Source organism: Drosophila santomea, chromosome 2R (assembly GCF_016746245.2).
Source record: "Drosophila santomea strain STO CAGO 1482 chromosome 2R, Prin_Dsan_1.1, whole genome shotgun sequence".
NCBI classification, from domain to species: Eukaryota; Metazoa; Arthropoda; class Insecta; order Diptera; family Drosophilidae; genus Drosophila; species Drosophila santomea.
This window is the reverse complement of record NC_053017.2, coordinates 8,993,447-9,225,900: the sequence shown is the minus strand read 5'-3', so window position 1 is coordinate 9,225,900 and position 232,454 is coordinate 8,993,447. Positions and strand designations below refer to the sequence as shown.

Here is a 232,454-nt window from a genome sequence, read left to right as displayed (position 1 = left end):
GCTAAGATAAAAATCAGTTGATGAGTTGAAAATCCGAAATGAAATATGCTCGAATCAATTTACAATCCAGCCGTTGATGACGACTGTTCTCCTGTTTGTGCGTACACCCATGTGGACAAGAAGGACATGGCCATGGACATGGACACGGATTCGGATTCGCATACGGATTCAGATTCAGATTCGGACATAGACATGCCCTGTTGACATCTCACACACGGCTTTCCTTTACGGATATTTTCAGGCGGACAGTTGATGGTGTGTGCTGTGCTGTGTGGTGTTTGGTGTGTGGGTATGCAAATGCGTTCGCATTTCAAATGAATTTCGCATGCAAATACCGAGCCGTGCACAAAATCGTTCCAAATGGTTCGAAATGTGGAAATCAAAACAATCAAGTGAAGCGTTTAGCCCCGGCCGCAGCACTACATACAATGGATGAAAGAGATGGCAGCGCTCGCCGGGAAAGAGACGGCGCGATGCGAGACAAATGTCATAAATATAAAATCAAATGCAAATTGGAAATGCAGACATAGAGGCATAGAGAGACTCTATGCAGCAGCGGCAGGAGCAGCATACGGATACATTTACAGATACATATCGAGATTTAGATACATTTTAGCTCTACTGAATTGGAAAGGATTTACGAAACATTCAAATTGCGGCCGAGCGAGAGCGAGAGCGAGAGCGAGAGGGCAGCTGTGCAAGAACGAGACAGCGCGACATGGCCAGAATATTTGCATTTAATTAGCAAAAAGCCCGGCACATCCAATTGAATGGTGTATGGTGGATGGGCCTGAAATTTGTTTATGGACAACTATTAACATTTTCCAATTACACAACATAACGCTCATAAATTATGCCATGCATGTGTAATTGTTTCGATCCCCCCTCTCACTCACCCCCTTTGCCAAACCATTCTTTGCATTTGCTTGTTTAATTAAGTATAACTTTGCCGTGAACAAATATTCAATAAGCAGGCCACAAAACCAAATCAACGGAAGTTGTTGTTGCCGCGGCAGTTGCAACATTCGAGTAATTAACATTAAATCATAAATGCCACAAAATGCCACAAAATGCTACGGAAACGAGCAATAGCCGATCCAGTATGATTATGATTGTCATACGGATAGAGATACCCACCCCCCTGAACTCGAATTGCAATCCAAACTGAAACCGATTGGTGGAGCCCGGCACTTCGGATCGTATTTATTCTGGCAACTTTGTGTCGCCCTTTCCAGTTTATTATTTCCCGCAGTCAGCACAAAGTGCTGAGCTCTGAGCTCTGGAATGCGGTGACCGGGCATCGGATGTCTGCCATTTTGGGTTCCTTGAATTGAGATTAAGCGCCAATTCCCAAGATCTTAAGTCACAGCCTGGGGATAGTTCTGTGGGCAGGCGATAAGAACGCCGGATAGGGACTCAATATACACAGGCATATGCAAATATGGGTGACTTGAGTTGAGCTGGCATTTCGAGGGCAGGCGATAAAAGTCGAGCTGCAATGGCTGCAAAGATAACCATGTGGCTCGGTGACATCAATTGAAGGCCATTGTTTGCCGGCTGGCAACCGAACTGATCCAAAGCAAACCGAAACGAAGCAAACCGACTGCATAATTGATGCCGCTTAGCCAGCTCATTTGCCTACCAAATGCCTTCGAGAAAATGCCAATCAATTGGAAATGTTTTGTATGTAGTTATATTTATACACACCCCTATGCTCTTCTTCTGGATCAAGACGCTAATTAATCATTGCGATGTTTGAGGGTTGGGGCAGCAAAGTCAATTTAATTGATGGCAGGACGAAACCGGAGCCACCACCGAACATCCGACAGGACGAACCGCAGACCCAGTTACATTGGATATCCCTCGAGCTCGGGTTGCGCAAGGATGCAGGCTCGTGTGATTTGCATGGCTAATTTGACAGATTACATGGAAGACATTGTGTCCCGTCTATATATCCAACCACACACGCATGACCAAACCGAATGTGATTAATTGCATTTAATGATGCGACAAGCAAATGAAGAAATAAGTATCGGAATCGTTGTTTAATTCAAATGCGTTCAATCTAAGCTCTGTCTTAAAAATCCTGTGAATGTAGCTCTAAGACCTTTTCCTTCTGAACTTTCAAATTTTTGCAAATTTTGCAAATCGAAATAGGAAATGTGATTAAATTCTTGCCCATGAAAAATCGCCTCAACTTTGATCATTTGTTTAATGAAAATGTTTCATGAAATCATGTTAGTTATATTGCTTATAGATTTCAGTCTCTTGTTTACTACATAATTTCGTCTTTAAACAATCTTTAATCAAGCGTGTAGTTTATGCTTTTGGTTTTCTTTCTCATATATGTAAGTTTATGTTGTAAAAGTGATGGATGGTGCAGTGGCTCGGCTTTTGGCACTGTCAATAAAACTCTTTCCCCTTCTAAAACCCCGGTAACGCCCCCTAGCCCCATACCCATACTCATACCCATTCCCATACCCATATAACATATACCATATACCATATACCATATTTGAGTTGAGTTGAGTTTAGTTGAGTTGAGCTGCTGCTTAACTGTCCACTTCCTGGCGAAGCCCGCATAGCGGAAGCACAAGCTCATGGGCATTGCAAGCGGGGGAATTGCGAAGGGGGCTCCAGAGGCGGAGGATGAGAAGGGACAGCTGTGTGCAGAGGGCGGCCATGTGGGCATGTGGGGCACATGGGGCACGCGGCAGCTGGCTGAGAATGGGGTATTCGAAATGTATGTGGAACGACGGCGACGCCGACACTTAAGCGATAAGCGACGGCAACAACGTCGCGCATTTGAATTTCAATTAGAATTTTAATAATCGAAGCAATGAGTGTGTGCGTATGTGTGTGTGCGTATGTGTGTGTGCGTAAGTGAGTGTGGGTAGTGGGGCCAATGGGCGTTCAATGTGCGCATAAATTTCGCTTCCGTTTAGCCTGGCCCCACCGCCCGAAAACAAAGCCCCCCAATCGGGCAACTCTTTGAGCTATTTGGAAATTGTTTTGGCTCCGGCGAGGGAATTTATAAAAATGCTTGCGCGCAGAGGATGTGGGAAATAAATGAAAACATAAACAAAATTAGCTGGGGGCGGCTCACGAAATTAGCACAAGGACAAAGCCGACAGCAAATCCCGCAAGGATACGTGGTGGGAAAAAAAACGTGCGACATGTTGCTAATTTTTTTCCACTCTGGCTCCTGCGTAATGTAATGAAAAAATGTGCTGCAACAGAAGATGGGACAACTAACTAACAACAAACAGAGAGCGAATGCCCCGCGGGAACACAAACCATTCGTGGAAAAAAGCTAGAAAACCTGGCTTGGATAAATGGCACAAAAAATGGGCAAAAATAACACCAAAAGAGGTGAGACATAGGGAACGTTGGTTCAACAATTTTATTTGATAGGGAGGAGGATTTCTCTACAGAGTCGCATATTCAACAGGAAAATCCCTTAATTGGAATAAATTAACTGTTATTGCTGCTGTGGCATGCACACACACACGCACACGCACACCAATACAGACGCACGCAGCTCAGATAGAGATACAAATACATTCGCTGCTATCATTTTGCGCTGCTCCCAATGGGGCATGTAGTTGTATCTGTAGCTCTGCATCCACGAGTGTGTGCACTCGTATCTGCTGTGTGCTTGTTGTGTGTATCTCAGAGTTCGCTTTTTTCGCTCAGCAAAGAGGCAGCCCAAAGCAGACATAACAAAATTAAATAATATGATAAAAGCGAAATTTATGACACGAGAGCGGTACAGCGACAGCCAAAAAGAGGAAAAAAGGAAACGCTGCCAAAAAATACAGCTTGGCAGCAAACTGCTCTGGTTATTCTCAATGTTTGCGGTCGAGAACTTAGCACGGTTCAAAGTTTACACACCGCTCTGGAGCGAAGGAAACCCGAATATCCTGTTTCTAGGGATCTTTGGCTGTTAATGAACAGAAATGTAGAAGGATGTGACATAGTGAGTTCTTTGAATTTGAATAATTTGAAGGGGAATGCATTAGTAGTTGTCCACTTCTCGCTCCATTTCTCAGAATTTCAAACTGAACCTGATTTTCAGTATAACTGATGTCTCAAAGAAAATGCTAAAACTAATATCAAAAAGTTCCATATACTATTTCTGGTTCGTAGTAAAATGGATTCATTTCAAGATATTGCTCATGGTTCTTTGTTCCAAATTCCTAACTAGAAGCCCTCCCGTTATAAGAAAGCCAGTTGAAAAGGATTCTCCAATAGATCTGCTTCGAGATAAGATCCCGAAACGTCATGGACAGAGACATGAGAACAACAGTACAATGACATATCCCCCATCTCCTCTTTCTTCTTCCCCTCCTCTCCCTCCTCTCCGTGCCCTCTTGGTGTCGCCTTGCTGTTCGCCTCGTTTTGGTTCTGTTATGTGGCTTTCTTATCAGTTCGGTGAGCAATTTGTTGGGCGATAAGCGTATGTATTTTCGGCATTACCCGCGCTGTTTGCTCTGCCCATGTGTGCGTACATGTACGTGGCCATGTGGCAGGCGAAGTACTTAAATTACTGTGATGAGTAAACCCTGGATCTAAATGGGACCGCGATATCTGCGTATAAAACTCACCCGAATGAAATTCCAATCCCCAGTTCCAGTGTGTCGATCTGTTTGCCTTCCAGGCACTTCAATTAACAGACGCGGATCGCTTAATTTGCTGGATAGTTCGCTTTATCGAGGGGCGACAGAAGGCTGAAGTAGTTGGTTGGGTTGACTCGACATTTCACGCGATTGAAGCAGTTGTATGGCCTAATTGATAGGTCTTTCTCGCAGCCAAACTATCCGCATACGGCTTCCAATTTGCTTTACTTTCACATTCGGGCTCAGTGATGGGTGGACGCTGATGATTCAGTGAGGGGGGGGGGGGGGGGGGTGTGGTCACATCCTTTGGCCTTCACCCAAATACCCCGTTTCATTCCGAACCGCTCCGCTCCGCTCCGTTCACCACCGCTGACGACGAACAACTGTGTGTGCCGCGCAACTGTAAAAGGCAAAAGAAACGGTCGAAAATTGTATAATTGAAATGGAACAAGGGAAACGGAGGAACGGAACAGAGAGCGCAAGAGAGCGAGTGGGTATTTCGCTTCCATTACGGTTCTATGCTTATCAGTGATCGCTTGTTGCGCCTGCGAGAGCGAGATGGCTTGGGCACCACGCTCTCGCTTGCACATTATTCATAAATTGTGATTTTCTTTTTTTTTTTATCGGCTATTAGAACTACATACATACATACGTATATGTACGATTTTATGCTCAAGACGCGACAATGAAATCTGCAAAACGTGGAAAAAGCAGACAGAGAGAGAGAGATAGACAGGGAAAACAACATTTGCGAAACACATGTCAATGGCATGTCTTTTTTTATTTTTTTTTTGGTTGGACCCCGGGATTTGGGCACGGAAATCCTTCTGCTTGCGTCACAGCGGGCGAAATGCCTCAAAAAGGTAGGGTGCATAAAAATTAGGCGAGCAAAAAACGGATTTGCTGAGCGCGCAGCTAAACATTTAAAAATTTCAAAGGGAAAACAAAAGCATGGAGCGCAGATGAGCAGGCAGAGATTCAGATTCACCATTCAGCAGCAGCAGCAGCATTCAGCATATGCAAATTTTGTCCGTTCTCTATTCCTCACGCTTTCATCTTTCGTTTCGGTTTCTGACGTATGAATGCTGATGTCAAGCTGCCCGCCTGCTGCCCCTCCACCCCACCGCCCCTCACCCACCACACCACTCATCCGTACATCTTTAAATATAATTTATATCCAAGGGGCACCATGCGGGGAAGATGCCACTGATGCCATATGCAAGCGCTCGCCGCTTCTCCACCACCTCTCCCTCCTCCGCCTCCTCCTCCTACGCCTCCTCCTCCTCCTGGCCCCAAAATGGGGCAGCGTCATCGAGTTTTATGAGCAATTACAACATCTGTTGAATATCGCGATGCTCGCACAAAGAATATAGGCACTCGCACAAGGACAACCACCAGCATGGAACGCTCTGGCGTTTTTATTCGCCATTCCTACACTGAGAAAAACATATTCCCCTATAATAAGAAGTGATTCAGTCCACAGAAGTTTGAGGAACTTAGAATAAGCCATAAGAAGAAATTCTAAGAGTATGTTTTAGAAAGCGCGAAAGATCCATCGCTCGTTGTTTCCAGTGTACCACAAATGGCAAACAGATCAAGTGGGAATAAGAGACCAACAATGAGACCACTGAAAGAGACAGCGAATCGGGGAGAAAGAGCGCGCGAAGGTACCGAACAACCCCAACCACTTGGCATTGAACTTGTCTGCTCCCCCCCGCCACTACCGCATTTGAAGAAAGGGAGCATCGCGTCCTGGCAGTGATTGAGCCATTGAATTAACATTTGGCAATGATTTACAAACAAATTCGGATAATGGCCTCGAAATCGAGCTGCGTGGGCGTGGCCCTTGTGCGTTTGGAATTTCAAGTAACCATTATACCGAAACTACACCAGCGGCGAATCATTCCCAGAAGGAAACCCACTCAAGGCGGAAACCCTGGGGGAAACCCTGGGATTAAATATGATATTTTCGAGGCCACGTCTATGGTTTCCTCAATGATGTGGATACGTCTAAGCCTCGATAGATATGTACATTGTACAATTTTAAGGGAGTGTTGGGAAAAGGGCAATGATTTTCAGTATCCGTGAGTTAATTTAAGTAATAAGCAGCAGATTTTGTACTTAGATCAAAACTTCTATGAACAGATATTCCTGCCTGTTGAAAAGATAATAAGAGATCAGTTTCTGAAGTTCGATGAAGTGAAACTTTTAGGGCAAAGATCCAACTCGAATCGCATTCGCCACACCAGATCCAGACCATTTGGCCACTCAAAAGCTCTAACCGCACTCCTTGCGCTAAAAACCCTTTCTGAGGACCCTCAATCCGGTCACCCCTGAAATGCACCAATCAATCAGGACTCAGGAGGAGGCAGGGGCAGGGGCAGGGGCACAGGACGAGTGCGGGGAAGGGCGACAAAGGATGCAGTGCCAAAGGCGGAGCCAGCGAAATCTGTCAAAAAGTGGTAAATGAAACTCTTCAGATGTCAGTGAGCCATAAAATTATGCGATAATTAATTTCTCATACACAAATCCCGTGTCGTTTTCAATGGATTTCAGGCCAAAACCGAGGGGTGCGACGATGGTCCCGCATTCCGAGTGCATTGTTTGTCCGCCGTTTGCTTTTTAGCGATTTTTCAAATACATTTTAAAGCTTCCAACCAAACCCAACCCAACCCTCCAGTTGGCTGTTGGCTTCCGCAATTATGATTGTCCTTCGTCACTCGTCGCCGGGCGATTCCTTTGCTGCACTCGATGCTGTCTCCTTGCGGCCTTAATTAAAATCTGTACAAATTTCTGTTTTCGCCAGCAAATTGCCGGACTGCTGGCCACTGTGCTGGCCAAGGGGCTGCCGAGGGGGGTACAGAGGGGTATCGAGGGGGTACCGCGGGGGTTTCGGGGGGTCAGAGACAACCCCGACTGGCGAGGACAAACCTTTTCAGTGGGCAAAAAGGTTGCCGAGCGTGGATGCGGTGGCCTAAAACAAAGCGCACAGATTTCAATTGTTTGTCGCCATTGTTTGGCTTAGCCCATTGAAAGGGGCGTGGTCGATGGGGGGTGGGGGTGGTAGTGGTGTTCGGTAGTATCTGAAGCACGCTATAAGTTCCCATTGTCTTGAGTGCGCATTGAATATGCGAGTATGTGCGGATGCTGGGGCCCAAATGGCAAAAGCCAAGTCCCGATCCCTGAACCATGGCCACCATTTCGTGAAGAAGTGTCCGTGTGTGAGTGAGTGTGTGTGTGTGTGTGAGTACCGGAACATTCAGCTGTTCGTTGCACCACCGAAAACACCCAACCGAATGCCACTTTCAACTAATTTGTCAACCTCAAGGCAAATGAGCATAGCACCATTACGAATTCTACCGCCGCCAGGTGGCGCTTTGCTGGCAAACTTCCGTTAATTAACGTTAATTTACTTGAAACTCGCCCCAACATCCGCCAGCGGAAATGTTGGAAAAACCTGGTGGGGCGGGGGCTGGGGATTTGTGCTGTGTATGTGGCAAGCTCAAGTACTTGAGGCGATTTGTTCGCCTAATGGAAAGAAGAACAAACATCCAGGAGCTGGCAAATCACCGGGAATTAAACAATGCTGCTGCACAGATACACTTTGCTATGTGTGGAAGTGGTTCATATAAGATACAAATTAAAAATTATTTTCCACTTATATTATGCATGCATTAAGCTAGAAAACTCGATGGAACTCAAATAAAGTACATTGTATTATTTGAAGTATATTTAAGAATCTTTTTCAACTGCATAATTTAATTTCAGTGCACAATGAGCAGGCCAATAATGTTAAATTGTGGGCGTGTGGGTGTGGCCTGCGAAGCTGGCAAGTCATCATCGAGTACGTGCCACACTCGCCATTCGCCAGCAGCCATTCGAATGCATCGAGGACATTTTGATGGCTGCAACGAGGCAGCAGCATCCTTTTCTCTTTGCGGAGATTAAAAAATTATCCCGCACAAAAAGATGACAAAAAAAAAAGTTGTCGGTGGGGCAGCGGAACTATTTGAGGCAACTTCGGCGACGCCTGGCGACTGGCGACGGGCTGTTCAGTATGCGCAGTGTGTGCACGATGGAAATATGATTGAAGCCAAGGCGAAAAGAAGCAACAAAGGCATCCTGGCACAGGACGTGCTCCAACTGCCGCTGACCGTGGCAGGATTATGCAAAGGCACGTCAGGAGTTGTTTGATCTCCGCCGGGGGAATCGACGGATGGCATAAGAAAAGGTACAAGTACAAGTAGCCGACGGGGGAAATGGAAAATCTGGCGAGCTGGAGAGCTGGCAAACAAATACAAGGTCCTGCGGCCATTTATTGATGCGGTGCACTCTGCACAACGTATCCTGATCCTGCGCCCCCTTCTACAGCTTTTCTCATCTCTCCCACGTGAGTTGAGCAAAATATTTTAGTTACAACTTTTCCATCCACCCAGCATCAAGCAGCCAGCAGCCACCCGCAGGGCCATAAAAATTCTATAAAATATCGAAAGTTTTCGCCCAATGTTTTTACTCCGTGAGTGTAACTGGTCGTGCAGCTTACATTTTTGCAGGAAAAGTTATGAAAATTCATAATATGCCAATATACACACACACACACACACACACCGTGCATATGGCGTCCAACTTTGTGGTCTTTTAAAAGATTGTCTGCATTTGCGGCTGTTATTGTTGTTGTTGGTCCGGCTCCCACCCATATTGCCCAAACCCCTTGGAAATAGAAGCCCATGGCGAACCGAGGCAAACATTCTCTGAGCTGTTAACAAAGTGAAACCGCACAGTTTTGTTTTGAAAAGTTTTTCATTTCCCCCCCTCCCACTTTTCCCATCTGCATCATAATTTTTTAAGCGATAACGGTATTTAGTTTTGGCCAAGCATCGGCTTTTAGGGGTTTTTCTGGTTTCCAAGGCTTTTGTGGCTCTTGTTTTTTGCTTCGGATTTGTAACAAATAGGGGGGATAATGCAAACTATGATTATTCATGGCCTGTGGCGTAAGCCCCGAGATTATGTGGCAAAATAAGAAACTACAGCAACGTTCCATTAAAACCATTTATTGATATGGCCTTCCGGCTAATTGGGTTAAAGTTTTGTAGTTAAAATATGGCTAACTGCATTAGGAACATGTTCTTTCACCGTTGCTGTTTAAGTAAAGAACAAGTCTTTTCAATTTCCGATTTTTAGGCAAAACAATGTAGTGTTAATGTGTATTAAATATCTGAAAGCTTTGTGTTTAGTATCTTGTTCTACAGATTAGATAATGGTGGTAATTTCAGCTATTACAGTCAAAGTGTTTCCCTCTTTAAGTTCCTCTTCCTCGATGTTTCAAGCACTTCAAGTTTACTTGTGCCTCCAAATACCTCCACCTATACAGTAACTATATTCCCCGAAAAGCCAGAAGTTAATTTAGTTGATGCGTGAACATATTTGGCTGCTTTGCTGGTTTTGTGCCTTCGTGTTTTTGGCGGTCTGGCGTAACGAGCTGCTAAATCGATTGTGACTAATTCGCGGCAGGCGAGGACGAGGCAAGGACTCGTCCAAGGACCTGCTAATAAACCAACGCACAAGTCACAAGTCGGGGGCTGGCATTATTATTAATATATTAAAGACAATTCAATTGGAAAATTGGCAGACGAAACGCAGCATTGCTCGTATGAAGTAATTGAAATAAACGAGCTGCGCGAGATGGAAATGCCATACATTCAGATACAGATACAAATACAGATACTGATACAAGTACAGATACAGATACAGATACGGAACGGTACTCTCTGTTCTAGAGTTGAATGTTTAATAAACGATTTCCGTCCGCCAGAACAGAAGCATTTCAAATGCAGGCAGCCCCGAATACGAATGTATCCGCATATCTATCTATCTGAGTCTCGGCCTGAATATAAGTATGAGTATGGTGTGCATACTCGTATATTTCTCTATCTGCATCTGCATCTGTATCTGCGTTTGCCGAGATTAGAGCAGTGTTCGTGCCTGCCAACAATTGGCAGAGCAAACTAAAATCAGTGCGTGGAGTATCTGTATCCGAATCTGTTCCATCTGTGTATCTCTATCTGCCACAATGAGCTCACTTTGTGTGTGTTCTGTGTTCTGAGTTCTGCGTTCTGTGTTCTGCGTTCTGTGTTCTCAGTGCTCCATTCTCGTTTCTGTGTGTTTTGCGCTCGAGTGTGCGGGTGCATGTCAGACATTTCATTATCGAAATGTGTGCGAGCCCCTCGACGAAAATGATAATGAGGGCTTATCGGGCAGCTCCGGAACGGAAGTGACCCGCTCTTCCATTGAAATCAGTGCCAGAGTCAACCAGGGGGCGGCAATAAAATGAGTGGCATTTAAATGAATCTCTTTAAATAAATAAAAATCCATCAACAAGTGGCGGCTAGCTCATTTTGCGCTTTACCAAGATAATTATAATTAAACCCCCTGCCTGCATACTAAACTGGATTCACTCATCCCACCCACGGCTGTGCAATCAAATAGTCATAAATAAGTAATGATGTGCCTGGATTCCTCTCGTATCCTTGTATCTTTGACTATCCGAGTATCTATGTATGTATGTACATTGCATGCGAGCAGGCACACAAACACACACTCACTCAAAGGCTGTGTAAGTGCAAAAGGCATTTATTTCTGGACCCAAATGATGGCACGACCAGGCGTGGCTTCAAATTGTAATGATGCCACGCCCCCACGTCCCCACGCCCGACTCGCACCGAGAAGTTCCTTTCGCCAGCGGAGAGCAAATAAATTGCTATAAAATTTTACCCAAAAGTCGCATGCGAAACCCCACAGCAGTCGTGTGTGTGTGTGTTGGAAGGGGGTGTGTTTAGGGTGGTGGGTAGCTGGTGGGCGGTGGGTGGGGGCGTTGCCTTGCAGCCTAGTGCCAGTTTCAATGGCATAACCAGACCGAAAAGCAGAGTCTCAGCACTGAGAAATGAGCCTGGGAGTTGGGCCACTGTCGTCATGTCAAGCAACTCAATTCAATTTGGTTTCTCACGCGTTTGTTTGCCCGCCTCGAGCTTCGCTCCTTCGGTATGTATGTGTGTGTGTGTGCATGTGTGTGCGTGTGTGTGAGATTGTGTGTGTTTATTTTTATTTAATTCATTTCATTTCACTTCTTTTCTTTCCCATTCGGTTTTGCTTTTCATCTGCCAAGCGACCGACATTGTTGTTTGTGCCGAATGCCATATGCCGTCTTATTTTTTGGCCTGATTATGCTAATATTGATGGCAAATAAATAACAATCTGCGAGAGTGGAAAACTTTTGCAGCGTATAATTTATTGAAACTTGACTGCCTTTTGTCGTGGGAGCTCATAAATTTCACGTTTTCAAAAATATGAAAAGGCAGGCGCATAAAAAAGCGAAAGTGAAACAGATTATGGCTGTCATAGATGGTAATTTATGGGGCCATGGCTTCAACTGCCACACAGCCACACAGCCATGCAGCCATTTAGCCATTTAATTGATTTAGCACAGGTCCAGGAGAAGCGTAGCTCCCCCGAGATCGGCTGAGATGGCATTACCAGCAATTTCCTCGGGGAACTCATTTATCTGGCTCACTCACGCAACATATTTTCCACTGCCAGCTTAAAATTATGCTACACACACGCACACTCCACACTCCACTCACTCGACTCTCGACACTCGCAACTCGCAACTCGCAACTTGCAACTCGACGCCCGGATGATTTAAACACGCTTACTTACATGCCAGACGGAACATTTGCAGCTCGATGAGGGGGTTTTTCCAATTTCCGCTTAGCTGCTTCCGGTGTTTTTGGCCTCCGGCGACTTTAAGTGGTCGCCACCGCAGCTGTCATCATCGCTCAACTTAAAGCCTGGCCGCCGGCTGTTGCTCACTGGGATATTGATTGGGAGCTTGGCAGCTTGGCAGCTTGGCAGCTTGGGAGCTTGGACTTGGCGACTGAGATGGGCCAACCTCTGGCCAACTGGCCCTTTTCCTTTTCCTAATCCACCGTTTCTGCCGCCCAGGCAACCTGACACGAGCGAGTTCTGCAGCGAAATGAATCCGTGGGATGCTGCTGCTGCTGCGTATCCACCAGATGCACGATTCCGACGAGGTCTCCGCTTCGTGAGCCGAATGTACTCCGTATCTTTTTGGGACAAAAGCTGGGAGAGCGCAGTGCGCAGGGCGAGAGTGGAAAGTTCGGCGGGGAAATGTAAACAAAAAACGCTCGGCAAGCGCTCGGCTTTTTGGGATGCTGCATTTAATTAGCCACCGCTTGCATATCGGAGCTTTGCAAGAGAGCGAAATCCGGGTAAGAGAGCACCGGAAGAGAGGCCTGCTGATGAGGCTACTGACCTTTGTCTTGGCCAGAGGCGTGGAATCGGGGGCCTCCAGGGTTACATATACTCAAAAATATATATATATGTACATAGTAGATATAGTGTGGGCTTAGCACCTCGAGCACTAAACGCTCTCGAGTGTTTTCTAAATACGTTGAATTTACACAATTTTCAAATTTCGCCGCCGCCGCGCCGTCGAGCGCTTTTAATTAAATTAATGCATTGCCTACATTGCGGCGCTCTTGGCCACTTAATTGTTGGCATTTTTCTTGCCCTGTTTTTCGGGGCAGCGGTGGCAGCGGGTGGACAAACAGCTGTGCCATGGAGCGCATAGATTACACAACAAACAAAAGCGGCTCAGAGACAAAAGCCACTGGCAGCTGGGGCGCACGTTGGAGTGGAGCAAGTGGAGCAAGTGGGCAAGTGGGCAAGTGGACAAGTGGGCAGGAGCCACTTGCTGCGAAATCTGAGCAGCTTTAATTCGAGATCCCCGGCATACGTCAAATGTTGAAATGCTGAATGAAAGCAAATTTGTTTTCCCTTCGTGGCAGCGAAATGAAGGAAAAGCCAGGAAAAACCCAGGAGCAGCGAAGGCATGACGAAAGAAAAGTCGACCCAAGTCAGCGGGGGCGCGTATTAATCAAAACGAGTCCGACTTGGACACCGGACTAATTGCAGGGCTCATATGTACGTCCACTGGCTGGGCAGCATATCTGGATGCCATTTAATTAAAGTGATTCATTCGCTGGCCATTTTTCTATATCTCAAGTCTGTCCTTTCCGTGGGCTTCTTTCATCCCCTACGCTCTTTGCCTTTTTTGTGACTCGCACTTTTATATATTTTTCATATATAAAATATTGGTTACCACTAATAGCAAAAACTTTTGTGGTATCAAATTAGTTCATAAAACCTAAGATATTTAATTTATTTTTTACCAAATGTGTCTAAATTGTGAAACGTGTCCAAAAGTATGCTATTGGACACGTGTTTTGATTTTCCGTTTCTCTGTAAATATTTTATAATTTCACTAGAGTGAGAATTAACCATGGCTGCAAACACTGGTACTTTTATTTGTGGCATTGCTTTCTAATCAGTCAATTACCTGACTAATTGCCGAGCTTGTTTTTCCAGCGCCCCCTTTTCCGACAGCCCGCTTTTCCGAGGGATTTGCTTGCATTGCCCACTGAACCAATTTGGATTTAAATACCGCCTGCAGCTTGTTTGCTTGCTCTTTCGCACTGCGACATGGCGTCTCGCTTGCTCTCGCTTGCTCTGCAACAACAATCAACACATGCCGTGTTAAATTATCTAGTTTTCAATCACGGTGTGGCAACGCTTGTTCATTTTCTTTTTCCTTGCCCTGCTCACTCGAATCCGTAACCCCCATCCATCCCCGCTGCCTTGTTTTTCCGCTTTCCCCATTTTCCGTTGGCCCAAAGCGAAGCCGAATGATTAATGACCGCTCTGCATTGTCGCTGTTTTCGTCCTTGCAGCGAAAACTGTCGATGGAATGTGTCACGAACAAAGTAAAACTAAAAGACCGCTCCAAGGAAACTCTGATGGAAATGAAATTTGATTTTGTGCCGGCGAAAAGGGCTAAGCTAAAAGCTGCAAGTTGATTGAGTAACCTGGGTAAGGGTAAGGATGAGGTAAGGGTTTGGATGGAAGGTGGAAAAGCCGAGGAAAAGTCCTCGACAACTTGCGAGAAAAAAGTGTCGATTGATAGCGATAGCGCTGATATGCAAGCCAATTTTTTGCTTCTCCTCTTTCCTGCGAAAAGCGCCGCAAAAGCCGTGGTGGAAAAACAAACGGAACAGCTGGCGATGCGGGTCGGAAAAGCGAGTGCTGATAATGACGATAACGCCAGATTCGTTGACAGCCCCTACGCCCCCAAGCCCCAAAGCCCCAAAACTTTGCCTGCCCCTCCACCAAACCGAAGAAAATACAAATAACAGGTTTGTATTTTGGCCAATTCGAAGGACTGGAGTGTGTGATGTGGCTTTCGGGTGGCTTTGCTGCTCTCCATGACAAATGAAAAATGTGTCGGGCATATTAAAAAGGATTTGGAGGGAAAACCAATCCCTAAATGGCGCTGGCCAACGCATTACTTAAATTAATTTCGCTTTAAGGACAAGCCCGACGAAAAACACCCAAACAAAAGGACTACAGCTCCGAAAACTCCGGCTAAAGTAAATATTTAAATGAGCACAAAAGGACAAAAGGCAGTGCTGGTACTGCAAAAGTAAAACAAATAAAACGCAAACACGTCGAACGCATTAAGCACGTGTAAATATTTGTGAAGAGCAGCAACTGCAGCAGCTACCCTGGAATTATGGAATTATGTGTGTCAAAAGCTGTGCAAACTCGAAATGAAAGGGGTGTCACTTTTATTTTAATTAGCCTATCATGGCGCAAAACTACCCAAAAAGGGGGTTTTATTCTATAGCTGCGCACGACAAGGATTAGTTTGTCTAGAAAACCTTTAACTGGTTGAGCAGTGTTAGAAACTCAAATGCTTAGTTGACTAAGCAATTTTAATTACAAGTTCACCGTGGGCCAGTAGTTATGAACAAGAATTCGACTGCATTAAATTCTCCATTACTTGGTCCTTTCCTTACCTGCAGCGCTTTGGTGGCACTACAAGTATGCTGCTTTTTTTTTTACTAGTATTTAAGGGCGTGTCTGCTGCTCTTTGACAATGACTAAAAAAATCTTAGCAGCTGCGGGAAAACATGGAGGAAAACCCTTTTGTGGCTGCCTCTAATTAAAAAAGTGCCAGCGGTGGAAAACGCTATCCGCGGCAGTCTTTGTCGCCGCCAATGAAGCAGCTGCAAAAAACACGAACTGCAAGCCGCAAGATGGCACAAAATTCGTGGCATACTTTCGAGCGCAGCGCATATTTTTCCCTGGCATAATTAATTAAAATTATTCGCCGGGCAATAATAAATTTCTGCCCCACCGACATGTGCTTGTGCTTGTGTGTGTGTTCGTGTATGCGTGTATGTGTCCAGAAGTGCAAAAGTTGGCTATAACTGAATTTCGTGTAGAGCATAACAGGCAGAACATAACTGACATCATTAGCAAACTTTAATAGACTTTTTTGCCAGCAAATCGGGGTGCAAAACCAGTGAAATGAAGCAAAACTAAATGTGACTTTGTGTTGCAGCGCATTTTCTTCGGTGTCTGCAAAAAATTTATTTAGTAAACAATTTAAACTTTGCACATTTGTTTCGAAATATGCAGTGGACTTGGCTTATGCAAAACTCTGCTCTGATCTGGCCAAGTGGCTTAGATTTTTTGGCCCAAACACACACACACACACACACACACACGCACAGGGAAGGGAGCTGCGCAAACATAATGACAAAGTTTTGCCACTGCCAGTTGCAAGGTGGCAAGAACTATGTGGGATTAGACAATTTGTATGCCGGGCTCCCTCCTGTTCTTCAGCCACCCACCGCTGGCAGAGCCCAAGCTTGTGGTTGCACAGAGCTCCCAACTCATGCCCACACCATCGCATTCCCATTCACCCACATCCACATCCACATCCACATCCAGTCCCAGAACCAGACCCAAGCCCAAACCCAGACCAGGACCAAAGCAACCGCCGTCCGCATTAAGCCACAACTGATGTTTACATTTTTAACTACGGCCAAAGAAAAGTTTGCCTTGCCAGCAGAAAACTCAACGTTGCCAGCAAAATCCCACCACCACCACCACCCACTTGCCACCCCCTTTCTGGGCCATTTGGGCATAAAATTTAATGCATATAATATTGGCTAATGATGTTTGCAGTTGCGGGGCTTAGGCGAGCATTAACTTGGCCAAGTCCAGAACACCTGCTGTCCCCTATCTTGCGTTTTTCACTGTTCGCCTTTGCCCATTTTCCCACTTCCCATTTCAGCGTTACTTTGTGGGCCTGTTTCTTATTTAAGTCAGTGAGGCAATTAAGTCTGCGGAGGAGTCGAAGTCTTGGCCATGTTAATTGAATCACAGTTTAAAGTTGGACTAGATAAATAAGGACAAAAGTAAACTGATAGATATTCATGGGGAAAGCAAAATAATAAGGAATTTAAAGCTTTAATAACAAACATCGCAAAATTTATGTAATTTATATCGGTTTAAGGAAAACGTAAAGGTATATTCAAGGTATGCTTATGAGACAAAATTATACATTTAGTACCTCAAATAAAAAATGAATATCTATTAGTTTCTAGAAACAGAAAATGAGTAAAGAAGTCAAGTGCAACTTTAAATATTATGATATAAAAATGTATTAATCATAACAAGAGTGTTTGCACCCTTGAGAGAAACTAATGAAATAGTATTTTTCATATATTTCGACTAAACTTTAATATCATCATAACAATAGATCCTTAAACTCACTTATATGATCTCGAGCAAAACTCCAGCATACCATAAAACTTTGTTGGCCAACATTAGCCATTGTTCCATGGCCAAACAATTTCAAACTCATTAAAAATTGATTGGCAACCCACACTCATACACTTACCCAAACACACACACACACACACACACAGCTACACACGTACACACCTACGTAAATCTAATTGGAGAGTTTATGGCCGGCAGTTTTGATGTCCTGCCCAGAGGGACAGAGAAAGGAAATCAGGGGAAGCGAGAAGGGGAGAGAAGGTGGGGCAGTTGACCAGGGAGCAATTCCGCTGCATGTTTGATGAATCCACGCTGACAACTCGCACACACATGTCAACATGCACAGGATGTGACCGGGGTGTGACATAATTAAACGCCAGAATCCTGGCTGCCAGCTAATGAGCAGGAGAAAGGGACGCCACATCCCGGGCGGGAGCGAGACAGATGCTGCTCATTTTTTGGAAGTAGGTTAATGTGAAATTATGACAGCGGGCTTGGGCTGCTCTGGGCATGCATTTCAAATGCTTTCATTAATACACAATGGGCTTCGTTCCCAGCAGCTCCACGAGGAGCATGGGGAGCAGGACTCACGGAGGAGCCTAATGACAGGAAATTGTGCGGTCAGTCGGGCAGATGGACAAACAAGAACCACAGCAACAAATCATTATGGCCACAAAATCATCATCGCTTCGACCATTGGCCACTGGTTTTGCAAATTCAATTGCCTGACAGCAAGCACATCGCTTTGCAGCTGCATCTGCATCTGCATCTGTAACTGCATTTGCATAATTGGCAGCCAAAAAACTTCGAACCTCGAGTGGCAAGGAGCAGAAGCAATTAAGAGTCAAGCCAGACAATTGCATCATTCGTCTTCCGCAGCCATTTGTCCGTTTCACGCGCAGGATATGGGAACCTGGTAGCAGGACACAGGTCACAGGTCACAGGACTAGGGACACTGGACATCGAGCATGGTCGGGCCCTGGACAGTCGCAAACACATTTAGTAAATTAAAAGGGAATTTATTGCACACTAAATGCAGCCATTGCCGTGTGCATCCTGCCATCCATAGCATCCCTGCCGGTCCCAACCAGCCTGGCAGGACCTGCCAAATGCCCTCGAGTGCGAGTGTTTGCTTGTCCGCTTAGCTCGGTTTGCTTAATCTTTGACAACCAGCCAGAGGTCGTTGCCTCGGTTTCAGTTTCTGCCACGCCGGCAATCAGAGCAAACAATGCACGGCTCGGCACCAGGGATTCCGGATTCCGGGATTCTGCAAGTTGCATGGTGCATGGTGCATGGGGCATGGGGCATGGTGTACGTTGAACAGAGAACGGAGAACGGTGTATGGTGAATGGTGAATGTTGAACGGTGGACACCGAACGGAGCCAGCCAGGACATGCGGATATGCTGAGGTAGCAACAACAATCAGGAGCGTGTGCATGCAGCTGGCAAAAACAAATGCAGCAGCTGGGTTCAAAGGACGTCCCGCTCACAGGTCGACTAATTAATTATATCATTAGGGTCGCCGGCGGCAGTAAAAGGGCAGAAATCATTATACACAAGTGCGCAGCAAAGTTAGCGTAATGAAGATTAAGAATCTTAGTTTAGGATCCATAACATTAGCAAAGTCACTGCCATCCATGTGCTCTTTACTCCGATTGCAATTACTCGGGATGGGAAATCAACATAATGGTAAGCACATATCATTGGGTTTTTATATTGGATTTACATTTTATGGCTCTTTTTCTATAGTGTTCTATAGTAAACAGTCTTGTAAATTACATACAATTAAATGGCATACGAAGCTTTGTAATACGAGTTGTTTTACATTCAGAATTATACCAGTTTTCCAGAAAATGTGTAGGGAAAATGTGAATGAGCAATAGCCCAGCAAAAACATAAACCCACAACTCACACCGCTAACCAAAGGAAATCCAGTGCGACAACTGAGCTCCTAGGATTTATACGATACCCAATTTGACTGAACAAAAGCGGGCGAGCCAAAAAACAATAATAAAAACCGAGCTAATTTGGCACAATTTAAGCATGTGTGCAGTCGCTAAACTTGGGGGTTATTCCTTATCCAACGGAGTGCCATAAAAAGCCGAGGCAGCCCAGAAGTGCACTCGCCGGCAAAATAAATTGGTAATTGCATGCGGCAAGGCAAGGCGAGCATTTAATGAAACGAAACAGGACATGCAAATGGCAATCCCAGATCCCCATTCCATTCCACTCCACCCTCGGCGACATAATGAATAGGATTTTGGGTTTCTGCGGCGAGAGGAACTGCCGGGAAAACATCGGGACATGAGCTCCTTTTGCCGGGCCAACACTGCAATTTGCACCACAGCCAAAAAGGATATGCAAAGCGATACGAGGATGCAGCACGGAGCCTGCAGCTTGGAGCAGGAGCAGTTGCCTTATGGCAACAGATGTTGCATCTTTGTTGAAAAGCAGCCAATTTGGAGCGCACCGAAGCCGCAGATAGACATGGCAGAGTGACAAAAATTTAATATGAAAACCCGGGTCCGGGAAACAGACTCAGCGAAAGACTCAAACAAAAAAAAGAATAAATAACACGAGTGAAAAAGGAAAATACAACGAAAATCGCCGGGCGAGAGCGAAATAAACGGCAAAATAATCGGCGCACAATGCATTGGCAATGAGCCAGCGACTGGGCTGGGCTGGGCTGGGCTGGGAAAGTGGGCGGAAAAGCGGTTGGAAAAGCGGTTGGGAAAGCGGTTGGAAAAGCCCCCGCTGTCTGTGTTTGCTATCGATGAAATTGTGGTCGCGACACGGACGGGCGATGGCGATAAAGCCGCTTGCCAGGAGGACGACCAGCCATGAAATGGGCGTTACAAATGTGGACAGGACAGGTGGTATTTTGCAGCGGGGACTGTAGGTCACGGCAGGACATGTAAAAATTAATTAAGCCCGCCCGCGTCCACGATACTAATTGAGAATATAAAGCGAAATTGCCCGCCCATTCGGCACGAGTTGAAATTCAATTTTGCATTGGCTCCGCTGAACCAGTTTCTGGATGCCAAACCCTATCGATTGGCTTTGTCTCCTCAAATGTCCACACAAAACTTTCAATTACAGCCTAGTGTCAAAGATCAACAAACAAACAGCCGATGCGATGCGATGCGATGCGATGCGATGGCTATGGAACGGAGGTCCTTTGGTGGAAAACCGATGCCTGGGGCAAACATTTCAATTTGCCTGCCAGCTGACAAAAGCCAAACAACGCCGTGGAAAAAAGAGGCAAAAAATCGAGTGTGGATTGGCCCACAAATCGGACAAAAAGCGCAAAAAAAAAACACTGCCAGCAAAACTGAAGAGCTGCATCAGCCTTTTCATATCCTGTGCGAACGGATGTGACAGTGATCACCAAATGCCGAATGGAACTCGATGCCCAAAGCCCAACAGACCAACTTCGACGGCGGGGATTAGGCCAGTTTCCAGTTGCATCTCTCCAAGCGAGACTATCCATGCCCGCGGCGGAATATTAGTTTACAGCGCTTTATTTAGACATGGCCGAAATTCCGGAGCGTTTTTCACGGCAGCAGCAGCTGCTGGCTGGCAATCAAATGGGCTAAAAACCTTATCGAACGGCGCTCGCCGTATTTGTTTACCCCTGCATGGTGGCATGTGTGAGCTATTATGGCCAAGTGAACAAACTGTGGCCCAAACATGGCCAAAATCCAAAACAGTGAATGCCAAAATCCCAGCGGTTGCAGGATAAACCCCATTTTACCCTAGATTTAGGCATTCAATGGAAAAGAATGGCCAGTGACAAGCATTTTATTTATTGCCGGGACCAATCAAAATATGATTCTAATTATTTAATAATATAAGTGAATAAACAGATAAAACACAATAAACAGATTAAAGCATGGTAGACATTTTAAAATTATTTCAGAAACTTATAAACTTGAATTTTAATCAGAAACCCTACTTCAAAATACCTAAAATGCCATGTCACACAAGGATATTTCAACTCAAATAATTCCATTTGAGTACAGATCAAATGCAGATCCAAGTGACAACTGCAGACCACATGGGGTATAAACTGATCCATGTGTTGGCCAATCAACATTTAATATTCACATTTTCCAATATTTACTTGTTGGTCATTTTAAAGTGCAACAATATTTGTATAATATACAACTTTTTTACGTGCTGCATTTTGATTTACAGCTTCAAAATAAACACAAATAAGGGCCCACAAAATATTGGTATTCGTGGATATTGGGATACATTGGTATTGGTAATTGGTATATGGCAAAGGGCTGATTCAGCATAGATTTATTTTCCTTTCGATGCAATATGCATGCGTGGCAGTAGTTTTTGTGCGAGCAGCCAAATCAGTTTATTGGCGCATAAAATTGAATTAAAACGTGGTTAAAATAGGGGCAAGGCGACCACAGGGCGTATGAGCAATCCTGATACCAGCAACTTAGCCTGCCATTGAAGCAGCTTGGCTAAGAAGACGCTTATCTATCTTGCTGGCTAAAAACTCATTAAGGTGGTCAAAGGACAAAGGACAAAGGACGAGCCAGAACAAAGCACATTCCACTGGCATTTTGTGGCATTTGCGTTTAATTAAAATCCACGGACAAGTTTGCATACATCTCTGTTAGTACAATTACAAATATACATTGGCTTACGTAAACCAGTTTAGCAGTTGAGCAGTTCACCAGTAGAGCAACAGCAAATAAAAAGGGCCCAAACTGAGCAGCATCAGCGGTAGCATCATAAAACCAAAAAGACGCCAGTCCTGGAGGAGATCATGGGATTAGGATTGGATTGGTACTTTCATGGCATTAGGCAGCCTTCTTAGTGCCACTGCAGATATGTTTTACGTATTTTTCAATAATATTTCAATGTTTCCCATTAGTTCCTAGCTAGTGTTTAAACGTTGCTCCTGGAGCACTTACGTCGTGCAACCGCCTGGGCACCTGGTCGTCCATGTCCAGGCGGCGCCGGCAGATGGGGCAGCGCTTGGCCACCCAGTTGCGGGCTTCCCTGTACAGTGATAAGCAGCTTTTGCAGAACGCGTGGTTGCAGTGCAGCTTCTCCGGAATCTGTATGCGATCCAGGCAAAAGGCACACAAATCCGGCTCCCCATCCTGACCCGCACTGAACGACGGTGGAGCATCGCCGCCCTCACTCTGCGCTCTGCAGCAGTTCGTCGAATCGAGGCCCTGCTGTACCATATGCCCGTTCGATTCTGTATGTCAAGTGCCGTGTATGTGAAGTCTTTGTATGTATACGTTGCGGTCGTGTAATAGTGTCGTCGTGTCAATTTATCTATGTGACTTCAGTTGGCTGGATATTTTGTGGAACTAAAAATTTAGATAACGCCCCCACCCCCCTCCCCCGTATCGGAAAAGGGATTGACAGGTGGGGAAAAGCGGACGCCGCCACGATTAAAGTTTAATTAAAATGAACGACGATAAATCTGACCGGAAAACACCTTGAGCTTCTTCACCGGCCAATAAAATTTAATTATATCAACGCCGAGCGGCAGGCATCGAATGCAATTAGTAGTCGACTTGTACAACTCAATTAGAAGCGAGTCTGGGCGGGATGAGATGGAATGGGATGCGATGGTATGGGAACTGAGCTGAAGTGGAAGCCATGTGTCGCGTGGCTCGGCTCATCCTTTTGGCTGATTTTTCCGGAGGACAACGCTTTGCACTTTGGGGCAAACGACCGCAGACGCAGACGACAAAAATCGAACTTTGCAACTACTTGCAAGGAGCGAGGAGCGAAATGACAAGACGCCGTCGATTACTCCAACAGGGTTTTTAATTAAGCCCGGCACTAAAAGTCACATCAGTCGAGGACAAGAAACCCATCTCTCGCCGGGCGAAGGACCAAGCAGCCAGGACGAAGGATGAGGGGACAAAGGACGAAGGACGAAGGAGGACGTCCAACAAGCAGCTGACAAATTGAATCACTTGCGTCAGTTGCTCTGCAATTTAACAGTCGGTAACAAGCACATATTATTAACGCCGGCCAATTAGGTGGCCATATAAACCAACTAGCCGGCATTTGCATCCTCAACTTGATTAAAAAGTTGCCAGTTCCAGTTGGCAGTCGCCATTGAAGCCAACTTGATTGTTTATTGTTCGGTGGGGAAAAGTTTTGCTTTGCAAATTGTTAAATTCTCAACTCGAATTAATTTGCCAGAGTTTCTTTAATTATGTTTATAGATGCCCGAGCAATTGTTAAGACACATCTACACACCAGCCATACCCCCAACTTGCCAACTTTCCCCATTTCCTGCTGCTCCTGCTGCTCCACTTCTGCGAGCAGGTACTCAAATCCATACAGGCGCTCGGAAAATTCGGAAAAGGCGGAAAAAGGCGGTGAAGGCGGAAAAGTCGGAAAAGACGCCCAAAGACAAACGGCATCAATCTGGAAAACTTAGCAATGGGGCGGGCTCTGAACTTTATCTTTGGATTCGTTTTGTTATTATTTGCCTAAAGAATTAAAAGGAAATCAAGGCAAATGTTGATGGAAGAAGCGTACAAGATTTCAAAGGAGGAGAACTTTTAAAATAAATACTACACGAAGAATGCGAAGAAAATTTGTCAACTACTTTGTCAATGAGAATTCGGCAATAAGAGATCCAAAAGTATTGATAAGACGAAATTTGTGGTGTTTTGAATAGATTTTGGGTTTCTAATATAGCCAACACATGAAAATTAATGGCAACTGAGATTAAAACAGAAACTTAAATGGGGAAAAGCCAAAGCCACTTAAACAAGAAGCCCAACAAGTCTAAAGGGTAGTGATAAAGTAAAATAACCATTAAAACCACCTAAACTCTGAGCAATTCTCGCACAGTCATTCCTAAAACGCCAACTTAATTAGAGCTGAGTAGAAATCTGACAAGTCTCTGTACTGATTTAATACTTGCAAAACTACTAGCTTTTTTGTTTCCCCCATTTCGGGGTAACTCCTTTGGGCAATAGTATCCCCGAGTTTCCGCTAGATGACGCTGCAGTCGCTACAGTCGCTGCCTTTGCTACTTTCGCTAATGAGCTTTGTTACCGGAAACGCGGACCGACAGCAAAACACAGCAGAGCTGAGCTCATTTATGGTAAGCTTTTTGTGCATTTAGACCGCAAAACAAGGACACCGACCGACAAACAACTGTATCTGTGTCTTAATGGGTTAACGTGACACCGAATGAATCATGGAGTCGAGCTGGGGCCCAACTGGCATTAGTGGGTTAATGTTTTAGCAGCGGAACGAGATGGGGAACGGGAACGGGAAGGGAAACGGAACGGAAACAGAAACGGAAACGGAAACGGATGTTGCCTGTCCAGATTTCCGCCTCGAGGCGATTTCCCTGGCAATAGTCTCTAATTTAATGAGGGCCTGCTTATTTTGCAATTAGCCAAAGTTGTGCACCTTGTGCACCTCGCCTGCGATTGCATGGAACGAAATGTAGCTGCGACTAATTAGCTGAAAAGTCTAGTAAATTGAAGTGAATTATGAAAATTGCATTTGCAGGTGTTGCAAATGAAACGGCGTCTCAGTGCGAAGGATGCGGAGATCTTATGCCGGCATTGAGTGGCCTTATTTTGGCATATAATGGCTGCCGAGCAGGAGCTGCAGCAGTAGCAGTTGTGAAAGCCCCAGACAATGGGCACAAAAGGCCATTTACTCGCTTTTGGGCGTGTACCGAGGCCTTCACCCACTTCATGTTACACGGCACCACACCGCCACACCACCACCGTTGCATTGCAGCTCACTTCACCTGGCCACCACCACCACCATTATCCGTACATACAGGTGAATGCAGTGCATCCGCCCGAACGCCGCCCACCTGTCTTTTTGTGCGCCCCTCAAGAAGGAGCGGTAATTCAGCTAAAATGCACTCAGGCCGGCTTTGTTAACCCGGCTCACAGTTGCTGTTGTGGCGGCTGGGAAGGTCCTTGCTGCTGCTGCTACTGCTGCCGCTGCTGCTGCTGCTGCGGCATAATTGGAAAGTAGGTTGCGCATTTAGTTGCATTGTCTGCGGCATCACATGGCTCTGCCCATATCCACATCCACCATGTCCTCCATATCCATAGCCGTATCTTTATCACACGCCCGTACCCATTTCCAAATTCCCATGCAAGGCGACCCAGTTACCATAAATCAAGTGGCCGATGGCGAGCAATTTGTCGGTCGATTTGCAACATTAACAGCCCAGGCCTGCTCATAAATTAAGTTAATATTTTTGCATCTTGGCCCTGAGAGCGGGTAGCCAAGTGGAAAGCCTGTGATATCAACGACTCGTTCGACAATTCAATTGAAAAACTGGCAAATACATTGCCGATGGCCCGAACTAAAAGATTGTTGACAGCTCGTTACAGCAACTGCAGCAGCAACAACAACAGACTTTTGGGCAATGAAAACTATGCAAATGACATGCAATGGCTGGGAAAACTTTGAAAAGCTAGCACAGACCGGGAAAACTGCAGGGAATGGCGGGGAGGAGTTGAAAAGTCGGAGGAAAGGCCTTAGGATAACTGAGGACCGAGAGATGGAAGTATACGCTATATACGAGTACACATCTATATGTATGTATGTATATGTTTATCTAGTTTTTGGGCGAATTGCATTATGCAAAGTTGAGCGATTTGGGATTGCTTTAATAGATAAGCAATATGCCGGGCCTGGTTGGCTTGTTTTTGGTGAGCATATATGTAAATGGGGATTTATGTATCCATACGTACATACATATATCTGTGCGATAAACGGCACAAATTAGAGTGCCGGAGGGAAAAGCGGAGACAGCAAATCATCGGTGGCAGATTGCTCAGAGGGAAACCGGAAAATTGCTCGAAAATGCCTTTAATGCCTTTATACAGGATATATTTCTCGGCTCTATCCTGTGATAGTGGGACTTAATTGTGAAGCAAAATAAAACAACTTAAGCTTGCTGAGATGAGCAATTTGATGCCGCGAAATCTTGCAAGCCAGACACGATTTTGTACAAATTCATCATATTCTTTATATTATTCATATTTAAGTTCCTCTACCGCCGTCCGTTTGAGGGTTCTTCCACGCCCACTACAAACTTTAATCATAAAACAAGAAGAAACCACGAAACAGTTCCCAACACTTTCAGCAACTTGAGGACGGGGACAGAACAGGACAGGACTTCTCTGGACATTCTGAGCTGAGCTCCACCAACGCCACCAGCACCGACACCACTCAGCGCTGCATTAATTCCTACCTTTTATAATGCAAAAATGGAAGAAATAAGGTGCACTTACGCCGCCCAAAAACCCATCTCAGCCCCACCTAGTCCTGTTCCTTGGAAAGCGGAGCAAAGGAAGCATAAAGCAAAGCGAATTCCAAGCATGCCATGGAGATGGCGACTACGTCGAGGACTTGCACTCAACAAGGACGACCATGACGACAACGACAACGACGACGACGAGGACGTCAAGAGCAGTCCAAAATATTAAAAAAAAGGACCCGCTCACACAGTGAAAATGGTTCGCAGCTAGCGCTTTTTGTTCGGGGGAAAAACAAAGGCCCATCGCCGGACTTTGGTTGTTGAAAATCCGTTGCTTAAACTAAAGTTGCTCCCCCTAATTGTGAAAATGAGCCGGCGTCACCAGATCACTCCGCCTCGCCTACAGTTGCCTACGAAATTGAGTGCCTGGTAACGTACTTATTGCAGCTACTGTACACGCTCCCAGTAAAATCAACAAGCAACAACAATTGCCATTGCCAGTGCACTTCAGTAGCGAGCACTAAGTTCACTTTATTATTGCAAACTCGGCGAAGTCACTTCCTTTGGCTTTTTCACTTTACCACACATTTTTATTTTGACTTTTAGTTTGCCCGTCTTCTGTTTGCTGCTCCAGCATTTTCCCCAATCATTTTCCCCAAGCATTTTCCAAAGCATTTTCCCAAGCACATATTTTTTCCAACAGCACAGGTGTGCGAAATGGAAAATGGCTTAAAACGCATAGTAAATTATCTGCTAATGAGATCGGAATTCGCATCTGTGAATGCAAAAGCAATTTTCCCAGCATAAATACGGCACTGGAAAAGCTTCTAAGCTGAAGTACTTGGCCAAGGATAAGACGAGATGCTGTCAAAAATTCAATATGTCAGTCGAGTGTATTTGCAATCATAACACACGCAGTCGAGAAATGCAATTTCCCCAGGACCCTTGAAGCCAAAGGACTTGCATGCACACACTTGCATGCTAAAATTAGTTCAATCTCCAGTGAAGAGTTTTGATATTTATGCCTTTGCACATGGATATCGATATGTCATGGCTCTTGATTGGGAGAATTAGAGATATAACTGACACAGAATAAGCCTGGATGCATTTTCGCATTCGAGCATTGCAATTTAATAGATAAATACTGTGAAATCTCTGGAGAAGAGTTTTTCATTACTAGTAGAAGTGTGATTGCCTAATTAAGATGAAATCTAAGGAAAATCATCCAAATTTAATAGCTAAATCTCAATGGAATAATGTGCTGCATCAGCAAACTCGTTGCTTCGTTCGCTGCGAAAGCGTGTGCATATGCACATTACGTATACGCCAGGGCGGCCACAGAAACTCCCGCTGTGTGTGCGGTTTTGTTTGACTGCCACCAGGTGGCACCTGCCCCACTACCCCACAACCCACTATCCAGAATCCAGTATCCACCAGCCACTCCCTCTTGCAGCACCCCCAAGTTAATATGTCCTGCACTTGGCTGCATAACTCACGGCAGCCGTGTGTAATTGCTGGCCAGGAGTGCGTGCTCGACGTGCCAGGACTTCTCGTGCTCGAACCACACAGGGATGGCCAGCCCGTTTGGAAAATCCTAGCAAAGCCACTGCAAATATGCCAAGTTTACCTTGGTCAGCAAGTGTCGCCGGCGTTAGCATATGCATACATCCTACTGCAAATAGAACAAAACCAAGTGCCAAGTGTACATAGCGTCTAATTACAGAAGACGACCGATTTTTTATCATTAAAAGCGGCGTAAAAATAGAGGGAAAAAACTAGTAGCGAGGAGACCTAGCTAAAATTGTGGCAATTACGTGGGGAGAGCAGGAAAAAAAAAAAAGTTTTCCCCATTGGGCGGGCGATGGAAAAACATTTGAAAGCAGAGGGCGAAGCGCACGAACGCACGAATAATTAACAAAATTTGCACTTTATCGCCGGATGCAGGACGCAGGGCGCAAACTTTAACGAGCAAACGCGAGGGTCCTTGGTCCTTAGTCCTGCCGTAGTATTTTTTCCCTGCCTTTTCTTCTGGTTTTCCCTCCGCTTGTATGCGCGTGTGTGTGTGTGTTTATTTTCCTCGCTTGGCATATGACGGAAGCTGATTTGAGGCAAACACAGTAACACATTTAGCTGGCAAACATGTTGGTAGCTGGTATGGCGTGGTAGTTGCTGCCTTGCTGCTGGCTCTGCGACGGAAGCCAGGCTGGGAAATCGGAAAATAACTGAAAATGTGAAAATGTCAACGGAGTCGGAGTCGGAGTCGCAGTCGGATCTCGGTTTTAGGATTCTGTATGGGAATGGGAATGGGAAATGCTGAGGCGCAAAATCAACAGCGCGCGTTCGAGCTTATGCTGCCATAAGTGTGCAAGTGGCCCTGTGTGTGCGGGTGTGCGGGTGTATGGGTGTGTGCTTAAGTGTGTGGAAGTTGTTGTTGTTGTTGTTGCTGTAAGCGTTGTTACGGGCGCGTTGCAGTAGAAGGAAAAGCGATAGCAGCGGCAGCAGCAGCAGCAGCAGCAGCAGCAGCTTGGCAACTAAAATGCAATTAAGCCAAGCCGAAACAAGGCTTTTTGCTGCCTTAAACCTCAGGCTGAGCCATCCCATATCCGCCCATTTCCCGCCCAAAATTTTCCTCACTTTCCAACTTACCCACACTTGCACACATGCAGCGCATTACTAAGCACTTTTTGCAATTATTCACATTTTCCTTTTAATTGGAATTTAAAGTGCAGCTCAGCAGCAGTTGCTCTGCTGCAACTAAAAGTATGAGTTTTCCACAGTCTTCTGCTGATTCTAATGGACAGTAACAAGCAGCGGAAATCCCGCTTAAGGACTTAACCATTTGATTACTATTGAAATTATTCTGTTTATTCATTGCCCATTCCTTTTTTGCCTTTGCAAACGAAATAAAAACATAGCCATTAATAACTCTCACATTTCATCGAACAAACTTAATTTAAATTGCATGCCCATTTGATTAACATTTTATTTGCACTTACTGCTCCGTAATTGCGCATTATTGTGTTGGTGTTTCATAAAATTACATTGCAATTATTTATCGACAAGCTTGAATGGGCATTTAATTGATTGTGACCGTTGCAGTTAATGCAAAATATTTCTGCTCGCGAAAGGATTAAAAGAATGAAGCTAGCATCAAACATCTGTCAGATGTTTCAATTTAAAATGAATCTACAGTCCTTTCTCTATAGGCGTTTATTTTCTAAGCCACAACAAAATAAAATAATAATAATAAAATCAAAATAATTATTTCGAAACCTAATTATTTGCACAACGATGTTTGATTTATCCTAAAATCCCTAAAATGAATCAGTTAGGTAAACTCACTAGCTTAACTATCACTATAAGTAAGAAAAAGGTCAAAACATCTAAGCTGTAAAACTATTTACCCATCTACTTGTTATTCTTTTTATAAACCCAGCTAAAAATCCTCTTATGAAATTTTCGAATTTTGAAAAAAGAGAAATAAAGCTTTAACAAAAAGTGCAACAAAGCATTTAAAATAAATTGCTTTCTGCCGAAAAAAGGCAATTTGTTAGCCACTTCGGTGGAAGCAAGTGGCTGGTTTTAATAATGTAAAGTGTTGGCTTTGCATATAAATATTTGCACAAACTACATTTTTTGTGGCTGGCCTAAAAGTAATAAATGCTGCTGAAAGTAATCAATGAACAAAAGTATATAAATAACGGCGGACCGTTGTAGGCAGGTTTTAACGGATGAGCCGCCTGCATTTTAATTAATGCGCCAGTTAGGCGTTGTAATTTGGCCATTAAAATGCTCAATTAATGCCATGCAGGCCGAGTCGGAGGCATTAATGAATTTAAACGCAAATTTATGTACTTACAGCAAAGGGGCGGCGGGGCGGCGGGGCGTGTCGGAGTCGGCAGGAATTTGCATTTTAATGATTGAATGCATTTCAATTGAATTCAATGTGTTTTGGTTCGCTTTTTCAATGTGTTTTCTATACAAGCAGTGTGTTGTCCTTTTGTAATTAACCAAACTCGATCGACAACAGTCAAATGTCACTTTAATTATTTTCAGCAAGTACATTTGCTAATGTTTGTGTTGTTGGCAAATGAATTATACATATAACGATGTGCCATTGTATCCATGTCCTTGTTCGTTAAATGCATGCGGTCCAGCAAGGTCAGTCGTTGTTCGTACTTTTTTTTTCATAATTGCCAGTGTAATTGCTTGTGTTGAAGGTGTCGAGCGGACAGTCGAATAAATAATGCATTGTGCAATTGCAGGAGAAAGGCGAAAAAGGCTAGAAAAAGCCGGAAAAAAACCCGTCGACACGGTTCACAAATTATGCAAATTACTTTGACAGAGCATCTCATTAAATTGCGGCCAGCACCGCGAAAATAATAACTACTCAACTTTGAGCGAAACTATGAAAAGTAGTTGCGGCTAGCGGTCGCTAGGTGGCGCTGGCAGTACTGTGGATAGTGTAGATAGTGAGGGGTCTTAGTGCTCTACAGTGCACTAACACAGTCGCGTCTTCTTTCGCAGTTCGTATTTTCCATGCGTTTTTCACACTTTTCTGGGCACTTAGTTTAGGGGAAATCCACGCTGGCTGACTGTTCCTGCCGAAGTTGAGGCTGCTGCTGCTCGTTGAGTTTCCTTGAGCGATTTTTCTTATAAGCTGCCACTGCAACGGACTGCTGCTGCTTGAAAACAGGACACACACAGGACGCAACGAATTCAACTTGTGAGCAACGAAATGCGTTGCGGGCGTTTTTATACCGCCTGCCAGCCCGATGAATTTTCCGGGTGGGGATATGCAAAAAGAAAAGAAGCGCAAGACGCACGGTCGCAGGACGAAGGACGAAGCCACCGAGAGCGGCGCGGAGCGACAGCGCTGCCCCCATCCCGCTCGCACTCGCGTCGCAGCATCCGCAGTCGGCGTCACCGCCTGCGCACGCACTGCCCGACAGGACACGTCCCAAAAAGCTCGGCCAAAGCTCGCCGCCGCACTCGTTTCGCCTTCGTGTGGCGCGTTCGTGTGCTCCGCGTGCTTCGTGCGAGTCGCTCGTGTCGGCCGAAGTTCACGCGTACTTCGGGTGGTGTTCATTTTCGGGACTGCTTAGCGTTCATTTGCAGCACTTCCCCTTCGGCTTTTTATTTTGCTTCAGCCCGTTTGCGCCGCTTTGGTGCAGTTATTATTATGCGCTGGCTTTGTCTCCTGGCTCTAATTTACAGTTTCATTTAGTCGGGGTCAGACTATAAATAGTCGCGCTCATTTGCCGCCAGACATGGGCTGCCATTTCGGGGCTTTCCATTTCGCAGACACGAAAACCCAGCCACAACCCCATCCACCCACACCCACACCCACACCCACACACGCACACCCACAGACCCGTTCGAACGCCAAACGGCAAACGCCATCAAATCAAACACGAAAATCAAATTTGTAAACAGCGCTCAAGTGGCACAAAACATACGAGCGGAAGGTGGCGGAAAGTGGGCGGGCGGCAAAATCACTTCCCCACCTGGCATAAATTGTTGCCTTTGCTGCCAGCCATTAAAATAAACCGCTAAACGGGCAATATTTTGGCACGCTCCAAGCCAAGTCAAGTGCTCGCGGCTTCTTTGCATATGAAAGACCAAGCGGAAAAGGTGAAAACCCGCTAAGGAATTACCTCTTAGGGAACGGGGAAGGGGAACGGCATTTTCTTTTCTGATTTTTCAACTTTCCAGCAGCCAGCAGCCAGCAGCCAGTCGATAGGCGATAAGCGATAAGCGACCGGAAATGGCTGTTTGCTGGCAAATTGGTTGCACGGCTGGCTCGCAACAAAGCGCGATACAATTTTTGCACTTAGCCGCATTTCGTGTTTTGTAAACTTGCCACATTCAATTAGCCGCAAGTGCACAGTTTGCTGCCGTCGCAGCTATAAAGCGGCGATTTCTAATTTCGATCTGTCAAACGCAAGGACCCAAGATCGATGGCAGCCGATAAAAAAGTATTTCTCCCCCCCCCCCAACACCGACCACCGTTACAATCGCTCGGAAAATCTCAATTGGTGCTCGTGTGCCAGAGAGTGGTCGAAATCATTTACAATTCATGTGGAAAATGTTCGTCTAGTGCATTGTGCAGCAATTTATGCTTAAATAAAGAGGCAGACAGGCCTGAACAGTTACTGACTGAAATTTCAGTGGGAGAACCTAATTCGCCGTTCGCACTAACTTGCATCACGTGCAGATCCGAAAGAAGGCGGAAAACCCATTTGGTGAAGTTCACCTGGCCTTCATTTGGCCGCTGATGAGTTGGAAAGTCCCAGCCAAGTATCGTGTGTCGTCCAGCTCACACACATCCTGAAAAGGGAAAAAGGGGAGTGGCACTAAGGGGCAAATTGGAGCCACAGCGCTGCGACCATTAGACTTAAGCTGCCGTAACCAACTCAGATGAGATGAGATGAAAGCCGGGCCAATGTGATGGTAGCAAACAAAGCCAACAGCACAGATATAATAATAACCAGGGCTGCGAGTAAGATATATAAGATGATGGTTATTGTGTCCACACCATCAAATCGGCCACAGAAGGGTTAATGGTGAAATGGTGGAGGAGGCTAGGAGTGTATCCCTTCCTAAACAGAAAACTAACCACACAAAGATTGGCTAACATTAAAGTAATATACTACTGGGTTGTTCCAAGCAAAACTATATAATCCTAAACGAAAGATTGCGAAATTTCAAAGTTTCCATTGATTACGAGTATAATTGAAAACCACAACTTAACTATTTGGTGCATTTATAAAATTTAAAAAACTAAAAGAGAGCACAAGCAGTATATGAGAAAACATCAGGCGATGCATATCCTGTAAACACTGTTTTTTCGAAGCTTTCATGTGTGAGTTGTGAGCCACAGTAGGCTGAGGGCATCGAATAACTCGTTTCCCTTATCTCATTACCCAAACCCATTGATCCCTTCATGACTACGATAATCGTCTGCCCAGGTCACAGCACTAATTATTCCTGGCCCCGAGCTCCATTGAGCTAAGCCCTGGGGCTATCGTTTGGATTCATCATAAAATCGCAAATTCAATTTGTTTGACACAATCTAAACCAATATTTTAGGAGCGCCGCAAGCTGCGGAATGGTTATGGCCATTGGGTTGGTTGTGGTGGAATGCCAGTGAACGTTGGCCGCATCGGCAAATTATGACCACGAAAATAAACGAGTTACGCGAAAAGCCAGCAACCGTGCGCAGTTTGCAGTTTGCAGTTTGCATTGTGCAATGTGCACTATGGGCTCCTTGATTCGGGAGTTTGGAGTTTCGAGTTTGGAGCATGGCGCTTCGAGTTTGCACTTTGGTTGTAGGATGTCGGCCATTGCAGATGCCCATGGAGCTATGCCATCGCCTGACAGCAGAAAACCAAAAATTTTGATTTATGGCCGGGGCATAAACTGCATTTGACGCGGCTGTCTCGCTCTCGTCCCTGCTCTCTCTTTCTCTAGCTCCCTCTCTTTCGTTCTATGTAGGTCTATCTCGCTCTAGAAGGAGTGGGCTGTGCATGATATGGCTACACATATAATCAAATAGTGGCAACAAATGCGAGGATACTCCCGGATCGCCCAGCCATATGAACGGTGACATGGCAGGCACGAAATTGCAGTGAGAATGCCATTTTTCCAGCGGATTTTCATAGTTCCCGTAAGTGTTCGAGTGTGTGTGTGTGCACCGGAAGTGCGAACGCAATATCGTGAATCTGCTACACTCACACACTCGCACACACACACTCTCCCGCTCGCTCCGTCTCGCTCACATATGGAGTTTTCCCTACGTAATGATGATTAAGCATTGTAATGAAATTGCAAATTGGCGCCACGAAACCATCAATACAGGGGCGGCGAAAGGGGGTGCCTTTAGATTACACACAAGAAAATAAACTGACATAACTGATGTCGAACTTAACTGAACCTACCATCGTGTTAACATTTTTCATGTTGCTTAAATTGGTTAGTTATAGCTACATATATGTGTAATCCCCACGGAAAACATTCAGACTACGTCCCTGCCATGTAACGTATCATCAAAGGGCGCACTCGAATGGCGAGGGGCGTTGATTTCAACAATTTCATCGCCGAAAGGCGGTGGTAATTGTATTGTAGTTGAGTGCCGAGAGCTAAATAAAACCACTAATAAGCCAAATGACTAGCATTTGTCAAGGAGTTCGCTCAGATGTGGCCCACATTCTTCGCAAAGTCACTATTCGTTTGGCTCGTTGCTTAAATTATAAGTTAATCAAAAGTTATTTACCTGAACATTTGAAATTCGGTGCTTAACTACGCACGAAATTGTCATTTTAAATTATGAATTTCTGGTATATTGCAGTTACAATTATGCATTATTAAAATCGCATTAATTATCCACGTATGTAGTTGCCTTTTTATTCAAATATAAATTTGCTGTATTAATTTTATGAGTGTATTTTACCAATACATTAACATTTCGTATTTAGGCTTAAGCTTTATGTGAATAAATACATAAATTCTCTTAAAATTTTTAAATTAACAATTGCAAATCATCTTTATGCAGAGTTTTTAAAGACCACAATAACTCCAAATGGCCAAAAAGCTATGCTAACAATGAGAGTCATTTAATTTACCAAAGAATATTACAGTCAGTGTGTTTGGTTGACATTCCCCATTTAATATTTTAGAAACAGATTTTTCAAAAATAATGCTAGGAAAGATACACCAGGACAATGGGAAAGCACCGGCAGCATAATAATAATTCGGTGTGGCTGAGGAGGAGGAGGGAAAAAAGTCGGGTCAGGTAGATGAAATACAAACAAAACTGTCAAAAAAGCCAGCAAAAATTTTACATAATCAAAATAATGACTCTGATGCCGGATGAATGTGGGTTCGGACGGGGTCTGCGGATGGATTCCGCTCCAGAGCCAAGAAATACACGACAACAATAACAAAAATAAATAAAGGCAATGACAAAAGTAAATTTCGAAATGCAAACAAAGGTAACACAAGGTGGGCGGAAGGTTTCAGGCTAATCTCTCAAGTGGCAAATGCATTCAAATGAATGTCAGGGATATTGAGGCGCATGGGATGGGAGGAGCGGAGGGGCAGGGGGCATGATCCTGCGGGCAGGACGAAGTGCTGATGCAGCAAGGACAGGGTCTCAATGGCAACGCGGCCTCTGCGAGCAGCTTAACACATGCACTTGAAATTTAATATCACTGGCGGCTGCATTTTATTATAGCATACTTTCCAGCTGCCCCATCCTTCCACCTCTGCAACGCTTTGGCGGCAGCAGCTCAACCTCATCTACTCCTGGAGCCGGCACAATAATCCCTCATATTTATTTTTGCAAAATTATTTGCTTTGTCTGATTGCGGATTTGCAGCTGCAGCGTTTGCACAGTTACTTTGCAGCAGAAAAAGCAGCAGCAGCAGCAGCAGCAGCAGTATCAGCATCAGCATCAGAATCGGAATCAGAATCAGAATGAGCAGCAGAGGCATCCTCCATAGGGGCTCCACAGTTGCCAGATTCGGTTCCGGGCAATGAATGAAAGTTCTTTATGGGCATTCAGTCCCGAGCCGGGCACTCATTTAATATGAAAGCAAATTGCATAAAATCACACCTGCAAGCCAACTTAGCACCCGTCTTGCCCGAGGTCCTCCCGTTACCTGGCAGCCAATCCCTGGCGCTTAGCGAGAAGGACGAAAGTCCTGGTCCAGGACTCGGCTCCTAGTCCAATTGTAGCCTGCAAGCGGCAGGACATTACACAGAACACAAGACTGAGCAATGAGTATTTATAAAAATTATTTTAGACTTTTTTAGGCTTATGTAAAATGATTGCATTATATGCTTTATATTATTGATAGAAGATGGGTTTAATTTATTTGGGTTGTAATTTGAAACAAATATCCAAACATAGATCTAAAAATGCTTGATGGGTATTATTCTCCGTGCATGACAGCCGTAGCCGTGCAAATATCGACTGCAAGGCCCGAGCGCAAACAACATGCTGCCCATCCAGCGAAGTGATGTCCTGGTCCTGTCCACCACCACCACCACCACCGCATCCTCATCCTCATCCCCATCTCCATCCGCCGCCTCCTCCTTTGGCAGTTGTAAAAACACGTTTATGGCCGCTCCCCCTTGCAGAGTGTCTCTGTCTCTGTCGGTGTCTGTGTCCACATCCCACATCTTGACTGCATGCCAAAAATACTGCCACCGGAACGGAACTGAGCTGAACTGAACTGAGCTCAACTCAACCGAACTGAACTGAACCGAAGTGCACTGCACTTCACTGTCACCTAGCGATTACACGGGCAAGGATAAAGGATGCAAGGATCCTCGGTGGCGGGGATGCAACTTTACGATGTCTTGAAAAGAATGCAGGGGATGGGGGTTCAGTTCAACTCACACAAATAAAGTCGCGTAATGGGCCTGTTACTAATTTTGTGGACATGTAAAAGTTGCATTCGTCCCAAGCAAATGCAGTAAAATGTCCAACAAACTCAAATTGGAATACACAAACTGGCCGAATGTGTTTGTTAATAGAAAACTCCGTTGTTAAGGGGCATCATGAGAGCAGCGGTGATAAAATCTGCTCAGGGCCAAAAGCAGCATTGAAATAGGGTCTACATTTACTGAGTAAACTTTTTGTTCCAAAATGAATTGTCAGCTTGGAATTGTTTCGAATGTACTTACTGTGGATAAACTATTTTGTAAAAAGGGTGAATATTTAGTTTTGTCTTTAATTTTGGAGGAAGTAAGTATATATTGTTGTAGTTCCGCAACAACCAAACATTAGAAACTGCCAGCTCCTGCTCCCTTCAAGCAGCTATCCCCCTCTCTTTCGTTGCCCTGCCACCCGTCTCTTTCTCGCCGGCGATTCCAGTGAAATTGCATACGCTTAGGCGTTGGTCTTTTGGTAGCCCTGTGTTTATGTAGCTGTCACGGCCACGCCTTGTCGCAGTCGGCACTTTGCAAAACGCCCACGTTGCAGTTGCACTTGCAGTGGCTGTGGCCCTTGTTGTTGTTTTGCTTGTTGTTGTCAACGCTTCGATTTTGCAGCTGTAGACAATAAATTTGTGCCCGCTCATTGTCAACTAAAATCAAAAACATAATTCAGAGCTGCCAGCACACGAGCGCCAGAGGCCGCAATGTTATGCAATAAGTGTCTGTGTGCGCGTGCGAGTGCGAGTCCTGGCCATGAAATTAACACAAATGCCAAAACAGCAGCGGCAGCAGCAGCAGCAGCAGCAAGTGGGCGTGGCCGGGGGCTAAGGACTCCGGACAAAGGACATCGGACATCGGACATTGGACACTGGACTTTGGAGCCGTAGTCCGTCTGCGCTTGCATTTAATGCATTCGCAGCTGCAGGATGACCACAAATCGGCAAATCCATCTCAGCAGGCGGATACATTTGGTCACTCAAATGCACTGAGAGAACAATGCACAAGAAAGACTCACAATATTTTACCACTTAACAGGAGTGAACGCTTTAGTTGAGTTGCCCGACTATCAGATGCCCTTTACTCAACTAGTGGAATTGCGAACGAGATATATTAATATTAATAATTATAATAAAGTGTAAAAATATAAAAAAAAGGTTTAGAAGTGTGGGCGTGGTATCAGCAAACATGCGCTGCATCAATGTCACTGAAATCTGTATACTAATCTTAACTTTAGTTCCTCTACGAGTAATGGGTATAACTATAAAAAAAGTACTAAAATATTACCTTTTTTGGAGGAAGAGCAACAAAATTAATTCAACAGAAGTTGAAAATTTCTATTAAACTTTATATTCAAAAGAATTTGAAAACAATTACAAACGTACTACTGTACTATTACTAAGTTTTTTTTTTATTTAATGCATATAATACCTAGTAATAACTTGTTATAATATATTACTTTATTTGAGTTACCCACAAAACAACGCACTAATTGGTCACTATACCATATACGTTATTAGAACAAGATTAACTTATTTAGTTCTTTGTACTTAAACATTGCCCAATGAATAATTGGTTCTTACTCTAACTAAAAACTAAAAAATGGAAGAGTTCATCACAGTTTTATAGCTTCAATTTAAATAGCAAAACGGAAACGTTTTCTTCTCTGTGAATAAACAATGCTGGGTCGATTGGAATGCTGGAATGACTTCCGGTAGTCGTCGGTGTTGTGTGTTTAAGGCAAATATCAAATACCGATCGAAGAGCAGGCTTCGAATATTTAGGCGTTCCACTGCCACGCCCCCTTCCATAAACCACCCACCACCCACATACTAACGACCCACATGACAACCACTAATCTGCACTTGTAGTGACATTATATGGACATTTGTAATTTCCGGTCGATGCCATTTTTATAACCCTGTTCAGAACGCATAAAAGAAAATTTGCAACAATGGGGCTTACAACAATAAGCTGCTGACCAGAAAAGAAGAAGAAAAACTGGAGAAAAGGGTTTCGGCTATTTGGGTGCCAACTTTTGGGTCACAAAAGGCGACAACCTCAGCTCGTTTACTATTAAAAAAGGCACCCACACACACAAACAGAGCTGGCAATTCGATTCTGTTTACGGGCTCTCATAAAAACTTGAATTTTATTCCAAGCGCCCAGGAGTCAATGGCAGAATGTGTGAGCGTCTAATGAGGCCAACTTGCCATAGGAAACAGGGTGGATAAACACACACACACACACACACGCACACACCGAGGATATTGGAGGTCCTAACCAAATATGCTGGAAAATAAAGGCATGCCACATTTGCTTAGTCTGTGAAAATGTTTGGCTTATTGCCTTATTAAGTTCATAAAACGTTCGAGTATTTAAAGGCAGCTGAAAGTGCTTATGAAATTATTGGCAGTACACAGATTCCCAGGCAATGGCACACCTGTGCTAGGCCGTAAACCAATTAGCCAAATAGGAGCTCGAATTGCAGCCATCCAGCTTTTCAGCTTTTCTCGCACAAGGCATTTTCCCCGGCAATCTTCTGGATTTCCATTAAAAAGGAAATTGAAGTTTACAAGTTTCGTGCGCAGGCAGAACAATGAACTATCCTTTAAAGTTCGCAGCTGAAGGATAAGCAGCGGTAAGTATAGATGAGCCAATTAGGGTTAAAGCTAAAATATTTATAAAGCCGTTTTCTTTTCATACGATTTTCTTAATAAAACTGAATGTGGATTTTTCTTATATTTAAAATTAGGGTATACTCGTAGTACCTTTGAAATATTCCTAGATTATCTTAACTCAAATGAAATGATAAAATACTCGTAGTTGTACAAAATTGCAAAGGAAACAATATATCAACTGGCAATTTGAGTAATCTAGTTCAAGTTATGAGCGTACAAAAGGGAAAAATAGTTTTCTAAACGGGAGCACAAATATCTAATAAGTAATCGGTTTACAAATATCAAAATTCTCAGCTTAAGCATTTACCATAATGATAATAAATCGGTGTAAGCCGATTAAACGAAGCAATTAAAGCCCTAACACGTTTGTTATCCCAGAATTGCATTTGAATCCATTACAAAAAACCCAAACAAAAATCAATTTGTTATGGAAATCAACATTTGATGGGCACACAACCCGTATGTCAGAGTTCAGCCGAAGGACAAAGGACTTCTTTCTATATTTCGGCAATGCCCGGAGGTCGAAGGTGTGACGGAAAATAAGGTTTAAACGCTTGCTTCATTTGGCCCAGGTGGAAAAGTCAATATTGCGGCTTTAGTTGGGAAATATTAACTGTCTCCGGTTGCGAGCACCTTGGCTGCTGGGCAGCTTCGTCCTGGCACCTGCGTCCTGTGTCCAGCGTCCTGTGCCTTGCGTCCTGTGTCCTGTGTCCCGATTCCTGTGCCCTGGGATAAAGGTAAACCTCAACTATTTGCATGCAATTTGTAGAAAATAGAAAATAATCAAAGCAATGTGCAGCTAGCCATGAAGTGGCGAGGAAAGCGGTAAATGGGGAAAGTGTGGACCAAGGGGCAGCAGCTACTTAGCAAACATCAACACCTGTTAAGGGTTACACTCGAGAACAAAGCTGCAAATTGGCTGGTGGTAAGTGCAGCTATGGCTAAGGGCAACACAGCCCCAAACCGCCGAAAACACAACCACCCACAGCACTGACCGCCCACCTACAACAACAACAACAACAACAATAACAGCAACAACATCTAATCAATTTAGCACAGTGCAGGAGCGTGAGAGAGCGAGAGCGAGAGAGACGGGCATACGCACAGTGAGCGAGACGGAGCGAAGGAAATTCTGCTGACCGCAGGCAATGGAATTGTTCCGGGTTCCGGGTTCCGGGTTCCTGCGCCTTCCTGGGTCATGGAAAGCATTGGGCTGCTAACTTCATTATGAGATTTGTGTAATTGTTAACCAATTTACCGTTACGCTTTCCATGCCACAAGCCACTAGCAAAATCGACCAATAGGCAAATTGGGGAATGGGGGAATGGGGGAACCCCCCATTTTGACCGGTAATCTCGATAACACCAGTGATATATGATTCAAATTATAATGCCGGAAATGTTATTAATTCAAAGCGTGCCTCAATTTCTGGGCACTAATTACGATGTTCTTGCGATGGTGATAATGACGACGAGCAATTGTACATTCAGCTGGATTCCAGAGACTCAAAAACACTCAACTAGCCAAGCTGTGTGGTAAATTTGTGCATATTATATATAGTATGTAGTATTTGCATACTTTGGTAATCTGCAGTTATGCCAATTGCCCATGCAACCAAAGAAAACGAGCTGCTGCATACGTTGAAAACAGCGAAGGTATTGCTATTTGATATTTGCGTGTAATATTTGTTTACAAATTATGCCCATTAATGCCATCCAATTAAAACATTAAATTAAATTGAAACGCCTTTGATTGCTCCTAATTGGAATCAACGGTTGCCTAAAGATATATAAAATATATACCTTATGTTAAGCTGACAATTTTTAGCAGCATTTTACTCGCGCCCTAAATAAATGCTCATGAATATTGGTGGATAGCTATAAATCCCCTTTGAAAAGTCATATATATTTTGCTGTGCCACACCTACAGCTACTCCATTAACCTGGGTTTTATGGCCTACTGGCGCCGCACCATTTTATAATACAACCGGTGTTAGCCTAATTAAAAATGCCAAATGGTGTTGCAGCTGCCGCTGGCAAAATGGAAATTATTTGCATGTGCACTGTGTTGCACGAATGGCGATGACAACCAGCTAATGTGGCAGCATTGTCGGGGATTTGGCCCAGTTTGGATTATGGCAAACATGCTTCTCGTCCTCCTCCTCCTCCTCCCTCCCCCCTTTCGTACAACCAGAATGACCTTTAATTGTTTGACGCCACACACACACACACACATACACAAACACACGTACGGTGGCGGCTCAAAAACCACTTTCGCTTATTGAAAAGGATGCAGGATGCACGATGGCTGGTTTATTGATCGGCGGAATGCTTTTAAGACGCGGGCATAAAAATAATAATGATGCCACCGCGTGGTGTCAAAGGGGCAGGCAGCAGGCAGGTGGAGGAAGAAGTTGCCAGCTGGCAGCTGCACATAGAAATAAATATTTATATGGGCGGCGTCTATAAATTGAATGGCGAAAGGGTTGCACGCTCCACCCATCACCCACCATACAGCTCCCGCTGAAACTCAGGTGAGACAGGCGGGACTTATGGGCTTTGGGCCAAAAACACACTCCCACACACAGCTATACACACACACACACACACACACACCCACACACTCACTCACACATAGGAGAAGCATTTGGACCTGGACATTTTTACGATGTGATTTCACATAACCACAACAGACGTGCAGACAAACAGGAGCAGAACGCGAAGGACGCAGGACGAAGGACGCAGGACGAGGGAGCGGAAAAAGACGACATAAGTTGCAGACGCGCGTTGGTGATAAACTTTGAAATTGCCAGGACGAAGGGGCTGCCAGGACGAACGGGAATTTATTACCCTCCAGCGGCATCAAGGAGCTCACATCCTCGCCGAGAGCAGCACAAGCGGATTCTAATAAGCAAAATGCGCTGTCCTGCAGCGGAATCGGAATCGGAATTATGGGGCATTACCCAAGGAGCAGCCTTAACCCTTGTTCACCCCAACAGCCCCCCTCTCCCCCTGCTTGCCACCAACTGACAATCAGTCGGTGTAACCCATAGTTGCGGCTTGATTTCGATGGCACGCCAAGCATAACGAAGGCATTAATTTTCGAGAATCACAGGCTAGAAAATACAGATGTCCTTCGCTGATTTTGCAAGTGTCAGCGCGACGATGAAGGGCCTCCCACTCGAACCGAGTTGAATCGAGTCGAGCTGAGTTGAGTTGAGTTGATTTAATTCAATTCATGGACAGACAATGATTGCGTCAATTGCCGCATGTTTATCATTGTGACAGCCCAAACTTGGCATTGTCCCGGCCAAAATCTTGGCACACAATCCCGACCGCAATCCCAATAGGAATAGGAATAGGAATAGGAATAGGTTGGCGGCCAAGAAGCGAAGCCGCAGCCGCGGCGGAAATTGTGGAAATTGTGGAAATCGTATGTAAGCGTATTAGTTTGGCGATTGTGCTAGTGTCACGCCGAAAAAACCCTTTCTCTGCCTTTCAAATGCTCTGAAATGTGGTGGGTTTGGCCAAGAATATAATATGGGGTTCATTATGATGCTACATATGCCTGCAAATTGGGTCTCATTTACATGGCAGATCAGAAAAGAGTAGACAAGGATATAAAGGGGATCAAGGGGTTAAAGTTTAAGATAACAAAGTCAAACATGTGCATTCAACTTTTACTTCAAATGCCTAAGTAAGTACATACTCCTTAGTTTATTCATTTTTTTTGCTTGTCTACAATCAAAATATTTACTCCTTTCGTTAAATAGCCATAATTGTTATCTTAATAAAATAATGGTTTCCTAAATGGTTTGTTTACTTGAGATTATCTATTCTAAAACCCAGTTGGTAAAGCTTTTACCATACGATTTGATCACATAACAGCAATATTCTCGAGCAGCTCACACATTTCTGTGTTGGTTGACCATTTGGCCAATTAGGGGTTTCTTTTCAGTTGGTAAGGACTACGAGTATATGGCACACCACCCAGGGGTATGATTCAGGGCAGGTTTTCAATTACACATTATGACTGCTGCACGGTCTGGCTGAGAAGTGCAGTAAAATTTCAACTACCCCGAAAACTCGCACACATTCCAAAGAAATTGGATTTGCGACTGGTGGCTTTTCTTCGTTCTTCTTGGGCATTTTCCGCCTGCATTTGGCTTGGTTTTTTATGGGATGCCCTACCTCCTCCAATCGTCTCCCATTCGAACTTCCCGGCCCGTTGACTTTTATGAACTTATAAACAAGGGAAACGGGGCACAACCCTTTCGGCCTGTTGCTCTGTTGCTGCCACAGCTACTTCCAGTGCTTATTATGTGGATTATTAGAGGGATTTACCCGATGCCATGTACAAATTCATGTGCTCCAACTTGGATTCCGTATTCCGGCTGCCGGCTGCTGGCTGTCGGATGCTGGCTGCTTCACTCCCCCTCTCTCTCTCTCTCTCTCTCTCTCCCTCTCACTTGGTCCTGGCATCAATGACATAAATAAAAAGATTTCCAAAGGATTTGCCTGCGGGACACCGCACCCAAACACACAAACACCCGAAAAAAAAGCGGGGGGAAAACACCCCGACATTCCAGCCAAGTTTTCCCAGTCCCGTGAAAATCCTGGAGGTGTGTGGGTGTGATTTACTCGCATGCCAAGAGCTAAGAGCTCTGCCAAGTCGGTGTTGATCTGGCCATTGCCATAAATTGATAATAGAATATATATATACCTATAAATATATATGTAGACATACTTGTTGTCTCTGTTGACTCAACCGGCCACTGATAAGCCACTTTGTTGGCCAGCGTAAACAATGACGTGTGCTGGACTTTCACTTCCAGTGGCCTGTTTGGCTAGCAGTTGTGTATTAAATCACAGATCAGCCTGCATACCCTGTAATTTAGGGTAGATACCACTACTGCTGCTCTAAGGCAAAATACAAATAATTAAATATTTTCCAAATATTTAAGAACATAATAGAAGTTGAGTATTCGAACTTGAACTAATTTTATAACTATTGCATATTATGAAGGGACTTTACTTAATCCTTTAGCTAGCTTTAATTATTATATGATGTATTTCTTAAAAAGTAACCAATTACGAATGAATAAGACTTCAATAGTTATTTTGTAACTCAGCGCTTAGTCTAATATTCCAATGGCAGTTTCTAGCAGGGTATCGAAAGTAATAGAATTTCTTATCAGCCAGATGTTCACGTTTTACAGATTAGCAAACTTCTCGAGTGACTTCTTCTTCCTCTTTGAAAGGCCTTAAATCACAAGTTTAACCTAATTAAATAATGTCAATTAGCATTGAGGTGTGTCAAAGGCTTTAAAACCATTAAAATAGTATTTATTCGAAATGTCAATAAATGATTTAATTTCATGTGCACAATAAATGCGAAGGTAACTTAATGATTCTACTCCGTCTGCTGCTACATTGCGATGTCAATCAAAGCGTTTTGGCATTGATAAATGGCTAATTAATGTGGCAATGAGCACATGAGGATGCTGCTGCTGCTATCTAAGGGGCATCAGGTGAACTGGAGGTGGCACTGGCACTCCGCAGGACCCTCAGGCGCGAGTACACGATGTCCCAGTCGACGAAGGCGCCCAGGATGTGGCGCACATTGCGGTCCGTGTCGTCGTAACCGGTCCGTCCGTGGACCAGGCGCAAATTGTCGAACGTGAGCACGTCGCCGGGCGTGGTCTTGAATCTGCACGAGTGCTCGTGGGCCAGGCCCACGAAGGTGGCCATCGCCTCGTACCAGGGACGCACCTGCTCCACCGGCACGCTGAAGTGGCTGTCGCGCTGCGGAATGCTGTGGTTGATGCGCACACACCTGCCCTCCGCGTCCAAGCTGCAAGAGATCGGGTCGAAATGTTAGCCTGCTTCTGCTGGGGCAACTATGCATGTTTCCCCCCAAAAAACTGGTTCCCTCCATCTGAAAACATTTGAAATATTTGCCTAGATAACGGAAGCATTGCAAGTTGCGTGAAAACTAGATTTTAGCAGTTCGAGAAAATGCTGGGAATATTTTAAAACAAAATATTTAAAGTTATTTTAAAGCATGCAAAGAATTTTCAATTACTATTTCCTTAAAATTAATTTAGTTTTCAGTAATTATTTTTCGTAAATTTAATAAATTCAAGGTATACACTTAGAGGTCTTAAACTGAATTCTGCCAGCAGTTTTTGTAAACGCGGCTACAAATATATTCATAAATCGGAACCGATTAAAAGAAACTCATTTACCGATCCCTCATTCAAAGTCTACTCACTTGATGACCGGTGCCCTCCAGATGTTGTGGAAGTGCAGGTCGCCGTCGCTACCGATGTCCGCCCAATCCACGGGCGTCTGGCAGAGAATGCGGAACTGCTCCGGATAGCGTTCCCGCATCACCTCGGCCACATAGAAGGCATCGGCCAGCAGATTGACCCCACCGGGCGAGGCGGACTGTTCCAGGGTGTGCAGCATGGTCACTCCGGGCAGGTACTCGAAGTAGGGCATGTCCGTGTGGAGCGGGAGGGGTGCGGCCAAGTAGGCGTAGTTACTGGCGCCAGGCTGAGCCCGAACACTGAACTCCTCTCCATAGGTGGTGCGCCGCATGAAGCCCACCCGGTTGGACAACCTGCGAAGGACGTCCATGTCCAGGGGCGCTTCCTTGACCAAGGCTACTCCGAAAACCGCCAGGTGGTGGAGCCATTGCTGCAGCGCCGAGTCACAAGTGATCAGTTCCCGGTAGTAGAACATCTGGCGTATGTGTTCAAAGTCCAGACCGCTCCACAACTTCTGCTCCGGGCGGTAAAAGTCGCGCAGGTATCGCTGGCGGTTCGCCGATGAGAAGTCCCGCTCCCTCAGCCAACTGAACGGATACTGGGAGGCATGTCCATCGGACCACTCCACACACAGGACCTCCTGGTCCAGGTCCACGCTCTGCCGCAGGACGCGCACACTGGTGTCCAGGTGGTTCCACAGCTGGGGCAACCTACTCAGCGTCTGTGGCAGATAGCACTCCTTGCAGCGGCAATTGTCACGCAGCCAAATGTCCGGGAACTGCATGTCCTGGCGGTCAGGATCCGGAACCTGGACCAGTCTCGGCTGATCCTGCTCCTGCGGCGAAGCCAACTTGGACGACCGGCAGGACAGATCTCGGCGGTCCGCTTGGAACATCTTGAGCAACCTACCACTATGTCTTCCGATTGCGGAATGATTTGCCTACTGGGCGGTGAACAAAAAGCCACATGCTCAGGGGTACGTGGTTAAAATTAGGGAGCTTATTAATTATCGCGTGATGTTTACATCTTGAGCTACACTTTAAAAATTTAAACGAAGACCCAAGTGATTCCAGTCTTATCAGAAAAAAAAGTCTTTTCTCAGCTTACTAAAAATATAATAATAATATTATTATTTAAACTGCCTAACAATTTGCTGAGAAAAAGTATTCTAATGGCAAAGAATGCGAGTTGTGGGGCTTTTCTTACTTCAAAAATATATTTTAAACCTCTCATTAATTTTATCATCAAATATTGTTTCTTTTAACGTATTTTTTTATAAATAACAAATATTACTCTACAGAAACAAATTTCTTCGAAAAAAAAACAAAACTATATTTCCAAATATATTAACAAATATAATAGCATTTCAAGTCAATAGTTTGATATTTTGTACTGATTGCATAAATATAAAGACATCTTGGAGATCTATTTTTGTTTAAGTGTAGGGCCATCTAAAATATCCCTTATCAATCCTTTGTGAGCAGTGCAGATTGCTGGCGCAGCGATTTTTTCTTGTTTTTAGCTGGGCAATGGATTCTCCCCTTGCTTAAAGCCCCCGCCACTGGAGCTGTAAAATTAAAAATGCAAAATTAATTTCTGCATAAAACTGCTAACGCCAGCGATTTTGCATAATTGTTTGCCAACTGCAGTCGGGTGGGGTGAGGTGGTGCAGGACGGGATGGGGTGGTGGAAAAGCGCCATCTTCGACAGCCCTTTCATGGCGAAGCATAAGCCCACCCCTCGCACCACGACGCCCCTGGCCGCGGGAAGTGACGTCAATCATTGTTAGGCGCATTGATCACTTCATTCACGCCCACATGCCACACCCACGTCGATTGTCTCACCCGCACCAGTGGTGATTGCAATGCGAACATCCTGCTCGACAGCGTTGGAAAATCATAAACAATAACCGGCATTTCATGGCGGGGAAAACAACGGGCAGAGAATCGGCAACAAGCATATCTGGTAACCAGTATATATGGCGCGATTTTTAATTATCACTTTCGCATTCGCATTTTGCATTCGAGTATTGTCTGCCGCGAATACGACTCGTATCTATCCATCCACAACAACTCTATCACCGCCGTTTCCACTCCCATTTCCATTTCCATTTCCATTTGCATTTCCATGCGAAGCCTTTTACGTTCCGAACAAAGAATGCGAGCCGAACAATCCGTCGAATGCTCAGCTTTTAGTTGCGATTCTCCTCAGCGAGTTAGGGTATTTTAAATGTAAAGTGATACCTAAGGTATCGCCGAAGCATTGCTTTCAAGTTATGGAAGGATATAGCTTGAGTATAGGGAGAGCGTCTCAATGGATTGACATCATTGTATATATAAGGATGCATATCTACTTCTTGTAGTGGAAACTCTAATATAAACTGATACCTAAAGTATTACAGAAACACTACAATATCTTGAATAAACGGAGAGCGTCTCAAAGGATTCATATTAATGTATCTATAGGAATGCATATCTACGTCTTGTAGTAAAAACTTTAATTGGTAGTAGCCCCAAGGCCGATTCTTAGAACCTCGAAGAGCATTAGAAATTCGGTATGCTGTAGCATGCAGCTTATACATCTCATGCATTGTTTGGAAGGAGTCCCAGTTCCCCGGCAGAACTTTATTGTTTTCAATTAAAAACACTCACAGCCCATTCAGCTAACGAATCCATTCGCTCGGCAGTTTTCATTCCGAGTATTCGCGTATTCATAGGCTCGAAGCCAGTGGCAGTGGCAGTGGCAGCGGCAGCGAAAGCCGGCGACATGACACAATTGCAGATGCAAGTGAAATGTAATGAGGTGTAATGAAAATGCATTCAAGTGACAGTTTTTCCCCATTCCCCCCTTTCGCCAGCCCACCTGCACTTAACAATAATCAAGCACAACAATAGTGACAAATACGAGTATCGATGAAATGAGCGATGCGACAGACAGAGTAATGAATTTCACGGAAAGAAAGCGTCAGTCAAAGTGTTTTCTATTTATTTTGTAATAACATTTCAAAACAGGCAAATCCGTGTTATCGGTCTACTACGCAACCGATCAAAACATACCGCAAATTATGCAAAAACAGCGAGCACAACACTTACGAAAATTAAACAAAACCCGCAGCGACCGCAACATATCCAGCGAAACATAGCCCAAAACCGAAATTGGTTTATTTATTTCGCCGGCCATCAAATGGCAAATAAATCAGTTCCAAGGCTTACGACAACAGACCCCGTTTAAAATGCATGAAATATTCATAAAGCCAGAAAAAGCGGATGTGAACAGGTGAGTGAACCCCGCTGGATGATGATGAGTAGAGTGGCCTGGAGTGGATTGGCCTGGAGTGGAGTGAAGTGGATTCCAGTTAACAATGCCCGTCTAACGGTGTGGCACAATGGCCAACGCTTTGGGCCTAATTAGCCTCGTGGGCGGCTAGGATTTTGGATTTCGGATTTCGGATTTTCGGCTATCCGTGACAATGCCAGCAGAACGCATAATTAGGCAGAAAGCCCAGGCCGACGACTACTCTTGAGAATGGGCACCAAATTGGTCTTGGCCGTATTGTATTTCCATCCGGCTGAAGAAATCCTCGGGCTCGGCAGTGAAAAAATCCCGCGCTGGATGTTGGATGTTGGATGTTGGCAAAGTGCAGTAAGTAGCTGCGGCCACTGTGGGACACATAAATAAATGTGCCCGCGAAATCCGTAAATATGATTAAGTGCCAAATTTATTTACAGCTCCCTGGTCGCCTTTAAAAAAGGCAGCCCCCAAACAACATAGCAGCAAAATAAGCCCAGCCCCGTGGGTTGGCAGGCGGAAGGTAGAGCCGTAAGCCGGAGTCACCGCCCACCGGAAGTGAATGGCTGTGGCAGGTGGTGCTGGTCCTGGCCAACCCGATTACAATTACGTGCGCTAATTGCACTTTAAACGCGTCCGAGCTTGTCAAGCAAGCCATCCATCCGTCCGTCTGTCCGTCTGTCCGTCCGCTTGTCCGTTTGTCCGCCTGTCCGTTTGTCTGTCCGTCCGTTTGCCCGTCCGGCTTGTTCGCTGCCCGCACAATTCTGTTTCCCATTTTTATGGCATTTCCTTTGGCACAACTTACAACTACATAAATTTGCAAACATGATGTCCTTGTGCCAGGACTCTTTTCGTCCCAGCCCATGACTATTCCGGCTCTTGCATTGTAATAGCCCGGCTGCCAAGGCTACCGAGTCATCGTCACCGCCACTGCCGTAACTCAAAGTGACGCTAAATTTAGTTTAATACACACACGGCACAGTGGATGGGTGTAGAATGGATTTGTATTCACTCAAGATATATTATTACCTAAAATTAACCAAAACAACTATTAAAAAGTAATGCACCATTTATAAGTGTTTAATTCACAGAAAATTACCATTGACAGCACAAAGTAAACAAAGCAACTTAACAATTTAAATTAAATAATTAATTCATTAATAATTTTATTTTAGTTTGGTTTACTACTAGAAGTAAATCGCAAAAGGGACAAGCTGATTGATGATTTTCTTGTCATTCCGCTATCTAATATTTTGAATTTCTAAAATCTTAATTTACCTCATATTAATTACGAAAATTGCCAAGTAACGAGCTGAGCTAACCAATGTGCAGGTGAAATAGGCACTGAGCTGTCTTCTTAGGCGGCAGCAAGTGGCCCTTATAATGGGCCAAGGCGTAAGTCCATGTCTGGCTGCCTGTTCACCTGGCTGACTTTCAGCCCACTGACTCCCCGCCCACTGGCATGCCACCCACTTTCTCACCCGCCGCATGGCAGCCGGTTCTTTTGCTCATTTACACCTTTTATTACGTATGCGTGCGTCGGTGCAAAAGCAAAGTTTGCAGTTTAGTTTGCCATTAACGTGGCCATAAGCGTTGGCCGCCCCGATATGTATGCCATTCCACCTGCTTGCTATTCATATGCAAATAGCCCCTGCGAGGTGTGCTACCACACTTCTAGCCAGCTGCAGTTTGCTTTATGCTGGAAGAATGTCACCCATCCTGGCTAAATCAGAGTCTGAGGCACGTTCATGCCTCAATGCATCATAATTGTTAGGTTGTGTGTGGCAGTGTGTTGTCAAAACTGAACTTCGGAACGTTGTCCTTTTCCTGAGAGCGTATATGCACTGGGGGAAATATGTTTTGTGGCTCTGTCACTCTTATTTTAAAAGACTTGTATATTAACTTTTGATGAAGCAGCAGCGTAAAATGTTAGGACACCCATTTAAATAGGTGAAATTTCTCTCATATAAGCACTTGCAAGTGAATATACCCTGGCCATGGCTTAACTTTACTGAATACCTGATTAGATGCTATAGATCTCATGATCTGATTTTTTGCAGTGCCTTTAAAAAGTAAGGCTTATGTGTGTGTGTGTGTGGGGGGGCTAGCTTGCGGGTAAAAGTTTTTAATGTGAAAAGTGCAAAGGAGAGTGCAACCCTCATGCGAGCGGAGAAGCATGTCATTCCCTGCCGCCCCCCTTTCCAGCAAGCACCCCCCCGAAACCCCCCAGAAAACCCCCTTTTTGGGGCATGGCCCGCCACTGTCACTGCATTTTAATTTACTGCATACCTTGAGGCGCCATTCGCCTGCGCTCGCATGCCAAGTGGCAAAGTCCAACGTACGCTCTGTGCGCCGCCAGAAGAAGCTGACTTGTTGCCTTCCTTGGTGGCACACACAGATGCACACCCCTCTCGCACACACAGATACGACAGCCCGCACCCACACACACACACGCACCAGCACGTACCCATACCAGCGCAGATGTTCCACCCCTTGTGACAAAGTGGCGCTGCGTTTTGCATTTTACTGCAAATTAAAGGATTTCTTTTGCCTTTTCGAGTTGACAACTTAAGATACTTAGGCATAAAAAGCCTGTCATACAAGTCTGCCCTCATGTGAGTGTGTGCTCGTGTGTGTGTGTGTGCGTAAAGAGAATTAAGTGCAGTGCGCTTTGTTGAGAATCACTCGAAACAAAGCCACAGGATGCTGCGGGCCCCTCTCCCCCCCCTCGTTACATCACCCCCATATCCAAGCCCACTTTGCTGACATGCGGGGTCGTCCTGTCAATCCTCAAACCCATTTTCCGATTTCCTGCACCTTTCTCGCCTGCGTCCATTTTATTATTTTGCCTTGATTATTATTTTCCATTTGCGCAAAATTAAAATACCCCCAACAACACAATGACAACACAATTTTTTGGGTGAAAAAATAAGGGGCGCATAGAAAAAAATTGCAGGCTCCATTCAACCGCAAAAAGTGTAGAAAAAGCAATGGGTGCGGGGGGGTTGGGGGGCAAGGCGGTGGATGCATGAATAATGTGAAACTGAAAACTTTTCATCAAAAATCAGCCAAGGGCTAAAACTGGACGTAAAACAGGCACAACGGAGCCCCCCACTCTCCCAGCCGACTATCTTCCCTTCCTCTCTCTCCCTCTCTCTATCTCTCTTTCTCGCTCCGTTCCCCTCCCGCCATCAGCCTATGTACTGAATGTCCTGGCAGATAGGGAAAAAAAGAACTGTGACAGGACGCCATGAAAAGCTCGCTTTGGTGTGACAAATCAAAGACTAACACTGGGCGCTTTGGTTAGAGCACAAAACGCACGCTCGGATGACTGGCAGTTTGGCGGCGGCGCTGGGAGGGAAAGAGGGAAAGAGAGGGTCCGAGGCGGCCAGAGAGAGAGGGCAGATCGCACTGGACTGGGCGGTCAGATTTGAAAGCCGTTGACAGCTGCAGTTGGCTATGGCCAGCCAGTTGGTAGACCACAAGAAACGTTAAACTTTAAGATGTCTAAGCAAGTAAACTGTGATAGGAAAAAAGTTTAATTATTTATAAAAGTCAAAGAAATCGTACCAAATATTGTGTTTCTTATTTCAAAATCTTCTCAGATCTCACTCTTACTTAACACACATTTCTCTATGTGAACAGCTCTAAATGTTCATTCAGCTAACTCACTTTATGCAAAATAGATACATTTCAATACAAACCCAATGGAAGAATTAAAAAAAATAACTTTGTAAGGATATGCGCTTTGTATTCTTTTTTTAATTGATTGATTCTCGCGAGAAAACCCCCACTCGATGAGTAGATTTCGCCACCCTTTCGCCTTTCGCCTTCCACCATCCGCCATTCGCCATCGAGTGAACCAAAAGAGTTATTTCAATTTGCAGTGTTTAAAGATACTCGCTTCTTTTGATAGCGCATTTGCGAATGCAATACAGCCATACAGCCATACAGCCATACAGCAATAGAGCAAAACAAAACGTGGGGAACTGCAGCATGCCGCCTGTTATTTTTTGCTCTCTAATCAGAGCGCGCGCCTGCAAACAATGGCGGGAGTGTATCTGCATCCTGGCACTCATGCCCCACCATGCCGAACCATAGCAAACCATTCCATGCCATTCCGGGCCATTCCTTTCCAGCTCTGCGCTGGCTCTGGCTCTGGCTCTGGCTCTGGCCAACCAGAAACTGAACCCATTCGCAGCCCGGCAACCTGGCAGCATCCCGGCAGTATCCTGGCAGCAGGAGCAGCACCAGGACTGCTGTAATGAAACAAAAAAAGGGCGAGCTGGTCGCTGTTGCTTTTGGCATTGTTCCTGCTGCTACGGCGGCATGGCTTTACTTTTATGCACATGCAATTCTTTATATTTTTGCCATATATTTTGCCGGGCACAAATTTATTTGCGGCTGCAATTCCAATTCACCGCTGCCAGGACGAAGGACGAAGGACGAAGGATGCAGGCGGCAGGACGATGGTACTCCTACCGGTTATTGTTGCGGCTGCAACTTTGGTTAATGCTCCGGTTACGGAGGGGGTTGGCATTCGGCTTAAAGTGAAATACAGGATTTCAATTTGTCATTCGGCTTAAAGAGCCTGACAGGAAGCAAAAGCCTCTTATCCTGCGATGGTGTACATCCCTCACCACCCCCTCCACCACACAGCCGACTGTGTTAATTGTTTCTGTAAAGTTTTTAATAACTCCAGGCAGCAGGCATCAGCCAGCAGGCAGCGGCTTCCATCAGTCTCATTATTTATTTGTAATTTAATAAACAACAAGTTGATGGCTGGAACCCTTAACCCACACCCACACCAACCCCAACCCCCCTTAAATCCTTAGCACTTAACCCCTTGGCGGCCGAGCTCCTATATCAATTGCCGTTGGGCCAAAAATGGCAGGCAGCCATCGTCATCGCCAGTCATCGACGTTAACGGGTTTCCTGACTATTATTTGCCAGCAATTTATTTTATGCGAAAAGTTTGTCAAGCTGCCTATGTCGATTTTTATGGAGTCCTCGAGATCGCAGATCGCTTTGCCACTTTGCCACTTTGCCCGCGGCGTCAGCTTGAATTTTATTGCCACCGTGCATATTTTAATGAGGCATTAAAGCCTCCGAATCGCTTCTGATTTCCATGCCATTCCTGCTCGCAGCCTGAAAACATATACCCGTAATTTATGAGCAACTAAATATTTACTGGGTGTGGGTGGGTTGCTTGGTTGGTTTGGTTGGTTTGGTTGGTTGGTTGGTGCCTGCTTTTGTTTGAGTTTGTTTGGCTGCGTTTGCCGTTTTTAACACTCGATTACTTTAAATGCCATCAAGCACCCCTCTACCTCCTTCTCCGCCTCGACGCCCCTGCATTTGACTTTGCCTGTCAATATTTGCTTTTGGCTTAACTAGCACATACTCGTACATACTGTGCACGCCCCAAAGGAATACCCCACATCAGCATATTTCTGTGGAGTTTTCATCAGTCCTGTGTTTGCCCAGCTCCCTCCTACCACCTCGCTCCTCGTCTCGCTCCTTCAAGCTTATGTAATGAGTATTTGGTTACACAAATCTTGAAGCTGACCCTTCCACGATTTTGGCCATTCCGCTCTTATTGAATGAACGCTTAAATTACTAAGCAAATGACTCATTTATCAACTGCAGCGAACGTACTCAGGATTAGCATGGCCTGTCAGCAGTCCTGCGAGGGGAAGATTTCATTAAAAACATTTAAAGGATGAGCTAGTGAACTGACCGGGGGAAAAGGAATAAATTAAAACGTCGGCTATCCGGCATCGATTGCCCGTTTGCTGCACTGCATCGATGGACACTTGAGTGGTGGCTCAATCAACTCATCAACAGATGCGTAATGAAGTAAGCGAATTGAGCTTAATACGATTTCCAAAAATGACAAACCAGACCAAAACGTACTGGCATCTGTTCCATGTGCCTTATGAAACTATGTATGTTTTCAATTACTCCATTTCAAGATACATTTCACTATAGTCCAGAGTTTGTGTTAAATACATTCGCAAAACTATTTTAAAATATTCAATTTTTAAGTACAAATGAAAGTAGTATAAAATTGAACTTAAAGCAAACTTATAAGTTTTACTAATTAAGCATTGCAAGTGAACTGTGATAGCTGACAGCTGATAAGAATAAGGTAAACTCAGCATTCTATCTCAAACAGGAAACAAGAGAGAACGCTATTGGTGAGTTCCCCGACTATCTGATACCCCTTTCTCAGCTGGTGAAAGTGCGAAAGTATGTGATATGCCCATGTCCAAAACCAATCCAGTGGATCCTGAGAAACTCGGCTGTATCCAGAGCACATTCCAGTCAGATTTATGATTGTTTGCATTGCTCGCTTAATGTGCCTTGATTTACATTAGTTTGCGTCGTGAAGGGAATTGAATTTGCCGCGCTTTGTTCTGAAAATTATAGAAAATGGGGAAGAAAAAACCGAAAACGTGCCCCTGAAGCAGACGCAATATGCAAATAATCTGCAAATTTATAGGCTTTCCTTGGACTCCCTGCCACAGCCGTACAGCTGCGACCCGGCATTAAGTTCCTGAGTGGCATGCGGCTAAGCCGGGTTATTATCTTTTATGAACTGAACTTCCTTTTGATTGCTATAATGCTGTTGCGGGGTTCGAATGATTGATGCATGTGCAGAGATGTCACTGCTAACAACATGAGCCCCAAAACTTGACATTTCTCGCATGAAGCAGGCGGCGGATAAAAGGAATATTTGCAAAATCAGAGGGTATGAGGGAAACTCAACTCTACGGCGGAAAGGGAAGGTTTGCAGCATGCATGTTCCTCGGGAAAATCCATTAAAACACTTGAGCTCGGCAGACGCGACACAATGCTCTCCAAACAAGGAAAACCAGAATGCATTTCCGTTGATAGTGAAGGCGGCTTTGAAGGCTGGCAGCCACACTTAGACGCAGCACTTGTGGTTACCCTTAAACCTGCAGGACTCCCCCTAGGACAAGCCAACTCACCCCCCAAGGACATAAAATGTTATTGATATTGCAATTTTTAGCATTTTGTAATTGAGGCAAAAGTTGGTGCCTATCGCAGGCACATCAATTGTCTGCCAGATAACAGCACGAGCGGCGGATAACTGTCTAAATGCCACTTGAGCATGTGTTTAAACATGCCAAGCCCTTGCCCCACTCGAACTATGCAACAAGCGGCAGTAGCGCAGCAACAGCAGCAGCAGCAGCAGCAGCAGGAACAGCAGCAGCAGCTGGAACACAAGGAGCCCGCAGCAACAGCACCACCACACGGGTTGACACTCGCCGGCATCAAAGTTCATGGGTGTTCTGGCTGGCGGCTGATGGCTGATGGCTGGGGTGCCATCCTGTCGATGCGCTGATAAGTCCTTGTCCCCCAAATCCTGCCGCCCAAGCCCACAACGCATCTTGTCTCGTCTCGAGAAGGAAGGCGAGTGCCAATGTTGCCAATGTTGTTGGGTAAACTCATAATTGGAATTAATTATGCATTCGCACTTTGCGGCCAACTTTCAAGTGGCTGGAGTGGTTAGCTGGAGTCAGTTAGGTGGGCTCGAGTGGGTTGAGTGTGTGGGCTGCTCCTTTAATTGTCCAAGTGAACAAGCCTCGTATGTATGTAGTCACCAATACGGGCACAGGGACAGATCCGCATCCAAGGAACTTGCGACTGAGGGCAAGGGTTAAGTGCAAATTGCAGTTATCGTAAGTATTTCTTATACACAGTTTCGACTTGGCATTGTCCTTTGAAGGTGGCGTTTTACAAGTACAAATAGGTCTGAAATTTAAACCACTCTTCGACTTAAAGATTTTACATTCTAGGATGTTAATTAAAATTTGTTGGTAAATACAATACTTTAATATTACAGATTGAATGGCAGATATTAATGGCTCATTTATGTATTTCAAAGGAGTTTCTATATTCAGCTGTACCTTGGATTATGCTATCACCCTGCAGTGTTATGATTTTTAATAGGCGCGTTATTCTTTTTGAACGAACTTTCCCGTTTATCCCGTAATATATGTTCCAAATTATGCCCAGAATGACACTCCCTGGTCCGGAATGGACCTCACCTGGACCTGGTTGGCGTTTGCATTTGAAAGGCAAGCGACTCGAGGCAGAACATCCCCATTTAGCAATTCTCGGCTGGCAGGCAGTCTAATTTAAGTTAGCCCATTTATCTTATGGCTTTCCTCTTTGTGGGCACTTTTTTCCAGCACTGTTTGCCAGCCGCTCCAATCTTTCTCCCTTAAGCAGTCCAATTTGCTGCTCCTTTATGGCTACTTATATTCCTTGTATTCCATGTCCTGCCCACACCTGAGTCCAATAATTACTGTGTGCCCACTTTGGCATTGTCCCCAGTCGTTTGCATTACGGATTTGGCCTTTTCTTCTGTGGGCATTTGTGGGCAAAATGAATGCATAAAGATGTTGCGAATTAATTAAAATTTGACAGCTAATAAAACGCAATCACAGCCATGCGGAAGCGTTCACACAATGGCCGTTTAAGTTGCGAATTGCGGACAATTGCACGCTTCATTTCGTCTGTTAGCCTGTTCGCCTGATTTGACAAGCCATCGGAATGGAATCAAGTCGCAAAGGACAGCGGCAGGACCCGCAGAAAAATGACAAAAGGATGTCGCAAATCACAAGTCCTGCAACGCAACTCGCGGCTGAAAGGCACTTCAAGAAAACCGGAGTCAGTCCTAGATATTCATGTAAATGTTAAATCACACAAAACTTTACAAACCATAAGAGCGTAGATAAATGAATGTAATAAATATATATTCTCAAATAGAAGTAGTATAAGTATTTGTTCTGGGACAAAAGCTTTTTTGAACATTTACAATTTGTTAATAAATTTCAAAACCGTTTCACCTTCTTAAGCCTATTTCTGCATATCCAAGCATTTAGCCAGGCAATTTTCTTCTGTGTACCCAAGTCGACAATAGCGGACAGCCAACGGCCGGAAACGATTCGACATGAAGGGACTTTCTGGGGCCGCGTCGCGTGTCATGAGCAAACAAGATAATGTTACAGCACTCATCGCCAATCGGAGGCGGATGGAGGTCCTGGGCAGGACCACGGCCACTCGAATGGAATTCGGTTTTGGCAGTTTGTTTTGGGCCCCAACCCTCGCGGCGATTTGTGCGAAAAATGCAAATGAAAACGTCTCAGCTTACGCCAACTTCCCACTCCTGCAATCTGCGTGGGAGGATGGGAATGGGAATGGGAACGAGGATGAGGATGTGGATGTGGACTGGAAGTCGAAACTGAGACGGAGAGCTGGACTAGGACCAAAATCATACTGCCAAGTGGCTGGTATCCGTAGGCTGGGAAATGATTGATCGCCGGGCATCAATTTCGCAGAAATGTTATTGCCTTGCGTTCGACAGTCGTTCGATTGCCGGTCACCAAGTGCTTTAATTGTGTCTTAAAGCGATGGCTGCACACGGGTTAAGTTACTTGATGGAGTTTATTCGGTCACCAGTATTGTATAAAATAAATCAAAGAAAATGTGACAAAACTAGGTAAGACTAGGCATATTAGTTAAATTTTGGAATACCGGGATTTCCAAATGCATATAAGCAATGTAACTAGATACAATTGTAAGAACCACTGATTTTTGTTTATGGCTCTGCACATCTGCATTTTGAATTTATTTTATTTGAAATATAGGATCTGTTTCCTGACGGATTCCTTGAGAGCCGGTCTGATCTTCGGCTGTGTGCTTAAGCGTTTTCATTTATGAAAATGTCTGAAACATGTTCCGCTTGCGCAAACAGAATGCGAGTGCGAGTATGCAATAAAATTCCATTACAGCAATGGCTCGACTTAAAAACTTGGCCGAAAAAAAGCAGGCAAGATGAAATTTTTGTTGCACGAGCGAGGAGCGGTGGGGGGATAAGGGCAGAGGAAGAGGATAAGGAACCAGGACCAGGAGAAACAGCATCCTGCAAGTGTATTAAAAGCCCGCAGACATTTTCCCTCTACGTGAGTGCATCACATGAGCCTGGCCGTGTTTGTTGGCGTGTGTGTGTGTGTGTGTGCAAAAGTCCTTGCATATTTTATGAAACTTGGCAAAGCATTTAACAGCACAGGCACACCCACAGACAGAGGCAAACTCATTACTTGAATTTATTTAGCACTTAAACCAAATGTTTCATTCGCCTCAGCCGGCTGATTTGGTGCTCATATCCTTACATATCCTTACATATCCGGAGTTTTGTTGCCACTTTGGTGGCTTCAAAGTGCTCAGCCCGCTGTCCGCTCCTTGCACTCCTCGTCCTCCTGCCATGGATCAAAACTTCTGGGCTTCCTAAGGATCCCGCGTGGGCAGCAGTACGTCGGACACTCGGCGGCAGTACGTTCGGTGTTCTTAATCCGCTTTAGGAGCTGGGTTTTCCGCATATTCAAGGGTAACTGCGAGCAGAGATGTCCCTTTTCATGGACATAACCACAGCGTGTGCACAGGTCCTCGAGGGTGTTGATTAGCAGACTGTTTTTGGCACAGGCCTCTATGGATCCGCTGGACAGGATCTCGCAGCTGGATGAGGACGACTTGGAGAACGGAGCAGTGGGTGCGGGCACAGGCACCTTCACTCCACACCGGGGACACTTGTCCAGGACCATCGAATCACCGATCTCCTCGCCTTGGCATTCGCATGACAAACAGTCTGAGGAACTGGAGATCTTCTGCAGGCGACAAGTCTTCCGGGGTGAGTAGTAGAGCTGCTCGATGGGCCTAAGATTTCTACGCTTCTTCCTCACCGTAAAGGTGGTGTTTTCCGGTTTAGGACGGCGAAACTGTGTGGAGGAATACAGCTCGTCCATCTTTCCCTCCATCTTCTTGTAGATCATCTGCTCCGTTCGCGTTTTGCGCCCCAGAGCCTGAAAGAAAGATGTACTTAGTTTAACACAGTACTGATGTTGCCTACTGTTTACCCACCTGGAACATCTGATGGTGCTGGTTCATCATGCTCTTGATGTTGTGCACGGAGTAGCGCCACTCGATGTCCCGCAAATCCTGCTCATCGCTGGGCGGCACATCCAGGCTGGTGATAATGCTAAAAGTCGATCCCCGGGAGCTGGTTGTAGTCCTCCTCCTGCGCTCCTCGCGCTGCAATCGCTCCGCCCTGAGCTCCTGCTCGATGAGCTTCTTGCACAGGGCGCTGTCCATCCTCATGTCCTGCGACTGCCGCCGGCTGCCAGGTGTCTCACTTCTGCTCCCTTTGATTCCCCGCATGCCGAAGGGTATGAGCCGTGTGCTGTTCCGTTTCCTATTCCACCAGTTGCGCTCCATCAACCTTTCCACCTGGCTCCTCTGTTTCTCTTTCAGAAATTCGGCTTCCACAACATTAAGCAAATTGTCCCGTGGCGGCTCCAGCCGTGTATAGCTCTTCTGGGTCACTATATCGTTGAGGTACTCCAAGTACTTCAAGGTGAGCATTTGCTTCACTTCCTCCAGCGAAATGCCCGATGATGTGAGGTCGTCGTAGATGCTCTGAAGATTGGACCACATGTCATGGCGGTTGGCTACTTCCTGCATGAGTCCATTGACATCGGCGATATACTCAATAATTTGGTTTTTCTCTATAACGTCCTTGAGAAGGGACTGCAATTGTCTGTATTTTGCATCCGAGTGCAGATCCTTCAAATGATACCTTTCAATATCGGGCTCCTTGGCGTAGTGAAACTCCTGGTGCTCCGGTGCTTTTTCTATTCTCTCGTCGCCAACTCGCACAGGCTCAAGGATCTTGTCAAGATCATTTTGCAGGACATCATAATTAAACTTGCTTTTGGAGGGCGATTTGGGAGTTCGGAAATGAGAAGTGTGGCTGTGCAGTACTGTGTCGCTGACTGTTAAGCGATTGGAGTGCCTAGTGGACATCCTCTTCGGCCATTGATCCTCGTCGCTGGTATGGATGTACATGATATCCTTCTTCAAGGACTGGTAGTGACTTTCGTCCTGTCCCTTTGGAGGAGCAACACGCTTTATTTTGGGTATCAGGAGTGGCCCGCGAATAGATTTACGGGTAGATTTGCGGCTTCGATTGGCCATTGCGAACCTATTCAGTGAGTCATCGAGGGACACAAGGCTTTCCCTTTTGGAAAACAATTGAGAAACGCTGTACGCGGGAGGTAATTCATGTCGATTCTTGACTTCTGAACCACTGCTTGAAGTAGGAGGCTTAGTTTCCTTCTTGGGCTTCGTCGTTTTAGTGCCAACTTTTTCGGATACAATGAAGACCTCTTTGGACGCTACCGAGCTACTCGAACTAGCTGGCAATGCCTTGGCACGCAGTTTGTTCCTATTTTTCCTCTCAATTTGTTGCCTCATAAACGGTGGAATATCGTCGTACAATAGTGAGACTATATTTTCCTGCCTTTCTAATTCCTTGCTTTCCATTTGCCTAAGGAAAGCTTTAGATACACTAGCTTTTCCAGGATGTGCGCCCTTTCTCTTTGACTTTGCCACCAAGAGTGCATTCAACTCGTCTTTAATAATCCTATCCACGTAGTGCGTTTTACCTCGTCTACGCTTTCCAGATTTTCGTTTACGGATTTTCGAATCGGGAACTGTGAGCTGCTCCAGAGGCATGTCTACATTTCTGGGAACTATTTTGCGGCCCCTCTTCGAAAGTGTTTTTATTCGTATTTGTGGCTTTAGGGTTGGAAGATCGGAAAAGCTTGGCATTTTGCCAAACCCAACATTCCGTTCATTTTTAATGGCTTTTCTGTTCATTTTCGGGCTTTTCATAATCTTATTTTTCCAGTCGAATCCTATTAGTTCTTTTACCAACATTTTCAGTTTATCGAAAGATGGCCTTAATGGATCTGCCTTCCTTGACTTACGAATAGCCTTTCTAATTTTCCTAACTTTCTTTCGAACTACAAGATCGTCTAGGCTATAATATATTTTCTTAGGCTTGATTTTCCCCCTTTTCTTCTTCGGTTTCCTAGTTTTTTCGAGTGTTGTGTGTATATCCAAGTATGCTTTTCTTCCTACCATGGCCATTTGTTTCTTGATCATAGCGTTCTTCTGCACCACTTCTGTGTTCCAGAAGTTAGCAAAGTCCTCGATTTCGCTATTCTCTTTAGCCCTACGACGGTTCAGCTTTCTGGGTCGCCTGCCCCGAACATCCGATAAGTAGTTGCGTACCTCCTCAGCCTCCGCCTCCCAGACTTTGTCCTGATCCTTGATGAGCTCGTAGTAGTCCGACCGCTTTTGCCACTTCCTGACCGCCTTGAACAGTCGATTGAAGCACTTGTCCACCACGTTCTGTGGATGTCGCACCTTCTTCAGCTGCTTCTGCAAGTGTCGAAGTCGGCGTCGTAGTCCCACCTTCACCTGCTCCTGCTGTCGAATCAGCCGACTTTGTAGCCTCAAAGCTGTGGACCAGTTGCGCAGCCAGTGCTTGTACATGGAAAGCATACCGCCCACTGCCCTCCGTGCCTGCTCCCTCCTCTTCTGCTCCGCATCCCGTTGCCGGTCGTCTATGGAGTTCCGCATCCTGCGGAGCAGGTGGTCACGGATCCTCCGCATCAGCTGCAGGCGGCGGTGGGCGTGACGCTTTCGCATTCGCAACTCCTTGGCCTTCCGCCGTATCTGCCTCTTCAGCAGCACCATCTGGGTGCTCCTGTGGAGCAGGGGCACATACATCGCGACCCGATCGAATTTGAATTCAATGCTATACCAGGGATTTCAGTGTACAAAATGAACAGCCAGTGACTAGATTTTCAAACAGTTGTAACTGTCATGAATGTACAAAGTTTAATTTATATTTATTCTATTTATTTTTGAAAAGCTTTTTGTTATTAGCCATATGTATGTACGCTAGAAACCCCCCAAATAGCCTGAAAATCGTCGCCAAGTAATTTCAAGGGGATGCACAAGCTCTTATCAGGCGGTGTGAACCACCTGCTCGTTCGGGGATCCCAGTGCGAATCGCAGCTCATCTTACAGATAAGGCAGATAAGTTCACTGGCGACTGCGACGGGAAGCCCCCTTCACAGGTCGATTGCTATATAATGCGAGGTAACTGCATCCCAGCATCGACACTCAATCGTCAGCCGCCAAGTCAAGAAGATTAAATCAACAAAGGAACAAAAATACAGCAAGATGAGCAAAATTGTTCTCCTAATCGTGGTCATCATCGGCGTCCTTGGCTGCCTTGCGGTGGCCCTGCCCCAGCGTGTGTATACCCAGCCACTGATCTACTATCCTCCACCGCCGACGCCACCCAGAATCTACAGAGCACGCCGCCAGGTGCTGGGTGGCTCACTCACTTCCAATCCGGCTGGTGGCGCCGATGCCCGGCTGGATCTCAGCAAGGCCATAGGAACTCCCGATCACCACGTGATTGGTCAAGTGATCGCAGCGAGCAACACCCAGACCAAACCGGTGTCCACTCCCGTAACCAGCGGCGCCACCTTGGGCTACAACAAGTGAGTAGTCTCTACAGGATTACGGTCCGATGAGTATAGAAACTAATCTTACTTCTCATGAGCAGTCATGGACACGGCCTGGAACTGACCAAGACCCACACGCCCGGTGTGCGGGACAGCTTCCAGCAGACGGCCACCGCCAACTTGTTCAACAACGGAGTCCACAATCTGGACGCCAAGGCATTCGCCTCGCAGAACCAGCTGGCCAACGGCTTCAAGTTCGATAGGAATGGAGCTGGCCTGGATTACTCCCACATCAAGGGGCATGGAGCGACGCTGACGCACGCCAACATTCCCGGACTGGGCAAGCAACTGGAGCTGGGTGGACGGGCCAATCTCTGGCAGTCGCAGGATCGCAACACCAGGCTCGATCTTGGCAGCACGGCCTCCAAGTGGACCAGTGGACCCTTCAAGGGCCAGACCGATTTGGGCGCCAATCTGGGTCTCTCCCACTACTTCGGCTAAACAGCTTAAACTATACAGAGAAAATATTTTAAAATGTTATAGCAAATATTTATTCATCTATTATTATTCTTCTAAAATGTAGTTTGATTTTTATTCAATTAATTATTGAATTAATTAACTAACAAAGCAAATTTTTAATTGAAAGAAACAACAAGGAATGAATGCAACCAAAATTAAAGTGAGAGTTCAGTCAGTAGACTAAAGACCCACAAATGCCTTCGCCTGCTGCTCGCCCGCCTCCTTGTAAAGCTCCGCCGTCTTCAGGAGTTTAATGAAGCGCGGAGAGTACTCGGTGGAGATGCTCTTCTCCAGGACCTCGTCCAGGCTGGTCTGCTTGAGAACCTCCTGCAGTCGGGCGTTGCGCTGCGAGCGCTCCGCGGTCTCTGCCATCTTGCGGAGGTAAACCAGATCCAGGAGCAGCTCATCGCGCACTCCAGACGCCGCCTGCTGATCCTCCATTGGGAGATCCTCGTACTGCCGCAGCAACTTCTTGACGATCCTGGACTTTTGGCTGATCTTGCTCGGATCAAGCAATCGCACATCCTGGCTGAAATCCTCGGCCAGGAGTTGAAGTGAGCTCTGTCGCTTCTCGCGACACTTTCGCTCCTCGTTGGACGTCCTGAGGATTAGGTCGTAGAAGTCCTGGAGATCCGGACGCAAGGGAATGCAAGCTCGACGCCGCACCTGCTGATCGATAATGTTGCTAATGGCCTCCATCGTTTCCCGCACCATGGTCTCCGTGTGATGCAGATAGCTCTCCGTCTTGTCGTTGCGGATTTGGTAGAAGTTCTTGGTCTGCTTATTCGCACACTTGCGATTCCTCTCCAGAACCGCCAGCAAGCGATCCATGCTCGGATCATTTCCTACTGCCTCGAAGACAGCGGACACTATGTCCTCGGAGATTTTGCCCGTGATTAGCTTATCGTAACTTTCCGACTGCGACTCCGGCATTTCTATTCGTGGTCGTTGGCTATAGAATCAAACAAATACAAGTAAAAAGATGTATACCTTTTATTAAGCATATTATTACTTACCACTTTCCGGACGCTTTGTGTCCTTCATTTGCAGCCACACGTGGCGTTTCTTTTGCAGCTGCTTTTGTTGCTTCTTTGGAAGCTTCATTATGATCTGGTGAGGAACCCCCTTTCACCTTTGCCTTCGCCCCTTGATGGCGATTCTTGTGCTTTTTGTTCCACTTAATACTGGGTCTTTTGATCTGACCCTCTTGCTTTCTTGGCTTCTCCTTTGCAGTTTTTGGCTCCCACTCATCTCGGGACTCCTCGCCCACATCGCGTATACGTCGTTCGTCCTTGATCCTCACATCTTCCTGCTCGTCCTCCAGTTCTGCAGTGTTTCCATGGAGTTGATCATTCCGATAGCCCAGGCTCAATTCAGAATGCAAGGAATTGTAAGCGGGCAGCATGCTTATGGAGCCATTGCCACAGAACTGTTTGGTCTTAGGATCCCCGAACACATTGGCATTAATCGAAACGTTGAACTTCATGGCATCCGGCGAATTGCACCCAATCTCCGTATGACTCGATTGATTGGCACTTGGATTAGCTGAAGTGGCTGGAGTGCCTGGGGTGGCTGGAGTGGCTAGGGTGGATGGCACTGGACTGGAGGGAACCGAGGCAGTTGTGCAATTGGCAGGCAAAGTGAACGGCATAGTAACATTGCCAGCTGGAGTGGGACTGGTTGCCGGAATGGACACGCACCTGGGATCCATAGTAGTCGAAGTTTCCATCGCCGCCATGTAGGGATCGTGCTTCAGTTGCTTGTTGAAGAAGGGTCCAAAGTAGCGATGGACTCCGAAGGACTTAATAGGTGGCGAAATGGGCTTGTTGGGCATTTGCTGGATGTTTCTTTGCACGGGGGGCATTTGCTGTTGCGGCAACTGGAATTGTTGTTGCACTGGTTGCTGTTGTGGCATAAACTGCTGTTGCACTTGCTGCTGCTGTTGTTGCTGTTGTTGCTGTTGTTGCTGCTGCTGCTGTGGCGTCTTCATATTTTGCAACTTTTGCAACTCATTGAACAAATGGGTTAGATTAAAACTGGCCTGGAAATTACTGGACTGATGACGCTGGCGATTTAGATCGTGTTGTTGCGGCTGCTGCACTTGTTGCTGCTGCTGCTGCTGTGGCTGCTGCTGCATATGCTGTTGCTGCTGCTGCTGCGGCTGCTGCTGTGGAAATTGCATCTGCAGAGGCTGCTGGCCCTGAAAACCGCCATTGGGTCGCTTATTCAGCATGGGAACCACTTCCTTAGTGGGATCGTATATCGCTACCAGGGAATCGTCATCGTGAGCACTTTCCAGTTCATCGAAGTGAGCCAGCAAATCATGGCTGGGATATGACCTTTCTCCGGAGTCCTCTGCATCCGGTGTGAGCATGCCATTACCCAGGTTCCCGAAACCCGCATGATTGCCATTGTGGTCTTCGAGGTCATCCAGCAGCGGAGCCAACCGTTTGGTCACTACATGTTGCTTATCTTCCGGTTCCGGTTCCGGTTCCTGCTGCTGTTGCTCCTGCTCGTTGTCCTCCAAGGCTCTCTTGGATCTCCTGTTCTGTCTACGAAACCTTCGACGCCTTGTCTGCCGCTTTCCACGGTCCTTGTCCAGGGACAATTCATTGGCCAGCAGTTTCACCACCGCATCGGGATTCACTTTCGGAGCAGATGCAGCAGCACCTTTGGCCTCCACTTTGCAGATGTCCTCGCATTCAGACTTCTCGTCTGCCGCTTCCTGGAGCTTTAGCTTGATGTTGACTTTCACAATGCTGTCATCCTTCTCGGCATCCGTTGCCGACTTGCACTCCGTGTCACAATCAGTATTACTGTCATGATTATCGGGACAATCAGGCGTCTCGGGATTTTTACGTTTCTTTAAACTGTCTTGCTTTCCAGAGTCGGATGACAAATCTGCATTAGTACTTACATTGAGTTCGCTCTTTCTGGCCAAGCTAAGTGGTACATCTCCTTTTAAGGGCGACTCTGCATTTGATTTGGCATCCAACGCGGATTCATCGTACTTCAGTTTAGGGCCTATTTGGTTAGTTAGCTCTTTCTTTGCCTCACGTTTTACTGGTCCCAATAGTTTGCTCTCCCCTTCGACCTCTGATCTATCCTCAAATTTCCCCTCGATGGACGTTATCTCAGAGTCCAGTTTACTTTCGGGTTTAATTAAGGATTCCTCATCCAATTTAACCTCTTCATGTGTGTCCTTTTCTTTGGCTTCGCCGTCGCCGGTTGAATGTAAGGCTTTGCCTTCATTAATGTCCAATACTCCAATTTTCATGGCCAACTCGTGGTCGGATATGTTTTGATCCTCAGACTTAAGTCCCTGTTCCTCTACAGATATGGGTTCTAAAACTGAATCAATCGGTGCTGCCAGAGACGACGACTCCAAGTGCGGTTCCCTCTTGAAGCGATCCAAGTCGAGGGGCATGCGGTTGCTCCTCTCGTAATCCCGCACATTCGACATCTGTCTTTGATTCAGAGGATGAAAGCGATCGTACTGGGGCACTCGGTAGTCGTAGCTCTGGGGCAGCTCCATCATTCGATTCGCATCCATGCCGGTATTGATGGGCTGCAGGTACTCCAAGTTCTCATTGTGTGCCAATAAGCTATTGATTCCAATTCGCTGATCCAATTCGTCGCTATCCTCACTAGACTCCAGTTGCTGCTGCTGCTGTTGCTGATGGTGCTGCTGCTGCTGTTCCTCCAGCTCCCTGCGCCGGATCATGTTGTCCACCACTTGGTTGCGATGGATGTCCAGCAGGGCGTTACTGGGAAGCGATGGACCCAGACCTTTGAGCATCAGTCGACTGCTGGTCTTCAGCTTGATCTCATTCATGGGATTGAAGCCACCACACGAGCTCCTCTTCAGCTGCTTGAGAGGACCTTCACTGAGGCTGCCGGGTCGCGAGTGCTTGCTGGAGGCCTTCTCGGAGGCCTCCTGCTCGATCTTGGAGAGCTTGTAGTTGGCCTCGTGGGCCAGCTTGTGGGACATGGCATGGGGAAAGGCCAGGCGATTGAGGGTGCTCTCGTAGATGCCATCCGGAATGGGGTTATCTCCGAACTGGGGCAACTTGTCCACCCAACTCGATTCGTCCACCTTCTTGCGCCCCTCCTTCGCCTTCTCCAGCTTCTTGGCCTCCAAGGTCTCGTGGTCGGTCAGCATCTGCTGCACCTGCTTCAGCTTGATGTCCAATTGGGTCATCCCAGTGTCCTGCGGGAGCAGCGGGTTCTTAGTCACCTGGTACTTGCGCACAATGGTGTCATCGCCTATTTGCTTGTACTTCAGCTTAACCTTGCCCATCTCGGTGCGCTCCATGGCCTTGGCATGCTGGTCGATGAATTGCTTGCCTATGGATCGTTCCTTCTTGCCACCGGAACGCTTCTGGTAGGGATTGATCTTCGACATGCTGGCCTGGATGTCGCGGAACCAAGCGTCCGCCGCCTCCTGCAGCACTCGCTCTTCATCCGCGGATGCCGCCTTCGATTTGTCCGCATCCACTTGGGCAAAACTGGCCAGCATAGTGTCGATTGAGTTGCGGCGATCCAGCTGCTTGCTAGCATCCTGCTCCTGGCGGCCGCTGTAGGAAGCCTTGAGCTCCTGCAACTCGGGACGAGCCAGCTCCACTGCCCGGCTGAAGCTGAGCAACTTGTCGCTGCCCTCCACCGGCTGCTTCTGCTCCTCGCCGGTGGAGATCTGCTGGGCATGGCCAGGACTGCTGAACACCATCAGCGCCCACCAGAGTTGTAGGAAAATCATCCTGTCGGGGAGCTATGGCTTTGTAAAGACTAAGTCAAATATGGAGCAGTCTAGATTGAAAGCTAAATGCTTTTGCCTACTTAGTCCCAACAAGAATTATATTATTATATAAAGAAAAGTAATAGGTATGTCCTTCAAGCTTATATGAACCCATCTTTCAACTAACTTATTCAGTTTGCAGATGCCCGTTCAAACTTAAGTGATATTTGAACTTGAACGTCTGGATAAAACACTTTAGACCTATTTCCTCTTAATATTCATTTGGAGAAACATTATTTGGAGTTCATTTTTCTGACCACAACAGACTGGACTTCAGTGGGGTTTCGACTTTTCCACGCCTTGGCTGGCAACAGGTGTCTGCCGCACAACTTTGACAACGTGGACCGATAAGAGTCGCAATGTCACCAGTCCGACCACGCCCACACCCCGCCACACCGCCGGCAACACGCCCCCCCTTTCCGCCCAGCGGCAACTGCTTCATTGTGTCAAGTTTTCGCACACGTACGACGACTGCGCCGGCGGCTTCCGACAGCTGTTTAACATGAGATGTCCTTTGTTGGGGCACCCACACACTACACACACATGTGTGTGTGTGCAGCCAGGCACATGGGTAAGTGATAGCGCCAACCGCCCAACCACCGCCCACTGCGATTTCCCAACGGGCGTATTGTTTTCTCGCCCATGTAAATCAGATTTTTGTTTTATACCAAAACTTTTGCCAATGGAAGTGGAAATGGAAATGAAATGGGAATGGGGATGCACAGCGACAATAACATTTCCTATTTCCTTCTCTCGCTGCGAGTGTGTGTGCGTCTGCTTCTGTGTGTGTGAGTGGGTGTGTGTGTGTGTTATCCTGTATGCTGTCAATGCCAAAGTCAGCACAATGCGCCGCTCGAAATAATTGAAAATATTCAAACATTCAGCGGGAGCAACTGCAGCATCTACGTGTATCCATACTACACTCGTATGTACTCAAACCTATATAAGCCAACCAGCAGCAGCAGCAGCAGAACTAATGTAATTAGCGGGCACAGAGCGCATTCGCTTTTGATTAAAAGTTTTACCATCACTTTATAGTCCTCCCTCCCAAACAATGCCAATGAAGCAGGCAGTGCGAATAAACGCATTGTTTGCTGTTTAGTTTGCCACATTATCGGAGGATTGGCGGGTATATATCCTCTTGTAGTCATCCCAAGTGGCTGGAAAACCAAGTAAACCGCCTTTTTTAATTGCATCATAAGATGGAGTTATACTTGGGCTTTTGATTCAGGTCTTTGTCTGCACAATGGCTTGCTAACTTCATTAATGTTTGAATTCGAGGTTCTCGCTTTGAATAAATTCATTGTGGAAGAATATAAAGTATAGGCATACATAACTTGTAGACAGTAGCTGTAGTTATACTTATACTTCTATATACTTAGCTAGTAAACAAGTGCTTCGATGCGTCCGGCAAACTCGCAGTGCCCACGTTGCGTATACGCAATGTGGCCTTCCGTGATTTTGCATTATATTCCGGAATATTGACAAATTGCGGCGAACTGCCGCCACAGATTAGCGGATAGTTCACGGGCAAAGAATGTCGGATTAATCTCACGCAAAATGCGTCAAGCGCCGCTGGCCAATAAACAATATTGCGATAATTTTGCGGCATGTAATTAAATTACTTAGCCAGAGTCGCAGTGACAGGACGCAGGATGCAGGATGCAGGACACGGGACGCGGGGAGTGAGGAGTGGTAGTGGTGCGATATGCGCCCGGACAAATCCTTTCAACAGGGCCGCGAAGTACCGATGCGGCTGAGCCTGGGGACATATTTCCATAAAGCCACCGCAGGCACCGCTGTCAATATGCGGATTAACGCATCAATTACACGGACAAGGACGAAGGACGAGGCCTGCACACGGATACATTTCATATACCGGGCAGTGTTCGCTGTGTCAGGCTAGCTGTTGCTTTCGGCGACAAAAATTTCATTTCGCCGGATAATTTAATTAATTGCTGGATTTCACAATCATGCCCGGTCCGCCCTGTCCGCCCAACTGGCTGACTGGCTGACTGACAGGCAAAAACAATTTGAATTCCGCTCCAGCTATCCGGCCGTAATCGCCATAATCCCCAATTCTAGTCATCGCCGTTCGCATTTATGATGTGCATGAAGTGCAAACGCAACCATTGCCCATTGCCCACTGCCCATTGCCCATTGCCCACTTCCCGGACACTGGGCAACTAAATTAATTCGATAATTGACTTCCATTGCCTTGCCCGGAACCATTGTCATCCCTTCCGGATCTCCAGCTCCAGCTCCAGCAACAGTAACAGCAACAGCACCAGCAGTTCAGCAGTTTTCAGAGACGGAGATGAAGACCGTGACCATGAACCGCCGCCTCCTCGGATGCCGCTCGTTTACTTTTTTATGGGCGGCGCACACAGAAAACATAAAAACGTCTGTTGCGTGTTGCATATGGAAAATTGCCAAAAGTCGGACGGTGGCAGGGAAAAAAATGCGGGAATGGCACGGAAAGGAGAAAGGAGAATGCGAGCCCAAGGAAAGAAGTCGCAAAAGGAAATGTTGCAGAGCAGTAAAGGCCAGGCTAATGGCAATAGCATGACAGCCGGAAGAGACGGACAAGCCAGAATCAAGGACGACGGACAGAGGACGAAGGACGAAGGACTAAGGACTCGGGACAGGACACGGAAGTTTTTATAGTTGTGCAAGTGCATGTGATTGCTTTATGAGCTCCAGATGAAGTTGGCGTCACGTCCGCGGCCCGGCTGTCATTTAGTTAATTATAAGCAATTAGCAGCGGATGTTGCCAACGGGAATTAAATATTTAGCGCCTAAATGCATCGAGTGCATACTATCGGTCTCGAGCGGAGTACTCTGCGAATAACTACGAATAACCTTTGCAGATGATTTTCAGTAGGGAAATAAGACCTTGCCAAGGGCTGAATACAGATTCTAAATAAGCGATAAGCCAGGTGGGTTAGTTCAAAGGAAGCCGAGTAGCAAGTGTGCACATAAACACTGCCAACTGAACCAGTAATTAAAGATCAACAACTTCGAGCTGCGCGAAAGTTGAAGGCAGGAACACAATCTCCTAGAAGGTAGCTCCTTTTGGCCGATCTCTCGGCGAAGGCGGCGGCTGTCTGGTGATAAAATAAAGCATTTTACTATTGTTGACTCATTTGAGAATTGTCTGGCTGCCAGCCTGCGTATGGGAATCGGGCAAAAAATAAAGGAACGTGCAACTCGAAGCTAAAGACAGACGCAGCGGTGGAAACACAGCAAGAGTCACTGGCGGTGGCATTAATTTGTGCTACTTCCTCGAGCGAGAGGGCGGCATTCGGTGGGCGTGGCCGTGGGTGTGGGCGTGCGGGCCTCAAGGCAACGCGTAAGCAGATGAAGCCAGTGTTGATGATGATGCCAGGATGCGCCGGAGTGCGCCAGGATGCCTCCGCAACCAGAAACCCACCAGCAACAGCAGCAGTAGTAGCAGCAGTAGCTGTAGCATTTGTGGCCATGATAAAAGTTGCATGAGCTTGCACTGGGTATTTTATGCTGCTTTCCGCCGCCTGTTGCCTAGCTACTTGTGCACTGTAACAAATTGCGTAGTTCTAAGTTCTAAGTAAAGTGAATTTCAAATAGCAACAAGAAAACGTATACCTATTACACCTTTCTAGATGAAATATTAATGTCTTCATAAATGTATCTGATTGATATGCAGCTAAGCTGATAAAATGCTAAAAAGGCTGGACTGAAAGTTAAGATAACAATTATCAAATAATCATATATCCCAATAAGAACAACTATTTATATGCGAACGAATATAGTAAATTCAATCCCATTTCGTTGACTGCACCGCATTTCGCAGGGAGAAGAAAGGTGAGAAAGCTTCGGTCTTCGGCCAGTCAGACGCGTTCCCAAGTTGCAGTCAAATTTTCATTTTTCCACTCACGTATTTCGATTAAATTCTCATTTTGGTCATAATTTTCCAGTTTTTACGTTGGCCTCGCCATTAAATTGCAGCTCGCCTCTCTGGGACGGATGTGCTCCCGCCCCCTGGCCGCATTTGGGCCAACTCCTTTCCAGTTGCCAGTTGCCAGTTGGTTTTGCTTCTTTATGTGCGTTGAGTATCGAAGGCATCAAGTTCTCTGTCGGCGAATACATTTAGAAAATTAAAAGTTTCCCAGCCAGCCGAGGAGCTAGATATCCTACGAGCTAGATATAGTCGAATAGTATCTGCAATTGTTTGCGCGCTCGCCCATCCATAAATCAATTTGCAGCGCCCAAGTTTTATTGTGGCTGCATAAATCCGTTAACAAAGTCCCAGCCACCTGATGCCCAGATTTCCGTATATATCTATATAGAGACGTTTGTATGTCGTACGAGTGCCTGCCTGGCTAATTTTGCGGCACGCACACTCCGCTTATTCCCAATGAGCATTGAACGATGTCAGGATGCGGATACAACAGGTTTATGCCACATATCGCTGCCAGCGACAGTTGGCTTATAGCAGCAATAGTAGCACAGCAAACTTTTTGCGCGTAATAAATTGATAAATAGTCCAGCACGCTTATATATCGCCCCAAAGCGGGGCTATATAGCTACATATATCTACTATATATGTGTATATTCGCAACGGGGAGCAGTGAATTTCTGTGCAGCTGCCAAGTATGCAACAGTTTTCGATTGCCAGCGCCATGAATGCTGACTGCCAAGTGTTGCATACTTCTGGGCTGGGTAAGCCGAAATAACTGGGGATACGGAATACGGATTATAATCGATTTGGTTTAGACTTTGCTGACTCCAGGATTACGAGTCCCTAGGAAGCGTATAAACAATTGGAAGTCGTATTTTAGTAGTGCTGTTACTGCAGCTATTTTGTTGTATGGTTAAACATTACTTTACAATGTGCTAAAGCAACGTTTTACTTGGTCATTCAAGTCCTAATTGTCACAAATACACAACATTTTAAATAAAGTACCCATAACTATATAAGCATATAAATCATAATATCTAAGATGTATATAAGCTACTTAATTATAAAAGGATATTTTATCCAGCCAACACTTATGCAGTGCAGCATGGATCTGTGGTAATCCCGGCCAGAAACGGTTTTATCAAGCAGCGTAGTCAATCAAAAGTAAACATTTCAGCCCCAAACCGCCAGATGAGAGTGCTCCACAATTTCAGCATAATTCACGCGAATTCATCCGTCTGTTGTCTTTCGATTATGTCGCATTGTCTTGGCTTAAAGTTTTTTGTCGGTGGCCCAACGGCCACCAAACGACAAGAGCTGAACTAAGAACTGAACTCAGAACTCGGAACTCAAAACTCAGAACAGAACTGAGAAGTAGTGATCCGAACTGGCCAGCAACTCGGAAATATTACAGCGATTCCTACTTATGCCTCAATTCGTTTGCCTTGTCACGGCGAGTGCTCAAAGGAGGAGATGGGTTCGCGGATACTCGGATGCTGGGATGCTGGGATGCCTGGATGGTTGGATGGTTGGATGTTTGGATGGTTGGGTGTGCGCCACCATTCGAGCGACATGACAAAGGGGCGAAATAGAGGAGTAAAAGGACACCCGGCGCATCCTTGGACCCGTGCATCACAAAACATGACATGGCACGAGCCATTCCGTTTGTTTTTTCTATTCCCATTTTACAGCTGTCCATCCGTTGGCCAAACAAATTTTTCCACTGTTTTTCACTGCGATCCCTGAGTAAAATATTATGTTACACGGCGACACAAAGAAAGCGCTGGCAGCAAAGTCGCCTCGCCTCAACTGAATATGGAAATTCAGTATGGAACGAAGGGAATGAAAGGTCCGCCAAAGGCGCATTTAAATGCAATATAGAAATAGAGGGGTCTATGTTTTTTTTTCCCCCACTTATGCATATGCAACAAGCCGCACACAAGCAATTCATTAAGCGCATTGCAACTGTGGCAAATAGAAAATTACCGACAAAACACTGGCCGACAGTTTACGAGCCGCAGACACTGAACGTCGAATGGCAGCAGCATATTTACAACTTTCAAATGCCTCATTTTATTGGTCTCGAAATGAACAAATGGCGCACAGGCCACAGAGACACAGAGACATGCCCCCCACCCATCTGCTCCAACTCCTTGCTGGCTGGGAAAAAATTGTGCATAATTTATGTGAGTGCCGCGCACACGGAGGTCTCGACGGATTCGAAGGATACGAAGGATCCAAAGGATTCGCAAGGAAAACAACGCACGAGCACCACGGCCAACTGATTTAAATGCAATTGCACTGAAGTATTTTGTTGGCGAACGGAGCGTGATGACTCGGGGGGTGGGGGGATCTATTGAGACATCTGCACGTGCAACCGGAAACAGCCGGAAACAGCCGGAGAGCCCAGGCCTTCTACGCCGGGCAATTCCTTTTCATTTGCCAAGGTGTTGAGTTGCACCAACATCCGACATCGACGTGGCCAGCAGCCAACAGAGGCCAAAAGCCAAACCCCTTTTTGCGGCAATGGCTTGGTCACAAGTGTCGTCTATTTGTCGCCGCACGGGCATCGTGGGCATCGTGGGCATCGTGGGCATCCTCGCCATCCGTGACATCCTTGGGCATCCTGGTCTGGCCAAGACAAACAACCAGCAAATTTAGTGTATTTTGTGCATTTTTAAAATTGTCCAAATTTATGTGACACGCTGCGCCAATTGATCAGATTAAATAAACATGAGGGCAAGCGAATCGAATTTGGCTCCATCCGAAGACAATGCATGTGGCATTCTGTATTCAAATGGGTGGGCGCAGCCACTGAGCGGGGGAATACAGTGAACGCAAGCTAAGGTGGATTGCGGATTACCTTTTTTATTTAAAACTGATTTCGACCTAGTATTAAATTCTACTTTTTCAAGGTATTTCCTAGAAATGTTAACTATTAGATTTACCTAAGTGTTTTCGTCATTTTTACATGCAACTATATTCATGTTCTCAGATTACTCATTTAATAAGCAATATATTTTTAAAAATTTAATTGCATATGCATTACATTTACATTCTCAGACAGAGGCTATAGCTTTAATAGATGCACTTGCATGAAACTTTGAAAAAAAGAAAACTCTTATCAGCAGAAAGTGGTAGACAATAAGCCTCAAGTTAATCTCAAATCAACAAATAAATGGCTGGCCTCAAAAGTCTGTATTTTGTTTATACCGAGTGAAAGCAGCAGAATAGACTGAGTCTCACTTAGCCAATCTTTACTGCAGCTGTAAGCCACAACAAACTAGTAACATGAGACTTCCAGGAATATGTAGGTACTCGTGTCAAATGCAATCTACTTCAGATGCAACTATCTGCTGGCTGGGCCAAGAAAACCCGACAGTTTGATTCGAGTTGACGAAACAATACAAGCACGTGCTAAAGAGTTGATACTCTTATCATATTATAATATAATTTAGTAGCAGAAGTGCATGGTGTAAACTAGTTATGGCAGCGTTTCCAAACAACCGATCGCATATTCAGCGGGATAGGTGTTTAATGTGGTCTAATGGCTACCTGCGGGTCAGGGCGGCGATCTTGTCTGAAATTCCCGATCGCACAGCCATTTGAGATTGGATTGTGACGTTGGGGAAATTCAGAACGATCGCTGTAAACAAGCTCACCCAGGTGCTAATGCGATGGCTACTTGCTGGCTATAAATACTGGATGCTGTTCAACTGCGCTCAGTTGAAGCCGCGCTTTGAAACTGATCGGAATGAAGTCGTTTGGATTGATTGCACTGGCTATTTGTGGCGCTGTCTGCGTCGGTAGGAATCTCTGACTATATCTACCATTTTATGAAAAGTGTTAAATGACAGTTATCAACAATTGCCATCCTTGCAGCTGCGCAACCACAGCACACCTACGACGGTCGCAATGGGCCGCATGTCTTCGGTACTCCGGGCAATCAGGTCTACATAAGGGGTCAGAATGAAGGAACCTACAGCGTGCCGGGAGTGGGTGGCCAGTTTGAAAACGCTCCTCAACGGGGTGAGCATGTGTACACCGATGACTTGGGCAACACGTTTGTAAACCGAAAGAACGCTGGTGGACCAGGTACGCTTAAGGTTTCATACAGATTCTCCGGGGTCCTAATGCTACTTGCATCATTTTAGCTTCTCACACCGTCAGTGGTCCCAGTTTTTCCGCCCAGAACTTAGGTCCCAATGGAGGTAAGGGAGTGGGAGTGGGAGTCCCACAACGCCCTCCTCGCAGTCCGCAGATTCACGTACAGCGTCCCGATCACCCTGTTGACGTTGGAAACGAAGAATTCTACATCCAGCGCAGCCGGCGCAGTCCGCAGCTCCATGTGGCACGTCCAGATCGCACCGTAACTGTTGGTAATGGCGGCGTCTATGTACAACGCAGCCGTCGCAGTCCGCAGTTCCATGTGGAGCGACCAGACCGCACGGTCGATTTTGGAAATGGTGGCTTCTCCGTTCAACGTTTCCGTCGTGGGATCAACGATGCCCGCGTCCAGGGAGAGAACTTTGTGGCCCGCGACGATCAGGCAGGCGTTTGGGACAATAATGTCTCCGTTTGGAAGCGCCCCGATGGACGTACTGTTGTAATCGATAGCAGTGGTCGTACCATCGTGTCTGGAAGGGGACGTCCTGCCCAGCAAGTAAGCCATCTCACTCACATACCTAGTGTTCTTATCTAACGTATTTATGTTTTCAGTACTGAAATAGTTCCAAGGAAACACAACTTTAGGCGTTAAATATGATCAATTTGAGACTATGTATAAAGCAACTTAAATCACATGATAACTGAATACAAAAATAACCCAAAAACTACTAGAATTTGGTTTGTGTGACTATTTGGTTAGGTTGGGCGTAGTATATAGTTATCTATAGTTTAGCTATAGAAAACACGAGTGGCCAGAACACTGAGTGAGATTCTTTAGGCGCAACGAATACAGAGCTCGTTCAATGGGCAGCAGATCGTAGGCAATGTTGGTCATTTGGAAGGGATCCAATTGCAGGTCGTACGCTTCCAAAAAGTTCTGAAAGGTAAAAGGAATATAAATAAGAGAAAATGTTTAATACTAATGTATAATAATTACCTCGCCATCCCGAAACTCGCAGTAAATGCGATCCTCCCGGTGGCGAATATTTCTCAAGCAGGCGTAGGTGTTGTTCCATGAGTCCTGGCAATGGCAATCCGCTGCAGGGGTGCACTGCGCCAAGCGATCCTTTGCTGGCCAAGGGCATTCGGAATTGTACGTGGCCACAGTTCCCTCGCCCCAGTACTCGATCAACAGGGAACGCTCGAAAAATGGAACCCTTCGTCGGTTGTTGAGCAAAAGCTCATGAAATGATTGCCCATCCATGTAGGATGGTGTGTCGATGTCGGCCCAGGCCAATATGGTGGGTGCCAAGTCCACCAGACTGACGGCAGTGTCAATGTGGCTCTCAGGTGCTATTCCAGGTCCTCGGATTAGCAGCGGTATGTTAATATCCGTTTCGTAGGGCTGTCTTTTATCGAAGGGCTGTGCAAACTGGCCAACATGGTAGCCGTTATCCGAGGTGTAGATGATGTAGGTGTTCCCCAACGATTGCGTATCGTTTAGCACGCGCACCAAGGTGACGACCAGCTCGTCCACAGCCAGCAGCGTTTCCCAGCGCTTCTGGAAATACTTGTCTATGGTGTTAATGGTTTCGTTCGGCAGACGGCGTGCTGCTCTCACCAACCAGTGCTTATCTGAAACGGTTTTCGATTAACTCGTATAGACTAGCGCATTTGGTAACAATCTTACCCTGTTTAACTTGATTGAAGCTGGGCGTGCGCAGGGCTTCTATATGGGAGAACACGCCCTCATGTCTTGGGGCGGGCGTGAAGGGTTCATGGGCTGCCGGAGGAGCCACCATCGCGAAGAAGGGTTCCGAGGATTGTGTAGCATTTCTTAGGAAGTCAGCGGCACGATCTCTCAGCAGATCGGTTAGGTAGGTGGACTCGTAGTGCACGTTCCCCGAATTTTCGCGCAGTGTGTAGTTGTAGTATCTCGAGTTGCCGTGGAGGCCATAGAAGTGGTTCCATCCCTTCGGCACATCCCCAGCGCCCCAGTACTGGTTCAAGTACTTTCCGCCAAAGAAGGTGTTGTATCCGTGCTGCTGCAAGATGAGCGGCAGAGCCCGCGGCTCCAAGGACCGCCGCCAGTGCGGTCCGTAGCATCCACCAGCCACGGAGTTGTTCCGGGTGCCATGGTTGTGCGCATACATGCCCGTCAGCAGAGTCGTCCTCGCCGGACAGCAGATGGGCGTGGGCGTGTAGGCGTTGTGGAACAGGGCGCCCCCGAAGCCCAGCAGCTGGATCGTCTGCTCCATGGGAAACATGCCGCGTAGCTCCACATCCTGATCGTCGGACAGGATGAGCAGAATGTTGGGCGCCTTCTCACTGGTCGCCCTCCCCAGGCAGGCGAGGATTAGGGCGATCAGGGGGGCTGAGCTGATCTGCAGAGATCACAGGATGAAGAAACATATGGGACACGAGGAGAAACTACTCACCATCGAGCAGATCAAAGTTTTCTTTTGTTTACATAAAATTTGTGCGATAACAAAGCCCGGCTTGCAAAAGTAGTGCTGTAAAGGGCAGCGATGATCTTCTAGTGTTGGCCAATGGCAAAACAATAAGGAAAAAAGCTCAATTCGTAATCCAATTATTTTAAACGTTTTTAGATACTACATTAAATAAAATGCTTTGTTATTTAATTAGTCGCACTTACACCTTCAGTGAAAATAAGAACATCAGCTTTTTGGAGCGCAGATTATTTAAATTTCTATTCTCAAAGTGCTGCCATATGTATAGAATTACTTGGCAGTCGCGCTGCCAGACAACCCTTGAACAGTGGTGTGTACACACTGTACTGTTAGTCAACTGTTAAGTTCACAGTGGGCGCGAAACTTTAAATTCAAAAGTCAAAAGTCCATAGTAATTCCCAGACCCCCTAGTAAAATCCAAGAGCCACGTTAGAGAAATATGATTTATTTCCATTAAATATCAGCGGTTCGGCGACCGAAAAATACAGAATCTTTGCTGACATCAATATGTTTGTTGAATTTCACAATAATGTAATGCATATGTAGGTACAAATGTTTAGTTTACTTAGAGATAGACTTTTAAAAAAGAATGCAAGTCTGTATCCGTATCACAAAGCTGCGCCGCGGACAAGGACAGATACAAAGGACCGAACTCTAGCCTCTTCAATATGTTTTTCCTCGCGATCTTAAAAAATAAATAACAGCAAAGACAGATAAACTTATAAGCGCCATATTCACTGCTTAGTGGCTTCTACGAAATGTTTTCCAATTACTGCTGGTGTAAGACATGTAGAGAATAAATGTGATGTGTATGTGGGTATGTGGGTTTTTTAGTTTGGCCTACCAGAAGTGTGCTCTAAGTATGTGTGTATCAATCTGAATCGAAGTATAAAGTATGTATAGCTGCTCCTGGCTCCTGGCGTTCTCCTATATACATGTGCACCGTGAGATCCATGGTCCCAGCGCTTCCGGCTTAGTTTCCCTCGGGCTTTGGCAGATTCGTGTCATAAGCACGTATGATGATAGACTGCGGCACAGCTCCGCCCTCCTCCTGGGAAAACGCATAGCCATCTGTGAAGGTAGACAAGGCCAGTTAGTAAGAATCTTATATGGTATATCGCAGCCCTGCAGAAGTGGTCATGTGTGGTATCTGTAATGTGTGAGTGTGGTCTAGATCTACCTCCAATGAAGCCCCCCAGATGGAGGCAATACAAGCCCCCAGCCCCCAAGATGCGGACCTACTGCTCGAGGAGTCCTACCACTAGTGGCTAATGGTGCTCCTGCAACGGAGTGGTACTCACGCGATAGCTCGAGATCCGTTTCGACTCTCGTGTTGGCACGACGGGTAAAGACATTACGTAGCAGGCGGGCCGTTTCCGTGAATCTGTTGGGTTAATTTTTGAGCGGGTCGGATATGGTTTAGTAAAGGATTTCAATTTCGTGGGGTTGTTGCAAGGGGGCACTTAATAAGTTAGTTTCCATTTTGAATTGTTAGCACTTTACACAGTTCTTGCAATTACACTAGCGACTCCGAATTCACTCGGAATATCGAGATTTGGGCAGGGGAGCATACATATGTATAATCAAATCAGGATATCAGGATATCGGGATGAGCAACAAGGTGTGTACGGGTGTGTACCAAATTGATAGGGGCATGCAGAATACGTAATAAATGGAGAAGAGCCTACGTACTTTAAAGTTGGCAAATAAAAGGAATACGATGCGGTACTGGAGATCAAATTTACAACGGATCTTTGACGCTACATAAATCATAAGGTTCGTACCATAAAGTGTTGTAGGTTTACAAGTTTGAGGTCCTATCTACCCGTATATGTAGTATATGCAAATCATCTCCCTTCTGAGAAGGGGAACCCACTAGAAGATACCCTGTGACTGGGTGACGTGACAAAAGTGGGTGTTGTGTGTGGATGGAGCGTGTTGTGAGAGTGTAGATATGATTTTTGAGCATTATCTACGATTTACTTACACCGAATTATCGATCCCAAGGCATACATGGTACTGCGCACACAGACATTACGGCGCAAAGGACGTTCAGAGAAATTTCAAATAAACATTTTTCAGAATTTTGCTGTTGACTCTTTGACTTTTATTAAATTATATATTGATTAGTTATTGTTGGGTGTGTTTGGGTTCTGCGTGTAGGTGTTGGGTGTGATTGGTTAAGGTTAAGTCGCTTTGTTGGGTGTCCAGTAATACAAAATAAAACACAAGTACATACAACATAAGTGCAGAGCGTATCAGATCGTATTCAGATCGGATTCAGATCGGATCAGCAGCCAATGCGTTAGTATGCAGATCATTGGCCGAATTAAATTGCATGCGAGCTGGGGAGGATGGTGCGGGATACATATATTCAAAACTGATACATACATATCATCTGGGTACCATCACATTCCGAAAACGTTGGGATGAGTATATATATATATCGGTTGGTTAATCATAATTAAGTTAAGTAGGATCGAACGGAACATTCGTGACTGGGTTTGTTAACTAACTTGGGTTAGGTAAATGTAATTTTACAACCTGGTAAGTGTCTTAGAAGAATATATACCGATTAATAAAACGATACGATTAGATGTAAATAAAGTAACTCAGCTTGTTGGGAATGATGATAAGACGTCTCACAAAATAGCATTCCCTGATTATTGGCCTATCCTACGTGCCTAAACACCTCTGGCTACGCCTTAGACACTATCACAGTTGGCAAATAGTTGGTTAGCACATACAGTATGCGATGTAAAAATATCCGCTTCTTGGGACTAGCGTATAGCATATACACATGAAAATATGATATGACAGTTCATCTCTGAATGAGGAATCGGGAAATAGTCCCATCCGGAATGCTAATTACAATACTATACAATGCTCACTTATAAGATACGTATACACATTTTACAACTACAAAAATAATTCGATTAGCTTTGCCTTCGATGAGCGGAGTCCGTCCCCTGCTGCCTCACATGTGCAGAGTGGCCGTGGTGGGTGATGTGGTGTTGTTCCTCGCACTCCGGGCAACTGCATCCGGCGACTTCTGACCACCGCGCCACTTCTGGCGCTGCCTGTGCTGCTGCTGCTGCTCCGTGTCGGTCTCCAGCTCCAGGTCCAGCTCCAGGTTCTCCACCCGCAGATTCGACACTCTACTGGACTCCGAATGGACTGCGAAGCGATGATCGTGCGAAATCAGGACCTGGCTGGACCGTATCAACTTGCCGAGGGCGTATCCAAAGCCGGAGTCACTAATGCGTCGCATGGGTGCAGGGATTTCGAATGGGTTTATGGATCGATTGAATGCATGGATTTGGGATTGAGGGGACAATCGTCGCCGCCAGGGATTGATGGGGGATAGAGGAAGACAGAGAGATTACATTTTAGGGATTTCAATTCATTAGATACTTGCTCATGGTGATGCAGTCGAAGATTGGGCAAATCTGAATCTGATTGATGCTGGCAGTTTTGTTCTTAACTCAGTAAAATTGTGTTTGTTTCTTTTATTGAATGACACAGCTAGGCGAGAATACCTCAACGCAGCCAATATATATATAAACATATATACTAATATGTATATCCAATTATATGTTTTAATTGCATTCAAAATTGCTCTAAAAGGTCTACAAAAGGCGTATCAAACTGGGGTAAATATAAATACATAACATTAGGATCTAAACATGAGTTTGAACTCGTAAATAACATTATCTAGGTGTGCTATGTTTATTATATGCATTGAATAGGTTACATATGAAATAACACTTGTGAGTGGTTAACAAATGACAAGAAAAAATTGTGTTTAGAACTTATCTTACTCTAGTCTCTATACTATGTACACATTTATCAGCTAATACAATTCCATTTCTCATTGTTTCTGGTCTGTAATCTTATTCATAAGGGGGGACCTTGGTCAACACTTTGTGTTTCCTTACTATTTGTGTATTCGATTCTAGGTATACATAAGTATATTTGAAGCAATTTTCGGTGGCCAATATTCAAGAAGATACTTTGGTTTTGATATAACAGCAACTGACATACATCGAAAGTTGAACAAACACAATTCGAGTAGGTGAAAGTGCGATAGCGGTATGATTTGGATTTAGTAATGCCTTTATGACCCAAACAAACTCTAAGTAATAACTAAGGTTGGTTTCGATACAGGTGCAAATACTACAAGAAGCAGGGTATAAAGTGCAGGCACATATGTTCAATCAGCCTTGTTTCGGGTTTGTAGGATAGGTTCATAGAAATATCAACGACTTAGGGGTCAAGTTAATATTTAGCAAATGCGCAACAATTCAAATTGAAAGTGGGTATAGTTTGATTTCGTTTTTGGACAAACAAAAACTAAATACGTATGGAGGAATGTAGGGAGCCCTCCGGCCCGGAGGTAAAGCGTGACTACGGGGGTCTGGTAGGCGATTGCTTCGATACTTACGAAGATCGCGGCTCGTTCATCACTTCGGAGATGTCGCTGCGTCGGATCTCCGTCTCGCGAACAGCCTCCGTAAGTGTCTTGAACACGGTATTGTGTATGCTGCAATAGGAAACAATGAGTTCAATAAGTTATATTCCATGGTAAACCACTCGTTTACTCACAGTTTGCAGATCACATCGATCAGCAGCGTGGTAATGGGCACCAACAACAAGCAGAAATAGAACACTGGCGTCGACAGCAGCTGAATGTCCATGCCGCGGAAGTTGCTGGCAAACTTGAACGTTGGCCACACATGGCTATAAATCAGCACGAAACTGAACCACAGGACAATGGAGCCCCAAATGGCCAGATGTGTGAGCCAGGTCCACGAATTGGTGATGAGTCCAGCCTTTAGGCAAACGGTTACAATCACGTACTAAAATAACAATTAGGTTAATGGAAATCTATTGAATCAACTGAGCATGCGAAAAGTCCTTACAGTGTAAACTAAGTTGCCCATCAAAAGGTAATCACTGGTCTTGCCATCGCTCCAGATCACCTCCTTGGTGTACGCTGCCAGTGGTAACCAGAAGAGGAACACCGAGTGCAGTAGCGCATTGAATATCCAGATCCAAAACACCTTCACATTGAAGAGCTTCGCATTCTGCGATGTTTTGTAAAGCATCGGATACCGCAACATCGTTTCCGCCGTGCAGAATTTCTCGAAGAGTCCCATCGCAAACGGCGGCATGGCCGTGAAGACCACGTTGTACAGGCCAATTGTCCAGCGTTCAAACAGGATCTGGCCCGACCAGCCGGAGTAGACGGCGAACCACAGCTCAATTACATACAGACACACGTTCTTGTAGAAGCTGTACAGGATCAGCTTGGAGATCCTAGCGTAGTTCCAAGCACCGTGGACCAAGAGTAGGCGCTGCAAGTAGCGAAACTGGGCGATCGAGTAGTCCGATGCGCACGCCGCCTGGAGTCCCTCAACTCCAGATATTCCGATTCCAACGTTCGCCTTCTGGATCATAGCCACGTCGTTGGCTCCATCGCCAATGGCTAGGGTCACTGCATTCGTGCTCTGGGTAACCATCTCGACCACCTCAGCCTTTTGCATGGGGGACACTCTGCAGCAGATGACCACCCGACACAGAAGACACAAGTCTTGGAAATCATTGCGCAGGTCACAGCTAAGGGCGTACTTCAGCGTGGTGCCATCGATGACAAGTGCCACATTGACGTCCTTCGCCGACGAACTCTTGAACTCATCATAGTGGCGATGGATGACTTCGCGGGTGGCCTAGATTCGAAGATATACATTTTAATAAATGCTTCTAGTAAACTAATAAAAACCAACTCACATCAAGGCTCTCCTCGTTGAGGATGATGATGTCCATGGAGTGGCTAATCAGACGGCAGGAGTAGCCAATGTTGATGGCCGTCTCCTGCTTGTCGCCGGTAAGAACCCAGATATAGATGCCGGCGTCCAGCAAAGCGGCAATGGTTTCCGGTACACCATCCTGAAGTCTATCTTCGATTGCTGTGGCGCCCAGGAGACGAAGATTGTTCTCAATCAGATTGGCCGCGTCCTCTAGCTTGCTCTCACGATTCTGAAGAGCCACCGACGCCTTGTCGAATGTCTGGCTCCACTCTTGGTAGACATCCGGCCTTATATCACTAACTGCCAAGCAGAGGGTCCTCAATCCGTCCGAAGCAAACTCCTCAAGATGACGCAGCGTCTGTTCCCGGAAGGCTTGACCCTGCGGAGCCAGTCGCTCGTATATAACCGTGTCCGCTCCCTTGCAGAATAGCTTGATCTTGTTTTCCGGCGTGCGAACTATCAACGACATACGCTTACGCGTCGAGGTGAACTCCAGGACATTGAGCACCTCGTATCGCTTTCGCACGCCGAGTGCATTGATCTCCACATACTTCGGCGTACGTGTGTCGAAGATGTAGCCAAATTTCTGGGCACCTTCCACCAGCGCCCGCTCATCCGGACTGGCAGCGTGGTAGATCATTTCGCCGTTTTCCCTGCGCTCGGGGATTACCGTATGGCAGACCGACAGCAGCTCCAGGAACTCCTCGATCACGGCGGACGTCTCATGGCGACCGAGGATATTCTGCACCAGCTGAGATTCCTCCGGCGTTCGCTCGGCTGTGTATACGTAACCGGCGATGGAGCATTTCTTAAACTCCATCACGTTCTGCGTGAGGGTGCCCGTCTTGTCCGAGAATATATACTTGACCATGCCCAGCTCCTCGTTCAGATTCGAGGTGCGGGCCATGGCCGGCGTGTTGGACTCCTCGTGGTACATCTCAATGTCGTAGTTGATGAAAATGGCCTGCAGGAAACGCACCAGCTCAAGCGTCACCTGCAGCGAGATGGGGATCAGGTTGTTGTACAGGATGAAGAAGGTCAGCAGGTTGTAGCCGAGGCTCTTGGTCTTGAAGTCGGTTAGGCCCAGATACCAGTCCGTTTCCGAGTGCTCCCTAGTCCAGAAGAGATTGCACAGGCCGCTGACAATGCACAATGAGATGAGGATCATGAAGAGCATGAGGATCTGGGTGTTGGTCAGCTTGTCTACGGTGGAGCGCTTCAGTGGCGCCGAGGTAGAGTTCATCATCAGCTTCGTCTCTTGCCCGGAGTAGACCACGATCCCGAACACCCACGCCGTGTTCCGCAGAATGGCGCCGCGTTGGAGCACCTGATCATTGCCCAAAGCAGCGGGTCTGAAAGAGAAATAGGTGATTAAGTGAGTTCTTATTCATTCGAAATAACTTAAGGGTGACAAAAGTAACTTCTAAGACTCATTCGCCTTCTAATTTTTTATATAACATAAGCAAGTTGACGATGAATATGTTTTTTTTCGCAATAGCCGAACATCTGCAGTTTCGTCATCAAACTAGAGATTGTATCTTGGATAATGTGGCGTTCTTAAAATAAGCGCTCGCACGTTTGTTGAATTAGTATTCCTTCTGTTTATATAACCATTTAATTAGTCATTATTTATAAACGCATTACTCACGGCTTCCCAGTCTCCCTGAGCACCCCGTTAAACTCGTATAAATGCCGATTGGGCAGCTCGCACTCGATCCTGCCCTGCAATCGCTGCAGATCCTTCGTCTCCAGCAGTTCAGCGGTGGCCGGGAGGGCCTGTCGGATCTTCAGGTTCGTCTCGCCATCCAGATTGGCCGTCTCTATGAAGCACATGCCCTGCGGTTCACTGTGGACGCATTGCATTCAAATCAAACATATCGAAGCCAAATTGGGGTTAACTGGGGAGGGTGCGCACCTGGACGACAGAAGAATCAGATCGGCGGGGAAGAAGGTGTTGATTCCCACTTTGATGATATCGCCCACCGTCAGCTCCGACCAGCGAACAGTGTTCCAGGAGCCACTATCCAGGCGCTCTATCAATCGGTGATTGATCTCATTATCCGCCCGATGTCGTTTCTGGAAGTCATGGCAATATATGCAATATATCAATACGTTTACTGGCTGGCTATGTGTTGCTCTCAGCACTTACAATATCCTCGATTATCTCCTTGATGGCGCTCACCGAGAGGATGAACATCAGTGGCACCAGCGTGGTGTAACGACCCGTGGGCGACACCTCCGGGATTTGTTGCAGTATGGCAATTAGCAGGAAAAAGCAGTTGGAATACCGTCGGAACTGCTCGAAGAGGAACGCGGGCAGAAAGCTGATGAAACTGCATGCAAACGGCAAACGGGACAGATTGTTGGTTACTTCGTGTGTAATCCATCCATTTAGGTCATGATTACTATCAGGCGCTAAATGGCGGGCACTCACTCACCTATATTTTGCCGTCGTTATGCGATTATTACAGTATTTAGTGGGCTGTGGCCCATTTAGGTTTATGACACGCCTCTCCCCATCATCTGCATCGTACCCAGCGGACGAGGTGAAGTCCTCGTCATCTGGAAACATTCATGAAAAGGTTGATTAATAGGTGATATTACACGGCATTTATTACTGTGGACAGCGATGTTTCAATTAGGTTCTCGTTTTTGCTGATTAGTAATCGTCTATTATCTTTTGAGTGCTACTACTATATTAATGATGGCAATCATAAATATTTCTCTTATTATGGGATTATTTATAGTATATGCATGTATGGATACCAAAAGCTTATAAGTAACTATGTATTTTTACTTAGTTAATGGTGCAACACAAATTTAATACTCCGCGAGTTAATGTTCCATTTCGTGTTCCGAGGACAGGAAGGTGGGTGTCCATCGCCACATCCATTCCACCAGATAGAAATTGGCGGCCATCGGATTGCCCAAAGCATACTTCCTCGCAAATTTGTGGCAATTGAAGGTGGCACGACCCTTCTCCTCGCCCTCGGGAATGAAAGTCTCGTCGAAGTCGAGCTCCAGATACTGCTTGAAGGCCAGGAGGACGATGCGATGGATGTTTTGACCGTGGATGCTCCGCCGGTTGTCGTAGGCCACAAGCGTCTGACCCATGGCGACATCGCAGCCCGGAATATTGCCCACCATCCAAATGAGCCACTCCGTGTGATTGTCCGGCGGCACGTCCAAGTCGACCATCATCAGCGTGTGAAACTGCTCCGGATTGGCCTTAAACCGAATGATCGGTTGCTTCAGCACTTCGTTGATCACTATCATAATGCCCGGCTTGATGTCGATATCGCAGGGATATAGCACACTGATCACCTTCGTGGGCTTGCAGGCCAGCAGACGGGGAATCACGTGGTGCTTTTTGAGTTCCTTGACCAGTTTCTCAACTGGACAAACCACCGGGCAGCTCACCAGCATGGTGATGTAATTTCAAAATTTAGTTGACACAAACGGGAAAAAAGGAGTTCGAAGCTAGGCTTGCTTTACTACATCATATATTCTAGATGGATCTCGTTCTTTTCAACTCACTAAAAGCCCTTTAGTTAAACAAAGAAAACCTTAGATGTCTGTTGCACTAGATCAATTGAAACTGATCAATAGACAAAAGCGAGAATAACTATCCACTGTTTAGGTTCTCAAGTTTGGTACTATACATTCGATTACAGTGGTATAATTTTATAGACTATTGGAATCTAAAAAATCCAATATCTCGGCACACTTACGACTCCAACGAATGCGCATCGCCTTGTAGACATTACGAAAGTCCATTTTGGCCCGGCGAAAAAGCGCGGGACAACGGAAGCGTCCTGCCCGATCCCCAGATGGCGTCGTTACCACCGACTCCGCCGCCTCCTCCTCCGCTTCCTCTTCCTCGGGCCCGGGTAGCTCGTCGGATCCAGAGTCGCAATCGCCCACGGGCACGAAGGCAATGCTCTCGCCGGCGGTCTCCTCCTGATGGCGCTTGGGAAACCCCAGGATGCAGGGCACTTGGTCACTGGTCACAGCCCCAGCAGGGATAATCAGCCACAAGTGGGCGTGTCGGCTGCCCAATACTTAGAGATATAAGAGTAGTCCTGTGGGATGGCGCCTGCGCCTCCTGTTTTCAATCACTGCGTAGCGTATAAGAAAACACAATTTTCATCCCGTACGGAGGATGATTCTGTGGCATCCACATTGGCCTATACCTACACACGGCCAGTGAAGGGATTCCTACAGAGCACTAGCTGACCACCTAATCAGAGTGGCTTCGCAATGTTCCTTGCCTGGCCACTTGGTCGTATAACCTTTTCACATCCATCACCTGGCAACGGGCCTGCACTTTTCCGTTTCAGGTATCGATTTGTCACCACTAAGTGGAATGCGTTAGGCACGTGAATAGCTGGCCAACAGATCTAAACGTTTTTGATTGCAGTAAGTTAACTTGATTGGTAATTGCTCAGCTGACACTGATTGACGTGCGATTATCGAAAGTTACTTAAAAGTATTTGCAAATATTCTGCGACACACTTTCACCACACACGTTTTACTATGTGCTCTCTCCTGAGCTCCGATACTACGACTGAAACGAAATTTCCACGAGCTCGAAGGACCCAGAAAGGACAACAGGGATGGGTTTCTCGGTGGGTGGTAAGGGGTGAGGGGTGTGGGGTGTGGGTCGCCCAGGTTGGAAACCCCTTGAGTCCAACCCACCCACCATCCCGCAAAGCTGCGTGGTGCATTTTGCAAAAAGGAGCTTATAAAGCTTGCGATTTATCAGTAAACCCAAAACATTGCGTACTCCTCCGGGAGAAGGGGAAGTGGATATACGGGGGGTAGAGTGGTGGTGTTTGGAAGTGCAGGAGCAAAAGCGAAAGCGAAGCGTGATAGCAAAACAAAAGGCGAGGAGCGAGGGAGAGCAGCCTGCGAAAAGAGAGAGCGAAAAGAGAGCGAAAAGAGAGTGCGAAGAGAGCGCGACTGCGCCTCAAGTCAAATGCTTGGAAATGACATAGAACATGGACGCAGGTAAGACTCGACCAATAAGTACCCTAGCTAAACCAAAAATTCCACTCTTTCAGAATACGCATATGTTACAAATGCTCATATAAATACATCGGAGAATAAATCAACCAAATTGCTTACTGCCAAAAACTTCATATCACATTCCTTATACTTCCGATTAAGTTCGTTTGATAAGTTATGGACCATAAGACCTCCTTCTATAAGAAATATTAAGCTTTAATGGCTAGATACATGGTATGTATGTATATTTTGAAAAATAGTGTTCTGCGATTGTAAGAAGTCTTTATACATTTTGAAGTTAAGACGTGTGGCGCGCAACCCTTATCGCTTTTTTAATTTTAAAGCCATTAAATAGTTATTGGTGATACGGAAGCTATACATACGTACATATAAATGTTTGAAAAGTTTAAGGAAAAAACTTAAATATAGTGACTCAGATAATATATAGGCACCTTTTCGTTTTTTCCGGCCTGGGCGTGTTCTTTTAAGGAAATTTTTCAGTGACTGCACACTGCCCACCACCGACGATTCGCCCAGCCTTCGATGCGGATTACTGCCGTCCGTTTCCGTGATCCCGGCTCCGCTCCTGGATGGCGCGGCATGGTCGTTGTCCGAGGGAGGTAAGTCCGCTCCACCGGACGGAGCCATCGCTGGACCCGTGGTGGCTGTCCGCCGGAGCACCTGGCTCCTCAGGCGGCGGACACCGGATTGTATGCTAGGCCATAGGCTGCGCACATTGAAGGCGGCTTCGCGGGCGGGCGGATTGTCCAGGAACTGCAGCTGTCGTCCTTGACTGTGTCCGTGTCCGTGTCCATTGCGCCCATTTTGGGCGTTCCTCGCTACGTTGTGACCACCACTCGCGTGTTTGCCGGAGTCTGCCATCCTAACATGGCTCCGCGAATCGCTTGAAACGCGTTGCAAATATACGGCTACACCTTTCACTCAATTTCCAGATCTTATCTGTTGCGACACGACACGATTTAATTAGTGGGTTCAGTTAAAAGGACCGCCGAGACTTTTCGCATTCGCGAAATTCTATTGCACTTTGGATTTTGCGTTTCACTGTCATTTTAAGTCAACGTTGCCGATTTTTATCATTTATGGCTTGATTTTCAAAAGCTTGCTGTGTATGCCTCAACACTGGAATAACTCGGGGACTAAAAGATTTGGAATGTTGTACTCGTATATAAAAACACGCTTAAGTTGACTGCCAACTCATTTTAATTAAGCGCAATCACGTTTGAGTCACTTATTTTGTTTAAACGAAATATCTTTATTTGCTGAATAATGAATAAAGATTACCCTTTGTTCAAAAACAGTTGAAATAGTAAACAAAAAATATTAAGCGATAATAAATGGTTTACCAATGTATTGTTTCCTAAACTTTCTCGATGAATATTGCTTTTGAGTGGAAGATTTTGTACAATATGGTGGACTAAATAGATAAAGCTTTAATTTAGTCGCGTGGTTTACTTGAATTGCAGTAGAATGTAGTATTTCTGCTACTGTGTTTTTGCATTGGCCTGGTATTGATTTACTGACCACTCAGGAGGGCAATTTAGTTGTCATTACGCGAAGAAAAAAGCCAACCAACCAGCCAGCTAGCCAACCAATCATCAATGCAAAGTGCCTCTAAAAAGGACATTAAGATACACGATATCCCTTAAATGCGTTTACACCGTCACTTCAACTGATGTAACCCCTAAATCTTTTAATAGAGCGGCTTGGATTGGGAGCTATGCTATTCTGTATATCTGTTTGCATGGCCGCTTTGATTCAGTACTCCTGCAATTTACATGGGATTAATTAGCACTAACTACCCACCAGCTCCCCCGGGAAGTCGCCTCGTGCGCCCAGGTAAGCACGAAAGGTAGTTTGGCCATAGACAAATTCAAATATGTATGTTTTTGGGGGCGTAGACGGATAGGAGCGTCCGGCGATCATCGACCTCGGAAATGGGTAGCTAATGGCTTTTCAGCCGTCTGCACTGGCCAAGTGATATGAGTGACGAAAAAGTATCTATGTATCTATCTATTTGCGTGCCCGGTACGTTTACGTGTGTACTCAACGTGTTTTCCGGCCATAACCACATGGTCACCCGGAGCAACAAAAACAAACCGAATTATGGCACCCGCAAAGCCATTAAAACGACCATGGGGCGATTCGGTTCGATTGTGAAAGGATTCTCCGGTGGCGCTGCACGTGTGGGGATTTGAGAATTGCTTTCCTGAATGAGTGGCGAGTGCAGCCAGGGGTCGGTCTATGGGGTCTACTGAATGGGGTTTATCGATTGCTCCAGTTTCTTGGAGCATGCCTTGCAGTCTGCGAGCACATGTAAGTGCCTGTAATCAACTCCTGATGACCTTCGCACAAGCGAACGCAATTACAACTGGGCTGGAAAATCGACCAAATTATATACATATAATACATACATATATACTCAATTGGACTTAGAGGTAAATTAGTCTTTAATATTTATGGGCAAAGGCTTTCCTCTTCCGAATCGTTGGTTCGATTCAGATTCGATTTGGCCTTTTGGAGTCTGACGTAAATCGCCTCAAGTAGATCTATCTGGTAAACATATGTGGCAACCAAAATATACATATCTGCGACGCTATTAAAATTTATTCCGCCAGCCGCGACGGCGTCTAAAAATACAACCGTAAAAATACATGGGAATAAGTAGGTATTTTGGATTCATTCCAAACGAACTTACTTATTTGCGGATTTCATATAAATTCAACCGCAGGAATGCCCAATGGAGTGCATGCTATATAAAAAACAATCTTTGCCGAGCCCAAACAGAACTAATTATATGTTGTATGTATAGCTGTAGTAATCCCAAAAGGCATGGAATCCTAAATTAAACATTCGCTAACAACTGGCAATGAGTCGGGGAATATTTCCCCTAATGAGAGGTGATAATTTTGACCCGACTGTAATGAGTTTGAGAAACAGAGCAATATGTCTGTGCTAGTACTGCTTATCTGGGAAAGGTAAACAGATACGAAATAGAAGAGAACTCGCGACTGTCAACGAAGTGTTTTCGCTTCTTTAAGTCTTGAGGGGGTACAAGTCGCATCCTCAAGACGACAAATGTGTTCACACACAATCGATACCGAATTATTGGCAACCGACCAACATTACTGTGTCATCGTTTGTTCAGTTGGCCAGCGAGCGGAAAGCCCGCATTTCCTGGAACACCTCCACACTTGGGCTCGAAATTAGTAATGCTATGCTTGATTACCATTATATAAGTACAGGGTGAGTCAAAGTTGAGCTGCAAGCCTCATCAATTTCCCAGACAGATGGAAAGCGCAGGCAGCGTGACGATATTGCCAAGTCACTTGCTTTAATTTGGGTTTATTTTTAGCACAACATTCCTTCTTTTCCCTTCGCCAATAATTTAATTAGTTTCAGTTTGGCAAATCAAGGCAAAAGTGACAAAAATTAATAAAAGAGAAAACTTTTCACAGCCATTCGAGCATTTTGGCAACGAAACGATCGCTGATCAGCTGGGAACTAACTAAACTACACGAATAGAATGTAAAATGTGTCACAACGATGACGAACTGGTGTTTACCTTCAAGTCTGTGGATCTGCTGGTTCCCCCAAGCGCACCGATATAACGATGACATCCCACTGAGTGCTAAACGGTTGGATGCCACTAACCGATTCGATCTGCAAACCCCTTCGATTTAAGTGGGACTAATGCATTTACCAGTAAATTGGTTCGCACATGCACTGCAAGTGCGGCTAATGCCCGATAAAAGGGAAAATAGTCGCCAGAAGAGAGCGGCCCACCGACCGATGACGGCAACGAATGTGAAGAAAACTGGTCTGAACAGCATTTGCAGTTAACAACAATTGCAATTGTTAAACAACAGAAAGAGCAGTACATTAACAATGAGACGATCGCGAGAGCAAGTGAGCACCAGAAAACAGCAGTGCGAAAGCGAATCGACTTTCCATAGCGTATCCATTGAGTGAATGATAATAAAACAAGCTTTTAAATTGTTGCTTCCACGCTGAATGGGGTTTTACATGGAAAGAAAATACGACTGACTTCCGTTTTCTGTCAATTATTTCCAGGATTCAGTTGCATATTTGTTGCCAAGTACTTGTGTTTACAAATAGTTTTCTGTGCTGACTAATTTCTAAATAATGATATATGCGTTATGCATTTAAATAAATTCCTATGCTGCTCCCACATAAATGAATTCATATGCTGAACATTTTTTCACTGTGTCCGTACATTTGGTACATTTGATTGGACAGCTGCTACTCTTCATTGGTCGCAAACCATAGCATAGCCACAGCATATGAAAATCAAACGATAAATTGACGTGGTAGCACTTATTTTCCCGCACATATGTGTGTAGATATATGGAACAAATTGTTGGCTTTATGGTGGTGGTTGTTATCCATGCAACAAATGTCGCACCGATAATTACATTTGACCTTTAGCGTTGCGGGATTAGTGGGATTTTTTAAACGCTATCACTAATATTCGAAAGCGTTTTGTGTGACGGATGACTGTGCATCACTGAGATCACCGTAAGCCTCTGTTGTCGTACACTCAGACTAAATATCCGATATCCAATATTTACTTTTGCCAGTTAACAATTCGCGTTGGCTCAACACGTCGACCTCGTTAACCGGTCCAAAAAGCGCCTATCCGCTGGCACGACTTTTTGCTTGGCGGTTCGAAAAGCGACTGAAATACTGAATAGCTGAAAAAATGAGCAGAGAGCGCGTCGCCGAGTGGCGAAGCAACAGAGCAACCCAACATCAAGTGTTTGCCTTGGTGGGGTGAGGCGTATTTTGATTTTTGTATTTGATTTTGCGGGCGGCGGTTCGTTGCCAGACCGCGGGAAGTAAGCGTCCAAGAAATCAATTTAAGCTGGCTTTAGCCCTTTGTTAATGGTTTATCTAGATTTACATGCACGCAACTCTCTTGGTAATTAGTTATCACACATCTGGATGTCAGAATTGGAAGGCCAAGTGTCACGCTGATAAATGATATGAAAGCATCAACTAAACGTTAAACAAAAAAAAACCAACTGGCCCATGAGGGGATCGAACCCGCGACCTTCGCGTTATTAGCACGACGCTCTAACCAGCTGAGCTAATGGGCCATGTGTTAACTGCTGCAACAGGCGTAGCAGACTGGAAGGCGTACCAGACTGAAAATGGCTAAAAAAAAACATGTTTAATACATTTAAATTGCTCATTAATTAATCAATTGAATAATATCACTTGTTAAGTTCTTTTCTTGGAATGTGTGCATATAATATTGCAAAATGTCCTAACTAACTAGCTAGTCAGAAATTAAGACATGGTTATTGTATTGTTTAAATCAGCTTATCATTTATTTAGACATATATAAAAAAGTTTTAAAGAATAAAAAAACAATTGACTACAAAAAACTAATAAAAAAGATTTGTCAGAAGTGGGATTCGAACCCACGCCCTCAGAGAGGACCAGAACGCTCATACACTTTCGTTCAGAAAGTAAGATTTTCAATCTTGAGTCTGGCGCCTTAGACCGCTCGGCCATCCTGACATATGGTGTACTGGTGTCCGATTCGCTTGTTGTCTGCACGAATACAGCGCGTATATCAGTTCTAATCGTAATATAACAGTTGCCAATATCGAAATGTAATTCTTCGAATTTCTGTTAGCTTCGCTTTTTACTGAAAAACGCTTTTACACAAAGTCTAGAACAAGGCCCATTAGCTCAGTTGGTTAGAGCGTCGTGCTAATAACGCGAAGGTCGCGGGTTCGATCCCCTCATGGGCCAACAAAATTTTTTGTTGGTAATAAACCACAAAATACGAAACTGAAGAAAATAGTCATATTGTCTAAATATTAGACTTTCTTACCAATAGGTTATAGTTTAGCAATCATCAAATTCATTATCTTTAATTTTATGGATAGAGATATTGCGACAGACATGGCTTGGCTGACTTTATTTCAGTCACAAAAATTACAATAAGACATTTAAATGTAATTCCTCACTAGTTTTTTACATCGATTACAGGAGTTTTTCATGTAAACGCTTCCACCTTAACATATGTTTTATGCCAAATATGTTCTAAAACGCGTCTTTACATTCAAAATGTATAAACATATATATATTCATGCATATTTACATATGTACATATTTTCAAAATTCCTTGTCGAATATGGTCGAGGCAGTTATTGTTACTGTACTGTCAAAACATAAAGCTTAAATATAAAAAATAGGCTTTCGTTCGTCTGTTGATAATATTTCCTTTCCACTTTTTTTAACAATAACCTAAACTATTTTAATTTTTTGCTTACTTTTAAATAATAACCAATTAATTTGTAAACTTTTAAACAAAAAGCTTAAATATTTTATTCTGTTGGCTTAAATACATATTTAGACAACAACCAACGCAAGGCCCATTAGCTCAGCTGGTTAGAGCGTCGTGCTAATAACGCGAAGGTCGCGGGTTCGATCCCCTCATGGGCCAGATTTATTTTTTTTTTTTGTTATTTAAAAAAATTTATTTATTTTTTTATAAAGAGCTAACAATTAATTAAAATTACATATACGGAAGTTAACCAACGAAAATATAGTTTTCATTTACACTCATTTGGTTGAGTGTAGGAATTGCGAAGCAAGAATTCGAAGAAATCCTTATATGTAGTTTAAAATAGTTTATTTCCAATTAGTTTTAGAAATTATAGCTAAAGAACTCTTAACTTGTATTTATGTAGATAAAGTTATATGTATGTTTGTATGTATGTTTGTTGTGGCGATGAATCCTTACAGTATGCCAATCTCTAATATTCATACAAACTGAACGGTGAAAAATGAATTTAATGCATTTATGTATACACCAGGTTTTAGACTTCTTTCTGGTCACGAATCCGTGAAATAACAGGAATTCTCCGACGTTGAAGTCCTACTTCACCGAATCCTTACTTTAAAGACCATTATCGCATTGTAATAAACAAAATTTGTTATTAAATTTTTATATATTAAACAAATGGTGTTCTAGGACGCTAAAAAGCTTTTTACTCTCAAATAGTCTATGGCAGCCCAGAACGCATGGCCCATTAGCTCAGCTGGTTAGAGCGTCGTGCTAATAACGCGAAGGTCGCGGGTTCGATCCCCTCATGGGCCAGGATTCTTTTTTATTTTGAACATCTTAATTTCTTTGGGACTTGGCATTTTCATTTTTCAGTCGTGTTTCTGAACAAACTAATCTTTAACTGTTGGCAGATTCTTTTTTTCTGCAAGAATGCACCATGTATAACAGTTCTATAACCATTCCGCTAGGTGTTAAATTTGACTTTTAACATAGCATACTGTTAGATACAATTCTTAACAGTCATATTAGAATTGCTATTTAGTAAAAATCGCATTTTGCCGCTCGGTCAAACATGGCCCATTAGCTCAGTTGGTTAGAGCGTCGTGCTAATAACGCGAAGGTCGCGGGTTCGATCCCCTCATGGGCCACGACTATTCCTTTTTTATTACATATTTCTAATGCACTTTGGAAATTAAAAAGATACTATAGATTTGATGAGAACGTGTCCCGCAAGCTTTTTGTACAAAACCTAGATAAGCAAGGCCCAATTATGGGCGGCTGCTAATGTTATCTCATGCCGTGCATGCTTGGACAGCAAGTGTCCTGCGATGATGTCACATAATGCCGGCAAGGATGATCTAACGTGGTCTATTACTCGCAAGGCAGCTAAGTGAAATGTCAATTCAATTTACCATCAAGGATGATTGAATTTCCCGTTCCTTTAGCTAGCACGACTTCTCCGCGTGTGGGGTATCTTAATTTGCTTTGGCAATCAAGCTAAACGTTTTATTGAACGATCTTATCTTCGCAACGAGTTGAAAATGCTTTTAGACAATAGAATGGCCAACAAGGAACATCCTAATTTATTGGGTAGTCGCTCCAATTTGTATTTATTTATATCACACTAGATTTTGGGCGCTTGCGAAACCAAGTGTCAGGATGGCCGAGCGGTCTAAGGCGCCAGACTCAAGATTGAAAATCTTACTTTCTGAACGAAAGTGTATGAGCGTTCTGGTCCTCTCTGAGGGCGTGGGTTCGAATCCCACTTCTGACAAATATTTTTTGCATCCCCAAGAATATAACATTGTTTTGACGAACTACGCAAAATCATTTTAATAGTATTTAGATATTAGAAATAGCAAAACTAGATAATTACTTGTAGTTTAAACTCTTTTACTTTTGCGAAATAAAATTGAAACCAAACTATTTACCAAAGTAATGTTTATATTATAAACATATAGTTAGCATGAGAAGATGATTAAAAGGATTTCTTATTGTTACTTTTATTGGCCATTAAAAGTCGCCGTATATGTCTACATTAGGATAAGCCGAATTTTAAACAATACAGGCTAGTAAACTTATTGCCTGGAATTACGTTTATAGCATAGTAGCCTGCTCACACATATAGTGACAAATTTAGTTCTTACAAATCAATCTCTGAAGCGAGATTTCAGTCACAGATTGAATAAGTTGTATATTTTTTACCAATTTAAGCCATGTCTGAAGAGCAACCATCGAGCTCGTTGCTCAAGCCCATTCTAATCATGAGGAATGAGGAATTGGACGGAGCAGGAGATTGCGTCGGTGAGGAGTGCTTGAAGCCCAAGAAGCATGTCACCTTCAACCGGGTGGTGGAGTACTTTACCTACTCGGAAACTTTGACCAGCTGGAAGAGACGCCTTATGTCCGACAACGACTTGGTAGGTACAGAAACACCACTCACATGAATTACCCATTGATTCTGTCTACGGTCTGCGGGTTTTCCAGCGCCGGAGCATGCCGCCGGAGTCGAAAACTTGCTTCACAAAGCGCTAGGCCAATTTATGACTCCGGCTCACCACGTTGGCCATATTGCAAAACCAATACTGAACAAGAATGAAACGCTGACGGAAGTTGTTAACTGAACGTGACACTTTTAACCTAATTGGAAAATAAACGACAGCTCGAGTCCTGCCGGAGAAGCGGATGTGGACTTGTCCGTTGTTTTTAATGCATTTTCCGTGTTCTACGATGGGCAACGAAGTCGAGCAAATGGTCAATAAGTTATTCATGATTTGTACGTATTTATATTTTTGTGAGTTCCTATATTAAAAGCATAAGCTAGTGCACAGTGGTGACGACTCTTTTGGCCTTCGTGTTCATTCAGAGCACGTAAGTGGGCATGCAATTTACAACGCTTTTTGCGCACTGAACGCAAGGAGTAATCTGTATTTGAAATATTTACAATTGGTAAGGCCCAGTCAATCGATGGTGGGTACAGAGAATGGATTATTGCCCCATTGAGACGTCAAAACAAGCAATCCTACGATAAGTCTAAGCTCTGCAACTGACCTATCTCACCGTAACAGCTAGCTAATCGATAACCAGTTGGCAATTAAAAGCCCCCATTATCCGTCCACCACCTGGAGACAATTGCCGGATGATGGGCCTTTGGGTAATCAGCGATTGATACGATTGAAATATGGCCATGAAATATGTCATTTGACACCCTTATCCGCACGGGCCATGCCCAATCTGTGGCTATAAAAGCCCATCAAGCGCAGTTAGTTAGCCATCCACAGTTGGAGAGTGCTACCGCAAACATGTTCCTTCAAATAGCAACTTTCTTTGCCCTGCTGGCTCTCACGAGTGGCGCAGTCATTCCCGTTGGTCTGGAACCCCAAACGTCGCTGGGTGGCCGAATTGTAGGAGGCACAGCATCTTCCATTGAGGATCGTCCCTGGCAGGTTTCTCTGCAGCGTTCCGGATCTCATTTTTGCGGAGGTTCTATTATCAGCAATCACATCATCGTGACCGCTACCCACTGCCTCGATTTCCCGACCACGGTCTCTAATCTGCGGATAAGGGCTGGCTCCAATAAGCGAACCTATGGTGGCGTTCTCGTCCAGGTGGCTGCCTTCAAGACACACGAGGGATACAACCCCAACACCAAGGTCAACGACATTGGAGTGGTGCGTCTGCAGACGAAGCTGACTTTTGGCTCCACCATCAAGGCCATTACGATGGCCAGTGCGACACCGGCTCACGGATCAGCAGCTAGCATCTCAGGCTGGGGCAAGACCTCCACCGGTGGCTCCTCGTCAGCGACACTGCTCTTTGCGGACACGAAAATTGTGGGGCGCACGCAGTGTGCGAGTTCCACTTACAAATATGGTTCCTTCATCCAAGCAACCATGATCTGTGCAGCGGCGTCGAACAAGGATGCCTGCCAGGGTGACTCTGGCGGACCTCTGGTATCCGGAGGCCAGCTGGTGGGCATCGTCTCCTGGGGACGGGATTGTGCCGACGCCAATTATCCCGGCGTGTATGCCAACGTTGCCGAACTGAGAGATTGGGTCCTTCGGGCCCAGATGACTGTCTAGCTTATGTTAAGCACAATAAAATCGCACTCGTAGTACGTAGTTTAACTGCAGCTGGCAGGGCTTTTATTTCTACTACTGCTTCCGCTCATTTACTGCTCAACAGCAGTGACTTCTGAATCCAGTCCCCAGAGCCGGTCCTCAGAGCCAGCACACATGCGGCAGCAGGACGTGCCCTTCCTGTGGGCCACGCCGCTCGTTTGGCTCATGCAATCTGGGTCAGTCCACAGGGGTTGGCCGCCGGGTGGGGCCTTCAGTTCTGGCGGGGAATAGGGGCGGCACGATGGCAAGACAGTTACAGCGTTTGCATACTCAACGACCAGTAAAGTCGGGTGACATATCTGTGACATGGCTGGGAATGACATGTAAAATCTCTGTCTATTACATTTACACGCTTTTATTTAAAACCAAATTTAAGTTGCCTGATTTGGTTTCAATAATACAATTTTTGGATGTCATTTGCTACATCGTTTTCTGCTGATTGTTTAACTTCCTCACTGCTTATTAAGTTCTAAATTATTTAAACTTCCTTTAAGTTACGTATTTCTGTTCGTGTTCTGTATGCAGTGCATGTGCACTTCAAATTGGTTATCTCAAATTTTCCTGAGGGTTTTAAGCGTTTTACAACGTTCGATAGTCGTCATTTAAATAACTAATTTATAGCTAACAATAAATTCTGAATGCAGAAGTGCCTGATAATGCCGTGCAAACATTCTGTTTGCGTTTTGTAATTGCTCTTTTAAAGCTTTTTTAATTGTATGTCAACGGAAAGGTTTGTGCACAAATACATACAAGGTGTTGTAAATTATTTATTATATTAAACAGTTTCTATTTCCATTGGCATATTAATAATAAATAACAGTCTTAATCGTTATGGAATACTACAGTTCATCTGACAGATTTATATCAACTGACAAAAGTGCGCCATAGTATAAGTAGTTAAGTAGAAGCGAAAACCATCTTGACCTTCCAAAAGCGCCAAATCTAGAAAATCAGCACAGCATATGTTTGCGTATATTGACCGGGCCAATTGAAAGTGTACGGTCTATAAGCAAATGAAGTAGTTAGCAAACAAATCTCCGGGAGCTACTGGCAGTGAAAAGCCGCACCCTCGCTCCACTGGGCCACAGACCACGGGGCGCCAACTTTATTGATCCAAAACGAGAAACGAGAAGGCGACAGGGCTTAAGGAGATGCCCGGCCCGGCCCCGCCCGACGAACAAGCAGCATCTACGGATGGTGACTAGCCTATTGACTATTGACTAGCCAGGAATTCTTGGGAATCCATCATCTACGCCAAGCCCGCACTCACCTTCGTACTCCGTACGCTTCCTTCGCAGAAACGAGGCCGTCATTCGCAGTCCACGTTGTGCCAGAACGGAAACCCGACTCTTGCCGCTCTGACGTGACAGTATGGAGCCCTTGGAATCCTTGCGGTTGGACGACCGACGACGGGAGGAGAGTGTCCCGGCCACGGAGGTGGACACCGAGGCAGGGGGCTGCAGTCCAGAGACCGGGGTCACCGGCGTATTGGGCGTATCCGAGTCGATAAAGCCGAGGTTGCTATTGGCACTGTTCAGGTGGATGCTGGAATGGTCCGGCGGACCGCAAAGCGTAACACTGCCACCGCTGTGCACACTGTGCGAGACGGAGGCGGCTAGCTGCTCATCCAGGCCATCGGAGGCCCTTGGCGTCAGGTGTTCCAGGGACTCAAAGTCTCGGTTTATTGCTGGCGGCATCGAGTGGCGGAACCACGAGTCCTGCCGCTGCTGGGCGACGCGTTGCTGCCGCCTTCGCTGGCTGGCCGAAGATCCCAAATGGTTCCGCAAACATCCATCGGGATCGTCCCCAGATCCATGGTCCGGACTCCGAAGCTCCAGGCTCTGGCGCTGGTAGCTGCCCGACATTCTAAAGGCTATTCCAATCAGGAACTGGCTCCCAAGGCACTACTTGGTCAGTATTCTAAGTCTGCAGGCACACTCAAGGCACTTGTGGCTACCAAATTGCTCTCCAATCTCGTTATGTAAGCTGTTCAACCGCTGGTTTGGTGGGTGGTTCCATGGTCGCCTCCAAACCGACTTCCTTTACCCAATTCCCTTGCCCAATTCGTGGGCCTTGACTCTGACAGGTGTTGAGAACCGGAACAACTGCCGAATCAGACGCTGCCATTAGTCGAGCGACTTTAAAGGCCTGGATTCCGGCCAGTACATCAAAAATTCATTGCAGTTCTGACATTTAGGGGTAATGGTGTTTGCTTGTCACGCATATCAAGTCGAGGCGCGCTTTTGCTTGCGGAGATACAAGTATCTATATACTTTTAAGTGCCTTCCTTTCCTATAATCGAACAGAATGGTATCGCACTCTTCGAGCATAAATCTGTGACAGTCAAAATAATTAAAGCGTCGCTCACGGCGGAAACCTTCAGATTATCGAACTTCACTCACAACTCCAAGTGGCACAGCAACTGCAGTGCTAAATTGTGAATTTACACCTCTCCAATTACGCTACGCCGTAATTGCAAAGAGTACGAAAAGGAGCGGGATTGCGGGGCCGCTTTCAACGATTTCCCATGCCAAGGGAAGGCAATTGGTCCTGGCGGAAGCGCCGCGGAAAAAAGCACGTCCAAACCGAACCGTAGTCAAAAGCCAACTGCGGATCCTTCACGGGCAAAAGGAAAAGGGACATCAACTCGCACACAGCCGCATTCGGTCCACGGATACGAGTGCCCGAGCCCTTTAGCCGAACTTTCCCGATTGTGGACTATGAAAAGTTTTCAAAAATATATATGTGTCGCTCAGGAATACCCGCTTCAATGTGGGCCACGCTACGGCACTAAATAAACTACGAGATAAATTTGGCAACTATGAAAGTGAGGCGACTGTTTATATTTTACATTTTTCAGGCGAGAGCGCACTAGCTTCTGCCTTTGGCGCTCAACTTGATTTCGGCTGCAAACTGTCATCGCGGCCCATTAGCTCAGCTGGTTAGAGCGTCGTGCTAATAACGCGAAGGTCGCGGGTTCGATCCCCTCATGGGCCACTTCGATTTTTTTCTTGATTTTTTTTTTTATTATTTATGAAAGCCATGTGGAAGAATTGGTATCCAGGTGCTCGTTAAGTAATCTTATCGTCGTACTGTCAGAGACCGAGATTCAACAGTTCATTTATAAATATTTGCTGGCATATTCTATTTTTGGGGCGTTTTCAACTTGTAAACTATTTGGACTCGTACACTATTACTTGGCTATGACGAATTTTAAAGAGCTTTGGGAGGTATTAATAGTTATAAGTGACTTCGTTAATAAACATAATATAATGCTGTACCTTATCGTTTACTAACATATTTTTAGTTACGGTGACTAATTTGATAGATCAGGTAAAGTAAACTTTTCGAATTTTATAACCTGATTAGTTCATTTGGTGGTATAACTGTTAGCCTGTATAACTGTATACCACCCTTATAAACTAATAATAATTGACTATGTAAATGCATTGAATGTGCAATGTGTGTAAGTATGACTACATTAGACAAGCCTGCAGTTTGAGAGCCGACAGCTTAAAGATTAAAGAAGCTAGGGTCTGAAGGGCTTGAGGTTTGGGATTACTTACTGGTATTCAGGAGGCCGGGTTCGGGTAACTCGCTGCGGCGAAACGACAGTCGAAAGCGGAAAATGGAGGGCATTGCTTCTTGGCGAGCAGCAACTGGTGACCAAACACAAACATCCGAGACAGAATTGCAGCGGGGAAAAGCCAAGAAAAGCGGCCGTTGTTTGGCTTCCGTTTGTAGTTGCAATTCCACACAATCCGTTCAGTTCAGTTCCGCGAAGAAGGCGAAATCATTTATGGCAGCAAACATAAATGCTAAACACTACACCGCACTAATATTTACGCACTGATAGATTGCATGGCGTTCTATTTGAGCACAGTGAATAATGTATGTGCATAGCCTGCGTTCATATGTACATATGTACATATATTTATTTTGATAAGGTGGTAAACAAAGCCGCAAGCAAGGCGATAAGGTGCTCTTACACCGTTGCAAGCTTTCTTCTCTAACTGAACTTGGAACCCAAATTGCCTTAACGGTTTATGGCTCTATAGTTATGGTAAACACGAGTCTCGATGCTGCTTTTTGTTTTTTGCCATTTTGCGCTTTTTATTAATTTCAGCTGGCACGGTTGCATTCGCACTCTCGACGGTCTGGCAACGCTGCCGCAAAACAGCTGTTCGCAATTTAGCGACTATCGTTGGTTGACTATTCAAAAAGTCCGTTAAAGATTTTTTTTTAGTTTTGTATGTTTATGTTTGGCATGGAACCAAAAAAATGCTCAATGCAGTTAGGAAATTAAACGTTTTTTTATATTTAAGTTGACATTAAGTTCTAGAAACTTATAAAAAACCCATCCTCATCCTATATAGTGCACATTATTTAAAAAATTCGTCGCGCCCACAACTCCAGTTAATACAAAACACGTACAAATAATTCTAACGCAGGTGTTTATTCCATAAAACGACGGGTACAAATGGCTTAAGTTCTAGATCTTGTTCTCCAGGACAACGCACACTACTTTTTACACATTGTACAAGGGATGTTTCGAACGAAAAAAGAGTTATTGGATGGCAACGTAGTTAAACCGTTTTGGCCGGCAAGTCAAACAATTATTTCAATATCCGTTTCGATGGTTAACTGAAATCAAGGATTAGAGCAGTTAAGCAGTAGGAGAATACATTGATCAGGCATTAACTACACGCAAGTGATTGCAAAATGGAGGGTTATGCGAGACAAGAATCAGGTCGAGTATGCTAGAGAATATTCGTAAAAGTTATGATACTAGGGAATAGTTATATATACAGTCTAATATACATGTGTCATTCAATATGAATGAGTGCGCCGGGTTAGATACATATTGTCAGCACTCAGTTTCAAGTTAGCTTTGTTCTGTGCTTAAAACAGGTGTGTGGTATTTCATTCAATGGGTTCGATTCCCTCAACAGTCTTTAGAAAATGCATGGGTATTTCGTACTAATAGCTTCGTTGTTTTCGGTCTTTTTAAGCAAAAAAAAGAACATAAATAATTGACATCAAGTTAGCAACGAGACAACAAAATACAATGCAGATAAATTATATGAATGGCAAGAACAATTTGAAATGGCAATTGAACTTTGGGTGAATGGCCTCTCGGGTTAATGCTGATATACTGGACGTCGGCGCGATCGTTATAACTCATTCTCCATGTTTGAGCGAACGTTTCGCAGCACGTTGTGCGTTTTTAGTATTTGATTTTTGATGTCTTTCTCAACTTGTGCTTTTGCTTTGTTAGCCATACGCAACTTTTCGTAGGTGTCTTCAAATGCGCGCTTGGTGCGAATTAGTTTGCGCCGCAACTCGGCGTTTTCAAGATCTACCTTGGCACAGTCGTGTACTGTGGCTGCACCAGCTGCCAGGTTGCTCTTGCTGTCGGGCGAAGCAGATTCTGTGGTTAAAGGAACAGTTTTTAGTTGGATAATCTCTTTTTTGTAGAAGTTTGATATAAACTCACCCTCTGACTTTGTCTTTGAGCTCGTTGCCCCCTCCGTTTTCAGCTCTACAGTCTTGAGCATTGCTCGTTGGGCGTTGGATAGCTCCACGTTGGATACCCTGCCGGCATCGCTTTCTATGCCAAGATCGGGAGATGATGTGTTTACCCTCTGGCCTACTACTGCCGAACCAGCCTGCTTGGACGTTGTAACCTGACCCGATGGCGGTCCCATGGGCACAGCCACCTCTTCGGATGTGTAACCGGACTGGGAAACATCGCTGCTGTTGGAGCGCTTCTGCAGCAGCTTTTGCTGCTCTTCCTTGAGCGCCTCCAGTTGCAGCCTCAATTCCTCGGAACGCTTCTCCAGTTGCAGCTTGTCGTTGTAGGCCTTTGTGCGCTCCATAACCGCCTTGGAGGCCTGTAGTGTGCTCTCGTCCAGTTGCTTTTTGAGGGCCCGCGTGGCCAGCTCGTTCTCGACCAGCGTCTGCTTCAGCTCCTTCTCGTTTTCTTGGTGATAGTCCAGTGATCGTTGCAGCTCCAACAACTGTTGAGCCTGCTCCTGGTAAGTGGTCAGTGCCACCCAGTCGCGTTCGAGAGCGTCCTGGTGCAGGCGCTCGTGCTCCTCTAACTGCTGCGCGGCATCTAGTTTGAGTTGCGTTAGTTGCGATTGCAGGGTGTCTACTGAATCGGCGTGCTGCTGCTCCATTTCCTGCATTTGCTGCTGCAACGCCTGCAGTTCCATCTCGGTTATCTGTGAATCTGCCGTCAGAGTGCTTTGAGCCAGTTTTAGTTGGTCAATCTGCTGGTTCTTAAGCTCCAGCTGGCGTTGCAACTCCACCATGCGCTGATCCTCGTGTGAACCAATAGTTTGCAGGTCCGCAGTGAGAGCTTCGTTGATAACTCGCAATTGTTCCAATTTTTGACTGATATCCAGGAAGCGCAGTTGCTCCTGCTTGTATCTATTGTCCAGATCCACCATCTGGCACTGTACACTAAGCATCCGTTCATCTTTCTGGGCAATTTGCTCCTCCAGCTGGGCGATACGCTCGCTGTTGCGATTGCGATCCTGACGGGTAGCGCAGGTTCTTCCCTCACTCTCCGACTCGCTGACCGCCTGTTCCGGCGCCGCCAGACTATTGGAAGTTTCGTCCAGGCCAATACGTGCCAAGGAAACCTTGCGATCAGGCTCTGACCAGGCCTCTGATTCGCTCTGGTTATCCAACTGCTGGGAGGGCAGTGGCAGGGAGCGGCGCTCTTTCCTCTGTCCTTCTGAGCTGCGTCGCTTTTCCAACTCCTTTTTAAGAGCCTTGTTTTCGGCCTTTAAGTTCTCTACAGTCGGGGCCATGGAACTAGCGGCGTGCAGCTCCTCGTGGGAATTGAAAGTTTTGTGGCTTGCATCGCCTTCGGTGTACAGGATCTCGGAGAGATTGCACAGCTGGGCAAGGCTTTGATCAGCCAAGGATGTAGCCGTTATATTCAGCGTCATATTAAGGCTCTTGGAGAGATCCAAGCTGCGATCCACCGCCTTGCGCATGGCATTGCGACGATCTGCGGCCAACACGCCAAGAACATCTTTGTGCTTCAGCAGAGAGTTGAGGAACCCAGCCAGCTCTTCCAATCGGTTCGTCAGCACACCGCAGACATCGACGCACTCCAGGCGCCACTTGTCCGCCGTCTCCACCTCCGTGCGAGCTTGCTGAAGCTCTAAGCGCAACTGCCCAATCACAGCGCTGTTCTGTTGATCGTCTGCAAGGCGCTGGAAGAGCACATCCACCTTGCGCTGCAGTAGCTTGTTACGCTCCAGTGCCCTCATGTACTCCGCCTCCGTGAAGGATTGCTGCAGGTCTGCTTCGCCGGCGGATTCCTCGCTTATCTGCGGCAACGTCTTCTGCTGGCTAGCCACCAGCTTCGTGAGGCGCTCCACCTCGCGATTTTTCTCCCATAGCTCCTTGTTGACCAGGTTTTGCAGATTCGCCGTCTTCTTCTTTACTTCCGTCTGCAACTGCTTGATCTTCTCCTCCTGCTCGCCGATCTTTAGCTCGTAGCGCACCCTCAGGTTGGTGGACATTTCCAGGGAGCTGGCCTCGTTGTCACTCATGGAACGGCCGCTGGTGGATGGCGAAATTACCGTCTTAGCGCAGTCGTTCTAAAAGAAATACATCATCATTTGTATAATAAATACTTTGTTTAAAACTAAGATCAAGATTTAAAAAAATGTTTTTAAATAATATTTTTCTGTGTCACGCATTATAAGCAGTTTGTTGGGCGACATATTTATGTCACTCAATTATAGAAGCGAAGCATCTTTAGGTATTCCTAGCAATTCTTACGCCCTAGTAGCCTACAGTGCATGTGGCGCACTCGAGAAATCGAGGGTCATTGTGTTTAAATTTAAATTTGAGCACAGATAACGCTTTTAATAATTTAAGTACTGTGACAAAGCAAGCAACAATGTTCATATGCTGAATGAGTCACTCACTCTTTGCTAATTCAATTAACAAAGCTATGCAAATATTTGGTTGTATAAGAACATATGTGGAAAAGCCATAAACAAATAGAAAATAGCTGGGAATTAATCCTTACCTCCTTGTTTGCCGACTGTTCGTTCTCCTGGTTAAGCTTCTTTATCTCCTTCTCCTGGCTGCTCAGCTTTTGCATTAGCTTCTGAATGGTGCGGCAGGCCTGCTCGTGGATCCGTTCCCGCTCCTTGAGCTTCTCCTGGGCGTCCTGCAGCTCGCAAATCTTATCCGCAAGTTGGGCGCCCAGATCTCGCTTGGCCTGAAAGTGATCAGAGAAAACCGGAAATGGCTACAGCTTTTGGAGAAATAAAAAAACGAAGTCTTAGCTTAGGTTTATTCTAATACGTTTAATGGAGCTCAGCAACATTCATTCAATTGAGACAGAGACAGGTGAGCAAATTTAATACACTTTAACAAAAAATTTGTCGACGTCTGAGGGAGCGACATTGTTCGAATTGAATATGGATATGGACAACTTCGGATTCATTGTATTGGATGGATTTCTTTCAACTATCAACGAAACCGAAACGAAGGATGATCAAATAGAGTACAAGATGCCGTCCAAATTAGACGAGCAGCTCATCCGACATGGAAGATGCGGGAGTCCGATTCCGTGAAAGGAATGGCCGACCTCACAGGACACTTTAAGCGGGATATGGGTATTCTGCAGGCAGGAGTGCACCCGCACCACCAACAGGATGATTTTGAGGGCTACGTGGCCCAGCGCCAAAGGAACTGCCGGAATCCAGTGAAGCTTGGCAGCGAATAGTTGTAGAAGGCCGTACTTGGAGCCGTCATGGCCATCAGCTGGGAATGGGTATGTCTGGTCTGGTGATGCCCCTGATGATAGATATACTGGGGACACGGATACGTTTGTTGCGGCAGCTGTGGACGACGACGTTTTAGGAGCTGAGCACACGGTTCGCTGGATGGTAAGGGCTTCACCTGACTGTCTTTCCAATGGCAAAGGCTCTTGTGCGATGATGGTCCCTGACTGCCACACAAAACGCTGATCGATGAGAAGTTTGAATGCAATGAGGATGTGCTGCCGCTACGTTCAAGAGAAGATGTGATACCAACCCCGGCATCCGCCGCCATGCGCATCGGCTGCACGATGGCCACGCCGCGATCCAGTTGCCGCACCTCCTTCTGCTGCAGGTTTTCGGACAGTTCACGGAAGTAAACATTCTGTTGCCTCATTATCTCCAGTTCGGCATTCAACTTGGCTATCAATGCCTCGTACTTCAGCACGTTTTTCATCATACTTCCGTACGACTTTTCCTTACGCTTGATTGTGGCCTTGAAGAGGGAGGATGGCAAGTTGAGGTGGGTATGGCTGAGGAAGTGGGGTGTTGGGACTCACTTCCAAAAGCAGGATGGACTGACGCTGCACGTCCATCGTATTGGCGGCCTCCTTCATCGAGCCGACTTGCCGCAGCAGCTCATGTTCTAGGGATCGAGTGGAGGTCACCAGTGTCTGGTTCTCCCTCCTACAGACTTCTATCTCAGCCTTAAGAGGGTCTAGGGTCTTCTAAACATAAAGGGCTCTCGTAAACCCAATTACCGAGTACTCTACAAGGGAATTACTACTAAATCGATTTACTTACGCTGGATGACTCGGCGGATTCTGTTTCCTTTTCGAGGCGCTCCACCAGCTCGGCATTCTTGATGGCCTGCTCTTGAATCTTGGCCTCACAGGCTGTCAGGGATTCCAGGCGCTCGGCCAGCGTGAATTCCAGCTCGTTCTTTGCCGCTATGTTACGTGCATCGGATTTCACCAGTTCCTCCTCCAATCTCTGCACCTCCGATTCAAGGCGCAGCAGTTTCTTGGCGTCAGCAACGTTTTCGCCTGGTTGACCAGACTCCGCCACCTAGAATAACAAATAAATGCTGTTAGTTACTGCTTTCCTAAAGGGCATGGATAAAACTCACCTGATAGGCGTGTATCTGCTCTTGCAACTCGTCGATCATTGCCTGGCTGTCAAAGTCCGCTTTGCGTTGCAGTTCCTCGTGGTGAGAGATCGCACGTGCGGCATCCTTGAGCAGCTCCATCTTTTCATCGACGGTTTTTCTCAGCGTCTCGATTTCGATCTTGGCATCGATAAGCTGTTTGCTCAAGGAGTCTGAGGAATTGTTGGCCCGGGCACCCGGCTGACCCTCCTCCATGAAGTAGATGCGCAGCTTTAGATTGAAGTTCTCCTTGCGCAGCGTGGACATCTGCTCCTCCAACTCCCGCACAGAGCGCCCTTGCATCGCCAAGGGCGAGTGGCTGCCGCCCGTAGGTCGCGCCACGTCGAAACTAGCATCTGCAAAGAAGACGGAGGTAGTGATATTAATTTGGAGTGTCGAGGAACGCATGAGGATATCTTCACTGACTAAGAATCTTAAGATTTCTCGGATTATGCGACGTCGATGAGCGATTTTTATTCATGATTTTTTAGCTTTCACCTAGCCGTTTGGGCGCAACCACATATAAAATATAAAATGGCAACGGCGCGGCCGAATAAATGTACGAATGCTCGTGTGTGTAGCCAAAACGGAATCCTAATATGCAATGGTTTCCATGCTAATGAAGTAGAACGTTAACTTCATAGCCTGCTTGAAAAAAGTAGAAAAACAGGCGAATTCCAGAAAGTTTCCTTAAATCTAACACCTCTAGAGATGTCCACTTAGCAATGAGAATATATCTGCCATAGTCATCGTAAAACTTACATGAGTTCTCCATGGTGACATCTTGCAGGGCTCCCGGACTGGTGCTGTAAACAAAAAAGAGAGAAATCAGTTAATTAAGCACACTAAAAGCAACTCGTTGTGGCCTCGCAGCAGAACGTCCAATAAAACAAGTCGACTTTAAACGGTAATTAAGATTTTAATTTCGCATACATAAATTTTCATATTTCGGCAGTGATGACCTAATGGGCAGACAATCTCTAAGAATCTTTGACCTCCGCCAGCTCGTCGCTGGCCTTCAAATCAGTGGCATTCCCTGGCTGGAAGCACTCATCGATGGCATCCAAAGTGCCATTGCAAAACTCCGGGTAGACGGACCAGGCCGTCCAGCCCTGTTGCTTCTGGATGAGCCGAGCGCACTGGACGGCCATGGTGATGTCGTCGCTCAGAAGGCGAGTGCAATTCACGTTGCAATCGTTGAACGCATAGTACTCCGTACGATTCGGCGGCGCACACCAGTAGCGATCGCTGATCTGGAACAGTCCGTAGTCCCGGGAGCCATCCGCATTGGCCTGGCCCACAACGTGCGTGTTGAAGCGGCTCTCGAATTCGGCAATGCAAAGCCACAGGGGTAACTCAGATTTCGGGACATCCAGTATGTAAAGTTGGCCAGCTAGTTCGCAGGGCTGCAGGCGAATGGTCAGCAGCGGGGGAATCCCGTGGAACAGGAACCACAGCAACGGGAGTACTCTCACTTTCGACCAACTTGATCGGACCATTCCAAGCGGGCTCCAGTCACGAAGTGGCTCTCCGACTCCGGCCATCAAGGTATCTCAACACTAGTATCTAGCGATCTTGGCTAGCGCGCTTAATCCGATTCTATAACCGGTTTGCATTATTTGGCCCGGCTTATGACTTTAATCGGCAATAAATAGTGGAAAATGGACGGACAATTGCAACAAGGTTTGATGTTTGCGTTGCACTTTGTTCTGACTGCTTCTTAGCTTCTACTATTAATTAATGACATTTCTCCCCTGTACGAAACTGGAAATGATCGAGATTTCTATATTAGGCATATACTGTCTAATTAAGAGATTTGCCCAGTTTTCACAAGATATTCATTGGTGCGGGAAAGTGGCAGAATCATTTTCAATCAAATGAGCACCTACAGTGGGTTACTATATTGATTTCACAAGCAAACTAAAATGGTTTTAATAATATTAAGTACGGCTAAACTTTCCATACGTGTTTTGAAATATTTACAATTAATCCAGTTTTGAAATAGTAACCCGGTTTGACCTTCATCGTTAGGTTAACAAAACTATTGAATAGCAGCATAAAACTATGAACCGCACAGTACGTTTGTTCTATCAATTGTAGACACACCCAATTGCCCAAATCGGCAATCAACCTCTTTTTTCGATTCTGCCCAATTGCGCTGTGAACTAAATTTCAGCTAAAGTCACACTTGAATGATCGCACTTCCAAAAGCCGCAAGTCGGAATGGATGAGATTACACTTCCGCGCCTTAAATCCGCCGGTGAATCGGGCAAGAGGGAAGTCCAATTAGACAGTGTATATTACGTACAGTGGGCCCAACTAATAAAGAATGTAGAATATAGAATATAGAGTATAGAACTTACCAGAATGGCGAGTTGCTGGAATTCAGAGAGTATCTCTTGAATGGGGAGCCAGGTACATCCGCCGATTGGTTCAGTGAGGTAGATCGAAAGATACCCGCCATATTCTATGTTTCATTTAGCATTTGCGCTCTTACTCGCGTTTATTTATATTTTATGCACACTTTCCTTCACTAGATTCTGTAGATAATTGCAGCGACTCTAATTTTGAGATTTAATTAGTTGCGTTTACACGGGGTGGACACGTCATCCCTGGCTGTTGTTGTTGTTGTTGTTCTTGGCTTTATTCCCCAAATACTTTCGCGGCGCACGCCAGACTTCGTTACGTATCCGCCATGTCGCCCTCCAAGGGGCGAGCTGCCATGAGTCATGGGCTGCTGGGCGATGCGACGTTCGCAGCAGCAATCAGGAGCATTCAGCCGTAGAGCGGAAGAAGCTTCAAAGAGTCTGGCGCTCCTACGGATGGGATGCGTCCCATCCCCGAGAGGATGGGGGATGGACGACGCCACATGTGGGCCACCGCATCTTTCAAGATACTACCACCACCACATACATACACTGCACGCACCTCTGGTCGCTATTTATTTTGGGAATTGAGCAAACTGCAAACGGCAAAGCGGCGACCGCATTAGAAACTGCCAAATGTGAACGGAACGAGAAAACTTTGCCAAACATTTTCACTCATTGTTTTGTTTTGGCTTTCGGCTAGCGCTGGTTACTATGGTGGTAATGAAAATCAATGGCTCAAGTCGAGAAGCGCCAGCTGAGCGACCTGGTCAATAACACCAACAGGTGGGCACTGGAACCGTGCTGGAACATGTGTCTCTTCGGTTAGCACCTGACCTTTTAGAGCGGGTGCATTTTAGAGCCCTCACATCGGCAGGTAAACTGCAGTTAGCAGCCCATTCTCACCTCGCCTGGAACGCAGACTCATCTACCTGGCTGCCTGGCGCGCCTCGAGTGGGTGTCAAACTATGGCCAACGACACACAAAGGCGCCTGCTTTAATCAACAAAGAAATACAATAACAATAAACAGAAGTGGATCGAGCCAGCATCGAGTGATATGCGAAGGAGGCATTTCAGACAAAAACCATATGCTAAAGGACGTACTGCATCTTGAAGGTTTTCGGACAGGTAGGTAATTGACCATAGTTTGTTTTCAGAATATATTTAAATTCATTCGAAAATATGCAGATTTCGATTTCGTTTATTATACATTTAATGCAAGATGTTTATTGTTCAAAATAACAAAGGAAATGTTAATGGAATAAGCGATAAAATAGAGTAGTTCTATATAAACAACGCCTCAGAGGATGCGCTCAAATATCTCAGCCTATTACTCAATTATATTATGACTAATGTATCTTCGTTAAATTAAATATTATTTATTAATTCGAAAAAAATTGAATGATCCATTTGCATGATAAATTCGCCTCAAATTACACATTATATTATATGTACGATACTGTACTTTACCAACCGGGATGCTTTTTTCGAGGGTAGGGAACCGAGCATTGCAGTTTGCAAGGGCAACAAAAGAGGTGCTCTTTTCCGTTTTTACCCCATAGGGGTTAATTCCACGAGGCCATGACCCCTGATGGATGCACGTGTGTGTGCGTAACTAGCCCACACACACGGGGCATACGAAACCGCCGACTGATAAGACGACTTATGGGGAAACTCAGAGTTCCAGGAAGTGCGAAATCGCAGCCAATGATACGATGATACAACTGTCGGTTCAATCGATGGAATGCGCTATTCCACAAACAAATTAATTCGTATACTTTTTCCCCGACTAAAATTAGCCGCAGCATCGTGGCGACAAACCAATGCAAACCAAGCGAACGACAACAACAACATCAGGGGGCACATGCACAGATATCTTTAGTATTTCTAAGTATATATTACATTATTGTACATCCGAGCACACTTTGTACTTTATATGTACATACATATATCTGTGTATTTCGATTTGTTTTTCAACCGAGAAGCACCAGCATCCTCCGAATCGCTTATCCACAGCGCCGTGGGCAGTAAATACAAATCAATCTATCACTTTTTGTATCTCGCAGTGCAATATAAACAATTGCACTTATGTACAGATATGCATGTACAATCAATCACTCACACACCCGCACAACGCTTGACCCGCTGATTGTTTCTATTTACATACGTATATATGTATATATATATATGAGTAGGTGTGTATATATGTATATATGTACATATGGCACGATTGATAGCCGAGAGGCAAGCAAAATAAACCGAAAAACGCTCTCTGCACGTCCAAATAAACCGAAAGCTAGAACATAACTGACTGAAACTGAAACTGAAACTGCGATGCGACCGATTCAGAGCGATTCAGGGCGACCCGAGGCAGAGCGCAGGAAAGGGGCGGAAAACTCACTCGGACTCATCTGCGAGGAGCGGAAAATGCGCTCAGCAGATGTTACGCATTTCCCAATGCCGTACACTGCGAGAAGGCAGTGCGAAAAACTCAGTTCATTGGCCACTCATAAGCGCCAAATATCAGTTGCATACTTAAGGGATTATGTGCCTTTACCAATATAAATAACTAATATTTAAAGTAAACGTTTAAGTAAGTGGTATTGCATACAATGTTATAAAACAAACGTAAAGCTTTTAGGATTACCAAAGATTGCATTTTCAAATTACTAAATGTATTTTATTTCTCAATACAAAATAATGGAAAGATTGCTTTAAATTTGTTTCAGTGCAGATGTGTTATTCCTCCTCTCTTCGAATTTTTTGGGGTGGGTAATACACCCATTGTACGCCTGTGCCTGTGAGCGTGCCTCCCCCTATGGGGCCGAGCACTGCGGATCTGGGAGAGCTCCAGCTGAGAGCGTTAGTTCCCGATCACAGTGGGCACCATCACCATGTCACATGGCGATCATCTGCTGCGCACTCTCAGTAGACGGGAGATTCGATGGGTGTGCAAACGCATCTTATTGGTATGTTATTGTTTATGCTGGCATTTACCCGCACTTACTCGTCTATGCTCTTGGAAAGGGCCTCGGCCAGTTTGCGCAGGACCCTTCTGTCGATTTCGGAGGCTCCATTCTCCTCCAGAAAACTGGTCACGGTCTCGATCAAGGTGATTTCCCTCAAGGACGATGCACAGGTACCATTGCCATCGCCGCAATAGTCCCGCAAAACCTGCTTAGACTGGTCCATGGAAGGTCCTTAAATAATTTACTTTTGCACACAATAATTCTAACACTTGACAGTTTGACAAAGGACGCTAACAATTACGCTTTTTTCTGTTTGGAAAATGAAGCGCGCTGAAACAGCTGTTTCTGGCGTCGCTTATCGAAATGCAGCCGTGTAAGGTACGGCAGCACTGCCATACAACGGAAAAAAGGTGGCACGCCGGCGTGGCAACGCTGTGCGTCGATTTACGTTACTGCAAAGTCGATTCTTATCGATGGTAAACAACATCGACGGTTTACGAAAATTAGCATTCGCCTGATAAGCAAGTGGAACACTACGGCCACCAGATATAACGCCATGCTATAAACGCTTCACGGGCACGTTTTCGTCAGCCCCAGCCACAAACAGGCCAACTTCAGTCGGGGGCAGTACACAGGCAGAAAAAAAAACAGCAGCAACAGTGAAAAAGCTCCACCTCGAAAAACGCAACAATGTTTGCCACACTGAAAAACAAGATCAAGGAGGAAACTGGCGATGATGTGGTCCAATCGGCCAATCAACGTTATCCCGGCAACAACAACAACAATTACCGGCTACGTAGTCGCCGCGTTAGCATTAATTCCAACTCAGCTGATGATGTGGGCGGTGGCGGATTCTATAATGAGGTAAACGAAGCGAAAAAAAACAGTCTATTTGTGTATACTTATACAAAAAACGGATAAACAAACACCTCTACTCTTGTTTCAGTCGGAGCAACTGTGCCAGCTGCGGAGCCAGTGCAACGAGCTCACCACGAAGCTGTCCACCGTCACGCAGGGATTGCAGCAGTTGCAGGAGGAGAAGACCCGCGTGGACAAGACCAACGAGATTCTGCTAGAGAGTGTGCGTGTGGCCCAGACCCAGAAGGACATCTACTGCGAGGAGCAGGAGAAGATCCAGAATCTGCAGCAAATCGAGATTGACAAGCTGAAGAATCTACTAAGCTTTCGGGAGCAGGAGTCTGTGGATCGCATGGGTCTCATGCGCCAGCAGACCCAGCAAATCGAGTCCTTGAGCGAGGAACTAGAACGACTGCGTCCCATTGAATCCGTGGCCGAAGATCTACGCGACGAACTAGAGCAACTGCGACATTCCACACAGCAGGAGAAGAACTTACTGACCACCACCTTAGCGGCGGTACAGGAGGAGAACCGGCACCTCAAGAAGCGCATGAAGATCGTCGAAGAGTCGCGACTCGAGTCCCTGGGCAAACTAAACTCCGAGCAACAAGTGCAAGCCCTCATCCGGGAACATAAACTGCTGGAGCAGCACTTGGAGGAGGCCCATCTGCAGTTGTCGGACATCAAAGGCTCGTGGAGTGGCCAGAATCTGGCGTTGGAAACCCAAGTTAGTCGCCTATCAAAGCAAGTGGCCGAAGAGACCACCGAGAAGCGAAAGGCTCTTAAATCCCGCGACGATGCCATTGAAAGCCGAAAGCAGGTATCATTTGAACTGGAAAAGGCCAAAGATGAAATTAAGCAGCGGGACGATAAGGTAAGTTACATTGTAATACCTACGTGCCAATACTTATGCACTTTAATTGCAGGTCAAGCTGCTGGAGGAGGAAATCGATGAACTCAGTGTGACTCTTAAAGAGTGCCGAGAGGAGAACGAGCAGCAAATCCTCTTTGAGCGCAACAAATCTGTGAGTATGCCTCCCGATTCTGACGATTTCCATTGGGACTTGTAACACTAATTTGCTCTACAATGCAGTACTAACTTTAACAATTAAGTTCCTGGTTTACTTGGAATTTTCCACCCACACCTATTATGTAGTTTTTGATTGTAAATGTTTTCCTTTTCGCATTAAACTGATTTAATCGTTGGCAAACTTTTTGGTAAACTTTTTCCTTCAATAATGCACGCATATATGTTTACCCCCAATATCCCAAATACTTGATGGAGATTTTGTAAACCAATAAACCGAATGTTCTCAGCAAAATCTGGAAACAGATGTAAAAGATCTCAAGACTCGTCTCACGGCAGCGGACGAAAGGTTCAGCGAGTACTCGTCGAATGCCGAGCAGGTGGCCCAAAAGCTACGCGCTCAAGTGACTGAAAAGCAGGAGCAGCTGGACGAAACCATAATGCAACTGGAAATCGAACGAGAGGAGAAATTGACTGCAATACTTCGCAATGCGGAAATCGCCCAGAGCGAAGACATTTTACGACAGCAGTTGCGCTTGGAACGCAGCGAGGCCTCCGACCTCCAGGATAGGAATAATCAACTGGAAAGGGATATCTCTGAGGCACGGCAAACGTTGCAACAGGTCAGCACTACAGCGCAGGATAATGCCCACAAGTTGACCGAATTCGAGGGAGTTCAGTTGGAGATAATCGAAAAGAATAAGGTTAGTTTAGGTATGTACGTTATTTGGTATATATTATAAACAAATTTTTTGTCTAGACAATAAAAACACTGAATCAGCGTTTGATTGACTTGAAAAAAACCGTGCAAAAGGAACTACGCAGTGCGCAGATATCCACAGACAGTGAATCTCATCCGACAACGACACCAGGTCACAGAATCTCAAGCTCATCTCTAGAGGGATATTCAACTGGTGACAGAGGAAATTGCGTCATAATGGACGAAGTTAATTTTCAATATTTGAAACACGTAATTGTAAAGTTCTTGACTAGTCGTGAGGTATGGAGTTTCATCCTTTTTCTCCCGAACTATCTTGATGTCATGTGTATTTTTTTAGGTGGAAGCTCGCCACCTTGTACGTGCCGTATCCACTTTACTTCAATTGACATCCGAGGAGGAAAAGCTGCTGCATGACACGTTGAATTGGAAGATGAGTTGGTTCGGCATGAAACCAACTTAAGTACCCACTGCAATACATCACATTTGTACTCTAGTCTATAGTCAATTCATAACGTTCGTGTAATATGTACATAGCAATTGCATACGCAGCACTGTGTTATTTTGTTAGCAACAACATTCCATTTTGTTAAATAGTATTTATTTTTACCGTTGTGATTTTTATAATAAACTAACAATTATGTAAAAAGATTGTTTTTTATCCGTTCTTTGTGTTGTATTCCATTTTTGAATGACTATTCAAATCCATATCAACTTTTATAAAAACTTTTTACTTCGTAGAAAGTGTGTATAATACGTATATTTTACCTTACACGATATAAACATCCACTCCACATTCCCAGGTGGCGCCATCTAGCCGTGGCAGTTTGCCAATTTAAAATTCCATTAATAAAAGACAATATATAATTTTTTTAAAATACTGCATTTTACATTTAAAAATATGGTTTGTTACATTTTACGTTCACTAAAATTAACTATAAATATGAATTTACTTCAATTTGTTTTTATTGCAAAGACCTACGTCGTATGAATAACTAACTATTCATTTGTATTATCTATGAATAAATGATATAGGAGAATTAAAGATTAAACAAAAAACACACGTATTAATGAGGCACTTTTTGGTGTTTATAACAATTAAGAAGACAGTTGAATTAGTCGCATATTCGTCAATATTGCTTCGTAATATAGTTATCTATTTACACTTTTAAACTAAATATTAAACTAAGTCTAGGTGTTAAATGCATTTAAATTAAAATTGCGTATTTAGGTTTTAACCATTTGTGAATTTTCTGTCAGGTTTCGGAAAATTTGGCACACGGAATTTCAAAAGACTCACTTATCGAATATTACATCATTTAGACCTAAGGTAATTGCTAATAATCTGCAGTCTATTGTTGCGTGTGGTAGCTGCAAAGCGTTGTACTGCATTCTATTTCGGGCTATCTGGCAAAATGAAACTTAACGAGATCGAATAAGTCCTTCAGGCATGGACGCTCTCTCTAAGCTATAATTAAAATTAGTTAAAGCCTTAAATGACCAATTAAACTCACATACATATTTACAAATCAGTTGTAGCAATTAGAATTGGGTAAATAAAAAGTTCATAAAACGAAAAGCTTTGCAAAGAAGTGATATGTTGCTCCTTCTCTCAATTTACATGTAACTCTCAAAATGTTACGTAAATCCACGACTGGGCGACTGTACTGGTGATGGCGGGGGCGGGAGCGGCGAGAAGTACGTGGAGCTCCGCGACGACGGCGATGGCGGGCAGGAGGATTCCGGCACAATGCGCACATCGCTGTGGTAATGGGAGCGTGGTGTCGGCGGCGGCGGATACGGCTCACTATCGTAGCCATATTGCAAGCATGCTGCTGCCGAACTGGAAGAATGCTTTGTGGCTCCCCCATTACTGTTATTGCTGTTCGATTTGCTCGTATAATTCGAGTCGGACTCATCACAAATGTCCGTGGAGCAGGGCGTGGGTGGTGGAGGCTGATTGATGATCTTGTAGTGCCTGTACGGACGACGCGATCTGGTTGCCGGCGACGGTGGTGGATTGATCGGATATGCCACCATACTGCTACCATTCGTCGTTGAACTCGATGCGCCTGTGATATGATTGCGATCGTAGGAGTTCATGCTGTTGCGCGAGTTCAGTGTAGACATGCGTACTGCATCCGCCACGGAAGCGATTTTGGAAACTCTTTGAGATTTGCTCAGCGTCGAGGGCGACAATGGATCAGTGGCCTGATCATCCTTCGGCTCCGTTCGACTCTTTCCGATCCGCGTGCGGCAGAACTGCAGCAAATATACAATCGAAAATATGGTGATCATGGTAGCGCCGATCAAAATCATAAAGGCCCGTTTGTCGGTAGCGGGAGCCATGCGGCGCTGAAGGCAGATATCCGAGGATTCATCGGCTCCGTCGGCGCAGTTCTCCCAGCCATCACAGAGCAAGGCGGCCGAGATGCAGAGCTAAAAGATTTCAAAATCAGTTAAAACAATTCAACGGCTGTTGGTAAATGGTAAATGAGAAACTTACCTTATTAATGGGACACTGGAACTCCCCTGGCCGCTTGCAACAATCCGCTTCATCATGACCGTTGGCACAATTTGTGGTGCCATCGCACACCAGCGACTTGTCGATGCACTCGCCCGACTGACAGCTAAACTGATCTGCCCGGCAAGTGGGACAACCCACCTCGTCTGACTTGTCCGGACAATCCTTCTGTCCGTCACAGCGCCAGGAGGCGGGGATGCAGTCTTTGTTCACGTCACTGATTCCCGATACGGGAGCCGCGCATGTAAAGTGATCCGGACCACAGGCGGGAAAAGCGCCGCAGTTCTCCTTGTCCTCCAGCAGCATAAGATGCTTTGGGCAGGAGCAGACGTCGCGGGTACGAGCAATTCCTTCGCCGCTAGCAATGCAGATGTGGGAGCACTTGGTTCGGCTGTGCATGCACGTGTGGTTTCGCAGCACTTTCGGATCCGGTGTCCAAACGGCACGGATGTCGGTGATTTGAGGTAGGCGCTGCAGTTCAGCAGATCGTCTTTCGCCATTGACCGTAATCCGTTCTACACCGGTTTTGTCATCCAGCCAGTAGACAAAGCCACCCAAGGCGGCGATGTTGATCACTTGCGAAATGTGCATAGAAACAAGTGTTTTTCTAGGTAAAAAAAAATACATATAAGATAATTCCAAAATGTGTACAATATACTTTCAAACTTACTTGTTCTTCCCGTTGATGTCAATGGCATCTATTCGCTTGCCATGTGCATAGTAAATCATATCGGACTGCTGATCCAAAGCTAAGGCAGTTACGCCCTCCAGTTTGTAAGCCAGCTCCACGCGCTCATTGCCGTCAACTCGGGCACGTATTATAGCCTGATGACTACCTACATCTGTCCAGAAGAGCAGGCGCTTCATGGCATGCACTGCAATGTTGCGAGGCTTCTCTGAATCTCCCGTGTCGATGACGCCAACGGATTCGCCCAGGAAACTTCAATTACATAATATTATTAACCCTTATTCGTTACGATAATGGGTTTATTTAATATTTACCTGGTGACGTTGATACTGTTTGACTGGGAGCAAGTCCAGAAGAGTAGGCGCCCAATTATGTCGATGGCCAGGTCAAAAGGCTGGCCGGAATTAGCCAATAAGCTGACTTTTGTTCCGTTGGCAAGTGATCGTTTGATGCTGTGACTCCTGCCCTCAATCTAGGTTTGTAAATATGCAATGGTTTAAGTGATTTCTTCAATAAGCTAATCTTTAAGCTTACCCAATAGATATGATGAGTGATGGGATCGTAGTCCACAGCACGAATATTCTTGCCAGAGACGGGCAGTGGAATGTTTGGGCAATCCGTGGTGTTCGGCAGCAATCGCCCAAAGCTGTTCCTCTGGCTGAAGATAATGTAGTTTCTCGGGGGAATACAGGAGACGCCGTCCTTGGCCAACTGGTAGTGGGTGGGGCAGGCGCAGGTCATGCCCCGTCTTCCGGGCTGAGACAAGCAGAGATGTGAACAACCTCCATTGTTCACCTTGCACGGATTCACACCTGTCTGGCGCTTTTCGTTGAACACCAGCAGCGAGGTAATGTACGTCATGCCCGAGTGCACCAGGCTGCGATTCTGACCCGTGGCCTTGTGCACTCGCTCAATGTCCCCAGTGTTCCAGTCGCTCCAGTACACATAGTCCTGGTACAAGGACACCGCATACGGCTCATCCATATCGCTGCCAACCAGAATCTGCCGCCTCTTACCATCCCAATCAGCACTTTCGATTTTAGCTGGCCGGGATTGGGTGGCCCAGTACAGTCGTCTTGTCTCCTGGTCGAAGGTTAGGCCGGCGGCATGATTGGCACCCGCTACGATGGTCTGCAAGTCAGATCCGTCCATGGCCGCTCTGCGAATTGAGTCTGTCGGCGATTCCGTCCAGTACATGTAACCGCGTCGCGGTTCCAGGACCAGGGAACGTGGCTCCTCCACACCTTTCCAAAGGAGCACCCGCCGACTGCTGCCATCTAAGCGAGCCACTTCAATGCGACGCGCTTCTGCATCTGACCAGTAAATATTATTGGCCAGCCAATCGACGGCGATGCCATCGGGACCAATCAGACCGGAGTCCACAATCCGCTGAACGTACGAACCATTCAAAAAGGCCCGGAAGATGCATTTGCTCTTCTGATCTGTCCAGTAAATCCTTCGCTCAGCCACCGAAACATCCAGGGCATGTGCATCCCGCACATCCTTGAACGGTATCCTCTCGTCGTTGTGGTTACCCTCGTTGTACTCGATAGAAATGCGACCAATGTGCTCCTGGCGCGAGAACAGCAGAAATGCAGCTGGCACCACACATGTTCGCTTGTCGTTGGCCAGTTCGTAATCGATGGCACACCGGCAGACATAATCCCTGGGACGATTCAAGCAGAGATGCGAGCATCCTCCATTGCGCACCGCACAAGCATTGTGGCCCCTCACTTCCCGCAACCGTGTCACCTTAAGTCCCATCAAATCCGGATACTGATCAACAACCACTATCCGATTGTTGCCTGTTATCTTGTGGGCGCGATCTATCGAGCGACGTTGCCAGTCCGTCCAGTATAGGTAGTCATCCAGGATGCTCAGGCCAAACAGATGCTTTAGATTGTCGCTGATTACCACACGACGGCCAGACCCATCCATGTTGGCCACCTCGATCTTGTCCGTCTTGCCATCGCACCAGTAGATGGCCTTGGCCTCAATATCCAAGGCAATGCCATTCGGCCAGCCCAGATTCTCGGAGACCAGAACCACACGCTCGGATCCATCCAGAGAAGCACGCTCTACCTTGGGCTTGCGCTCGTTCCAGTCGCTCCAGAACATCCAGCCCAGCGAGGGAGCCACTGCAATGGCTCTCGGCTCCTCCAAATGTTCATAGATCAACACTTTTCTCGCCGTACCGTCCAGGCGGCAAACCTCTATTCGATCCGTCACCGTATCCGTCCAGTAGAGATTGCGAGCCAGCCAGTCCAGTGCCAAACCATCGGGATGCCTGACCTCGGAGGTCACAAAGTCGGTCACTCCGGTGCCATCGGCATGAGCTCTTTTGATCGTGTACGTCTCCACATCGGACCAATAGATATGCTCCTCCACTGGATCGTAATCGATGGCTATTGCGTACTTTACCTTTCCCAAAGGCAGCGGGAAGATGGTGTAATCGGGTGAATCCAGGGATATCTTGCTAATCTGCGTTCGCTGCACAATGAACATCATCTCCTGAGACCCATTGGCACAGGTATTTGCAGAGATTAGCTTCACACCGGTGGGACAGGCGCAACTAAATCCCTGCGAGTTTGTAGCCAGCAGGCAGAGATGTGAGCAATTTCCATTGTTGTGAGCACAGGGATTATCCTCATAAGGCTGCAGTGAGGGATCCCATGCTCTGACAGAGTTCGGTGCCTTGGGCGTGTCTATAAGCTCCTTTAGTTCGAGGGTTTGCAGGTCCAGGGCATTCAGGGAGCCCCTCTGCCAATCCGTCCAGTACAAGCGATCATCGAAGAAGGTCAAACTAAAGGGATACTTCAGGTTGTTGACTATCGTTCGCCGACTGCTTCCATCTAATCTCATCACGTCGATGAAATGGTGCTTGCCATCTGTCCAGTAGATGAGCTCGTTCTTAAGGTCCACTGCCAATCCGTTGGGCCAGAACACATGCTCCTTGACCAAAGTCATGCGGGACAGTGGATCCCCGTCCATGCTGGCTCGCTCAATCTTGGGGTACTCCCCCCAATCCGTCCAGATGAGCAATTTGCGTGCGGGAACCACGGCCACCGCTCGCGGCTGATCCAGATCCGTCCAGAACAGCACCTTCTGGTAGCGACCATCCAGCGTGGCCACCTCAATGCGGTTCTTCTCGCCATCCGTCCAGTAGATCTTGTCCGTATACCAGTCGATGGCCAGGCCCTCGGGCTTGTCCAGACCCGTGGATATCACAGTTTGCTTGGGCGCCCGCAACAGCGGCTGCAGTGCCGAGGAGTTGGTTTGCGCACACTCAATGATCTCCCGGCCGGAATCCGTCCAGCAGACCAGGTTCTTTGCGTAGTAGAAATCGATGGCCATCGCCTCGGCCAGATCCCTAACGATCACATCGATCTGAGGTCCGCCCGTGGGCCTCGTGATGTTCGCCACCTGGATGTCGTGGCGCGTGGTGAAGAGCAGGGTGGCCGGCGTGTTGACGAACGCACTGGCTGGCGGGCTGGCTATCAGGGATGAGGAGCTGGGCATGTGAACTGCAAGTAAGTGGGAGAATAAAAACCGGGTTAGACCATCGCAGCTGGGTATTAAATAAGCAACAAGGTTCGCCGGCTCGAGTGGTTAACAATATGGCAGAGCCGGAATTGTTGCCGTAGTAAATGGTAAATGCAATCGCAACTATACGCCCAGGCAGTTCTTTGTTAACCATTTATGTGCATGGGCATGTGGATGTGGATATGGATATGGATATGGATGTGGATGTGCCTGAGCATGGGCACATGTGGGTAAGTGAGTGAGTAAGTGAGTGGGTGGGTGGAACAGGCCAAGTTCGGCGGGTGGGTGGTTACAGCACTCCAAGCTTCTGTTCGCTGCAGCGCTGATCTAATTGCGTATGAATAAGCTCATGGAGGTGCAGCATGTGGAACAAATTTCAGCTGGCTGCCTGCTGCACTGCCACTAAAATAAACATGGACTGCGTAACTTTAACCTGCTGTTACACAAAATATTAATTAGAATTTGTTTAATAGCAGTGGTAGTGTTGTGCAACAACAGGTTGGAAAGCTATTAAAAATCGTAAGCAGATTGGTTTGGCTTGTAAGACTTGTTATTTGAAATGCTATAAAATGGAATAAGAGTTACTGTAAGAAACCCCATTGAGTATTTTAGCCATTCAAGTATCTGCACTAGAGCATTCTTAAGATAGGTCCACTTTCAGTTGCAAAATGTTGACCCACAAGGCAACAGGAGCTGCGCGGAATGCAATGCCCCCAAATCCCCCGATCCCGTCCATCATCCGGCCTGCCAGCGCGTCAGGCATTTGCAATATTTATGCAACCAGGCGGAGGAGCGGAGGAGCAGAGCAGCTGGCTCTCGAGTAATCCATCAAGCATTTGGCGAATGGGGGGGAGAGGTGGGAAACTGGCGTGGAGGACCGAAAACAAAAATGGTGACATTTTGCAAAGTGGGTTGGTTGCTTGCTTGGTTGCCTGCTCATACGCCATCAAGCGTGCACACACGCCCTCTTTTCCGCCCGCTTTTCAGCCCCATTCCGCCCATCGCCTGGTAGTTGGCCCCGGGTGGAGCAACAGGATTTATATGCCAAGTGTGCAAATGCAACAATATTTGCATACAAACATCCGTACAGCGACCATATGTATATGCATAAGTACTATATGCTGCCGTAGTGGGCAAGTATTTGCCTAGCTGTTCTGGAATGGTTCGATAATAGTGCTAATGCGGCAATCCTATATCATTATGTTCGGAAGTAATGTGCACCGTAATCCCTGGATGCTGACAATGGAAATGCGTTGCGGCCAGATGACGCTGCTGTTCGGTTGATCCGCACGGCACTTAACTGCAAATCCTACAATATTATTCACATTTTTTATGCTCCTCCGCAGACGGCAGTGAAGCGTAAAGAAATCAACATCATTACCAACAAAAACAAAAACAGAAACAGAAAAAAAAACATCATCAACATCTACAGCAGCAGGAGCAACAAAAACAACATCAGCAGACATGCTCATCAAGTCGAGTACCAAGCCATGAAGCGAAGTCCCTCAAACAACCATCTCGTTTTCCTCTGCACCAAGCGAAAAAATATGGAGAAAATTCCAACTTGAATACGGTTTCCCAAAGGAAATAATCTAAGTCCCTGTTATGTAACCCCTAAAGCAGCTTACACGCTGCTCCAGCAAGCAAGCCACATTTCTTCAGATGACAGGACTACAAAAGGAATCACTTTTATGTTAGCTGGTTATAAAATCGCTTGATAAAGCCTTGCAAATACCCAGATCCATTCAGCTATTTTCTGATTTCTTTGGCTTTGCTTTGTTAAATCAAATGCTGTATAATGCATACCTTTTCGTGCAGTGCAGGCACACACACTCGACCGAAATTGAAATGCAGACGCAGCCAGAGATGGAACCGTGGCGTAACCCGTTGATTCCTCCTGCCTGCACTTCATTCAAACTTGGGAAAATATTTTAATTATTAATGTATACAACTGGGTTCGGGTCGGGACAAGAGGCTCCAGTGGGAGCAGGAGTGCCAGTCGGATACCAGACCCCAGATCCCAGATCCCAGATGCCAGATGCCAGATGGGAATGGAAGCGGGCGATGGGAAACAGCCAGGAGCAGCCAAGGGTATTGAAATGGGCAACGGATGCTCATGTGAATGACGCGGCTCGACGATTGGCACCGCCTCTGGCCGGGAGGGGATGCCAGTGCCTTCCGCCCTCCAATGGCTTGTGGCAAAATGGCATAATTCGGATGACCGAGTCGACAATTTGAACGCGACGTCAGCACATGGCGACCCCCATGGTCCAGGTGAGTTGGTTCTACTACTGGCACCACTGGCACCACTGGCACCTCCACCCAGCAGGCAGCAACAACTGCACTTAAATGCTAAATGAGTGCAAGTGCTGTTATTGTTGGCCAACTGGAGCGGGGCGGGATCTCGGGAAACTCAGCGAATCCGGCGGATAGTGGGCATCGGGGATATGGTGCAGTAAACTTTAAGTGAGCTCAAGAGTATGCAAGAGTATGGGGGAGGTGCAAGAGCAGGATGCTGCCACTCCATCCGCATCCCGGCACTGGCAACACTCGAGTCCTGCTGCCACCAAAATGGGTGGCAGCTAGCCGCACTAGTTGCAACGGAAGTTGCAGCTATTTAAATGTGTTGAAGAGCCTGGCCCGGCTAAATAGGCAGCCGGCAGAATGCCAGAATGGCAGAACCGTTCACCAGTTGGCTGCCAGGATGTCAGGATGCCGGGCATCCATCTAGTCAACCGTTCGTACGGTATGCCACTGCTCATGCCACAGCTCTGCTCCATCGCTGTGGTTTTTGTTCCTCGCATTTTGCATGCGCTCATTGTTGTACTTGTTGTTGGCTAAGGACGAAGTGCACCGAGGACTTTGAGGCTACACTGGGGGAATCACTAATCAGGTACCTAAAGCATCTCGTAAAAGATACCAGTGTTATATCAAGATATATGCAGTTTAAAGTACATGCATATTGCTCAAGGTGACTTGAGTGAAGCAGGTGCGATTTCGTGATGATTTCTACGATGAGTCGTGTTCGATAAAATCTTTAGCAATTTCTCTGTTATTATACTAATCATAGTTTGCGATAAAGTGCAGTAATTTTCAGGAAAATCAATTATTACAGTCGCATCCCCGATTTCTTGCACTGCGCTGTAGGGACTCACTGCCACGCTCCATAATTAATTTCGCCCATGAATAATTTTTAATTAAATGTGCAGGAGCAGAAGCAAAAAAGCTGCACTAAAATAGCATTGAAGGGAGCAATGTGCCCTGGTGTTTGTCATAGCCTTTTTTCCCCAACTGCCAAACTAAAGAAAGAGAGAGCTGGATAGCTGGGAATTCTGCATGGCATTCATAACAAAATTGAACAAAATAAATAAATAACTAAAGCACGGCAGCTATCCCGCAACTCCAAGTGAGCAGAAGTCTTGCAAGCCACATTGAAAGTCCCATTGAAAGCCGCATCATCCATCCAGCATCCGGGAGACGTGAAATGCAGCTACTTAAGGTAACAAAGTTTTCAAGAGCCCCCTGATGAGGAGGAACTGTACGTGCATAAACGAGGCTGTTATCAACTGTCGTCCATTAGGCGTTCGCCACATCTCACAACTCACATCTCACAGCTTAACATACATACATCATGCTGGATGGAGAATGCTGGATGTTGGATGTTGGAGGCTGAAGTGCCGGCTGAATGCTCAATAAATTATATATGTAACATGCTTTTTATCAATTACTCGCACCTTCACCAGCAGCCAGACGACAGACGACAAGCTGCAGCAATGTCCATGGCAAATTGCGGGACAAAACGTGAAGTTGGATACGAGATGGTGAGCAGGCAAAGAGTTGAGGCCGGCCCATGAAGACCAGGGCAAAACCAGGGAAAGACCAGACCTGGCCAGACGACGTTGCCAACGAACTGGGACTGGGACTGGTACTGTGAAAACTTCGTTGGCAGCAAATGCAATTCCAGCCAGTAAATGGAGACGGCAGCTATCCGAGTCCAAAGGCGTTAACAAGTGTGGCAGCGAAAGAGGAGCTGGCCAGCTCTGGGCTCCTGAAACCTTTCCATTAGGTTCGCCCTGCCTCCGTTTTCAGAGCACAGTCAGGCCTCTGCAGCGCGAACTTGCTCTGGACAAATGTGATTTTTAGTTTAGAAATATTTATTTTCATTAGATATATCGTTTTAAAATGATGCTACATATATATTTCAGCAAGTTAAGTTTTAAAATCTTGAATTTATTTTTAAATAATTTAGCATTTCGAAAACATTTCTTTTAGTGTATATGACGAGATTTTACGTTCTCGGGGAAGTACTCTTTTATTTAATTTTATAATTACAAGACTCTAGCCCATCATTTGCATCACAGTCTGCTGGCTTTTTTCCACATCCTCAATCACTGAGCCAGCTGCATAATATTCACAACTTATTCATTGTTTCGTCAATCAGGCGTTGACATGCCAGTTCCGCCCTAATGGCCAACAAACTGAGCAACAGGAGGAGCACTCGGAGCACTGGAAAAGACGAGGAAGCAAAGGCGAATTCAAAGGCGAAGGCGATGGCGAAGGAGGAGCACCTGCCACGAAAGCCAGCCAAAGTTATTCAAGCAAAACTCGTCGAACACACAAAAAAGCCAAAGCCAGAACCAAAACCAAAACCAAAACCAAAGCCGAACAAAGCCAACGAAAGAAAGCAATTTTGTGAAAATTTAAGATGTGTTGCGGGCAAACTTTGGCCTCCATCCCAACCATCATCTCCATCTCCATCTCCATACCCATCGCCATCCACTCTGCTCCCAGCTCCGTGTTCTGTGCATTTTACATACAACACGATGGAAACATGAGAACAACAAGCCCACGAAAAAAGGTAAAGAGATAAAAATGCGAAGATACCAGAGGAGACCCAGACCACGTCTGGGATCCAAACAGCCAAGCCAAGCCAAGCCAAGCCAACCGACCATCCGGACCCAGGAGTTCACTCATTTAAATTATCAACACGAAGAGGGAAGCGGGAATGGATGCAAGATGTTCTAGAGGAGCGGAGAATCCTCCAGCGAATCCACTTAACTTCAAGTTAACACATATGCTTGGTTGCCTGCGTACGATAATAATAATCATGGTACCCATGATCACCTTGATGATGAAGCTCTTTCCCACTGCTCTCGACGATGATGAAGTTTGCCTGGCTGTCTTGTTTTTTCGTCATTCCCCTTTTCGTTTTCCAGTTTGCCAGTTTGCCAGTTTGCCAAATTGTTAATGGTTATCAAGGACGAGATGGGACTTCGCTCTCCTTTGCCTGCAACTTGAGATCCCAGCCGAAATTGCGAACCTTTTTGCTTTGCTGCTGGTGTTCACTTCTGATTTTTTACTTCATTGCTCGGACAGAATATGCAGATTGAGCTGATTGTGCTGAACTACCTAACTTCAAGCTGAAAACTAAAGGGATTTTCTTTAGCTTAATACAATACTGCCGAATGGTATTGTTGATATTAAAGAGCAGCAACAGTGCTTTACAGCATGGTTAAGTACTTAAGTACACTGCAGGCTCTAAATGCTTTTCAATTATTTCGCAATCCATTTTCTATTGGAAAATAATTTCAATTTTATTATCTCTCATTTAATTAAACTGAACAATAGATGCTCGTGGCAACCCTGAATGATGGCAAAAGGGCTGTCAAAAAAGTGGACAACCCTGGTTAATCTGGCTACAGCATCCCCGACAGCTTTAAATTAAAACCAAAACCACTGACACGAAAATGTTCACACACCTACTTAAAATGTAATCGCCGCGTGCTGCGGAACGGAGCGGAGCGGATCGGGGTGGGTGAATCCGAATCTGATGAGGATGTGGATGGAGATGGAGATGAGGCTGAGGCTGAGGATGAGGGATGTGGCTGCGGGGTGCCTGTCTCTGCTCGCCCGATATGACAACTGGCCATTAACGTTAAAATAAATACGCTGCGATGTTCCCGGCAACGCCAATTGCCAACTAAAAGACTGGAACTTGGACGGATGGCAGCGCGACCATAATGATTGTGTTGCTGAACGATGGACGGGCATGGGTTGGTGGGCAAAGAGCGATGGAGCGTTGAATGGGAAAAATCAACAAACCACAAATCGTATGAACCCGTCGACGGATGCGGGAAAAATGCTAAATAATCTCTGTGGTGGCGCAAAAAACACACCAAAATGGAAATCAGCTTCTCCTGGCCCGATAATGTGCATGGAAAATTGCGAGTAGCCAGCAGCATGGCGAATTTTGATGGCATGTCCACTGAAGCGAGCTGGAGGAACGGACCAACGGACAAACGGACATACGGACACATGGACATACGGACAACCAAACTCGTGGCAACAGCAACTTAAAATGCATTAAAACTCCGCTCGCAGCATTAACATTTAAAAAGTTAAACATAAACATGACTGCCTGCATCCGGATACAGATCCACATCCACATCCACATCATCATCAGAGTTCGTTGAGGCAGTTAACAAGCTGCCAGCCACTACTTGATCAAAACAACATTAAAACGACGGGGAAAACTGCGAATAATAAGCACTTGTATAGGAACTTTAATCTTATGCTTGAGTTGCTCAAAGTCACATTAATCTGATTGCAATTTATGCGGCACTCTATATTTTGCTGGATTTCATTTGGTTCAATTAATTTAATGCTTGAAATGTGGAAAGTTAAAATTAATATACAACTGTATTTGTTCTCATGCTCTTTTTTTTACATACAGTCTTAGGAGCGTTGCTGAATTATTATCGAACCCAGCGGCTACAGTTTGGACCATGAACTCATGATGGCATTAAAATTTATGCCAAAAACAACAGAATCCGCAGAGAACCCGGAAAGGCAGCTCCTCATAATAAGCGCTGGCCAAAGCTGAAGGATGCATCTGCAGCTCAGATCATCATCAGGCCAGCCCAGCTCGTTGAAAATTGCCCACAGCCCGATGATCCGATGCTCCTCCACTCCAGTCCTTTGCCCACTTATCGGGCAAACATCATCAACTCCAAACAGCAAACAGCAAACAGCAAACTCCACTCCACGCGAAACAAAACGAAGTGCGAGTACGAGTATATAGTAGAGCACTCCGTTGATGCAGCTGTGGACTGGAGTTATACAGCTAAAGCAACAGCTATAGCCGCCAGTCGAAGCCAAAAGTGGAAATTGCAATTGTGCCCGAAAAGGGGCCGAGAGCATTTTGCTCAGCCATTGTTTGGCTGCTCCTTCTGGCCGGGCCTCATGTTTTATTTAAAATCCTCAACATTATATTACAATGGGCGGTGGACGGATGCGACGATCTTTCCATTTGCTTGATGGAATGGAGCATTTAAATATTATGCAGATGGATATGGCTGTTCAACCCCAAGACCGAATTTCTTCTTCATTCAGGGCGTCTGAAACAGTGTGTGTGTGTGTGTGTGTGTGTTTCTGGGTGTATGATGGTGCTAAGCATAACCATCACGAACAAAGCAGCAGAAGACGTGCCCAGCCAAATAAAATACTGAGGGGAAAAAAATGAAGTCATGAACTTTATTTTCTCTCAACTCGTTAGCATCAACACCCATTTTCCCCGCCCCCAACCAGCAAATCCCCTGCGAAACGCCATTAACTCGCACAGCATGCAATTTGCACGTTCGGAAGGGAAAGACTTGCCAAAACTCAACTCGTTCGCGCTTCGGGGGAGCAGCCAAAAGAAGAAGCTGGCCAGGCTAAAGCTGCACCGCAAAAAAATTAGTTTGTGAATCTCGAAAATTTATTGCAAAAAGGCTTGCTGTACGAGAAATGTTAAATGTTAAGCTGCTGCTGTACTTGAGTTCCCTGGGAGCTCTATACAATCCTCGAAAACAAACCCATTCTCTCTGTGTGCAGCGCCAGAGCTACAGCAACAAAAAGCATTCCCCAAATTGGTGCCACACAGAAAGAGATAGCTGGCTGACAAAAGAAAGAGACAGAGGGGCGAGGCAAAGCAGAAGCGTTGTGGTAGGAATCGTGCCAAAACTGTTGAAAATGTTGCACAAACGATTGGGTTTGTTATCTTTTCCAAACGGAAAACGTGCTGTGCCCCCCAACAGAAAACAGAAAACAGAAAACGGAAAACGGAAAAAACACACCAGCAGCAAGACGACACAACATGGAAAAAGGCGCAGACATTCAGCGGCAGCAGCAGCAGCAACAATCTCTATGCCACAAAGATGCTGGGACGCTGTTGCAGTTGCACAGCGATGGAGGAGCATGGTATGGAGTGCAGAACAAGGTACATCTATCAGTAAAATCGGGGGCGGAGGAGTTACTCTACTCGTTTTTATTCGAGAATATTTCCTCAGCTCATTGGTTAGTCGCCCGAGGGTTAAGAGGGCCAAAGACACTCGAGTGGGCCAAGAGCTCTTTAAAGGAGCTTCGGTTCTGCAAATGACAGTGGCCCAAAAGCAAATCGGCATCGTTAGGTGGAGCTGGAGATGGAGATGGAGGTGGAGGTGGAGGGGGGGGCTTCACTATATTTGAGGTGTGGAGAGGTCAGATGCTGCTGCTTTGCACTGGCAGAGAACTCTGCCAACCGTCCATCAGCATCAGGGCCCTGGGCCATAGAAATTTGCATCAATTTCAAGTCAAGGAAGACGAACTTCAATTCCAACAAGAGGCACTCAGTGCTGCCTGGCATGTCGAAGAACTGTTATGGTGTGTAAGTGGTCGATCAACTGTGCCAATTATCATTTTGAGCAGCAAATAATTTCTTGGATAACTGCTTTAAGCTCTTTTGCCGATAACATTTTGTTTTAGCCACTGCCAACTTGGGTAGAGTAGTAGAAACATTTATGGTAATGGTAATCCGGTTGCCTTTAGTGTCACAACTTTCGTTTGACCCAATTAAAATAAAGTCTTTCCCACACGAATCCCATTTTAAATGTAGTTAAGTTGCCAACAAGTTTTAATGAAAATCTGGCTAAAAGTTCCGAACATTCCAGCACGGCTTGCCACTGCACAGTTTAATTAAAGCTTAAAGTATGTTCAAGGTTCTAATTCCTGTGCACGAAATGAAATTGGTTTTCTGATGATTTGGCGTTGAAAAAATGCATTGTTTGAGTGCTTACTCGAAGCGCTTTACACGTAAGCACTTCCTAATTAAATACTTGTGCCAAATACGTGACAACGATGGGCAGAGGACGAACTGCAAGCGCAGCTTCTGCTCTTGGTCCTGCTCCTGCAGCCGAAGGATACAAGCCTAGTCAGCGTATAAAGCGCTGCATCATTATCAGCAATGGTAGGATGTGTAGGATGTGCAGGATATGCAGGGTTGCTGGTTGGTTGGCTCAACCCACTGGGGGTTGGGCTGTCGAGGAAACACTGTACCCACATGTCAGCAGCCAGAAAGCTGGCGGGGAATGGGTCTGACAAGCACATGACCATGCTCAATGTTTCTGTTCTGTTCAGTTCTGTTCGGTTGGGCTGTGTTCCCATGGCTGTGGCGCACTCACTCATAATCAAGCCGAGGTGGAAGGTAGAAAATGGAGGCGGCCCCGCCCACACAGCCAGCGACGGCACGACTGGGGCCACCACCATTCATATTATGATAACGATGTGGGTTGGTCAGAGGAACAGCAACAGCAACAGCAACAGCAACAGCCACAGCAACTGCAGCAGCAGCAGAAAAATCAGCAGCAGGAGCTGAAGCAGCAGCCCCAACAGCCGCATCAGCACACTGACAAAAATAAGTGTGTGACCCAGATTCGTGAAGCTTTCTCAATTAAGACTTTCATCTGAGTACGACAAGGATTGCTTTTTTTATGTCCCATTACCACCGGTGTAAACGTATTACGATCTTTAACTAACTTGATTGACTAAAGACTGACTAACTTGAGTAACTAACTTGATTTTTTCCTCAAGCACTTGCTGTTTGCTATAAAAAACTGATTGGAATTAATGAGGTGTTTACACCTCAATATATTAGTATATTAAACTTAATCGCCCAATAAGCTTAGCATATGGTTAACGATTGAACTAAATTTAAAGCAAATATAGTTTACTCTTCTGCTTTAGCAGTGCAGTGCAGCAATCTCGCTTGAAAAATATCGTGTTAATATTTTCTGCAGCTCTGGCTCTGGCCCCACGAACCCTGCCCCTTTCACATCCACAGCCACCTCCTTCTCCACCTCCACTGGCACTGCCAGTGCCCTGGACCAGAGCAGTGCCTCATCCTCCTAGGATCCGTTAATTTTATGGCAATATGCCTCGTTCGTCCGCCGTACACGAGCATAGTTGTGCAGTAGAGTAGTTGTAGTTGCTGCACTCAAGTGTTGCCCATCAAGATTGCGGGGCTGTGTGCCTCGCTGGCTATGAATTGCATTGCCAGTGGGGGAATCCAGGGCAGCGGCATGGTGGAGCATGGGGAGGAGCAGGTGGGCCACGTACTCTCGCACAGCAGGGCAACAAGCAACAAACAGCAAAAAAAAGTGAAGAAAAATTGTAAATTTAATATTCTTGCGCGCCGGCTTGGTGATTTAAATTAATTTGCAGGCAGCTGAGCGCGGGCTTATTATATTCATTATGCCCGGGTTTACTTTAAATGATATTTACATGCGAATACATATAAACAAAGCTATCGATAAGGGGTTACACAACCTTATCAGAACATCTCATTACTGAACGTTGTGGTTGATTTTATCAACAGCACATAGAATAAGGCAAAATAACCCCAACTGCTTTAAAAGCCTGAAAACTTTGACCAATCCGCTTTACAAATTCGCAATATTCTATTATTCTTAAGATTGGTACCTTTTATTTTATTTCATCTACTTTTTTTCAAACATTTACCATATCTATGCCAAAAGGGAATTCCCTTGAGTTTGATTGTTCGTTTTCGTTTAATCAGTAATCCCTAGAAAAATTTAAATATTTTATGCCATTGTGTAGCATTGAAATGCTCAACCCCTTTTTCAATAACAAATTAATCCCAGTTGTTCCGCCAAGTTGTGGTTTCCTCTAATTAAATTCCTAATTCCACCGGAGGCTATAGAACCAGATAGCAATAAAAGATAACATGGACACATGGCAAATAGAGCAAATAGAAGAAAACCACCCGGCTGCCTAAATATTTGCCTATTTAAAAAAGCAAAGCGAGGGTAAGTTGGTCACGGCGATAAATAAGTTGGGTAAATAAATGCATAAATAAGCCATTGGAAATAACCGTCTGCCGTGATTGCATGGCCTATAATGCAAGTTCAATATTGGCTGTGCAAAAGGCAATATGTTAATGCAGATGAAGTCTTGTGACAGGCATACGAAATGAGTAGCATCCACATTCACATCTACACTCACATTCACATTCAGCTGGTTGTTGGCAGTTGGAAGCGAGGCAACAAACAAATTGACATTCAATTAGTTGCCAGCCAGCAAGTCGGGCGTCCTCGAGAACACACTTCCACCGCCAGCACAGTGGAGCCTCCACCTTCGTGCCCCGCCGTTGAGACTGAAGCTGAAGCTGCTGCTGAAGCTGGAAGTGAAGCTGTCAGAAGCAAACATTTGTGCAAAATAAAAATTTGTACACATGTACAAATAAAGCAACTACAAGTTCGAGGGCCTGGAATTGCAAATGTACAAAATGTACAAAATGTACAAAATAAAGCGCATAAAACAAAAAGGGAAAAATGTCTACAGCAGCAGCGAGTCTGCCAATTGAGACGACTGCCATTGGGACTACTCCACTTGTGGCCATTAGCACCGCACGGCAGATGGAATTGATTTATATTGAATTATTGAGCTGCCTGCCTGCCTGCCAGTTTGCCAGTCGCGGCCCAAGTATTTGTGCACACTGATTGAAGTGAATTGGAATCGAAATTTCTACAGCGCCCATCTGACATCGAGATTTACTTGTGGTTAATTGCCACATGCGGTCCACGGACAGGGCCATGTATTGGGCCATGTATGGAAATATGCTGGCATCGAGTAGGAGCTGGTTATAAATTGCAGCATAAATTATACCGATTCTGTGCTGGGTGTTGTAAAAGTAAATTGCCAAGCAGACGGCCAACTCGCGGCAAACAAATCACCATTGCAATTGGCCCCTTCTCCCCAGCATCTTCACCTGGAAATGCATCTCCTGCTGAATCTCCATCTCCTCCTGGAACTGCATCTCCTCCTGAATCTCCATCTCCTCCTGAATCTCCATATCTTGGCCGAAAGGAGCGACCAACCAAGCGAAGCGATGTTCAGCTCTTGCAAATTGATATTTTATTGCCATTTACTTGTTCCCTTAGCTCGCTGTTGTGGCTGCTGCGATTGCCAGGCGGCAATTTATAAATCAATTTCAGATTTATGCCGTCCCATGGAAAGTGCCGGCTAACTAATTGCTCTGTCACCGATGAAGGCAAATATGCAAGACATCCCCCCAAGCATTACAAATTCATTACCCAGCAGTCAAGTCATCTTGAAAGCCATTAGAGTTGACGCAACTTGAATTGTTTTGGTACTTGGGTTATAATACGGTGTTTATGAAGCGTTAATTCCGAATAAGATCGAAAGGAATTGCGAATAAAATTGTATGAATTCCCCAATAAGTGTAACTTTTACGCATTTACAGTTTAAAAATATATTTGATGGCATTACGTAAAATACGCAAATAAAACGCGCATGCTAATTTAAATCAAATTTATGTTTATCACACTTAGCATGACAAAAGTTCGGCTATCCTAGCGAGCAAGTATCCAAAACTAGTTGCTTTGAATTTCGGTCATATTGTGTTATTGTGTGGCTGGCTCCTTTGTGGGCGCGATTTGCTTTTCACATGCAAATAAATCGGCCACAATGTTCGCATTCAGTTGACAAATTTAGCATTTTAAATGGAGTTCAGGTGTTTCTTTAGCTGCTGGCTGCTCCCCATTCATCCTCATCCATCCATCCATCCTCTTTGGAGCTTATGGGTTTTTTTTCTGGCCGTCCGTCTGATTTCATTTTAATTATTATACTCGCTTGTTACCCCCTACACGCTTTTATTTATACAAATTCTTTACGCTCGCCGTTGTTGTCTTGTTCGGGTTTTTGTTTAGGGACAAAGCCAGATACACAAACGAGCTTTGGCTTCATCGTTGGCTTTGGCTTTGGCTTTGGCTTGGCTTTGGATTTGGCCATAAAACAGCTTGTTGTGTGGCGAGTGCGACTGCCTCGAGGCGTTTTGTGGGCACAGCCCAGAAAAAAACAAACCTATCCAAAACCCAAAGACAACCCAAACACAATCCCCCCGCCCCCAAATCTTGAGTTTGTGATTAGGGCGGCGGAGTGGGACCCACGTACATACATACATATAAACTCTCGGCTTCGCCAGTAGCGTAGTCCAAGTTCGAGAACAGCTGGGGGAACTCAGGTAGCGCAGGTAACTCTGGCAAACGAGGAGAGCAAACAAGACGCGTCCCAAAACAAGCTAAGCCAACCGATTCCAGAAAGAAGAGATATCTCTACAGAGAGCGAAATCAGGGTGGACTATTTCCATTATAACCAAACGAATTCTATAATATAAACCTTAAGACACTTCCTCAGTTACATGTTCAGGATATTCACGATATTTAGAGACAGAATTGATATACTCAAATACTCAAAAACATGCTTTTTAATGTTTTGCCTCCCAATTGAGTCGATTTTTTCTCAGTGCACGCACAAAATCAAGCCATGAAGGCATCTTTTGGGCTCGTTAAGCACTTGGAGACTGCGGCTCTCGATAAATTTGGCCGTAATCTCGATAATGACTATGTTTGCATTGTTGTTTGTTTCCCCCGTGTGTTCCTTTTGTTTTAAAGATTTTTTACAGACTTTTTGGGGACTCGCATGGCACGCATGTAATCGGAGCTTATGCGATAATGAAGTTGTTGCCTACGGGTGTAAAATTACTTTGGCGATAACACAAGGAGTGCTGCTCTCTGGGCCCAAAACTTTATTTTTTAATGCCTGCGCCATCGCTCGTATATCAACATAATGAAGTTCGACATTAATGGCGCAAACGCAACAGGTTATTTACTGTTAGCTGATTTGTTTAAACTTTAAAGCCAAAGCGTCGAAACTGCTGATTTTGTATTTAAATGCGCCTCTTAGTCGCAAAACGTGTTTTTGCCTCGCGCCAACTCGAGTGGAGTGGAGTTGAGTTGAGTTGAGTCGAGTTGACTTGACACCTTGCTATGCATATTTAACCGCCTGTCCGTTGTCAAGAGAGGTGTCATAAGCGAAATTTATATCGCTCCCATTTGGGGGATATACCCAAGTCAGGATTTTCACATCAAACACTTGCTCAGCCTCTTTAAAAGCTCAGCCTTTTCTACTTGCTGAAAGGTTATGTTACTGCAATATAGAAGTTTTTAGATCTGTGTGTTGATTTACCCCAGCAGAAACTTACATCCAGTCCTTGATTTTAGCCCAATTAGCAATGTGTATCCCTTCAGAGGGAAGGAGGCAAACAGCCAGCCGTCCACAGCCAATCGAGTGGCCAAGTGGAAGCGGAAACTTGTGGGAGCAGCCACACATCAACGCACCGGGCCAAATAAGCTGTTTGCACCCAGTGCAGGCATGAATGCGAAATTAGTCAAGCGCGCAACTGCATTTACCGTGAAGGTGAGCGAGCGAGTGACTGAGTGCCACATGCAAACCCACTGCCACTAACACTAGCAAAGTTGCCACATGCAGCGGTGTTGCAAGCCCAGGCAATTCAATTTCAATATGTGGCAAATTATAACAATTGCCAAGATCCATCGGAGGAACTCGCTCACACGCACCTCGGCAGCTGGAGATGATTGCTGAACTGCATCGGAGGAGGTGTTCAGGTTCAACCTGCACTGATCAACAAGTTGGGCAGTTTTTTGTTATTATATCTATATTTCAAATAGATCTTTCAACAATTTATACCACATTTGCAAACTCAAACAATTAAGTAGAATGCATCTCTTTTAGATTCTTTTAAATCTTTTACATTCTGTTTGCAGCATTTCATTTGAGCATGTTTTTAAGTTTAAGACTCCCTCAGAAATAAAACATTTTTGAATCCCCCTTAAAGCCTTCTATTTCACATTGGCCACAACTTTTGTTAGCCAGTGTAGTCGTGTGCAGCACTAGAGTTATTACGCATACCAAAGGTAATAAGCTCGAGTCATGGAAATTGTTATAGCTTTGCTGGCCAATGTTGGTGTGGCTCGGCAAAAATGGCTGCAAATTGTTGAAAATTGCCCAGACTGCGTCGCAAGGTGAGGACAGGAAAGAAAAACCGCAATCCGTTGGGGCATATAACATAATATAAGTATATTCATACGCCTCTGTCCAGGTATTCCGTACTCACATGCCAATGGAGATGGATCGCTCACAGGTATGGTTATGTGCCGCATGTTGCATGTGGACGGGGCAATTTAGTATCTTAACACGTTACAAATAAATGTCATTATTAAGATGGCATGACATACCACAACCTCCACTCTTAATGCCGCAGACATGGTGTGCGAATGGATGTGCGGCAGAGAAAGGAAGGGAAGCTACCAGATACATATACTCTGACACTGTAGATACATTCACATGTCTGCAGAGGAGGAAGTTGTCGGAAAAGAGAAAGGAGCGGATGCTGCGGATGGTATCTGGCTCGTTTGCTGTTAATTAGCATGCTGGGGCCATAAGGGAGAAATTAAACACAAACGGCGAACAATTTGTGTATCAACACATTAGAGAATGATGCCCTGCAATAACCCTTTGGACCTACGATTCCAATTCGAACTCCAATTCAGATACCGATACCGATACCGATGCCTAATGATATGCCATTGGCCCCAAACCGGAATCGCCTGCCCACTGCAACAATTACAAATGGGCCTATTGATAGATTTAAACGCACGCACTGGCAGCAGTGGTTTCAATGATTTGTTTGTGCTGCGCTCGGGAACTCTTTTCCCAACAAACGACACACACAAATGAGTTCGACTACACTGGACAAAAAGTGTTGGCAACTAAAAATATTTATTTAAAACTACAATAAATCCAAACCATAGAAACAAGTGCGCACATGTGTACATTACTTCTAATTGAATCATTTCTACTTTTATAAAGAACTCAGAAGGTTGTAACATGATGCAAACGGGACTCGAATCTTCATACCCATTTTATATAAAGAATTTTCTTGCAGTGCCTGTTTACATTTATCTTTATGTTTACTTTAAGTGTCTGCTCATTTTCGTTGCGTTGGCGTGTTGCAGTTAAATTTCGCACTGCAGTTTTATATGAATTTATGGCAACGGCTTGATAAACAACTTACATTACTTTATGGCATTCGTCTGAACAAGAAGCCCATTCGACTTTTCCCCACCAAAAACGTGGGGATTCCAATTCCATTCTTTTGCCAGCCGTATTGGTCGTGTTTTGGCTTGACGTTATCGAACTCTTTCCTTTTGTCCATCAAAAACCATTAAAACTAAGCAAGAACCATCTGTGTGATAAATTAGTTTTTGTGGTTTTCTGGTTTCAGTTGGGTTTTCGACCTATAACTAATGATGTTGATGTATCCCGGAGATTGCTGGAATTCGGAATCGTGGTTTAATTTATGCGTTAGCCATCGAATTTTTTTTCTCTGGCCGCCAGTCTACAAAGTTTTGATTGGCAAAGTTAAAGGATCTTTAAAAAAATGCAGAACAGAAAATAAATATATTTAGGCAGTCTTAATTTATCGATCGACAAAAATTAATTAAGAATCAACCAAGGCGTTTTCGCCTGGGCCACAAATCATCCAAAGTGTCACTTAAATTATGGAGAAGTGACCCTCTCCAGGGAAAATCAAATACGATATAAAAAAGCCAGCGCTCGACAAATTAGTATGCACAACAGGTTAAAAATTGACAAACGCCAGTCGAAGGCAGCTGCAAAGAGCAGAAAAAAAAAGAGCAACAGGAAAAATGCCAAATATAGAGGGTATAAAATAATAAAAGCCATAAATAAACTTTAAATTGGTTTTTTTACCCCCTTGTCGTCTAGATAGGAAGCGTGTTCCGAGGTACAAGAGTGAAATAAATTAGCAATTCGTCGAACGGGTAGACTGCTCTTGGACTATGAAGACGAAGGATCTGCCTTCGCAACGAGCTGCGAATTAATGTTTCCTCCCAGCAATATTAGATAACGAAACCCGAGACTTCACCATATACCATATGGAGTGCAGAGATCTTTCGCCCAAAAAAAGAAAAAAAAAAAAAAGAAGGAAACTCGGGAGCCAATGAAACGTAAACAAGAACGGCAGTCAGAACAATTACACGAAAACAAAGAGCAGTCAAAAGGCCAAAACAAGCCAAACCAAAAAAATAAAACTTAAAAAGAAGCAAAAAAAAAACAAGGTATAAAGCAGAAGAAAAAGAGGAAAAACATTTCTGGCCAGGTTTGTTGATTGTACGGATGGATATATGTGGTGGAAGGCATGCTGGGCCTGGCCTCTAAATGACCGGCTTGGAAACGAGTCGCAAGTGGCCAAGAGGGCGGGGGAAGCAGGGGAAAGGGAGAGGGAAAGGGAAAGGGTACAGGGGACAGGGGACTGCGGACTGGAGCCCCAAAAGGGTTTGGGCCATGATTTTGGGCCTGGTTTGGTCTGAGCCCGGTCTCGTCTCTTAACGATGTGCATGTTTATGCGCTGCTCTGCTGCGTTGCAGGCAACGCACGAACGCCCAGACATTTTCAAGCGGCGGAGGCAGCAACGACACATCCCGAGGAACCCCACCAACCACTCCAACCGAGGAAGGTGGCCCGGAGCAGCGGGAGGGGATGGGGGGAGCTTGTTAGCAAGGGAGACACGGCCAAGATACCATCTAGTGATGGGCGACTCAAGCAAATCAGAAAGTATCGTTTATTCAGAGTACCAATGGCCAATGCGGATCACTTTAAAATACAATATTATAAAACTGAATTCATCCAAAATAAATGAAACTTTATTTAGCACTTAAAAAGATTATAAGTGGTTTATTTACAATTCTGTGCCCTGTGTACATTTGACTTGCACAGAAGTTCGCATTTGGAAACTGTGACTTCAGTGAGTGCAAGCAAGTGACTGGGATGTGGCATGTGCATCGCACCATCCCTAAATGTTTCCGGAGTCGAGTCCCCTTGTTTTTATTTCAGTTTCTCGTTCAGTTCGTTAGTTGGCCAAAGCCAACGGCTATGTTAAGTGGCTCATACACACAGATACGCACGCATACAGGCACACAGGCACGGCAAACAGAGTTGCCTGCGCGCCTGCAGATATGCAAATTGGTATAGAAACTTAATTACTTGCTGACATGTTTTGGGCCCTTAAATTGGCAACTTGTTGGGTAAATTATGGTCGTAACATTTTATTCGCACCTATGTACCTCACAAGCAGCTATTCTCCACATAGCACAGAGCACATGATGGCTTTTCTAAAACTGACAACATGTAGGAGAAAATTCAAGTCAGTAGCTGTTTCTATCATGGCTCTGATAAACAAATTCTTATGTCGCTACTCGATCACCACGGGAGTAGTTGTGATAGGAACCTCCTATGTCATAATGGATTTACTTCGCCTGTTCTATCACCTGACTATCTTCTATTTCCCAGGGCCAATTTGTAAATGCATTGTGTTGAGCACAATGAATTTTCATTAATTTCTCTTCAGTTAGACATTGGTATTTTGAAGACCGCAGCGGAGACGAGGTACATGATCTTATCACTGTCACCATGATGAAGAATCGCATTCAGGTTTTGCTGGTCCTGGGGATCGACCTTTTGACGGATATCGGAAGTTTGGTTACTTTCTTACTCATAGTTTTTAGTCTGGAGTAATAACCATAGGAATTTGGTTGTTGAAAACAATCATTTTCATCCTCGTCTACTTGGTCGTTATCCTGTCTCTAGTCTTTGCCTACAGCGATCACATTACATTGGCCTTGGTTTTTGTTCCCATATTGGGTAAGATAATGGTCAAGCATACGCGATTTCGTATCAACTATTTTCCCCCCAAGTTATGGAAATATATTTCCTGTTGATTGTGGGCTTGCACTTAGTGAATCTTCGTGAGCCGAGAGACACGACTGAGGAGAGCCCCGATGAAACAGTCGTCTAAGTTCTGGATGGTTTTATGTGCTATTAAAGAATCCCTCGAAAAATAAACACAATCGTTAAATTAACGATTTGCCATGTGAACAACTCGTTTAAACTGCAAAGCAAAAGAGTGCTGGCCGAAGTGCGAGGGAATCGAGATATCGAGATGGAGGATAACCAGCTGGGAATGCCCTTAGCCTATCAATGTTTCCCTTTCGCAATTAACATTTGTGGAACACACGTAATTACAAGATTACGATAAGTGATAAGCGGCGGCACCGGCAGAAGGATGCGCAAGTTATCCCAAAAGCAGTTGGACGGGTTCGCGATGCTTTCCTTGTTGTTGCTCTTGTGGCAGTTGCACACACATATTAGCATATGCAAACCGCGCTGCATGTGGTAGCCAATTGGCTGGCAATACCCAAACCGATTACGCATATGCACAGGAAAATAGAATGTGAAGGAATCTTATTATAAATTGCGAAGTACAAGCATTGTTCGTTAGATTAAACGATGATATAGAAAAATAAGTTTTTCTACAGCTACCCAGTTTGGAACTCCACATCATTTTATGTTCTACATCAATCCTGCGTTTTAAACTAATAATTCAGGGCATTTTTCTCAGTGGCACATACACAGCTGTATCACCCAAAACAGAGGTCAGTGCCAGGCCAGCCCGCCCACACAAATCTGTGGTCGGAGGAGGGCGTCGCGTTGATGAGCAGGATGATGCCATGATGCCATGATGCGATGATGCGATGATGATGTGGATGTGGATGGGGATGCAACCGAACTGGCGGGCAACACAGATGCATTACACAGACACACACACGCCGAACTGACCACACCACAACATTATTGTTTAAATTGCAAAGTGATACATTTGTGCCGGCGGACCGAGAGTTTGCCTTCGGTTTTAGCAGTTTGCATACGGAATGCAGATGGCTCCCAGGATGATTGGGTTAGTTAAAGCCCAATTGTGTTTGCCGTGCGTTCGGGCGTTTCATTGGACTTAAGTTTAAGCAGATATTGGGATGCAATTCCTGAGAGGAAACTTTATCAACAATCTGTCGGTTGTGGAAAGCTTACACGAGCTTGGAATAGTATGATTAAAAGTTTAGTTGATTAATTGCAATTCAACAGCTCATGTGGTGCATTTCCCTACGGTCAGTACGTTTATAATTATGCAAAATTAAGCAACAGATAAAAGTTGAAAACAGCTTAGGGAATTATAATTTAATTAATTAATAGGAAATAGGATGTGCATTTTGAGCTATTCTTGGCTATAGGCTATTCAAACGAATGAGCTAGTTAGTTTGAAAGCAGCTTGATAGTTTGAAAAAGAAACCGTGTTATTTATTATATTATACTATTATATGTATATAACTGATCTAGTTGATGCTATAGCTAACGTCCTGATAGTATGCAAAGTACCCAATTAATCTTTAATCATCAAGACGAAGCCCAAACTCACGCATGGATACTTGCGTTGGGCATTTTTAATTGGATAATTGGAAAACCCTAGCGAATAATGCTGCCTAGATAGAACCCGCGAGGAAAGACAAAGTGTGGCAAGTGTTGACTGGCATTCTAAGCCAATGTCAGCAGCTGGCTGGTTGGTGGAAAGTTGAAAGTGGAACTGGTGCACACATAAATGAAATCAAAATCAATGTCAACAACAGTGAAATGTCGAGTGTCCCCGCGGGACGCAAAGGATGTCAGGCAGGATGGCAGGATGGCAGGATGACTGGATGCCGTCAGTGGGCGGTGGGTGTGGCGTCAAAGGCGCCGTCGCCTTTGAAGTACTTCCATTACTACTAAACTGGCGTACTACGGCGTAGTAAATAGAAGCTAAAGCAAACAGCGCTGAGCGCTAACGTAAAAGGACCAAAAAGGGGGAATCCCCCACACGGCATGACAGCGCGCAAAAACGTCAGTTAGCTGCAAAAAAGAACAAGGTTTAAAGAAGTGGGTGGGTGGCCGGTAGTGTGGCGTGTTTTCTCCCCTTTGGCGAGTGGAGGAGCGGGTTGGTTGGGCAAATCAACGCTGGCAAAAAACACTTTGTGCGCGCGTCAAAGTGTTAAAGAAAGTAAGCACCCGTCCAGCCACCCACACATCACCCACACACCACCCAAACCACTCACACACACAACGACAGAGAGCTGGCCGGGAAAGATGGTAGATGGTAGATGGGAGGTTGGGAGATGGTTTTTCCCGGAGCTTTGTGTACATATTTGATGCGCTTTTTTTCCTCCCACCCGGCTCGACAAATTTAAGTTTTTCGGGCTTCCTTTTCGGTGCGGCGGCACTTGCTTTGTGGATGCCCCCATGCATGCTGGAGTACTCGCAATTCCGGACTCCAAAAAACTCCGGATTGCAACAGAAGGAGAGAGTCACAAAAAGAAAAAAAAACGAAGGATCCGAAGGCTTATCTTTCAGCCAAACACTCGAGCGTTTTTGGGGCTTAACGATGTTTGGACGGCCTTTGTCCATTTGCTATTTCCATATTGACTTGTCCCGTGGAGGTCCCTTCGACTTCCGTCCTTTGCGCCCCTTTTTTAAGCTGCACTGAGAAAAACTTCCAAGGAGTCGTTCAATATCAATCTATATACGTGGACCTGACTGCTGCAGCCCTCAAAATATGTGAACCTCCTTTTTAAACTACAGTTACTCAACTTTGCTTATGATTAAAACTTGAAAATGTATTTTATATAATCTAAATAAAATATTCAAGAAAGTTAGATCCGCTGGTTATCATGATATACGACTAAGTCTCGGAAATTTGTCTAAGTGCATACATTTTGAGCCTGGGTCAATGCTTTGTGCATTTGAAATATGCCGGCAATTACCGGGCAACTTTGCCATATTACAACTGCTGAATTATTAGTGAGCTGCTTTTTTCAGCTCATTAGCGTCGCATCTAGTGGAAAAGTGTTTGGTGGGGCCGCAGAGTGGAAGAGGAGTAAGAAGAAATAGAAGGGGGTACTAAATTATGCGCAGTGCAATCAAGTTGAGTGCGTACTACAGTCTAAATAAGTAGTAGTTGTTTATTCATAAAAGCATTGCGCCGAGAAATTGTCAGCCTTTGGGCTTTGACAACACGAAAAAGAGCTTAAAGGAAAACGCAAAGCGCCAAAGGAAGGGGCTAAAATGCTGGACGGGGGGAGAGGGGCGGGGAGCGGGAAGCTCAAAAGTGCAGTTGAAACCACATAAACAAACGCATACAGTGGGCACTCGAAAGAGGGCTACACGCTTTGATGCAGTTAGCTAAATTTAATTATCATGTCTTGTCTAAAGATACATTAAGATTTCCATGTAAATATTTAATCTGCGTTGATTAAAACTAAAATAACTATTTAATATGTATGCCCACTTAATGGTAATTCTTGACATAATGAAATTTACATTGATAAAATGTATATATTAAGTTAAAGTGTAGCATACATATATCTTACATAAAACTTTTTGTAGGCTACCAGAGAAATCGAACTATTCACTCCAAATTTTTAATGCAATCCAAGTACGCATATTGGTTCACATAAGCGAGAGATACCTGTAGTACGAAAGCCTTTGAGGGAAAAGAAGGAGCGATATCACAGAGCCATTTCCCATTACAAACTGTCTATCCCTGCGGTTTTTTGAACTCAAAGCCCTCGCCACTCGTCAAATTAATCGAACTGCCATCAAATGCTTGTCAGCTCTTAGCTCCTTTGGCAAATGCCAAATGCGATGCCCTTTGTTCGAATTGAAAGCGCAGAACTTACCATTTTTGTACTGCAAACTGTTTGAGATGCCAAAGCAAATCAGTAGAAAGCCGATCAGCATTTGTCGCCAGTCCACTCCGCTGTTAGATTTCGCGCATTTGGTCGCTTTCGTTGTCACATCTTCATTATTCTCTATAACTTGGCACAATTGAGGTTCGATTTCAGCAGACTTTGTGTATGGCTCGAGAGCCATCTTATTTTGGAAGCACTATCTCCGGAATTTTAAGACATTTGGCGCAAAAACAACAGATGACGCGACCCGATCGTTTGTCTTTTGTTAGGCGCACATGATAATCACACGGAAAAACTGCAAGTGGAAGAGAGAGGGAGGTTTGAAAACAGGTCGTTCGAAAATCGTTCATTCCTAGGGTATTAAATAACATCTTTGTTTGGAATGCGATATATCTTTAATAGTGCGTAGTTACTAGAACCATTTTCAGAGGTATGCAAGTTACTAGTGGTGATGTGTTGTTTTAGTTTTAATAGAATTCAAAATGTTTGTTTTCATTTATGAAATGCTACTTTTTTTTTAATTAAACGAACATTGTTTGAGATTTTGTGACAACGTTTCAAGTTTTAAATATTTATTTATTTTTTTTATCACTAGTCACTTATAACTTTTTGTTACTAAGGCGTACTCTTTTGTTGCGCAGTGTAAGCTAGCTGTTGCTGTTGCTACTATTACAGTATTTCAATTGAGTTTCCCGCTTCTTTGTTGGCCAGTGTGATCGCCTTGCTTGCGTCTGTGTGTTTTCCTGTGTGCGAGCCACCAATTGTTGTTGTCGTTAAGTAGCGAGTGATAAGCAATTGTGCAACTGTGTAAGTCCACCCCACCCCCACAGCCACCACCCCCTCCCGACCAACCGACTGCTCGCCAAATTGAAACACTGTAAGTGATAAGGCGACTCTGGGTAATTAGGAAACCTCTTTTGCCGCTTCCACGGCGCAACAAGCCGGCAATCGACAAATTGCGGCGTGTGAGTGTGTGTGTGCAACCCCCAAAAAGGCGCTCCGCTGCCATTTCAGTGGAAAATTTGACGCTGCAACCAAAACAAACGCCGTTTGCCGCTGGAAAATGCAGCGGCAACAGCAACAAAGCAACAGAGAGTAAGTGAGAAAACAACACACACAAACACACGCACACGGACGGACACACATGCACACACACGGGGGGAAAACAGAACGTCTTTCAGGCAGGCCGTAAATTTAGATGCCCGAAAATCTCTTGTTTTGTTTTTAGAACCATTTGATACACATTTACACAACAGCAACATCTCGCATGCTGCACAACAAACACGAAAAGCACGCCAAATTCCACAGTATCTATGCTTTAGACCGCTTAAAAGTGTATTAATCGGCGACGTTTCATCGCTATTTGTTGTTCAACTAACGCAATTCGACCGAGCGCAGCCATTTTGTGGTTACTTTATTTTGTAAATATTTGATTTACTTTTCACTGAGTTTTCCGTTCGCCGTGTTGCCGTGTTTTTCGTCTCGCTCTTTCGAACAGTGTGACCGCACTGAGGCGACGTGCACTGCCCTCAGTATGGCTGTGCCTAAATTGCCTAAATATTACCAAATACGTGTTCTAAATATGCCGAAATTATACTAAAAGTACGGTACACTGTTGGTTGCAAAACTAGATACAAATTTAGTACACCATTTTATTGTTAAAATATTTTGGCATCATATTATTAAATTATGATATTTTAACAAATGGTATAATAGCACTTGATAAATGCGTTTAAATGCAGCTCTTGTCCAAACTTTTTATCAGAGACAAACTTTACTAGGAACAATTAAAATATTATTCGCTTAATGAATATATCATATTACTGAATAGTATTACATTTTTTTTAGTTATTAAAATTTCAATATTTTTTTATTTACATGTAAATATGCGTATGTTCAGCGCATGAAATTAAAGGCTACGTTGTACAATCAGAAGTCCAATTAAGACCATTATTATTTAGCGTTGGCCTTAGTAAACAATCTATAAAATTTGTTTTTTTTCCCCGTAAAATGCTATAAACACTTAAGCAAAAATTAATTAAATTTTGCAAAATGATGTTAAAACATTTGAGGTGTAACGGGAAAATACCAGTTGACGCTTGCACGCTTGCACATCTAAACTGTATTCTTCGTAACGCGAACATTAATTTATAAATTCTTAAATTACATCTAGAGTAGAGTATTTACAAATGCTAGGTGTGATTGTCCATGAACTGCAGTTCTGACCACAGGAGCAGGGCGTTCGGGGGCAAAGGACGCGGTTGCGGCGAAAGCAACATCACCGCCTGTCTTTCCATATCCACTTCGGTACTAAGGATAATATTAATAATCAGATATAATCAGATACTAGTGCAAGCACACAGCTTAAGCCGAATAGTACTTACACGCAGCAAAAGCCGGCCACGTTGGTGCCAATCACTTCATCCTCCACGGACTCGGCAAAGCTGAGTGCCAGCACATGATGGATGAGTGCGGGCGTGGGAGTAACAGCCACCACTTTGGTCTTGTTATCCTCCGCCTTCATTCCAATTGGCATGCAGGAGTCGGGCAGCGGCGGTGCCCCGATCTTGTACAGTCGAAGGTCCTGGAACTTTACCTCGAAGCTGAACGGATAGAAGGGCGCTCTTGCGTTGCCGTAGAAGTACTCCTTGATGCGCTGATCCCTCGCCTCGTGCCGCAGCTCTTTGCTGCGCTCAACGACACCGCCGCTCTTGGGCAGCAGTACCACATGAACACCCTTGGGCACATCACGTAGCAGCTCGTTGTACAATCGCTCCTGGTCCAGAACGAAGATGGCGCAGGCGCCATAAGCTTTGGCCGCGTGCAACAGGTGCGCATAGCCGGATCCCTTTACCCAGCCACAAGTGTTTACGATAATGCCGGAGCTTTTTGCTGTTAAAGAAAGGAGCATGTTGTAATTCATAGACTGCTACAAATGAGCTGATATTATTATAACTTACTTCGCTTGTTGCTGTTCAGAGAATGCAACGTGACCTCGGCCATTTTCGAAACCACGGCGTTGTACAGGATGCTGTTGCCGCTGGGCGACTTATGGCCAAAGTGATAGACCAGGGGCGCTGTCTTGGCGAATCCCTCCTCCACGTTTGCCGGCCGCTCGATGAGGATGGTGGCCACACTGCCGGCAATGGCAATGGAGCCCTGCCCGACGTCCAGGTCGGCGTACAGCGGCCGACGGCCCACGCGCACAGCGTAGTTGAGCAGAATGCGGCAGAGAGTGCTCTTGCCCACGTCCATGGGACCGACGACCATGGCAACGGGTCCGTGGCGATCCTTCTCCTCGGCCTCCATGCGGAATTGCTCCAGTGCAGCGTGGCAGTTGACGTACTGCACCATCGGTGTCTCCTTGGAGATGTAGCACACGTCCATTTTGCCGGAGACGTGGAGCACACAGCCCTGGTACGTAAAGATGGCCACCTTGGCGCCCATGCCGAACTCGTACTGTTTTTTCTTCACCAGCTCCGTGCCGAACAGCTCCGCAAATCCGCTGACCAACTAAAATGGAACATTTTGAATTTAAATAACATATCTATCGTAATCCCAAGAGGTTATTGGTCCACTTACGGACACCAGCACTTTAGCGTCCTTCTGCTCGATTTCGAAGCGCAGCTCGGAGTCGGCCTCCAGTGTGTAGTCTTTGCCATGGTCCTCCGACATGGCTGTGTCTTCAGTGCTCTAATAATGTGTTTCAATGCAGAAATAGGGCAATTATCCAAAAATGCAAGTGGTAAATAACACGATTTTGCAACAGCTGTACATTAGGGGTGGGAATTAATCGATACTTATACATGAATTAATCGATATGTGGGATTAAACAAAATCATTTCAAATAAATTAAAGGCACGTGACGTCTTAGAGGAATTGACAGGAATTTATATACGAAATAATTATTCTATATACAAGTACATTTTAATTACGAAGCATATAACTCTGTATATTTATTTAACAGCGTCCATTCATATTATCGTTGTAACGGTAAGGGACATTTTTTGTATTGCCTGACACGGTCACACTACCCAAAAAAAGCGGGAGTTCTTTGAAATAGTTTGTTCACGTTGTTGTTTTCTAAAAATTCCCAAAATTGGAAAATGCCACGCCACGGGAACGCCAAGCGCGGCCCCAAATCGACGGTGAACAATTCAAGGCCGCAAACCGACGACGACACATGCTTCCGCTCGCCGGAACCAGAAGACGGCACCGACTACGGCCTGGAATTTACCACCAGCCAACAGACGCAACGGGAGGACAACAGTCGTCGTTCCTCGACGATGCGCAAGGACGCCGAACGGAGGCATCCGCCAGCGAATAGGACCTCCACCAGCGACGAGGGGGATGATGAGGATCAGGAAAATCGCGGTCCGGCAGCCGCGTCGACGCGGTCGCGTCGGATGACCGTGCGCCCAGAAACCAGAACGCGGGCGCCGAGACCAGTTGCCGCACAGAACCAGAACCAAACCAGGCAACGCAAAATGCGCAATCCCATAAGCAGGACCAATAGGCTGAATCGCGAGATACTGCGGCTGCAGAACCATCCCGGCACACTTATACCCAAGCTGCCGTTTGCGCGTCTGGTGCGCGAGTTCATCGTGAAGTACAGCGATGAAGCACCGTTGAGGGTCACCGAGGGCGCCTTAATTGCCATGCAGGAGTCCTGCGAGATGTTCTTGACGCAGCGGCTCGAGGACTCCTACATGCTAACCAAGCATCGCAATCGCGTCACACTGGAGGTGCGCGACATGGCCCTGATGGCCTACATCTGCGACCGAAATCGGTCAAGTTAAAAATATTTAAGGTCAAAATTTAGCCCCTTTAATTTGAATAGTTTTAAGTGTTTGCAAAAACAAATAGATCTAAGTTTGTTAATTCCCAATTTTTATTTTATTATTTACTTCTATCTAAATACTTTTGGCAACAATCTTTCGAGTTGCTGCAACCAAAATTTTGTTTTCGCTCGACTGTCGGATGTGGAAACGAATTCCGCATATCGGCATGAATCCGCAAATAAAGAACACGGCATAAATTTACGTTTAGCAATTCGTTTTATTTCTAGTTCTTGCTGTTTGTTTCGTCTCCATTTTCATGTACAACATAAAACATAATTCATAATAGTTTAACCATAAAGTTGCCGACCAGCGCCGCGCGAGCTAAAAATATAGGGGTGTTCAGCTATCATCTATCAGCTAGGATTAGGATGCATAAGATGTAGCCATGCGAAACGCACTCAAATTATGGGCCTAGTCAGGGTAGGTAGTGCGCTTTTTGAAATGAGTCACCATTTAGAATGTCGCGGCCCTTCGAACGACCTCGATGAGAAGAGAACTAAGCTAAAGAACTAAAACGAGTACAAGTAACATGAATTGATATAGTGGCCTCAACTGAATATCGCAACTGCGTCCGCACTTCATCTGTTGTCTTTCGTGGGATGGATCGATTGCCAATGGGTGGTAACAGGACTTAAACGTAAGTTGAGCTTTCATCGAGCTATTTTTGGGCTGGCTCTGCTTTCTGTTCATTCTTTAGGGCATTTGCATTTGCACAAGTGTGAATTAGCGCAGTAAAAGTACTGCGATCTAGATTTATTACAACTTACACAATCATACAAAATATAGTTATTTATTTTTATATATTTAGCCATATAATTGATATCGGAGACTGCAACAGTTCTTTCTCCCAGCAGCACTAGCCACTTTGCCTTCTTTGCTACAACAACGTGTTGTAAACTATATACTAAAATGTAGGAGCAACAACTTGCTTCGCCCTTTCGCTAACTTCGCTAACTTCTCTATCTGTTTTATTGTTTAGTTTCATTTCGTTTGGTTGTTCCTCAGTGGCCTTGCTCTTTAGGCAAAACATTGACGGTGAATTTTGTTGGGTTGTGTTTACGGGTTTTGTATTACTTGCGCTCCGCCTGCTCCTACGAGTATCCCTCGGCTCTAACGACGTAAATTTGTAAAATTACTAATTAATGTATGTGGCGGAAAACCGCAATCTAGTGCGGTTTGCTCTTCGACTTTCGATGCGCGCTGCCTCCGTTCTTGTCCGCACTGCTGCCAGAGCTGCCGAAGTTGCTCTGGCTGCTCACCGAGGCGGTGGACGGATGTGTGGCTGCGCCCTTGGGCGTGTACTGTATCCGGAAGAGATCGATGCGCAGGTGCTGGCAGATCTCCAGGCACACCTGGGCGCAGTAGCGCAACAGATCCTGGGTGCCCCAGATGAGCGTGAACCACAGCAGCCAGATCTCCGGCACGATGCAGTTGAAGTACTGGTTGAGGAACAGCAGCGAGGGGCCGAGCAGCGACCAGTCCAGATACTCCATCTCCGCCTTGGTCATGTGGGCAATCTGCGGCAAATTCATATTGATTAATGAGGGATTAAGCAGGGAGTTGGAGTAATAGTTATAGCTGCAGCACTCACCACCAACTTATTGGTGACCTTGGCGGCCACCATGCCGAAGGCCAAGATGTACACCGACGCGTGCTCGGTGAAGATGTTCTGCGGCGACTTCTGGGCAATCATCAGGGCGGGCAGCACCACCAGCGTGAGCGGAATGCTGGGCGAGAGGACACTGGTGCCCTGCAGGAGCATGGAAATGAGTCAGTTAGTGGGCATCGATCTTCACGTACGTTGCACGCTTGCAAAGTGTCACCGCTGTGCTCAGTGGACAGTAAACGACTGATTGGTTGGTTGATGGTGATCTACGGCACATTTTGCAAGGGTCACAACAAGTCGGGAGTGCACAAACAAAAGTGAACAAAAATTGTTTTGGCTTTTGGTGTTTTTTGGGGGTTTGGCAATTTCCCCTCCAAACGACATGTAAACCGAACACTCGGGGGGAAATTGCGCTTACAGATTTGTTTATTACATGTTTTATTTACAAGGTCTAGCGCTATTGGGCGGGTGTGTGGGTGGGTAGGTGGTTGGGTGTTGGATCGGTTGGTTGTTGTGGGATTTAAATGCAAAATGTCAGTATACAAAGCCAATTAACCATCAAACGCAAGCACAATGCCCAAATATAAACAAACCACATGCCATGCCAAACTGTCACCCAAATAGGAACTACGAGCTAAACAAATAATAATTAAACTATGTACCAACGAACAACAATAGACGTGCACTTGGACCGAAAACGATAGGATTGCTCAAGGTACTCAGGCATCAGATCCGTATACTGTGTACTGTGTATCTACTGAAGCCGATTTACAGTGCGTTGCAGCCACATAAGACATAGGATACCACACCACATGAAGTATGTATGTTTCTGTTTCTGTTTCTGTTTCCAAACGCACTGCACACCAGGACATGAACGAGGCTAGCGCGATGGGTGTTGTTCTGCGGGGACAACTTAAGCTTAGGATTCTTACAGCAACCGATGATCCGTTCTTGCCGCAACCTTCGGTCAGGATGCATTTCGTGTAGCGCAGAGCTAGAATCAAATCAACGCCGCAGGCCACATAAATTGGCAGAAATCGCGATTCGCAGTTGAAGTGCGGCAGCTGCCAATGTCAAGGATTGCGGGTAGCAATGGGTATTTTGGTTCGTTTCGTTTCGGTTTGTTTTGGTTTGGTCAAACGATATCGATTGATTGATTGATTGATTGCGTGCGGAAGAAAAGAACGACGCGCATTAAAATTTCATTTGTAATTACGAAGCACTTGCTGTTTTTCCAGAATGCTTTCGGTAGCAAAAGTGTGGCCTAAAAACTTAAAGGATAACATCTTACAAGCTCCACAATCAGCCAGTTCTAAATTGTATAGTGCTTACGCTAATAAATTATAATTATAATAACAAACACCAATAAGTGTCATTCGATTAGTAGGTCAATAATAATGTAACACCACTTAAACAGCTAAGTAAACCCAAGCAGCAGCATGCTTTCAATGGCATTCAATGATATGAAGTTTAGGTCGATATGGTGACTAGGATATTAGGATGCGAGTATAGTCGCGTGCTAGAGAGGCCAAACCAAATTCCAGAGCCCTCCACCGAACGAGCCGAAACTGCAAACCATTTCCAAATCGAATCGAAAGGAAAATGCAAAAAGGATATTAGTAGAGAACCCAAAAAGCAGAACCAAAGATTAGTTAAACATGTTATGGCTGGGGCTACGGATTGATTAATGACCCGCTTTCAAGTTAGTCTGTTTAGTTTCGTAGTTTTCATACTGTTTTTTCACATTTTATATACTGTTTGTTTTTTCGTCTCGTTATTGCGAGAGGTGGGTGCAATGCTTACAGCAACTGAGGAGCCGTTTTTGCCACTGCCGCCTTGAGTAAACATTTTTAGGAAATTGATTATATTCAACGTATAACCGAATGTGATAAATACTAATATTGTATAATTCCATGAAAGGCCCACGATTGGTATCTAGTAAAGATGAGAGATTGCAAGAAAACAATTAAATTTAGAATCTTCGACTACATTCAGAGGATGTGGGGAACTTGTTGGTAAAATGTTGGGATTGCTAAAGGAGTTCGTGGAGTGTTAAAAGTCGCATTAAACTGTGAACACCCCCATCACTCTAACTTACAAACTATGCTTAGGAATACATACGAAATAGAGTAGATTTTAACATTACTTGTGGGTTAAGTAGATAGATCCAAAACCGATAGACAATAAAGACATAAATATTATATAGAAGGACCAAAAATGTCAACTGGACAATTGGACAGGGCAAATACATAGATCGATATTAGGCTTTACTAAAAATTAACTTAGGTTTCGCATTCAGCAGCCTCAAATAGTTATTGTGTATGAGTGTTTTTTTTTAAGGCATGCTCTCGTTTTGCTTTCGAATCGGTCGGTCATGTTTGAGTGGTGTCAATAGCAACAAAGCAGGAATATTATGTTTGCAGCAGCTGAGCCGTTCGAACCAAAGAACATGAACAAGAATCAACAACGGCACAGATTAAACAGGCAAGCAACTAGGGGTTAAATAGTGGGATAGAGGGGTTAAGGGGTTATCCTCACGCCACGCACCTTCCTTAAAAAAATCTCAGCTGAGCTGGTCAGCAAGTAGAAGGCTAGTTGAGAACGGAAACTCTTCCGATTTAGATTCAATTCAGATCTCTTTGTGAGTAGCCAAAATATTTTTTGTTTCCGTGTGTGTGTTGTATTGGTAGTAGTGTATGGTGTTCGTGTGTGTGTTTAGTGTGTGTGTGTGTGTAGGGGGGGTGTTAAGGACTTACAGCAACTGTCGAGCCGTTCTTGCCAACACCACCGGCTTTAATGACGGAAAACACATAAGTTAGGGAGAGCAGACCGCACACAATGGTCGTCACTGCCGGCCCATACCAAAGCTGTATACTGCCAATGCCGATCTTATATGTGTTATGTGTGCATGTGGAGTTGGTTTGTTAAGTGGTTTTTGCCGCGACAGACATTGGAGTGCGGCAGGTTTGTTTAGAGAGGCGCGCGCAGTACGCAATATGTACATAGAAGTAGAAGGTATTAGACATTTGCAATTACTGGTCGTAGTTAAAGTTCAACTAGAATCTATATGGGCACTATACATAAGTATTTTAGAGAACTGTGTGTTTTCTTTGGACCTCAATAAGCTAACATCCTTCGTGGTGTCCTATCCATGCTAAATGAAAAAGAGGTAACTCAACGGTTGGTTGGTAGCTGAATTCAAAAACTAAACTAGCACGCTAATTCGCATAGAACAGAACTTAAGGCAGCCGAGCCGAGCTTAATCCTAAGCAGCCTAAACGAAACTCGAACTCTAAACTCTAGGTTAAACGTAACGAAATAAAACTCTTAAACATATGCTTACATATCTAATGAAATAAATATAGGGTATGCAAAGAAGTTCCGGAAACAATGCTTTAAATTATCTTCGCCGGGCGCCTTCGGAACCTCCCCTACCTTGGTGAGCCAGATCTCAGGACCCAGTGCCGCCGAAACCAGATGAATGGCTATAATCGAGAACTGTGCCTCCGTCACATCAATTCTGCCGAAGCGCATCGTTCCGGACACATACGTCTGCCAGTGGGCGCAGTAGAAGAGCGCTATGGCACAGAAGCACTGCAAGAGAAGTTCAGAATTTATCTCGCTCTGAATGCGCCATGCGTAATCCACATCCACTCACCTGGAAGAACAGCCAGTTTGGATAGTGGCCCAGTTGGCATGAGATGCATGCAGACAGGGCCACGAACACCGTCGATATGGAGTCACAGCCATGGTCGAAGAGCTCGCCCAGCGGCGATGAGGTATTCGTGCGTCGCGCCTGCTTCCCGTCAATGGAGTCCAGACTCTGGTAGATGAACAGACCCAGCGCGCAGAGCAAGCAGGTCCAACGTGGCGGTGCCTCAACGCCGTTTGGGCTATAACTGAAGATGGGTTTACAAGAACACACAGTTAAAATCAGTTCGACAATGACAAAGCTTTCATTTGAATGGGTTGATTAAGGATTGATTAGGTTACCCAGATACCCAGATTTATTGATGATGCGTTCTGTAAGCTGATTCATTCGAACTTATTACAGAAACTGCAGTTTAAAATGAAAATCCCCAATGATGAACTCACATAAATATTGTTGTAACTTGACTACACGTTCGTGTTCATTAATGTTGACAATTAAGTATTACATTTCTCTTGAGTTTTATAAATTCTCGTAATTGATTAATGAACAGGCAAAGGGAATTGGGGCTGCGAGGGCTGCCAAGCGTAGGATTTCAAGCCGCTTCGTGCGTTTCCATGTCAATTAGCCCCTGCGACTGACGTCAGTGAGCATAGGATCGCCTGATGAGCAAAGTTCCCAAGCAGAGCTCCTTAATTATCAATCAGGTTAAGTACGAAATCACTACTCTGCGGCAGCCACTTAAAAGTGCCCGATAAGCGGACTGCTATCTCCTACAAAACATCGCCAAATCAGCTGACTTTGCGGTTCCGGCTCGCAATTTGGGAGCGATACCTACTACCTACAAACAAGCGACGAGTGGTGCGAGCGAAGGCCTCATTCCAGCTGAATCATCACCATGCACGGATTGACACTACTTTATCGAGTCCCACTGACCTAGACAAGTTCAGCTAAATCCGCAAGCGGACGGCTGGCAACCAGCGAAATTATTAAAACAAATACAGAAGCGCAAACAAATGTGGAATAATAATAATGGGTAAAGTGCAAATAGAACCGGTCTGTTCTTTTGGCGAGGTTTTGTGAATGAGTATATGTACATATATGCAGATCCCACATAGCATGTATATATCGATCTATAAATACCAGAGACCGACACGTGAGCAGCTTTGAAGGTGATTCATCTGCCGGGGGACAGAAGTAAGATACTTTTCGGCCACTTTGATTGGCATGCCAGCGCTCAGAAGCAATCAACCAAAATGGGGGGAAAGTGGGCACACGTGGGCTTCGTCGAATGGTTTATTCAAATGTAATTTTTCCAACCGTCAAAGCATTTGAAATAATTAAATTCACATGACATTTGCCCCCTTACTTAACTTTATCTCGCATTTAGGTGTTAAAAACAACAAGCTTGCAGTGTTTCACTAGTTTTTACCACTTTATCACTTACGTACTTGGTAAGAAAGATCAGAAAACATGGAAATACGCTGCTTTCTGTGACATATCATTAGAAAAGCTAGGTTTTCTCCACGGCCCCAGTGAAAGTCTCTTTCTAAATTTAGTTCTTGTAATTGCTGCAGCTTTGTGTGCTTCTCAGTTTGGAGTAGCGAAACATGCCCAAGTGTCGGACTTTGGTGGACAGGCCCATAAAAATCAATTAGAAATGCAAATTGTCATTCTAATTCAATCAAAGGTATCCCAATTGAAAGGCAAACAATTGGAAAATGCTAAATTTGCCCCCGGGGTTAACTCAAGTGAACTTTGCCTTATCATGCTGAGGCTTGAGGCTTTGTGAAATGCTTTGTTTCCGGCACCTGTTGGGTTTCATGGCAGTTCTTTCATCAGCCTCAAGATGCAACGATGATTAGCAGCCTTTGTTTATTTACTTATCGTTAAATGTTGCTCTTTTTGCAACGCCCTCAGACTCAAGAAATGCGTCACAAACGGCGACAAACGACGATGATTGCGATTACTTATAATTCGCGTAAAGTGGCGAGACGCCCTCGCTATCTTATCGCTGGCATAGTTCGTGTCCAAGTTCTGGGGAGGTGTCGCCCCCATCCACCGAATCCCCCACCCACTGGTGGGTGTATGTAGTTAGTTGGCTAGTTAGCATGGTTATGGAATGATACGCTATCTCCACGCATTACGAAACGAGAACGGGTGGTCGCCTGATTTTCTACTATTTAGCAGTGAACAAATTTGCAATCATTGGCTAGAGGAAATTGTTCTTAGTTTCGGCTTTTATGTGCTGTTTTCAAATATGTAAACTGAATAGAAAATAAACAACCGACGAATAGTGACTACAACTAGAACTAGTGTAGTTGGCAAGAACGTTGATCAACATGGAAAATAATGAAAATGAAGAAAAGACCCTAGCAAAACCTTCATATCATCGATCAAAAGCGTATTCTAGTTGCATAATAAGAAAGTAGAAGAAATGCTAGCATTATAATAGTCGTGAAGTCTAGAGGACTGCTTCTAAATCAGAGAACATGTTTGCTTTCTGGCAAACAAAGTCGGCAAACCGAGAACGACAAGTGACAGCTGATAGATGGAGCAAAGCAGCTGATGTGGATTCCTAATCCCCGCAAGAGGTGATGAAATTTGCTGGCCAAATAGTTCATCGAGGCCAAAGAAGCTGATTTGCGGAAAGGGTAACCGGCAAAAGGGCAGCAGGGGCTGTGGGACTATGGGGCTCACCAGATTAATATCAGGGTGGTGACCACATTGAGGATCAGTCCCACGATGGTGATGAGATTGGGGGCCAGCCAAAGGGGCGTCTGGGCGACCAGCCAGTTCCACCACGGCTGCAGCAGCGGATCGAGCAGGCTGGCGCTGAAGCAGGAGTACTTGTGCTCGCTGAGCTTCCTCAGCTGCTGGGCACTCAGGATGTGCTTGTCCCGGTAGGTGAGCAGCGCCATTTTCACCCAGCTGGTTACGTCGTCCGATTCCTGACGCCCAACGCCTGACGCGCTCTCTTCACGCTTTTCACTTTTCACTTTCCTCTGACCTAGCGCTTTTCCCTCGCGCGCATCTGTGTACGTGTACTTAACGTATGTGTGCGCGCGCGTGTGTGTGTGTGGGTGGGTTGTGTGTGCGCGCTTTTCCTGACTATTTTCACACGTGGAGCGCTATGCTGGCGCAACTACGAATCGCGGCTTTGATTTGCGGCTGGCAACTGCGGCGTGGGCAGTTGTACGTTTGCTTGAATGCGCACGGCGAGTCTGCACTTGTATGTTTACTTAGAAAAATTAACTTAATTGGACGACCGTGCCGTGCACTTTTTTTTTCTTATTGCCTATGACCAGTGTGACCGCGACTGTGACCGCAATATTAACCATATGCGCTTACAAATAAAATACTAGAAAATTACCGAAATCCATCTGCAAATGGAATTTTCGATAACACTTAGCCCGGACTCAACTCCTTTTAACAGTTTTCTTGGTGTTCCCTGTTAGCTTTATTTTACTCCTAACTATAACATTTCCCGGCTGGCTGTATTGTGTGTGCAACTAACAAAACTAATATTTAAAATTCATGGCATTTAAAATGCCCAAATTCATTATTAAAATTGTATTAGAAACTAGTGAGGACATGATCATTTGGCTTGCTATGTTAACGTAACAGCAACAGTTATAGTTTCCTGTTGATCTAGACGTTTTAGGTTCCGAACTATCGGCCACTTATCGATAGCTCCACAAGTTGCAGTCAATATTCCCCTTTAAGCCGCCCATTCAAATTCAATTCTATATATATCATAGTTTATTAGATAAATCAGTTTGTTGCTTAAACTACGTCCTCAACTTAACATACCGTATGCAATGTTTCATTTGTGTATTCGCTTGTTAGTTAATATCTAAACCTTGTCAATTGCCTGCTTTATTGTTACGATTAGAATTTATGTTTAAATATGCGGCTACTACTGGTTCTGGGCCGGGAAATGCTCGCCAACGCCTGCAAATATGCTCAAAAAGTACAAAACTGTCGTGCGTCCAGCTGCTGGCCAATATAAATTGCGGCTTATGTAAACTATGGCCTATCAAAAGTTATTTTTGATGTGTTGTTTCCATGAGGCATCGTCGTCGTGTTTCTTAGTTTGGTGGATATTAGGAAAATGTATAAGTGTATTTGCTTCGATATATATTTATATATAGATAAAAAAATAGGCCTTAAATGTTTCGTTTTAGCATTTTGTTGTTGTTTAAATTACTTTATATTGGCAACTCTCATTACATTTGTTAATGCATATAGTTATGTAGTTGAAAAACGCTCGAACGTGCAACTAATTCGCTTTGCTGATGACAAAAAAGGTTACACACAGCACACTCAACCAATTATATAAATAGTAGTAGTAATAATTTATAGCACAATATGATATAGCAGCAGTTTGAAACTTTTTACACATGTCACAAATGTTTCCTTCCAGTTTTCAAGATTCATTTTTCGTCCATAGAGTTTGTGGTCAGAAGACGGGATGTTAATTATAATTATTGACAATTTTAAACTTTAAAGCGAAGGGACCAAAATTTCACATATTCAATTTACAGTCGCCGCAAAAGTTGCATGTGCAGCCGAGGCCTAATATCGTTCAATTTGCATTAAGAAGATACATATTTATTTATAGATGCGTGCATGTATGCATATAGTAACCAGCGATGCAAAAATTAATTTAATTTATGTGGTAGGCATTTACGATAATAATATATAAATTTTGTTTTAATTGTCTTCAGCTTTGAGACATTTAGGCAAAAGTTTTGTTTTCATAGTGAATTTGTTTTGTTTTCTATAAAACGTGTTAAGCATTAGGTTGGTTGTTGTTGGTTGTAATTCGTTATCATATAATCATAATAATATAAGTGTTTACTCGCTTTAAAACGCACTCGTTCACATCAAAAACATCAAAAATAAACTAAAGAGCACATGTAGGGCAATCCTCAACACTCGTTTAAAAGCACAGGACAAAAGTTCTCTTTCAATTCTCTTCATCGAACTTAAATTATATATTTATATCAAAAATCCGTTTGTTTACAATAATAATAATAGTGCCATCTGGTATGTAGACATACTTGCATATGCCTATAGTTGCGGTCAATATGCTAGCAGTGAGTTTTGTCCTCTATCTGGAAGGATGCCAGAGGATAACTGCGATCGAATGCTTTTTATTCGGCCGCACCTATACATACACAAATAAATTTACATATCTAGTTTAAAGTGTCACTCAATTGCTAATAAACGATTTCGTAATGGTATCGTAATGTAATTGTTTTATCAAAAAACGTCAAAACGTAAAAAATGCATTTGGCTTATAGGCTTAAACTTGTGTTGTATACGTTGTCTACAGAATTTATGTCCACGTTTCTTGTATATAAATATTTAAAATTTGTGTTTAGTTCCTTCTTGTTGTTATTCGCAATTGCTGATGATGCTGCCTAATCGTTATGGGGTGTGTGTTGTGTATTTAGCGTTTCACGGAGAGGGTTGTGTGTGGCGTCCCTCCTTAGAAGTTATCTTATTATGAATGATATGGCGTCACATAAGTTGCTGGGAAGATTCCTTTCCTATTGCCGATCTCGCCGTTCCACCAGTTCTCATCGGAGCGATCTGTGACGGTGATGACATCGCCGCGTCTGAAGTCCAATTCCCCGGATTCCTGTGGCACAAAATCGTACAGCGCCTGCACGAGCATCTGCAATAAAGAAATCGTTCGGACATCATGAATCCAATCTAATATTCTTGGCATCACTGCTTGTTTATAGTTCAAATGGGTGGGCGGCAGCCTACGAAAGCATGACCTCAATGTGTTGTGTTATGCGAAATTTGTATTTTTAAAATGAATCTGCATGTCTGTCTGCTGGGCAGACTCGTCAATGGAATGGCATGGTATGGACGGCACACCCACCTCTTCAGGTATCATATCACGCAATTTGACATCCTGCGACCGGGAAACGCTCGCCGTCCGATGATATTCGACCAGTTCGTTGAGGGAGTTGAACTTGACCACCCACAGGAAGAATTTGCTTTGGGCATCGCGCAGAACCTTGAAATGCTGAACGCCATCGGGGCATCTGTGGAGCAAAGGATTTAGTTTCGATTATGTGGTTTCGATCATATGAAAGATGGGCCCATGAGGGAACTCACTTGACTGATAGGGAGAAATCGCCGGGACTGGATTCGCTGATGCGTATCAAGAAGGCGCCTTCGTGCTTATTTGACAGCAGCTTCTCGGCATCAGCGCGTGTGATGCGTCCGTAGTACCAGCTACAATCGAAATGATTATTATTTGGCGCGTTTCTATTTGGAAATAGTTCGGTATGAACTTACTCGTGATTCTTCATTTCTATGTAATTACTGGGTATGAGGCCTTCCTTTCCATCCAGCTCCGCACGATACCAATTTGAATCGTCTTCCATATTTAATATCTGAAAGACAGACGTTTCAATGATTATTGTTTTATAGTTGCAATAATTCAATAAGTAAAATCAAATATTTAAAACAAAGAGTATGTTCTGGGGCTCTGAATATTAAACCGACTTTTTTTAACGCTAATTTGTAGTATTATGAACCATATTTTTCAAAAAACATTTTTAAATTAAAATTAGAATTGTAAAGAAGATCTTAACGGGCATAAAATACCCACATCTTGTACCCCTGCGAAAAACAGTCATAAAATAAGTTCAATAAATTCTTTGATTATTGAATGCAGTTATTTAAACCGGAGCATCGGATTTTAATTGCCATTTCTCCCGCTTGTACACCAGAACCAGATGTGAGTAATCCGATCCCCGAAAATTCTTTGTAAGAACCTGCCTGCCTTGTTTCCAACTCGAAGGCCACACCCCTTTAATCGCCCCCAGACAATGGGGATCAATCGAGACATTCTTCCGCTTTGTTTATTGGAGACTGGTGGCCCGATTCCCCAGTGATTGTGATTGTGATTGTGATTCGATGAGCAGTTTTCAATTGCTTGTTGATTGAGTGTTGTCCCCAAAACTGTGTCAGTGCGCAATCAGCGAAGATGGGCTTACGGCTTACGGTTTGGGAAACGTATTTATGTTTATCTATTATCTCCTCTATTCTCATATCTGTTTCTTGCGAAACGCTAAAAATAAACAAGCATTATGGCCGACATGTGATAAGAATGTTAAGTGAAACGGAGCACTCACTCGAATGGGCGAATTTCACTTTTGTGTACTTTTTGGTGTACTTTTTGTGTATCTAATGGACTTTTTCCTAGCCCATTTCGCATGCCAATGACACAACAGGCTGCCGCCTACGTAATCGGCGACTTTTATGATATCTTACGATTGACAGACGAAATGGAAGATTGTCTATCTGCGGAGGTCTCGGCGTTTGCTTGGCCACTGGGAATTCCCAGATTCGAAGGTGCTGAGTGGAGCTTTTTATGAATGAATCTCGCTTGACGACTTGACGTCGCCCAGCAGCCTTCATTTTTCGGCCCCTGTTTGCTTTTGCCCAAGGAAATCGTTGCACAGACACATAGGAAATGTATTTATTGTGCAAAGGTCAGGATTCCGCCTTTTAGTTAAGTCTTGAGTAAAGATACTCTTATCTTTGTGTGTTTCTCCCATTTTTCGCCAACGGATTTTTCCCTGAGCAGTTGAGTTTATTTGGCAGCTTTGTTGTTTTCCAATATCGTTGGTTCGTCAAGTCGGAATAATGGCATGGCATTCAAATGAGTCACTCAAAAAACCCCTGGCGATACTGTGTAGTTGCGGGGTGGCTTGTTTTCTGGAGTTGCAACTTGTAATTACCCCTCGAATGTCTCATCGATAATTACTATCATAAGAGGTTCGTAACAAACATAATACTCTACACACAGATCGATTTCTTACTAATTAAATTCACGGATGTATGAGATATCCCATATTCGAGTATTCGTATACCGATGTTCAGTGTTTTTTTGGCTACATTTTCGCACGTCGGATTGTGGCGGGGATTTGGGTGGTGTGTGGGTGTCAATGTCGTTTCCAGCTTATGTAAGGCCCAATTGTTGTGCTCGCTGTTGGCTGAGGCAGTGGGATTTCGCCCGCTCAGCTGGAGCTGGATCTGGCCGACTAATTGGCATAGCTCCATAGTTCTAGTCCACCCCCCAAATAGCCGAGATCCCGCCCGCATCTGTCACCCAGACATTGTTCATCGTATATTTATTTTATTTTTAGATTGTTTCATTCATTAAAAACAGCCGCCGAGAAATTCATTTCCACGGATTCGTCGTCTATTACAGAAAGTTTTCTCGCCGCTCTGCACAGGAAGAAACCCGGAGGGGTTCTATTTGCATGGTTTTAGAAATAAAATCTACTTAAATGTGTTGAAAATCCATTTACCATATACTCCATTATCGAATAATAAACCAAATGTGATAGTATGCCAATTTTATATGATATTTTGAGAACTGCATGAAGGTGGAGTACCATTTGTTTCAGTGCAGGGAATGTGCCTGCCTGTTGGATAATGCATAAATATTTAGCAGCGCTCTCGGAAGGCAGGCACGTAGTGGCCATGATTGTTATTATCAATTGTTTATACTCGTATGCTTATGTAATTACTAGAGAAAAATTCTATTGCAGTTTCGGATTCTACGCTGAAAAGTGTCTAAGCAACACGAACGTTCACTTTTCGCTATTTTCGCGACAAGCGAAAGTTGAACTATTTAGAATCCCATTTCGTGTTTCGTTGTGATGATAGAACGTGGCCGCATTTGGTGCCCACACAAGGCCGTTAGAATTGGAGATGTACTTCTTGGAAAATGGAGCTCCAAATATCCATGAAATGCGCTGCTCTGAAAACCTGTTTCTGGATAGAAACCCAATTATATGTTTGATGATTCACGAAACATCTCGCTCTCTCTATCGCCTAAATGCCTGCGTGTTTGCTGTATTGGGCATCTTCTCAGATAAGGCCATCGAAAAGTGACTAAGCACTGGCAAACACAAATGCGCTCGAAGTTCGAGCAGAGATACGCGTATGTGCTATGCTAGATAATCGTGTATTTCTGCCTGCCTGCTCTTATCCCCCGATCAGCCTACCCAGAACCCAGAACCGAACACCCAGAACTATGGGTTAAACGAACTATGACTATCAGTGCGGATTGTTTACCCCAGTGATAAGCCCGTACAGCTGGGCAGAGGGCTCATCTACGGCGTAGAAGCCCCTCTAATGGACGGGATCAGCGCACACACTTGACCTTCGGGCGGCGATAAAGAAGCCTCTTCGGCGAGTCATTGACACCATCAATCAGCAGCAGCAGCCGCAGCAACAAATGCTGCAAATGCAGCAGCGGCATATGGAAAAGAGGCGCAAAAACAGAGAAAAAAACAAAAAAAGGAGCAAAAGGGAGAAAACCTGCCACAAGCCTGGGTCCCTGCTGTGACTAACCTACGACAAGGTAGACACACAGCAACGAAAATCAGCTTACAGCGCGCCCTGGCAACAAGAAACCGGAAAATTCGCCAGCCAAAACAAAGGGTTTGGCCTAGGACAGCCAGCCAGCCAGCCAGCTAGTGAGCCAACACAAACACAAACACCTGGAAGGAAGCTAGAGATCGAATCGCAGCCTGCCAGCAAGCAGCCTTTTCTTGGCCAGAAAGCCAGTAAGCCAGAGCATACAACCAACCGGGCTCGCATCGGATGTCCCCCACAAAGTTCCGCAAAGGCGAGGGGGCATCGAATATATCATAAAAAACTGCTGGGACTTTTCTTTCAAGCATTGAGAAAAAAAAACTAACAAAAAAAGTTGGAATAGCATACCAGCTATTTCTATCATACGAGCAGGAAATCACTCATTAATTCAAATAAAATTGAAAACATGAAAAAAGTGAAAAATGCTAGATCTGAAATATAGTATAGTTTAAAGTAATTATGAACAAGTACGTTGATGTATTTATTATTGATTTAGAAATCCTAACTACACATCATTTTCATTCAGACTCGCTCTGTAGTGCTAATCAGAGCTCTATGCACATTATATGAGGTCAAAATGTGATCTTGGTGGATTAGAATTGCATTTGAGAAATGCAATATCAGCGATATTTTAAAAAGTGTTGCTCTACAAGGATTTGGGAAAACTTTATATAACGTGGTACACTCCACTGGTTGGTAAGTAAGAGTAAGAGTATTCCAGCTGCGGTGGGCGTGAGACGTAATCCTTTCGTGCCGCCTTTTGCGAGTGCACCTTTTGAACCTCTTTAGCCAGCTTTTGCGACTGCTGTCTGTTTGGTCGCGATTTAGTAACAAAATCTGTCTGGCGATTGAACCTAGGATGTGGGTTAAGGCAACGACCTGGACGGAGATTATGCATGCAGGACCTGCCACGCACCCCTTTCCCTTTCCCGCGCCCATTCAACGCGAAGCCTATGAATAAATGCAGATATTATGATTTTAGAACCGCGGTACTCACCTTCAGGATCTGAGTTTTGCGAAAACTCAGCTCGTCGTCGGCCGTCGCCGAGAAATCGTGTTTGGCAATCGCTTCCATTTTGTTGTGTTGATTTGTGCGCAGTTAGAAAACGCTTTCGGAGTTTGTTTCGAATTTAGTTGCAATTGTAGTTTTGGATTTAGTTTTATCAGCCTTGATGCACCACACACACACACAGACACTAGCACACGCACAGAGACACAGGCACACACGCTCTCTGCTCTTTCTCTCGCTCTCTCTGAATTTGTCTCACTCACTACTCAATGCTGTGGAAATGAAAACGAAACGAATCCGCGATTAGTTAGCGCACATTATATAAACGATAAATCATGGATATTCGGCAGCGCGCTTTTCCCAGTTCGGTTCGGTTAATAATAATATATTTATCTTGGCCCAAGGCAAGGGAAGAAAGCGATTAAAAATACACCGACGACGACGACATTCCCAGGCGGAGCAGCAACAGAGAATGAACACAGACACGAGCCGCTCTCTCCACCGCCGCTCAGCGCTCACTGTGTGGGTGTGTGTGCGTGAGCGTGGCAACGTTGCCAGCAGCTTGCAATTTGGAATTTCGGGAAAAGCAGGTACCGCAAAAGCAATTAGACGATGTTTAGCTATTACTTGTTGTTATGCGTTATAAGTAGCCTAAAAAAATGTGCAGTGTTGCTTAGAACACAATTAACATTTGACAATCTAGGGCGTGGGTGCTTGCTGTTGGCAATGCTGCCGCGGTGACGTTGTTGTTTGTTTTACTTTTTGTAACCCCAATAAACACACACACACTCGCACACGCGGCGCTTATATTTCTATATGTACAAGTTTCGGCGAAATATTTTCGAGTTTCTAGCACTTGCAAACAGGCCGCCGGGCTTACAATTTTTAGGGCCTAGGATGGCTGCAAGCTTAAACGACACTTATTAAGCGCGGGAGCGGTTTGGTTAACATATTACTACTGCTAAATTTGTAATTCACTTTTATTTTCATAGCAGCGTGACCGTGGCTGGGTCGCTTTAATATACCAAGAAAATATGCTGGACACAACACTAGGCAAAGACATAGTGCAGGGGCACTTTAGTTTTCCTTCGCCTGGTCACACCGCAAGACGCTTCGCCATTTTAAAAATCAAAAATCAGACGCTTTGCCGGAAAAGTCAGCATCACGATTCAATTCCAACCGGACACTTCAGTTTGACCAGCCCCACGCTTCACAGCAGTCACCATGCAGCGCCACAAGGCACTGTACAAGGAACAATCGCTGGTGCTAAGTCCGCGCAATCACTGCCAGGAGAACAGAGATCGGTTGCAAGCCGCGCGCGCCAAGAAACGGGACGATTGTTTTTACCAAAACCGCATCATCAGTGTGAGTCCCACGCCTGTCAAAGTGAAGCCATTGGTGGCTGGCCCAGCGGTTCTGCCCCAGGAGAATGTGGCCCCCAAACTGGAAATTCAGGAGCAGCTGCAGCTGGACAAGAAGCATGCCGAACAGCCGCAGGAATCCAAGCCCAAGGCCTCCCGCCAGAAACTCTATTTACAACGCTACATGGAGTGGAAGACAGCCAAGAGCAAAGAGCATGAGCAGCACGACCAGACGCGTCGAGGGGCAGCCATCAATGCCCCGACCGTACATCAATCAAAGGTCTTACCTAAATCTCAAACATTTCGGGCTCCCGAAAACCTGGTTTCTGCAAAACAGAAGGAGGCTGCTCCCGTGTTTCATTCATCCAAGAGGTGTTCTCTCTACGTGATTGCCAATCCCACTGGCAAGGGAAAATCAAATGAACCGCAGAGGCCTTCAATACCCAAGCCATCGTCTGTCGCCAAAGTGGCAGCAGCTCCATCAAAACCCGTGGCTGCTGCTGCCGCGTTCGCCAGGCAAAAATCAGCTGCTTCGGCAACAAAAATAGTGCCTCCAAGCCGTCAGACCAACAATCCAGTGGCTTTGGCCAGGCAAAAAGCAGTTGCGCGGCCCCTTCCCAGCACAACGACGTCTAGCTTAAGGCCTAGGCAGCCTGTGATTGAAGCGAAGAGGATTACTACCATACCCAGACCCACCCCAGCGACAGTCAACAAAGCGAAAGCGGCCAGCGTACGGCAACAGCACCCAGTGGTCAGCACAAAGCCCAGATTACCTGCGCCGGCGGCACCACGGACAGCAAGACTGTCCAATGTGCCGTCCCATCCCTTCGAGAAACCTTTGGCAAACATGGCACCAGTGGCACGTCGTGCGAATGTAGTAAAACCGCAGCCTATTCGCGGCGGAGGTGGTGCCGCGGCCAAATTTAAGGACACGGCTGGAGCTACCAGCAAGGCGGCAAGCCACTCCATGCTGATGAAGGCCATCAAGCCAAAGAGCCAGTACACGAGGCTTCAGGAAAACGTACGAAAGCTTCCTCAGCTCAAAGCCGAGTTACTGCAGGCAGCCACACTAGATATACCGCCTGTCACGCCGCTGGAGGAGATCCATAATCCTTTTATAGACCAGGCCACATCAACGCAGTGCAAATCCAACAATAGCAGCGTTCATCTTGTGAAGACTTTTGGCGACAGCATCTCTCTGAGCCCGGTGGCACCGGTCAGAGCTGATAGAGAAAATTCGGCCAAAAGGCAGTTGCTGCCGGCGGATAAGAACGAGGCGTCAGTTCCGGTGGCAAAGAAAAAGTTCGACTTTACGCGTTACTCTGTGGCTAATTCGCCGGCGGAGGACTCGCTCATCTTGGATCCTCAGCAGACGACAAGTAAGTTTAGGGTATATTCTTGTTCCAATCTCAATTTCAAACTCACACTATCTCCTCAGTAAAAGAAGCCAGCGGAGACTCCACTTTGGTGCCAGAGGAGGCAAAGACACCGCCACGTCGCGAATCCAATGGAATGCCCAATTATCTCAGTCCATTTGTAAGTGTCTCGCGGGGTAAGGTGAACTCGCGCTGTGAGAAGGAGAAACGGAATAGCTTCTACCTGCCCAATGAGGAATCGCCCTTGGAAGTTCGCCGTGCCGTCGAATCTGTTCTGTATTTCCGACTGCAGCTGGAAAACGAGGTCACGCGCCTCCAAGGCCTTTGCGCTGAATGGGAGGCGTACAGCAGGGAAAATGAGGCACGGTTGCAGGAAACGGGCGGCATTGACATGATCAACGTGACCATTGGCCAGACACGTCTGTTAACCACTAAAAAGATGATGCAGTTCAGCAGCCTGATCGATCGTTGCGAAGCTGGCGCGACCGGGAAGAATCGCCAGCCAAACGATGGCAGTGAGGACTCGAAACCGGTGCAGGCTGAGGATCTTGAGGGCTGGTGGGACATGTTGCGGCTGCAGAGCGAAAATGTGGACAAGCGTTTCGATAACCTAAAGCGTTGGAAGGCCAACGACTGGCTGGATCCGGATGCAGTGGCCGAGGAACCCAAGCAGGCGAAGCCAAAGCCCAAGATAAGTTGCAACATGAAGATCAAAGCGAAGGCCAAGCCCAGCAGCAATTTGAAGCAGTTCCTCCGCAAAGCCCATGCCAACATGAAGAAGACCAAGGTGGAAGAGCCAGCGTTGGAGGATGCCAAGCCCTCCACGTCCTCGCGACACAGTTCGCCTCGTGTAATCGTAGTTCGCAATCGCAGATCCTTTTCGCCTGCCCGCACAGTGCTCCGCATGTCCTCCGGCGAGGGTCGTCAGTCGATTGCGCCAAATGCGCTCCTCAAATCAGCGATTCTCGCGGCCGCAGAGCAAAACGCTGCCAAGACACCGCCTCCCAAGCCGCGAGCCTCCATCCTTAAGACGCCCGGGACCACAAAACGCCAGAACCGTGGGGTGCTCTTCAGCGCCAAGAAGAGCGTACGGCGATTCCAGTTCACCTACGAAGAGGGCAACATTAGCAACGACGAGACGGTGGGTGCCGACAAACTGGAGGACTGCGAGGAGGACATGTCGCTGGAGGCATCCACGGAACGCAGATCCCTGGAGCAGAATCCCGGAACGGGTCAGGAGAATGGGGGAACTCCTCGCACGTACACGCTGCGCAACCGGCGGGTGAATCTGCGTCCCTCCTCCGAGTTTATGTAGTGTTGTCCGTGGAGAGTCGTATTCCGATGTAGAATTGTTTATACTTTTATCTTCTTAGCTTAATATTTTATTGCGGATGCCATTAGGTGTTAATTGTTTAAGATGTTAAAATTTACTATTGGCGTTTTAAATATTCGTCGTTAGTGTTTTGTGAAAATGGAATCTTATTTTATTTTTAATTATCTACATTAACTTAAATATATCGTAAACATAGTTGAAGAAATAAATGAGAGAAGAATAAATAAATTTCAAATGTTTTCTTATTTAAAAAAAAATTTGAATTCACCGATATCGAATTATTTTTATGGAAAGGGGCTAGAAATTTAAATACAGGATTGACTTAAATTATTATTTACAGATATATATACATATTTTATATTTTAACCATTATAACAGTTTTGAAAAGAGTGAATGCATAAATTCCAAATTTTCATGTTTCAAAAACTGATATACTTAATTTTCTTACCCTTTTTTAAAGTTTTCTAAATAAATTCTTTAAAAATTCTTAGTTATGGTATGGGTATTTGCTAACATTTTATTTAAGTCATAAACCTTCATTGCTATGTATTATTGTGGTATGTTTTTCAGGTATTTTCGAGTATTTCCTAAGAAAATTTCAGTATATCTGAGTATGTATGGCGGTATAATTTAACGGTTGCGCTACGGTCCCACTCTGATTCATAAATGTAATGGAAGTCCACTCGACGGCAATTTAAATTGAATTTTGAATTTGCTGTTGCATTCGATTGTAAATACGCGCTGATAAGGCCGCCAAATGAAAGTGCAAATAGCAGTGATATCGCGAAGCGCATCTCACCGCAGTGACTAACCACCTCTCGACCGTTTCGTTCGCCCGCGACGCCCTTTGAGTTCAACGCATTCACATTTCTCAGTGTGCAGATTTTCTTTTTGTTTTGCCTGCAATCACCGCGCACTGCATTCAAAACAGGGTCCAACACACAACTCCCGACACCCAACGGCAAAGGATACGCAATTAGGGCCAAACATGGACACCAGTGGCGGAAATTTGGGTGAGGATCTAGTCATTTCGTATTTCAAATTGAATTTTCAACCTCTGGTACAGCGTGTACTCGCCATGGCAGTTGGGCCGTTCGCTGGCGCGCAAATTGTTACCATTGATTTGTGGCTTCTCCTTTGCTTATTTACCCCTCTGCCCCGCGACCGACATGCGGACTATTGTGCACATATTGCATTTCGATATGCCTATATCTGGCAATAGGTCTGAATTTAGATTTTTCGTAAGTTTTTGCACTCTGCTGACGAAACGAAAAAGTGCTTTTAACGATCTGGGAACGACCCAGGGCGCGGCGTTGCCAGAAAGCTTGTTACACATATAGACATGTGCTTGTTTGTGTTGGTGTTTTTAGTGGGGTACAGTCTTGGGGGCAATTGTTTTTACCCTGTAAAAACTATGCAAGCGTACAATTTGTGCATTGACAAGTACTTTAATCACATTAGCATGTTAGTTTAGGTTTTGGTACATTTTATAAGGCTTGATGAGTGGTCGAGTTGGATGTTTAATGGGTGGAAAAAAACGCGCACAAAATACCAGGTGTACAAGTATGAAATGTCGTTTTTTTTAAATTAAAAAACACGTTAAATTTTGTGGAAAAAGAAAAAATCATTTATTCAAAGTATTTGCCGTCGCTAGCTACACATTTTTCCCATCTCTCGGGCAATTTGTGGATTCCACGCCAGTAGAACTCATCGTCTTTTGCGGCGAACCATCCATCGAGCCATTTTTTCACACTTTCGTAAGAATCGAAGCGCTGCTCAGCAAGTGCGTGTCCCATCGAAGCGAATAGGTGGTAATCGGATGGGGCCAGGTCTGGTGAGTAAGCCGCATGCGGAAGCACTTCCCAATTGAGTGTTTCCAACGTGTCGCGAACCGCTCTTGCCGTATGTGATGGAGCGTTGTCATGGAGAAAAATGACCTTGTGTTGTCTTTTTTGATATTCCGGTCGTTTTCTCTGAAGCGCACGGTTCAAATTGATCAATTGTTGTTGGTAGCGTGCCGTATTCACCGTTGCGCCGGGTTTCAAGAGCTCATAGTAGATGACACCGCTCTGATCCCACCAAACACAGAGCATCGTCTTCTTGCCAAAGCGATTCGGTCGAGCAGTCGATGTGGCCGGTTGTCCAGGATCAACGTATGATTTTTTACGTTTAGGATTAACAAAACTTGTTCGCCAAAGGCTTCAACAAGCATTCGGTGCGATTCCGCTGCTGTTTTCTTCAAATGAAAACAGAAAATTAACACTGTCCGCGTTTGCTCTTTATTCGGCACGAAACTCGACATGTTGACTGCACTGAGAGTAAACGATAATGACGCTCGATTGGCGCAAAACTATGGTGGTTCGACAGTCAAGGTTGACACTTCACAAGGTCAAAGTTTTAAGACAATCGATAAATATTTACGTTTGGGAGACATCTATATGTTCGAACCGACATTCCATACTTGTACACCTGGTAATAACGTCAACATGAGGCTGCCACCCCTTTTTATCTTCTTATGCAAAAGTAGCAGGGAACAAATATATTATTTCACTTAAAATTAAATATTTAATGTAGTAACCTTTTTAAATCTAGTGTAATACCTAATAATAATTTTTCATTATAAAGGGGTTTTGTTTAAAAATAATGTTACCTATCGATATGTGGGTGGCCTATCGAACAACCTACACGAGGTGGCAGCTCTGGAGCACAGCACATTTCAGGGTTTACGCAATTTCGAGCCGTAAGATTTTCTTCGACCTGTGAAAAGGCATTTTACCCCCTGCCAGGACTGCTAAATCTACACTCGTAAGTGCAGCAGGACCTATCCGCCACAAAGCGCAGATCCTAATCCACATCTCCAGTTAGAAGCACCAATAGGAAGCCCAGAACCATGTCACATGCATTTGCCGCCGCCGTCTGCCGGTCCACCGCATCCATGTCATTGGCCCTGCGCTGCAGCCGGCGCGCCATGAGCTCCGCCAGATTGCTGCGTATGGCGGGTGCCACTGCCTCCTCCACTGCCTGCAAGGACTGGCAGAGAAACGGACTACTTGCTGCGCCCAGGACCGGCAACATGCAGCAGTACCTTCGCCAATACGCCAACGAGAAGAAGGTATTCGAGCGCACCAAACCCCATTGCAATGTGGGCACCATTGGCCATGTGGATCACGGCAAGACCACTCTCACGGCGGCCATCACCAAGGTTCTGGCCGACAAGCAGCTGGCCGAGAGCAAGAAGTACAATGAAATTGACAATGCGCCCGAGGAGAAGGCTCGTGGCATCACCATCAATGTAGCCCACGTGGAGTACCAGACGGAGACGCGCCATTACGGCCACACAGATTGTCCTGGACATGCGGATTATATCAAGAACATGATCACCGGCACTGCCCAGATGGATGGAGCCATTCTCGTTGTGGCCGCCACCGATGGCGCTATGCCCCAGACCCGTGAGCACATGCTGCTCGCCAAGCAGATTGGCATTGACCACATTGTGGTGTTCATCAACAAGGTGGACGCCGCCGATGAGGAAATGGTCGACTTGGTTGAGATGGAGATCCGGGAGCTGCTCACTGAGATGGGCTATGATGGCGACAAGATTCCTGTGGTCAAGGGCTCGGCGCTGTGCGCTCTCGAGGACAAGAGCCCCGAAATTGGCAAGGAGGCGATCCTGAAACTGTTGCAGGAGGTAGATAGCTTCATCCCCACGCCTGTGCGCGAGCTGGACAAACCTTTCTTGCTGCCTGTTGAGAATGTGTACTCGATTCCCGGACGCGGAACCGTCGTCACTGGCCGCCTGGAGCGCGGAGTGGTCAAGAAGGGCATGGAGTGCGAGTTCGTGGGCTATAACAAGGTGCTCAAGTCGACGGTGACGGGCGTGGAGATGTTCCACCAGATTCTAGAGGAGGCGCAAGCCGGTGATCAGCTGGGAGCTCTGGTGCGCGGCGTAAAGCGAGATGACATTAAGCGCGGCATGGTCATGTGCAAACCGGGCAGTGTTAAGGCCCTCGATCAGCTGGAAGCTCAGGTGTACATCCTGTCCAAGGATGAAGGCGGCCGCACAAAGCCCTTCATGTCCTTCATCCAACTGCAGATGTTCTCCCGCACATGGGATTGCGCCGTGCAGGTGCAGATTCCCGACAAGGAAATGGTCATGCCCGGCGAAGACACCAAGCTCATACTGCGCCTCATCCGGCCAATGGTCCTGGAGCAGGGACAGCGCTTCACGCTGCGCGATGGAAACCTGACCCTGGGAACTGGTGTCGTTACCAGCACTTTGCCCCCTCTGACTGAATCGCAGCGATCCGAACTGACGGAGGGCAAGAAGGCGCGCGAGAAGAAGGTGGCGGCTAAGAAGTAGATCACCGGAACGCCGTCAGTCATTAAATAAAATCATATTCTTAAGCGATTTTTATGCATATTGTATAAGTTGTTGGCGCTTCAATCACAGTCGAGTAAAATATAAACAAACACCAACGGACAACGAAGTTTTACAACTTGGAGTATTAGTAGATTGAATTTAAAATTACAGTTTTGTTTAAATGTTGTTAGCTGGCATTTAAAATAATTAAATGAAGTTATCAGAATATAGAAATATTAAATGTAGGCGCCTGACATCGACTACTTATCGTTCTAGGATATCGGCATCGGCAGTAGACTCCTTCGATATCGAAATAGATCCGATAAATCAAGCAAGCCCGATTATAGCATGACTATGACATTTTACAACACTGTTGCAACCGCCTTGAGTGCAGCTGATGATAAAGAACATTTTGAAATTGATTTGAAAATTGACAAAAATGAGTACCTACCGCGTAGAGTACTTGTCCGGTAGATTCAAGCACCATAAACGTTTGTTGCAAAGTAATTAATAACTAATTCCATTCGCAGATTCTCTAGATGACACAGAACCATTGCCGGAGCTGAGTTTTGAAGACTTTTTGGAACCAACGTCGGAGAAAAGTTCCCAACACATGGAAATCGATGCCCTGGACTCGGAGGAAGATGATGGCGGTGGTGATGAGCTCGCTGATCCGGCCAACGATTCCCTGAACACGCCCCAGTTCAAGAAGAACGTGGTCAACATACTGGAGGACAAGAGGTTAAACCCGTCCGGAGTAACCGTTTTAAAGTCGCACGCCATTAAGGTGGTGACTGCTGGAGGCACACCTCCGGCCAATGCACAAGTTACGGACGTAAAGATACTGAACAAATTTAAACCAGTACCCAGTAATACCCTAAAGATCGGCAGCACAACCATAGCCACCAAATCCACACCGGGCACCATAACCAAGACCCTAAGCAATCTGACCCAGATTAAGACAAAAGATGGCCAAGTAATCTTTGTCCAGAAGTCTGTGCCTGGAACGCAAAGCAGCACTGCGGTGGCGGGGTCACCAAGCGGAGGAATACGACGGCTCGTGGCGCCTTCTGGTATCCAGAAGGCAGTGCTTTCTAAGGGTGTGACCTTGGCTAGCACGGGTCTGGTCAAGGCGGCGGTTCCTGCCAAAGCAAGTACCCCGGTTTCCGCCACAGCCATCACCTTGAAGGGCATCCAACCGCTGGCCGGAAGCAGTGCGAAGGCGCCATTATCCAGCACGCCGGCATCCACATCCGCATCCTCATCTCTGGCACAGCCCGCTAAAATTCAGGTAGTCCGCACTGCCGATGGCAAAATCATCAAGATCAATCAGGCTGGTTCCTCGCTACTGCTGAATGCCAAACAGGGAACTGGAACTACAATCACACCAGGAGCATCCGCCGCTAGTTCTGTCAAACTATCTCCCTCCACGGGAAATGTGGTGCTTAGCAAGCCCGTTGGCCAAGTAGTGGTGAGAACAGAAACGCCTGTAAAGCAAGCGTCGGGCCCGGTTGCCAGTACATCCACAACACCGGGCAAGATGTTGGTTCAAAGTGGCGGCAAACAGATTCTTGTATCGAGCAAGAACATCATTAAGCTGTCACCAAATGCGGGGGCTACCAGTTCGACCACCCACACGACGGGCGGACAGACACCTTCCGCCTCGAGCGGATTGCACGCTATTCAGCTTCCTGGCAAGGGAGGAGTACAATATGTACGTGTCCTCACCAACAATAAGAGTGCCCCCGCAACAAGTGCAACAGCATCTGTGCCGAAGACAATGCAAACTCAGAAGATCACTGTGGTACGGTCTCCGGCTGCTAAGAGCGCTCCTGCCACAGCTACTACAACATCTGCAGCAGCAGCTCCAGCTGTAGCCGCATCGAAGGCAAACATTGCCATGGGCAGCACCAACAAGATTGTAATGCGTACAATGGGCGGCAGCATTGTGCCGCTGCCTTCCATGCAGACGTTGGTCCCAAAGGTTGGTAACTGTGTGTTGGTGCATATTTATTTTTTTCTAACTCCATTTCCATCTTTACAGCGTGCGCTGGGCGCCAGCACCAACGCCTCAAAACCAGTGAGTGCGGCGAGCAGCAGCGCCACTGCCAGTGGCAGCCAGGAGTCGCCACGCAAACACCGGCTTACCGATCTCAATATGCAGCTAAAGCAATTGGCCTCGGCCAGCAGTGATGCCAGTGACAGCAGCGATGCGGGTCCTGAAGCCAAAAAGCCGCGTTACGTTATTACCATGCAGCAAGGATCACAAAAGGCTTCCCAGCCAGTTCAGAAAATAGTTAATCGGCCAGCGAACGTGCAGCGTGTAGTTGGTAGCAGCACAAGTCCCAACACTCCAAAGAAAATCTACAACTTTGTTCAATCGACGGGAACTAACGGGGTCAAGTACATGATCTGTAATTCCGGTGTGCCGCAATCATCGACGAGTGCCATGCGACGGGGATACACTGGATATGTGGACAACAAGTTGCGACGCCCGCTATCCATTTCCTCGCAACAGCATCGTTTAAAGCAGATGAGTACCCCGCAGCAGTCAAAGCACCAGCAACTTCAAGCGCAGGCTAAACAAAGGATTAGGCAGCAGCAGCTGCCTACCGAGCAAAATGCCCCGACCAAAGTCGAGCCAAAGCTGCCGACACAGCCTACGGGGCTGAAGGCCAACGCTCCCGCCAAGCCGCTCTTCGACATCCTAAAACCTCCAGCAACCGGGGCAGCATCGGCTGTCGACGCGTTGGGCGGAATGACATCGCGGCGAAAGCATTGCAACTGCAGCAAGTCGCAGTGTCTAAAGCTTTATTGCGATTGCTTCGCAAACGGCGAGTTTTGCCAGGATTGTACCTGCAAGGATTGCTTCAACAATCTGGACTACGAAGTGGAGCGGGAGCGTGCTATTCGCAGTTGCCTTGATCGCAACCCCAGTGCCTTTAAGTAAGTTTATTTTGATGGAAAAGCTTATGATGTTAAACGTGTTCAAAATATGTTAATCCCATATCTACACCCTTTCTTTTTAAACAGACCCAAAATTACAGCACCCAATTCAGGTGACATGCGTTTGCATAACAAAGGCTGCAACTGCAAAAGATCAGGCTGTCTCAAGAACTATTGTGAGTGCTATGAGGCAAAGATTCCCTGCACCAGCATATGTAAATGCGTTGGTAAGTAGACTTGTAACACGGTTTTTTTTATACGATCATACTAACTAAATCACCTCATTCATCAGGTTGCCGAAACATGGAAGACCGTCCGGACGTGGACATGGACTCTTTGGACGGATTGATGGGAGCAAAGGGTCTACCAAAGGACAAAGCTAGCAACAAGCAATCGAACGAGAATCGCGCAAATATGTATTTTACGGACGATGTCATCGAGGCGACCATCATGTGCATGATATCGCGGATTGTGATGCACGAGAAACAGAACATGCCCGTCGAGGACACGGAGCGCGAAGTGATGGAGGAACTGGGCGAAAGTCTGAACCAGATCATTACTTTTGCCAAGAAAAAGGACGACACCTCTCATCTGGATGAGTCCAAAACAACTTCTTAGGACTGCAAATTTAGTCACTCATGAATTAGTTTATAAGTTCAAAGAGTTCTTGACCTATTCTCAACCATATTCTAATTTGGCTTTCTAAAAGTTGACCTTAAAGTAACGTGTACACTATTAAAATAGCTTAAAACACAAAATGTATATACCATACATAGCAAATTTCAGATATAAGTCCATTTTATTTGGAAACGCCTTTTGGCCGACCATTGTAATTGTGTTTTAAACTTTTCCTTGAATTGGATGTAAATAATGTAGAGACTAAATAAAGTTTGATGACTATTAAACACAAATGAAAGGACGTGGTATTGTTTTGTAGCTTGTTTATTCACCAACAACTTCAGTTACATATTTGTATTTTGCATTTGCATTTGCATTGTTTCAAATTTATTGATGGGCGAGTATATTAAACTCAACGCAATTTAGATTGGTTTCTCAATATCGGTATCAGCTTAGTAGCAATATCTCTATGAAATAAATATAATATAATATAGGTAATACATATTTTACTTGATTGTATTGATAGTAGGTATTTATTAAGTATAGTTATATATTCTACTTGGTCACCATTGGTCTTTATTAATAGCATATATGTATGTTTGTGTTCTGGTTTCTCCCGGTTCTCACCCTTAAACATGGCATGGCATGACATGAGTACATATGTATGTAGTTTCAAGGTTTGAGTAAAAATGTGATAATCGTTAAAGGACTAAAGTACATACATATACGTAATTAGAAGCTTGTATTATGGTAATATATGCTAGAATAATATGAACTATATATATGAACTGTTATACATATTTGATACACTGTTTTGACTAATATGCTCGCGCTAAACTATAGGTTTTATTTACGGTCATTCGAATACGAACTTTTTAGAGAGAGTATGTGTGTGCGGTTACATCTTAACTAGCAAATACATACAGTAAACGTCGAGTATATAGATTTAAGGATAGTTTTGAATATGTGAATACTGTGCACAAAACGCTTTGGTTAGTTGCATTAGCATTGTTGTTTGTTTGACCCCATACCAGCTTTTTTTTGGATTGTTAGTTACGTAACACTTATGCAACATTTGAACATAGTTAGGCAACAATAACGACTTGATTACGCATAATATATGTAAGTATTGAGTATGCTGAACTATTCAGTTAGAAGCTATATTGTCTAATTCACACGTTTATATTGGATGCTGGGCCCCCAGAAGGGGGGCAAAAGCATAAACTTACACAACAACTTTATGAAAACCGAACAAAACCATGTGCTAAATATCATATATGTACGTTCGAGTTGCATACCCTGTACAATGTCTTTTTCTAAGGTTGTTGTAATACGCAATCATTGAAGAGTTCCTTAGTTGTAAAACGCGTGTTGCATGATTGAATTCGGCAATTCTTCAAAGCGTGAAAAGTCGTAACGGACACAGCATAGAATTTCTGGTGTGCTATGAATGAATCTAGGGTATTACGAGTATTTGAGTAATTCATCTTTCACAACAATAGAACAACGATGATAATCAGCAAGTATTTCAGCTATTCGTATATACAGTTTGTCAATATAACCTCATTGTATACCTGCGATTAACTACATTTAGTCGGCTTCCTTGAACCTTTTTCGACCATTACAGAGCTATCTTTTTTTACAATACTTTCGATTACTGTTTTTGGGTAATAAGCGTTCAAAAATATGATTTTCATGCCCCAATAAACAGGATTTTGACAATTAAACAGGATTTTACATGGTGATCACAACGCTTGAAGACACTTGCAGCCATTCAAGTGCCTTGCGGCAATATCCTTACGATCCAATACGATCTGGTCAAGTGAGGCAACAAAGTCGTTAATACTTATGGGGTAAAGTCTAAAACTTTGGGTGGGAAGAGTCGAAGTTACAATCAGTGGTTTGTCCTAAATCTAAATTTATTGGAACACCCAATTTAGCGACTTTGTTCCTCACTAGAGAACATAAACATTAAGCACAACCTAACACTTCTATTCAAAATTGTGAACGCTTATAGAACCTTTTGCATGTTTTCAGTTTCTATGGAATGTTGTTCATATTCCACGTACCATTCGGTACCAAAATCCTATCAAATATTCCCTTTTTTGTCAGATAACTTGTGTGTGTGCTATGTGGGCAACAATTTTACACGATTTAATGATTATATAGATAGTTTATTTAACTTTAACAACTTGTAATATTAAATTGATTTACTTAAGGAAGGCGGCTCTCCGCTGTGGAGTAATGCCCATTAATCCCGTCCAATTTCTACGCCGTATTGCCAAAAAGTTTTAATGGGTTTCCGAAGCGAGAATTCTATAGACAGAACCGAAAACCAAAGTTGCCTGGGTTTTCGGTTCTAGACCTATGAAAAAATTATCTATCTGGACTCATTGGAATATTTTCTAAAAAAAACATATTTATATGATTGGCACGCTATTTTCGAACTCGCATACCGTGGAAAACCCAAAATTATCAGCTCCAAATGAATCGTATTTCGTGTGAGTTGCTGTTCCAGGTTCAAAACACTGTCAAAACTAATTCCCAGGGCCTTCTTTTGTCCCAGATTCTTCGCGTCGCCAGGCGATGGATGTCTTCAATGGAGACCCCTTCAAAATTCACTCTTACAACTTTCGCTATGCCGACAAGCCATTTTATCCGGTCCAGAACTACCAAAGATCCCCGCCCCCAGCTCCGCCGGCACTGGCGAAGAAGGCCTCCTTCCAGACCTTCTACCAAAATCCCAGATTCAGCCAGGATCCCGAGTACATTCCGGCAAAAAGGAGTCCACACCCTAGCTCGTATAGGCGTCGACTCCTGCAGGAATCAATGGATATGTCCTTCGGATCTTCGGTGACAACGCCGGATAGGCAAAGTGTACCGGTGGCTCCGCAGACGAAGCGTTCACCCACCGCCACGGATTCCCCGCATCTCAGGACCTGCTGTCAAAGTGGTCGGTACGAGGCTATGAGACGGGGTCCGAGCATTACGACTTTGTGTCAGAGTAGCAGTAATCTCCTGCGATCAGCTGGTGGCGGTGCCCTTCCTACTTCAACCACCACCTTCTCCAGGAACTCCAACACCCATCTGCAGAGCAGAAGAAGCGGCTGCGGGATCAGCATCAATATTTGCAGTGCGGATTCGCAATCCGAGATGGACAACAATGTGAGCATCGAAATCGCAACGGATGCCTATCTGCTGAACAATACGGATAAGGTGAGGATCAAGTCGCAGCCAGTGCGCTGTACTCCCAGATCCAGCGGCACCTTCGGCATCGACAAGCGACTGTCCAAGTTCAATGTGCGCGAGACGAAACCGCGGACGAGTCCGGAATGGGAGCTCCGGCAGAGAGAAAAGGCACGGGAAGTGGCGCGGCAACGAGAACGGGAGCGGGATCGACAGCTGTTGGAAGACCGACGCTTGGAGCAGGAGAGGGAGCTTCAGGAGGAGCGGGAGCGTGCTCGCCAGCGGGAGCGAGATCGAGAGCAGCTCCGCCAGTTGGAGCGCCTGCGGGATGAGGAGCGTCTCATAGAGTTGGAAGTGGAGCGCGAGAGGCAGCGCTTGCGGGAGCTGGAGCGGGAAAGTCAGCGGCACAGAGAAATCGAACGGTTGTGTGCCCTCCAGGAGCAAGCGCGTCGGGAACAACTTGAGCTACTGTGTCAAGAGCCAATAAATCCCCCACCGCCGGTGCCAATGACCTCGCACTTGTACACCACGACCTCCGATGATCGTTTGCCCGGAATGGCCTTTTGTGACTTAACGTCCCGAAGGCCTCGGAGATTGGCGACTTCAACGGAGAATCCTTCCAGATCGAAGGCAAGACGGAGGACTAGAGTTAATCAGGATGCTAGAAGTGTCGCATCCGCAACCCGTTCACTTACTCCCCCGCCGATCCTTACCCGGAATAGCAGCTCCCCTTCACCGACTGATCCGTGTACTCCCACCTCCCGTTCTTCCTATGTAAATCGGAGGTCAAACCCCAGCTCCAGTCGTAGTTTTACACCCGTTTCAAATCCCCCGCGTACTGCTTCGCCTACCGTCCCAAGGAATCTTGATCGCAGTAGTTCGGGAACTTCAAATGGCAATGTCCATGTCACAGTGACCACGACCGGGAGACGGAGCAACTGCAGCATGAGGCGTTCATCCAATGCCCGGGTTAGTGAGCAAAAACAGCTGAATGGAAACCAAACCTGCGTCACCTGTCTGAATAATATGCCCATTAGGATAACCACCTCCCGATCCAGGGATACGGATCTAGCCTTTAGTCTGAACCATGTGCGTATGAGGGCATCTTCACCAGCGCCACGGGAAAGGAGCAGCAGTCAGGAAAGCCAAGATTCCTGTCAGGTTAACATCAGCGTGTATGCGGATAAACTGCGTTTGATGCGTTTGTAATAATATAGGGGAAATTGGGGGATTATATGCGTGATTTTTGGGACAGATCATCTCTAGAACATAGGGTTAAGCTGTCCCAGAAGTCGCACATATGCACCCCTAACTTTTCTATATTAGACTAGCCCCAAAATTAGTTGTATCATCGCTGTTATTTGACTTTTAAATGTTCCTAACTAAAGTAAATCCCAAAATGATATTCCAAACTAGGTAAGGTGTGGTGTTTTCTATATGTTCCTCGCTCCTTGGAATTCCTCCATTAAATCATTGCAATTGCGGGCGCGTGTTTGTTGGATCGGCAATTAGACCTTCCCTGCTGGGAGTAGAGTCTTCGGAGGAAGGACTCTCACAAGCTCATTAAGCTCATTCGTACAGTCACATCTGCTTTATCTGCATGTCATATCTGTACTTCCAATATCCAAAAAAAAAATAATATAGTTTCCAAACCTTTGGCCACTAAATTGCCTCCAATATGTAGTAGGGTTCTTAGGATCCTCACTTACTTTTACTTTCCTACCCGTCACATCGAACTTCTGGCTCATCTTGGAGCCCTGTTTTCACTCAACTTTCTCTTTCTTCACAAATTTGTGTGCTCGACTTTAACATGTGCAAAAGTTTTTGGGGGGAGGTTACTTCTTGATATGATCACTGGCATATGTACTTATATAAACACTATAGTGCAACTTGGGTAAAACATTGAACAAGAATAACGATTTGGATTGGATTTTCATATGATATTACTGATATTGTTGGTTGTGGTTACGTTTACTTCCTGTTCTTCGATTTTTTTCTTGATTTTATTACCCGCTTTTTTTTGGATTTTTGGTTGCTCTTTTGGCAACATTGCGTTGGAGTTAAATTGTTCGCTTATTCGTCTTCATCGTAGTTCTGATAGGTGACATAACGTACCTGAGCCCGATCGCGTCCATAGATCAAAGACTGGAAGCACAAAAATGAAATGGGAAATAGTATGGGTTAGTCGAATGCATTTCAAGAACGGTTTTTATCGTGCAAAATGAAACTCAGGCAGCGCTTTAAATAAAAATTAATAGTTTTATTACAAACAAATTAAGCAGAACTTAGGGCTAACAAAAAACAATGAGAATGACTAAATTTACGAAAAATAATAATAAACTAAAATTAAGCAATGTAGCGAGACTCAAAGCCTCTCGCTCTCGTAGCCCTCGTTCGTCCTGCCCGCCTCGGCATCCGAATCGGGAACAGAAGTACCATGCATGATGGCCGGACAGGATGCGGTTATCTGGGGGATTCCCGAGGATTCCCCAGAAGCGGCAGCAGCGGCTGCAGCAGCTTCAGCCGCCTCCCTGGCCATACGTACCTTCTTCTCGTCGCTCGTCGGCGGATTCTTGAGCAGCGTCAGGAGTGGGGCGTAAATGAAGCAGAGGATGGCGATACCGAACAACATCCACTCGAATCCGATGCTCTTCACCAGCGATCCGGACAAGGCGGGGCCCACGGCAAAGCCCACACAGAAGGCCACATCGCCCAGGGCGTAAACGCTGCCGTACACCGCCGAGTGTCGTATGTCCACCAGATAGCCCAGTTCCGGCATCATCGAGGAGTCCACCATGCCGATGGCAAAGCCAAGTCCTGCGTTCGGGATAATCAGGTGAGTGATCGAAGTGGCCATGGGTATCTGAAAGGGGATGTGTGTAAATCGAAATGATATGGTTCTGATTACGCGAATTCTTGAGCAATCTTTAAAACCACTAGTAAAGCTTTAAAACTCAATATTTTCCATCTGGGAATTATAAATAAACTGAGGAATGGTATACTTACAAATATCAAGCATCCTCCGATGATAATCAACCCCAAGCAGGCGGCAAACCATCGTCCAATCTTGTGTCCCAGCGGTCCGAAGAGATTGGTGCCAATCAGGTAGCTGATGGAGGCGGGCAGAAAGGCCACGCCCTGCTCCCAGCGAGTGGCGCCCATGTTGTCCACCATCCACAGCGGCAGCGAGGGCTCCAACATGGCGATGCCCATATTGGCGAAGGTGATGGCTCCAGCAGCAATCAGGATGTAGGGGTCACTGATGAGGCTCTTCAGCGAGGGTGGTTCCGTTTCGGCCTTCTGGATCGATGGCTGCAGCATGAACAACTGCAGCAGGCCATCGCCCAAGGCCAGGGCAGCCAGGATCAGGAATGGAGCCGACTTGCCCACAAACTCGTACATCACGCCGCCGAATGGTGGACCTATGAGCACGCCCAAGGCTAATCCTCCCAGTGCTATGCCCATGGCATTTCCACGCTCCTTGTCGTCCGTAAACCGATCTGCCAGCATGCCCATGCCGGAAACCGAGGAGCACGATGAACCAATCCCTTGCAGAGCCCGCGCCACAAACAGCACCAGGTAGGATCGTCCAAAAGCGAAAACTGCGAAAAGGTGATGGGCTTAATACCATTTGTAGTGCAGAGGAGCTAGTGGTTCTTACTTATCGTGGAGAGAAACATTATCACAAAGCCAGCGAACATGGGGATACTGTAGCCAATCCTGCAGGAGTATAAATGTGTGATCAGTAAGATCATTTGAATACTTTAATTCCGCTTAAACATTTCTGGTTTGAAATATTCCAAAATTTAAATGGCTTTCTCCCCGGACTTAAAATTAAGTTAGTTCTTTCTACTTGCAGGAGATGTATCTAAGGTAGACTAAAAAAAATTCTTACCGGTGAGTCAGGGGTCCGACAATTGGGTTAACTAGCAGCTGGACAAACGCCTTGGAGGCGAACAGCAGTCCAACCTCGACGGTCTCGCCCACCAGCTCGTTGTGTCGCTCCTCCAGTTCGCGGTAGTAGGTCTCGTTCTCTGTGGATGTTCAAGGACTTTCGCTGCAGACTGGTGGCCAATTAGCGGCTAAGGCTAGGTAGGCGACACTTACCTTCCGGACTAATCGTGGAGATCTCGAGCGGAGCCGCCTCGCTGCCATCCTTGTTGCATGGACACGGCGTTGGTGGCGGCGGAACGTTGGACGTTAACGGTGTGCGTGGAAAGCTGTCGAGCGGCGCATCCGGATGTCGTATGTCGTACAGGAACTCGGGTATGATGGGCACTAAACGGTTGGGTTGGGGCAAACGGAGACCCATTATAATTTGATTGCAACAAAAAGAATTTGCTCACAATTAACCTAAACGCTCTTGTGCCTCGGGCGCAGTTTTCACCAGGCCGTCGGTCGGTAATTGCGTTCTCCAGGCCCCCAGAAAGTTTTATAATTGCCTTGCCGTTGGCAGAGATTGCCACCGTTTCCATCTAGCCCATCTACTTCCCTACCTCCCTGCCCCTGCCTCACTCAATTCTAATTGAGTTGCAACCAAAAATTGAGGGGATAGAGTGAAAAATTGCGCATACGCCACGTTTACAACGATGCGTTTAATGGACTCTGCGATGTCTAGCATAAAGCCACATGCAACTTTCGTCTCCGGCGGGCAAATTCAATTTGTTTATTGCATGCTTCGACTCTGTTTATATTTATTATCAACACCCGGAGAACTCGGGAACTCGAGAACTCCACTGTACGGGCCACTGTAATTGCATTTCCTGCCAAAGTGCTAGGCCGAGGTCAGAGGTTGGGCCCTTTCGGAGTGGCTCTTTCAATTGAGTGAGTGCCGAGTTTGAAGTATTGTTGGGGTAATTTGTTTGCTTGTGCAGCCAGTTACTCGTGGTTATCGCACTGACAGCCCATAACCGTATATGTTATGTATGCCTGCCTGTTTGGAGGTTTCTTTAATGAGTGCCATTCATGCTCTATGAGGTTTGGGGTTTGGATCTACATGGTAGGATAGTTGAATAGATGTATAGTCGAACTCCAAAGTTTCGTATTAGCCTGTGCCCGTGCCGCGTGCCAGAGTTCAGCGAAAGTGGAAGTCTCACCTGACCTGGAAGCCCACTCAACTGTCACATATGTCGGCCATGTGGACGAAGCACACATGCGAATCAACATGCCATTTGTGGCATGTGCCCCATGCAACCGGAAATATATGCAAATTTGGCAACATCTACCTAATTGGGGTTAACCACTTGGCGATTAAGCAGCGAATTTAGTGCTACAGGAAAAATGTTGCATAGCAATTTCCCAAGCTGGCAGCCCCAACAACTCATTAAACTGTCTCCCGAGTCTTTGACATAAAAATGCTAATTCCGGAAAAAGCACGTGCAGTCGGGGTCAGGAGTTGGGTGGCGTGGGATGTTAGGGGTTAGAAGGTGGCATGTTTTTTTTGGGGCAGCTGGAGCAGTTGGGGCAGCCAGCGGAAGTCACTCAGTCGCTTCGGTTGCATTTCGCGTGCCGAAGACACTTAAACCGCAATGCCAAAAGGAAGGCGACTCGGGCAGCTAGACAAACAAACAGTCACTATCGCCGATTCAGGGCTGCAGAAATTGTGATGGAGTGATGGCATATCAGGGATTTGGATGGCAGAGAACACCATACGGATTTAGGATTTTAATCAGTTCCTCTATATACAATTCTAAGATATATATCAAAAATATAGATTATTCAGATATTCACTAAGAAGGGTTTATAGCTTGTTTCCATTGTAATAACTACATGCTTCCTTTGCTCAAATGTATTAGCTAAACGTTTTGGGAGCCTTTTCCCGCAGCCCTGTGTCTCCGTCCGCAGGTCACCCAGAAACATGACTTCGACATGCCGGGCGACAGTGGCTTTAGTGGCGTCGTCGTCAAGCCAAACAGAAGCGGCAGTGAGGCGGCAACTGGCGAAGCAACCAGTCATCCACCGGCGACGAGGAAGAGGACAACTGAGCACCCGAGCTGGGGACGCTGGAGTAGGCATTTGTTTACCCGCTTAATATGCACAGGATTTAATTAGCCATAGAATCCTCGGGAGGAGCGGGTGGAAATGCGTCCCATTTGGGAGTCGGCCAGCAGGCCGCTGTTTGTGCGCTCCGTGTGGCAGGAGGCGATCGGGAGGCGCCACTTCATCCTCGACTACGAGCCGCGACAGAGGCAGCGCTGGAAGCGCCAGAAGACAAGGCTGAGAGGTGAGTGCTCCGTAATCCGACGCCCAAAAGGAATCAGGTCCTTTACAAAGTTAGGCCCATAATTGCCCACATCGATTTTGCTAATATTGATTGAAATATTGATTGACTATCATCTAGAAAAAGTTTCCTCTCATAAGCACATTTTGAAAAGTCTCAAGTAGATTGACTATTACTTATCAATCACCTTTTAAGGCAACTACCAGCAGACGGAATCCTACGAGATTCTCGAGCAGTCCGTGGAGGACAGTGTGGAGTACCTGGACGAGTACCTTTTGCTGGACGCCACCAAGCTGACGCTGCAGCAGCAACAATCGCTGCCCACCCTGGGTGGCCGCCCAGGCCCCGCCCCCTCGACGGGTGGAGGTCATCGGGGGGAGCAGCGCCACCAGAGCCGGCAGTCGAAGCGCCGCGCTTGGCTGTTGAGTCGCGGGCGCACCTACAACATGGACCACCACCACCACATGGACCATCAGTCGCGCAGGAGTTCGCTACAGGATGCAACTAGCACTCTCTCCACGACGGCCAACAATCCCGAGGAGCGACTGGCCGAAAGGGTGCTGCACTGGTTGGATTTGGCCGGACGCACTGATATAGTGAAGGAGAAGGTGGTGGTCACTCCGCCGGCCACCAGTAGTGCCCAGTTGGCCAGATCAGCGCAGAGGATGCAGCGCAGTCACCATCGCAGCATGAGTCTCAAGCGCGTGGCGGCGGCGGCAGTGCATCACCAGCGATCGGTGGCCAGGAAGCCAGTCGCCAAGCCAGCACCCGTGGCCCAACAGGTCACCAGCTCCTCCCTGTCCGCCTCCAATGCCAAGCCCATAACCATTATCTTCAACAAGGAGGGCGTGCCCGTGCGCCTCAATAGACCTGCTCGCAACATCGACCTCTGCACCCTGAGCAGCAGTGCCAGCACCACGAGGAGATTGGCTGGTCAGTTGGCCTCGGCGCGCTTGTACAGCGGAGCCACTGCATCCCCACTGCCGGAGGACAGCCGTACGCCACCACTCAGTGGCCGGGGAATGGGATCATCCGCCGCCTCGGACAGCAGGAAGCAGCTGCACATCTTCATGCCCAGTCTGCCCAAGAAGGGTCTGCTGGCGGCGGGTTCCACGCCGGGCAGTGGCATTGGCGGTTCTGGCGAAGATGCCCTGAGCACCAGCTTCAGTGAGCTGTGCCAGTTGTAGTCCGCCTTACTGATTAAGTTGCCTATCTAAAGGTCCTCGATAAAGAAAGTACTCATTTTCCAGTGGGCTTAGAACCGTTTTGAACTAACAACGTAATTTAATTTGTAGAACTTTTCAAAACGATTTCTTATATTCTTCTTATACTTTGAATAAAAAGGAACTGCAAAATTTTTTCCATTTTAATTGCATACACATTCATATGGATACTTTCACTTCATTCTTAATGCCAAGGTTCACTGACTTTTCTGTTATAACTTTCCTAACTCCCAAAATAATTGAACCAAAGAAAGGAAAGATTTGTCAAGAACATATTCATTTGGTGTATTAATAGCCACACTACTACAGCACACTAGCTTAGATAATTTCTCCGAATTCAAATACTCTTACCGCAACTTTTTAGTTTTCATAAAAATGTGAAACCCATTACTGTAGATACACCTAGAAAACTGAGCAGTGCTTATAGATTTTTTTTTTTATTTTTTGGCATTGGAACATATTATTATTTGTCAAGTCAAGTACTGTAACAAAATCTCCTTGTCCCAAGTTTGAAAGGGTATTTCTTGTGCCCAGGAGGACTACTTATTAATATCGCACAATCTTTTCTTGGTTTATTGATTTTTGTTTGTGTTCCGTTGCCATTGAAAGTTTCTTTTGTTTGTTTCTTTTTATCGAATTCGGTGAGTTTATTTTTGGATTACCCCGAAAAGTCGGCGGCGTGTGCCACGCCCACTTTCTTTTGTTTTGACTTCGGCTCTGACTTCATTGTTGATTTTTGCGTTTTTTATACGCTTGCGGGGGGCGGTGATCCTGCGGGGATTCCCACGTGAAAGAAGCGTAATCAATGTAATTGTGGTAATATTGCATGTTTAACAATGGAATAAAGTTGAAGTTAAAGTTTTACCCTAATGAATGTGGTAATTTTGCGCAGAATGGAAGAGAGTTTAAGTTTGGAAGGGGGAGGGCATTACTTATAAAATTAACTTAATATATGAAATAATTCGGAAGAAATACTATAACCTTTAGTACAGGAAAAGGTTCCAAAAATGTACACTTGTATTAAAAAAGGGGTAAAAATATAGTTGAACCCTATGACAATAAGCTAAAAACGTGGTGGCATAGCTCTACACTTTTTTCTTCAAGATTCCTTTCTTTTGTCAACTATTTTTATGGGGCTTACGACAGCCAAAACCTAAGCGGTCGTAAACTAATTATGGACATTACATATCCATCAGTCTGATGGGATAACAACTGTCAACCGTTGCGAAGGAGATTCCTTGGATATCCATCAAGCGTCATGCAAGCAACACCCAAAGCTAAACTATCCACCTGCCACACGTTCATTATTACCAGCGATACCCAAATACAGGGAAAAAGAAAATCCAGCAAAGCCAATATTAGATATTCAATCCTGAAGAATTCGCGTTAGACATATGATATTTAACAGGTAATCATGTTCATGGAGTCTCTTGTGATATAGTAAATTTGCGGAGAGTAATCCCAACTTATTAGAGTTATTTTCTGTGCATTTTGGAGGTACATCGCAATAGCTAAAGATGGTGGGGGATAAGCGCAAGGCTCAATGAGTCATTGCGTCTGGCATGACAGCGAAACGACACCGAGAAAGCCGCACGATTGTGACCTTTCTCGAAATGGGTCTGGTTGGGTGGCAGCCACGGTATCCGAGTCCGTGGCCAAAGGAAAACGGAAAGCGGGGAAAAGTTTTCGACTTCAAGGCAAGCCAAAAGACAAAAGGGGGAGCAATTACTTTTGGAGGCAAAAACTTTGGGCCGCCTGACGTTTGACTTTTGCCCGCTTCGTTCACGGCAAAAGAAAATGCGCAACAATACTGGGTGTATTTTGGATTTTGGATTGCACAAAGCACATACCACATGGCACATAACAGGCCTAAACGGACTTATAGACGTGGCATTCCGCCTGCCGTGACTTATTCGCGTTTCTGCAACGGACGCGGCAGGTTCTCCCGGCAATTGGAGTTCCACTTTTCCGCATTGTTGGCCACCTAACGAGCAAAGTTTTCCACGGCGCACTTTAATTTTCCGGCCATTAGTGGCATGTCCACCGACGAGGATTCCCTGGGCAGTCCCCTAAAGCCGGCCACGCCCACACCCAGTGAACGCGAACCGGCACGGGAACGCCACCGGGGCGGTCGATCTGGCGCCTCGGATCTGCTGCGCCATCAGCAAAGCTTCGAGGCTCGCTACAGTGGCATCATCCAGAAGCAAATCTGGGAGACGAGCATCAACAAGGATGTGCTGGAACGTCAGCTGAACGCCTACTTCCCCTTCTCCCGAAGCGCCTCGCTGACCAAGGACGCGTCCGGCGGATTCGATCAGCTCCTGCCCCCGGCGCCGGGCGGAAGTGGTCCGAAGTCGCGATCCCTGGCCACCACGCCCACCCGGCGAGCGGGCGTCTGCCTGGAGAAGCTGGAGACGCTGGATGTGGCCTCCATCGAGCAGCCGGAGCAGGCGAAGTAATGTTACGGTGTCCGTAAGGTTGAGAGGCAGTTTTGAACATTTTTAGTCTTAGATAGGATAGGTGAGATATCTTATTAGGACCCAGAACCAAATTTATCATTCGACTAGGTATATTTAATATGTAATAACTGTGAAAAGCGGGAACTAGTGTTTCTTTTTGGTGCTACAAATTAAATATGACCAAACAAAGACAAAATCAAAACTCGCTTAATATGAAAAACATATTTCTAATACATGTAGCTTTAGGAAGTATTACTAACGTGTAAGATGTAAGTCCAGTCCAATCTCTATGGAATCTACTGTTTATTTAGCACCCCTACGAATTTGCACAGCACTAAAACAATCAATTTGCATAGTTCAACCAGTGTCGATGCAAAACACTCCTTTTATTGGCTAAGTTTATGAGCAGGACATCCCCGGATCAAAGTAAACCCTATTTAAGCTACTATTATTCAATCTTCTTCAATAAAACAAGAGCTTATTGCATATTCAATTTGTTATCGAGTCAAACGGATAGCGTCATGGCCCATATAAATCTCCACAGGCTCCCTGCTAAATCTAATTTACGAGTATATTATGCGAGAAAAGAGAAATGCTGGGGTGGTGTGGAAAAATGGGGGAAATTGCGTAGGGCAGAGATCAAATGTAATAATCAAATGTATTTGCAGCAATTTTCGCTTCAGCACCTTGAGCGCGAAACGGGAAAGCACTTAAGTGGAAATGCCGCCAGTCAAACGCTAAAAGCCCAGCCGCTTTTCCCTTTCGCCCTTTCCTTTTCCCATCCGTTTATCCTGTCAGCTGGGGGAAACTTCTCCTATGGAGCTAATAGTTTTTCCACTTTTCCTTTGACTTTCACTTCCGTGCCATCTCAACAAGTTGCTCGAGTGGTTCGGCTATTTCCGTTTGGTTTTTCGCCCAACTTGTTGATTTAAATTCATGAACGTTTGCCACAAAGAAAAATCTCGCCCCGCTTCTTTTTCGGGTTATTCTTTTTTCCTTCGTCCTGTGCTGTATTTGTCAGGCTGGAGGACCGGAGGACTCCCACTCAATGTCCATGTGTTTGGCCAGACACTTGACATAAGCACTTGGTGCTGGACACATCCACCACAACCACCATCCACCACCACTCCCCGATTCACTTTCGCAGAGTTTTGCCTGGTGGGGTTTTAGTGTCAACTGCAGGAGGGTCTTCTCCTCCAGTGCGTGTCCATTAATTGACTGTCGACGGCTCGGCACTTGGAGCTGCCCAACTCAGCCTGCTCCATTGGTCATCGGTATCGTGTATCTGATAATGACTAAGCAGGGGCACTTCAGCATTGATTAGTTGCTGGTCGGTGTTTGATTTAATTGCAGGTCTTCCCACATAAATTAAGGGCGCACTAAGCTCTTTCCGAAGTAAAAATAAGTAAAGATACTGCTTATCCTATATCGAAATGAATGCCCTTCGTTTTGCTTAATTCATTAGTTTTGTCTGCTATTTTAATAAGATGATGTATATTAGATAATATAAAATATGTAGAACTGAAATATTGCGTTTCAATACGATAAAACGTTTTGTATTCAGAAGATATGTTTCTCCAAATGAGGAATACTATTTTCCATTAGGTTCTAGTATATAACCGAATCTAAGAACTTCTCTGTTCATCCTGAGCAAACCTCAGCTGTCAGTATCTTTGGAATTGATGAACTGACAACCACCGTTCGCATTGACAGGAAAGCGTTCATTAGCTTAAGTGCCGCTCAGTGGTAATTTTATGCCACCACTTGCCCCATTCCCCAAGGAAATGGACAATTTCCAGGCGATTGGCTGGCAAGGATAACCAGCTCCCGGGAGATAAATGCTCATGAAATGCTAATGGCCACCAGGGAATGAGATTTATGCGCCGTAATATATGGTATCTTAAGGTAACCCCAAGCAGGTAGTTAAACTCACCCACTGTGGTCAGCAGCATGTTGTCGAGGAGCAGGGCTATGGCCACGATGACGAGCACCAGGCGATTGGAGCCCCGCCAGCTGACCATCCAGGACTTGGCGGCGGCCCAGGACCCGGCAGCGCGTGGATCCTCCTCGCGGTACTGATCCGCTGGCGGCGGAGCCTGTCGTCCTGCGTAGGACTGCGACTGGTAGGTGGGCGGCGGCGGAGCTGGTGGCTCCTTGCCGACGCCCATGATGCCGCAATCCTGGTCCATATTGCCATTCTGCTGGTTGCTGTCCAACTGCTGCTTGAACGGATTTTTGCTGGGCGTATTGCTGGCGGGTCCTCCGGGATTCTGCTGCTGCTGGCTATTGGTGGTGGTTGCGTTTACGGTGAAGGAGGTGGTCTCGCTAATCTCCGACTGCTTCTGGGGGGCTGTGCTCTGCGTGTGTTTTCTTGGTCCACCATTGCCCGCATCGGTCGATGATTGCATTGCGTCGCTAGCCGCTGGTTGCTACGGAAGACAGTAAGCCGATTGTCTTTTTAAAATGTAATCAAATCAAGAGTAAGCAGCTTTCCCATTCCCATTCCCATTCCTCATCTCATCTCATTCCCATTCCAAATCAAATCCAAAAGTCGCACGCTCGCTTTATGCCCCAATGATTTTCGCTAATTAAAAGTTAATTACGAGTCTTGGGGCTCGCAATTAAAAAGCATATATTTCACACGGCAACACGGCTCTAATTGAATCATAAGCAATTTAAATATTTATTTAATTGGCTGCCACCCCGCTCTACCACCAAATACACAGGGCGTATGCGCAACATTTGTAATTTTGACATTTTCTGTTGCCTATCGCCAGGCGCAAATTCAATTTGCTGCATAATTCGCTCTGAAAGTAACACAAAAGGGAGCCAAAAGCGAAGAGTTCTTTAAGTTTTCGGTTGTAAAATTGAATTAACCCACTGCTATTAGCAGAAAAGGTCTCGTAATTGAAGGCAAAGATGAATTAAGTCTTCCGCCAAAAAGTCTTTGCATAATGCCTCCAATTTACTTTGCAATTGAGCCCACAATTGATTCCTGTCCCGGCGGACAATTGATTGTTTATGACTTCTCCGCATTGATAAAGTGTTGGCATTGAATGACAAATGAAAATTAGCTGACAAATAGACGAGGAAGCTGCTGAAAGTTCATACAACTGCATCACGTTTGGGGGCGTGACAAACGGTGGCAAATTTTGTCATTTCAATTGATTAGATCCACTAGAAACAAAGCTGTTGCGTTAGTTATAGTACAAGGGAAATCTGGCATCATTTTAATTAGCCCCTATATTTGTCCATTAGTTTCTCGTTTAATTGCGCCACTGCTGTTAATGGGAAGATTTGTTGATGGATAAGGAATAGGCAAACAAATGGGATAATTTCTTATAACAAGTAACATATATTAATTAGAAAATATATACTTTTTGAAATGTCTGAATGTTTTAACAGATTTCTAATTCCTTTAGGCAATATTCACTTTACTTTCAATGTGCATTCTATAAGGGCAATTTAAGGTGTAAGTCATAATGGCAATTATTTACCTGGCAGCTTTTCCTGATTTAATAGATCTTAAGCCCAACTCTCGCCCCTAGAATATCACTTGCACTAATGAACCTAAATCTGATTCAACGACCGATATTTATATGGGTAATGATCTCTGAAGCCGCCAGAAACGCGCACTGAAATCCCAATTAGCCGATGACTCTGGTGTCAGTGAATCAGTGAATCAAAATCAGAATTTGCATTATCGGGTGGATTGCACTATCTTTTTCACAATTGGTTCACTTTGGAATCATTTTCGGGGTGGATCGTTCATTCCGCGGATTCAATTCTACCGACAAGTCGGCGCTCTGAGCTCAAACTAAAAACTTTAGCGTGTCGCCAGCGGCTTATTAAACGAATTAAATTTTGCACAAACGAATAAGATTCGCTTAGTTTGTATACGAAAAGTGCTCGCAGCGTAGTAAATGCATGGGTCTTTGCATTTCAAATGAATGCACAATGAAAAGTGTGTAAAATACATTTTAATAATTATTAATTAACAATTGGCATGCGATTTCGGTTTATGGGCGTGGGAAAGTTCGATTCAAACAAAAGATAAAGTTTTTTTTACATTTGAAATTATGCTAATTCATTGAGGTTTCAAGTTTGGCTTTCAGAGCCTGAAAGTTTAACTTTTTCATTTCGAATTGATAGAAACGAATTTAATGCAATTGCTTAAAAAAAAACAATTCTTAAGTGCATTTGTGTCGCGTGTGTTCTCCTATGTTTTTATTTGATACCAGAATAATGGATGTAAACAAGGAGGATTTATTGCAATATTTTTATTACAACGTTTTTATGCTCTTTCCGAAGCTGAAGTGTATTGTGAAGGTAAGTACATATCTTTGGTTGTTTATGCCAAAAATATATTAAATAATTTAAGTTTTAAATACAAAATGCTGTTTTAAGTTTAAGTTTTAGCTGAACATATCTTTTTGAAAGAGTATTTTACATAGAATTCCTGCATTGAATTAAACTGAGCTGCATGTGCGATGCGATGTGACGAATGCGATTGTTTAATTCTTTATTTATGTTCCCTCAGATATTTATTTTGATTACTGTTTGTCGTTGCTTTTTGTTTAATTGTTGAAGCTTGTGCTAAGTGCCCAAGATTTCTCAACTGGCGGCGCTTGAAAATGTAGTGGCTTGCTGCCTTTTCTGAGCATCGGCACGCAACTTTATTTAAATTGTGCCCATTTCTCAGATTTTTATTAATTAAAACGAAGCTCTTGCCTGCGCATAGCCAGCGGACTTGAGCTTGACATTGAAGCCAATGGCTGGCGCAGATGGAAGAGACCTCAGTTTATGGAAGGCCATAAACTGGTTTTCCTGTATAATCAACCAGGAATTGGCAGCCCTTCAAGTCGGCTTTTTATTTACCATTTAATTGCTGTACAAATTTGCACCGACGCCCAGAGGTGCAGCTGATTATACCTATACTTTGTTTTTTTTTTTACCAGCTATAAATTGCAATTTTAATTGCAAAACGGTAGCGAGTCACATATATAGCAGGGGCGTGTAAATGAGGCCCCTTTTAAGCTAATTAGCACAAATCGATGCCAACGAGCAGTCGTCTATTTAAGCAGAAAGATCGGAACTCAAACACAAAGGCAACCTGAATTGAACGTGCCAAAGTGACCTTTAAATTCAAAGGTTTACAAAAGTTAATTTCCAAAACAATTCACTGCTGAAATTGGAGAATTTTCTAAGCTTTGCTAAATGTTCATACTATGTTTTTTAAATATGTAAAATAACTTTCTCTAAGTGCGATTTGGAGCTTATGGATCTTCAGCATCTTTTAATTTCACTCACCTAAGTAATTTCTTATAAACGACTCGTTCAGCTTTCTTTGAGGGAAATTTAGCGGAATTATGGTTTCGGTGGGCGGATGGAATGGGTTTTGTGTCTGGTCTGCTCAAGAAGTCTATTGCAAACTGCCAGTTGATGGAGTCAGGTGGTTGTTGTTGCCGGAATTTTGCGGGTGAGGTTGTGCGTTGTTGGAGTATTCCTGTGGGAGAATCCAAAACGAAACAAAGTCATTTAAATAAAGACGCTGGAAGCGGATTTGCAATGTCTCCGGTGGCCGGGAGACTTCTGCTGGCAGTGGCCACTTGTGGCTTCAGTGTTTTGTGATGGCACTCGAGTGGGTTTCCTTTCCTTTGAGGGGAGTGTTTGCTCTTCGGTGGGCTTGCGGCAAGGTCGTTGGCCAACAAAAGACGGGGAAAAGTGGGCATTATAAGAGATCTTAAATGATAATACACCGCTGTCTGTTTTTTAAAAATGTTTGAACCTTTTTCTTCGTTATATACTATAAATGCAATGAAAAAATGTTAGCGAGTAACCACCGAGTGCGGAACGCAAATAAGAATGAATATATTTGCGGATTTATTATTCAATACCCAAATATGCCACAGTCAATGAGATTGCGGCTGTTTGTGGAGGGCATATACAGTAAGGTAAATACTATTTACATCTATATTTGTTAATACTTTTATTTGTTTTCTTTTTTTCCTTTTTTGTGCACAACGCTGACGGTTGTCGAACCGAGCGAAAAATACTGTTTGCCTCGCAGGCCCGATTCAAATCGATTATTAAATAAATACAAGTAGGTCTAAATAAACAGGCAGTTGTAGCCGCTTTAAAATGCAAATTTCGATTGATTTTTGATTGATTGATGCGAGGGCAGATTTTAAAGAATTAACAACTTTATAATGTCGTTTTCATCTAATCTTGTTGTATAAATATTGCACATGGATAAGCCTTTCCTACTGCATTTATACTTTTAAGTACATTTTGATTGCTTTTGCACATTGCAATGTAGTTAATACGTAACTATAATTAAGATAGAAGAAATTAGCATTGCCATTTCGTTGCTTGTATTTATTGTTAGCAAGTAATAATAATTTTTGCTTTTGAATCACTTATAGATGAACAACTAAAATCGCTCGTGATCACAAAGGACCTTTAAAAACATAAGTTCAAAGTAAGCTTAATATGTAAGAAATTAATAACCACATTAAGTTAAATTTTCATTTTCGACTTACACCCTTAAATCTTGGAAGTTTTCACATATTTTAAGAAGATGCTTGCTTGGTGCTTGCGATTTAAACACGGATTTTGCCGCACATTTGTTGGAATTGCCGAGAGTGATTTTGTTGCTGGAAACAAAACTAAACTAGTGCTACAACGGCAGCTGATTGCGAGTGAGTGCCACAAGTGTTTGTTCTGGTGCTGAGGCTGCACTGCGAGCGTGGGAAACGGGCACGTCCATCAGCCACGAGATCTCATCTCGCACTGAACGCAGATGCGCTGGCCAGCGGCGCACGAGGCGCCTGCGACGTCGACGGCGGACGACTGCGCCCAGGATGTGGCCGGGTGTCCTGGTGGCAGAAGTGTCGGTGGCGCGGGCTGCAGGCGGCACGACGCATGACGAAGCTGGCAGCGCTGCCACTTGTTGTCTGCTGCCTGTTGCAGCACACTCCCCTTATGCTTATCCGTTCCTGCTCACTCCCACTTGCTGGGAAGGCGGGGAAGGCGGGGAAGGATCCCATCCACGCATATTGATGGAAACTGCCAACGGCAATGATTCTGCTCAATTGCCTTCATTGTGTTCGCTCTCTACGTACATCTACTTACTTATGTGTGTGTGCGTTGGGGTTTCCTCTGTGTGAATTTATTTTCGCTACGCCTGTAAGTATGCAACGCATTTCGGGGTTGCCTGCCATATAAATATGTACATAAATACACATATATCTATGGAAATGGAGAGGGGCGGTACTCGCATATTATGCCTAATTGATTTTCGCTTCCCAAGTGGCAACTCAATTTTTGGGAACAAGAAAGGACATCTTCAATGGGCTTCGCATTTGGCCAAAGTCAAATACTGAAAGTCTTTAAGGGCAGCGAAAATGGGGTATTCGGTGGAACGAATTTTTAATTTATAGGAACCGATTGTTATTTTGCTTTGAAAATATATGTTACTTAAATTTCAGTTGCTTCGTTTCATTAATATTTGAGGTAGTATTTAATAAACCGGTTCAAAGTATTCGCCAAGATCTTACAAATTCATTGTAATCTATACATCTACTCAACTTCCAAATCTTTATATCACTTATCTGCCAAAGCGCTTTCTAAATAATTTACCATATTATATTTATTCCAGTCACTAAATCACAAAGTCACATATTTTAGACACACGACAGTATTTCATTGCATAGTTTGGTATTTCCCGCCTTTTTCACAGCATCATCATCTCACGACAACAAGAAAAACATCTTTAAGTCGCACACGACCCTTATTTTCGCATAACGAGGTCACAATTTGCGTTTTTTTTGCCAGGCGAAGGTGTAACAGGTGTATTGCATATCCCCTAGGACATTGGTCTTATGGGAAATGTGAATTCAAACGTGTTGATGCACTGATTTATCCAATTTCCGGTGGAATTTCGCTGGCGGCAGACAGTTTGTGGATAAAACCACCTGATGGATTTTCGAGGTGAACCCGAACGAGTAAACTTACATTTAGTCATAGGCCGCTTCAATTAATTCATTTAAGCTTTTGTAAGTTTATGCAGCTAGCCGGATGAAACACGCGACGAATGCCAAAAGACAGATAAAGATACGGATGCGCAGATACAAAGACCGCTGCGATTGGAAAACGACACGCGACTGAATCGAAGATTGGGAAAGAGGCAGAAGCCAACGGAGTTGGATGACGGGCCCAGAAATATTTATAGGTATTAAAATGATGGTGTAGCTTTGGCGATCACGTCTAGGGTCCGAAATTTGCATATGGAAGTCAAGATATTATGCCAGGCATCCACAACGAAATGAAATAGAATGTATAGAGCAGATGGTAAAAAACATAAACATATTGAACGGCTCAAGCGGTTAAAAATGGGTATGGGTATCACCTTGATTTCGAAAAAAAAACTACTTCTAGGTAGTTTTGATTCCAAAGAAGTTTTAACAAATGAGTAAAACAAGCATCAGGTTTCCTATGTACATTCCTAAAGTATGAGTTGGTCCATATAAACAGTTTACTGACCTTAAATGAAATGAAAAATATACAAATATATCAGCATCTTTTGAACATACTTACTTATTAATAAAAACCCAACTTAAAATTTGTATTTAAAATTGTGCATGCTTGCTAATATAATGAAGTCTTCATAAGAAATCCCATTTAATTAATCTTAATGTTGTAATGCTTCTTAACTTTAACTTAAGTAGCCCAGCCTTTAATTGCACGCCGCTAAACGAAGACATTTCCCTGGACTTAAAAAGAAAACCAAAACCAATACAAAACAAGAGAGAACGCTATAGTCGAGTTCCCCGACTATCTGATACCCGTTACTCAGCTAGTGGAAGGGAGAAGGAGAGTCTTAAACACAGTTTTTTGCGGTTTGTAGGCGTTATAGTGGGCGTGGCAAAAAGTTTTTTGGTAAATCGATAGAAAATTAGAAGACTAATACAAAAATGAAAAAATTTCAAAACATTTTTCAAAAGTGTGGGCGTGGCAGTTTTGGGCGGTTTGTGGGCGTTAGAGTGGGCGTGGCAACATGAATCGACAAACTTGCGCTGCGTCTATGTCCCTGGAGTCTGTATACTTAATCTCAACTTTCTAGCTTTTGTAGTTCCTGAGATCTCGACGTTCATACGGACAGACGGACAGACGGACAGACGGACAGACGGACAGACAGACGGACGGACAGACGGACATGGCCAGATCGACTCGACTATTGATCCTGATCAAGAATATATATACTTTATATGGTCGGAAACGCTTCCTTCTGCCTGTTACATACTTTTCAACGAATCTAGTATACCCTTTTACTCTACGAGTAACGGGTATAACCATGCCATCGCACTCACAAATCGATTTCAAGCACATGCTTTGTGTAAAAGTGTTCGATGGAAAATCGGGGGAAAATAGCACTGGCGGCAACAACTACAATGGAGCTATAAAAAAAGGTGGAGAGTTCCATCGAAGTGTTAAAGTGGCGACGCCAAAATAACTTCAAAGTTAATGGACTAGAAATCGACCAGGACTGATGGCATTAAATAATAAAATAAATGCAGAAATGCTTTTGGGAGCGGATTAAAATGGGGCTAAAAAGGCCCGTTTCGGTTTTTCGGGCCTGACAAATGGAATTTGCCACATATGACAGCTTAACTTCATATGCTATATACCATATATTCTGGGGGTTAAATCTATGACGAATGTGGCTGTAGAACTGATGCGGGTCACTCCGATGGAAATCTCTGGCCTCTGTGGTCAAGTTTTTATCACAATTGAATATAATAAAAGTGGAGAGAGAAAGGAAACCGGAAAACCTATTCGGCCGCAAATGTTTAATTTCCTTTTGTTTTGACATGCTACACACAATCCTCGAGCTCGAGCTGTCATTAGCATTTGCGAAATCTATTTAAAAGGACGGGTGCCAGTAATTCCCCAGCCAAAGTTCAAATGTCACCCGGTTCGTGTGGGTATGCCTGTGGTGGAGATATATTTTCCAATTCCCCATGGACTGGGGATGATACGCCGCGTCCTGTTTGGGTGCCGCATATTTGGTGGCATTCAATTGGAATATCAACACGTGCCACATCATCTTCAGCATCTTTGCTCCTGCTTTCGCATAGTTCAGTTCGCCTTTTCCGCTCGGCATTTGTCTTAGTGCAGAATGAGCCCGACTTCATTAGAAAATTCCGCAAATATTTTGAATTTATTATTGCGTTTTTATATTGCAGCCGAACGAAAAGGCTTTGGCTATGCAGAATGGGGCTTCTCTTCAGAGCCAGTGAAAGTGAATAGCTGACTGGCTGATTAAAGGGATTTTTGCTTGATTTGGGGAAAATATTTTAATTTATTTTAAACTTAAAACGACCTAAAATGTAGAAAAGGACGTAAGGGATATAGGATATGATCTTTAGATCTAGTGTGTCGTATATACATATGTATGTAGTATTAAATTTTTATCGATTTTTGTTTTCTAAAATTAAATTTGAAAGAATATTCTTGTATATTATACATTGAGCCATCTATATATAGAGTTTCCCATCGTATACATTAGTTTAGATACCTATACAATTTATCAATCCTTATGGAGCAATAAAAAACGTTTGCACCCCAATTGCATAATAAATGCCAATTGAATACTTATAGAAAAATATTGGATAAAATATAATTTTCTGATTTTAAAAAACTAAAATAAAATTAATTAAATAAAAAAGTGTTTCGCCCAACGTGGGGCTCGAACCCACGACCCTGAGATTAAGAGTCTCATGCTCTACCGACTGAGCTAGCCGGGCACTTGTACACCTGAGTTCGGATAACTTGTAACAAATACGCCATGGTAAGTAGATATTTATAGAATTTTCAGAAAGATCATTTTTGAAAATGCTTAAAAGCTATTTTAAGTTGTTACCTAAAACTATTAGAGAAATTATTATACAACTACAAATTAAGGCTTTCAATGCTAGCTTGTATAGATCACTAATAAATTCAATAATTTATCGTTGTTGATAGTATGTATATTGATGTTCTTTAATTTCCAAAACACATTTTATGTAATAAAATGCATTTAAATGATAGTGGTTTTTATCTGGCCTAATTAGGCGGGTTTAAGCCAGAATATAGAACAACCCATTTAAGGCGGCTTACGAATAAAAGAAAAATTAAATTAATGTCCTTTCAGCCATTTCGTTCACTTAGAGGAACCAGCATGTAATTGAGGCAGATGACTAGTCCTGCGCAGTGTCCAAAAAGGAGGCGTGGCCAAGGACGACCAATCAGATGGCACGGATAGTACGCATTGCTTTTATCCGCCAGTCAGAGGGAAATGCCGAAGCGGTAGGAAGCTGTGGAAATCACTCGGCTCCTCACTTGTTGCTCGCCCAGTGAGCAGTGGAAAGGCGCCGGGGAAAAGCGTGGAAATTGATAATAAACGCACTTCGCACGTACACACACTCGGACGAGCATTTAGAGGGTGTGGTGGCATAGAACACTTCTAGTCACATTTATTGCCAGCTTTTATTTTATGCTTTTGATTTATGGTGCGGCTTTTACACTTAGGAAAGTCTTGTTTTCGGCCAGCTACAACATTATAATCATTCACCACTGTGCAGATTTTTATCTGCCTTTAACTTACTTTTAGGCCAGCACTTTAGAGATGTACTTGGTTATAATCTGAAAACCATACTCAATCCGTTAGAAATTCTTGCTTAGAATCCTTTAGTGATTTTGTGATTAATGTGCACTCCTTTCCCCACACAATCCATCTTCCCAGTTAGCTTTCTGGACATTGACCAATTGCCGAGCCATTAGTTTTCCCTCCATAAAAGCCTTGTCGCCTTAAGTGTCCTTGCGGATTGCTTCTGTACCGACCATTTCTACCCTCTACTTATCTAGTTAATTGCATTTTTATTTGCCTGTTGCGCCAAAACAAAACCAAACAAAAATAGAAGGGAAGTGGATTTTGTGGCGCTTTAAGTAAATAATACAGTTTTTATTACCTCCATCGAATTGTACAGATAACGCGAGTCAGCTTAAGTACTTAGCACTCTACGCAATTAATCGTATGCTATGTAATAATAAAAACCTAAGAGCTAAGCGTAAGCTGTTTTTTTTTGTTCACAAGAATCAACAGAATATGTCTAGCTTAAGCAAACATTGCGATCGGAATCAATTAACATTTAACATTTCAACCAAGCGACTTAAAGTGTATATAGTACAACAGAGTATTTTCCCTACAGTATTAAGCCTACCAAATTGCACACTAGCACACAAGCCCTAAGAACTACGACTACAACTAGTCTAATTGGCCACGCTAACAAACTGCGATTGGGTTGGGTGCCATTACGCATCGTAGATCTGAAGATTGTCAAAATCATCGAGCGTGTCCTCCGACCCCGAAGCGGTAAGGTCCGACAGCTCATCAAGGCACTTCTGCCGCTTGCGGACATTCCAGTGCAGACCCTCGGCCAGAGAGTCAAACCAATCGGAGATTTGGTCCTGGGAGCAAATGCTGGGTACGGGATAGATTGAGGTGGTCACTCGCAGGCTGTCCCCGTGGTTCAGCTCCTGGTCGTTGCGTCCGTCGAAGGAGACGCGTGATGTGTTGCGGCTATCGGGTGAAATTGATATCTGGAAGGTGAAGGGAGAGCTGTTAGTTGTCGAGCTTCTTAAACAAGTTGATTACAAAATAAATATAATTTGTTATTCACGATCTAGACAGCCAAAGTCCGCAGTAATTTGCTTGTCATAAAAAGTTTCTTAATTAAAGCATACAATGTTTCAAACCCACCTTTAGCTCAACTCCAGCGGGCACCACAATGGGCCTGAAGCTCAGCGAGTGCGGGCAGATGGGCGTCACCAAAATGGCCGGCACGGAGGGATGGATCATGGAGGCACCGGCTGCCGCTGCATATGCCGTGCTTCCCGTGGGCGTCGAAACGATCAGGCCATCGCCCTGCACCGACGTAATGTATTTGCCGTCCAAGAAGATATCAATGTTGCTCAGGTACGGCGAGGGTCCTCGGTTGATGACCACCTCGTTGAGCACCAGGATGCTATTGTTGTGGCCATTGTTATTATTGCAGCCAGCTTTTCCTGTTTGTCCGTTGTTGAGCTCCACGTAGTTGAGCTGTCTCTGGAAACTGGGTATCAGGAGATTGCCACCCACCGAGTGCAGCAGCGACTCCTTGCGGCGTTCGCCCTTGCGGTGGATGGAGCAACGCAGGCGACTACGTAGCGTTAGAGCCGCATGGCCCTCCAGGACATTGGTCACTTGTTCCTGGAAGTTGTCGCACTGGAAGGGCGTAAGAAAGCCAAGGGAGCCCAGATAGAAGGCCATCACCGGTGGGACAGATTGCTGGAACAGCTGGGAGGCATACAGTAGAGTGCCATCGCCGCCCAGGCAGACGATAAAGTCAATCCGATCGGTCAGGTCATCGCGGCCATCTCTGGGGATTTGGAAAATGAATTCACAAAATTAGTTTATCTGAGAAAACTACTTTCAGTACCAAACAATACAATAAGCTATGTAGTCATACTCACTTGAAGGTCACTAGCTTTTCACGGAGTGCCAGGAAACGAGCTCTAACGCCGGCGTACTGTCCGTGCACTTTCTGGAACTTGGAGCTCTCCTGCTCCAGCTTAACGTCATCCCGCAGCAGCTTGTCCTCAAGGACAGCGGACTCCACCCAGACGACCATGTGCTTCTCCTGCACCAGCCATTCCACCAGCTGAACAAAGGGCGGCAGGACCTGGGAGTCCTTCTTCTTGATCACGAGGACGGTGAGAGGTGGCTTGTACCAGGTCAAACGCTGGCTGGCCGGATCCTGAATCTGCATCACCATGGCGGAGTTCTTCATAATGCGACCACATGGCCCGAAATGCTGGAATGGCGACGGAGCATTCAGACTTCTAGTGCGCCTGGAAGTAATCAAACGAAGAATCGCATTATATATAAGATACACAAGGAATGAGTGTGGCACTAAGAGTACACCTCAAAATACGCGGATCGGGCGCCACTGGGGTCACCTGTTGCTCCTCAGCCTCGGAAATCTGGCGCTGCAAGGCCGAAGCTAGTCTTAACTTTTGGTGCTGCATAACGCCAGGTTCTTAGCTATTTTGGATGGTCACGCCCTTTTTATTATCGTTTTATAGACAGGTACTTGGTGGTGCTCAACACACAAACTTGTTGAAAATGGAAATTCCGATGCGAGCGCGACTGCTGCTCGTTCGAAGGTTACAAAATCACTGACAGGCCAATTTGGTGTTCGAAAACACAAAATAAAGGTATGTGTATAATGAATTTATATTTTTGTTTTCATTACAACAACACGTAGCAGCGCAAATAAACTTGTTGATTCTGCGGCCCAAACAAACAGGAATTGCACATGCCAACAGCGAACCGAAGAGCGCGAAAGAGAAACGCTCTTAGCTGTTGACTGCATGTTAATCTCATGTTAAGTTCTTAAGATTGAGCAAGCTTGTTTTTCTCTCTCTCTCTCTCTCTCTCTTTTTCTGAATTTTGAGAAATACAATTTTTAAAATTCTTTTAAATTGTGTTCCCTTTAAGCGTTGTATTTAATTTATTTGGACAGCTAATTTACATAATAATAATAAGAGCACATAAATCCATCAACAAGTAAATGAAACCATGTAATTAAAATTGTGACTCATAATTTAAAATTATTAAATAATAAAATAAGAAAAACAATTAATTTTAATGTAATCTTAAAAAATGTAATTGTTATTGTGTTATGATTTTTAACGTGTTCAAAAATCACATGGTTTCACAGCTTTCTTATAATGAATTACAGGGACCTCCGAAAGCCTCGGAGGACCTCGGAAAGTCCTTTAAAGGATTCACGAAGAAGAAGTGTGTGTGAGAGCAATATTCTTATTGTTCTGCTGTTAAACTCTGTGCGTGCGAGTGCGAGTGTGTGTGAGTGTGCTGGGGTGCTGCTAGCGGGTTTGATTGATGTGCTAATTCGCAGTGACTCAGCATAAAGAGCCACAAAGTGAGCCAATGAGCCGAAGGATAGCCTAGCAGGAACTGGACCACTGCACCATGGGCACCGTGGATGCAGAGCAATGGGGTGCATTGGGTTACGAAACAGACAGCCAGATATACATATACCCTACTTAATTGCACTTCCTTTTTTACAAAGGATACATACCGATATAGAAGCAATAATTGCTCTAACTACATTAGAATTTCAATCATATGCACAAAGTTGATGGTTTTTATCACTTATTAATATTTATAACAAAATTATAAAATCTAAATAAAATAATCTTTAGGAAGCATTAAAACCCACAAACAGAAACATAAGATAATTGAAGGTGCTAAAACAATCATTTAAACACGTTTTAATAGATCGATGCAGTCCACAATTCGCCGCCTACTTTACTTATCGTTCACAACATAATTTAATCGCAGTGCACTTATTTCATCAATCAATCACGGAGATAATCCCATTGTGATTATAAAAATAGGAACTGACTCACTTTAAGACAAGGCACAACGACTAAAACTTGGGCGAAAGGAGCACGTCAAGAAAATGACGTTAAGATGACTCATTCGCATTCGTTCTGAGGCAGGAGGATGTGGTGACAGAAGGTGATCTTGTTTCGCCAACGACTTAATCACGATAACGACTTCTGGGGAAATTCAGATTGATTTCTTCACTTACGCGACATGTTCCACAGTGAATGCCCGCTAAACGCACTTGTTCGATCGCTACTGTATACAGACTAAACTAAGTTTCCAGGTGAAAGAAGCAGTCGACACAAGAAGACACTTAATTCCCCATGCGACGTCAGCATGACAATGGGGTAAAAATTTGTAAATTCACTGGCATATCGTAAGCCAAAAGTCCGGTTCATTTTCAATTTCCCGAGGGCTTTAATGAGGGGTCTACTATATGTATAATCGATTTGCCGTCCAGACAAGCCATGCAAATGCGGTTAAAGCCACCTGACCTGCACACCTTTGGATTTCGGCACGGCGGGTCGGTAGACTGTCACGACTGTCACTCCGATTTCGTCCGATTTGAATATATTTCAATACTGTACATATGTATGTCTACCTGTTGCTCTTGGTTTATGACCGGCGCCGAGCACAAACTGGCACCGATTTCGAATCTAACTGGCGTCTCAAGTTCTTCCAAACAAACTGTAAAAAAATAGTAGCTTGTGAAGAAAAAAACCTACACATAAATTAACAGACGGCGCCATCGTAGTACCAATGAGCGAGGTGTTAACAAACTCGTTTTAAAGTGGCCAAAAAAGATGGATATGAAAACACGCAGCAAACGCTGAACTATGCAGAAAGGTCAAGGACTTGTTTGCTTGTATGAATAAACTGAAAAATACGTGATTTATTTCTTTCAAGCCTTATTATCAAGCCTTATTTACCGATATTAGTTTGCTTCGTCATGCTGATAAGGAAATATCTGTTGTGAAATTGATACTAAGTTCGGGGTGGTACTATTAACCGATTTGATCTGTGTAAACAATACGCGCCTAAATGCACACCACACTATTCACACCTGATAAGCAGCAGCGACATGGTAAACACTTGATTACAGCAACACTCCTTATCGCTGACATGCCGCGAACAAATGCTGCACGACCTGATAACTTTCAGACAACCCCACTGAGCAAAAATACGTCATCTGCGATTAATAATTGGTCTTTTTTGTTCTTTATCCGATAATTGGTTTTTTCTGATTTTCAATAATTTGTTTATTTCTAAAACAATTTAATGGCTAAGAGTTATTTATAGAACTCAAGGTCTAGTCGATGCTAATTAAATTTATATTTGAAGACCTAATTATGGCCGTACTTAAAAAAACCAAGGCCATGGAGTAAAATAGATATTTTGGGTGAATATTACTTGGCTTTCAATTAAGCTAACAAATAGCAGTTCAAATAGCAACAAATCACACAGAATTATAATGGAAATTTAATGTTCATTTAGTTAAATAAATATCTCTGTTTGATTCTAACCTTTATTTGAACTGTCATATATTTCCATTTTTGGCTTATCTGTCTTTCACGGACAGTGTGTTATTAATTATAAATATGAAAGACTCATATTCAAAGTTTTATCTAGTTCAAAACTTTTTTTACTGTTCTGGTTTGTGTCATAGGCTTATCGGTATTTTTTGGGGTTGCCGTGAACTGGGTTAGTTGGGTTAGGATTACTTACGGCCAAGTGCCACTACGCGTGCGTCGGGTCGTGGAATCGAAGTAGCCGTCATCGGGTTCCTCTTGGGATTTGGCCTGCAAGTTGCCTGGACTGGTGGCCACACAGTCACCAGCGGAGGCTTCATCCTTCGCCCTGCTGCTGGCCATATTGGCCGTGTGCTGGATAATTCTCTGGCGCTTCAGCGAGGCATTGTGGTGCATGAGGAGATCATTGTACTGGGTCTGCTGGTGGCCAGTGCCACTCCAGGCCAGCTTGTAGCTGAAGATCTCCTCCAGACGATGCTGGTGCAGGGTGGCCAGGTCGATGTCCGACAGGCAGGTCATGTTCAAGTCTTTTGATTACCGAATATCACTCAACACGTTCACAGGAGATTCGTGGTGTTAAAACATTGTGCCACTAGAGATTGGGTGGGAAAAGTGAGCTAAACATTTCGCTTGGCATTTCTGGGAAGCCCACACCCTTGATATGACCCTGATTGGAGCCAATGGTAAATACGCGAGTTAACCTTGCTCCCTTTGGCTGGAGGTGTTAACAAAGCTAACAATTTTGGTAACAAAAGAATGCAATACATTTTTGTGGGATATAAAAACGGTAACTGCTTTGGCGCGTGGTAAAAGTTGATAAACAAAAACGATCACTTTTTGTTGGGGTTTTCGTATTCGAACCGGTTTTGTGTTTCTTTTGAAATTCGTGCAAAATAAATGTGTTATTAGCAATCGAATAGTTTGTTTTGCTTGCCTTTTTTTTGGCCAACCTAACGGACCAGAGACGTAGTTCCGGCTTTGACGCAAGTGCCACCCAAATCGAGGGAGATGGCCAAACAGAGATGGCTAGAAAGGAGCGGCACAAGGCCTAATATGCGTCATTAGCCAGCTTCCGTCAACGGGGGATTGGGGCGGTTTGGCGGGATTTGGACTTGGCCAACTTTTATCGCCCGCTGCTCAGCCACATAACGATGTCAAGTATAAATCAATTGGCATGAAATCCGCTGGCAAAGCCGCACGAAAAAGTAACTCGGACGTACTAAACAAGCAAACAGTTAGCTTTATAACGAGAAATATAATTAAATCTTTTTTGTTCGTGATCGCTTTGCGTTTGGTCAACAACCTTTGAGTAAGACAAAAACGAATAATACAAAAAAAAACTCAAACTCCGAATACGTCCACTTAGACCACAATTAAACAGACTTCTCTGCAGCTCTTCTCAGACAACAACCCACTTGGGCATAACAGTATCGCCAGCCATTAATCTAGAAATCGTGACCCGTGTGTGCGATGAGCTTGAAGATCCCAATCATTTCGGTTTCCCTCCAAAAGTGCCCCATCAGCAGTTCATTACCAGAGGTCGCCCCAAGATTCTGCTGAGTGCCTGATAAGATGGGGGCCTTAACAGGCGGAGGAAGGACCTGTGGAGGACTTCTTGAAGTTTGAAGCCCTAGGAAGTCACAGCTAGCAGTACAGCGGGAGCTTTTGACACTAGATCCTTCAACAGAGGAAGCTTTTGCAACAAGATCCTTCAACTGATTTGCCAAGAATTGATTTTTATATTTAGGGGCGTAGAACAATCTAATCACCACACAACCTCTTCCCACAGAAAATAATTGGATTTGGCGCTCGTTTCAATTGTTATGGCATAATCAAAATCTAGCATCGCGTGATCCAAAGCCTTCGCTCTCTTCTATTTTTGCCCAGATCAGGAAGCAAAAAGTAGGCACAAGTCATTGAAACGTTCCTGTAGAACAAACAAAGGAAGGTACAAGCCACCGCCCCCTAGTCGCAATCGCCGGTTACATCCGTAGTAATCGGACTATGACAATAGAGGGGAACATAAAGCGAATTATAAATGACTTATGGGCACAAAGAAAACTGAAACAAATAGGCGGCGGGCACAAATTAATTAATCAATATACGGACGAACCGAGCAACAAAATGCGCAGCGGCATCAACTAACTGCAGCGATTATCATTGAATGGATCGGAAAGTGGACAAGGGAACTGCCCCTCCGGATCAGTGGAACCACCTGGGCGCAACGTGCCTACATGTGCATGTCAGCGCGGGTTTGCAATGATATAATTCAAATGACGCCTTTCGTCATGAATTTAAAGGTTCTAAAGTTGCAAGTGCAGGTACTACTAACTTTCATAGTACACGCGCAACCTTTGTTTGTTATTAAAATGTGCTCAGTACAGAGGGCGATTACTTTTCATAGATTATTATGCAATTAACTAGCAATTTTCTTTTCAAAAGTAAATACATCAAGCTATTTACAATGTGCCAGGCTTAGTCGATGGCTATCTTAAGTAGTAATAAACTGCAATCTTGATGGTATAATTTATGAGTATTAGAGATTGTTTGCTATGCTGATTGTCAATTGCCATTCCGAATTTATCTAATCCAAAAGGCAATATTTACAACAATTTTGTTTAATTTATTTTACGAAGCGCCCTGCCAATGAAATAAATACATGGCTACACTTTCGTTTGTATAAACAAACTTTGTACCACAAAGCACGCGTTCGGTTAGGTTTGAATAAATAATTAACCCCTTCTGGATTTATTTACTCTAACCACTGCTCCAATGTTTGTTTAAGTGAGTCAATGAATGTGACAGACGAACTGGGTTATTAAATTCTTTATGATCTCTAGTAGATTTGTTTTTTGGGAAGAAAAAACTATGAACTTTAAACCATTCAAAGTAACAATTCAAGTGTGATTTTTAAACAAGTGCTCTATTCAAGGTAGTAACATTTAGCGATAACCACTTATTTAATTTGACGAGATAAGCTTCTGTGAAGCAACTACACAGAGAACCCGACTTGTATAGTTCGACCTCCAGTTCTCGAGTGGATTCTTCAGTTTGAGCTCAGTCTAGTGCAGAACCATCTAGCAAAGCCTCCAAGAAGCTGGACTGTATCTGATGGATTGCTAGCTAGCTGGCTGCTGGCTGACCGTAGAAGGAAATCGAAAGTGGGCTTGGGGCTTTGGGCTTGGAGCCCAGAAATGCCAAGTCATGTCTGCGCTAGACAACGCTAACCAGTGGCTGCCAACAAAGTGCTCTAATTACACGTTATATAATCTGTTTTATTTTCTCCTTAGCACCAGCTCGAGCCAAGGCAAAGCTCCCAGCAATCCGGCGGCTTTAAACTTTTAAACTGACCAGCGATCGGCGGCAAGCGGGCAGGTAGGTAAACGACCGAGTCGAATCGAATCGAATCGAATCAAATGGAATCGCAACACGAAAAGCGATCGACAAATCGACGTGCCACGATCGACAGACAGGTGAGTTGAATGGCGGGACAGAGAGCGAACACGACCGTGCTGTCCGGTGAATATGCGATAACTGAGCTGGGACGCCGAAAAGCTGATTAAATTGGACGACTTGTGCGCGATTCCGATTCGAAAATAGCCGAACGAGCGATTGTAAACAATGAACGGCCAGATCGCTTGGCGGGTTTTCGCCGGACATCGCTGGTGAGAAATCAGCTGAGCGCAGCCACGCGTCGCGATCGCATACATGCATGTGTACATGCATGTGCATTTGTATGCAGTCGCATGCATGCACATGTATGCATGTGTGTATGCTCATAAGCAACAGGTGCTCTCACTGTTATGTAAATGTAATCAGCGGACAGCGGCTGGTTAATTGCTGCTATCAAATTCCACAAACATATGATTGATGAATGCAGTCAGCGCGTAATTCATTTTATATTTTACAGCGTCATAAGAACAATCTAAGCACGAAATTATTACTCATCAATAAGTTACCATTAATAAATGTATAGCTCTGTTAACAGAGGCCTAAATAGCTCTATAAACCTATACTTTTCGTCTAAGTGAGAGGTACAAAATCGGAATTTAAGTGAAAAAAATCGATTTTAGTGGCCTGCATCTGGCACATGTCACACATTCGTCACACGTGTTAACAGTAGTTAAAATTCGCTGGAAATTACAAACAAAAACAACATGTGTGGCCCACTCGAGAGCCAAGCGTTTTCCGGGCAGCTCTAATTGATTGCCAACTATTCACTATATACTATAAATACATATACATACATATGTAGGTGGTACATTTCCTCTGCTGTGCAAAACAGGGCTGTACGCATTTGATAACAATTCAAATTTCGTCTCCGTTCGTTTTTAATTAACAGATTACTTAATAGCATATTGGTCTGGTTTCACTTTAGATTTTGTTTGTTTTAGAGAACAAGTAAATTGGTTTAAAGCCATAATTGAAAACACGAATAATTCATAAAACAGCTGATCACAGCTAGCAAAAAGATAAAAAGGCCAGATTTGACGTGAAACCGCAACCAGGTGTTGGCATCACTGGCCGCCCACTTACCACCACAGACGCATCCGGAGGTCATCGCTGGAAGTGCCGTTAATGAGGCCAGGACCCGGTGCCGAGGATGCTGCAGTGCCTCCTTGTCCCTGTCGCCCGCTGTTCACATGGAGCAGCTGATTGTCGTGGTCGTCGTAGTAGGATCCATTGCACTGTGCGGTGGCCTTGGGCACCGTTTGGGCGGCCGAGGGGGTGGACGTTGGGTTTAGCGCTGCCTTAACCGTTATGGAGCTGGAGGACTTCATTGTTTTGGACACTTGCTTGCAGCTGGGTATGTGTGCGTGTGTGTGTGTGCCTGCGCACCAATGTGTGCGCGAATGTGAGTGTGTTGTTATGTTGTGTTGTGTTGGCCTCAGCTTGACCCACAAACGCGATGCACCTGCCGACGACGACACCCACTTTCGACGGACAACTTCCCGATTTAAGGCTAGGCGGCGACTAGCTCCTGATTTGCAGTTTCCTGAACGCGAGTTTCAATGTTGTTCCATGTTATTTGTTTTTTTCATGCACCAATTCCCGTCAGTGTGGCAGTTGCTCGCGAATCGAAGAATACCCATAGCACCATATATCACCCGATGGTCACACTTTGGCGCGTGAGTTTAAATTGCTCATACGCTTATTTAAGATATGTTTACAAAGTTATAAGCTTAAAATTATAGTACTTTAAGAAAATAAACAGAGACTTTTGGGTAAGTTATAAGCTTATTTGTATTTAAATAATAGGTATATCAAAAAAACAGATTATTTATATGGGAAGAGAAACAAAAACATTTCGGCTTAGACTTTTAAAGTATTTAATTAATATTAAATAACCTATAACATTCCTAAAACTATATTCACACCTACAATTTTTCATGTCCAGAGCTCTTAATAGAAGCACTCTTAAGTTAGTTTAAATACTTTCTTGTTTGCATATCCGATAATAAAAACATTTGAAGCTCTGCTTTAGGCTCAAGTTGGATAATGAGTGGCACTTCAAGGACTCCAGCACTTTTCTTCACAACTTACCGAAACTGAGTTCGCTTCTCCAGCAAACTGATGGGCAGTGCTTTCCTCAGCGGAGCTGGCGAACTGCCAGGCGTAGAGGCGTCTCCATTGGCCATCTCCCGCGCCCGCTGCATATCTTCGGGATTCATTGCTCGGATTTCGAATGCTCACTTCCCAACTAAAGCACAACTATAGCACAATTTCCTATTCAAATACAACCGTTCGCTGGCAGCGTTCGCCATCAACTACGCTCAGATTTTATGCAGTTCACACGACCAGATAGGCACGCATCGCACACCTGTCGCACGCACACGCAAAAAACGGGGCGCACACCTTGAGTTCGGCGGGCAAAAAAGGCGAAAACATGCGGCTAAAACACGATCGCTCGCAAATGAACAATGGCACAAGATTTTAGCCGCGTAATGAACATGGCTCGTACCGCCTGAGGGCCCAAGCATATAGCCTCAGCATCGGCGATAGCTACACTTTCCAAACGCACCCAAATCTATGCAAACTAATGTTTTCTGACAGGCCCAAGTGCGTGGCAACCACGTGAATCCAATCCAATCCAATCCAATCCGATTCCATTTGATTCGATCCAAAGGCAGCGACGAGGTGAACAACATGCAACAAGTGGACTGGGAGAGGCGCTCTAAAACCAGTCTAGATGATCTGGGTGTGCTTGCACTACACAAATGCGAATTATACAAGGCAAAGCTGGAGAACCCATTTCAATCAGTTTGCAATCAGCCTCAATCTACAGCACAACTTGACAATGTTTTTAAATTATTATGTTCCAGCTAAATTTGGTTAAATGTTCGGAGCATTCCATTAATTTGCGGCTACAAGCTGAATTTACAGGTATTATTTTATTTAGTAATATAATTCAATTGCTTATCGTTTTAGAAGTAGGACTTTTTGAAGTTCAATCTCAAAATTTTGAGACCTGCTAAAATGTTGCATTTATATTTATCTAGCTGAAATGTACAATGTTGCAAGAGCACTGGCGTTACGAACAGTACAAATAGTAAAATGATTCCCATACATTTGGCAAATGAGTTTAAACAAGTTGTTTCGAAATTGTTACTTGGAAAATACTACAAAAATTACGCACTAAGCCAAGGGCGAAGCATTAGAACTACCACTAAAAGCCCTAACCTACGGTTTCTATTAGCAACAGGGACTTACGCACTACACATCATACAATTTCATGTTCTCGATCTCGTCCAGCGTATCCTCCGATCCGGAAGCCGTCAGATCCGACAGCTCGTCCAGGCACTTCTGTCGCTTACGCACATTCCAGTGCAGTCCATCGGCAAGGGAGGCGAACCAGTCGGATATCTGATCCTGGGCGCAGATGCATGGCACGGGATATATGGAGGTGGTCACGCGGAGGCTGTCACCATGGAAGAGCTCCTGCCTGTTGCGTCCATCGAAGCTAACCCACGATGTGTTGCGGCTCTCGGGTGATACTGATATCTAAAAAAGCAACGGACGTTAGATGGCGATCTCTGGGCTTAATGGGCCAAATACAAAACCCACCTTCAGCTCCACTCCGGCTGGCACCACAATGGGTCGGAAGCTGAGCGAATGCGGGCAGATGGGAGTCACCATTATCGCCGGCACGGAGGGATGGATCATGGACGCACCGGCCGCCGCCGCATATGCCGTGCTTCCCGTGGGCGTCGAAACGATCAGGCCATCGCCCTGCACCGACGTGATGTACTTTCCGTCCAGAAACAAATCAATATTGCTCAGATAGGGCGAAGGACCACGATCAATGACCACTTCGTTGAGCACCAGGATGCTGTTGGCTGCAGGTCGGGCATCTCCATCGGGATCTGCCTCCAGAGTCTTTGCCTCGTGTTTTCTATCGCCTCTGCGATGCATAACACAGCGCAAGCGACTGCGGAGCGTTAGCGCAGCGTGACCCTCCAGGACGCTGGTGAGCTGCTCCTCGAAGTTGTCGAAGCGGAAGGGTGTGAGGAAGCCCAGGGAGCCCAAGTGGAAGGCCATGACGGGAGGCACGGATTGCTGGAAGAGCAGCGAAGCATACAGCAGGGTTCCATCGCCACCCAGACAAACTATAAAGTCTATGCGGTCGGTTAGGTCATCGCGGCCATCTCTGTGGAAATAATGGTTTAGGTTATTATTCGATTTACACATTGTACATATACACAGACTCACTTGAAAGTCACTAGCTTATCGCGAATGGCCTTGAATCGGACATTTTCGTTGAGCTGCGCATCTTCCAGCACGGCCGACTCCACCCAAACGACCATGTTCTTCTCCTGCAGCAGCCAGTCCACCAGGTAGACGAACGGCGCCAGCACCGAGGCATCGCTGACCTTCTTGATCACCAGGACGGTGAGTGGAGGCTTGTACCAGGTGAGCCGCTGACTAGCAGGATCCTGGATCTGCATCACCATGGCGGAGTTCTTCATGATGCGGCCACATGGTCCGAACTGCTGGACCGGCGAGGGTGCGTTCAAGCTGCGAGTGCGCCTGAAAGGAGTGTAAAAACCAGGAGAATTAGTAGGGATATAACAGGGTAGACAGCTCTTTAAGGACCTAAGAGCAGGGCGGTTGGGTTTGGGTCGCAAAACTGGCTCCTCGCGAATGCAGTTGTTATTGCAATCGCTCATATCCTCCCACTTCACATTGTTAAACTCTTCGATGCTCAAGGAGCTATGCAGCGGAAACGAGACAACCGCCTGCGGTTGATCAGGACGCAGGGGAAACATTTTTCAATATTTGCACAGGTTTTCCAGAATATTTGGCTTGTTTTCTCCAACTTTGCAGTGTGCAGACTAACTCCACTGAACTGTAAATCAACCTTATGCAAATGGCAAATGGCGACTGCGAGGGCAGACAGAAATCGAGAGAAAAGCGTTGGGAGCTGGGACACAATTCCCCAGAATCGCATTCTATATTCCCCTTCCTGCTTGCATTCGTAGATGCACTTAGAAAAAACAGGGGAAGTGTTATCAATGATCTTATTTACGACTACCACGTGCACATTGCTAAGAGTAGCAATTATGAAATGATAAGTGGAATATGGACAATAAATCTCTTTTTCTTGCACATGAATAACGAAGAACTGGGGGCTATATATTTTGCAGTGCACTTATTGCGCCATCGCGCAACTGATTTCGATTTGGATTACGAATGCCAGCTGTTCGCATGCAATCTTATAGCTAAGGGAACCTTTCAGCTGTGTGTCCACTTACGGCCAGGTGCCGGATCGTCTGCGCTGCCCACCTGACGACGAACCGATGGCATTGGCATTCTCTCGGCAACGTCCCCGTTCCAGACAGTTTCCGTTCAGGTCCGGCTGCACCTTTCGCTGCAGATTGCGCTCCAGACAGAGCCGCGTCATGGCACTGAATCCGTCCTGGTAGCCGTGATGGTATATGTGGTGGCTATTGGGCAATCCGTAGTGCCAGCGCTGCTCCAAGCGATTCTCGTGCAAGGTGGCCAAATCCATGTCGGACAATGCCATTCTCTGCCACTTACAACAATAGTTACTCCACTTTTTGGGTCCAAAAATGCGGTCTCGTACACTTGGGCTCACGGAATGCAGTCAGACCGCATTTCTTGTGGCCAGCTAGTGGCGATAAAGGGACCAAGGTTAGTTTTGTTTTCACAACAGAACGCGAGAAATTGTTGCTTTTAAAAATAACACGCCCACGCACTTTTCATCGATGAGCCAACAAAATATGAGCCCACAAATGTGTCAGCCACAAAAGAGAAAGTGTTTTATCAGCGAAACTGGTAATCAGAAATGCATTACGCTGTTGTGTTTCTGGGAGTGTTTCAAAAAACAACTCTTCTTTCGTTCACTTCGACTTCATGTCAAGCCAGAGATAGGCGTTTTCCAGCGTTTTTCCCCGAGGATTACTGCGCCCGACTGGGCGGAAAATTGGCTGCCATGATGGAAATGACGGAGGGCCCTGAAATTGTCAACCGGGCGATCGCGAGTGCGAGCAACAACTGAGCGCCTGAGTTGACCACGTTGGTCCGAAGCGGACTGGGTTTTCCACTCCGCGCCATCAGCGGCTTCCCGCTTCGATTGGAGATCCCATTTAATCAGTTTAATTGATAACATCGAAGCTATCAGGGCGAATCAATTGCCGAAATTGGCACGAGTCTGGACCAAATCGCTTTTCAATTTCTATCGTTTGAGTTGAATCAAAAGACCATTTTGGTAATGGTTCATTCAACTCTTGCAGCGAAAGATTGTGTGAAGTGGTGTCTATGGCAGTAAGCCGTATGATATGTGTTCCTTAAATTAGTTGATATACTGCTTGGTTATTTCTGCGTACACAAACTCTTCCAACGACTCAGTAAATGCCCATTTTGCAACGAATAGATATCAAATAATATAGAGTAATCAACTACCTATCCCTATAAACATTACAGCATTATTGTTACTTTAAAGTTGGCTTTGCGTAAGCAAACAAATACACAAAACATACACCGAGTGCTAGTGGAACACCTATTTGCATGTCCACCACTGTGTTGTTGCATGTGAGATGGGAATCCGATAAGAGTTGTGTGTAAGACCGCATGATTACAAATTCGGGCAGGTGATTGGGACCTTACCACCACCAGCTGCTGGTCATGTGGTTGCCGCCCAGTCCCGGTGCCGAGGTGGATGCAGTTGCTCCATCCACCGTTCCGGTGGCATGCAACAGATGACTTCCATCTGCAGCGGCGTCCTTTTCGGTGCAGAAATATTCCTCTTGGTCGGAGCAGTTTCGTTCCTCTGGCGCTGGCATCCTACTGTCACGGCTACAGATTCTTGGCGAGATCAGGGTCACATCTGTGCCCTATCTGGAGGAATCCCGTGCTCTATTTGCCTCTTAATGCCGCTCACCGAAATGATTTTTAACGAATTCTTGCAATGCAAAAAACTGGTCAAACTTTTGGCTAGGTCTGTCAATAAGTCGATGAAATAATCGATAGTCTCGATTCCTGGGCTTATCGCGTAAGCAAGCGCGAAATTTAAAAACCCAACGGATGTCTCCACCTTCGTCACTCAGTAGAGCATTCGTCATTCTCAATTAATGTGGACAAAGGAGTGTACTTGGCATTGCAAATTAGTCAGGCACGTGAAAACACCCTTTTTTATTTTTAGCCTAACTTGTACGTGTTTTGGGTGCTTCTAACCTCTCAAACAAACATTTTTGTTGTTTATTTTTAGAACCGCTTATAAACAATGTACAAATATATTGCGGAGAAATGGCAATGTGTGAAAAACTTTAATTAGATATATAAGTATTATTATATATATTATTTTTGTGTATTTGTTATAAATTATTGCAACCAAAAAAACTATCAATAGCACTGGGAATCATTTAATGAATAGGAAACGACTATGGACACTGTTGAAACTAGTTTTAATATAGAAACTACTCAAAAAATGCAAGCTAACTGTATTTATCACTTTAGCTTCCTTTCCTGTGAAGCTTTCTCCATCAACCCACCTGAATTGCTTACGCCTTTCACTCAAATCCAGGACTCTTCGCAGGGGCTTGGGTGAGTTTCCCGGCGACGTGGCTGCGGCTCCATCGTTTTCCTCCTCCAGCGAACTGGACACCGAGCTATTTGCCACGATTTGGCGGGCCAGTTGCAGATCCTCCTCACGCATTTTTTTTTATTTTTTATTTTTTGAGAGGTATGATAAAAACCGAGTTTTGAGACGAGAACCTCGTTGTTCCGGTGGCGAGATCCAACTAAGTGACTGCTCGTGCTTCGTTTTCCAAAATATATACAATGCATGCGCATATGTAATACTTGGCGGTGCGATCGGAGAGGTAAGTTGTTGAATAGATGCTGTGCCCGCCCCACTCGTACTTTGAATTCATTAAGAACCTCCCGTCCCGATATTTACATTTCCAGAGCAACTTTTTCGAGCGGTCCATATTTTGACGGCCCCGGGGCGTGGCCGATCTGGTATGAGATCGATTTATAAAGCGTGGATATGCGTGGATTAATAGCCGGTGGCGCACTCTTAATAATATATGTCCGAAGGTAGCGCCAAGAATATAGGCCCATTTTTGCATTAACACCGATCGTTGGGTTTTTTAAGTGGACCTGCCCATATTGTTGGTACCGATTTTCACATTTTTATATTCCATTTGCATATTCCGTTTGTCCATTTTATATAAGAAATATTTTGTCGCTTTAAAATTCCATTTATGACCAAGGTGAATGCACAGGGGTGTCAGGACCTGCAGCTGTAGTAGGGATTTAAGGGCATTAAAAATAATTGTATTTTATATTGAATTGTTGAGTTGAAATGGGTAACACTACATACTATTTAACCATCGTTTTTCAACTTTTACTAAATTATTTAAGTATTAAGTTTTTCTTTATTTCAGATATTGTTTTCCTTCTTAATTTAACATTTGATTTTAACAAGTGATTTTCTTTAGTTATCAAGTAAATAGTGTTTTACATAAAAGAATCTGGGCTTACATGTATTTTACATCCAATTTGACATATACATTCTACAGCAGCGCTGCGGTCACACTAAGCGCCCACACCGGTGCCATCGATAAGAATAGGTATCGAACATAAATCGATTGCTGGATTAGCACTGCGGCCGACGATTTTACGTCAAAAGCGAAATAAGTTTATTTAACGTACATAAAAGCTCAGCATTATGGCAGCAAAGACAGGATTACCTCTGCAGATGTTTGGCCGCCGACTCGTCCACCTGCGGTCATCGGTCACTTCCCAAAATATGAGGTAAATCCGACCGCATTGCTTCCTCTTTTCTGTGACGTAATGAGGGCGCACGTTTGTCGGCAATTGCACGTAATTCTAACACTGCCCCCCGTTTCTCCCCCTTCTTCTACCCCACAACCAGTGCCCTCCGGTTGTTCAGCACAGAGAAACAGCCGGAAGAAGCGGCGACGACGGAGCAGAAGGCCACCGAAGCCTCGCCAGAAGTGGAGAAACTCACCAAGGAGCTGGCCGCCGCCAAGGAGCAGAACGCCGAGCTACTGGACAAATACAAGCGCTCCCTTGCCGACAGCGAAAACATGAGGAACCGACTGAACAAACAGATCAGCGACGCCAAGATCTTCGGCATCCAGAGCTTCTGCAAGGACCTGCTGGAGGTGGCGGACACCCTGGGACATGCCACACAGGCGGTGCCCAAGGAAAAGGTACAAACTACTTGCTACTTGCGGATTTCTCTTACTGAAGTTCAACTCTTAAAGTTGAGATAAGAAATTCGTACCTCATTGTTGAATGTACTACTTCAACGTACTTTGACTTTGAATTTGTGCAGATTTTCTTTATAATGTATTAGAGATTGCAATCCGTGCCGCATTACATATGCACATGTAGATATATTTGGGTATATTAGGCCCAAGTGGAGTTTTGAATTGAGAATAGCTCCATATTCGGATTACCTTAGGGATTTTTTCTATTCGAAGTCTTCTGCCCCGTTCGTTGATAGCTATTTCAGACTTTATGCCCGATGTTCGTTGAACATAAGTGCAATATAAACGACCTAGTGAGAGTTATCCCAGTTACATTGTAACATTTTTAAAGCTACCCCTACTAAAGATCTTAATTATTACAGCTCAGCGGCAACGCTGATTTGAAGAACCTGTACGAGGGACTCAGCATGACGCGCGCCTCGCTGCTGCAGGTGTTCAAGCGACACGGACTGGAGCCTCTGGATCCCATCAACCAGAAGTTCGACCCCAACCAGCACGAGGCACTGTTCCAGAAGGAGGACAAGACCGTCGAGGCCAACACCGTCGTGGAGGTGACCAAGCTGGGCTACAAACTGCACGAGCGTTGCATACGTCCGGCCTTGGTGGGCGTGTCGAAGTGTTGATAGCCATGCGGCTGCCCTGAGGCGTGTAAAATTTCCAGTAGCCCCATCCCCAATTTACATGGCGTCTCTCTCAGTTGTTTGCAATTTGTTTTCCGCTGCAAAATTCATGTACGTAAACCCCGTGTAAATACAATCTATCCCACAAACGCGACCTTCGGGCAGAGCTTGCGAATTTAGAATTCCTCCTAGTTTCTAAGAGATCTGTGACTGGATTTGATGGCCACAATTTGTACCACACGCGTTGCCATCGAGTGTTCCAATATAAGGTTTAATTACGATAATAAAACATGTTTTAGTTTGTTGATATATAGCAAGATATTTGTATTTCTCATCTGTAGGCTCTGTTTATCTAGGTCTCCCTCAGTTTCCTTTGATTTTCCCGTTTTCATCAGCCCTCGAAATTCGAATCCCTCTTGAAAAACCATTTCTTTTGTTAACAAAATGCAGGTAGCGCAGGGTAATCGCATTCCTGCTCGTCGCGTAGGTGGAAAATTCAATGGAAATGCGTGATGTTCTATGGCCCAGCAGGTAGGCTTCCAGCACGTTCCCATGAATTCAGATGAAACACAGATGGCGGGTTCCCTAAAATGAGATTTGCTCCAGAGTTCAAAGTCTACTTCAAACGCTCTTCGACTGTCGTGGGTTAGTTGTCCTTAAACCTTTGAAGTGATCAGAATGATTGGTGTGCTAATGCGTTTCCTCTGGTCCTTGGCCATGGTGCAGTGCATCCAGGCCAGAGTGTCGATGCTGCCTCGCTTTTACGGACAAGACAGTGCTATCATAGTGGACATCAATAGAAAATTCCCACCTAGAATGGACTCCAAACTGCAGAACGCCTTGTACTACAACCTGCCGGTCTACAAACTGATTAAGCCCACCACAACGACTACTTCGACCACGACGGCTGCTCCAACCTCTGGTTATCCTGCTGATCTCCTGGACCTTGCCCACAACAAGCTGGGCCTAAAGGAGCTGCCCAGCCTCGAGGATCTGGGCGAGATGATTGGCACCAATGGCGCCAGCGAGACCATAGATTACATACGCACGCTAACTGGAACGGAGGAGGGTTTGGCCCTGATGAAACAGTATCTGGATGCCCTGCACTTCGAGGAGGCCGAGGAGAATGTGGCAGAGGAACAGGAGAAAGCTGAGAACGACGACGACGACGACGATGATGATGACAACACGATGGGCAATGCCAGCTACGATGAGATACCCCAGGAAAGGGCCACCGCCCCAGCAGATCCCAGTCCAAAATTGAGTTTAATGCAACGTTTCGGCGACTTTATGAAGCAGTACAACCTGTGGTCCGGTCAGGTCTCCACTACCACCACTCCTGCACCTTTCATCGCTGCGCCAACTGCCTCTTTTCAGCCCGTTTTCGTGCCTCCTCCTCCTGCTGGCATGACGCCCCTGCGTCCGATCCTGGTCAGGCAGCCTCTGCCTTATCACTATCCCATTCCCCTGCGCCCAGTGTCGTTGGCCAGCCCGAAGTCCATCCAGCTGCCCACCACCACCACCACCACGACGACCACACCTGCTCCTGTGACCAAGCCGCATCTCAACACGCCCAAGCTGATCATGCAGGAGGATGCGGAGGGCAAGTACTCAACCCTGCCTCCGCACATCCAGCAGCTGGCCAAAATGGCCAATATCTCACCGCAAGTCGTGGAAATCTTCCTGGAGCGGCAGCCCAAGCTGGCGGAACTGGCCAAGCGCCTGAGCACCCTGGCACTCAGTCCGGAGCAGACCCAGGCCATGGACGCCCAGGTGCTCAAGGCCGTGCAGCACGCATTGAGCAGCAACGATGATCTCCAGCGGCTGATCGAGGCGGCCCAGGCGCTGAAGTAGGCGGAGTGTGTGACTAGTCTTAATGCCATTTCAAATGAAATACATGTTCCATAAACCAACCACATTTGTGATCTTATTTTGTAAAGGTTTTCAAGTTGGGAAATACTATGGGGGTATGTGTATCAGATCCCAATGAATCTAATGCAAGTTGTATGGCTTAAGGGGTTTCTCTATATAATCTCGCTATCATTTGGAGATTCTTACGAAAATCGGAGATCATTATACATGTAGATATGATATATTATGGGTACACATGCACACGGATTTCAGAGACTGACTTCATAAAAGTGTGTATTTATGTATATCTTAACTGGGGTTCTTAAGGGGTTAAGCATGTTATATAAACCTTAAAGAAAGTATTTCAAATTATTATAATGTGGTTAGTACCTCAAAACGCAAAGCTTTTATCCGCAGACGTTAGTCAGCACGTTATTAAATACTACCAAGTTTTTCTAGCGTTTCTTGCATAACTGTGGCCTATTTGTGAAGTTTCCACAGTTTAATATTATACAACGCTTGCTGGTTAATAGAATTCATAAATGTTTAACAATATAAATGAAAAGCAGTGCCTGGAAATTAGCACAACGTTTCGGTAAGATTGTTAAGATTTCTATATGTCCTTGAAAAATAGCACCCGATTACCCTGTAAAATGGGCAAATGGGCGTGCATAGGACAACACGCAATAACTTATTGAAATATACATATGTATATAAATCTATACTTAAGTGTTTGACAATTTAAATGAAACGCAAAACCCAGGAATTAGGTCAAGCATTTGGTAAGATTGTCGATGGGTTTTCTATATGTCCTTCGAAATAGCACTCTGCTACCCTGGAAAGTGGGCAGCCGAGCGTGCATAGGACAACACGTGGTTCCAGAAAATGAGAGATGCAACGATCTCCACCAAAAATAAACCGAATTGAATCGAGTCGAAAATTAAAGTGAAAAATCAATGGGTGGCCAGCAGTGAGACCTTACGTGTGCTACCGCAATATGCCCACCTAGTGGGGGCGTATACCACAAATTAGTGTTATAAATATACCAAGAAGGTTCGGCGCTTCTTACATCCAGCCTGAAAGTATGCAATAAAATTTAAAAAAATTTAATATATGAAATATTAAATAATCTGATAAATTCTTTTATAAAAGTGCTATTCAGTCAGCCTATTCCTAATAATAAGGCATAGTACCAAATTACATAGTAATACTTTTCATGTTTTCGTGGCACATAAATCATTTGCTTGTACTTTTTTGGCTTAGAAAAAATAGCCAAAAATAGCTAAAATATTGAAGTAAAAACTAGAAGCACTATTATACAGTAGAATCCGGTTATAGCGACTTTCAATGGAAGACGCACTAACAGAAGGGTGGAAAAACAATTTTTTTGTTTGTTTATTTTATGATTTCCATGTTCGTAATATGTATTAACATAAAACAATATAATTTTTTAATCAAAAAAAAAATTTAATCAATTTAATTTAAAAACAAGGGGTTTTTTATAACAAAAAGCTGAAAAAACTAGAAATATATCGAAAACGCCGATTGAAAATATCCGATTTTATTCAAAAATCCATTTTTTGATAAAAAATAATCCGTTTTTTTTTCGATAGCAGTAAAAATAGTTCTCCAAAAGTGGAATGCCATACCTCGTTGAATTCGTAACAAAATTTCCTATTTACCTGTGCTCAAAAAAGTAAAAAGGAATTTTTTGCCATTCTTTGCAAATTTTGAAAACGCCGATTGAAAATACATATTTTAATTATAATGTAAATAGCTAATTTAAAAAGTATAAAAGTCATTTAAAAAGTATAAAAGTCATTTAAAAAGTATAAAGTATGTAAAAGTATAAATATGTATAAGAATATGAATTATAGTTTTGATCGATAGTTATGATCGACTTGCAGACAAGAAAATATCTGTAGGCTTAGTTTTAGTATTCCCTTTTCGGTTTCAAAATTCAAAATTAACAAATGGCATTAAGACAGCAGATAATGAATATGGCTCATTTCCGGGCCAAAACGTGGAGTTCTAAGAGCCTGTCCAGCAAGCCGGCCAAGTCCTCCTTCGCCAAGTCGATGAAGCCCCTCAAGGAGTTCAAGCGCTCGCGGATTCCGAAGATCAGTGTTGTTGGAGCCGGTCAGGTGGGCACGGCGATCACCTGCATGCTGCTGCTCCGGAATCTCACCAAGAACCTGGTCCTCCTGGACATTAACTACGAGCTGGCCAAGGCGGAGGCACTGGACTTTCAGCAGGCCTCCGCCTTTCTGAACGATGCACGGGTGGTGCCCTGCGGCGATAGTGCCAACTCCAAGAACTCCGATGTGGTGATCATTACGGCGGGAGCACGGCCTTCCGGCAAGGATCGTTCCCGCCTGGCTGCGATGCAAAAGACCGTCGAAATCCTCAAGAAGGCGGTGCCCAAGCTGGTGGAGCTCAGTCCCAATGCCACCTTCATTGTCATCTCGAATCCCGCCGATGTTATGACCTATGCTGTCCAGCGGATTGGCAAGCTGCCCAAGCACCGCTGCTTCACCACTGGCTGTCACCTGGACACGGTGAGGTTCCGCAACCTGATTGCAGATCGCCTTCGCTTGCCTCCCTCCCAGGTTCACGGCTATGTGATCGGCGAGCACGGCGCCAGTGCGGTTCCGGTGTGGTCCAGCGTCTCTATCGCCGGCATCCGGCTGAATGATGTGGTCAAGAGCCTGGCCTGCGGCGATGATCCCGAGAACTGGGCGGAGATCAACGGGCAGGTCACCACCGGCGGCCTCGCGGTGGCCAAAACCAAGGGCTACACCAACTGGGCCGTCGCCCTCACCTGTACGGACATCGTGCAGGCGATGTGCGGCGGCAAGGGTAAGATCGCGTCCGTGGGCACGGACATGCAGGGCATGAACGGCATCAAGGACAACGTGGTGCTATCACTGCCCTGCCTGGTCACCGCCGGTGGCATCAGCCACGTGTTCGAGCTGCCCCTCACGGATGTGGAACAACGCAAGCTGCTGGCCTCCGCCAATGTCCTTCTGGAGGCGCAATGCTCTCTGGATCTTTGAGCAGTACGTCATTATTCATGATTGGCCAAGCCAAAGGATATTAAGAAGTCCTTGAACAATGATTTAGCTGAGCTTCTGAAGGACTCTATTAAGATACTTAAGTATACTGATGGTTTGTTGAAAGAGTATGGTATTATTTGATGGTATTAAGAAGATCGCCGCTTTAAAAGGTGATCCGAAATATTTATGTATATTGTAAATATACCTTTTGGAAATGACAAAATCTGAAAAACGTGGACCTTCTCTGTTCCATAAATAGAATGTTAGCCACATTATTGTATTTAGACAAGTATTATACATTTTTACCAAAGCACTAAATATAAAAAACAAGCACTTCTTACTGCAGCCATCATCGAATGCATTATTCAGGGAAATGGCCCATGAAAACCACACCCAAATCTCAAGTGGAAAGTGAAAAATGAAAAGCAGAGAAGACCAGCTGTGGGAGCGAGTACGCAAGTTGCCCTTTGCCCTTTCCACTTTCCGCTAGAGCGAGTGAGATGAACACACACGAATGTTTTGTTTGAGCTAAACAAATGCAGCGATACTAGAAGACTTTGCCTGTTCTTAGATTTCTGTGACCCTGTTAGTGGACGTCTAAAATTTTGTAATTTTCCCAAAATTTATGATTTATATCCCCCCTGGTGCAGTGACAATTCTTGCGAAGATCTTAAGTCCCCAAGGTCTTGGGGCAGCACGGCCAAGAAAAATCGAAAGTCAAAGGTCTTGGAAACGAATAGGTGATCAGCACAAGTGAGAAGGCAGCGCTGATGAGCTCCAGCTAAGAAATGTGGAGTGGAGTCCCAAGACTTTTGGAGCCAAGGTCTGCGATTGTAGCAGGCGCCCACGAATCTCAGCAGCGACTAACGATCGCGTTCCGCTCACCACATTTCGTTTGGCTGCTCCACCATCAATTTGATTTTTGGTGCCGCCGATGCGACGAAGCGAAGCGAAGCGAAGTGAATCAAGTGGTTGGCTGACCCGGGGTTGCGACACGCCAAGATCATGCAGCATCCCATCCCATTCCATCCGGTAGATGCGAGTGTAGCCAAGTGTAACATGCCACCAGGCGCCCAGAAGTTGGCGGCCAGGTGGCAGCCACGAAACTCGGAGATTTTCAACGCCTCGTTGCATCGTCTGGGAAAATGTTCCGCCACGATATTTTTTGGGCTATTGTTGTTAGAAGTGAATGCAAAGACACGCCCACGCAGGGCTGCGCCTCTCCCACTCCCTTGCCCTTGGAATTTGTTTAAATAAATGGAAAATGTTTAACACAATTTAGCTGTTTGTTTGGCTAATGGAAATTCACTAGGCGCACAGTGCGTGCAGAAAGTGAGCACCGCCGTTTGATTTTCCAGCTACCTGCTAATAGATTTTTGGGTCTGTATGTTTTCTTCATTTCCTTATGTTTCCCTGTTGAAATGCTTTAGTTTTTCCCCCAAATCACAAACAAATTTAGGGAGCGACCCCCACGGAGCGTGACAAATGTGCATTTAATTGTTGTGATTGTGTAACTATGAATAGGCCCACATAAACTCTGGTCTGGCTGTTGATAGATAGATACAAGATCTCCGAAGAAGGGGCAGCATGCTCCATTTGCTGTTGACCTAGTGAAATGCGACAGTTTCACATGTGTTTTTCGGGACTGCGTGGGATGATCGTGGCGCACACGCGTGTTGGCATACTGACCGCAGGCAGTGTACTTGAGCTGGGGCTTCCCCGTGAAGCTGTTCGCCTGCTCAAGTGCTACACATTTGCATGGTCTGGATTTTGTCGAATTACGCGATGCCATGAACCATATCCGTGCATTCTCCCACACATGCCATCCTCTAATTTCGATGTGCATCCGAGTGTGACCTTCGACCAGGCAAACAGCGAGTGCAGCCTGCAGCCCGCATCCAATGCATCCAATGCATCCGCTGCATCCCATCCAGTGCAGCGAAGTGCAACGCCATCAGTTTTTCCCACAGCCGAGGGCTCTGGGTTATATATTTATCAAATGCATGAGAGATTTGGGTGCGCTGCGATTTTCGTTTATCGTTTTCGTTTTCGTTTCGGATGCTGGATGCAGTTTTCCGCGGCACGATCTACACCTACTATCAGTTTTGTGAGCCTGTTCGGCTTGGCCACACTTTACTGATCTTCTGAATGGGATTGGGGGAGATAATCTCCCATTCACATTGCTCTTTTGTAGAGTTGGGCATTTGCCTCCTTGGTTTTCTGCCAACCTGTTGCCTTGATCTGTTTGGTCACGATCCAGTGATTTTTCCTAGAACTGCCCTTTGACCCTGGAAACACTTTTCCGCATAGATTTCCCACATAAATCCGGAATCTGGTATCGGTTATTGATGCTGGCCTGGTCGCCTAATCCGTTTGGTCACAGCTCAATGATTTTCAATTATTGGACATTCTTAGGGATTATCGCTGCACCCACACACTTCTTCTGGCCGCCTTCTACAAAATTTGAAAGCCTGTTCGAATGCTATAGTTTTGAGAGTTTTAACTCTTTCTAAGGCATTTTATTAGCATTTTTGGGGACTCAAAATCGAATTTATTCGTTGGATCCTTTTCTATGTCTTTGCTTACCTGGTAATGTGAGCCAGTTCTTTATGCCTGAATGATTCCTTAGAGGCTGCATGTGATTTTTCTTAGGAACCAGTTTTTGTATACTTTTGGCTATTGATCTTAGGCCTGCATTGGAACATGTGTGTCCTTACTTTGAAAGCCTGGTATTTCGGGTCAAAACGTTGCACTTCAGTGATTTCCTGGGAATATGATATCCGAATCTGGTTAATCCATAACGTATAGATGCAGATTTGTTCTAGGTTGCTGTGACCCTGTTGAAGTCATACATATATGTGATGTTTAATAGCGATAATGATATTCTGTAGCCTATCTCAAAAGTCATACTAGCAAAGGGTTAGGATGCTAAAAACTAAAGCAATATAACAGGAGAGCAAGAAATGAAACACGATCCTGGAAAACTAACACCTTACTAACTGCGAAGGTGAAAGGGACAGTTGTACAGGTATATTCTCTGGGTCCTTATGTGTTACAATAGAAATCTGGTTCTTATGCAGGTAGGTTTTGGTGGGATTTCTACATGGCATTTATGTAGGCCTGTTCGATTTTTCGGGCTTCGTCACGATTCATTGGTTTTGCCAATAAAAACATTAATAATTTAAGCGTTGTCTTATATACACATTTTCCTTAGAATTATGAAACATATACATAAGTTGAGTGAAAATCTTTATGCTGGTTCAAGAATTTTCCGGGGACTATTTCCGA

General features: G+C 45.1%; 32 protein-coding genes and 9 non-coding genes across 79 annotated transcripts; 22 read left to right on the top strand and 19 right to left on the bottom strand.

The window, feature by feature from the left end:
* Positions 1-21,903: 21,903 nt before the first annotated feature.
* On the bottom strand, positions 21,904-22,728 carry LOC120445495 (E3 ubiquitin-protein ligase RNF125). Its single transcript, XM_039625942.1, has 2 exons — positions 22,265-22,728; positions 21,904-22,104 (listed from the first exon to the last, which is right to left on the bottom strand). Exons 1-2 carry the CDS (start codon positions 22,541-22,543, stop codon positions 22,021-22,023), a joined length of 363 nt encoding a protein of 120 aa, XP_039481876.1. The 5' UTR covers positions 22,544-22,728; the 3' UTR covers positions 21,904-22,020.
* Positions 22,729-45,118: 22,390 nt separating this feature from the next.
* LOC120445978 (gamma-butyrobetaine dioxygenase) lies at positions 45,119-46,997 on the bottom strand. Its single transcript, XM_039626710.1, has 2 exons — positions 45,969-46,997; positions 45,119-45,548 (listed from the first exon to the last, which is right to left on the bottom strand). The coding sequence occupies exons 1-2, from the start codon at positions 46,859-46,861 to the stop codon at positions 45,212-45,214; spliced, it is 1,230 nt and encodes a 409-aa protein (XP_039482644.1). The 5' UTR covers positions 46,862-46,997; the 3' UTR covers positions 45,119-45,211.
* A 12,240-nt stretch (positions 46,998-59,237) lies between these two features.
* LOC120445474 lies at positions 59,238-63,001 on the bottom strand. The gene is made up of 2 exons (XM_039625919.2): positions 60,205-63,001; positions 59,238-60,146 (listed from the first exon to the last, which is right to left on the bottom strand). Exons 1-2 carry the CDS (start codon positions 62,917-62,919, stop codon positions 59,511-59,513), a joined length of 3,351 nt encoding a protein of 1,116 aa, XP_039481853.1. The 5' UTR covers positions 62,920-63,001; the 3' UTR covers positions 59,238-59,510.
* Positions 63,002-63,064: 63 nt separating this feature from the next.
* On the top strand, positions 63,065-64,271 carry LOC120445475 (attacin-C). Its single transcript, XM_039625920.2, has 2 exons — positions 63,065-63,704; positions 63,770-64,271. The coding sequence occupies exons 1-2, from the start codon at positions 63,379-63,381 to the stop codon at positions 64,167-64,169; spliced, it is 726 nt and encodes a 241-aa protein (XP_039481854.1). The 5' UTR covers positions 63,065-63,378; the 3' UTR covers positions 64,170-64,271.
* Positions 64,233-69,001, bottom strand: LOC120445473. Its single transcript, XM_039625918.2, has 2 exons — positions 65,204-69,001; positions 64,233-65,139 (listed from the first exon to the last, which is right to left on the bottom strand). Exons 1-2 carry the CDS (start codon positions 68,941-68,943, stop codon positions 64,368-64,370), a joined length of 4,512 nt encoding a protein of 1,503 aa, XP_039481852.1. The 5' UTR covers positions 68,944-69,001; the 3' UTR covers positions 64,233-64,367.
* A 7,570-nt stretch (positions 69,002-76,571) lies between these two features.
* Positions 76,572-77,757, top strand: LOC120446113 (immune-induced peptides). Its single transcript, XM_039626908.1, has 4 exons — positions 76,572-76,728; positions 76,805-77,017; positions 77,077-77,585; positions 77,642-77,757. Exons 1-4 carry the CDS (start codon positions 76,677-76,679, stop codon positions 77,645-77,647), a joined length of 780 nt encoding a protein of 259 aa, XP_039482842.1. The 5' UTR covers positions 76,572-76,676; the 3' UTR covers positions 77,648-77,757.
* LOC120444826 (N-acetylglucosamine-6-sulfatase-like) lies at positions 77,670-80,289 on the bottom strand. Its single transcript, XM_039624782.1, has 5 exons — positions 80,274-80,289; positions 79,468-79,565; positions 78,720-79,413; positions 78,027-78,664; positions 77,670-77,966 (listed from the first exon to the last, which is right to left on the bottom strand). The coding sequence occupies exons 1-5, from the start codon at positions 80,287-80,289 to the stop codon at positions 77,823-77,825; spliced, it is 1,590 nt and encodes a 529-aa protein (XP_039480716.1). The 3' UTR covers positions 77,670-77,822.
* LOC120446964 (phospholipid-transporting ATPase IA) lies at positions 79,926-104,884 on the bottom strand. Of its 13 annotated transcripts, none has more exons than XR_005615901.2 (12): positions 102,052-102,786; positions 87,749-87,872; positions 87,460-87,643; positions 87,226-87,386; positions 86,959-87,156; positions 85,291-86,662; positions 84,423-85,229; positions 84,106-84,359; positions 83,945-84,043; positions 80,802-80,884; positions 80,345-80,571; positions 79,926-80,275 (listed from the first exon to the last, which is right to left on the bottom strand). XR_005615901.2 is itself a non-coding variant. In XM_039628225.2 (12 exons), exons 2-12 carry the CDS (start codon positions 91,197-91,199, stop codon positions 80,474-80,476), a joined length of 3,810 nt encoding a protein of 1,269 aa, XP_039484159.1. In that variant the 5' UTR covers positions 91,200-91,474; positions 94,928-95,034; the 3' UTR covers positions 79,926-80,473. The 13 variants fall into 13 exon arrangements, 11 of the variants coding, with proteins under 11 accessions (XP_039484159.1, XP_039484164.1, XP_039484156.1 ...); XR_005615900.2 differs by having other exon boundaries at positions 79,926-80,272; XM_039628225.2 differs by lacking the exon at positions 102,052-102,786 and adding exons at positions 90,770-91,474; positions 94,928-95,034 and having other exon boundaries at positions 79,926-80,571.
* LOC120446966 (putative odorant-binding protein A5) lies at positions 87,749-88,818 on the bottom strand. The gene is made up of 2 exons (XM_039628234.2): positions 88,108-88,818; positions 87,749-87,872 (listed from the first exon to the last, which is right to left on the bottom strand). The coding sequence occupies exon 1, from the start codon at positions 88,734-88,736 to the stop codon at positions 88,146-88,148; it is 591 nt and encodes a 196-aa protein (XP_039484168.1). The 5' UTR covers positions 88,737-88,818; the 3' UTR covers positions 87,749-87,872; positions 88,108-88,145.
* Positions 95,382-95,455, bottom strand: Trnai-aau. The gene has a single exon. It is a non-coding gene; the product is annotated as a tRNA-Ile (tRNA).
* Trnal-caa lies at positions 95,762-95,882 on the bottom strand. Its single transcript has 2 exons — positions 95,845-95,882; positions 95,762-95,806 (listed from the first exon to the last, which is right to left on the bottom strand). It is a non-coding gene; the product is annotated as a tRNA-Leu (tRNA).
* On the top strand, positions 96,046-96,119 carry Trnai-aau. Its single transcript has one exon. It is a non-coding gene; the product is annotated as a tRNA-Ile (tRNA).
* Trnai-aau lies at positions 96,743-96,816 on the top strand. The gene has a single exon. It is a non-coding gene; the product is annotated as a tRNA-Ile (tRNA).
* Trnai-aau lies at positions 97,400-97,473 on the top strand. Its single transcript has one exon. It is a non-coding gene; the product is annotated as a tRNA-Ile (tRNA).
* On the top strand, positions 97,735-97,808 carry Trnai-aau. Its single transcript has one exon. It is a non-coding gene; the product is annotated as a tRNA-Ile (tRNA).
* Trnal-caa lies at positions 98,314-98,434 on the top strand. Its single transcript has 2 exons — positions 98,314-98,351; positions 98,390-98,434. It is a non-coding gene; the product is annotated as a tRNA-Leu (tRNA).
* Positions 98,769-99,493, top strand: LOC120446967. Its single transcript, XM_039628235.2, has 2 exons — positions 98,769-99,080; positions 99,148-99,493. Exons 1-2 carry the CDS (start codon positions 98,877-98,879, stop codon positions 99,193-99,195), a joined length of 252 nt encoding a protein of 83 aa, XP_039484169.1. The 5' UTR covers positions 98,769-98,876; the 3' UTR covers positions 99,196-99,493.
* LOC120446965 (trypsin alpha-3) lies at positions 99,924-100,792 on the top strand. Its single transcript, XM_039628233.2, has one exon. It carries the CDS (start codon positions 99,963-99,965, stop codon positions 100,740-100,742), a length of 780 nt encoding a protein of 259 aa, XP_039484167.1. The 5' UTR covers positions 99,924-99,962; the 3' UTR covers positions 100,743-100,792.
* On the top strand, positions 103,705-103,778 carry Trnai-aau. Its single transcript has one exon. It is a non-coding gene; the product is annotated as a tRNA-Ile (tRNA).
* Positions 104,885-105,218: 334 nt separating the features above from the next.
* On the bottom strand, positions 105,219-116,403 carry LOC120447053 (centrosomin). Of its 12 annotated transcripts, XM_039628443.2 has the most exons (11): positions 116,101-116,402; positions 111,489-111,532; positions 110,709-111,082; positions 110,384-110,647; positions 110,140-110,307; positions 109,857-110,075; positions 109,722-109,785; positions 109,420-109,661; positions 108,841-109,035; positions 106,279-108,403; positions 105,219-106,212 (listed from the first exon to the last, which is right to left on the bottom strand). In XM_039628443.2, the coding sequence occupies exons 1-11, from the start codon at positions 116,283-116,285 to the stop codon at positions 105,956-105,958; spliced, it is 4,137 nt and encodes a 1,378-aa protein (XP_039484377.1). In that variant the 5' UTR covers positions 116,286-116,402; the 3' UTR covers positions 105,219-105,955. The 12 variants fall into 12 exon arrangements, with proteins under 12 accessions (XP_039484377.1, XP_039484369.1, XP_039484378.1 ...); XM_039628435.2 differs by lacking the exons at positions 109,420-109,661; positions 109,722-109,785 and having other exon boundaries at positions 105,219-105,425; positions 106,145-106,212; XM_039628444.1 differs by lacking the exons at positions 111,489-111,532; positions 116,101-116,402 and adding an exon at positions 111,153-111,341.
* LOC120447057 (lysozyme 1) lies at positions 111,606-112,470 on the bottom strand. The gene has a single exon (XM_039628446.2). The coding sequence runs from the start codon at positions 112,268-112,270 to the stop codon at positions 111,707-111,709; it is 564 nt and encodes a 187-aa protein (XP_039484380.1). The 5' UTR covers positions 112,271-112,470; the 3' UTR covers positions 111,606-111,706.
* A 123-nt stretch (positions 116,404-116,526) lies between the features above and the next one.
* Positions 116,527-119,314, top strand: LOC120447055 (golgin subfamily A member 1). The gene is made up of 6 exons (XM_039628445.1): positions 116,527-116,926; positions 117,009-117,794; positions 117,847-117,945; positions 118,238-118,651; positions 118,708-118,947; positions 119,006-119,314. The coding sequence occupies exons 1-6, from the start codon at positions 116,753-116,755 to the stop codon at positions 119,126-119,128; spliced, it is 1,836 nt and encodes a 611-aa protein (XP_039484379.1). The 5' UTR covers positions 116,527-116,752; the 3' UTR covers positions 119,129-119,314.
* An 872-nt stretch (positions 119,315-120,186) lies between these two features.
* On the bottom strand, positions 120,187-149,750 carry LOC120444731 (low-density lipoprotein receptor-related protein 6). Of its 2 annotated transcripts, none has more exons than XM_039624658.1 (7): positions 149,626-149,750; positions 148,235-148,541; positions 122,412-125,401; positions 122,192-122,349; positions 121,860-122,129; positions 121,172-121,796; positions 120,187-121,104 (listed from the first exon to the last, which is right to left on the bottom strand). In XM_039624658.1, exons 2-7 carry the CDS (start codon positions 148,425-148,427, stop codon positions 120,304-120,306), a joined length of 5,037 nt encoding a protein of 1,678 aa, XP_039480592.1. In that variant the 5' UTR covers positions 148,428-148,541; positions 149,626-149,750; the 3' UTR covers positions 120,187-120,303. The 2 variants fall into 2 exon arrangements, with proteins under 2 accessions (XP_039480592.1, XP_039480591.1); XM_039624657.1 differs by having other exon boundaries at positions 149,685-149,749.
* On the top strand, positions 143,852-144,859 carry LOC120444732. The gene is given in 4 exon segments (XM_039624659.1): positions 143,852-143,996; positions 144,046-144,191; positions 144,194-144,338; positions 144,392-144,859. Coding segments are annotated over 4 exon segments (528 nt in total). The 5' UTR covers positions 143,852-143,860; the 3' UTR covers positions 144,493-144,859.
* Positions 149,751-150,147: 397 nt separating the features above from the next.
* Positions 150,148-152,040, bottom strand: LOC120446500 (protein CLP1 homolog). The gene is made up of 4 exons (XM_039627508.2): positions 151,829-152,040; positions 151,207-151,759; positions 150,631-151,138; positions 150,148-150,556 (listed from the first exon to the last, which is right to left on the bottom strand). The coding sequence occupies exons 1-4, from the start codon at positions 151,919-151,921 to the stop codon at positions 150,439-150,441; spliced, it is 1,272 nt and encodes a 423-aa protein (XP_039483442.1). The 5' UTR covers positions 151,922-152,040; the 3' UTR covers positions 150,148-150,438.
* Positions 152,041-152,252: 212 nt separating this feature from the next.
* On the top strand, positions 152,253-153,288 carry LOC120444776 (histone H3-like centromeric protein cid). Its single transcript, XM_039624711.2, has one exon. The coding sequence runs from the start codon at positions 152,353-152,355 to the stop codon at positions 153,043-153,045; it is 693 nt and encodes a 230-aa protein (XP_039480645.1). The 5' UTR covers positions 152,253-152,352; the 3' UTR covers positions 153,046-153,288.
* LOC120444774 (cholinephosphotransferase 1) lies at positions 153,285-161,663 on the bottom strand. 4 transcript variants are annotated; one of them, XM_039624708.2, is made up of 6 exons: positions 161,043-161,663; positions 158,352-158,592; positions 158,129-158,287; positions 156,497-156,628; positions 154,679-154,837; positions 153,285-154,604 (listed from the first exon to the last, which is right to left on the bottom strand). In XM_039624708.2, exons 1-6 carry the CDS (start codon positions 161,261-161,263, stop codon positions 154,254-154,256), a joined length of 1,263 nt encoding a protein of 420 aa, XP_039480642.1. In that variant the 5' UTR covers positions 161,264-161,663; the 3' UTR covers positions 153,285-154,253. The 4 variants fall into 4 exon arrangements, with proteins under 4 accessions (XP_039480642.1, XP_039480643.1, XP_039480641.1 ...); XM_039624709.2 differs by lacking the exon at positions 156,497-156,628 and adding an exon at positions 155,626-155,757; XM_039624707.2 differs by lacking the exon at positions 156,497-156,628 and adding an exon at positions 157,450-157,581 and having other exon boundaries at positions 161,043-161,661.
* Positions 161,664-162,518: 855 nt separating this feature from the next.
* On the bottom strand, positions 162,519-169,792 carry LOC120444612 (growth factor receptor-bound protein 2). Of its 3 annotated transcripts, none has more exons than XM_039624393.1 (6): positions 169,652-169,792; positions 168,760-169,043; positions 164,664-164,761; positions 164,481-164,600; positions 164,242-164,407; positions 162,519-164,028 (listed from the first exon to the last, which is right to left on the bottom strand). In XM_039624393.1, the coding sequence occupies exons 2-6, from the start codon at positions 168,835-168,837 to the stop codon at positions 163,855-163,857; spliced, it is 636 nt and encodes a 211-aa protein (XP_039480327.1). In that variant the 5' UTR covers positions 168,838-169,043; positions 169,652-169,792; the 3' UTR covers positions 162,519-163,854. The 3 variants fall into 3 exon arrangements, with proteins under 3 accessions (XP_039480327.1, XP_039480329.1, XP_039480328.1); XM_039624395.2 differs by having other exon boundaries at positions 169,750-169,769; XM_039624394.2 differs by lacking the exon at positions 169,652-169,792 and having other exon boundaries at positions 168,760-169,170.
* A 66-nt stretch (positions 169,793-169,858) lies between these two features.
* On the top strand, positions 169,859-173,069 carry LOC120444611 (guanylate kinase-associated protein mars). The gene is made up of 2 exons (XM_039624392.2): positions 169,859-171,511; positions 171,571-173,069. Exons 1-2 carry the CDS (start codon positions 169,996-169,998, stop codon positions 172,821-172,823), a joined length of 2,769 nt encoding a protein of 922 aa, XP_039480326.1. The 5' UTR covers positions 169,859-169,995; the 3' UTR covers positions 172,824-173,069.
* Positions 173,070-173,483: 414 nt separating this feature from the next.
* LOC120446494 (protein lin-54 homolog) lies at positions 173,484-181,063 on the top strand. Of its 2 annotated transcripts, none has more exons than XM_039627501.2 (5): positions 173,484-173,854; positions 177,732-179,185; positions 179,246-180,147; positions 180,235-180,374; positions 180,440-181,063. In XM_039627501.2, the coding sequence occupies exons 1-5, from the start codon at positions 173,830-173,832 to the stop codon at positions 180,763-180,765; spliced, it is 2,847 nt and encodes a 948-aa protein (XP_039483435.1). In that variant the 5' UTR covers positions 173,484-173,829; the 3' UTR covers positions 180,766-181,063. The 2 variants fall into 2 exon arrangements, with proteins under 2 accessions (XP_039483435.1, XP_039483434.1); XM_039627500.2 differs by lacking the exon at positions 173,484-173,854 and adding an exon at positions 177,523-177,671.
* Positions 175,488-177,328, top strand: LOC120446495 (elongation factor Tu, mitochondrial). The gene is made up of 2 exons (XM_039627503.1): positions 175,488-175,646; positions 175,703-177,328. Exon 2 carries the CDS (start codon positions 175,732-175,734, stop codon positions 177,199-177,201), a length of 1,470 nt encoding a protein of 489 aa, XP_039483437.1. The 5' UTR covers positions 175,488-175,646; positions 175,703-175,731; the 3' UTR covers positions 177,202-177,328.
* A 16-nt stretch (positions 181,064-181,079) lies between the features above and the next one.
* LOC120446490 (serine/threonine-protein kinase fray2) lies at positions 181,080-185,371 on the top strand. Its single transcript, XM_039627497.2, has 2 exons — positions 181,080-183,266; positions 183,332-185,371. Exons 1-2 carry the CDS (start codon positions 183,251-183,253, stop codon positions 185,158-185,160), a joined length of 1,845 nt encoding a protein of 614 aa, XP_039483431.1. The 5' UTR covers positions 181,080-183,250; the 3' UTR covers positions 185,161-185,371.
* Positions 185,372-185,495: 124 nt separating this feature from the next.
* LOC120446489 (synaptic vesicular amine transporter) lies at positions 185,496-200,657 on the bottom strand. Of its 3 annotated transcripts, XM_039627496.1 has the most exons (9): positions 200,396-200,657; positions 199,164-199,359; positions 195,787-196,282; positions 188,059-188,229; positions 187,847-187,985; positions 187,613-187,671; positions 186,958-187,553; positions 186,497-186,814; positions 185,496-186,096 (listed from the first exon to the last, which is right to left on the bottom strand). In XM_039627496.1, exons 3-9 carry the CDS (start codon positions 196,259-196,261, stop codon positions 186,025-186,027), a joined length of 1,830 nt encoding a protein of 609 aa, XP_039483430.1. In that variant the 5' UTR covers positions 196,262-196,282; positions 199,164-199,359; positions 200,396-200,657; the 3' UTR covers positions 185,496-186,024. The 3 variants fall into 3 exon arrangements, with proteins under 3 accessions (XP_039483430.1, XP_039483428.1, XP_039483429.1); XM_039627494.1 differs by lacking the exon at positions 185,496-186,096 and having other exon boundaries at positions 186,191-186,814; XM_039627495.1 differs by lacking the exons at positions 185,496-186,096; positions 199,164-199,359; positions 200,396-200,657 and adding an exon at positions 197,351-197,661 and having other exon boundaries at positions 186,191-186,814.
* On the top strand, positions 188,247-191,557 carry LOC120446491. Its single transcript, XM_039627498.1, has 2 exons — positions 188,247-190,174; positions 190,367-191,557. The coding sequence occupies exons 1-2, from the start codon at positions 190,033-190,035 to the stop codon at positions 191,356-191,358; spliced, it is 1,134 nt and encodes a 377-aa protein (XP_039483432.1). The 5' UTR covers positions 188,247-190,032; the 3' UTR covers positions 191,359-191,557.
* On the top strand, positions 192,902-194,341 carry LOC120446493. The gene has a single exon (XM_039627499.2). The coding sequence runs from the start codon at positions 193,431-193,433 to the stop codon at positions 193,851-193,853; it is 423 nt and encodes a 140-aa protein (XP_039483433.1). The 5' UTR covers positions 192,902-193,430; the 3' UTR covers positions 193,854-194,341.
* A 3,931-nt stretch (positions 200,658-204,588) lies between the features above and the next one.
* On the bottom strand, positions 204,589-204,661 carry Trnak-cuu. Its single transcript has one exon. It is a non-coding gene; the product is annotated as a tRNA-Lys (tRNA).
* A 1,164-nt stretch (positions 204,662-205,825) lies between these two features.
* LOC120447177 (NAD kinase) lies at positions 205,826-215,939 on the bottom strand. 4 transcript variants are annotated; one of them, XM_039628636.1, is made up of 5 exons: positions 214,230-214,415; positions 211,075-211,470; positions 207,408-207,785; positions 206,656-207,313; positions 205,826-206,495 (listed from the first exon to the last, which is right to left on the bottom strand). In XM_039628636.1, exons 2-5 carry the CDS (start codon positions 211,395-211,397, stop codon positions 206,208-206,210), a joined length of 1,647 nt encoding a protein of 548 aa, XP_039484570.1. In that variant the 5' UTR covers positions 211,398-211,470; positions 214,230-214,415; the 3' UTR covers positions 205,826-206,207. The 4 variants fall into 4 exon arrangements, with proteins under 4 accessions (XP_039484570.1, XP_039484571.1, XP_039484573.1 ...); XM_039628637.1 differs by lacking the exons at positions 211,075-211,470; positions 214,230-214,415 and adding an exon at positions 215,415-215,939; XM_039628639.1 differs by lacking the exons at positions 211,075-211,470; positions 214,230-214,415 and adding an exon at positions 209,555-209,678.
* A 1,312-nt stretch (positions 215,940-217,251) lies between these two features.
* Positions 217,252-222,117, bottom strand: LOC120447178 (NAD kinase). 4 transcript variants are annotated; one of them, XM_039628644.2, is made up of 4 exons: positions 221,891-222,117; positions 218,589-218,906; positions 217,944-218,526; positions 217,252-217,880 (listed from the first exon to the last, which is right to left on the bottom strand). In XM_039628644.2, exons 1-4 carry the CDS (start codon positions 222,052-222,054, stop codon positions 217,593-217,595), a joined length of 1,353 nt encoding a protein of 450 aa, XP_039484578.1. In that variant the 5' UTR covers positions 222,055-222,117; the 3' UTR covers positions 217,252-217,592. The 4 variants fall into 4 exon arrangements, with proteins under 4 accessions (XP_039484578.1, XP_039484576.1, XP_039484574.1 ...); XM_039628642.2 differs by lacking the exon at positions 221,891-222,117 and adding an exon at positions 221,007-221,338; XM_039628640.2 differs by lacking the exon at positions 221,891-222,117 and adding an exon at positions 219,632-220,394.
* Positions 222,118-222,977: 860 nt separating this feature from the next.
* Positions 222,978-224,576, top strand: LOC120446070 (grpE protein homolog, mitochondrial). The gene is made up of 3 exons (XM_039626849.2): positions 222,978-223,157; positions 223,279-223,579; positions 224,002-224,576. The coding sequence occupies exons 1-3, from the start codon at positions 223,072-223,074 to the stop codon at positions 224,260-224,262; spliced, it is 648 nt and encodes a 215-aa protein (XP_039482783.1). The 5' UTR covers positions 222,978-223,071; the 3' UTR covers positions 224,263-224,576.
* Positions 224,577-224,885: 309 nt separating this feature from the next.
* Positions 224,886-226,172, top strand: LOC120446069 (PH domain-containing protein DDB_G0287875). Its single transcript, XM_039626848.2, has one exon. The coding sequence runs from the start codon at positions 224,938-224,940 to the stop codon at positions 226,111-226,113; it is 1,176 nt and encodes a 391-aa protein (XP_039482782.1). The 5' UTR covers positions 224,886-224,937; the 3' UTR covers positions 226,114-226,172.
* A 1,831-nt stretch (positions 226,173-228,003) lies between these two features.
* Positions 228,004-229,511, top strand: LOC120446696 (L-lactate dehydrogenase B chain). The gene has a single exon (XM_039627793.2). The coding sequence runs from the start codon at positions 228,084-228,086 to the stop codon at positions 229,164-229,166; it is 1,083 nt and encodes a 360-aa protein (XP_039483727.1). The 5' UTR covers positions 228,004-228,083; the 3' UTR covers positions 229,167-229,511.
* The last annotated feature ends 2,943 nt before the right edge of the window (positions 229,512-232,454 follow it).

Excerpts from the sequence above, each read along its gene's own strand:
- LOC120445495 (XM_039625942.1), bottom strand. The coding sequence starts at position 22,543 with ATGGTACAGCAGGGCCTCGATTCGACGAACTGCTGCAGAGCGCAGAGT. Across the intron at positions 22,105-22,264 it reads TGCCCAGGCGGTTGCACGAC|GACTGGCGTCTTTTTGGTTT; the intron begins GTAAGTGCTCCA and ends GATCTCCTCCAG.
- LOC120445978 (XM_039626710.1), bottom strand. The coding sequence starts at position 46,861 with ATGTTCCAAGCGGACCGCCGAGATCTGTCCTGCCGGTCGTCCAAGTTG. Across the intron at positions 45,549-45,968 it reads TGGAGGGCACCGGTCATCAA|CTTGGACGCGGAGGGCAGGT; the intron begins GTGAGTAGACTT and ends GATCTCTTGCAG.
- LOC120445474 (XM_039625919.2), bottom strand. The coding sequence starts at position 62,919 with ATGTATGTGCCCCTGCTCCACAGGAGCACCCAGATGGTGCTGCTGAAG. Across the intron at positions 60,147-60,204 it reads AGCACCATCAGATGTTCCAG|GCTCTGGGGCGCAAAACGCG; the intron begins GTGGGTAAACAG and ends TCTTTCTTTCAG.
- LOC120445475 (XM_039625920.2), top strand. The coding sequence starts at position 63,379 with ATGAGCAAAATTGTTCTCCTAATCGTGGTCATCATCGGCGTCCTTGGC. Across the intron at positions 63,705-63,769 it reads GCCACCTTGGGCTACAACAA|TCATGGACACGGCCTGGAAC; the intron begins GTGAGTAGTCTC and ends TCTCATGAGCAG.
- LOC120445473 (XM_039625918.2), bottom strand. The coding sequence starts at position 68,943 with ATGATTTTCCTACAACTCTGGTGGGCGCTGATGGTGTTCAGCAGTCCT. Across the intron at positions 65,140-65,203 it reads CACAAAGCGTCCGGAAAGTG|CCAACGACCACGAATAGAAA; the intron begins GTAAGTAATAAT and ends TTGATTCTATAG.
- LOC120446113 (XM_039626908.1), top strand. The coding sequence starts at position 76,677 with ATGAAGTCGTTTGGATTGATTGCACTGGCTATTTGTGGCGCTGTCTGC. Across the intron at positions 76,729-76,804 it reads TTGTGGCGCTGTCTGCGTCG|CTGCGCAACCACAGCACACC; the intron begins GTAGGAATCTCT and ends CCATCCTTGCAG. Across the intron at positions 77,018-77,076 it reads AAAGAACGCTGGTGGACCAG|CTTCTCACACCGTCAGTGGT; the intron begins GTACGCTTAAGG and ends GCATCATTTTAG.
- LOC120444826 (XM_039624782.1), bottom strand. Across the intron at positions 78,665-78,719 it reads CTTCAATCAAGTTAAACAGG|ATAAGCACTGGTTGGTGAGA; the intron begins GTAAGATTGTTA and ends AAACCGTTTCAG. Across the intron at positions 77,967-78,026 it reads GCGAGTTTCGGGATGGCGAG|AACTTTTTGGAAGCGTACGA; the intron begins GTAATTATTATA and ends TTTACCTTTCAG.
- LOC120446966 (XM_039628234.2), bottom strand. The coding sequence starts at position 88,736 with ATGCTGGTGAGCTGCCCGGTGGTTTGTCCAGTTGAGAAACTGGTCAAG.
- LOC120446967 (XM_039628235.2), top strand. The coding sequence starts at position 98,877 with ATGTCTGAAGAGCAACCATCGAGCTCGTTGCTCAAGCCCATTCTAATC. Across the intron at positions 99,081-99,147 it reads TTATGTCCGACAACGACTTG|CGCCGGAGCATGCCGCCGGA; the intron begins GTAGGTACAGAA and ends CGGGTTTTCCAG.
- LOC120446965 (XM_039628233.2), top strand. The coding sequence starts at position 99,963 with ATGTTCCTTCAAATAGCAACTTTCTTTGCCCTGCTGGCTCTCACGAGT.
- LOC120446964 (XM_039628220.2), bottom strand. The coding sequence starts at position 102,646 with ATGTCGGGCAGCTACCAGCGCCAGAGCCTGGAGCTTCGGAGTCCGGAC. Across the intron at positions 87,873-102,051 it reads GAAGCGTACGGAGTACGAAG|ATGACGAGGACTTCACCTCG; the intron begins GTGAGTGCGGGC and ends GAATGTTTCCAG. Across the intron at positions 84,360-84,422 it reads TGGGCAACTTAGTTTACACT|TACGTGATTGTAACCGTTTG; the intron begins GTAAGGACTTTT and ends TTGTTATTTTAG.
- LOC120447057 (XM_039628446.2), bottom strand. The coding sequence starts at position 112,270 with ATGGCCGGAGTCGGAGAGCCACTTCGTGACTGGAGCCCGCTTGGAATG.
- LOC120447053 (XM_039628443.2), bottom strand. The coding sequence starts at position 116,285 with ATGGACCAGTCTAAGCAGGTTTTGCGGGACTATTGCGGCGATGGCAAT. Across the intron at positions 110,648-110,708 it reads AGCAGATACACGCCTATCAG|GTGGCGGAGTCTGGTCAACC; the intron begins GTGAGTTTTATC and ends TTGTTATTCTAG. Across the intron at positions 109,786-109,856 it reads GCATGGCGGCGGATGCCGGG|CGTTTTGTGTGGCAGTCAGG; the intron begins GTTGGTATCACA and ends CTCATCGATCAG.
- LOC120447055 (XM_039628445.1), top strand. The coding sequence starts at position 116,753 with ATGTTTGCCACACTGAAAAACAAGATCAAGGAGGAAACTGGCGATGAT. Across the intron at positions 116,927-117,008 it reads GTGGCGGATTCTATAATGAG|TCGGAGCAACTGTGCCAGCT; the intron begins GTAAACGAAGCG and ends CTCTTGTTTCAG. Across the intron at positions 117,795-117,846 it reads TTAAGCAGCGGGACGATAAG|GTCAAGCTGCTGGAGGAGGA; the intron begins GTAAGTTACATT and ends CTTTAATTGCAG.
- LOC120444731 (XM_039624658.1), bottom strand. The coding sequence starts at position 148,427 with ATGGCTCTCGAGCCATACACAAAGTCTGCTGAAATCGAACCTCAATTG. Across the intron at positions 125,402-148,234 it reads CAGTTTGCAGTACAAAAATG|TTCACATGCCCAGCTCCTCA; the intron begins GTAAGTTCTGCG and ends ACTTACTTGCAG. Across the intron at positions 122,130-122,191 it reads AACAGTATCAACGTCACCAG|TTTCCTGGGCGAATCCGTTG; the intron begins GTAAATATTAAA and ends ATGTAATTGAAG.
- LOC120446500 (XM_039627508.2), bottom strand. The coding sequence starts at position 151,921 with ATGTCGGAGGACCATGGCAAAGACTACACACTGGAGGCCGACTCCGAG. Across the intron at positions 151,760-151,828 it reads ACGCTAAAGTGCTGGTGTCC|TTGGTCAGCGGATTTGCGGA; the intron begins GTAAGTGGACCA and ends GTTCCATTTTAG. Across the intron at positions 150,557-150,630 it reads GTGGCCGGCTTTTGCTGCGT|TACCGAAGTGGATATGGAAA; the intron begins GTAAGTACTATT and ends TATTATCCTTAG.
- LOC120444776 (XM_039624711.2), top strand. The coding sequence starts at position 152,353 with ATGCCACGCCACGGGAACGCCAAGCGCGGCCCCAAATCGACGGTGAAC.
- LOC120444774 (XM_039624708.2), bottom strand. The coding sequence starts at position 161,263 with ATGGCGCTGCTCACCTACCGGGACAAGCACATCCTGAGTGCCCAGCAG. Across the intron at positions 158,288-158,351 it reads CAAACTGGCTGTTCTTCCAG|TGCTTCTGTGCCATAGCGCT; the intron begins GTGAGTGGATGT and ends CTTCTCTTGCAG. Across the intron at positions 156,629-158,128 it reads CTGAGATCTGGCTCACCAAG|ATACCAATCGTGGGCCTTTC; the intron begins GTAGGGGAGGTT and ends CATCTTTACTAG.
- LOC120444612 (XM_039624393.1), bottom strand. The coding sequence starts at position 168,837 with ATGGAAGCGATTGCCAAACACGATTTCTCGGCGACGGCCGACGACGAG. Across the intron at positions 164,762-168,759 it reads GCAAAACTCAGATCCTGAAG|ATATTAAATATGGAAGACGA; the intron begins GTGAGTACCGCG and ends TCTGTCTTTCAG. Across the intron at positions 164,029-164,241 it reads GTGATATGATACCTGAAGAG|ATGCTCGTGCAGGCGCTGTA; the intron begins GTGGGTGTGCCG and ends TCTTTATTGCAG.
- LOC120444611 (XM_039624392.2), top strand. The coding sequence starts at position 169,996 with ATGCAGCGCCACAAGGCACTGTACAAGGAACAATCGCTGGTGCTAAGT. Across the intron at positions 171,512-171,570 it reads GGATCCTCAGCAGACGACAA|TAAAAGAAGCCAGCGGAGAC; the intron begins GTAAGTTTAGGG and ends CTATCTCCTCAG.
- LOC120446495 (XM_039627503.1), top strand. The coding sequence starts at position 175,732 with ATGTCACATGCATTTGCCGCCGCCGTCTGCCGGTCCACCGCATCCATG.
- LOC120446494 (XM_039627500.2), top strand. The coding sequence starts at position 177,641 with ATGAGTACCTACCGCGTAGAGTACTTGTCCG. Across the intron at positions 177,672-177,731 it reads CCGCGTAGAGTACTTGTCCG|ATTCTCTAGATGACACAGAA; the intron begins GTAGATTCAAGC and ends TTCCATTCGCAG. Across the intron at positions 180,148-180,234 it reads CGCAACCCCAGTGCCTTTAA|ACCCAAAATTACAGCACCCA; the intron begins GTAAGTTTATTT and ends CTTTTTAAACAG.
- LOC120446491 (XM_039627498.1), top strand. The coding sequence starts at position 190,033 with ATGCGTCCCATTTGGGAGTCGGCCAGCAGGCCGCTGTTTGTGCGCTCC. Across the intron at positions 190,175-190,366 it reads CCAGAAGACAAGGCTGAGAG|GCAACTACCAGCAGACGGAA; the intron begins GTGAGTGCTCCG and ends TCACCTTTTAAG.
- LOC120446493 (XM_039627499.2), top strand. The coding sequence starts at position 193,431 with ATGTCCACCGACGAGGATTCCCTGGGCAGTCCCCTAAAGCCGGCCACG.
- LOC120446489 (XM_039627494.1), bottom strand. The coding sequence starts at position 196,261 with ATGCAATCATCGACCGATGCGGGCAATGGTGGACCAAGAAAACACACG. Across the intron at positions 187,672-187,846 it reads GTCGGACCCCTGACTCACCG|GATTGGCTACAGTATCCCCA; the intron begins GTAAGAATTTTT and ends ATACTCCTGCAG. Across the intron at positions 186,815-186,957 it reads TCGGAGGATGCTTGATATTT|ATACCCATGGCCACTTCGAT; the intron begins GTAAGTATACCA and ends ATCCCCTTTCAG.
- LOC120447177 (XM_039628636.1), bottom strand. The coding sequence starts at position 211,397 with ATGACCTGCCTGTCGGACATCGACCTGGCCACCCTGCACCAGCATCGT. Across the intron at positions 207,786-211,074 it reads ACGCGTAGTGGCACTTGGCC|GCGCACTAGAAGTCTGAATG; the intron begins GTAAGTAATCCT and ends GATTACTTCCAG. Across the intron at positions 207,314-207,407 it reads GAAAAGCTAGTGACCTTCAA|AGATGGCCGCGATGACCTGA; the intron begins GTGAGTATGACT and ends CCAAATCCCCAG.
- LOC120447178 (XM_039628640.2), bottom strand. The coding sequence starts at position 219,903 with ATGGCATTGTCCGACATGGATTTGGCCACCTTGCACGAGAATCGCTTG. Across the intron at positions 218,907-219,631 it reads AGACGATCCGGCACCTGGCC|GCGCACTCGCAGCTTGAACG; the intron begins GTAAGTGGACAC and ends CACTCCTTTCAG. Across the intron at positions 218,527-218,588 it reads GATAAGCTAGTGACTTTCAA|AGATGGCCGCGATGACCTAA; the intron begins GTGAGTCTGTGT and ends TTATTTCCACAG.
- LOC120446070 (XM_039626849.2), top strand. The coding sequence starts at position 223,072 with ATGGCAGCAAAGACAGGATTACCTCTGCAGATGTTTGGCCGCCGACTC. Across the intron at positions 223,158-223,278 it reads GTCACTTCCCAAAATATGAG|TGCCCTCCGGTTGTTCAGCA; the intron begins GTAAATCCGACC and ends CCCCACAACCAG. Across the intron at positions 223,580-224,001 it reads AGGCGGTGCCCAAGGAAAAG|CTCAGCGGCAACGCTGATTT; the intron begins GTACAAACTACT and ends TAATTATTACAG.
- LOC120446069 (XM_039626848.2), top strand. The coding sequence starts at position 224,938 with ATGATTGGTGTGCTAATGCGTTTCCTCTGGTCCTTGGCCATGGTGCAG.
- LOC120446696 (XM_039627793.2), top strand. The coding sequence starts at position 228,084 with ATGGCATTAAGACAGCAGATAATGAATATGGCTCATTTCCGGGCCAAA.